We start from the raw sequence: 288,358 nt of genomic DNA, 5'->3' as shown, positions 1-288,358 counted from the left end.
CCAGTTCGGTAAGCCAGATTTGTTGCATGAATATCTTCGCTCGGATGACAAATGGGGCTAGCCAACCAGCGGGGTCAAAGAGTTTAGCGATATGGGACAGAACCTGCCTCTTGGTGATCGACTCCTTCAAGGGGGGGTCCGCTACGGTGAAGAAGAAGACGTCTTCGGCAGCTTGCCAGCGGATGCCCAAGGTTTTTGCAGTGCTCGCGTCTTCCAGCTCGAGAAAGTCCTCTCGCAGCAGGTGCTCTCTCGGAATGGCTTGAAGTACTTCCTTCTTATTGGAAGTCCACTTCCGAAGCGGGAAGCCCGCAGATTGGAGGGTCGCTTGAAGCTCTCGTATGGCGAGACGGGCGTCGGCTTCAGTGTGAGCGCCGGCAAGGACATCATCAACATACATGTAGTTCCGAAGGATTTCGCTCGCCTGAGGATACATCGCTTGCACGTCTTGTGCCAGTTGTAAAAGGACTCGGATCGCCAAGAATGGCGCGCAGTTAACCCCAAACGTGACAGTTTGTAACTCGTAATCCTGGATATTGCAGCAGCGGTCTCGGTAGAGGATCCGCTGAAAGGGGGTATGCCTGGGATCGACTCGGATTTGTCGATACATCTGCGTTATGTCGGCATTGAAAACGAATTGAAAGAACCGCCATTTCAGTACCTGAAGCGTGAGGTCGGCCTGAAGAGTAGGACCGGTGTGCAAGACATCGTTGAGGCTGACGCCTTGTGTGGAGGGGCTCGACGCGTTAAATACCACGCGTACCTTAGTGGTGGTGCTATCGGGCTTAAACACCGCATGATGGGGGAGATAGAAGTTTTTCCCATCTTGAGGCGGCGTCACCCGAATCATATGACCCAATTCCTCGTACTCTTGAATAATGGCATCGTACTGCGTTTTTAGAACCGGATCCTTGAGAAGGCGTGCTTCATTCCGCAGGAATTGAGCCAGCGCGATCGGTCTTGAGTGGCCCAAGTCAACGCTATTCGGACCTTTGAACGGTAGGGACACAACATATCGGCCGTCCTTTCCCCTTTGGGTGGTCTCCTGGAAGTTCCGCTCGCAGAATGCGTCATCCTCCTTTTCCGGCTTTGCGGGAAGGTCTTCCACCTCCCAAAACTTGGTGAGGAGTACATCAAGCTTTGCTTCGGGACTAACTCGCGTCTGTGCCGCGAAAACGGATCTAGACACCGGAGGGTCAGGAGTGATAGCCCCACACAGAACCCATCCAAAGATGGTTTCTAGCCCGACAAAATCACCAATATCCTTTTTGATCCGTTCTCCGAGGATGTGGGGAAACAGGTCTACACCGATGATCATGTCAATAGGCGCGGGCTTGTTGTAGTACGGGTCAGCCAGGGGGCGATCGAGGCACTGCGTCGGAACCGTATTAAGGAATGGAGCTGTTGGAATGGCCCCTGACAATTTGGATACGACCAGGGCGGAGACCTCAATCTTGTTCAATCTGTCACACGGGGGAGACAGCATTAGCAGACACACCTTGTCGGCGCAGCCTCCATCACTCTGGCCCATGCCAGTAACCGCGGCGTCTACTGGGTAGAAGGGGGGCTGGACCATGCTGAAGACACGTTCGGAGAGAAAAGTTGAATCGGCTCCCGAGTCGATCAACGCCCGAATATGATGATCCACACCACGATGGTGCAGAGTGACAATCGCAGTGCCTAAAAGGCCTCTGCCTGGGGTAGATGCAAAATAACTTTGAGCATTTGTGAGCTGGTCGCTCGCGGACGGGCGCTCTGTGGCGCTGGATGGTGGGACTTGCGCAGCGGATGGCGAGGGCACGGACACATCACTAGGATGCAACAGCGTATGATGACGCTCCTTGCAGGTATGGCAATTATGCGCACTGGAGCAGCCCTTCACTTGATGACCGCGGGCAAAACAGTTCAGACAAAGTCCCTGCTGTCTAATGGTTTCCAGCCGCCTCTGAACAGGCATATCAAGGAAACTAGGGCAGAGCCGTATTGGGTGATTTTCCCGATGGCACAGCTTGCAGGACGCCGATTTGAGCTGAGCTTTCGCTGGAAACGCTTGGACTTTCATCGTTGCAGAGGATTTGCGGGGACCAATGGGGATGGCTTGGACACTTGGGGCCGACTTATGTTCTTCGGTGGCATCCAGGACACGATACCGATCGGTAAGAAATTGGTTCAAATCGGACCACGTTGAGACGACAGTCTTATTGGGCACTGATTGCTCCCACAGGAGGATTGTGGCCTTCGGCAATTTACTAGTGCAGATGGCGATAAGTAGGACATCCCAATTCTCAGTACTAACACCCGAACGCTCAAGTGCGGTAAGACACCCTTGAAACGCGGTCTGCAGCTCTCGCAAGGATTTGCCCGACTCTTGTGCCACCGCGGGAATCTGAAGGAGTTGTCTGGCTTGAGTCATGACCAGCAGACGGCTGTTTTCGTACCGTGCGGTGAGGTTCTCCCACGCGGCCTGGAAACCCTCATTCGTCAGGGGGGACTTAGCCACGATGGTTCTCGCTTCCCCTCGCGTCTTGGTGTTCAGGTGATAGAGCTTCTCCACTTGTGACAAGTACGGGTTGGCGATATAAATGGCGGCGAACAAATCGCGGAATGTGGGCCATGCTAGGCTGTCGCCATCAAATGTCTCCACCTCACACGGAGGAACTCTATGCCCCGCCGGCCTCGACGGAGCGGTGGGCTGACGCATAAGACTCGTCATCTGTGCCGAGAGCTGTTCGATGCGTTCTCCAAACAACGTCCCGCATCGCACATACGCCGCATAGGCGTATTCGTGCTTCGCCTTGATGCGGCTTATGTTTGCCAAGCTTTCCTCGTCGGTTTGGACTGTCAAGGCCTTGTGACAACGGGAGTGTTCCATCTCGACAGTTGACCACAGCGATTTGAGCTGCTCTAAGTGCATTTTAAGGGAAAACAAGGGCACTTCAGAAGTTAGAGCTTCACTCTCCCGAGCTTCGAACAGAGTCAATGCGTCGCACGCCAGAATGAAATCGGAGAGGGACATTCTGGAGTGTTCTCTGCGCTGTTGTGATACGGATCGGGTGACGGGAGCGTCAGAACAGTGCGTCACAACAACGTGCGGGATCTGGGTCTGGGTTGAAAGCTTGGAACGACCTTTGTGTTCACTCGAGTCTTTAACCGAGAATCTGCGACCCTGAGGGAGGCTGGACGAAGACGGACGGGATCTTGGGGATTCGCTGCGGCTGCGAACAGACGAGAACTTGCGCGAAATATCCGTACGCTTCACGGTCGCCGGAGTTATCGGAGGTCGAACCTTCTCCGGAGTTGAAGAGGGAGACGAAATACCGTTAGACTTCGGCGCAGTCTTGGACGGCTCCGTGGACATACTCAGGGGACGACCTTACCGTTGAACACCGAGTTTGTGGGTTTTGAGAAAATGGGGAAAATTTGAGGAAATGAGAAGTGGACTGTATGAGGACGCAAGAGCTTTCTCACTGTGCACCGCAGGATTGCGGGAGAATTATCTCGCGTGCGGCTCGGAAACGGAGCCCTTTGAATGGGGATAGATGCGGAACAATATACGAACGCACGAGTGCGGATCAAAACTTGCACGTAGACAAGCTAAATGATTACAAAACAAGTTTGTATGGATTCGTAAGTAACGCTGGAAGTACGTATAAAACAAAACACGGAGGAAATATATAAATAAAGATGTATAGGATAAAAGAAAATACGTTTTTGTATAGATCTGGATCTGGATATATATATGTGCGCACAATACTGGCCGGAAAAAATTATATATATAATTTATAAATATGGACGGATGTATAAATATGGGCCCGATAGTGCTGGAAAAAATATATATATGTATTTATTTATAAATATGGGCGGATATATATATTTATTTATTTATTTATTTATTTATTTATTTATTTACGTCAACTAACACAGCAGTCGACGAAAAAGCTTAAGCTAAAGACAGATAGTAATTAAATAAAGAAGGTAGCTTAGCTTTATACACAACTAAACATCCCCGGCCCGGTGGAGGTGTTTTATTTGCACAAGGTGCCAGCTATGCCCCGATTCACAGCCAATGTGGCCAGGGATGAGTTGCAGCCAATCCAAGTCCAGAATATTTTCATTGGTTTCGCTGTAGATGATTAAAAAGTATAGCGCGAAGAGAAGTGACAGAAAGATGAGGAGAGATAAGGTGAGAAAGGTTGTTAAAAGATTGGCAAAGAACACGAAGAGGTTCGTGAAGAGAGTAGTTAGTCAGACATCTACTAAGGTGAATAGGAAAAAAGTTTCTGGTCCGACGTGAGGGAACACAAAAATACAGCGTATCTAGTAAATTGGTAGAAATGACTTCGCCGTTGACTAGTTTATGGAGAAAGAGAATGCCAAAAACAAGCCTACGGTTATAAAGTGAAGGAAGATTAATAAGAAGAAGTCTATCAGAATAAGAAGGTAGGCGAAGACCCGGGTCCCAATTTAGACCGCGTAGCGCAAACTTTAGGAATTGCTTCTGTACCGATTCAATACTACGCTGGTGAACATCATATTGCGGGTTCCACACTGGCGAGCAATATTCTAGAGTAGGGCGAACTAACGAAGTGTATAAAACCTTTGTTACATAGGGATCATCAAATTCTTTGGCCCAACGTTTAATGAAGCCGAGAAGGCAGCTTGCTCTGTTGACAATTGAAGAAATATGAACATTAAATGAAAGTTTAGGGTCAAACATAACGCCTAAGTCTTTGAATGATGGAACACAATCTAACAGAACAGACTTAATAGAGTAATGAGCTAGGAGCGGAGACAAACGACTGAAAGTCATAAAAGAACACTTAGAGGCATTAAGGTGTAATTTATTAACGTGGCACCAATCACAGAACGCATCGAGATCTGATTGCAAGTACTGTTGGAAAGAAGGATCATTATAGGAATAACAAATCTTGACGTCATCCGCAAACATGAGCACGCGTGAATGCGCCAAGGCCAAAGGCAAATCATTTATAAACAATGTAAATAATAGTGGGCCCAGATGACTGCCTTGGGGTACACCTGACGTAACTCGAACAGTTTTAGATATCGAGGAACGAAAAGACACCTTTTGGGTTCTGCCAATAAGATACGACTTTAACCAACCCAATAATTTTGGTGAAAAACCCATGATGTTAAGTTTCGCGAGAAGCAAAGAATGATCAACCGTATCAAAAGCCTTACTGAAGTCAGTATAAATAACATCAGTTTGACACTTTTTACGGAAGCCATGGTGTACAAGGGTAGTCAATTCTAAAAGGTTGGTAAGCGACGAACGACCTTTCATGAAACCATGCTGACAAGGAGAAATAGTGGATCTGGATAGATGTTGAAGAGAAGACGTAATAATTTTCTCAAACAGTTTAGGTATTGCCGAAAGTTTGGCAATGCCACGGTAGTTGGAAACATCCGATTTGCTACCCTTTTTAAAAAGCGGAATAATAAATGACTCCTTCCAAATATCAGGAAATCTACAAGTCTCACTCGATATAAAGAATAACCGAGCTAAAGGCTTAGATAGGGAAATAGAACACATTTTAAGGATGCAACTAGGTATATCATCAGGCCCGGGAACGAAGGAAGACTTCATAGATGACAAGCTAGAGAGAATACAGTCTTCAGTAATACTGGGAAAAAACATACAATTTAAATGTGGGATTGAAAAGGGATAGGGTGTGGGATCCGAAACAGTAGTAGAATATGTCGACTGAAAAAATTTAGCAAACAGATCTGCAATATCTAAATCATTATTAGCAGACTGGTCGTTAAGTCTGAAGGTGGAAGGTAGGACATTAGAGCGTCTTTTGGAATTGACAAAGTTGTAAAATCTTTTGGGGTTATTATAAAATTCAGCCTTACAGCGAACGAGATAATTGTTGTAGCATTGAGTATTTAAGAGACAAAATTGAGATTTGGCTATACAATAATTTGCATAGTCAAGTCGCGAACCAGTTTTTTTAAATCTTTTAAAATATCTCGATTTAATGTTACGAAGATTAGAGAGCCTACGTGTGAACCAGACTGGCGAGCTGGAGACGGTAGAGACATTAACATAAGGAACGCATTTATCAATTAGAGAATTAAGAGCAGAATAGAAAAACTTCACTGCACAATCTATATCGCAGCACTCAAATAGAAACGACCAATCAAAAGAGAAAATAAGGCTGTTAAGAAGATTGAAATTTGTTTTACGAAAACATCTACGACGAGAATTTGAGATGTTTTTAAATAAATTAGTAACGGAATTGTAAGAAATAGTAACTTCAATGGTAGGATGATAAGGATCTTCAGGTTTCACTAGTGGCTGTGTTTGCGATACAGCACTAACAGTGGGATCAGAGACAAAAACAAGATCAAGGATTCTTTTAGAACAGTTAAGGAAAGAATTCAACTGATATAGTGGACATTCAAGTAGGCTATCAAGAAAAACATGTTGAGATGAAGGAATTAAGAAAGATAGATTATCATCAACAAGCCAAGAAATATTAGGCAAGTTAAAATCACCTAAAACTATAAGAACATCCCGATCTTTAAGACGACCAAAAATAGTTCGTAAAGCATCAGCATGGTGCACGTAGATCATGGTATCAGAAGCTGGAGGAATATAAGAACAAGAGATATATAGGCTAAAGTTAGAACATGTAACTTCGACGCAAATAAACTCAACACCTAAGGGGAGATCAATCGGCACCACACTTGAAGACAGATTCGAGTTTACAGCAATGAGTACTCCACCGCCACGACGACCAACACGATCAAGCCTATAAGAAATAAAATTATTAGAAAGAATTTCATTATCTAGAACAGAGGAGTTAAGCCAAGTTTCAGAGAAAGCTAATATGTCAGCTGAAAAGGTTTGGCTATCACAGAAAAGGTTCGACAGCTTGGTAAGAAGTCCTCTTACATTTTGATAATGAATGCAAAGACTAGATGTTATTAGTTTTTTGAAGCAGAAGATAAAGTAGGAAGGTGGACAGGCAACGGACGAGAGCGCTTATTGGGCGCAAACTCGTGTACAACTAGGCCCTCTGGCCAAAAATTAGGGTCAACCATAGCTGAGAAGTACTCATTTGGTACTGTAATTTTAAAAGAGGAGATTTCGCGAGGCCTAGAAAACTTAAACTTTTGAATTAAAACCTTAGCAGGGCAAATATTACCAATGTAAGCTGCCACAGACGACTCAGAAGTATCTGGAGCAAGCCTAGAAATAAATAATTGTTTGCGATGGGGCACTACAGTTAGTGGAGGAGGAGGAGCATTGGGATCCGCAAGTGATTGAGAGCCGGCATGATCCTGTGATTGATCAGAGTTCCCGTGAGGGATAGATTGAGGTACACCAGGGCTTGTAATGGGTACTTCAATCTGAAAAGAAGAGCATAAAGAGGGACAAGAAGATGGTGTAGGCGAAAGTAAAATCGGAGAAGAAGTAATAGAGAGAGCTGGCGACTGCTTACGAGGCAACTCAAGGGTACATATCTTGTGCAATTTCTCAGAAGGTGGAACAAATTTGAATTGCGACAATAATTGAACGCTAGAGTCACACTCGTTTGACAGCTGTTTGGCCAGTTTGTTTAAAGAAAGAAACCTTAAACGAAGATCCCTATACATACGGCTAAAATCAAGCTGCTGGCTGGCACAAGATGGGCAAGTCCATCGCATTAAGCCAAGCTCAGGCTTAGACACAGACAAACCAGAAAATTTGTCGTAGTCGCGGCCATTGAGGCCAGCACATTTTAAGTGAATAAGATTATCGCAGAGCCAACAAGATATTGCTCTATACTGATCATCAAAACGATCAGAATGTTTGCAATTAGGTAGACAACAAGCCATTGAAAAGCCGAAAGAAAGGCAAAAAAATTATATATATATAAGAATATATAGAAAAATTAAATTCACAGCACAAAGATAATTATTGATAAATAATCAATAATTACAAATAAAACAAAGAGACAGCTAGAGTGCACAGCACAACAGAGAGTGCAAGAACAGTTATAAGCCGAGCTTTGAGAGGCGGCCTTACAAAAGTGATTACGCGGGAGAGAAGCTAAGCACAAGCACAAAGCAGAGAGAACAACAAAGCCACTAGCACTGATGGTATGATGGGGGCGATGAGGGGAGCAACTGCAGAAGCAATGACGAAAGAGAAAAAAAAAAGAAAAAAAAATATGTAATTGCACCAAACACTAATCACGAAAAAGAAAAAACTGTTTAAACTGATTAATTTGGCGAATTATGGAAATAAAACACAAGGGAGTCAAGCAAACAACACCAGCGGAAGTGTAAACAAATTAAGCACAATTAAAAATTGAGAAAAAACAATAAATATTAATAAAAACTCAGGAGCTATGCAAAAACACGACCGTCACGTCAGAGAGCAGAAAGCTTTTTTTTGATGAGCGCAAAAGGCTGGCCGGAAGAAGTATATTTATAATTTTTGAATATGAATGGATATATAAATATGGGCCCGATAGTGCTGGAAAAAATATATATATATGTATTTATTTATAAATATGGGCGGATATATATATGAGCGCAAAAGGCTGGCCGGAAAAATATATTTATAATTTTTGAATATGAATGGATATATAAATATGGGCCCGATAGTGCTGGAAAAAAATATATATGCATTTATTTATAAATATGGGCGGATATATATATGAGCGCAAAAGGCTGGCCGGAAAAAATATATTTATAATTTTTGAATATGAATGGATATATAAATATGGGCCCGATAGTGCTGGAAAAAATATATATGTATTTATTTATAAATATGGGCGGATATATATATGTGCGCAAAATACTGGCCGGAAAAAATATATTTATAATTTTTGAATATTAATGGATATATAAATATGGGCCCGATAGTGCTGGAAAAAATATATATGTATTTATTTATAAATATGGGCGGATATATATATATGTGCGCAAAATACTGGCCGGGAAAAATTATATATATATAATTTATGAATATGGACGGATATATAAATGTGGGCACGATAGTGCTGGAAAAATATATATGTATTTCGTTATAAATATGGGCGGATATATAATTAGGCGAAAAAAGGGAATCGGAAATAATGTGATTTGAACTTGGCGCGCTTGAGCCGCCTATCGATATCACGACTCGGCTCACGTGTCACCACTACTCCGAAAACAGCTGTCGGCCGCTGTTTATATATTTGGTTTTTGATTTTGTTGTTTAATTATGTTAATAATTTTTTTTTGTGGTTGTGCGGAAAAACCAAGAACAAAAGAACGCTTTTACGCACCGCGAGTGTTGTGCGCAAACCAAACAACCGATCAATGCATATGGACAGATGCTTTGATCTATGTATGTACGTACATGCATAAGTACACAGGTGAGTATATAGATGTATGCACACGCGTTGTTCACAACAACAAAAAAAAAACGTAAGTAATTGTAATTTAATTGGATGTGGAATTGTGTTAAATCAATGCGCGACACCGAAATGTATTATATGTTGTGGATAGGTACATATGCGCGTACATCAACAGGTGACGATGTATGTATGTATGTATGTACGTAGATGCGCGCGTGCGGAAATAAGTTTGGCATTAAAAATAATTATTCCAACACATAAGAAAACGCGGTGAACACTTGATTATTATTCTTCCCTATTTTTTATAACACTTTAATAATTTTTTTTTGTTTTTTAAACTTTTACGCGGATTTGGCAAACAGCTGTGGAAATTACATACATGTACATGTGAATGCATATGAAAAAAAAGAGGTGGATTTGGACAAGTGCGAGGAAAAAAAAAAAACATAAATAAAAAATGGATAATCGTGGAATGTAAAACGAGAACGTTGGACAATCACGCTAAGGATTAGGAACTACCATGTAACCTTGGAACAGGTCAGGTATGTACATACATACAATATGTAAAAGTGTGTAGGTCGCTATGGAGAAGCGGGAAAACCTCACACTTTTAGTAGTATGGAAATGAAATGAATAATGAAATTTTGTACTTATCAGGAATTCCGCCGATGCAAGCTGGAGGAGCGGAAGGATATCCGGCTCGAAGGACCAATGTTCGTGGGGGGGCGGAAGGATCCAAATGAAATACAAGGAGTTGGCGGGTGCCAATTTCTTCAGTTTGTGGTGAGCGAGTGGTGAATTAAAACGCACGAAAAACTTCGGTTAAATAAACGTAGGTTTTATTATTTATAATATTCACAGGTAACCCGGCACACACGGAGATGGTTCGGGTTGAAAGTGATTAACAAATCGTAAAAAATGCAAGAGAACGGGTGTTCGGGTGAAAATCTCGATTCGGAATAATGGCGATGCCCATTGGAAAAAACCCAGTCACCCCTCCTGGTGTGACCGTAGATGCCGAGGATCAAAAAACCCTCCTCACTCTTCACTGCTCTTCGCCGCTCACTGCTGTTCACCCGGTGGCGTGAACATAACCAATGATATTTACTGAAATGGTCAAGAACAATTAATAAACCGACAAATCCATTTTTGCTACGAGGGTAAGGACCAAGTAAATCGATATACAGACGTTGAAAAGGTCTACAAGTTGGAATATGCTGTCCCATAGGTGGTCTGAGCATATAATTTGGTGCTTTGGACTCCTTACAAGTGTCACATTGACGAATATGGTCCCGCACATCCTTTACCATACCAGGCCAAAAAAGAGTTCTACGTATCTTGTCAACAGTTTTCTGCATACCTGAATGTGAAGAGGTGTGGCTATCGTGGGCTTGTTTTAGAACATCAACTCTGAGTTTATCCGGCACCCATAGTTTCCAAGAAAGCTTCTCTTGATAAGAATCTCCATTAGCATGTTCGGTTCGAATATACAAATGTTTATTTACAATTTTGATATCTGGGAATTTGTCTGGGTTTTCAGTGATTTTCTTCTTCAGATACATATAACTATCGTCCAAAAATGCTTCAGAGTCCAGATCTATAATCGGACCCATTATAACGGTAGTATAACGGCTAAACATTCGCGTTCAGTAACACTATAATTGCGTTGGGCACGACTTAACTTTTTAGACATGAAAGCAATAGGCTTCTCTTCCTCTGCGTCTGATAATTGGACAAGTACAGCGCCAATACCATAATCGCTGGCATCACAATGTAAGAAAAATTTCTTATTAAAGTCCGGGTTTTGTAGAATAGGGGCAGAAGTTAATAGATCCTTCAACTTATTCATAGAAGCTTGAGCTTCCGGAGTCCAAACAAAATTTCTTTTTGTTGACAACAGTTCCGTTATAGGATAAGTGAGATCGGCAAAATTCGGTATAAAACGGCGATACCAACCGCAAACTCCAAGAAATCCTCTAGTTTGTTTCAAATTCCTAGGTGGTGGCCAATTTTTAATACATTCAATCTTTGACGGATCGGTGCAGATACCTTTACTGTCTATTACATATCCTAAATAACTAATGCTTGCGACACAAAACTGACTTTTCTCTATGTTAATGGACAGATTAGCTTTCCGAAATTGCTCCGCAATTCTTGCTAACACCGAAAGATGAGATGAGAAATCCTCTGAAATTATACACAGATCATCTAAATAGCAAAATACACAATGGCGAAGGTCAGCAGGGACTACTTCATCCATTAGACGACTCATAGTAGATGTGGCATTACAAAGGCCGAAAGGCATAACTGTGAATTAATATAACGGTCTTCCTGGTACTGTAAATGCAGTAAGAGGTTTGGATGCTTCCGTTAATTCTATTTGCCAATAGGCATCCTTTAAATCGATTTTGGAAATAATATTTGCCTTGGGTAATCTTGAAAAAATACTGTCAATGCTGGGCAAAGGATAAGCATCCTTAATTGTGACTACATTTAACTTGCGAGCGTCTAAGCACAGTCACACTTTATTGGGCTTTATGACTGGTCGAATAGGAGAGCTCCAGGCGCTAACAGCTGGTTCGATAACTCCTAGTTGAATCACACGATCAATTTCTGTGTATACTAATTTTTGAACAGCGGGACTAATAGCGTAAAAACGTTGTTTTACCGGTTTGGCTTCGCCAATCTCGATATGATGTTTTATTAAAGACGTACGTCCGAGATGATGACTTGCATTGGGAAACATTTGCTTGACGGCTTCAAGCTGTCTAATTTGGAAATACGTGAGAGAATAAGAACTAGGGTCAGTCTCTAATTTTTTTTCAGAACCAATCTCGATCGAACTAATTATAGACGGGGCAAGTTCGAAAATTCTCCAAAAATCATGCCCTAATATTAATCTTTTCTTCAACGTAGGAATTACAAATAATTTCAACATTCTTTCCAATCTACCGTACCGTACTATTACTTCTAACATACCAATCACATTTTGGCCGTTTCCGTCCGCTGTGCGCACTTGACCTTTAGTTTTTACAAATTGGGGAAAATGTGAAAAATCTGTTTGTGCTAAATCCGAGCCTATACAACTGATGCTGGCACCGGTATCTAATAAACCTAATTCTGTGAACGTAAGAAATGAGACTTCTGCATAGCTCCTATTATCGTTGTCGTTTCTAAAAATTGTTGCAACAAAAAGTTTCTTGGTTTGTCTTGCGTGATCATAATATTTCCTTAGTCTTAACGTGCGTTTAGACAAGGGTTGGTCAGATGTGAAAATTCTGTCTTTAACAGTAAGGTAATGTTGTAAACGCTCAGGATATGACAAAAATCTTAGTGGGAGTTTTTGAGACTTTCGTACGTTTACTTTGTGATTCACAATGTTGATACTTTGTTGAACGTTTTCCGAGTTTGATGTAACTATTGCGGGAGCATCTGACGTTGTCTGGATGCACCCTTCGGTCGGTTTTCCGCTAGCCTTTTTATACAATCTTGACATTGAGGCTTGTAAACATTGGCCGTGCCGCAACCGTAACAAAAAATTGTGCGTTCCTCTAGACAGTTTTGCCAGGTGTGACCGGCTTCGCGACAATTCCAACAAACGAACTTCCCTTCCACAGCGGCAACTTCATATTCGTCGTCTGGGTCTGGAACTATTTTATTATCTTCGGTTTCCCCTTCTTGATTTTCAAAAATTTGTCTGCGTTAATTCGCTTTGGTGTTAGAAATTACTTTTACTTGATAGCGGAGCTCTTGTGTTAGATTTTCTTGCATCTGTACTAATCTACGAAGGTGACCTATTGATGCGATGGATTGATATAGTAACTTTTGTCGTATCTCTGGCAATAGGTTATTTTGTAAAATTTCCATCAGCTCCTCTTCCTCAAACTTTATACCGAACTTGTCAATCAAAGAAGCTACCTCATCGTAAAAACAAACAAAAGATTCTCCAGCTTTTTGCTTTCTAGCACGAATCATTTCTTTGCTCATAAAATCTGATCGATAGTCTTTATATTGCTGACGAATAGCTGAACAAAACTCGCTCCATACTATTCGAGGGACTTGCTTATGATATCTCCAATACCACTCGCGGGCTTTTCCTCCAAATAATATTTGAATATGTTTACACACCCCAATAAAATCACTATCAAGAGTTTCCTCCTTTAGGGCTTTTACTCTATAAGTAAATTCTTCTACTCCTAGACCTTCCGTAGATCCGTCAAAACGTAAATTCCATTTCTGCATTATATTTGCAATTTTTGCATTTTGAACAGTTGTAGGGCAGGGCGAACTTATCAGAGATCGGGTTTGGACCGTGTCTAATGGGACTTCTCGCTGGCCTAAATTCATAGGTAACGACGATACTACACGAGAAACTGTTTGTTCTATCATATGACCGTATAATCGATCTCTCGATTAGGACGAGTATTATTACCACGATTTGGTCTTGCTCTTCGCTGATTAGGCATGGTTCTAGGTAGTTGCGGTTCTGGTTGATTACTACTGTGACTGGCATCTAAGCATGATGCTGGTGCTTCGCTAACTGATATAGCTGGTTCGTTGAGCTGTTCTGCTCTGTCTCTTGGGACTTGACTTAGCTGTTTTGTAAAATTACGAGTCCATGCTCGAGAAGTGCTGGATGCCAATGACAAATGTTTTTCCTTCGCTTTTGGTGAACAGTTGCCTACTACGAGCTTTATACTAGACACATTTATCTCCCTCTCACAAATTGGGCAATGCTTTTCCTTTTCTAGTAGAGCTTCCAAACAGGATTTATGAAAAATGTGTTTACAGGGAGTACAGAAACATGTTTGCGTGTTGTCCAAAACCAAGGAACAAATTTTGCATATGTCTTCTGCTGGAGTGTCCGTATTTGGGGGACTATGTTGAACTAGAGCCATTCTTTTTTTAAAATTATCTTCCTAAGCGTGACATGACTGGGTACATGATTTGAAATCATAACTAGCTAAATGAACCTAAAGAATATTGGTAACTTTATTATTTTTGTTTTGGGCTATTGCATCTACAAAATTGTTTCTTTTAGTCAGGCTTTGGCCTTTTGAATCTTCTGATCGGCAAGGCTATACTATCTGTATTACCAAGATCCAGACACCAGATTATTAAATCATCCGAGTCTTACTATAAAACAATATGTTCGTGTTCTCTTCGATTTCTTTAGACGTTCAGCTGTCGTAACATGATCTTAAATCCAATCAGTACTAATATCGAAACATCCAATATACAATAATCTAAATTGCTAAGAAAAGTTTGAACGACTTTACTAAACGAGTGCTAAATTATCGAGGACCTTAACTAAACGAGCAATTTGTGATACAGGGTATTGAAATTCTTGTTTACATTCATTCTTGCTTTTAACTTTGCGGCTGAATATTCCTAACAGAAACATCGGCTTCGCCAAGCAGACTTAAGCCGTGCAGGTTCATTTATCCGCGTAAGTTAAACCATAATATAGTCTAACAAAATCGACGGAAAATTTGAAACCTCATGTTTTGATCTTAAGACTTTCCTGATATACTTGAACTCAACACTTTATATCACTTAGGGTAGAACTACATACTTCTAAGGTGGTCTGCTGTCAAAATAACCACATGCCGTAACTTAAATAAACTTCTTGTCTATATCTAATATTGTCAAGAAGTTGAGTATGCTTTTATCCTGCCCCACGTTGGGCGCCAAAAATTTTATGTAACCTTCCTATTCGATTTCTCGTTGCGCGCCATAATTTTTATATAATCGGTTCTCCTATCACAGCGACGATAAAGCTATCGATAACCAAAAGGAAGGCGGTAGGTGAATTGCAGCAGATCGAGATCCTCTGGTTCCGTAGCTCTTGCGGGGTGGGGGGGTTGTTTGCTGAATCTCTACCTTTAATTATAAAATTTAATTTTATTAGGATCTCTACTGAAACTAACTTTAAATGAAAATAGAATGACTGGCAGAAAATACTTACGAAAACAGCAAGGAATTCATGTTAATAAAAAGGCGAAAGAAATGAAGGTGTATCCTTTCGTTCACAAGCTAGCGGTTACTGAGGTCAAGATGTAGATGGACCTTATCAGTTCTATACCCTCCCATGAATCTTTATTGACATTTGTAAAGATTCCCAAAAAAAAACTGATAGATATCAACTCATGTACCCATATCACTAGGAAAATTAATTATAAAGCTTAAGCAATCATATTCAAATTCATTATAATTTCAGATAGAAGCATTTCTTGTTGTACACAATAAATTTTAAAGAAATATTTACAGACTAATTTTAAACAGCTGGTCTAGTATGACTCAACATTTTGAGATTCTGTACTTTCAGACTTGCAAAACAATGGAACTCAAAGTTAATTAAACTATTGAATAAGAGGGACTAAAACTAGCAGTATAAAAGAGAGCTTACTAGTTATACATTATTAATTATTGTAGAAGATTATAGAATAAAAAAAAATATAGAAGGAATATTAAATGAATCCAGTTAACATTTTTTCTTGTAATTATTCATCTTATTTCAAGTTCTCTTTTATCTTTTTTTTTTTTTTGTTTTTAAATTCTTTAAAGTTATTTTAAATTTTCAAGTCGCACAAATTCACTCATTGCTTTTGATTGCTCTTCAAGTCAAACATTATTTTCGGAAATCATTTTGTTTGTGTAGGGGGGTCGAACTTCCTTCTGGTTGATGGCAGCTAGGTGAACTTTTCCTTTTCCCTTTTTCCTCCCAGTAAATTCTTTGACACGCAGAGAGTATTTTCACTTCACTTGATGTATTCAGGTATAAATTTCAACTAACTCTAGCTTAGCTTAAGAGCAGGGCACCAAGCCCCGCTTGGAGCGGAGTGTGGGGAGTTCTTTCGTGGGGAGAGCGATGGGCACCATCGGGAGAGCGGCGCGAGGTGAAAGCTTCCGCCTCCTTTAACCCTTGTGTTGCCCGGTTGGGCATAAACATGCTCCCCCCCTTGCAGGAGTGCAAGACCCAGGCAGTTTAATGGCACGCTCCGGACAGGGTCCAGCCAAAAACTGTGCGCATCGCAATCGGCCGCCCGCCAACCCCAGGTAGACTCCCTTCTAGCATGACCTCCGTGATCACATCCGCGCCCAGGACCAGAGACACTGACGACGGTCGGTAGAACGTCTCATCCGCCAGGACGATGCCCTCAAACTTTTTGGCGATCTGTGGGTCCACCGGAGCGCTTGGAGTGCGGCAGCACAAGCCATCGACCACCTTTAGGATCGCCTCCAATCGCCATCCTTCACTGATTGGGGACCGGATCACTGCTGCCACCGCTTTCTCTGCCCCTATATTGACGGCTGTCAACTTGAAGGCCGTGGCCAATGACGTCGCCATCGACGATACCGCAGAACAAGGGTCCACCAGGGCCTTCACGTCGAAGGTTTTTCCCTCCGTCTCAATACGCACCATCGCCGTGGGCATCAGATGCGGATTGCGGTGCTGCAGCAGTGTGGTCAAGGTCAGTTTCGGATCGGAGGCTGGCGTTGGCGCGACCCTTCGTCTGGAGGACTCGGGGGTGACTCGGCGTACGACGGAGCTTGGAGTGCGTCGACGTGGCTGTTCATGGAAGTGAAGCAGCGTGTGGTGATCCTCCTCACAGATTCGGCACTTATCACCGCTTAAGCAGCTTCCTCCGGAATGTTGGTGGGCCAGGCAATTGGCGCAGTACTTATTCGCCAGCACTGCCCTCATCCTCTTCTCCACGTTCAGCCGCAGGAAGCGACGGCATCGCTTCAGAGGATGGATTCCGCGACAGACTCGGCAACGGAAGGACTCAGTTCCTCGCGAACATCTGCGCTCCTCTTTCGATGCCTGTACTGAACGCGGTCTCGGAGCCATGGAAACGGGATCTAGGTTGACGAATATCAGGAAGCTGCCGGGACAAATAATGAAGAAAGCGGATTAATGTAGGACGATAGAACACATATTACTACTGGCAGCTCGGCCCTTCTTACTTGGGAGGAAGGACCAAGTGCTGGACGCTACTGTAGTTTTACGTAATGGGTTTGAATTCTTTCTTCTGGAGGAAGAAAGATCAACTTTGCGACGGGACGCTTCACAATACCGCGAGCGGTAAGCAGTTCGACGACGCAGACATTGCCGTCACTGCCAGGGTGTGTCTGGTGGATTCGCCCGAGACGCCATTCATTAAATGGAAGATTGTCGTCTTTGAGTACCACCAGATCGCCCACTTCAAGATTTTTAGAAGGGAATCGCCACTTATTGCGCTTATGTAGCTCCTTCAGATACTCGTCTTTCCATCGGGTGCAGAAATGCTGACTCACGGCCTTCAGACGCTGCCACCGGTTAATGATAGACGGTACCTGATCCTTGATTTCAGGTTCCGTCATGGATAGCAATGGACCGCCAACTAGGAAATGGCCTGGGGTCAAAGCTAAAGAGTCGGTGGGGTCTTCAGACATAGGAGAAATCGGCCGCGAGTTCAAACACGCCTCTACCTTAGCCAGCAGCGTAGAGAACTCTTCAAAAGTATACCTTTGGTTGGAAGTGGCCTTGTAGAACAGAGTTTTAAAACTCTTAACTCCAGCCTCCCACAACCCTCCCATGTGTGGTGCCCCGGGAGGGATGAAATGCCAGGACAGATTCTGATGGCTGTAGTGGGATAATATTTTCTGCTGGGTAGAACTTAGGAAATCTTTTTCAAGCACTCTGGATGCACCTACGAAGTTTTTTCCGTTGTCGGACTGCACTTGCTGGGGACACCCTCGCCTCGATACAAAGCGAGCGAATGCTGCCAGAAATGCTTCGGTACTCAAATCCGAAGTTGCCTCAAGGTGAATGGCTTTGGTGGAAAAGCAAACAAAGACACACACATATCCCTTTGATATGCGGCAAGCGCGGCCGGTGAAACTCTTGATGTCGAAAGGACCTGCGAAATCTATCCCGGTGGTCGTGAAAGGTCGTGCGAAAGTAGTTCGCTGGGCCGGAAGGGTGCCCATTAGCTGTGATTGCAGCCTTCTTTTATAAATCACACAGACTTTGCATGAATTGACCACCGATTTTACTAGATTCCGCAGTCTTGGAATCCAGTATCTCTGTCGGATGAGACGGACTACCAGTTGGCTGCCCCCATGGAGAGAGATCTGATGCGTGAAAAGCACCAACAGCCGGGACAACGGACTTACTACTGGCAACAGAATGGGGTTACGCTCATCGTAACTAAGGGCCGCTGCTTGTTGCACGCGCCCACATGCTCGGATCACACCTGATGCGTCAATGAAAGGATTCAAATTGAGAATGGTGCTAGACATGGGCAGAGATTTCTTCTGCTGTAGACACCGATGTTCCGTCGGAAAGTAATCACGCTGAGTGACTCGGATCAACGCCTGGAGTACTTGATTGATCTCGCTAGAGGTCACCTCCCCGGAGTAATCGTTTGGAAGTTTACGACACCTTCTGCCGAAACGGATCACATATGCTATCACTCGTAAGGCACGTGCCAGATTGGAAAAACGAGATAATATCTCGTTGGCTGGCTTAGCGATCGCGACGTGGACCTTCACTACCCGCTTCTCCAAGGCAGTGTCTAGTGGGAGTGGTGTCGCTCGCTGCCAGGACTCTTGTGGTTCCCGTAGCCATGGTGGCTCCTTGTGTACCAATTCCTGCGCACTCAGGCCGCGGCTAGGGAGATCTGCTGGGTTGTCCTCTGAACGAACGTGATTCCATGGGGCGTCATTTGTTGCCGTCACAATCTTTGCTACCCGATTGGCGACAAACGTTGTCCATGTGCAGGGTGGCTTATTTAACCACGACAGTACGACGGTGGAATCTGACCAATAAAAAGCCTCCGCATTATCAACTGGAAGTTGCGGAAGAACTGCAGCTGCCAGTTCCGCTAAAAGTGTAGCTCCGCATAATTCAAGGCGGGGCAATGAAACCGTTTTAACCGGGGCGACTCTAGATTTCGCTGCAAGAAGGCAGCATGATATGCCTTGGTCATTGCTAACGCGCACGTAAATTGCGGCACCATAAGCCCGCTGTGACGCATCGCAAAAACAATGGAATTGGATGTCGGAATTTGGGTCATGAAGAACCCATCGTGGAATTCGGATCTGGTCAAGGAAGGAGTAGCTCTTTGTAAAATCCTGCCACCTGTGATGGAGTTCACTGGGCAATTGATCATCCCACCCTAGCTCTTGTAACCAGAGCTCTTGCATAAACACCTTGGCTTGAATCACAAAGGGAGCCAGCCAGCCAGCGGGATCGAATAACTTGGCGATCTGCCCGAGGACTTCTCGCTTAGTATAAGCTGACTTGACATCTTGGGGTGAGATGACAAAATAAAACTCATCCGTAGTCGCTTTCCATCGGATTCCCAGTGTTTTCGCTGTGCTGGCCTCTTCGATGTCGAGGAAATCAGCATTCAGTAAATGACTCTTTGGAATACAACTGAGCACGCTCTTCACATTCGATGTCCACTTGCGCAAGGCAAAGCCAGCTGAACCAAGAGCGTCTTGAAGTTCATTGACCATTGCGATTGCCGTTGTTTCATTATGAGCCCCTGCCAGGACATCATCGACATACATATAGGACTTGATAATATCGCTAGCCAAAGGAAATTTGGATTGTACATCACTTGCGAGTTGCTGAAGTACTCGGATGGCTAAGAACGGAGCACAGTTAATGCCAAACGTGACGGTATTCAGCTCGTAATCACCAAGTTGCCCCTCTTTATTTCGGAACAGGATCCTCTGAAATGGCGTATGGATTGGATCGACCATAATTTGGCGGTACATTTTTGTGATGTCGGCATTGAAAACTACGCGGAAAAAACGCCACTTGAGAATCTGAGTAGTGAGATCGGACTGAAGTACCGGACCAGGGTAAAGTATGTCGTTGAGACTTACTCCGTTGGTGGACTTGCTAGAGGCGTTAAAAACTACCCGTACCTTTGTTGTGGTGCTGTCGGGCTTGAAAACCGCATGGTGTGGCAAATAAAAATTGTTATTAGTGCCGTCAAATGGAACCTGACGCATGTGGCCCAAGTCCAAATATTCTTGGATGACGGCGTCATACTCAGTTTTTGCCGGAATATTTTTAAGGAGTCGGCTTTCGTTTTTTAGGAACTGAGCCAATGCCCCTGGTCTGGAATGACCAAGGTTGATGTTGGTTGGATCTCGAAACGGAAGTGAGACCGTATATCTCCCCGAAACATCTCTTCTTGTGGTCTTCTGGAAATTGACCTCGCAAACAGAGTCAGAATCTTCTACCGGTTTGCCCGGTAGATCCTCCACCTCCCAAAACCTTGTGAGAAGAGTTTCAAGTCCCTCCTCTCTGCTAACTGCGACCCTCGTGGTGAACGCGGCACATGAACTGACGGGGACCCCTTGCAACGGGCCTGAAATGACCCAACCGAATCTCGTCTCTTGAGCCATTAAAGATCCGCACACTTCGGTCTGGATGCCGGAAAGAGTCACCGCTGGTATTACATCAATGCCAAGGAGTAGATCGATCTTTGCCTTTAATCTGAAGGAGGGGTCGGCTAGAGGAATATTGGGCATTCCTTCCAGTGTGGCTTGGGCTATCGTACATGACGGCAAATCATCAGCAACTTGGGACAAGACAAACGCTTCTATCTCGATCTGGACTGGAGGTCCATGCGATGACCGAATGCTTATGTGACAGACCTTCAAGGTTCTATTGACCTTTCCGTTAATGCCTGTCACTTCGGCCCTGACAGTTTGGAATGGTAACTTCATGAGTCGGAACATTCTTTCGGATATGAAATTGGCTTCAGAAGCCGGGTCTAATAGCGCCCGTGAAGCATAAGTAGTGCCCTTGTGCCAAAAGTCCACGATCGCTGTACCTAGCAACTTATCTCGTGAGGACCTTGCCTCAGAGGTAAAGTAAGTCCGGACAATATTGTGCGAACTAGGCTGAGCTGGGACCGACGTTGGATTATTCTCCGGTCGGGCGTCCTTGTGCAAGAGCGTATTGTGACGCCCCTTGCACGTGAAGCAATTGTGCTGACTCGGACAATCTTTTACTTGATGTCCTCTTGCGAAACAGTTCAGACAAAGGGACTTTTTCTTTATGTATGCCACCCTCTCTGGCACCGTCATCTGAAGGAAGCGGGGACATCGACGCACCGGGTGATTCTCCTTCATACAGAGATCACAGGATTTTGGTTTGGTGGTCACCTTGGCTTCAAATGTATTAGCCTTTCGGGTGGCTGGAATCGGATTTCGTGGAGGTTTCGATGTGGGAACCGAAATAGCCATTGCAGTTGTATTTTCCACCGCTTCGAGCGTACGGAACCGCTCAGTGAGGAAATCGTCCATCATTTGCCACTCTGGAATGGCCGTCTTGTCTCCCAGAGATTGCTCCCATAATGAAAGGGTATTCTTTGGCAATTTGATGGAAAGGAAAATACGAACATGCCTCCCCAAGTGATTACTGGCAGGCCACAGTGCTCAAAAGCGCGAATGGATGCCTGCAGAGCATTCTGATGATCCTGTAATGCTTTTCCGGACTCATGGGAAATTTGAGGCAGGTCAAGAAGTGCTCGGAATTGGCTTTTCAACAGGGGAAATTCGCGAATCGCTTATGTAGATGGCTGTAAACAAGTCACGGAACGTGGGCCATTTTAAATAATCTCCCGTAAAGACTTCTGTGTCAATAGGTGGCAATCGACAGCCTCGTTCTGCTGGTGCAGAGGTAGGCGCATGACGGTTCGGAGGAGTCGGAGCAGACCCTTCATGGATAAGCTCGTTTAATCGAGCCGTGCATCGCTCGTAAACTTGATAGCATTTGTCATATTTAGCTTGGATGGCTAAATCTTCAGAGTTATCGTCTTTACCATCTGTGAGTGCCTCGCATTTCTCATATTCCTGCTCGACCTTCTCCCACAACGCTTGAACTCGATCACGACGGACTTGGAGCGTAAATACGCTGACCTCGGACAGTGACGTGACGTGGGTGTCGACTTCAAACTGACTTAGTTTATCGCAAATGGAAACAAACTTCTTCAAAGCCATGGTGGAAGCAGCTAAAACCCTTTTGGTCTCGGACCGAGTGACTCTTGGGGCGGTTACCAAAATCTGTGGAAGTGGTACCAATGATTTGACCTCTTTTTGGCTTGCTCGTCGTGGCTCTGACGTGGCTTGCTGAAAGGTCGTGCTCGATGGTGCGGACTTGAGAGTTAGTGGACTAGAGAGGGTCTGAAATGCTCGGGAAGGAGGAGTAGTAGGGCTGGTACTCCTCTGGCGCTGACCTGGAGCAGCAATTGAGGATTTGCTCGGGGCTGCAGTGTCCTCAGCTGCTTTCTCGTCTTTTGACGGGCTCGTGCTCATAACCCCAGAGAGTGGCGGTTATAAAGTGTTGAGCTGGCTTGGCACGGCTTGAAAATTAGCCAAAAAGACGAACTGGAACGTTTGGGAAAAACTGGAACACTACCAAACCACTTGAAGAACGGCTTTGAAACGCCTTGAAATAGATTGAAAAACCAGAAAACGAGCTGGTACGTTTGGAATGACTTGGAACCATAGCTCGCAAATAACTGTTAACCGTTTCACACTGTCGCGAAATAAGTGTTCTTCACTGAGACTTTGAGCAAAAGGTCTGAGAGCAACCGATTGGATTGTTCGTAAATAAATTTTGCTCGCGCTCAGTCGAAGAGCACTTTTTTCTGTTCTCTTTTGCTCTGCTCATTCCGAGACCGTTTGCTTCTGAACGACGATTCAAAAAGTCTTTTGCGCATGTATGTGTGTATGTCAAGTTTCGTGGGTTTTATGCGTCAATTTGCTTTGTGAGTTTCGATTGAGCACAGTGATTTTAACAAAATGGGACGTGAAACTAATAAAAAAGTGCATCAATTTTTTCAATTTGATGCAGTAAGCAAAAAATCAGTGTGTAAAATATGCGACGTGAAGCTGGCATTCATACTACAAATTTGAAACGCCACTTGACAACTAAACATTATGAAATATTTAGAGAGTGCGACAGTGAAGAAGACACCAAAATAAAAGTTGTGAAGAAAAAAAAAATAACATATGAAACAAGTGAAGAAACAGTTGTGAATTCACTTATTAAAATTGTGACAACTGATGGAAAGCCGTTTGTATTCTTGGACAGCGAGGGATTTAGGGAAATTGTTGATCCCATTTATAATGCCCTTGGTATGAACCCAATCACATCGAGGAACATTATGAGCTTCGTGTCCGTAAGAGAACAGGCCATCAAAGACGGCATAAGGGCTTTAGTCAATGGAAAACTGTTGTCGCTAAAAATCGACGTGGCAACTAGAATGGACAAAGCAATTCTAGGTATAAATCTGCAAATTATTCACACAAATGTAAATAAGTCGGAGATTGTTGTCAAGACGTTGGGCATGATCCAGCTCACTTATTCACACACTGGGGTCTACATTAGAGACAAAATTTTAGAAATTCTTGACGATTATGGGATAACTCTGGATCAAATCTTCAGGTAAAAATGTTATTTTAGATAATTTTTAACATGTTTATTACTAAAGAAAATGTTTACACACAGTGTTACCTCTGACAATGGGAGAAACATGGTCAAAGCCATAGAAATTCTTAATGACGACACGGAGGAGTCCCTTTTTAAAGATGACACTGAGAGTGAAAAATTTATGGATAAGCTTGATGACCTGAATTTGGCAAATATTCATCTTGTACGATGTGCTGCGCACACTCTTCAACTATGCGTATATGATGTTAACAAGCTGGATGAGATTAGCGAAAAAATTAGTATCTGCCGCAAATTATGCAAAACATTGCGCACTGAAACTTATAGGTAAGAAAAGTTCAAATATAATTTTTTTTTTATGTACATGTATAAAATAAATACTATATGTAACTTGTACAGACGTATCTTAATCGAGCACAAAAAAAATATACCAACGCTCGACGTTATCACTAGGTGGAATTCTACATACTCAATGGTGAAAAAACTACTCGAACTAAAAGAGTTTGTGGCCACTCAGAGTAGTATTGATAACGATATTGAATGGGACTGGATGGAGAAATATGTCGACGCATTCAAGGACGCATATAATGCGACTTTAAAGCTGCAAGAGGAAAAACTAGTATATAGTGAATTTTTCATTATATGGATGGAATTGAAGTTGCAGTGCGAAAACAGCAAAAATTCGATAAAAAAAAAATTGTTGGCACAAATTAAACTGCGGGAAAGTAAGTTGCTCGAAAACGAAGCATTATTATCTGCTATATACATGGACCCGCGAGTGAACTGTATTTTAACAGATCACCAAAAATGGTTGGCAAAGCAGAACCTAAAAAAAATTGCTTTTCGCCTGTTTGAACTGAAGCACGTAAGAAGGAGTATAATTGAAGTTTAGGTCCTGTGTCCTTTATGTTATAGATGCTTTTAGATACGTGTTCTTAGTTTTAATAAGTAAAATTGTCCTCGTCATACACAAAAACCTGTTTTAAGCCATAATTGCAAACAATAAATTTTAACATAATTTTGCTTCATTATTAAAGGTTGACTCCGATCGAACTGTTGCATCGCAAACAAGTGAGGAGGTTGAACTGCATATGGACATGGAGTGCTCATTCTCATCCATACCAGAAGAAAAGTCACTTTTCTCGGCATTTTTGGATGATGTGCAAACTGTTCCAGAAGCAAAAGAAGAGCCGGTTTCTGACGCGCTTGTCAAGTTATATGCTGAAGTGGAGGACTTCGACAAAATATATCGCCGCTTACCATTAAACCAGGATATATTACATTTTTTTCAAAACGTGAAGCTTAAATCGCCACACTTGAGTGCTCTGGCGCAGGTGGTATTAGCCACTCCAGCTACTCAAGTCTCCGTTGAAAGAGCATTTTCAGCTTTGCACTTTATTTTAAGCGAGCGACGTAGTTCACTAAGTTCCCAAAACATTAATTCATTATTAGTTGTTAAGCTTAATTCAAAATAAAATACTTAAAAAAATAAAACTATTCCTGTTCTAAACAAAAAATTAGTCTGAAATACATACAATTTTTTCAAGAAGATCTAAAGTGAAATTTAATGTTGCAATTTTACACAACGTACCACTGTGCATCGAAAAGAAGACAAATAGTTGAAAAGACCGTTTGCGTTGAGTTTTTCTGTCAATCGGTCTTTTGGTGAGCCTCACTGTGTGAGCGTGAATCGTTTCACTCTTTACGCGCTGTTCACTCAAAGACCGATAAGCAAATTGCTCAACTGTTAGCGCTCAACCGAAAACCGAATCGAAAACAACCAAAGGGTCTTGCTCAGAGCGAGAGCGAGAAAGTATGATTTTTTTCGGTTGTTCTCGCGAACAGAGCGTAAGGAAAAAAACGGTTAACAGTTATTTGCAAGCTATGCTTGGAACACTGCCAAAAAACCCTAGGAACGGCTTGGAACACCTTGGAATTCAAATATAACTACAAAGATGCGACTTGGAGCGGGTGGAAACACTTTGGAATTGAAATAGAACCAAAGATAAGACTTGAAACGCTTGGAAACACTTTGTAATTGGAATCTAACTCCAAAGATACGACTTGGAACGTGTGGGAATACTTTGGAATTGCAATATAACTCCAAAGATGCGACTTGGAACGTGTGGGAATACTTTGGAATTGCAATAGAACCAAAGATACGACTTGAAACGCTTGGAAACACTTTGGAATTGGAATCTAACTCCAAAGATACGACTTGGAACACGTGGGAATACTTTGGAATTGAAATATAACTCCAAAAATACGACTTGGAACACGTGGGAATATTTTGGACTTGAAATATAACTCCAAAAATACGACTTGGAACACGTGGGAATACTTTGGAATTGAAATATAACTCCAAAAATACGACTTGGAACACGTGGGAATATTTTGGACTTGAAATATAACTCCAAATATACGACTTGGAACACGTGGGAATACTTTGGAATTGAAATATAACTCCAAAAATACGACTTGGAACACGTGGGAATATTTTGGAATTGAAATATAACTCCAAAAAATGCGACTTGGAACGCGTGGAAACACTTTGGAATTGGAATCTAACTCCAAAGATACGACTTGGAACGCGTGGGAATACTTTGGAATTGAAATATAACTCCAAAAATACGACTTGGAACACGTGGGAATATTTTGGAATTGAAATATAACTCCAAAAAATGCGACTTGGAACGGGTGGAAACACTTTGGACTTGGAATCTAACTCCAAAGATACGACTTGGAACGCGTGGGAATAGAATAAACAAAAACGCGGAACACAAACTTTTACCAATTAAATATTATTCGATTTTTTCCTCAACGTGACCCTTCAACATATATACCCCACAAAGTGCCTGCCAACCTAGGGTATACAGAACAGCTACTTTTGGTCGTTTGCTTTGTGCCGGTCTTTGGCACATGAGCTTGCAGCTGTGCTGGTATACTGCAGTTAAGCGGTACTTATGTATGCACGTATGTATGTATGTATATAGGCTGCAAGGGATAGCGGGATTTGTTCGCGGTGATGGAAAAATATATTTGTGTGCGAAAAACTTAGAAATTTTTTTGGAATATATGTATGTATGGATATGTATATGAGAATCAATATGTAAAATTTTATGTATGGAAAAAAAATATGTATATGTATATGGATATGAATATATATATGTAAAATTTTATGTATGGAAAAATATGTATATATATGTATGTGTATGGATATGTAAAATGTTGGAGTATATATATATGTATTTAAAAAATTTTTTTTTTTTTTTTTTTTTTTTCCTTTTTTTAAATATGAAAATATGGAATGGCGATATGCAGAGGTGTGAATGGATCGGATTTATTTATATAAATTAATGGTTTTTTTTTTTTTTTTTAATATGATTTCTTTTGCTGTGTCTAACCGATATGCCCCCAACTTTATAGGGTGTCTGGTCACCAGAAATGTCTAAGTGTGGCTTTTATATGTGAGAGGGTGGTTCACTTTCGTTTTTTTTTTTTTTAAATCTTTATTATTCGTATTGAAAATTTTCTTCTCTTCGTTGGAACCACCTTTCACTGCGCGCACACTTTTCCCAGGAGTGGACTGTATTTGCACAAAACCTTTATTTTTGGATTTAATGTAGCACTGGATATGTTTGTAATTTTGTCACATTCACACACTCTGCTTGCATATATATATATTTTATATGTAGGAGATCACTTTTTCCGTAGGTTTGATTCACTGCATACATACATATGTGTTAATATTTTTTTTTGAAATTGCGAAAAAATATATATTGGAAATAGGCAAATAAAATATGGCGCCTTATATACTTGGCCTATATATGCCAAAGTGCGAGAAAAAAACTTGAAGTGGGCGAACCAATATGGCGCCTTATGTACTGGACACATATATATGTATGAAAATTTGGGGACCAAAATTTTCTCTCCTTTGAGGAGGAAAAATTTGCGCGAAAGTAATATATATACCTAAGGTATATAAGGTATATAAATTATAGGTATATAAGGCGCCATATACCTATAATTTGCAAAAAAATTACTTAGCTTGAAATATGGATGAAATTCCACCGATGCTAGTGGTTCGAGAGGATCTTAGAATCCGGCTCGAAGGACCAAATGTTTGTGTAGGGGGGTCGAACTTCCTTCTGGTTGATGGCAGCTAGGTGAACTTTTTCTTTTTCCTTTTTTCCTCCCAGTAAATTCTTTGACACGCAGAGAGTATTTTCACTTCACTTGATGTATTCAGGTATAAATTTCAACTAACTCTAGCTTAGCTTAAGAGCAGGGCACCAAGCCCCGCTTGGAGCGGAGTGTGGGGAGTTCTTTCGTGGGGAGAGCGATGGGCACCATCGGGAGAGCGGCGCGAGGTGAAAGCTTCCGCCTCCTTTAACCCTTGTGTTGCCCGGTTGGGCATAAACACATTTTTTTTTTTTTTTTAATTTAACTATCTGGTTGATCACAAAACGCTGAAACAGAAATTACATCAACAAGTCAGAGTATCAATTGACTACCATCCTCCATAGTTCGCAAAAACTTGGTTGAAAGTCGCCGAATTGATACTACTTAATACACTAGGCACTTACCCCATAGTTTATTCGCTGAAAGGCCTTCCATCGATGCACTGTGGGAGGGTGTTTATATGATGATTTCTCCTTCGCGCTTTATGACCACCATTAAACTCCGTTCACTCACTTTGCTTTTACATTTGCTCTATTTTACTTGGAACACGTGGGAATATTTTGGAATTGAAATATAACTCCAAAAATACGACTTGGAACACGTGGGAATATTTTGGAATTGAAATATAACTCCAAAAAATGCGACTTGGAACGCGTGGAAACACTTTGGAATTGGAATCTAACTCCAAAGATACGACTTGGAACGCGTGGGAATACTTTGGAATTGAAATATAACTCCAAAAATACGACTTGGAACAGGTGGGAATATTTTGGAATTGAAATATAACTCCAAAAAATGCGACTTGGAACGGGTGGAAACACTTTGGACTTGGAATCTAACTCCAAAGATACGACTTGGAACGCGTGGGAATAGAATAAACAAAAACGCGGAACACAAACTTTTACCAATTAAATATTATTCGATTTTTTCCTCAACGTGACCCTTCAACATATATACCCCACAAAGTGCCTGCCAACCTAGGGTATACAGAACAGCTACTTTTGGTCGTTTGCTTTGTGCCGGTCTTTGGCACATGAGCTTGCAGCTGTGCTGGTATACTGCAGTTAAGCGGTACTTATGTATGCACGTATGTATGTATGTATATAGGCTGCAAGGGATAGCGGGATTTGTTCGCGGTGATGGAAAAATATATTTGTGTGCGAAAAACTTAGAAATTTTTTTGGAATATATGTATGTATGGATATGTATATGAGAATCAATATGTAAAATTTTATGTATGGAAAAAAAATATGTATATGTATATGGATATGAATATATATATATATGTAAAATTTTATGTATGGAAAAATATGTATATATATGTATGTGTATGGATATGTAAAATGTTGGAGTATATATATATGTATTTAAAAAATTTTTTTTTTTTTTTTTTTTTTTTTCCTTTTTTTAAATATGAAAATATGGAATGGCGATATGCAGAGGTGTGAATGGATCGGATTTATTTATATAAATTAATGGTTTTTTTTTTTTTTTTAATATGATTTCTTTTGCTGTGTCTAACCGATATGCCCCCAACTTTATAGGGTGTGTGGTCACCAGAAATGTCTAAGTGTGGCTTTTATATGTGAGAGGGTGGTTCACTTTCGTTTTTTTTTTTTTAAATCTTTATTATTCGTATTGAAAATTTTCTTCTCTTCGTTGGAACCACCTTTCACTGCGCGCACACTTTTCCCAGGAGTGGACTGTATTTGCACAAAACCTTTATTTTTGGATTTAATGTAGCACTGGATATGTTTGTAATTTTGTCACATTCACACACTCTGCTTGCATATATATATATTTTATATGTAGGAGATCACTTTTTCCGTAGGTTTGATTCACTGCATACATACATATGTGTTAATATTTTTTTTGAAATTGCGAAAAAATATATATTGGAAATAGGCAAATAAAATATGGCGCCTTATATACTTGGCCTATATATGCCAAAGTGCGAGAAAAAAAACTTGAAGTGGGCGAACCAATATGGCGCCTTATGTACTGGACACATATATATGTATGAAAATTTGGGGACCAAAATTTTCTCTCCTTTGAGGAGGAAAAATTTGCGCGAAAGTAATTTTTACTTGGATTAGGAGAATCAATGGCAACAATTATATGTATGTGAGTATGGGTACGGATGCTGGAGGCATGTACATGTACTCATATACCTATAATTTGCAAAAAAATTACTTAGCTTGAAATATGGATGAAATTCCACCGATGCTAGTGGTTCGAGAGGATCTTAGAATCCGGCTCGAAGGACCAAATGTTTGTGTAGGGGGGTCGAACTTCCTTCTGGTTGATGGCAGCTAGGTGAACTTTTCCTTTTCCCTTTTTCCTCCCAGTAAATTCTTTGACACGCAGAGAGTATTTTCACTTCACTTGATGTATTCAGGTATAAATTTCAACTAACTCTAGCTTAGCTTAAGAGCAGGGCACCAAGCCCCGCTTGGAGCGGAGTGTGGGGAGTTCTTTCGTGGGGAGAGCGATGGGCACCATCGGGAGAGCGGCGCGAGGTGAAAGCTTCCGCCTCCTTTAACCCTTGTGTTGCCCGGTTGGGCATAAACACATTTTTTTTTTTTTTTTAATTTAACTATCTGGTTGATCACAAAACGCTGAAACAGAAATTACATCAACAAGTCAGAGTATCAATTGACTACCATCCTCCATAGTTCGCAAAAACTTGGTTGAAAGTCGCCGAATTGATACTACTTAATACACTAGGCACTTACCCCATAGTTTATTCGCTGAAAGGCCTTCCATCGATGCACTGTGGGAGGGTGTTTATATGATGATTTCTCCTTCGCGCTTTATGACCACCATTAAACTCCGTTCACTCACTTTGCTTTTACATTTGCTCTATTTTACTTGGAACACGTGGGAATATTTTGGAATTGAAATATAACCAAAGATACGACTTGAAACGCTTGGAAACACTTTGGAATTGGAATCTAACTCCAAAGATACGACTTGGAACACGTGGGAGTACTTTGGAATTGAAATATAACTCCAAAAATACGACTTGGAACACGTGGGAATATTTTGGACTTGAAATATAACTCCAAAAATACGACTTGGAACACGTGGGAATACTTTGGAATTGAAATATAACTCCAAAAATACGACTTGGAACACGTGGGAATATTTTGGACTTGAAATATAACTCCAAATATACGACTTGGAACACGTGGGAATACTTTGGAATTGAAATATAACTCCAAAAATACGACTTGGAACACGTGGGAATATTTTGGAATTGAAATATAACTCCAAAAAATGCGACTTGGAACGCGTGGAAACACTTTGGAATTGGAATCTAACTCCAAAGATACGACTTGGAACGCGTGGGAATACTTTGGAATTGAAATATAACTCCAAAAATACGACTTGGAACACGTGGGAATATTTTGGAATTGAAATATAACTCCAAAAAATGCGACTTGGAACGCGTGGAAACACTTTGGAATTGGAATCTAACTCCAAAGATACGACTTGGAACGCGTGGGAATACTTTGGAATTGAAATATAACTCCAAAAATACGACTTGGAACACGTGGGAATATTTTGGAATTGAAATATAACTCCAAAAATGCGACTTGGAACGGGTGGAAACACTTTGGACTTGGAATCTAACTCCAAAGATACGACTTGGAACGCGTGGGAATAGAATAAACAAAAACGCGGAACACAAACTTTTACCAATTAAATATTATTCGATTTTTTCCTCAACGTGACCCTTCAACATATATACCCCACAAAGTGCCTGCCAACCTAGGGTATACAGAACAGCTACTTTTGGTCGTTTGCTTTGTGCCGGTCTTTGGCACATGAGCTTGCAGCTGTGCTGGTATACTGCAGTTAAGCCGTACTTATGTATGCACGTATGTATGTATGTATATAGGCTGCAAGGGATAGCGGGATTTGTTCGCGGTGATGGAAAAATATATTTGTGTGCGAAAAACTTAGAAATTTTTTTGGAATATATGTATGTATGGATATGTATATGAGAATCAATATGTAAAATTTTATGTATGGAAAAAAAATATGTATATGTATATGGATATGAATATATATATGTAAAATTTTATGTATGGAAAAATATGTATATATATGTATGTGTATGGATATGTAAAATGTTGGAGTATATATATATGTATTTAAAAATTTCTTTTTTTTTTTTTTTTTTTTTTTCCTTTTTTTAAATATGAAAATATGGAATGGCGATATGCAGAGGTGTGAATGGATCGGATTTATTTATATAAATTAATGGTTTTTTTTTTTTTTTTTTAATATGATTTCTTTTGCTGTGTCTAACCGATATGCCCCCAACTTTATAGGGTGTCTGGTCACCAGAAATGTCTAAGTGTGGCTTTTATATGTGAGAGGGTGGTTCACTTTCGTTTTTTTTTTTTAAAAATCTTTATTATTCGTATTGAAAATTTTCTTCTCTTCGTTGGAACCACCTTTCACTGCGCGCACACTTTTCCCAGGAGTGGACTGTATTTGCACAAAACCTTTATTTTTGGATTTAATGTAGCACTGGATATGTTTGTAATTTTGTCACATTCACACACTCTGCTTGCATATATATATATTTTATATGTAGGAGATCACTTTTTCCGTAGGTTTGATTCACTGCATACATACATATGTGTTAATATTTTTTTTTGAAATTGCGAAAAAATATATATTGGAAATAGGCAAATAAAATATGGCGCCTTATATACTTGGCCTATATATGCCAAAGTGCGAGAAAAAAACTTGAAGTGGGCGAACCAATATGGCGCCTTATGTACTGGACACATATATATGTATGAAAATTTGGGGACCAAAATTTTCTCTCCTTTGAGGAGGAAAAATTTGCGCGAAAGTAATTTTTACTTGGATTAGGAGAATCAATGGCAACAATTATATGTATGTGAGTATGGGTACGGATGCTGGAGGCATGTACATGTACTCATATACCTATAATTTGCAAAAAAATTACTTAGCTTGAAATATGGATGAAATTCCACCGATGCTAGTGGTTCGAGAGGATCTTAGAATCCGGCTCGAAGGACCAAATGTTTGTGTAGGGGGGTCGAACTTCCTTCTGGTTGATGGCAGCTAGGTGAACTTTTTCTTTTTCCTTTTTTCCTCCCAGTAAATTCTTTGACACGCAGAGAGTATTTTCACTTCACTTGATGTATTCAGGTATAAATTTCAACTAACTCTAGCTTAGCTTAAGAGCAGGGCACCAAGCCCCGCTTGGAGCGGAGTGTGGGGAGTTCTTTCGTGGGGAGAGCGATGGGCACCATCGGGAGAGCGGCGCGAGGTGAAAGCTTCCGCCTCCTTTAACCCTTGTGTTGCCCGGTTGGGCATAAACACATTTTTTTTTTTTTTTTTAATTTAACTATCTGGTTGATCACAAAACGCTGAAACAGAAATTACATCAACAAGTCAGAGTATCAATTGACTACCATCCTCCATAGTTCGCAAAAACTTGGTTGAAAGTCGCCGAATTGATACTACTTAATACACTAGGCACTTACCCCATAGTTTATTCGCTGAAAGGCCTTCCATCGATGCACTGTGGGAGGGTGTTTATATGATGATTTCTCCTTCGCGCTTTATGACCACCATTAAACTCCGTTCACTCACTTTGCTTTTACATTTGCTCTATTTTACTTGGAACACGTGGGAATATTTTGGAATTGAAATATAACTCCAAAAATACGACTTGGAACACGTGGGAATATTTTGGAATTGAAATATAACTCCAAAAAATGCGACTTGGAACGCGTGGAAACACTTTGGAATTGGAATCTAACTCCAAAGATACGACTTGGAACGCGTGGGAATACTTTGGAATTGAAATATAACTCCAAAAATACGACTTGGAACACGTGGGAATATTTTGGAATTGAAATATAACTCCAAAAAATGCGACTTGGAACGGGTGGAAACACTTTGGACTTGGAATCTAACTCCAAAGATACGACTTGGAACGCGTGGGAATAGAATAAACAAAAACGCGGAACACAAACTTTTACCAATTAAATATTATTCGATTTTTTCCTCAACGTGACCCTTCAACATATATACCCCACAAAGTGCCTGCCAACCTAGGGTATACAGCACAGCTACTTTTGGTCGTTTGCTTTGTGCCGGTCTTTGGCACATGAGCTTGCAGCTGTGCTGGTATACTGCAGTTAAGCGGTACTTATGTATGCACGTATGTATGTATGTATATAGGCTGCAAGGGATAGCGGGATTTGTTCGCGGTGATGGAAAAATATATTTGTGTGCGAAAAACTTAGAAATTTTTGTGGAATATATGTATGTATGGATATGTATATGAGAATCAATATGTAAAATTTTATGTATGGAAAAAAAATATGTATATGTATATGGATATGAATATATATATGTAAAATTTTATGTATGGAAAAATATGTATATATATGTATGTGTATGGATATGTAAAATGTTGGAGTATATATATATGTATTTAAAAATTTTTTTTTTTTTTTTTTTTCCTTTTTTTAAATATGAAAATATGGAATGGCGATATGCAGAGGTGTGAATGGATCGGATTTCTTTATATAAATTAATGGTTTTTTTTTTTTTTTTTTAATATGATTTCTTTTGCTATGTCTAACCGATATGCCCCCAACTTTATAGGGTGTCTGGTCACCAGAAATGTCTAAGTGTGGCTTTTATATGTGAGAGGGTGGTTCACTTTCGTTTTTTTTTTTTTAAATCTTTATTATTCGTATTGAAAATTTTCTTCTCTTCGTTGGAACCACCTTTCACTGCGCGCACACTTTTCCCAGGAGTGGACTGTATTTGCACAAAACCTTTATTTTTGGATTTAATGTAGCACTGGATATGTTTGTAATTTTGTCACATTCACACACTCTGCTTGCATATATATATATTTTATATGTAGGAGATCACTTTTTCCGTAGGTTTGATTCACTGCATACATACATATGTGTTAATATTTTTTTTTTGAAATTGCGAAAAAATATATATTGGAAATAGGCAAATAAAATATGGCGCCTTATATACTTGGCCTATATATGCCAAAGTGCGAGAAAAAAAACTTGAAGTGGGCGAACCAATATGGCGCCTTATGTACTGGACACATATATATGTATGAAAATTTGGGGACCAAAATTTTCTCTCCTTTGAGGAGGAAAAATTTGCGCGAAAGTAATTTTTACTTGGATTAGGAGAATCAATGGCAACAATTATATGTATGTGAGTATGGGTACGGATGCTGGAGGCATGTACATGTACTCATATACCTATAATTTGCAAAAAAATTACTTAGCTTGAAATATGGATGAAATTCCACCGATGCTAGTGGTTCGAGAGGATCTTAGAATCCGGCTCGAAGGACCAAATGTTTGTGTAGGGGGGTCGAACTTCCTTCTGGTTGATGGCAGCTAGGTGAACTTTTCCTTTTCCCTTTTTCCTCCCAGTAAATTCTTTGACACGCAGAGAGTATTTTCACTTCACTTGATGTATTCAGGTATAAATTTCAACTAACTCTAGCTTAGCTTAAGAGCAGGGCACCAAGCCCCGCTTGGAGCGGAGTTTGGGGAGTTCTTTCGTGGGGAGAGCGATGGGCACCATCGGGAGAGCGGCGCGAGGTGAAAGCTTCCGCCTCCTTTAACCCTTGTGTTGCCCGGTTGGGCATAAACACATTTTTTTTTTTTTATTAATTTAACTATCTGGTTGATCACAAAACGCTGAAACAGAAATTACATCAACAAGTCAGAGTATCAATTGACTACCATCCTCCATAGTTCGCAAAAACTTGGTTGAAAGTCGCCGAATTGATACTACTTAATACACTAGGCACTTACCCCATAGTTTATTCGCTGAAAGGCCTTCCATCGATGCACTGTGGGAGGGTGTTTATATGATGATTTCTCCTTCGCGCTTTATGACCACCATTAAACTCCGTTCACTCACTTTGCTTTTACATTTGCTCTATTTTACGTTACTCTCGACTTGAATTATTTAATATAACCTTAACGAGACTTTAATTGATTCAATATTTGACTTATTTACATTCTCTTTCTTTTTTTTTTTGTTTAACTTGATTAGGAATTAAAATTTAAAAATAAGATCAGAAATGAAAATATCGGGACTTAAAGATTTCGTTCAAAACGAGGTTAATTTAAAAAAAAATTTGTAGGAGCTTTCGAGGTGGTCACATGGAATGCGCTAAATAGGGCAACAGCAAGCAGTATCCAGAATTTGGCTAAAAGACAAACTTTGTCTGGGTCAGCAACGTCAGAAGGTTAGGTAGGCCACTGCCTTTAAAACCTTGCCATACAAAAATCCGGTTCACCGAAGGTAAGGACACCTTTCGGGAAATGAGACACTTTGGCCGCACCGTAAGCCTTAACTTAGAAACGTTGTGGCACTGCCGGTGTTTAGTTGGCGGTGTCTTTTCAATGTCCGAATGCCAATTCCAGAAGGCAACGACAACCGAAAATTCGGATGCACGTGCTCCGGCACCAGAAATGGGTATTTGAAAACTCGCCGGTTTTCCAGAAAATAATCTTCCCAAACGAAAGCTATCAGGAATATTGGCCAGAAAAAGTAAGGTTTCCAATCTAGGATATAGAGTAAGATGCAGATGGCGGCGGGGTAAAAATTCTAATTAACCTACATACCTGCTATGGTTTATAACCAAAGATTTGGACTACAGCTTTTTTTTTTTACACACTTTTCTCCTCAGAATTAAAAATGAAAATGAAGCCTAGCAAAAAAAATGAAGCGCGTTGCCACCTCAAGAAAAACGATAGATCATTTATCGCTATCCCCATATTATGCGTTTATCGATCGAGCGATACCAATATTTTTATTTATTGATTGATCGCTATTGGCAAAGTGGCGCGTAAAGACGTTAAGTTTAAAAATTTGAAAGTTTAAACTTTAAACTAGCGCACGCTACAATCGTTCAAAGACTTAGGTGTGATGTTTGACCCTAAACTTTCATTTAATGTTCATATTTCTTCTATTGTCAATAGAGCATGCAGCCTTCTTGGCTTCATTAAACGTTGGGCCAAAGAATTTGATGATCCCTATGTAACAAAGGTTTTATACACTTCGTTAGTTCGCCCTACTCTAGCATATTGCTCGCCAGTGTGGAATCCGCAATATGATGTTCACCAGCGTAGTATTGAATCGGTACAGAAGCAATTCCTTAAGTTTGCGTTACGCGGTCTTAATTGGGACCCGAGTCTTCGCCTACCTTCTTATTCTAGCAGACTTCTTCTTATTAATCTTCCTTCACTTTACAACCGTAGGCTCGTTTTTGGCATTCTCTTTCTCCATAAACTAGTCAACGGCGAAGTCATTTCTACTAATTTACTAGATACGCTATATTTTTGTGTTCCCTCACGTCGGACCAGAAACTTTTTTCCTATTCACCTTAGTAGATGTCTGACTGACTACTCTCTTCATGAACCTTTTCGTGTTCTTTGTCAATCTTTTAACAACCTTGTGAATCGGGGCATAGCTGGCACCTTATGCAAATAAAACACCTCCACCGGGTCGGGGATTGTTAATTGTGTATATAGCTAAGCTATATTTTTCAATTAATTACTATCTGTCTTTAGCTTAAGCTTTTTCGTCGACTGCTGTGTTAGTTGACGTAAAAAAAAAATAAATAAATAAATATTTCACCTACCTAGTGTATGTAGTCCGGTATTGATACTAGTTGATACCTGTTAGTTCTGTTCCACCAAAGCTCAAAAATCGCCGATATTTAGTGTTTTTTTTAACGCTTCTAGTTTAATAACGATTTAGGTAATTATTTAGATTTATAAAACATAGTACCAATAAAGAACATACTTTTCAGATAAAATAAAATATTCGATTGTTGAGAGCGCTTAGTATTCAGTTTTAAAGCTGAGATTTTTTGTAAAAGTTATCAGTTATTCCCATTTACTAAAAATGTCTCAATTTTGGGCGCGTCTAGCACCCATAAATCTCAACAGATTTCAAAAATTTTTTGGATTCATGTTGGAAATGAAGTGGCAGGCGGCCATAATCATAGCAATCGGGCAGTAGATAGTGATCGAGACAGAACGACACGCAGCGGCCGCACCTATCTGGTCGACTCACTCATTGGCAAATAAAGAGAAGCGTTGACTCAAAAAGCACTCGCAATCGTACTCTCGCCTCGATCACATCGCACACCCAAATTATCACTAAGGCCATTTAAATAATATAAAATATATGTATTCTTAACACAAAGAAACATTGTTAATAAAATAAGACTAAATAAGGAAATCACATCCTTTAATAATATTGAAATAAATAACCCGGGATAAAGTAAAATCCCACATTCATATTCTCTGAATATTTACTATCGATTGCATATATCATTTTTGCCAAACTCGATCATGAAAAAATTGATTTTTGCAACGCTATCCGAGCAGAGGCCCAACTGTGCAGCGTCCCATTCTTCATTAAATGTACAATAAAACTAAATATAATGAAGTAAGTAAGTCGCCTCGCCGACTTTCGACCACCAAATGTATGTTTGTTAAATTCCCATTATAGCGTGTGCTATCTCGCTCACCTTTAGAAAAACACACGAGAACTCTACCGCCGCCACTTGCCTACGGACCGCCAAATTTGGTCACTGTAGCTCTTATAGTCTCCGAGATCTACGTGTTTATATGGACAGACTAGACAGCTAGATCGACTTGGCTGTTTATCCTGATCAAGAATATATATACTTACTTGTATACTCACTTACTTATGGGGCCGGAAATGCCTTCTTTTGCCTGATATTACATTTTTACCCTATGGGTGCATGATATAAAAACGCAAAGTTGTTTAATCTTTAAACACCCATAGACAAAGACTAACGATTGTTTCATAAAAAAAACAGTTATTGCCAATTTATATGGTTATAAAAAATAAAATGTTTCAAATGCCTTTTTGCGATATGTAGTACAGTAAGCCGTTTCACAAATTTATTAATCTTTTATTTTATTTCTTAGTGAATTATTTCGAAAATTACATTCAATCCGGACGAAATATGACAAGTTTTGCCTAATTTTTCATTAATATTATTAAACATAATAAAAACATGACGCGGTTGCGTCAACTGTTTTATTCGTTGAGCCCAATTATAGCATGGCATGTTGTATCATTAATTGAAATCAGGAAGCCGGCATAAACTTCGTAAATGAAATATTGAATGGAATATTTTGTTTTATATAATTGGGCTTAAACTATTGTGTTCAATGAAAGACGTTAGTGTTTCTTGAAGTTATTAAATGTTTATTTATTTATATATATATATAGGCACTAGCACATAAACCAGTGACTAAAGGTTGTCGCAACCAACACATAAATTGGGTGGACCTCGGAGTGAGATTACAAAGGTAGAGATGGGGGCCAAAGACACAGCGATGCACACCCGATGTAGCTACAATTGGTATCTGATCTTACTAAGAATAATGCATTTCTTTTATAGTACAAAATAGCGAGCTCACCAGTGCATAGTGTTAGGTCAGCAAAGTACGTTTTTATTGATTAACTAGGTCTTTATTGTTTACTGCTGACCATATCAGATCTACTTATGACTGATGAGCCATCGATATCTATAATCGGGTTACATACTTAACATTGACATACATTTCCATTCGTTCTATATTATAATTGGCTTAATGTTAGCTTATTTTATATAATCTAAACACCAACATACTTCCGGCCGTTGAACACCTGTTCAACGTTATCCAACGTTGACCGCAAAATTGCTGGGGGCTGGGCTTACTGCAGCAGGAGTCGGTATGGGATTGACGATCCTCACGGTTGTCTGCTCTGGACCATTGTGTCTTCTTTTTATTCCATATACCATCACAAGAACCAATGGTATTGTTAGCGCTACGTAGGAGACTATAACATGGTGAGCCGGCTGGCTGGGGTCTTCTGGAAATTTCCAGTTTTGCTTAGTTTCCAGTTTTCCTTGAATGTTGCTTAGTTCGTCGTAGCTTAGCTGCATCTTTGTGAATTGTGTTGTTGTTGGCGCTACTTTTGTTGGGCCAATGCTGAAGTTGCCAAATCGGACATATGACAATTTCATTGTGTCTGTCGTAGTTATACGGTGACCTGTTATTCGTATAGCATAACTCCTAGCTGTACACGTCGGGTCTAGAGTTAACAATCCAGTCTTCTTAATAGTGACATCTTGTATATAATTGTCACAGGTCACTGCGAGTTCAATTGGTCTGGTGGTGGCAAAAATCCACTGATTTTTGTGATACATGTCGTACCACACGAATGATCTGTTTGTGTGTTGTATTTGGCAAGTTGATGATTTTGTGTTTTTGAATAGCTGGAACTCACAGTTGCTATTAGCCGAAAACGTCACTTGTTTATCAAAACAAATATATTGCTCGTTGTTGAGCTGATGGCATTGTTCCAAATCGGTTAAATGTAAAAATGTAACGGTGTTGACAGCAATGATGGGAATTTTAATGTTCATGATTACAATCCCATGAGTTCCAATTGCTGGAATGGGTACCAGGTTATACAGTTGCACTGCCTGCGTTGCCACTAATGGAAATGTGACCTTAAATATCACATGATTGTTTGCGATTGTGCCTTGTGCCTTCATTAAGCCATATAATTGCAAGACGTCGTTATCTGGAACTGGCAAATCCAAACCAAACGGAAGATGCCTCTTCAGTTGGTTCAGATGTTCCCGAAGCTGGCCTGGTGATAGTAGTAACGGGCTTATTTTGCTATGATGGGCATCTGTAAATACTCGGGAAATTTCGGTTTGAATTCGTTGCAAATTCCCTGCAATAACTGTCATCTGAGTAGTTAGCGTGATATACCATTGCAATGCCTTTACTGCATTGTCCTGGACCTTGGTCATGTCGTTCATTTGTTGTTTCATTAGTTTCATCTGATTTTCAATTGGCTTCATCTCGCTTAATGATATTTATCGTTGAATCAATTACAGATGTCTGATTTCGCAGCAAGTTCAATAAGTAATCTTCATTTGATTTAACCTTTCGTATGGTGCCTGACATCTCTGTTGCATACTTTGAGTCCAGCACACCAAATAAGCCGTTCGCAATGTTCCCAATTATATCTAAGGGCGATCGTCGTTGGCGTTCTATGTGAAGGAGATCATTTCCTGTCCGTAGCTCTGAGTTGACATGCTCGAAGTGCCTCTGCATTGCGGTGCATGCCTCTGGAACCTTCATTAACACGCATATTTCTCCAACATTTACTACTCCGTCTGAAAATGTCTTCAGGTCGGCCCAATATGGTTCGAGATCGTAGAATGCCACAATAGTCCAGTCAGACGTTGCCATCCTTCCTGTGCCAATACTTTCATAGTATATGCCTGGTTTGGGGTTGAATCGAGTTATATTAGTTCTTTGAGCAAATGCTATAGGCAATAATAACAGCATTAGGCAGATCGTCATTGCCAACGGTGGCAGACCGATCGATAAGCGTCTTTTTGTTTTTGGTTCTGCGTTGTCCTCGATACCAGGGTCTTTTTGGGAATTCGATTCTGTGTCATCTGCCTCGATTTTACGTTTTGTCGCCGTCTCTCTAAGCAAGGGGGCCAATTTATGGATAGCCCGCTTGTAGGTGCCTCTGGCTGTTTTAACGTCTACCACGCGGACGTATCCATCCAGGCCTGGATATAGTTTAACAATTCGTCCAATTGGCCACTGCAAAATTGGCACATTATCCTCCTTTAGAATTACCATCATGCCTTCTTTGACATTGTTATATGGTTTTTTCCACTTGGATGTACCCTGCAGTTCTTGTAGGTACTCTTGAGACCATTGTGTCCAGAATGTATGCTTAAGTCGTTGCACTAATTCCCATTGCTCTGGAATTGATCGCTGTGTTATTGGCTCTGCATCTGGTTGGGCTACTAATGGTTCTCCGATCAATAGGTGGCCTGGGGTTAGAGCTGTTAAGTCGTTGGGATCGTCTGAGTTTGGCGTTAACGGACGAGAGTTCAGCACTGCTTCAACATTGACAATGATGGTAGACAGTTGTTCGAACCTTAAGTTTGCTGTCGATACGTTTTTCAACAGTAAATGCTTAGCGGACTTTACCGCAGCTTCCCATAATCCTCCGAAATGTGGAGACCGTGGTGGTATGAACTTAAATTGCACTCCTTTTTGATTGCAAAATTCCTTGATACTACCTGCTGCCGTTTCAGAGTGTATTATATCGGTCAGTTCCTTAAGTTGGTTGTTTGCTCCAACAAAGTTTGTTGCATTATCGCAGTATAATGTCTGGCATCTTCCTCTGCGCCCAATAAAGCGCTGAAGCGCGCCCACAAATGAGGAGGTGGACAGGTCTCCGACCAACTCCAAGTGTACTGCCTTGGTTGCAAAGCATACAAATACTGCAATGTAGGCTTTGTCGGGACGTTTTCCTCTAACCTTATGGTGGATCCAGAATGGTCCACAATAGTCTACTCCGGCATTGAGAAAGGGTCTATTCTGAGATACCCGATGCTCAGGTAAGTCACCCATGACTTGTTGAAAGAACTGCGGCCGGTACTTGGTGCATACTACGCAGCCCTGGATCACATTCCGGACCATCGGTTTCACCTTAATGATGTGGTACTGTTGCCGAGCTATTCCGCGTAGTGCCTCATGTCCACAATGAAGATTCTCTTCATGAAGTTTCCGTAGCATCATTTTTACCACCGGATCATTATACGGCAAGAGATATGGATTCCTTGTTTCCGTTGATACTGGTGCTTGTTGTAGCCTAGTTGCTACTCGTATGATTGAATCTTCATCCAGTATTAGCGGCAACGTTGCCACCGTGCTTTTGCGATCTAGCGGTTGATCAGGTCGTTTCTTTAAGTGCCGTAATTCATATGCAAATCCTGTTTCTTGAATTTGCTTAATGATCACTCTCCGTGCTTGGTCCAACTCTTCCAACTCTAACTGAGCCGTTGGTTTCCTGTTCTGCTTGTGACAAAACCGTAGCACATACGCCACTATTCGCTGTAGCCGGTAAAACGAATTTCTGTGATTTACCGTATATATCCATTCACTCTTGTAGTTTGCCGTGGCAGTCACCATGCTGAATACCTTGGTTTTCTTCTCAGCGGTATCCATCGTGTGCTCTGTAGGCTTAAATGGTGCTGGCCAGCCACGTTGTGGTCCATGCAGAAATAGTGGTCCATACAACCATAATGTATGTGTGCTAAGCTGAGCTGCTGATATGCCTCGAGACAGAACATCAGCTGCGTTGAGCGCTGATGACACATGCCACCATTGCCTTGGATGTGATACTGCGTGTATTTTTGTCAACCGATTAGCCACAAACGTGTGGAATTGTGATGCCCGTGAATTAATCCACGAGAGTACTACTGTTGAATCTGACCAGAGGAATGATTCCACACTCTCTGATCCGAATTGGAGATCCTGTCGAACTCTATCCGTGAGTTCAGCTCCAAGTACAGCTGCACATAGTTCCAGCCGGGGCAGTGTCTGTTTTTCCAGGGGAGCCACTCTCGACTTGGCGCACAACAATCTGACCGCATCAACTTCTAATGCATCAACAAATGTATGCAATTCCTTTGTAGTGGGGACCTTGCCATCAAAAATATGCCTTGGAATTTTCATGTGGTTTAGTGCCTGTACATCCTCTCGATAAGCTTCCCATTGCTTCTCCAAATACGGCGGTAGGTCACCATCCATCTCAATTCGTTCGGTAGCAACATGTTGAAGAAACATTTTCGCTCTTACCACTACCGGTGCGAACAGTCCTAGAGGATCAAAGATTTGACCGACTTCGGATAGCACCACTCGTCTGGTTATTCCTTTTGTATGTCTTTGAGCCTTTCCACATAATTGGTCTTCTTTGGGTGCCCATATGATTCCCAATGTTTTGACACTTGTTTGTTCCAGTGTGTCACCGAGATTGATGTCGGCAATCGTATCTTCCTTTGGAATTTCCTTTAGAAGTTGACTGCTATTTGAACACCATTTTCGTAAGTTGAAACCCTTAGGTTTCAAGATTTCTAGAAGCTCTTGTCTTATTTGCAGGGCTTCTGGTAAACTGTCTGCTCCTGTGAGACAATCATCAACATAAAAGTCATTTTTTAATGCTGATGCTCCAGACGACAATTTTTCAATGTTTTTCAGTGCCAAATATTCCAGACACTTCGTCGCTAAATATGGGGCTGACGTGGTTCCATAAGTCACCGTTTTTAAACGATAAAACTTTAGTTCTTGACTTGGATCCTCTCTCCACACAATCATCTGATTGAATTGATCGGCAGGGTTTATCCAAACTTGACGATACATTTTTTCAATATCTGCCGTAAACACATATTTGTGGGTCCTGAACCGCAGAAGAATTGAGAAGAGTTGACTCTGTACAACTGGTCCAGGATATAAAATGTCGTTCAGTGATTTTCCTGATGACGTTTTGCATGATGCATCAAATACCACTCTAAGCTTGGTGGTGGTACTTTCTGGTTTTAGTACACAATGATGCGGTATAAAGTAATGGTTCTTGGGAATTTGTTCTACCATTACTTGCTTCATATGTCCAAGCTGTTCATATTCTGACATAAATTTTACATACTCCTTTTTTATGTCAGGGTTCATTCGCCTCTCTAATGACATGAATCTTCTTATGGCTACTTCCCGAGATTCTCCAAGAGATGACGCCTCTTCAGCAAATGGAAGCTTTACAATTAGTCGATTGTCCGCCGCCATGTGTAGGTTATCGAGGAAGAATTTTTCACAATACTCTTCCTCCGGACTCCTGTACCTTTTTATTGGCTCTAGTGTGTCTAGCTGCCAGAATCTTTCCAGTGATTCCTCTGGATTCGTTATGCCTACCATACATGTGATTGAAGCTGACGTTGACATATTAATTCTGCCAGCAACAATCCATCCAAACTCTGAGTTTTGTAATGTTGGACGGTTTCGATTGCCCCGTCTCCTTTCTGGTAGCAGTATAGCATAGTGATCATCAGCTCCCAACAGCATATTAATTTTTCCGGGTTTATCAAATGTTGGGTCCGCTAATTGAATGTTGTCTGGTAATGTGACTTTCTGCGTTATTTGTTCTGTGGGTTGGTCACCTATTATGTGTGGCAATACAAATGCCTCAACTAGCATTGCGAACTTGTTGTATCTTGACCTTACAACCAAGCTTACTCGCGCCTTGCTTATCTGTGGTTGACCACCCACTCCATTTATATGCACATGAGTCTCGCTAATTTTTAACGATAACTTCTTTATCAGCCTCTCTGAGACGAGATTTACTTGAGAGCCGCTATCCAGGAGTGCTCGAAATTCTCCTTTCCTTTCATTGATCCCTTTTACCACTACCTTGGCCGTTGCCAACAGGGTGTATTTTCTGCCAATTCCATACGCAGAAGCTGCAGAAGCAGATGTAGCAATTTGGTTGCCTGTTTCTAAATGCAACATTGTGTTATGTTTTTTATCGCATTTAAAGCATCCCCTCCAAGAGCAATTTTTTGCCATATGGTCCGGCTTGAAGCAATTGACACACAATTTGTGTCTCTGCACCCAATTAAGCCGCTCTGCTGCGGATTTGATTTTGAACTTTGCACATTGGAAGAGTTTGTGCTTTGCTCTTTCGCAGAAAGCACACAGGGTACTGTTTGTCCCAGATGCTGTTGCGCATGTCTTCCTTGGACTTGGTTTTTCAATGCTGCGATTTTCGTTTCTTGGTTTCCCAATCGCCTCTAATGTTAGGAAGCGCTGTTCCAAGAAGGATAGGAAGTCCTTTACTTCCTGCAGATCCCTTGTGTTGGAAAGAGATTGCTCATATAGTGCGTGGTTGAATCTACCCAATTTTCTTGTCATATGAAACATTATGACAGCAACTGACGATTCCAAATTGACGCCTACATTTTTTAAGGCTTGCAATGATTCAAAAATGTTATCATGCAAATTCTTTATAGAAGCTGCGTCATTTCCCACATTTGGGTGATCAAACAGCTTTGCCAGTATGGCTGTTACTAGAACTCGTTTGTTATTAAAACGTTCCTGCAACACTGACCAAGCAGTGTTGTAATTGGCTTCTGTTAATTCCAGGTGCCGTATCAATCTCTCTGCTTCTCCAGAAAGGTTTGATTTTAAGTACCACATTTTCTCTATCGTGGATGCATTTGACTCATGAACCACCTTTTTATAGATGTCATGAAATTGTTGCCATTTCAGATAATCCCCATCAAATTTTGGAATGGGAATTTTGGGTAGTTGCAATGATTGTATCGATTGCAATACAGGTGGTGATTGTATCACTACATTTTCTGCTGGTGCCACACAGAATTTCAGCATTGTATTTTCTGCGGCCACAAACGTAGCTATATTATATCCGGCTTCGGCTGGATTTTCAGCTAGCCGATGAATCTCATAATGGATTTCTTCAATTTGCATCCATAATTTGTCGACTACCGATTTGTAAGTCATTTTATCTTCAGGCACAATTTGTCTTAATGTCCTGGACAATGACTCCAGCAGAGCACTTTGCTTACGAACCAGTGGTTTGATCATGACTCGCTCTTCCTCTCGTTGGCGAGCTTGCCTCTCTAACTTTATTTTTGCCAAATGGTCCTTCCAATCTTCCACTATATTAGATACAACCGTCTTCATTTTGCTGAAATAGTCCGTTACAAAGTAGTCATCTTCAGTTGGCACGTTATTTAATTTGTCCATCAACTCCTGATGACTTTTCTCGAAGTTCTCCCACATGTATTCCAGGAGCTCAAGTTTCTCCTCGAAATAAGATGGCTTCGTTTTCCTGGCGAAAGAATCTTTTTTGGTATTCCGAATGTAGGCCTGGATTGCCTCTCCTCGTTCTGTCTGCTGTTTATAAAACTCCTCCATGTTCTTTTATATTCTTATGTAATTGCTTATCTGTACTAGTACTTGACCCGATGGGAGTTTATTTATTTTGTCAAAGACAGGGAACGCTCCGACTCGTTCCTAAAATTGGTCAAGTGTAGCACAAATAAGAATAAGAAATAAATCGAAGTTGCCTTTTGATTAGTGTTTTAACAATAGTTTTATTTTTATTTATTTTTTATTTTTATTTCCAATATACCTATTCTTTTACACTGATAACTGCCACGACAGTGAAACCAATTTTTTGAGTTTCTTTTCTTTGTTTAAAAAATTGCTGATCAATGCCAAAATCTATACTCGTGCGTACTACCTGGGTTACTGACCGAGTTAACTAGGTCAGATATTGCTGACGCCAGGGAATGCAACAGAGTTGAGTTGATCAAACTTTATTTTTTATATAAAAATAACTTTTTATGATTTGGTCGCCTCGTTGACACAAATCGTTGTTAAATGTTTTTTATAAAGTGATCGCCTAGTTGATCAACTTTTATTCAATGGGTATGCACTGCTACCCCGTTGCGGAAAACCAACTCCTAGTTTTCCAATAAATCTTTTTTATTCGCCAAGGTGGCTACGCAATGATTGCCAAGTTAATCAATTGCGATGTTTTTAGTCGGGACCCCAGATTGATGTGAGATGTTCATCAATTTGTGCCCTCGCTTAGGATTGTCGTGTCCAAAGCGTGCAAAGAAAGTAGTCGCCTAGTTGACCAGTTTCCTTTTTGTTGAGAGATTGGTCGCCTGAGTTGACCAAATGATCTCGCTTGATGACGGTTTCACCAAGTCTGTTATTCTTTTAACTTGGAGCCGCCAATGTCGGGGTCACCAAAATGTTCAATGAAAGACGTTAGTGTTTCTTGAAGTTATTAAATGTTCATTTATTTATATATATATATAGGCACTAGCACATAAACCAGTGACTAAAGGTTGTCGCAACCAACACATAAATTGGGTGGACCTCGGAGTGAGATTACAAAGGTAGAGATGGGGGCCAAAGACACAGCGATGCACACCCGATGTAGCTACAATTGGTATCTGATCTTACTAAGAATAATGCATTTCTTTTATAGTACAAAATAGCGAGCTCACCAGTGCATAGTGTTAGGTCAGCAAAGTACGTTTTTATTGATTAACTAGGTCTTTATTGTTTACTGCTGACCATATCAGATCTACTTATGACTGATGAGCCATCGATATCTATAATCGGGTTACATACTTAACATTGACATACATTTCCATTCGTTCTATATTATAATTGGCTTAATGTTAGCTTATTTTATATAATCTAAACACCAACATATTGCATATGCAGCATAATTTGAAATTGCGCACAAGTTTATTCCTTTTCGAATCCTCATATATCCAGATTCACCCCATATTTCACCCCACCAGTTTTTTAATATCCATTTTCCGTAGCCTACTATCAGCATTGCATGATTTACAGAAGCAGAAGAACATGAGAGGTCATCGTAAATACCATGGCTAAAAATTAAAATAATATTTTATTATGATTAAGAATTTTTAAATAAGTCTGCTTTACTATAAAAATTAATACTAAAAACTAAAACCATTATGTAAATCGTTTATAAATACTTAAAATTCAATAGGTGCTATAATGCTAGTATTAAAGAAAATGCCATTATTAAAGAAAATTCAGCTGTCAGTATTTGAAGCACAGCTGAAAAATCGCTGCTTTGACATTAGTTTTGTAAGCACTGATGAAAATATAACTGCCTTACTTAAATCGTTATTGAAAAAATACACTAAATGTTGGCATTTTTTAACTTTGGTGGAATACAACTAACAAGGATCAACTAGTATCACAACCGGACTACATACACTACCTACCTAGGTGTTTACCTATCAGATGTATAAGGTCCCAAAATGCGGAGCTCTGCGACACCGATGCAGAAGCCATTAAACTAAGGTAACCTCGACTAAAAAATGCGCTGAAAGGTATAAGGCAGAAGAAGAGCATGCGTATTCGCCTGTAGCTTCTTTACATTTAAATGATAACATTGCGTAATGCTGTTTGTAAATACTACGTGTTCACATATATGCCTTTCTACAATGTTAGATTGCTAATTACCTGCTTTGGAAAAACTAACAAGGCAGGTAAATGTTATTTAAGTTGATGAAAAATTGGTCCTAGTTGTAGGTTGGTCCTTTTTATTTTCGTTTACCAAATTGGAGGTAAATATTAAGTTTTTTACCTAATTAATACAAAAAGGGCAATAGCAATTTTGCGTTCTACCTAGATAATTAAAAAAATATAATATAAAGTGCTAATTATTCCTCTCGTTTGTGACAGTTCATTTTTAACTTCATAAGTGTAATCACCTTAAATACTTATAAATTCTTAAATGAATAGTATTTGTCAATATAATTCAAAACAATTTTATTTATTAGTACATTAGTGGATATTCAGACTAGGAATGAGATTATACAAGCTCTCTCGGCAGCTAGGACTGAAAGTTTACTGTTTAATGATGGAAATACTTCAAGTAGTTTTTTTGAAAATAATAAAATGACATCTTTAATAACAGGGATTAGTCAAGAGATCATTAAAAGGTTGGCTGTTACCTTGAATGTTAGAAATTTCAAGGAAAATGTAAATGATGAAAAATTTTTCGAATATACTTAAAAAACTGCTCATTTTTTGACTGAATTGTATCCGCAAAAAAAACTTACCTTAACGGTACATAGGATTTTGGCTCACGTAAAGGATTTAAAAGAATTTCAGTGTTATCCAATTGGAGAGCTATCCGGAGAAGCACAGGAATGTAAAAACAAGGACTACAAAAGGTTCAGATATACTAATACATTAAAAACTTCTCGTGTTAGACAAAATGAAGACCTTTTTAACATGCTGGCAGCCTCTTCGGACCCAGTTATTGCATCACTGAGACACATGTCATCACGAAAGGTTTTGGAAAATAGCAACTATAGTCCCGAAATGTTGAGTTTATTAGATTTTGATGTAAATATTGAAAATTATTTTGAAAACAAATCAGCCATCAATAGCAAATTTTCGAAATTAACCTAAAAATATTTAAAAATGTTGTATTTTTTCCTTATTGTAATTATGTTAGAAAATCAAAACAAAACATTGAAAAATGTTACAGTCATTTAAAATAATGACAAATTCCGTTTGTGATTGAAAAAACCTAGTTTCGCTCCATTTTTAGAGGAAAAACATGCTTGGAAATATTTTCTGACTTTGACCTTGAATATTGCAGCACCACGAACACCCAGCACTCTTGACAAACATTCATGAAGCTTAAGGTATTCTTTATCATAAGCTTTTAATTTAATATTTTTTAAATCGCTTTATCGGCTAGTAGTATTTGTGTGAAAATCTCCCAAGTGAGCCACCTAAAAAACCTTTTGCGTATTTTTGACTCAAAAGCACCTATTTCGATTTATATGAATAAAGGAAAAATTCATTTTGAACAGTTTTCTAAGATTTGAACTTGCACCAAAGTTAATAGCAGCAATACTTCGTTGCATGCTACTTTGAACACTTTTTTCTTCTTACTCGCTGCTTTTATCAAGAATTTTGTTTAGCCTGGCCGTTAATTAGGCAAATATCTAAAAATAGTTGCTTTTCTTTTGTCTAAGCCGCGTAATTTCATAAGATATTAAGAAAAATCAAAATATTTGTATGTTCTGGATGTGATTATAAAAAGTCTTTTACCATATACTAATCTTTGATTCATAACGCATGGAATAAGAAAATAAAAAATCGTATTAAGTGTCAAGCTATCGCTTAAAAACGATGATTTTTCATTACTCAAGGCATTTAAATGATATTTTTGACGTTTATACGCCGACAATTAATATTAAGCTAAAAGGCAAGGTCGGAAACGTCTCCTTCTGTGCGTAACAAACATCTGACGAATTTTATAATACTCTTGCAGAGGGAGTATCCCCATGATTCTAATATGATAGTTTTGGATTTAAAACATCAGATGCTGAAATTTCATTCAGATCGTATAAATATAACACAAGTTACAGTCAATATAAATCGGCTCTACTACATCATTGCTTCAAATCCACAGAGCAGCTGAGCAAACGCATACACACACAGACGCAACGCTACGTAACTGTATGTGTATGAGTGCCAATCGCAGCATGCAGCATGGGGAAGAAGAAGAAAAATAAATGGAAATGATATTTGGAAGGCTTTGTCTGTGCGTTGATGAATTGATTGAAAAGAGTTTGGAACATGAAAAAATATTATGGCCAAGGACTGCAAGGGTATATAAACTTCGGCACAGCCAAAGTTAGCTACTTTGATTTTTTTTTCTAGATAAAAATAATTGGACTTTAGACGATTATCAAAACTTTTTGCATAAAAGACATACCTTGTGAAATGAATTAAGTGTTGACCGATTTGTATCGGAATTGGCCTTGTGACCGAGGCTGTAATACCTATGGTCAAACCACGAGGTCTTTAGGTTATGGTTACGCATCCTATGCCTCTTGATTATGATTGATATCAAAAATCTATTTACTCCAATTTTCACTTTTTTTGTGATTTTTAACATTGTAAATTTACCTTTTCCCTTTTTTTTATAGTGATGAAAGCAATTTTCTTCAATTACAAGGTATTCGCCGTTAAGTCAGAGAACGAAAAGAGGTATGCTCGTGTAGCTTATTTACATTTTATTTTATTTATTTATAGAAATACAGTCCGTAATCAAAAACAAAACCATCTAATCAAAAATGTGTCAGTGGAGCAAACAGCAGCTTGGCTGCATTGATTCGTGGAAATCGCAAACACTACGAGATGTACATTTTGCAATCTACCTGAAATTTGTTACGGAAACATTGATAAAACGACAGCTTCGTACGTTCAAAGGTTTAAATTATAACAATGCTGAAAAGGCAGAACATGAGCAGGCAATCTCAAAGGAACAAATGCTTTATTGCGCGTCTGTGAGTTTCTTGACATCGGCGTCGGTGAGAAAGAGACAAAAAATGATTTGGCGGCAAAAATTGTTGACGCCATATCATTTGTCAGCACCGGAGACTCTGATGGGTCAAATGCAACAGTTCTGGAGCAGCGACTAGTTATACTGGAAAAAATTGAGAATGTGGATACAGCATACGTAGACGTCAAGCGTAAAATGTGCGAAAAGGAGACAAAGCTTATAAACAACAAACGGATACTGTCAGAGGCAGATAACAACCCAACTGCATACTCAGAGATAGACTTAACTAGTATGCACAATGAAATACTTATAGTTCAAAGGGAACTAGAACTTCTTCAAGCGGAAGAAGAAGCACTGGTAAGTAAGAAAAATGTTCTGAAAACCCAGGTCACACTAACAGATTGTTCTTCCCGCATGTCTAAACGATTTGAAACATCTGTGCAAAATGAGCGAACTTCAATGTGTGTTCGTTCGCAATCTGAAGAGTGTCAGAATAATTTGGATGAAACCAATAATCCGAGCATGTCAACAAGAGTCATGAATCAGATGCTGGCGCGGCAGAGCTTAAACAGTAAACACCTGGAGTTTGATGGTTCATTAGCGTTGAATTGGACACACTTTATCCAAGAGTTCAATGCTATGAGCAAAGAGACAATGCAGACAATGCAGCGAAAGACAAGCCTGCAAAATTGACAATTGTGAAAAGTCAGTTTCACAACCCATTACTGCACAAGAGACCCATACAAGTAAATCTAGCAGCCACCACAAACGTCACAGGATGCGTATCTGATTCACCAAAATCTGCAGTACTCAAAATGGTACCAATCACAGTACACGGCGAAAAAGGCTTGAAAGAAACTATCGCATTTTTGGATGACGGTAGTACATCCACAATCATGGAAATGAGCTTGGCAAGAGAAGTTGGCATAAAGGGTGACGCAAAACCATTTTGTTTTACTTGGACAGGTGGTGTCTACAGATATGAGGCAGATGCGGAATCGGCAACCATTAATATCAGTGGAAAAAACGGTCCGAAACATCAGCTAAATTGAGTTTGGTTAGTCAACGATCTAAAAATACCAACACAACAACTTGACTATAAGAAGCTAACAGAATTTGTATCAAAAAATATGGTAGACTACACGAAGTTACAGGATAGGCAACCCATGGTATTGATAGGACAACGCCATGCTAAATTAATTACCGCACGAGCCCTTATAGATGGCAATGAGCATCGGCCAATGTTATCTAAAACCAAATTAGGCTGGGTAGTACATGGACCAGCACAAACCAATCTACAAGCATCACATTTTACTTGCTGTCAAATAGAAGATGTATGTCTACAATAAATGATTAAGCAACAATTCAGTATTGAAAACTTCGGTGCCTGTACAATAAAGATCGACAAAACACGGTCTGTGGATGAGCGGTCAGCAATAGCAAAGGCCGAAAGCTCAATTAACAAAAAGGGTAATTTCTACGAAATTGGATTGCCATGGAAATCGGATGACATAAAACTACCGGAAAGCAAGTCAATGGCTTTTCAACGACTCAAATGTCTTGAGCGAAATCTTTTGAGAGACAAGGATACCGCAGAAGCATATAAGAACGAAATAACAAAACTTTTGGACAAAGGTTATGCGTTCCAATTAACAGACATTAACGTTCTCAACTCTCCAAAACTGTGGTTTTACCACATTTTGCTGTTATCTATATCTTTTATATAAACCGACTCCGTCCGGCTAAAGCGACTAAAGTTCGATGATGGTTGGTCCCCATACAAACATATATGAAAGGGCCTCCGGTTAGTACGTCTCCGCTTATAACGACGAACTGCTTATAGCGACGATACTTTTCACTGCTCAACCGGTTATAACGTTTCGAGAAAAAATATAGCCAAATAATCAAAAGTTAAACAAATTTTATGCATCAAACGACGTTATTAAAATGGGTGTATGTATTTGTCAGTGATCTTTTGTGCCTCTTATTTTTAGATGTCGCCTTAGCATCGCAGCAATAATTCTAAAAAAACGAGAGCCAAAGTACAATGTCGACGTCAAACGAATCTTCACCAAGTGCAGCTTATGAAATTTTTGTTTTGATTAAAAATATAACTTGTGTTATTTAGAAACATACTACAAACATCGCAACCACAATAAATAAAAAAAAAAAGTTTTTTTCTTTTGTCTAGGCCGCGTAATATCAAAAAATATTATGAAAAATCAAAATATTTGTGTGTTCTGTATGTGATTATAAAAAGTCTTTTACCTTATACCAATCTTTGATCCATAAAGCATGGAATACAAAAAAAATTTTAAGATCGTATTAAGTTTTGAGTTATCGCTAAAAAACGATGTCGGTGTCGCAAGTTTCCGCAGATTGGGACCATATATGTACATATGTACAACTGATATGTACATCTGACTACCAGATTCTGCTCTCTGACGTGACGGTCGTGTTTTTGCATAGCTCCTGAGTTTTTATTAATATTTATTGTTTTCTCTCAGTTTTTAATTGTGCTTAGTTTGTTTACGCTTTCACTGGTGTTGTTTGCTTGACACCCTTGTGTTTTATTTCCATAATTCGACAAATTAAATAGTTTAAACAGTTTTTCTGTTTCGTGATTAGTGTTTGGTGCATTTAATTTTTTTTCTTTTTATTTTTTTCTCTCTCGTCATTGCTTCTGCAATTGCTCCCCTCATCGCCCCCATCATACCATCAGTGCTAGTGGCTTTGTTAATCTCTCTACTTTATGCTTGTGCTCAGCTTCTCTCCTTCGTAATCACTTTTAAAATGTGCTGGCCTCAATGGCCGCGACTACGACAAATTTTCTGGTTTGTCTGTGTCTAAGCCTGAGCTTGGCTTAATGCACTGGACTTGCCCATCTTGTGCCAGCCAGCAGCTTGATTTTAGCCGTATGTATAGGGATATTCGTTTAAAGTTTCTTTCTTTAAACAAACTGGTCAAACAGCTGTCTAACGAGTGTGACTCTAGCGTACATTTATTGTCGCAATTCAAGTTTGTTCCACCTTCTGAGAAGTCGCCCAAGAAATGTACCCTTGAGTTGCCTCGCAAGCAGTCGCCAGCACTCTCTATTACATCGTCTCCCATTTTACTTTCGCCTACACCATCTTCTTGTCCCTCTTTATGCTTTTCTTTTCAGATTGAAGTACCCATTACAAGCCCTGGTGTACCTCATTCTATCCCTCACGGGAACTCTGATCAATCACAGGATCATGCTAGCTCTCAATCACTTGCGGATCCCAATGCTCCTCCGCCTCCACTAACTGTAGTGCCTCATCGCAAACAATTATTTATCTCTAAGCTTGCTCCTGATACTTCTGAGTCGTCTGTGGCAGCTTACATTAGTAATATATGCCCTGCTAAAGTTTTAATTCAAAAGTTTAAGTATTCTAGGCGTCACGAAATCTCCTCTTTTAAAATTACAGTACCTAATGAGTATTTCTCAGCTATGGTTGACACTAATTTCTGGCCAGAGGGCCTAGTTGTACACGAGTTTGCGCCCAATAAGCGCTCCCGTCCGTTGCCTGTCCACCTTCCTAATTTATCTTCTGCTTCAAAAAACTAATAACGTCTATTCATTGCATTCATTATCAAAATGTAAGAGGACTTCTTACCAAGCTCTCGAACCTGTTCTGTGATAGCCAAACCTCTTCGGCTGACATATTAGCTTTCTCTGAAACTTGGCTTAACTCCTCTGTTTTGGATAATGAAATTCTTTCTAATAACTTTATTTCTTATAGGCTTGATCGTGTTGGTCGTCGTGGCGGTGGAGTACTTATTGCTGTCAACTCGAATCTGTGTTCAAGTGTTGTGCCGATTGATCTGCCCTTACGTGTTGAGTTTATTTCCGTCGAAATTACATGTTCCAACTTTAGCTTATATATTTCTTGTTCATATATTCCTCCAGCTTCTGATATAACGACCTATATGCATCATGCTGATGCTTTGCAAACTATTTTTAATCGTCTTAACGATCGCGATTGCCTTATAGTTTTAGGTGATTTCAACTTGCCTAATATTTCTTGGCTTTGTTGATGATAATCTATCTTTCTTAATTCCTTCATCTCAACATGTTTTTCTTGATAGCCTACTTGAATGTCCGCTATATCAGTTGAATTCTTTCCTTAACTCTTCTAAATGAATCCTTGATCTTGTTTTTGTCTCTGATCCCACTGTTTGAGCTGTATCCCGAACACAGCCCCTAGTGAAACCTAAAGATCCCTATCACCCTACCAAAACTTACTATTTCTTACAATTCCGTTACTAATTCATTTAAAAACAACGCAAATTCTCGTTGTAGATGTTTTCGTAAAACAAATTTCAATCTTCTTAATAGCCTTATCTTCTCTTTTGATTGGTCATTTCTATTTGAGTGCTGCGATGTAGATCGTGCAGTGAAGTTTTTCTATTCTGCTCTTAATTCTCTAATTGATAATTGCGTTCCTTATGTGAATGTCTCTACCGTCTCCAGCGCGCCAGTCTGGTTCACACGTAGGCTCTCTAATCTCCGTAACATTAAATCGAGATATTTTAAAAGATTTAAAAAAACTGGTTCGAGACTTGACTATGCAAATTACTGTATAGCCAAATCTCAATTTTGTCTTTTAAACACTCAATGATTTTATAACTTTGTTAATTCCAAAAAACGCTCTAATGTACTACCCTCCACCTTCAGACTTAATGACCAGACTGCTGATAATGATTCAGATATTGCAGATCTGTTAGCACCCTATCCCTTTTCAATCCCACATTTAAATTTTATGTTTTTTCCTAGTATTACTGAAGACTGTATTATCTCTAGCTTGTCATCTAAGACGTCTTCCTTCGTTCCCGGTCCTGATAATATACCTAGTTGTATCCTTAAAATGTGCTCGAATTCCCTATCTAAGCCTTTATCTCGGTTATTCTTTATATCGAGTGAGACTTGTACCTTTACCGATATTTGGAAGGAGTCTTTTATTATTCCGCTTTTTAAAAAGGGTAGCAAATAGGATGTTTCTAATCCATCCAATAGTGGATCCAGATCCACTATTTCTCCTAGTCAGAATGGATTCATGAAAGGTCGTTCGTCGCTTACTAACCTTTTAGAATTGACTACCCTTGTACACCATGGCTTCCGTAAAAAGTGTCAAACTGATGTTATTTATACAGACTTTAGTAAGGCTTTCGATACGGTTGATCATTCTATGCTTCTCGCGAAACTTAACATAATGGGTTTTTCCCCAAAACTGTTGGCTTGGTTAAAGTCATATCTTATTGGCAGAACCCAAAAGGTGTCTTTTCGTTCCTCGATATCTAAAACTGTTCGAGTTACGTCAGGTGTACCCCAAGGCAGTCATCTGGGCCCCCTGTTATTTACACTGTTTATAAATGATTTGCCTTTGGCCTTGGCTCATTCACACGTGCTCATGTTTGCGGATGACGTCAAGATTTGTTATTCCTATAATAATCCTTCTTTCCAACAGTACTTGCAATCAGATCTCGATGCGTTCTGTGATTGGTGCCACGTTAATAAATTACACCTTAATGCCTCTAAGTGTTCTTTTATGACTTTCATTTAATGTTCATATTTCTTCTATTGTCAATAGAGCATGCAGCCTTCTTGGCTTCATTAAACGTTGGGCCAAAGAATTTGATGATCCCTATGTAACAAAGGTTTTATACACTTCGTTAGTTCACCCTACTCTAGAATATTGCTCGCCAGTGTGGAATCCGCAATATGATGTTCACCAGCGTAGTATTGAATCGGTACAGAAGCAATTCCTTAAGTTTGCTCTACGCGGTCTAAATTGGGACCCGGGTCTTCGCCTACCTTCTTATTCTGATAGACTTCTTCTTATTAATCTTCCTTCACTTTATAACCGTAGGCTTGTTTTTGGCATTCTCTTTCTCCATAAACTAGTCAACGGCGAAGTCATTTCTACTAATATACTAGATACGCTATATTTTTGTGTTCCCTCACGTCGGACCAGAAACTTTTTTCCTATTCACCTTAGTGGATGTCTGACTAACTACTCTCTTCATGAACCTTTTCGTGTTCTTTGTCAATCTTTTAACAACCTTTCTCACCTAATTTCTCCTCATCTTTCTGTCACTTCTCTTCGCGCTATACTTTTTAATCATCTACAGCGAAACCAATAATAAGATTCTGGACTTGGATTGGCTGCAACTCATCCCTGACCACATTGGCTGTGAATCGGGGCATAGCTGGCACCTTATGCAAATAAAACACCTCCACCGGGTCGGGGATGTTTAGTTGTGTATATTGCTAAGCTATCTTTTTCAATTAATTACTATCTGTCTTTAGCTTAAGCTTTTTCGTCGACTGCTGTGTTAGTTGACGTAAAAAAAAATAAATAAATAAATGTGGGACTAGGTTCCGATTCCGTTGAAATAAGTAGTCCCGTTTGATTTATATTTAGTTATATGGTAATAGGTTTTATTTTAAATTATAATTAGGTTTTAGTAATTATAAAAATGTTTGAATTGAATGGTAATTGTTTCGTCTTTAGGTTTTTACACGTCTTCGTCTTTAACACTTCTTTTTAATACCCGTCTTCTCGTCGTTTATACATCTTTTCAAAAAACGTCTTCTCGTCGTTGGCTCGTCTTAAAAAGTTCTTCCTCGTCTTCTCGTAGCGGCATTACCACATCGTCGTTTTCGTGGGTCGCTTGCCACCTCGTCTCATATGGATCGCTTGCCACACCATCGTTAAACAGCTGATTTGAGGTGGTCTGGCCATTCGGCGTTACCAGCCCAACCCCACATCCGGCCGTCCTGACTAAGCATTCGGCCCGAATGCGCCGTCGTCATCATCATCATAGTCTGTTGACCATGGCTTCATATATTCAGCACACGTTGACGTATTCTTTGGACCATCTGAACTTCCCATCTTTAGTACATCATATGAATTGTTTTGCTTTACTTTAACAACTTGGTATGGGCCCAAAAACTTTGGCTTCAATTTTAGGCCGGCGCCAAATTGTGTTCGCTTTATGGCGACTAGATCACCAACGTCGTAATGTTTGGCTGGTTTACGTCTCAAATTGTATGACTTCTTATTCTCGTTTTGCATCTTCAGGATCTGCGTCTTGGCTTTACATCGTAGTTCGTTGCGGTCGTTGTTAAATGTAGCTATGGTTTCATCATTAATTAGTTTTATTAGCTGATCGTCGTCTTTGGTTCGCATCTTTACTCCTATTAGCAGCTCGAAAGGTGTGGAATTAATACTTCTAGCATATGTGGAATTAATTGCTTGTTGGACTCTGGATACGTGTTTGTACCATTTAGTTGGATCGTCGATGCTGAGCTTAGATAGTACTGATATTATAGTTGCATTCAACCTCTCAACTTGACCGTTTACTCGGGGTAGACCAGTTGTCGTCTTCACCAATTTAATGTTTTCATCTCGGCCATACTGAATAAAGATATCTGCGGTGAAAGCAGCACCTCTATCCGAAATAATTGTTGAAGGATTACTGAAAATTGAACTCTGTGCAGACAGCTTTGCTATAACTTCGTTTGCAGTTGTCGACTTCGTCGGATAAAGCCAACAGAATTTAGTGAATGAGTCAATTACGGCTAGGATATGCTTATAATTCTTATGCGTCGAGTCAAGGGGACCCAAAAAATCTACATGATATGTGTGCAACGGGACGTCTTCTTTTTGCAGTGGATGTAGCAGACCCTCCTGCTTACCTCTTTTGCGATTACTCATGATACACGGTATACAGCAGTTTATGTATTTCTCGATTTTATCCTCGATGTTTGGTATATAATAATCCTTGCAAATCAACTCCTTAGTTTTTTTGATTGCGAAGTGACCTCTGTCATGTTCTCGGCTAATTATTTGTTTCTGCATACTGTTTGGTACTACAATTAATTCGACGTCATTTACAAGCTTGTACAAAATATCTGACTTTAAAAAATAGTTGTCATAGGACTGCTTTTTATCGGTAAGTACTTGCTTAATAGCTTTAAGTTGTTCGTCTTGCATTTGAGCTTGCTTCAGTCCGATACTCATACTATCTTCAGTTATTGTTAATATTGGATATCTACTCAGGGCGTCTACATGCTTCATACGTGTTCCAGGACGATGTTCAACTTTGAAATTATACTCTTGTAGAAATAAGACCCAACGTGCAACTCTTGTGCACAAACTTTGCTTATCAAGTGTCTTCGTAAAAGCATTGCAGTCAGTTATCAAACGAAAATTGATTCCTAAAAGGTAAACTCTAAACTTGTTCAAGGCCTCAATGACTGCTAGAACTTCCAGCTCATAACTCGAATACTTGCGCTGAGCATCTGTAGTCTTCTACTTTCTTAAATTGATATTGGCCATTCTGAGTCACAAACGATGTGTACTTCTTACTTGATTCGGCCACTGGTACGTGAAAAAATCCGTTTGTCAGATCTATTGTACTGAATACCTTTGCATCTTGGAGTCTATCAAGTTGGTCTTCAATAAGAGGCAGGGGAAAACGATCTTTTACAATTACCTTATTGATGCGTCTAAAATCAATACAAAGTCTCGGTGAGCCGTCACGCTTTTTGACAAGTACTACAGGACTTGTAAACTCTGAATTAGATTCTTCAATTATATCGTTGTTTATCCACTCTTCAATTTGTTCGTCGACTATTTTTGTTTCTTGAAATGGTAGTCTGCGCGGACGCGAAAATATTGGGGTTTCGGCATTTAATGTTATGTTCATCTCGATTTGGGTTGACTTTGTTTTAACCGGCTTATAGTTTTCAATTAATTCTCGCACTTCAATTTTTGCTTTTTCACCCGCAGCTTGATCTATATTTATTTCGTCATTATTCGCGATAGCTTCAATTTTCATTATATTCAGTTCCGAAATCTCGATCTCATTCTCGACATATTTACGCACTGTTAGACCATAACGATTAAAAATTAATTCAGCAAGAAGGCAAATCTGTTCACCAATGATTATTTTAATATCCATACACTTCATCGGAACAACATAAAAGTCAAGAACATAGTCATCATTATCGATTTTAATTGATTTTTCGAAATGTCCAATTGGTCTAATTTGATTCTCATCACGGTCACCGCCAAATCCAATCAGACTTACACTGCACGACAAAAGTTTTTGCTCACTTAGTTCTTTGAATAAGTCTTCGCGCATAACATTGAATTTGCTGCCTGTATCAAATAAAGCCGAACAATTTATATTCTCTATTAACACTGTTTTACTCGTAATTTTACTTTGACATTGTAGAGTATACGCATTCACTTTTTGTTCATCTTTTTGTTTAACTTGACTGCATTTATTGGCAATATGCCCAAATTGGTTACACTTAAAACATTTTCGACCTTTGTCTTTATTGCTGCAATCACTTGCTATATGGCCTTTTTGTCCACAACTATAACAGCTGACTTCTTTATTTTTTGATATTCCGTTACTTGCCATCTTTTTAACAAAAACACTGCGGTCGACAGCTTTGGATTTTTCACACATTGCTTCATAGCTTCTTAGTTTTGATTTAAAATTCTTTAAGTCATTTGCACCGTATAAAACCGATTTATTAGTTTCACGTTCATCTATTCCGTCGATTATATATTGAATTAGAGCTTGATCTTCGATTCTACCGCGCGATGCAATGTCTTTCATTTTATAAAAATATTCTTGCACATTTTCACTTTTGTTTCGCTTTCTTTCGCTCAGTTGTTTATGTAATTCTTTGCTCGATACGGTCTGCCTAAACTCGCTTAATAATGCATTTTTGAGTATTGACCAAGAATTAATACCTCTTTCACTGAAAACAAATAGCTTGGCATTGCCTCTTAGCGACTTTTTTGCAAAAACTAATTTTTGAAGGTCATTAAAGTCCATCAAAAGAGCCTGATCTTCGAATTCTGAAAGCCATTCCTCAATTCCAATTGAACTTGTTCCATCGAATGTTCTAATTGTGTCCTCTATGTCACGAAAATTCATACCAAAACGCATAGAAATGTCACCATAACGTTTTTCGTCTCCACTGTTTCTCTTACATCTTTGTGAATTCTCTTTCTCTTTCTGTTCAACGTTATCTTCAGCATCATTGTACACACTACTGAGAGCGGCACTTTCGTCACCCTCTTGGTCGTCAGATTCGTCGCTGCTTTCGTCGTTACGCTCTTCGTTTTCACAAAACAAACTGCGAAGTTCGTGGAATATATGTGACTGCAAATTCTCTACTTCGTGCCCTATACCGAGTATGTTACATATAGACACGAGATCACGTTCAGACAAGTTCTGTTCAACGTATTTTTTCTTGCTTTCGTATTGCGCGTCATTCTCATCGAAGCTGAATCCAGAAAATTCTCTTAACCGTTGCCGATTGGTTCTGTCTCCCTCTCGCTCATATACATATTTATGCAAAGCAGTAATGCTTGCTTTACTGGCACTAGCAATTTTAGCATTAATAAAATTTTTTAAACACGGCATTTTGTTTATGATGGGGGAAAAAAAATTGGGTTATTTTTTACAGCATTTATTGTTTTATATTCTATTAGTCACTTTTTCCTCTAACATCTTTATACTTTTTTCTTTTTTTTTCAGCAATCTTTTCACAGTTTTCTTTTCCTAATTCACTTTTCAGCATTCTCTTTTAACCGATCGCCGACGAGCGCCCAATTTTGTGGGACTAGGTTCCGATTCCGTTGAAATAAGTAGTCCCGTTTGATTTATATTTAGTTATATGGTAATAGGTTTTATTTTAAATTATAATTAGGTTTTAGTAATTATAAAAATGTTTGAATTGAATGGTTATTGTTTCGTCTTTAGGTTTTTACACGTCTTCGTCTTTAACACTTCTTTTTAATACCCGTCTTCTCGTCGTTTATACATCTTTTCAAAAAACGTCTTCTCGTCGTTGGCTCGTCTTAAAAAGTTCTTCCTCGTCTTCTCGTAGCGGCATTACCACATCGTCGTTTTCGTGGGTCGCTTGCCACCTCGTCTCATATGGATCGCTTGCCACACCGTCGTTAAACAGCTGATTTGAGGTGGTCTGGCCATTCGGCGTTACCAGCCCAACCCCACATAAATATTTCACCTACCTAGTGTATGTAGTCCGGTATTGATACTAGTTGATACCTGTTAGTTCTGTTTTACCAAAGCTCAAAAAACGCCGATATTTAGTGTTTTTTTTAACGCTTCTAGTTTAATAACGATTTAGGTAATTATTTAGATTTATAAAACATAGTACCAATAAAGAACATACTTTTCAGATAAAATAAAATATTCGATTGTTGAGAGCGCTTAGTATTCAGTTTTAAAGCTGAGATTTTTTGTAAAAGTTATCAGTTATTTCCATTTACTAAAAATGTCTCAATTTTGGGCGCGTCTAGCACCCATAAATCTCAACAGATTTCAAAAATTTTTTGGATTCATGTTGGAAATGAAGTGGCAGGCGGCCATAATCATAGCAATCGGGCAGTAGATAGTGATCGAGACAGAACGACACGCAGCGGCCGTACCTATCTGGTCGACTCACTCATTGGCAAATAAAGAAAAGCGTTGACTCAAAAAGCACTCGCAATCGTACTCTCGCCTCGATCACATCGCACACCCAAATTATCACTAAGGCCATTTAAATAATATAAAATATATGTATTCTTAACACAAAGAAACATTGTTAATAAAATAAGACTAAATAAGGAAATCACATCCTTTAATAATATTGAAATAAATAACCCGGGATAAAGTAAAATCCCACATTCATATTCTCCGAATATTTACTATCGATTGCATATATCATTTTTGCCAAACTCGATCATGAAAAAATTGATTTTTGCAACGCTATCCGAGCAGAGGCCCAACTGTGCAGCGTCCCATTCTTCATTAAATGTACAATAAAACTAAATATAATGAAGTAAGTAAGTCGCCTCGCCGACTTTCGACCACCAAATGTATGTTTGTTAAATTCCCATTATAGCGTGTGCTATCTCGCTCACCTTTAGAAAAACACACGAGAACTCTACCGCCGCCACTTGCCTACGGACCGCCAAATTTGGTCACTGTAGCTCTTATAGTCTCCGAGATCTACGTGTTTATATGGACAGACTAGACAGCTAGATCGACTTGGCTGTTTATCCTGATCAAGAATATATATACTTACTTGTATACTCACTTACTTATGGGGCCGGAAATGCCTTCTTTTGCCTGATATTACATTTTTACCCTATGGGTGCATGATATAAAAACGCAAAGTTGTTTAATCTTTAAACACCCATAGACAAAGACTAACGATTGTTTCATAAAAAAAACAGTTATTGCCAATTTATATGGTTATAAAAAATAAAATGTTTCAAATGCCTTTTTGCGATATGTAGTGCAGTAAGCCGTTTCACAAATTTATTAATCTTTTATTTTATTTCTTAGTGAATTATTTCGAAAATTACATTCAATCCGGACGAAATATGACAAGTTTTGCCTAATTTTTCATTAATATTATTAAACATAATAAAAACATGACGCGGTTGCGTCAACTGTTTTATTCGTTGAGCCCAATTATAGCATGGCATGTTGTATCATTAATTGAAATCAGGAAGCCGGCATAAACTTCGTAAATGAAATATTGAATGGAATATTTTGTTTTATATAATTGGGCTTAAACTATTGCATATGCAGCATAATTTGAAATTCCGCACAAGTTTATTCCTTTTCGAATCCTCATATATCCAGATTCACCCCATATTTCACCCCACCAGTTTTTTAATATCCAAAAATCTTTTCCGTAGCCTACTATCAGCATTGCATGATTTACAGAAGCAGAAGAACATGAGAGGTCATCGTAAATACCATGGCTAAAAATTAAAATAATATTTTATTATGATTAAGAATTTTTAAATAAGTCTGCTTTACTATAAAAATTAATACTAAAAACTAAAACCATTATGTAAATCGTTTATAAATACTTAAAATTCAATAGGTGCTATAATGCTAGTATTAAAGAAAATGCCATTATTAAAGAAAATTCAGCTGTCAGTATTTGAAGCACAGCTGAAAAATCGCTGCTTTGACATTAGTTTTGTAAGCACTGATGAAAATATAACTGCCTTACTTAAATCGTTATTGAAAAAATACACTAAATGTTGGCATTTTTTAACTTTGGTGGAATACAACTAACAAGGATCAACTAGTATCACAACCGGACTACATACACTACCTACCTAGGTGTTTATCTATCAGATGTACATATATGGCCCCAATATGCGGAGCTCTGCGACACCGATGCAGAAGCCATTAAACTAAGGTAACCTCGCCTAAAAAATGCGCTGCAAGGTATAAGGAAGAAGAAGAGCGCATGCGTATTCTCCTGTAGCTTCTTTACATTTAAATGATTGCGTAATGCTGTTTATAAATACTACGTGTTCACATATATGCCTTTCTACAATGTTAGATTGCTAATTACCTGCTTTGGAAAAACTAACAAGGCAGGTAAATGTTATTTAAGTTGATGAAAAATTGGTCCTAGTTGTAGGTTGGTCCTTTTTATTTTCGTTTACCAAATTGGATGTAAATATTAAGTTTTTTACCTAATTAATACAAAAAGGGCAATAGCGATTTTGCGTTCTACCTAGATAATTAAAAAAATATAATATAAAGTGCTAATTATTCCTCTCGTTTGCGACAGTTTATTTTTAACTTCATAAGTGTAATCACCTTAAATACTTATAAATTCTTAAATGAATAGTATTTGTCAATATAATTCAAAACAATTTTATTTATTAGTACATTAGTGGATATTCAGACTAGGAATGAGATTATACAAGCTCTCTCGGAAGCTAGGACTGAAAGTTTACTGTTTAATGATGGAAATACTTCAAGTAGTTTTTTGTAATAAAAACTAATATAATAAAATGACATCTTTAATAACAGGGATTAGTCAAGAGATCATTAAAAGGTTGGCTGTTACCTTGAATGTTAGAAATTTCAAGGAAAATGTAAATGATGAAAAATTTTTCGAATATACTTAAAAAACTGCTCATTTTTTGACTGAATTGTATCCGCAAAAAAAACTTACCTTAACGGTACATAGGATTTTGGCTCACGTAAAGGATTTAAAAGAATTTCAGTGTTATCCAATTGGAGAGCTATCCGGAGAAGCACAGGAATGTAAAAACAAGGACTACAAAAGGTTCAAATATACTAATACATTAAAAACTTCTCGTGTTAGACAAAATGAAGACCTTTTTAACATGCTGGCAGCCTCTTCGGACCCAGTTATTGCATCACTGAGACACATGTCATCACGAAAGGTTTTGGAAAATAGCAACTATAGTCCCGAAATGTTGAGTTTATTAGATTTTGATGTAAATATTGAAAATTATTTTGAAAACAAATCAGCCATCAATAGCAAATTTTCGAAATTAACCTAAAAATATTTAAAAATGTTGTATTTTTTCCTTATTGTAATTATGTTAGAAAATCAAAACAAAACATTGAAAAATGTTACAGTCATTTAAAATAATGACAAATTCCGTTTGTGATTGAAAAAACCTAGTTTCGCTCCATTTTTAGAGGAAAAACATGCTTGGAAATATTTTCTGACTTTGACCTTGAATATTGCAGCACCACGAACACCCAGCACTCTTGACAAACATTCATGAAGCTTAAGGTATTCTTTATCATAAGCTTTTAATTTAATATTTTTTAAATCGCTTTATCGGCTAGTAGTATTTGTGTGAAAATCTCCCAAGTGAGCCACCTAAAAAACCTTTTGCGTATTTTTGACTCAAAAGCACCTATTTCGATTTATATGAATAAAGGAAAAATTCATTTTGAACAGTTTTCTAAGATTTGAACTTGCACCAAAGTTAATAGCAGCAATACTTCGTTGCATGCTACTTTGAACACTTTTTTTCTTCTTACTCGCTGCTTTTATCAAGAATTTTGTTTAGCCTGGCGGTTAATTAGGCAAATATCTAAAAATAGTTTCTTTTCTTTTGTCTAAGCCGCGTAATTTCATAAGATATTAAGAAAAATCAAAATATTTGTATGTTCTGGATGTGATTATAAAAAGTCTTTTACCATATACTAATCTTTGATTCATAACGCATGGAATAAGAAAATAAAAAATCGTATTAAGTGTCAAGTTATCGCTAAAAAACGAAGATTTTTCATTACTCAAGGCATTTAAATGATATTTTTGACGTTTATACGCCGACAATGAATATTAAGCTAAAAGGCAAGGTCGGAAACGTCTCCTTCTGTGCGTTACAAACATCTGACGAATTTTATAATACTCTTGCAGAGGGAGTATCCCCATGATTCTAATATGATAGTTTTGGATATAAAACATCAGATGCCGAAATTTCATTCAGATCGTATAAATATAACACAAATTACAGTCAATATAAATCGGCTCTACTACATCATTGCTTCAAATCCACAGAGCAGCTGAGCACACGCATACACACACAGACGCAACGCTATGTAACTGTATGTGTATGAGTGCCAATCGCAGCATGCAGCATGGGGAAGAAGAAGAAAAATAAATGGAAATGATATTTGGAAGGCTTTGTCTGTGCGTTGATGAATTGATTGAAAAGAGTTTGGAACATGAAAAAATATTATGGCCAAGGACTGCAAGGGTATATAAACTTCGGCACAGCCAAAGTTAGCTACTTTGATTTTTTTTTCTAGATAAAAATAATTGGACTTTAGATGATTATCAAAACTTTTTGCATAAAAGACATACCTTGTGAAATGAATTAAGTGTTGACCGATTTGTATCGGAATTGGCCTTGTGACCGAGGCTGTAATACCTATGGTCAAACCACGAGGTCTTTAGGTTATGGTTACGCATCCTATGCCTCTTGATTATGATTGATATCAAAAATCTATTTACTCCAATTTTCACTTTTTTTGTGATTTTTAACATTGTAAATTTACCTTTTCCCTTTTTTTTATAGTGATGAAAGCAATTTTCTTCAATTACAAGGTATTCGCCGTTCAGTTAGTCAGAGAACGAAAAGAGGTATGCTCGTGTAGCTTATTTACATTTTATTTTATTTATTTATAGAAAAACAGTCCGTAATCAAAAACAAAACCATCTAATCAAAAATGTGTCAGTGGAGCAAACAGCAGCTTGGCTGCATTGATTCGTGGAAATCGCAAACACTACGAGATGTACATTTTGCAATCTACCTGAAATTTGTTACGGAAACATTGATAAAACGACAGCTTCGTACGTTCAAAGGTTTAAATTATAACAATGCTGAAAAGGCAGAACATGAGCAGGCAATCTCAAAGGAACAAATGCTTTATTGCGCGTCTGTGAGTTTCTTGACATCGGCGTCGGTGAGAAAGAGACAAAAAATGATTTGGCGGCAAAAATTGTTGACGCCATATCATTTGTCAGCACCGGAGACTCTGATGGGTCAAATGCAACAGTTCTGGAGCAGCGACTAGTTATACTGGAAAAAATTGAGAATGTGGATACAGCATACGTAGACGTCAAGCGTAAAATGTGCGAAAAGGAGACAAAGCTTATAAACAACAAACGGATACTGTCAGAGGCAGATAACAACCCAACTGCATACTCAGAGATAGACTTAACTAGTATGCACAATGAAATACTTATAGTTCAAAGGGAACTAGAACTTCTTCAAGCGGAAGAAGAAGCACTGGTAAGTAAGAAAAATGTTCTGAAAACCCAGGTCACACTAACAGATTGTTCTTCCCGCATGTCTAAACGATTTGAAACATCTGTGCAAAATGAGCGAACTTCAATGTGTGTTCGTTCGCAATCTGAAGAGTGTCAGAATAATTTGGATGAAACCAATAATCCGAGCATGTCAACAAGAGCCATGAATCAGATGCTGGCGCGGCAGAGCTTAAACAGTAAACACCTGGAGTTTGATGGTTCATTAGCGTTGAATTGGACACACTTTATCCAAGAGTTCAATGCTATGAGCAAAGAGACAATGCAGACAATGCAGCGAAAGACAAGCCTGCAAAATTGACAATTGTGAAAAGTTTCACAACCCATTACTGCACAAGAGACCCATACAAGTAAATCTAGCAGCCACCACAAACGTCACAGGATGCGTATCTGATTCACCAAAATCTGCAGTACTCAAAATGGTACCAATCACAGTACACGGCGAAAAAGGCTTGAAAGAAACTATCGCATTTTTGGATGACGGTAGTACATCCACAATCATGGAAATGAGCTTGGCAAGAGAAGTTGGCATAAAGGGTGACGCAAAACCATTTTGTTTTACTTGGACAGGTGGTGTCTACAGATATGAGGCAGATGCGGAATCGGCAACCATTAATATCAGTGGAAAAAACGGTCCGAAACATCAGCTAAATTGAGTTTGGTTAGTCAACGATCTAAAAATACCAACACAACAACTTGACTATAAGAAGCTAACAGAATTTGTATCAAAAAATATGGTAGACTACACGAAGTTACAGGATAGGCAACCCATGGTATTGATAGGACAACGCCATGCTAAATTAATTACCGCACGAGCCCTTATAGATGGCAATGAGCATCGGCCAATGTTATCTAAAACCAAATTAGGCTGGGTAGTACATGGACCAGCACAAACCAATCTACAAGCATCACATTTTACTTGCTGTCAAATAGAAGATGTATGTCTACAACAAATGATTAAGCAACAATTCAGTATTGAAAACTTCGGTGCCTGTACAATAAAGATCGACAAAACACGGTCTGTGGATGAGCGGTCAGCAATAGCAAAGGCCGAAAGCTCAATTAACAAAAAGGGTAATTTCTACGAAATTGGATTGCCATGGAAATCGGATGACATAAAACTACCGGAAAGCAAGTCAATGGCTTTTCAACGACTCAAATGTCTTGAGCGAAATCTTTTGAGAGACAAGGATACCGCAGAAGCATATAAGAACGAAATAACAAAACTTTTGGACAAAGGTTATGCGTTCCAATTAACAGACAAACGTTCTCAACTCTGTTATCTGCTGTTATCAACCCAAATAAGCCCGGCAAGGTTCGACTTGTATTCGACGCTGCGGCTACTTGCAACGGTACGTCCCTCAATAGCAACCTGCATACTGGCCCAGACAGGAATTTTGATACCATTTCGGCTACATGCGGTAGCAGTCGTAGCAGACATTCGCGAAATGTTCAATCAGGTGAGCATTACAGAATGTGATACTGTAGCACAATGTTTCTTATGGAGAGATCTTGACCAAAAAAGAGAGCCATCAATATTTCAAATGAAAGCAATGTTGTTTGGAACTACTTGCTCACCATTTTTGGCACAATTTGTTAAAAATTACAATGCTAGCAAATTTAAAGATGAACAACCCGACGCAGTAAAAGCTATATTGGAAAATCATTACGTAGATGATTATCTCGATTCCAAACCTAGTGCGTGTGTAGAAGTGTAGAATTCATCAACATCATTAACGCAATCACGAAAATACACTCAAAGGCTGGATTTGAATTGTGTCAATTTATATCAAACAGCGACGAAGTGATGCAATCCATTCCCAAAACTCTCAGAGCGAACAAGTCTACAGCAATGATAGGGGAAAAAATGGGGAAAAAGGGACGCAAAAGGCGACTTCTTCACGTACTCCACTACGGTAATGCATAAAGTTACATATGATCTGCTTTGTGGCAAAGTTACACCAACAAAGAGGAATGTATTGTCAGTAGAACATTCGCAATATGACCCATTGGGGCTCATGACACCAGTCACAATCAAAGGACGAATCCTTATGCGAGATGTATGGGAGTCTGGAATAGGCTGGGATGACCAAATCAAGGGAGATCTAATAAACAAATGGCGAAATTGGATAAAGGCATTAATATCAATTGAGGGCACCAAAATTCTAAGGTGTTATAGCTCTAATCTGAACAATGCCGACCGCGTTGAAAAGCACATATTTAATGACGCAAGTGCAAAAGCATATTCTTCAGTTGCCTAAATCAGATGCAGCTATGTTAAGGAGGATAAATGTCAATTTGATGTGGCACTAATTGCATCTAAGGCAAGGGTTTCTCCAATCAAACATATAACTATTCCGAAACTGGAAACGATGGCCGCCGTAGTGGTATGCCGTCTGGCTGAAATGATAAGCCACGAATTACAAATCAATATAGATCAACGTTATTTTTGGACTGATTCACGTACGGTTCTTACCTGGATTAACAGCGATAAACGTATGAACGTTTTTATATCGAATAGGTGAGATTTGAGAAAAATCGGTAAGATCAGAGTGTCGCTGACTATCAACAAATGAAAACATCGCTGACGTCATAACGCGTGACAACATATCAGAGCATAAACTTCATTGGTGGTTGACGGGACCCGAATTTTTTCAAAGACCAGAACATGGGATCTTCAAAAACCCATTATAGAAGAATTCGACCAAATAGGGGTCGTAATGGTACTTCAAGAAATGGAACATCCAATGGATATACTCATACAAAGAATTTCCGGATACAATAAATTGATTCGCAGTACTGCCTGGATTGGGAGATACATAAATAACTTAACGAAACGGTTAAAAGGTAATCGAAAATTGAATGAGTTAAGTGTCGGCGAAATTGAATGGGCGGAAACTGTCTGGTGGAAGGTTGTACAGCAACAGCTATTTCAGGACGATCTAATCAGCCTAAGGACCGGAAAGCCTTCTTCAAAATTGAGGTTGTCAAAATATTGTGTATACCTGGATGACAATGGCATAATGCGAGTGGATAGCAGAATAGAACGTGCAAAAGAGGTATCGACATATACCAAAAGACCAGTTGTTCTCGATGGCAAACATATGTTTACTCGGATGCTGATCAATAAAATTCATGTCGACGCACAACATGTCGGAACACAGGTAGTAGTACATCAGTTCAGGAAGGCATACTGGATGCCAAAATTAAATAGGATCATCAGAACGACGATGAATGCTTGTGTTTGGTGTAAACGCAAAAAGGCAAAACCACAAACACCAAAAATGGGATTTCTGCCCGAAGAAAGGTTTTTCACCCACAAAAAACCATTTACAGCAACAGGCGTCGATTACTTCTGTCCATTTTACACCAAAGCAGAAAGAGGAACTCGAGTCTCAAAACACCTCCGCAAACGGTACGGAGTAATATTCACATGTCTGACTACTAGAGCAATCAACGTGGAGATAGCCCACTCCCTAGACACCGATTCTTGCATAATGGCAGTTCGTAGAATGATGGCTCGACGTGAACCTATACATTTGTATATATGATTTATCTAGTCAGATAATGGCACAAATTTTCGCGGAGCAGCACGAGAGTTACAAGAAGCCCTAGAGGACCTGGATGAGTGTGCCGTGAAAGAGTACATGGCAAGTATTAAAATAATTTGGAATTTCATTCCAGCAAGGCTGCTGAGAGCGACTAGTAGGCTGTTTTAAACGTGCAATTGAAGCAATTTTAACAGTAAACGCAAATCCCAGCGATGAAATGTTGCAAACAATTTTTATGGAGGCAGAATATCTGGTCAACAGCAGACCATATATACTGGAATCTGATGACCCCGTCGACCAACTTGGTCTGTGTCCAAACGATATTTGTATCCCGCAAAGCTGCATACTCCATGGCCCAGGCAACTTTACTTCCAATACGATGGAAAAACGAGCTTGGAGATTCTCGCAGTACCAGATAGACTCTTTCTGGAAACGTTTCATTGAAGAATATCTTCCCACACTTATACATCGGGAGAAATGGCATAAAGATGTGCCAAACTTGGAGGTCGACGACATAGTTGTTATGAAAGACAACACCCAACAATATACGGCCACACTCGAAAAAAGACCACGCCGAATAAGAACATTGTAAAAGCATACTGTTTAGAAAAATCAAAATAACGTTTATAAGCGTCTAAAATATAATTAACAAAGCTTATGATAAAGAATACCTCAAGCTTCAAAATGAATGCTGGGTGTTTGCGAAAATATTTCCAAGCAAGTTTTTCCTTTAAAAATGGAGAAACCCATCAATCACAAACGGAATTTTTCATTGTTTTAAATGACTATGTATCATTTTTTAATGTTTTTATTATATTTTCTAAAATAATTACAATAAGGAAAAACAACAAATTTTTTAAATTTTTTTAGGTTAATTTTGAAAATTTGCTATTGATGGCTGATTTGTTTTCAAAATAATTTTCAATATTTACATCAAAATCTAATAAACTCAACATTTCGTTGCTATTTTCCAAATCCTTTCGTGATCGCACGTGTCTCAGTGATGCAATAAGTGGGTCCGAAGAGGCTGCCAGCATGTTAAAAAGGACTTCATTTTGTCTAACACGAGAAGTTTTGAATATATTAGTGTATCTGAACCTTTTGTAGTCCTTTTTCACTTCTGTGCTTCTTTGGATATTCTATTAAATCCTTTCCGTGAGCCAAAATCCTATCTACCGTTGGGGTAATTTTTTTTTGCGGATACACTTCAGTCAAAAGTTGAGCAGTCTTTGAAGTAAATTCGGCAAATTTTCCACCTCTTATTATTTCTTTGCAATTGAATGTTATACATTCAAGATAACAATCAACCTTTTAATGAACTCTTGACTAAAACCTGTTATTTAAGATGTCATTTGATGATTGAACTTCTTCCTTTTACGAATTTCGTACAGTCCTCAAGCCAAACTTCATTTTTTCACGAAATGTGGTAGAAATCTCTCACTTGCGGTCCATTTTCGCCTTAAGTTAGAGTGTGTATATTTGATTTTTACCTTAAGCTCCGTACTAGAGTTTTCGAATGAAATGACCATCTCCTTCAGCAAACCCATTTCAAAATCATTTGGGTTTTCACAGTCATGGAAAACTTCAAAAATCCTTTCATTCTTTTACAACATTTTTGCACTAATAAAAATAAACTGTCTTGAATTATATTGACAAATACTATTCAGTTATGAAGCTAAATATAAACTGTCGCCAACTAGAGAAATATTCAGCGCTTTATTATATTTTTTGAATTATCTAGGTAGAACGCAAAATCGGTATTACACTTTTTATACCCTTGCAGAGGGTTTTATAAAATTGGTCAGATGTTTGTAAGGCACAGAAGGAGACGTTTCCAACGCCATAAAGTGTATATATTCTTGATCACCATGGAAGCTGAGTTGATATAGCCATGACCGTCTGTCCGTCTGTGCGTATGCGTTTTACTCAGCCGTCTTAAGAGCTATCGGGCTGGAATTTTTTTTTTTTATTATTTTTATTAGCCGGGAAAAATAAAGTATGAAACCCATCAGGATCGGACCACTATAGCATATAGCTCTAGAAGAACTAGAAGAAACATTTTCATAAAAATCGGAGTATGCTATGAAATTTACATATGTGATAATATTGGATATGAAACCCCAAATCCCAAAATTTGAATGTGATCGGATAAATATATATTACAAGTTACAATCAATATAATAATCGGCTCTGCTCCCAGCTCTGCCGGTAGCGCTGCTTGCTGTCTACTCCCTTCAGTACCAAATGTCGCCGGGGACAAAATCGCCGCAAATTCCGAGCCACTGACGTCGGCAGAAAAAAATTCTGCCAGCGCATTTCATGCTGAGGTTAGCCGAAGGCACCCGAACGAGCTAATGTCGTCATTGTACATATATAAATATATTTCTCATTAGAAAAAAAAAAAAATTGGAAGTAAAGCATGATGATTTTTGTCTACGCCACTTCACTTCGTTCGTCAGTGCATTGTTGTTATTGTTTTTTCCAACTTCTGCGCGCGTCGCTTTGTAACTTTCGTTTCTTTGTTCATTCGCGATTGAATTTCGCAGTAGCACAGTACTAAAGTACTGCAGTAATGAAGGTAAGTGTTATTTAAATATTATGAAGTTTTTATTCCCTAATCAATTTTGTCCTTTTCAGAATCCATCCAAAATTCGACAAGTAAATTAAGCAAAACTATCAAAAACGTAAGAAAATGTAAATATAAATATGTATTTAAATTTAATTTAATATGTTAAAGAATAGAAATAAAGAAATTAAAATAAATATGCTATTAAATAAAAACTAATGCATGTTAAAAAAACACATCAAATCAAGTTTTTATTTATTTTTGGGAAAATGTGGGGATATTCCATCGACAATGTCGCCGCAAATTCGATTGTAAATCCGAGCTATAATTTCGATGGGACATTGCGTCGACATGTCGCCGCTAATTCTATTGAAAAAACCACCACTATTTTGCTGGGACATTCCGGCGAAATGTCGCCGCAAGTTCCGTTGAACATTCTTCGTCTTCGTCTTCAGCGGAATTTCCGTCGACATGTCGCCGAAAATTCGATAGAATGTCCGAGACGCTAGGACACACAATGCTAAATGCCGCCGCAAATTTGTATGGCATGTCCCCTGAATGTCCGAGGCGACATCTGAGAAATCGCCTCGGATTTTCAGAGGAATTTGCGGCGACCGGTACTGAAGGGCTACGTCTTTCGTCATCAACAGAGTACATGCATACACACACAGACGCAACGCTACATAAACTGTATGTGTAGGCGTGCGTTGCTTTGCTTTGGAAATGAGGGAAGAAGAACAAATTGTAAAATAGAGAGTAAAATTGTTTTGTTTGTATATTGCTGAATTGAGTTGCAGAAAACAAACATGTAAAATTATTATTACCAAGGACTGCAAGGGTATATAAACTTCGGCATAGCCGATGTTAGCTTCTTTGACATTTTTTTATTAATTAGGTAATAATTAATATTTATATCCAATTAGGTAAACGGAAATAAAAAGGACCAACCTGCAACTAGGACCAATTTTTCATCAACTTAAATAACATTTACCTGCCTTGTCAGTTTTTCCAAAGCAGGTAAATAGCAATCTAACATTGTAGAAAGGCATATACAGTAGAATCCTGTTAAACCGACTCCGTCCGGCTAAAGCGACTAAAGTTTGATGATGGTTGGTCCCCATACAAACATATATGAAAGGGCCTCCGGTTAGTACGTCTCCGCTTATAGCGACGAACTGCCTCTAGCGACGATATTTTTCACAGCTCAACCGGTTATAACGACGTTTCGAGAAAAAATATAGCCAAATAATCAAAAGTTAAACAAATTTTATGCATCAAACGACGTTATTAAAATGGGTGTATGTATTTGTCAGTGATCTTTTGTGCCTCTTATTTTTAGCTGTCGCCTTAGCAACGCAGCAATAATTCTAAAAAAACGAGAGCCAAAGTACAATGTCGACGTCAAACGAATCTTCACCAAGTGCAGCTTATGAAATTTTTGTTTTGATTAAAAATATAACTTGTTATTTAGAAATATATTACAAACATCACAACCACAATAAATAAAAAAAAAAGGTTTTTTTCTTTTGTCTAGGCCGCGTAATATCAAAAAATATTAAGAAAAATCAAAATATTTGTGTGTTCTGGATGTGATTATAAAAAGTCTTTTACCTTATACCAATCTTTGATTCATAACGCATGGAATCTATATAAAAATGAAGCCCGTTTTCCTTGGTCACGGCAACACGTGTGTATGTCTGGACCGATTTCACTAATTCTTTTTTTGTGTTTTTTGTTATTATAAGGAGAAGGTTCTTACGGAAAAAAATATTAAGAAAATCTTCGCGAGCGCGAATAAAATGGGTTTTTATAACGGCTTTCCGTGTATCGACCGCAGTATGCGGGGGCAATTACATGTCAACCACGTTGTAGGAAATTCAATCATTCCTGTTTTAGTTACAAACGAAAAGTTACTAATGAAATGATGCCTCCTAAAATAGCGAATTTGGGTCTTGTACTCACAACGCAGAAAGAATCAGAAGCAATGTTTCGAATAGGACTGAAGAAGAGCGGGATTGGTACTGGAAGCGGAGCGGCTAAGGCAAAGCAGAGGATTCTTATTGGAACCAGCCGAAAGGCGTGCAGCTAGGCTTGAGCATAAGCGTTTGCGAGCCCGAGAGTCGCGGTGTGCACCAATTTAATTGCTTCGCTTGCAAAGAAGTAAACTGCATAGGGGAAGGGTAGCTAAATCCCGCGCACAGATAAGACTAGATCGACATGAGTAATACCATCGTATTGCATTTCGATACGACCTAGTTGATTATGGCTCCAGCCGCTATGTCGTCATTGGCCAGAAGAGTCATGTCTGCACTTACTGTCAGGCTCTAAAGTTCAATAATGAAACGAAAGGAATGTGTTGTGCTGGCGGCAAAATCAAATTACATCAACTTGAAGCACCACCAGAGCCACTGTGAACTCTACTTTCCGGATCCACTACTGAATCGAATCATTTCCTATCAAACATTAGGAAGTATAACTCCTGCTTCCAAATGACGTCATTTGGTGCGGAAATTGTGGCTGTTGGCGCCCTGCTCCCCTTCCCAGATAGTGAACATAAATTCCTTCAAATCTACTTCATCGGTGATGATAGAGACGAAGCCAATGCACGATCTAGAATATATACCTCCGTAAGCAGGTCCATCATTTCGCAGCTACAGGAGCTTCTCTACAATCGAAGCAATTTAATGCGTTTGGTCAAAATAGAAATAGTGGAGGTGGGGGCAAACTGGGAAAAGATTCGTCATCAGGCGGGGGCACAGCGAAGCGTGGCATGGGGTCTAACATACATACATACTAGAGACCTGCACGAGTACATTCGAAACGGAAAACGAAATCCCTCTACACTTTTGGAACTCGTTTTCACACTTACTCGTATTTGTAAATCGAGTATATCAAGCATCTCAAGCGAACGTATGAGTTTAAACGAGCAGGGCATACCGAAAAATCCGGTAAAGCAAATCCGAGCATATCGAGAAGCAAATACCGAAAATCGAACCGAGTACTAGGTACTGTTCAAATGTCTTGCTCGTTCTCGGTATACCGAATTGTGAAGCAAGTACCTGACAGCAGACCTTAATGTATATAATACGAAACATCTGAAAATAAATTCATTTTATAAAAATATTTACAGTATTTAATAAAAATAAAAACATGATTTTATTATAAATTTAACAATGAAAGCTTGACAATAACTATTAACACATTTTCAAATATTTTTTGTGAAGATATGAATAATCGGAGACTATTTCTTCATTCTCATCCATGACCAGATCAAATGTATTCCAGACTTCACTCCGTCCTCTCTTTTTCTTAAATTTATATTCTCCTGTCAGCAGTTTGGTCTTAATCGATCCAAAATGCTCGATTACTCCTGAGCTTTCCGAATTCCATGCTAATTTAAAAAGATATGTATATGTATAGTGTACTTATACATTTGGATATGTACATACATAGATGAATATTAAACTAATTTTAAAAGTACTCTTAGTATGTACATATATACATACATACAATCTTTTACAAATTGATACTAAAAAAGGACAGCACAGTTAGAACAACACATTTAGTTAGTTTTACACATAAATATCAACAATCATAAACATAATTTAAGCATACTTACATTATTCGAATTATTTTGCAGATTTTCTTTGCTGTTCATTTTTGTACGCACAAAAAAAAGATACACACTTTGCAACTACTCCAGTGAGATTAAAACAAAACCGAAATTAAATTGGCATTCGAAAATGATTGACATTTCATAAGTATGACCATACTCACGAGTACTTGGAAGTACCAAGTAACTTGAAAGAAGTACCGTATTCATTTGTTTCGTTTGTAGTCTTTCTTATTTGTTTCAGCTTGCTTTGATTTTGTTTTTGTTTGTTCGGCTTGATACATTCAGGAACTACGAAACACAAAACTTCGAGACTTTTCATCTCGTTTCATTCGTTCCGAAGCAATATTATCAAATCAAATATAGGAAAATGTGTAAGTATTTGAAAGACTGAGGCAAATGAGTGTATTCGTGCAGGACTCTACTACATACTTACAATAAGTAAGCTATTTTTGGTCTATACAAGAAATTACTAGAAAATTATTTATATGGCAAAACAATGTTTGCCGGGTTTTCTAGAATGCAGATTTACAATTGAACGAAGAAATTCACAATGAAGCATTAATTTTAATGGAGGACATGTGCTTGATGCTTACCAACAAAGTATTAGTACAAATAAGAATGATAGCACCCAATCGTCCAATGCACAACTTGATCAAGAATTGAGACGCGAAGCCCAATACGATTCCGAAACATTAAGAGAAATGGTTGATAGAACAGTACCCCTTTTGAATCAACAACAAGAATATGCGTAGGCATATCGTAGGATACGCTCATGAAAGTAGTGAACGATGGAGCTGGCGGATTTTTTTTTTTTGGATGCTCCTGGTGGAACTGGAAAAACGTTTCTGTTATCATTGATTTTGGCCACGATGCGATCGCAAAATGGAATTGCACTAGCCCTAGCTTCATCAGGTATTGCAGCTACGTTGTTGGAAGGCGGTCGAACAGCTCATTCAGCTCTCAAGTTGCCGTTGAACCTTCAAGTAAATGAAACTCCAACTTGCAACCTTTCGAGGAATTGTGCCATGGGCCTTTGCAGCTCTGCAGCAAACCAGATTGATCATTTTGGATGAATGCACGATGGCACAGAAAAAATCTTTAGAGGCATTAGATCACTCAATGCAAGATTTACGAAATAACAAAAACCGGATTGCTAGTTGTTCCACGCTCAACGCCAGCTGATGAACTAAATGCATGTTTGAAGTGGTTCATTTTATGGAAATACATTAAAACACTTAAATTGAGTATAAACATGAGAGTCAAATTGCAGGAAGACCAGTCTGGAGAAGTGTTTTCCAAACAAATGCTCGATATTGGTAATGGTAATATTGCTGTTGATACATCATCGGGATACATTACATTCCCTACCAATTTTTGTAACTTTTGTGAATCACAGACCAAACTCATGGAGATGGGTTTCGCTCAAAATTACGTAAATCACGATTGGTTAAGCGAACGTGTTATATTGGTTGATGTGAACGAAATGACTTCAGATTCAAAAGAAAATAGCTGGCGAATTAAAGAATTAAAAATCAGTTAATTCCGTTACTAATGATGATGATGTTGTCAATTATCCAACAGAATTTTTAAATTCGCTGGAATTACTCGGCTTACCACCTCATAATCTGCAAGTAAAAATCGGATCAGTAATTATTATGTTACCGAACATAAACCAGCCACGTCTGTGTAAAGGCATCCGGCTTGCGGTGAATTGGATTTTTATTAGCATTGATTTTTTTTAATGCCAACGAAAAAATGTTCATTACAATTTTTTTGTTCAATGCCAATGAAAATCAATTTCATTAGAATTTCTTTTTTTAATGCCAATGAAAAAAATTTAATAAGCATTGTTTTTTTCAATGCTAATGAAATGACCAATGCATTATAAACGTAATGCATTAGGAACGACTCTGCTAGAGTACTGGGATGACGTTATTTTTTGTGATGAGACAAAAATTATGGTGTACTACCATGACGGCCCAAGCAAAGTTTGGCGAAAGCCTAGTTCCCACTGTCAAGTTTGACAAATTATCTGTAATGGTGTGGAATTAAAGAATTTTGCATATTCACCGATATAATGAATAGAGCTTTTTATTTGGATATACTGAAAAATCAATTGCTAAAAAGTGCAGCAAGTTTTGGGTTTTATTGACCCCCAAAACACCCATAAGCTGTAATATAAGCTTTACCAAGATAATGACCCCAAACACAAGTCGTTCCTATGACAATCCTGGATACTGTATAATTGCAGTAAAGTAATTGAAACACATGCCAAGAGTCCAGACTTGAACTCCATCGAGAACTTGTAGGCATTTTTGAAGAAACGTTTGGGTAGACGTAGCCCAACAAATAAAATAAGTCTAATAAGAGCTATCCAAGAAGAATGGCATGAAACTCCCGAAGTATACGACCGACAGCACCTAATACAAATGCATTTGTGTGACTTTTTTCCTTTTTACAAATTACTTGACAAATTGTATGTATATTCTTTTTTTCATTCGAAAAATTTAATTTTTACATTGAAACCCGAACAAATAAAATATGTTGGCCGAAAAAAAAACCGCTTCGTCAACATCATGTATACAAAACAAATAGTCCCAGACCAATGATATCTTTATTAAGAATGTTTGAAAAAGTGTTTTTTTTTTAATTTGCGGCAGTGGAAGTGGGCGTGGCAAAATTTTTCAATAGCCAATATCTGCGAGTCTATTAAGCTTATTTACATACCAAATGTCGGTAGCTGTTATAGCTTTTAAGAAAATCTGTTTTATGTAACTTTCGGGGGCGAAAGGCTGTGGTGCAAAAAGTTTAAACATTTAGTTTCTGCGTACTAACTAAACGAGTATAGGTATATACCAAAGTTGATGTCTCTAGCTGTTATAGTTTTCAAGAAAAACAGTTATGTAAATTGTGGAGGCGTGGTCTCAAAATCTATTAACTCTATACATTTACATACTACACGAGTCTACAGACCAAATTTGGTGGCTCTAAAATAAGTATAATAAGGCAACCCGTTTTGGTTTGATTTTGATGCAAAAAAGAAACGAAATGATAATGATAAGACACATTAAAAATTTGTTTTGATTTTCCTGTCAAACAGTTGTTTTTACGAATTTCGGAAAATGTAATACACCAAATAAAAGATTAAAGCAACAACTTTGGAAAAGTACGGTTGGTTCTTATTTCTATTATCTGTCTTCGTCTACCGCTTTCCCGAAACACAAATAAAAATATAACACAAGTTACAGTCAAAAAAAGCGGCTCTGCTCAAACGCTGCTGGCAGTGCTGCCCATATAGTTATATAGGAAAAATTATGTGGAGAAGTTAAAATAAACCTTTACTAATGTGATAGTTTTGGAAATAAACTAGACTGATCCCAATCAGATCGATAAATAAAACATCAGTTACAATAAAAATAAAAAAAATCGGCTATACTCAAATGCTGCTGGCCTATAAACGCCTAAAAAACTACTCCTTATATCACATAAACACTGCTGCAATGGGTTACGGAGGGGTAGCCCTCCTTGGAGACCTCTATGGCCCACACAAACACACCTACTTATAACACGTTACTTAAATAGCTAGCATAAATGCTGGGATTCCCGAACAAAAAACAGGAGAGGCAACATTAACTTCAAATTTTTAAATCAATCTTCACTTATCACTGAATAATAGCTCTCCAATCCATTTTACCACACTCCAAGCTTCGCCTATCATATCACTAAACGCCGACTGGTACACGTTCGATTCCAGGCAGCGGCCATTATCCAATTCACATAAATCTTTTCAAAATTAACAATGTCAACAACTCTATAACCAAACCAATATTTAAACTTAACAAAGCTAACTGGACACATTTCCAAAATCTTAAAGACAACCAGCAAGAACCAGCCACCTTAACCAGAGTACTCGTTCAAGCAGCCAACCAATCCATCCTCATAGAACCAATTGGAAAAAAAGTGTAGCTTGGTGGGACAGGAACTTCCAGAAATTGAAAGACCAAAAACACAGCCTGGAATAACTTAGAAAGAAATATCAATATACAGAAAAGAGTGCAAATACCCTACTCAAACGCGAAATAAAGATTGCCAAACTAGAAGCCATTCAAAACTTGACGTCTAAAATTAGCCCAAGCTAGCATACAGTGGCGAGCACTTGCGGGTACATGTTTCGATACTGTAACTTTAAGTCGCTCTAAAACCCAGGAAAATGCAGTAATCGATTCCAAATTTTCAACAAAAATCCATTAATAATATATAAAACGAAAAACAATAAAATTTTATTCATTATCCCCTCCTTAGCTCGAATAATACAAAAAAAAAGCAATGAGGTGTCACAGGACACCCGGGTAGAGCGAAGCTCTCTAGGAATTCGTCGAGTAAACGATGAACTACAGTCATATAAATAGCAGAAATGAATGAACATGAACAACATATGAAAGCAATAGTATTTTTCTGATAAAATATAATATATTTCAGCTCATCGCAGTATTACAAAGCTTTATTTACAGTGGCTTTTTTTTCGTTGAACCTAATTGCTCCCATACTCTATCACGGAAATGATTGGTTTATGGTAACTGAAATATGAAATGTATGTTTGTGATTAGATGTGGGTTAAAAAACGTGAAAAAACAGCATCTATGGTTGTGTCATATCTTGTTGTAGATTCTGCAGGATTACTGCTCATTGTTAAATTTAACACTAGATATACCAAGAAATTTGTATACCTAATTATACCAGAGCCAGTCAATTTGACTGGTTAAGAAAAGTCCTATTATTTCATATTAAAATAAGTAATCCTTTAAAAGATTTAATGAGAAATAAAAAAATATAAATAAAATAATAAAAATGCATCAACTGTGTTTTAGTTTTATTCAAAAAATCATGTTTGTTACATGTTTTACAAATAGAAACTTTTTTTTTGTTGTTACATTGCCCTATTTGGCACCATTTACGTACAGGACGGGGATTCTGCGTTACTGGACGGTGATTTTCATTTGCCTTTCTTCGGATTGATAAATGATATTCAGCTGAGAGATCTACAGGGATGGTTAAATAAACTTACAAACAGTGATGTTTCAAACAAGGGAACTTCCTTAAACTGCAAAATATAAAATATTTGCATATCAATCATATACCCAGGCAAAATTACTGGTTACGGTATAAGTGCCAAAAACAAAAAAATCTCTTTTCCTATTAACACAAAATGAAAATAACTTATCAAATTATATGTATTTAGTGGTTATTTAAAAAGTCATAACATAATATGGAAAAAAAATAAAAACACTTAGTCAATATTTATGAAATAAAAAGTAAAACCAGTCATTTTGACTGGTGTGGTAGATCTAGTGTTAATTCTTCGAAAAGAAAAGTTTTCAGCGGCGCAGACTTTTCATCTGCAAAATTGACATTGAAGTCTCCAGGAGTTTATGAAGAGAGTAGAGTAGACGAGAACCTTCCTCAGTATACTCCAGAAGTGTTCGGTGGATGAACAAAATGATGTCCTCAAGTCTATTACCCGGCGATATGTAAAGGACTACTATAACTAGTTCAGTACCGTCCTCCATCCTGCATGTGGCGGCACAAATGTCCCCGATACTTGAACTTCGCAACAAAGAATCTGTATTACTCCTCATCATTATATCCATATCTGCGGTTACAATGGTAACTGTATCATTTCGATTTTCATAGATTTCTACTCCTCCAGTTCGAACCGCTGGTCGTTTATAATGCACAATGCATTTGAAATTCGGAATATCTATTACATTATCGTTCTTCATCCACGTCTCGGTTAGTAATAGAATATTACTCATTTCACAAACGACATCTGTTAAGTCGAATCTATGACTTTGGTAGTTGAATGTAGGTATATAACGAAATTCCATTTTTATTATTCAGGACATTCGCCATCACGTCAACCCTAGTCTGCAAAGTTTTTATTGACAATCTTTGAAATTCTCGTATAAGAGATGCAGTCGCTACTGTTTCCTGTCGATTATGATGAAATCTGAATTTCTTGCTATCATCATCGGGCGTCACAATAAACAACCCATCTAAGCTCGTCAGGCGCGATAGTGCAACATAAACCATTGATTGCGAATGCATTTTATGATATTCATAAACGATTTGTTGAAACGTTCCACCTTGTGATTTGTGGACGGTCATTGCACAAGCCGCGATCAGAGGAAAATGTTTACGTCGGGCAGTAACCTTTTTATCCCTTGACAGTAACCTTTTTATCCCTTGACAGAGAAATATTTGCAGTTCGCAATTCAATGGGCACAGCAAAATTTCCTACTTTTTCTTGTACAACTAAACGAGCAGCTTTTTTTCTCAGTTGTTTCCCAATGTTTGGAAAACCTGGAAATTCTAACCAAACTCTGCATACAATGTTGTATTCGTTTAGTTCTAGGTTTGTCTCTTTTAGTATATTCTTTTTTATGGTTTATGTAATAATTTGCAACAAACTGGGCTAAAGTTACATCATTTAGAATTTCTGGTCTTCTCTCATATTTATCAAACCAACTTTGTTTCCATTTATCGGTAGAATCATCAGCCAAATTTTCCAAATCCTTGAGGGTTTTTCTTATCCTCTGACGTTCTGTGGGGTATATAGTGGGTATATAAACAGTTACGACCGATGATTTCGCCATGGGTTCACGTTATAGGCACCAAGCAGCTTCCTGTGCTGACATCTCAATACTATTTAGTACATCAACACTCATCTTCCTTGTTATTTGAACAATATCAAAGTCTGGATTTTCGTCCATAATCGCAATGATTTGGCGTTGTAAATTGCTAATACCTCTGTTGTGTTTGTTAACATATTCAACAATGTATGCAGCGCAAGCGTACTCATCTTGGATGATCTGAAAATCCGTATTAGACCGCAAAGTATGCAAAACAAATGAATTGAATGTATTGTGTCACTTTTCAGATGGTGCTCGGCGATAAAAAAGAGATTTGGTTTTGTGATTCCAGCTCGAAGAATGTTATAATAATGTTCAACTGAGACAATCTTATGATGAGCAAAAAAATGGTCGAAATCGGTATAATCAAAGTTTTCCAAGTTTCTTCGAAGTATTCCATAGTGCTTCTTATATTTTTTAAAATCGTTTTCAGAAAAATCAGGATCAGTTGGCAACATTGGTATCAGTCTTATTGTTTCAATATCCAGATCTACAGTTTTCTTTTTTATTCGGATCCATACGTTTGTAGCACGTAAATGTGTGCTTGTGAGTCTGTAGTTTGATCAGTCCGGATGCCTCTGACGCTGATACAGAAACTAATTCGTTTATCATTTTGATGACATCATCGTTTTTACTTTTTAGATCTGCGGGTGTATTTTCTAACCATAGGAGAATGTGAGCGTGCGGACTTCCTCGATGTTGAAATTCAATGCGTGTGAAATATTCGACAATCCTGTATTTACCGAATGGACTCCTCGTTTTTAACTGCAAAATGCTTAATAGAATATTTACGAGTTTATTGAAATAAATGGCACACGTAACGGCATCATCATTAACTAATTTAGCTTTCTGCATATACATAATTCATTTCTGATATAAATTCATCTGAAACATCTGCCCCATTTTGTTTCAATTTATATAGCAATTTCAGCAAATCTGTCCAGCCCTTTTCATTAGCACTCAAGGTCATAAAAGCTGTTGGTGGTCCCAATTGTCTCAGCATTGCAAATAATTCCTTTTTTCGATCTGCCCAAGCTGAATTTGGAATATAACGAAGAAAAGCAAGATTACTTTCAATGCAATTATTTATATAAGTATCAGACTGTATCTGCTCTTTCGAAATATTTGTATTACAGTCGACGTGTTTGAAAGCTACTGTAACACTATCCCTAATTCGTTGTCTCATGATCTTAACTGCCATATATAAAAGATGTTCTGGGTCAGCACCTCTGCGATCAGTACGATGGAATTATTGGATAAGAAAACTCATTGTAGATCGAAAATATTGGAATTCTCTTTCTGTACATTGTTGATTTACACGTAGAGCATAGTTTCACAGTAGTACTCGGGATGTAACCCTAAAAAGTAACGCCAAAAGAAATTTGTTAAAAAACCCACATAGTTAGAGATATATCAACTATTCCTACAAAAACTGTCAAAAAAATGTATCAACGAAAGATTACCGGAATAATGATGTGCAAAATCTCCTCGTGTTGATTAGAACTTGATTGTAAATCGGTTTTCCACCAAAGTCGGTCGCAAACTCCACATGAATGTCCAAAACTATTATTTTTGAATTTTTTTGCAAAATCTAGATGCCCCTTAGCCTGCTGATTATAATTTGTATAAATTGGAGCTAATAGGTACATTAGTCTGTGCAAAATCATTGTTCTCGTCAATCGCCACTTTGGGTGCTATGAGTGGTTCATCTGCATCTGGGGTTGATTCAGTAGATTTTGAGAGTTCTTTACCAGGAGTTTCTCTTGCTTCGTGTGGAAGTATTTGCGGAATCGGCAGATATGGCGTAAAATGAAGACCACGAAGGTGTAAATAAATGAAATTAGGTGAATCATTGACACGAAAGTGGCAGTAAATTACTCGATCAGTGTTATTTATGCCATGAGTATAGTGTAGATGGACGCATGCATTTCGATTATATTCTTGTGTAAAGATGTGTATACAATCGACATCGCCATATTGATTGTTACTGAGAAGTATTTGTCTCGTGTTCTCAGGATCTCCGCATGATTGTAAAAAACGTGACTCTCTAAGTTGTCTTCTCAGTGCTAGAGGCAATATTTTGAGTCCTAGAATTTTTATCAGAGAATAAAAGAGGCAGTTTCCTTCAGCGGGAATGTTTCTGTCATTATATAATTGTGCTCTAGGCTCGGTACAAAACGCAGATTCTTCATAAACGCGAAAAGGACCGTGGTATGTTGAAGTAGGGGAGTTGTGATGCTGTGTTTGTATTTCTGTCTGGTTTGTTTCTTTTGGCATTTCCCTTCTCCCATCATAAACTGGAGAAGACCTTACTTCTTTGTCGATATTACTGTAAAAGGTAAATTGAAATTATTCTTTTGATAAGAAATCAATTTGTCATATGAGCAGATCCACGTCAGCGTCGGAGCAGATCATACATAAGCAAACGTATGATGGCTCATTTCGAAAGGTTTGATAACCTCTTAATGTATAGCAACGATATTGATGATAATGTCATTGCACATTTTCTATATTCAAAGAACGCATTTTCCTTGGAAAATCCTAAAAATGCTTGTTTTCAACTTTTCTTTTCATTATGTTTGTGTAACGTTCGTTTCATATAAAAAATGTTCCTGACTCGACATTTTTTGGCCTTCGGTTTTGACGTGGATGTCATACAAATTATAGATAACGTCAAATTATTCATCGTGTAATAAGTTACCTTCGTGCCTTTTGTAATTCTTTCACGCCATTCTTTGTAGGCGAGATGCAGCCAATGTTTCCTGGGCCTTGGTCAAGTATTGAAGTGTCGAGTTGAAGTTGTTTCACTTTCAATCGGTCCCTATAGCGTTTGCTGTATTCTCGATTACGTTTTTTGATTTTTTCCTGGGCATTAGTCGTGATTGTTCTGGCACTGTAGAAAAAAAGCAAAAGACTGTGAAAAAATTGAACATTTTGCAAAATCAAAATTCGACAACTTCAATACTTTAAATTTCACGCTAATTTCAGTTTTTGAATGCCAATGTTCTTTCAATTTCGCAATTGCAACCCATAAAATTTGTCATTATTAGCTTTTAAATTGAAAAATTGTAAAAAAAACAACATTATTAAAAATCATAATTTTTCAATTCTGAAAATTTCAATTTCCTGAAAATTTCGTTCACAATGTAGAAAAATTCAAAACTTTGCACTTCCAATAAAAGTGTTTTTAAATTCCAATTTTAGTCGGATTTTGCAATTGAAATTTATAAAATCTGTCATTATTAGCTCTTATATTTTTAAAAATCCAAATTTGTCAACATCATAATTTGAAAATTCTGAAAATTTGAATTTCCCGCCATTTCATTCTGGAAATTCACAAAAATTTTAAACTTTGCAATTGAATACGATGAAAGCAGTCCTTATTCACTTTCAAATTAGAAAACACTGAAATTTTTAAAATCAGAAATTTTTTATTTTCGAAAATTTGAATTTACGAGAAGTGGAATGACCCTAACCTATGAAAAAACAAATAGGAAAAGTTCTAATTCGGGAAATTCATAATACAAAACTTATCGAATAACTTAAAAACGGGATCTTTCGTATTCGACTCAAGTTTTGTATAATTTATCGATAATCGATAAAGATATTGAACAATCGATTAACATCAGCTGAGAAAAATGCAAGTAAATTATATATGTAAATAAGCTAAAGTTATATTTAATTTTATGTTATTTTTATTATTTTTATGGTAAGCGGTTGTGCGGTCGGACAAATTTCAATATACTTACGTTGTCGTTGACTTTTTTCTTGGTTTGGAATCATCTTCCTCGAAAGATATTATATTTAATTTTATGTTATTTTTATTATTTTTATGGTAAGCGGTTGTGCGGTTGGAAAAATTTCAATATACTTACGTTATCGTTGACTTTTTTCTTGGTTTGGAATCATCTTCCTCGAAAGATCGTTTATTTTGAGCCATACGTTTTAATTTTCACACTGCACGCTTGATCGTTTACTTCACTGAATGACTATTTATGTTAGATCAGAGCCCGGCACTCATATCCCCCGGGGGCGAACTCGTTCGGCACCTCTTATCCGTGTAAGCCGAACGGCTGCCGAAGACCTTGCACAAAAAATCATGAGCAAGAGGGTGGGGGAGGGAGGAGGAAGCAGATCTATGTCGCTTTGTTGAGAGAAGACACATGAAAAAATTGATAGCTGCTTTGTTTTCGCTATCTTTTTCTTCAATAAGATTATTTGCTGCACTCGTTTTCTTGATTTGAGGCAGAATTTGATGAAGTTTCATTTTGCGCAGTGTAAAGCAACATACGCACACAAGCAACTGCACACATACAACTAAACTTTTTTAGCGCTCTCTTTGTGCCGGGCCCTGATTTAGATAGACTATTCTCTCTGACTAGACAAAGAGACATAGGCGGACCAATCACGGGTGTTTCAATGTCGTCGGTCCTTGTCTCTCACGAACAGTGAAGAGAAACGAAAATCTGACGCGCTGCAGATTTGACGTATGACTGATGTTCTATTTATCGATCTGATTGGGATCAGTCTAGTTTATTTCCAAAACTATCACATTAGTAAAGGTTTATTTTAACTTCTTCACATATTTTTCCTATATAACTATATGGGCAGCACTGCCAGCAGCGTTTGAGCAGAGCCGCTTTTTTTTTAACTGTAAGTTGTGTTATATTTATCGATCTGATTGGGATCTTATGTTTTATTTCCAAAACTGTCACATTAAAAAATTAGTAAAGGTATGTATACTCCAACTTCTTCACCTATTTTTAATATATGATATAGTGGTCCGATGCTGACGATTTTCATACTTTATCTTCCCCGTGAAATAAGTAGCTCAAATATCAAGATTCATCCCAATAGCTCTTAAGAAAGCTAAGTAAAACGGACACGCATCGACGAACGAACGGACAGATCGGTCGAAAACAGTGACTTTTATCAATGACGTCGTTATTCCCTATTTTATGATTGTAGGCCGTTCTTTCGCAAGCGTTAGACTTCTTATATAAAACGTTTTCCACTTTGACGGATATAGGTATAGAAAGATTCACAAAATAAACTTGCAAGGGTATACAAACTTCGGGGCGGTCGAAGTTACACCGGGCCCTCTGGTTCTTGATTGATTTAAAGTGCGCCAAATGGTCATAGCAGACACTTTCTTGCCGGAAATCGAAGCAAGTTTGACACATTATGTTGTAAGTTGAGTTCATTGCTTTCTGTTTCACGAAATATTTGGGCAACAGTCCAACCTGGTTTTGAAAATCGTAAAATAGAGCCATTTTCTTCCTCTCGAAGCAGTTTTGATCGACCCATTTTATTTTACTAATTCAATTCTAGAACTAAAGCAATAATAGATACCAAAAAAACTCCATCTTATTCCTTTAAATTCACTTTTTGTAATGTCTTATCATTATGATACGCATGCAACCAAGCAATAATCATGCATATTTCGGGAAAGCGGTAGACGAAGACAGATAATAGAAATAAGAACCAACCGTACTTTTCCAAAGTTGCTTTAATCTTTTATTTGGTGTATTACATTTTCCGAAATTCGTAAAAACTGTTTGACAGGAAAATCAAAACAAATTTTTAATGTGTCTTATCATTATCATTTCGTTTCTTTTTTTGCATCAAAATCAAACCAAAACGGGTTGCCTTATTATATTTATTTTAGAGCCACAAAATTTGGTATGTAGACTCGTGTAGTATGTAAAAGTATAGAGTTAATAGATTTTGAGGCCACGCCCCCACAATTTACATAACTGTTTCTCTTAAAAACTATAACAGCTAGAGACATCAACTTTGGTATATACCTATACTCGTTTAGTTAGTACGCAGAAACTAAATGTTTAAACTTTTTGCACCACAGCCTTTCGCCCCCGAAAGTTACATAAAACAGATTTTCTTAAAAGCTATAACAGCTACCGACATTTGGTATGTAAATAAGCTTAATAGACTCGCAGATATTGGCTATTGAAAAATTTTGCCACGCCCACTTCCACTGCCGCAAATTAAAAAAAAAACACTTTTTCAAACATTCTTAATAAAGATATCATTGGTCTGGGACTATTTGTTTTGTATACATGATGTTGACGAAGCGGTTTTTTTTTCGGCCAACATATTTTATTTGTTCGGGTTTCAATGTAAAAATTAAATTTTTCGAATGAAAAAAAGAATATACATACAATTTGTCAAGTAATTTGTAAAAAGGAAAAAAGTCACACAAATGCATTTGTATTAGGTGCTGTCGGTCGTATACTTCGGGAGTTTCATGCCATTCTTCTTGGATAGCTCTTATTAGACTTATTTTATTTGTTGGGCTACGTCTACCCAAACGTTTCTTCAAAAATGCCTACAAGTTCTCGATGGAGTTCAAGTCTGGACTCTTGGCATGTGTTTCAATTACTTTACTGCAATTATACAGTATCCAGGATTGTCATAGGAACGACTTGTGTTTGGGGTCATTATCTTGGTAAAGCTTATATTACAGCTTATGGGTGTTTTGGGGGTCAATAAAACCCAAAACTTGCTGCACTTTTTAGCAATTGATTTTTCAGTATATCCAAATAAAAAGCTTTATTCATTATATCGGTGAATATGCAAAATTCTTTAATTCCACACCATTACAGATAATTTGTCAAACTTGACAGTGGGAACTAGGCTTTCGCCAAACTTTGCTTGGGCCGTCATGGTAGTACACCATAATTTTTGTCTCATCACAAAAAATAACGTCATCCCAGTACTCTAGCAGAGTCGTTCCTAATGCATTACGTTTATAATGCATTGGTCATTTCATTAGCATTGAAAAAAACAATGCTTATTAAATTTTTTTCATTGGCATTAAAAAAAGAAATTCTAATGAAATTGATTTTCATTGGCATTGAACAAAAAAATTGTAATGAACATTTTTTCGTTGGCATTAAAAAAAATCAATGCTAATAAAAATCCAATTCACCGCAAGCCGGATGCCTTTACACAGACGTGGCTGGTTTATGTTCGGTAACATAATAATTACTGATCCGATTTTTACTTGCAGATTATGAGGTGGTAAGCCGAGTAATTCCAGCGAATTTAAAAATTCTGTTGGATAATTGACAACATCATCATCATTAGTAACGGAATTAACTGATTTTTAATTCTTTAATTCGCCAGCTATTTTCTTTTGAATCTGAAGTCATTTCGTTCACATCAACCAATATAACACGTTAGCTTAACCAATCGTGATTTACGTAATTTTGAGCGAAACCCATCTCCATGAGTTTGGTCTGTGATTCACAAAAGTTACAAAAATTGGTAGGGAATGTAATGTATCCCGATGATGTATCAACAGCAATATTACCATTACCAATATCGAGCATTTGTTTGGAAAACACTTCTCCAGACTGGTCTTCCTGCAATTTGACTCTCATGTTTATACTCAATTTAAGTGTTTTAATGTATTTCCATAAAATGAACCACTTCAAACATGCATTTAGTTCATCAGCTGGCGTTGAGCGTGGAACAACTAGCAATAGTATCATTGCACCACCAAACCGGTTTTTGTTATTTCGTAAATCTTGCATTGAGTGATCTAATGCCTCTAAAGATTTTTTCTGTGCCATCGTGCATTCATCCGAAATGATCAATCTGGTTTGCTGCAGAGCTGCAAAGGCCCATGGCACAATTCCTCGAAAGGTTGCAAGTTGGAGTTTCATTTACTTGAAGGTTCAACGGCAACTTGAGAGCTGAATGAGCTGTTCGACCGCCTTCCAACAACGTAGCTGCAATACCTGATGAAGCTAGGGCTAGTGCAATTCCATTTTGCGATCGCATCGTGGCCAAAATCAATGATAACAGAAACGTTTTCCCAGTTCCACCAGGAGCATCCAAAAAAAAAAATCCGCCAGCTCCATCGTTCACTACTTTTATGAGCGTATCCTACGATATGCCTACGCATATTCTTGTTGTTGATTCAAAAGGGGTACTGTTCTATCAACCATTTCTCTTAATGTTTCGGAATCGTATTGGGCTTCGCGTCTCAATTCTTGATCAAATGAGTTGTGCATTGGACGATTGGGTGCTATCATTCTTATTTGTACTAATACTTTGTTGGTAGGCATCAAGCACATGTCTTCCATTAAAATTAATGCTTCATTGTGAATTTCTTCGTTCAATTGTAAATCTGCATTCTAGAAAACCCGGCAAACATTGTTTTGCCATATAAATAATTTTCTAGTAATTTCTTGTGTAGACCAAAAATAGCTTACTTATTGTAAGTATGTATTTGAGTCCTGCACGAATACACTCATTTGCCTCAGTCTTTCAAATAAATAAGAAAAAAAATGAGAGCCAAACAACATCGGATGACTTCTTTTAGTCCGGATGACTTCTTTTGCGCCACCTTGTATATATAAAAAAATAAATAAAGAAACTATCTGACAGAGGTCAAGGCAAAATGCCGATAAAGGGTCAAACAAATGTTTAATAGTCAATTATGACAAAACAAATGTTTTAGAATAGTTTTTGACAAAAAACGACAACTGGCTCGACAGAAGCATTTAATGAATAATTGATTGTTTTCCAGACCTGCATAATAATTCGCAATGACTGAGAGCGTCATTAAGCCCTTTTGAGTGAAAGTTTGGCAAATTCATTGCTTGTATATGTATAAAGGATAAAATTATCGACACTTAGGCTAGTACTGAACTAAAGAAGAAATTATTGGAGAAAGAACACACGCTTACCGAAATCATTGAAGCCTGCCAAGTAGACGAGGAAATAAAATATCTAATTGGAAGTCTACGAAAACTACGCAGAGCGATTGTGGAAGGTGTGGACTATCGGGACATACGGGAGGCAGACCCATGTGCCCGGCACGCTAGAAAAAATCAAATCGTTGCTATAAATATTGGTCAATTTGCCCGTAGATGCCGAACAAAGACAAAGAAGCTATAGCGCAAATACGTGAATTGACCGAATTGTTTTAAAATTTACTGCGACGGGGACTTTGACGAGCTGATGCAATGTCGAATTGGAGGTGCAGAAATTTTTTTAATAATCGTTTCTGGATCCCGGCTTAAACTTATATCCCAAGACGATTGGTTAACTCTTCCGGCAAAGAATATTTAATATTCGCGGAAATTCAAAGAATCAATTTAGCGGTTAAGCCTCAGATGAAATCCCTAATTGTATTTGTTGTCTGAGGCGCCGATTGATCAAGCAGAGCTACGAGTGGGACTTCCGGTTAGCAACATTGAGATCGTACCACCATTTCCCAAATGAAAGGTACTAGCCTAAAACTAACAATAGACCCCTATGTTGATTCTGTGAAACAGCCAATGAGGCGTATTCCTATTGCGCTCGAAGATACAGTCAATGCTAAGTTAGAGGAAGCATTCCACCTGAATATTATTGAACTAGTTAAGTGTGATTGCTTTCAAAGAGAACGCTGATATTGGACTTTGTTTGGATATGAGACGCACCAACCGGGCGATTCTTCGGGACAACTATCCGTTGCCTACATTTGCTCCTTTTATGACTAAGTTGACAAATGCCAAGATATTTTCACGACTGGACCTCAAGGACGCGTATCATGAATGGGAATTAGATGAAGTGAGTAGGCAGATAACCACTTTCATCACACCCCGAAGGTTATTTAGATGCAAGCGGTTAATGTTTGGCATCTTAGCATCGTGCGATAACGTTATGAATTATATTGACGATGCTATAATTTTTGGGAGTAGCAAAGAGGAACACGATAAAGCACTTGAGAAGGTTCGAAACGTATTTAAAGATAATAATGTGCTCCTAAACAACGAGAAAAGTATTTGAGAAACAAATAGAATTAAGTTTCTGGGACATTTTTCAACAGACAAAGGAATTGAAGTAGACCCTGATAAAATTTTATATATTAGTATATTTCGGGCACCCAAAAAAAGGAAGAGACGCGTAGTTTTTTGGTAATTTTAACTTATTTAAGGAAATTCATTGCAGACCTAGCGGAACAAACAGAACCTTTACGTAAGCTGTTTATGAAGGATCGGAAGTTTATTTGGGGACCAGCAGAGGAGAGTGGGTTCCAAAAGTTGAAGGCAGCTTTAACCAAGATTCCAAGTCTCTCGTACTTCGCAGAAATACTATTTCTACTTAATAAGATTAGAGTTGGTGACACATCATATGCCACTAGAAACCATTTTCAAACGCACACCAATGTCAATTACTATATCTGAGATTGCCAGAAACAGAACGCAAGATGAAGAAATGATAAAGTGTCTCCAATAGGGTTGTTGGGACTCGGCGAATAATTACGTTAAGAGGAGTTCGAATCGGCACTGTCAAACAATTATGCTAAGAGGAGTTCGTATCGTTATTCCATCTACATTGAGACAGAAAATGTTGGGACTGACACATGAAGGGCATCCGGGCGAATAAGTGATGAAGCGAAGATTAAGATCTAAGGTATGATAGCCCCAAATAGACAGAGATACCGAGCAATTTATAAAGAATTGTTTTGATTGTATTCTGGTATCCCAAGCTACGAATCCACCGCCAATGAAGAGAACAGAATTTTCAAGCTAGCCATGGATTTCAGTCGGTATAGATCTCTTAGGGCCACTACCCAACAATGAATATATACATGATGTAATAATAATTTAAATTCTTTCGATCTATTACATCAGAATCACTTATTGTGTTTCATTAGGCTGGGTTTTCCAAAAGAGTTACGAACCGGTAATGGTGGATATGTAAGTGCTGAATTCAGAAACTACTGTTCATCGTGCGGCATCGTTCAAATTACAACTCCTCCTTATTGGCCGCAGGCTAACGGTGAAGTCGAAAATATGAATAGGACTCTTGTCAAACGATCTTAAGGATGAAATTTAAGCTTTCACTTTGATGTATAATGAAACTACTCATGGGACCACAGGCACAGCTCCAACAGAGCTTATGTTCAATCGAGGCATTCGGGATAAGATCCCAGGGATACAAGTTCTGGTGGGAGAGTTTACAGAGTCAGCAGAAAGGGATAATGACCGCGTAAATAAACAAAAGGGAAAGGAAATTGCTGATAGAAGAAGAGGAGCCAAGCAAGTAGATATCAATGTTGGAGACAAAGTTGTTCTCAAGAATGCAGTTTTTCCTCATAAACTAACACCGAACTTTGACACCACCAAATATGAAGATTTGAATAGAGAAAGGAATATAGTGTATACTTTTAGGGATAGCATTAGGCCATACTATTAGGCATAGATTATAAGTAATTAGAACTTATGCTTAATGTTTAGCTTGAAGTATCGTTAAGAACACTAGCCATAAGACTACATGTAATTGTCTCCCTATAAATACCGGGCTTGCGGCCCCAAATAAATCACTTCAAGTCAACCCTTTCCTCAACTATTTCATGGCGATCCTGCCTTCTATTGGCAAAATTTAAAAAAAATTAAAAAAAAAGTCCATAAAGTCGCTGGCCCAAGTAAACAGCGACCCACCACTGCCATGGATGGATCCGTGCCAAATTTGGGTTAGAATCTGCCGACTAGAAACCATTAGCAACAAAAAGAGCCGAAGCAGCCACAGCAGCACAGCAGCAGAACGAAGAGCAGCAGATGCAGCAATCAAAAAAAAAAATAATAATAATAATACAAACAACAAAAAAAGAGTCCTAACATATTCAGCTTTGTGGCAAATAGCGATTTTTGCGCCACCATAAAAAAAAAAAATAAAATGTAAAAATAGATTAAACAAAAAAAAAGAAATAATAAAATGTAAAAAAATGTATATATTTTGCCTACAAATTTGTTTCCAATAAGTCTATCATAACCAAAATACCCTCGAAAAAAAGTTAAAAAAAAACCAAACACAAAAATTCATATTTCATATAGCCTTTACATACCCTAACATGAAAATATACACACAAAAAAAATAATTCAATAATAAATTTCACCCAGCCTAATGTACCCCAATATACCCTCGCGAAGAGCACATGTGTCAAACATCAAATATGCACTCAAAATTGCACGAACAACATAAGCACACACGTAAAGCTTGCAGCGATCAAGGGAAGCTTTCAAAAAAGTTTTAAAAGCTCGCACAAAGTTTACAGAGCTTGCACAAGCATACATTAAGCTTTCCGATCGTAGCAAGCTTCAAATACTCTAAAAACAAAATCAAATTTTTTTAAGAAAAATTAAATATTAAAAAATTGAAAAACATATATATACCTGAAACAAATTGAAAAAAAAATAATCTTGTATATTAAAAAAAAAAAATGAAAAACTGAAAAAACGAAATTCATTTTTACGATATTATTTAGTAATATTAAGCAATATTGGAAAAAAGAACGTATTTCAAATGGATTTTAACATACAAATATAAAAAGAAAAAGTTTCAGAAAGCATACAAATGCATAAATAAGACAATTTATATACATCCGCAGACCATTAATAAGCACCTTGAAACTATCTTCGAGAGTTACAATAAAATCAAGAATAGCAATATAGACACAAGCAATGAATCAAATAATAAAACTTTCACTGAGCTAACATACAGTTTAAATAAACAACTAATAAGTATAGCAACTAAACATAATAAAAAGTTTACAATACCGGGAGATTCGAGTCTAAAGCCACTTTTAAACCTCTAGTAGCAAAAGACACCGAAGAGCCAGGTGTAGCAAATAACCAAGAAGACATTCAAGATACATATACAAAACCAAAGATGGTGCAAACAAAGATTGAAATTCTTAATACAGCTTCCAAGCTGATTCAAGAGTATGATGGTGGAGTAAAAACACTTCAAAGTTTCATAGATTCATTGGAATTAATAAATGAAATAAAGGCAGAACAATAAGAAACAGCTATTAAAGTCATAAAAACAAAACTAAAAGGGGACGTTAGACTACTAGTAACAAATGAAAACACAATAATAGGTATAGTCCAAACATTAAAAAACAAATTAAGGGTGAAACAGTAGGTACAAGTAACAGAGGCTACATTCATTAATTTACAACAAAATGGCAAGAACGCAGGTTTATTTATGTCAGAAATAGAAAATTTTATTAAATCATTAAAACGCGCGTTCATAACAGACAACGTAAACCTTGAAACATCCCCTTTAGGGATAGGGATAGATTATAAGTAATTAGAACTTATGTATAATGGTTGGTGACAAAAGGCTCATAAGAAATGCCTTAAAAAGGTTCCTGGTGAGATGGAATTCTCGGATGTCCACGAAATTCAAACCTCCGATCCTGTAATACAACCCAGGCAACAAATACCAGAAGAGGATGGCACAAACTCCACCGAGGGATTGAAGCTCTAGCTCGTGGGAACCAGCACCAAGATTCTAAGCAGCAATCGACGCCTTGAAAGGAGAGTGACTTTACTCTCTTTTGTATATCTCTCTCTCTATTCCAATTCTATAGTTTTATTGCACTTTTGACAATTGAAGCGACGGCATTGAAGCCAAATGTTCTTCTAATGAAGTTCAATAATCAATTATATCGTCTAAATAGATTAAACAATCTTTATAGATTAGATCCTATATCTATCCATATACACTAGGGCTGGTCAACGTTTTTTCGCTTCATACAAATTGAATAGAATATAATTGTATAATTACCTGTATAGTTGAAATGTTTTTGGAGCTGCATTAATTGATACTGCTACAGGACCTATATGTGCCACAGCTGCTTCAATGGCATTTTCGTTATGTGCAGGTAATATGGCCCAAGAAGAAACATTTGTTACCGCTAAATCACCGACAAACTGGCATTTTTCTTTCTAAAAAATAAATAAAAATAAAAGCTTAAGAGCCATTGCAATGCATTGTGAGGTTTTTAATGATATAAATACTAAAATGGAGTATGAACGTTCTAAAAAATTAAGTAAGACCAAATGGAAATGCACACATGGTAAACAGCTAAATACGAGGATTTGGCATTAGGTCCTATCTAGTAAAGAACATTTGCATAAGTTGGCTGTTTAGTTTTTTATACCCTTGCAAAAAGGGAATATTAATGTTGGTTTAAAGTGTGCAACGCATGAAAGGAAGCATGTATAACCATATAAATTATATATTTGTATTCCTGATCAGCACGACGAGACGTGTTCATATAGCCTTGTCCGTTCGTCTGTCCGTTCGCCCCGCTAAAAAATACAAATATCTGTCCTCAAACTTACCAACCGAGCAGCCGTTTATTTTACGGCACGAGCCGCAAGATCAAATACAGATTAAACCAGAGCGCAGGGGCTAACTTCTACCGCGTCAAATACGAAGTTATTGATCAAAGTCACTGTTTACCACCGATTGTACTTATATCAATCAACCGATCTTGATCAAATTTGGCACGGTCAATAGCTATGTTAAACTGACAAATAATTTTTATGACATTTGCGTAGAAAGAAACAAAGTTATTGAGGCACTGTTTTGGACGGATCGTTCCTATGGGAGCTATATGATTTATTTACCCGATCTTGATCAAAGTTGGCACAACCTTTAGCTTAGAAAAAAGCAAAGTTATTGAGAAAAGTCACATTTCGTGACTTTGCCTTTTCTATGGAAGCTATACGATGTAGTTTTCCGATCCGGCTAAATCCGAGATATACAACCTGTGCATTATACACAAGCCAACATGCAAATTTCTGTTCCGTAGCTCTTACGGTCTAGGGGGAATTCGCGCTGATCCAGACGGATGGATAGACGGACGGACATGGCTATTTGAAGTCGTCTTGTCGTGCTGCTCGATAATACATGTATTGTAACGTGTCTTGCCTTTGGCGGACAAAATAACGCCACCCATGGCCGAGCGGTTGGTTTACGGTCTGGTCGTCAGGCCGCAGTTAAATCAGCAGAATCTGATAGAAAACAGAGGTGGTTATTTTCTTTCGTTTATTCAATTCAATTCAATTTTCTGTGTCCGCGAAAACTTTTTAAGCCGTGCTTCTTTCTCTCGCTATCCTTCTCTTCTCCTCCTCGGTGTTCTTAAGTTGGCCGCGCTAGCTCAAAAAAACCACTATCCTTCCCTGTAGCGCCGTTTTTGTGTGCACAGCCATAGAAATTGGGACCGCTACTTAATGGGGACAGCCTACTGTCTGAGTTGACACCCAGGCCGTCTACGTTACATTACCTCATCCTTAGACTCGAGGCTCCCGAGCACCAAGTCGTTTGGCGGATGCGGTAAACAGCCAAACGGTTCACATGCACGGTTCTGGTAACTCTTTTTCCAGGGGGTCGAATTTCGTACACAAGATCCGAAATCCGACGTACTATGGTAGCCGGCCCAATCCAATCGAATTGTAGCTTTGGGCAACGGCCTACTCTTCGGCTAGGTAAATAGAGCCATACATTGTCAGCGGGGCGGAATTCCTGAGGGTGTGACCGTAGGTCGGAGCGGATTTTGTTAGTCTGGGCGGCCTTTAGAAGCTGGCGGCAAGCGTTCGCATTTACCACCCGCAGTTGATTTTGCATTTTAGCCAATAATTTGGGGAATTCCGTAGGTACAGGAGCTGTTCTCTTCCAAAAGTTAGCATTGCGGACGAATAACCGTAGCTTTCGTGAACTGCGGACCTGTAGGCCAATAACGCCATGGGCAGCAGCTCACCCCAATTATGCTGGCTGGTAGATACAAACTTCGCCAAGTAATTTGGAGCTCCGAATCGACAGAAGACTTCTTGTACCAATGCTCGAGCTACAGTTTGGCTAAGGTCTTCTTAGCACTGAAGTGACCTCCGGCCGGTGAATCGTGAACGCCTCGAATGGCAGCATCTACCAGTGAGCGGGGCATAAGGGCTACAGGTATGTTCTCTGAGTTTTTTATGGTAATCGCTCCTATTTCATCAACGGCTAATTGGTCGTAGAGATGGTACAAGGCTCAAATTTCCGGGCTCTCGCCCCACAATGTAGTTTTAGGCGGTCGTTCGGCCTTGTTTATCCAATCGCGCACCTTACCGAGGGTCTAGTCGGCCTCTTGCTCCTTACGAAGGTCGGGGACTTGGGTAAACAGCACGGCCACTCGATATTTTCGTTCGACTCTCTCGCATGTGGGACAGTCGCTACAAGGTCGGCGAGAGAGGCTGACCATGTTGTCTATCACTTTTATGCTGAATCTTCATGTCGTAGTGTTGCAGACGTTCTATCCAACGTGCCATCTGCCCTTCCGGTTCTTTGAAGTTGTACAACCAAAGATGCATGGTCAGTCTGTAGGAGAAAAAGACGGCCCGTGTCCCGAATAAGTTGACCGGTGTCACTAGGAAGCGCCAAAAAGGGGGCTCATTAAACACTGCTTCAAGGTGTTAAACGAGTGACTGCAGTGAGTGTCCCATTCAAATCGTCGAAGTTTCTCGGTTAGCTGGTGGAGCGGTCGAGCAATAGTAACAAAGTTGGGGATAAACTTGCGGCAGTAAGAGCAAAGCACCAAAAACGATCGCACTTCCAAGGTATTTCGTGGTGTAGGCTCAACACTTTATCAATCTTGTTGGAGCCCCCCGAATCGGTCCCAACGACAGAAGCTCCGCTCACATCTTCGCGTGTCGGAGCGTGGCGCCATACAGACGGAAGCCATCAAGTATATCGGATTTCGTGGCGCTTCGGAGGCGTGGAACAAGGGCATGGTACCCCAGTGGAATCTTAAGTTCATCTTATCAAAGTCGATCACGACTTTGTGTTCAAGCTAAAAATCAGTACCCAGCAGAGTAGGCGTCGAGTCGTTTACCAGGACAAATCGATGAATCAGGGGCTTGCGCAACACTTGCAACTCTACCATCGTTTTTTGAGTGGAGAACAGTGTTGACGACGCCATACGATACATGGTTACTTGGCATGGTGAGGTGTGTATTGGCTGCTGCACATCTCGCCAATTCAACACCGAGACTGCCGCGCCGGTATCCATCACTATCAGCAATGGCCTCTGCTGAAAGAAAACAATACAATGTAAGCTGTCTTTAGCATTTTGTACGGGTGAATACGTAGCTTGGATAGGATTGCCCGTCCCACGTCGGCCATTTAAAATAGTAGCATCTTTCCTGTGTATTTCGCGGGGTATTTGGCACATATTTTTTTGGAACGGCGACCTTAGGTTCACGAAACAAACTCGCCAGTGCAGTTTCTTCGTTCAAGACAGTGTTTTCGTTTCCAACCGAGGGCTCTGTCCACAGTGACTCGTGCAACGGCCAATTCAACACCGAGACTGCCGCGCCGGTATCCATCACTATCAGCAATGGCCTCTGCTGAAAGAAAACAATACAATGTAAGCTGTCTTTAGCATTTTGTACGGGTGAATACGTAGCTTGGATAGGATTGCCCGTCCCACGTCGGCCATTTAAAATAGTAGCATCTTTCCTGTGTATTTCGCGGGGTATTTGGCACATATTTTTTTGGAACGGCGACCTTAGGTTCACGAAACAAACTCGCCAGTGCAGTTTCTTCGTTCAAGACAGTGTTTTCGTTTCCAACCGAGGGCTCTGTCCACAGTGACTCGTGCAACGGCGTAGTTTGATGCCTGTTGCTCTGGTTTGTAGATGGCTCCACTGTGGCAGGAACGGAATGCTCAAAAGTGGCAGACCGATCAATTCCATTAAAGGTGGACACGCTAGAATGGCAAACGTTCGTGGTACTGGTGGTTGGATTTCGGGTCTCTCGACGCTCGATAGGGGCCAGAATATGCTCGTCATCTCGAACAGCTACTAGCGGATTCGGTTCCTCGCTTTCACCCTTATCTAGCGCCTCACTTCGTAATGCTTGGGGATTCGGCGTTAGTGGGCGACTGATGCGTTCTTCGCTGAATTGAGCCTGAGAGCCGCCGGTGCATTCGCTGGTGTTGGAGCTAGAGTAGCTGTATCGTTGTGTTGGGGCATCTCCGCCGGCGACGTCTTGTTGTATGAATGTTTCCACTCTCGACTACCTGACTGTGCAGAACCGGCTTCCCGTGTGTGCGTCCAATATGGGCTTGCACTCGCAACGCTACGTCCAATGCCTCTTGTAGCTGAATCGGTCGACTGGAGATTACTAATCCCTGTGGCGGAGTTTTGCGCATACCGTCAATAAATTGTTGCACCAGAATCTGGCCATACATATGTCCGGGCATTCCGCTAAAAGCACCTTGGGTGAAGTGTTCCAATTCCAATGCGAAATCAAGCAATGATTCGCTGGGCCCTTGTATCCGATAACGCAACATTTGATAACTCGACCGGCAATCTAGGATAAGTCGTTGACGCATGGCGGCACACAGTGCTGAGTAGGTAAAATTAGGTTGTGTAGGCAAGGTGCCATGAGGCGCGGCCGCGCAGATTTAACACCACTGCCAAACATTTCTCATCCTGCCCACTGAAAGTAATTCGCCCCCTTGTCTACTAGACGCTCAAATTCGCCCCAAGATCCAGTTCAATCGAAAAACGGCAGCAAACCTGGGTTAAATTGTGGAACGGGGATATAGCATTAATAGAATCGCCGCCGTTCTCTGCCATTTTGCTGTTTCGAGCATGCATCGATTTCTTCGCAGTAACCGAACATAACCCCATACCTGACACCAATGTAACGTGTCTTGCCGTTGGCGGACAAAATAACGCCACCCGTGGCCGAGCGGTTGGTTTACGGTCTGATCGTCAGGCCGCAGTTAAATCAGCAGAATCGCAAAGAAAACAAAAGTGGTTATTTCCTTTCGTTTATTCAATTCAATTCAATTTTCGGTGGCAGCAAAAACTTTTTAAGCCCTGCTTCTTTCTCACTCTATCCTTCTCTTCTCCTCCTGGGTTTTCTTTAGTTGGCCGCTCAAAAAAAACACTTTTTTTCCCTGTGGCGCCGTTTAAGTGTGCCCAGCCGTAGAAAGTGGGACCGATACTTAATGGGGACAGTTTGCCTACTGTCTAAATTGCCACCCAGATCGTCTACGTTACAGTATATACTTTATATGGTCGGAGACGCTTGCTTCTATGCACACTTCTGACCAAAATTAATATAGGGGAGGGGACCCAGTTGTTACATTCTCAAATATTTTTGACATGCGGTATTGAATGACAGTTTGAGCCCTCTAAATCATGTTCGTTAGACGTTCTGCAGTTTTTGGACAGTCACCAACGTTAATAATCGCATTGTATATACGCGTACCAAACATCGTGTTGAAAATCGTGAGAAAAAGGTTTTTTCATTTTTTGTTCAAAGTACCAAAAATTTGTGAACAGTGAAAAGGTGAGTATAATGCATCAAAATATTGTATTTGCCGTATATATATTTATATGGATTCGATCACGTGGTGTCTATAAAAAACCGGGTTGTGACTCAGCTGTAGTGCTGGATTTATTATGTGGTGTCCATAAAAAAACCGTTGTGTCTCAGCTGGAGTGCCCAGTGGGGGCACTTTTGTTTGCACTGAAATCGTGTAGAACTGTCAAATTCCAGCATTTTTGTTGTTATTTAAAAAAAAGGAAAAAAGTTTTTTACATTGAGACCAATTTGTCCGTGAATATTCTGGAAGATCTCGATCGGGAAGGTTGGGGAATGTTCCATTCTATTCCCTTTTTTTTTTTTTTTTTTTTTTTTATTTTACGCGCGAGCCCAAGCAGATAACTGCCCACCTCCCACCAATCGCGTGGACAAAATACACAATAGAAAAGACAGACAAACACATAATACTATAGCTATCTATTAACTAAATGGGATAGGATAGATGTTTTAAGTATATTAATAGAAAACTTTGAGCTGAGTACAGGGGATAGAAGATTGTAATCAGAGTAGAGGACCCTAAAAGGTTCATGCATAGCATAGTTAGAAGAACAACGACTAAGGGATAAAGGTATTAAAGGATGTCTACTCCGTCTACATGGTACCGACAGATTCACCTGAGCTAATAACTCAGGCGAGTCGATATCACCAATTAGGAGGTTGTGCATAAAAATGACACCAAGCATAATTCTACGGTTAGTTAGGGACGGAAGGTTAATCAAGAGAAGTCTACTAGAATACGAAGGCAAATTGACATTGCGATCCCAGCTTAAGCCACGAAGAGCAAATAGCAAGAACTGCTTTTGAACGGATTCTAGTCTAATCTTGTGCGACTCATATTGAGGTGACCAAATGCAAGATCCATACTCTAAAATAGGACGGGCGAAGTAAAAAGAACTTTAGTTGTACAGGGGTCATCAAATTCTTTTGACCATCTTTTAATGAAACCCAGGACACTCATGGCCTTTGCGACCGTGGTGGAAATATGGGTGTTAAAATTTAACTTATGGTCCATAAGTACGCCCAAATCATTCATATTATTTAGACGTTCTAAGGGCTGTTGTTTAGAAAATAAGTGACCAGTCAAGGAGAGTTACGAAAAAAAGTACACTTACCTTACATTTGGTAGTGTTAAGATTTAGTAGATTAAACTGGCACCAGGATTGAAAGTTTTTAAGATCAGCTTGTAGCCGACTAAATGAATCTGTATCTTTATAAGTAAGACAAACCTTGACATCGTCAGCATACATAAGCACACGCGAATGAACAATGACTGATGGAAGATCGTTAATAAATAGTGTGAAGAGCAGAGGGCCAAGATGACTACCTTGAGGTACACCAGAAGTCACAGAAATGGAAACGGAAAAAGAAGACTTAAAAAGTACCTTCTGTTTTCTATTTGTTAAATATTCTCGAACCCAAGAAAGGAAAAGGGGTGGAAACCCAATGTCGCTCAGCTTAGAAAGTAATAGGGTATGATTAACGGAATCAAAGGCTTTGCTGAAGTCAGTGTATATGACATCAGTTTGTTTACCATTTTTGAACCCCTTGATAATTATTGATGTAAATTCTAAAAGGTTAGTGGTTGTAAATCTACGTTTCACAAACCCATGTTGGGATGGGAAAATAATAGAGCTGCAAAAATGTTGCAATTGAGAAGTGATAATTTTCTCAAAAGCTTTCAGAATAGCGGACAATTTTGAGATACCTCTATAGTTAGAGGCTTCGGACTTTTTGCCATTTTTATGCAGAGGAATAATATACGACTCCTTCCAAATAGATGGAAAAGAGGAAGATTCTACAGACAATAGAAACAATTTTTAAATGGGTTTACATAATGCGTTTGCACAGAACCTGAGTACACATCCAGGAATACCGTCTGGCCCCGGAGAATAAACAGGTTTAACTAATTTAAGTTCGCTAAGAATAGAACTTTCATCAATCACTGGATTGAAAATGCAATTAGCTTTTTTTAAATGATAAGGATACGGACTTGCTCGATATTCCATTGAGGAATAAGTTGTTTTGAAAAAACTCGCAAACATATCGGCAATTGCCTGATCAGTGCTTGCTTTTTTATTTTGAAAAGACAAAAAAGATGGGTGCACAGAGGTCTTACGTTTAGAATTAACAAAATTATAAAATTGTTTAGGGTCAGAAGAAAACTGAAGCTTACACCGCTGAAGATAATTCTTATAGCATTGTGTATTAAGCATCATGAATTTTGAACGAGCGACTGTATACAGAGCATAATCTGATGAACGACGTGTTTTTTGAAACTTCTTATAATATCGTGTCTCCACATTTTTCAAATTGGATAGCTCGCGAGAGAACCAGGGAGGTTTGCTAAGCCGCTCCAGCCTACCAAGAGGCACACAAATATCAAAGAGTGAATTCAGAGTATCATAGAAAAAACGAACAGCTGAATTCATATCTCTACAATCGGTAGTTGTAATGTTTTCATTAAGGCTGGCAAAGTCAGTCTTTCGAAAGCACCTAGTTAGAAATAACTCATTTGAACCAAGTAATGGTGAAAGCAAGGGCCGATCAATTTTTTAATTTAATGTAGGATAAAATTTGTCGTCTGGAAGAACAAATGGTTCAATCCTAGAAACCTCACAATAAGAAGAATCCAATACAAAAATAAGATCTAACGATTTTCCATTAGAGTTTAAGACAGGATTGACTTGGGATAAAGATAAGCCTAGAAGGCCATCAATAAAGTCATGTGACAAAGAGGGCAGTGACCATGCTAAAATGGGTAAATTAAAATCACCTACAACTATGAGCATGTCTTGACTGGAAACTAAAGAGGAGACAAACTGAATTGCATCTAAACGATTTAAATATACCACCATGTCCAACAATGGTGGAATATAGGAACAAGTAATGAAAGCATTAAAAGATTTAAAATTTACTTTAACACCGACAAACTCAATCTCCAGGGTACTAGAAAATTGAATCATTTCAGATGATAAAGCAGCATCAACAGCTATCAGAACGCCACCACCTATGCGAGAAATCCGGTCACGTCTGAAAATAGAAAAGTTTGTGGAAAAAACCGATGCATCAGCAATATCAGGTTTTAGCCACGTCTCTGTGAAAGCTAGAATGTTATGCTCAAAAGAAAGACTATCTACATAGAGATTAGGAAGTTTAGATTTCAGTCCTCTAACGTTCTGGTAACCCAGGTTAAGGGACGAAGCTAGTTTTTTGACACACCAGCAGATGCTGATGTGGCAGGAATAGTATTAGTTGTTGTTGTAGGCAAGCGAATCGGTTGCCGATTTTTCTTTTTTACAGTATATTCCTTAACTATTATATGTTTTGGCCAAAAATCTTCTCGACATATAGTGTCGAAGATATTGGCAGAAACACTAATTTTAAAGGACGAAATGTCCCGAGAATAAGAAAATTTAAACTTCTCCACCGCAATATTCGAGACGTTAACTTTCTTCCGAATATAGGCTAAGCGGGGACGATAAGAGACGCTGGCGGATCTACAGATATAGAAACACCCCAAGGACTGGTCCTTTTACGTTTCGGAGACTCATTCATAAGCGATAAACTTGTGAACTGAGTCTCCACCGCAGTAAACTCCGCTTGGAGTTTATTAAAACCTGCCCTTAAAGTGTCAAAACTATCTCTAGTGCGCCTCATGAAAGAGCGCATCTCATTCTCGACCTCCCGGCAAGCATCACATCCATATTTTAAGCCACCACCTTTAGCAATAGACTCCTTGATTCTGCCTGTGTAACCTGCACACTTAACGTGAACCGCATTGTCACACAACCAACAAAGAATATAATCATGGGAGTCAACCGCATTAGTGGCAACTATGCAATTATTTTTTGAGCAGACAACCATTTTATCAAAAGTTTAATTTAATTACAAAAAAATAAAAAATAAAAATTCTAAAGGTAAAAAATCTGTGTATAAGAATATACTGACCAGTTCTGACACAAGGGTTAATGTGCAGAGTAAGCCTTCACAACTAAAGAATAAAAAGAAATGAAAACACAAAAACAAAAACACGTATCACAGAGTCGCGGGTAGGCAAAAGACGAGAGCGCAAATCAATCAAGAATAGGAAAGAGCGGAAGAGCGCGTCAAATTGAACACATACAACAACAATTTGTACGCAAGATCGCGAGAGTTAGTACAGTAATGACACAAAAGCAAAAGAGATAAACAAAACAACAACACCGCTAATGCAAGTATTGTTGTAAGTTTTGATTTTATTTAAATTTAAACAAAAACGACAGCAAGAATTCGGGAAATGAAAATAAAATTCTGATGTTGTAATTATTATTAATTAAACCGATAATTTAAGAGTTATGTAAAAGTATTTAATCGCGAGAAAAAATAAAAGTTGATAAGCGCAAAAAAAACACGTCCGTCCTCTGCAACGAGTGAAAGTTCTCTTTCTTGGTTAAAACACTGAGTAAGTAAAAATTTTAAGTTATTAGAAATAAAAATTCAATAATGTCATTATAAATTATAGTCAACTCCTGATTTCAATGGATCTAATTGTTAAAACACTATTGTTAATGATCTATAAAAACCTTTTTGAGAAATGAAACTTTCTGGAATCTTCGCGCTCGGAACTATCGCTCAGGTATAAATAGAGGCGTTTGAGTAGACATCCGAATCGTGCCGTATACCGAAGTGTTTCGAAAAGCGCATGAAACAGTTGTCGAAACGCATCTACACAGACGACGATTTTTTTCAAACTGTTGCACAATATGAAGAACAAGTTGCTTTTGATTCTGGAATCACCGAAGATGACCAGCGACATATCGTTTTGAACAATACCATGAAGGAAAATGCAGCACCAAAGTGACGAAAAAGCCAACATCGTAGAAGCAGAAAAAGGGAAAAACGAAGCGAGCTACACCGGGCAACACCAAGCGAGCAACATCATCTCGAATTTCCAAGCGCATCAAACCAATATCACCACCATCTGATGAAGAAACAGATTCTTTCATCATTTGCCTAAAGCTGTTGCCGCAGAAGTTGACCCCTGCCAACTCGATCAATTTCAATGTATGCAAGCGTCCAGTTTATTGAAGTGCGCCAACATGCAGGCAAGTTATTTCAGTTGCAAAAACTGCGAAATTGACGTGCACGACGACTGGGAATATTTTGATGACGATGATGAATAAATAAATTTGAGTAACTCAAATAATTTTGGAACAGACTTAATCTGGATAGCTTTTTTAGGACGAAAAAAAAATGGACGAGTTCAATGGCCATTAATGACAACGATTTTTATTCATCATCGTCATCAAAATATTCCCAGTCGTCGTGCACGTCAATTTCGCAGTTTTTGCAACTGAAATAACTTGCCTGCATGTTGGCGCACTTCAATAAACTGGACGCTTGCATACATTGAAATTGATCGAGTTGGCAGGGGTCAACTTCTGCGGCAACAGCTTTAGGCAAATGATGAAAGAATCTGTTTCTTCATCAGATGGTGGTGATATTGGTTTGATGCGCTTGGAAATTCGAGATGATGTTGCTCGCTTGGTGTTGCCCGGTGTAGCTCGCTTCGTTTTTCCCTTTTTCTGCTTCTACGATGTTGGCTTTTTCGTCACTTTGGTGCTGCATTTTCCTTCATGGTATTGTTCAAAACGATATGTCGCTGGTCATCTTCGGTGATTCCAGAATCAAAAGCAACTTGTTCTTCATATTGTGCAACAGTTTGAAAAAAATCGTCGTCTGTGTAGATGCGTTTCGACAACTGTTTCATGCGCTTTTCGAAACACTTCGGTATACGGCACGATTCGGATGTCTACTCAAACGCCTCTATTTATACCTGAGCGATAGTTCCGAGCGCGAAGATTCCAGAAAGTTTCATTTCTCAAAAAGGTTTTTATAGATCATTAACAATAGTGTTTTAACAATTAGATCCATTGAAATCAGGAGTTGACTATAATTTATAATGACATTATTGAATTTTTATTTCTAATAACTTAAAATTTTTACTTACTCAGTGTTTTAACCAAGAAAGAGAACTTTCACTCGTTGCAGAGGACGGACGTGTTTTTTTTGCGCTTATCAACTTTTATTTTTTCTCGCGATTAAATACTTTTACATAACTCTTAAATTATCGGTTTAATTAATAATAATTACAACATCAGAATTTTATTTTCATTTCCCGAATTCTTGCTGTCGTTTTTGTTTAAATTTAAATAAAATCAAAACTTACAACAATACTTGCATTAGCGGTGTTGTTGTTTTGTTTATCTCTTTTGCTTTTGTGTCATTACTGTTTTAACTAACTCTCGCGATCTTGCGTACAAATTGTTGTTGTATGTGTTCAATTTGACGCGCTCTTCCGCTCTTTCCTATTCTTGATTGATTTGCGCTCTCGTCTTTTGCCTACCCGCGACTCTGTGATACGTGTTTTTGTTTTTGTGTTTTCATTTCTTTTTATTCTTTAGTTGTGAAGGCTTACTCTGCACATTAACCCTTGTGTCAGAACTGGTCAGTATATTCTTATACACAGATTTTTTACCTTTAGAATTTTTATTTTTTATTTTTTTGTATTTCCTTTTGTAACTAAATTAAACTTTTGATAAAATGGTTGTCTGCTCAAAAAATAATTGCATAGTTGCCACTAATGCGGTTGACTCCCATGATTATATTCTTTGTTGGTTGTGTGACAATGCGGTTCACGTCAAGTGTGCAGGTTACACAGGCAGAATCAAGGAGTCTATTGCTAAAGGTGGTGGCTTAAAATATGGATGTGATGCTTGCCGGGAGGTCGAGAATGAGATGCGCTCTTTCATGAGGCGCACTAGAGATAGTTTTGACACTTTAAGGGCAGGTTTTAATAAACTCCAAGCGGAGTTTACTGCGGTGGAGACTCAGTTCACAAGTTTATCGCTTATGAATGAGTCTCCGAAACGTAAAAGGACCAGTCCTTGGGGTGTTTCTATATCTGTAGATCCGCCAGCGTCTCTTATCGTCCCCGCTTAGCCTATATTCGGAAGAAAGTTAACGTCTCGAATATTGCGGTGGAGAAGTTTAGATTTTCTTATTCTCGGGACATTTCGTCCTTTAAAATTAGTGTTTCTGCCAATATCTTCGACACTATATGTCGAGAAGATTTTTGGCCAAAACATATAATAGTTAAGGAATATACTGTAAAAAAGAAAAATCGGCAACCGATTCGCTTGCCTACAACAACAACTAATACTATTCCTGCCACATCAGCATCTGCTGGTGTGTCAAAAAACTAGCTTCGTCCCTTAACCTGGGTTACCAGAACGTTAGAGGACTGAAATCTAAACTTCCTAATCTCTATGTAGATAGTCTTTCTTTTGAGCATAACATTCTAGCTTTCACAGAGACGTGGCTAAAACCTGATATTGCTGATGCATCGGTTTTTTCCACAAACTTTTCTATTTTCAGACGTGACCGGATTTCTCGCATAGGTGGTGGCGTTCTGATAGCTGTTGATGCTGCTTTATCATCTGAAATGATTCAATTTTCTAGTACCCTGGAGATTGAGTTTGTCGGTGTTAAAGTAAATTTTAAATCTTTTAATGCTTTCATTACTTGTTCCTATATTCCACCATTGTTGGACGTGGTGGTATATTTAAATCGTTTAGATGCAATTCAGTTTGTCTCCTCTTTAGTTTCCAGTCAAGACATGCTCATAGTTGTAGGTGATTTTAATTTACCCATTTTAGCATGGTCACTGCCCTCTTTGTCACATGACTTTATTGATGGCCTTCTAGGCTTATCTTTATCCCAAGTCAATCCTGTCTTAAACTCTAATGGAAAATCGTTAGATCTTATTTTTGTATTGGATTCTTCTTATTGTGAGGTTTCTAGGATTGAACCATTTGTTCTTCCAGACGACAAATTTTATCCTACATTAAATTAAAAAATTGATCGGCCCTTGCTTTCACCATTACTTGGTTCAAATGAGTTATTTCTAACTAGGTGCTTTCGAAAGACTGACTTTGCCAGCCTTAATGAAAACATTACAACTACCGATTGTAGAGATATGAATTCAGCTGTTCGTTTTTTCTATGATACTCTGAATTCACTCTTTGATATTTGTGTGCCTCTTGGTAGGCTGGAGCGGCTTAGCAAACCTCCCTGGTTCTCTCGCGAGCTATCCAATTTGAAAAATGTGGAGACACGATATTATAAGAAGTTTCAAAAAACACGTCGTTCATCAGATTATGCTGTGTATACAGTCGCTCGTTCAAAATTCATGATGCTTAATGCACAATGCTATAAGAATTATCTTCAGCGGTGTAAGCTTCAGTTTTCTTCTGACCCTAAACAATTTTATAATTTTGTTAATTCTAAACGTAAGACCTCTGTGCACCCATCTTTTTTGTCTTTTCAAAATAAAAAAGCAAGCACTGATCAGGCAATTGCCGATATGTTTGCGAGTTTTTTCAAAACAACTTATTCCTCAATGGAATATCGAGCAAGTCCGTATCCTTATCATTTAAAAAAAGCTAATTGCATTTTCAATCCAGTGATTGATGAAAGTTCTATTCTTAGCGAACTTAAATTAGTTAAACCTGTTTATTCTCCGGGGCCAGACGGTATTCCTGGATGTGTACTCAGGTTCTGTGCAAACGCATTATGTAAACCCATTTAAAAATTGTTTCTATTGTCTGTAGAATCTTCCTCTTTTCCATCTATTTGGAAGGAGTCGTATATTATTCCTCTGCATAAAAATGGCAAAAAGTCCGAAGCCTCTAACTATAGAGGTATCTCAAAATTGTCCGCTATTCCGAAAGCTTTTGAGAAAATTATAACTTCTCAATTGCAACATTTTTGCAGCTCTATTATTTTCCCATCCCAACATGGGTTTGTGAAACGTAGATTTACAACCACTAACCTTTTAGAATTTACATCAATAATTATCAAGGGGTTCAAAAATGGTAAACAAACTGATGTCATATACACTGACTTCAGCAAAGCCTTTGATTCCGTTAATCATACCCTATTACTTTCTAAGCTGAGCGACATTGGGTTTCCACCCCTTTTCCTTTCTTGGGTTCGAGAATATTTAACAAATAGAAAACAGAAGGTACTTTTTAAGTCTTCTTTTTCCGTTTCCATTTCTGTGACTTCTGGTGTACCTCAAGGTAGTCATCTTGGCCCTCTGCTCTTCACACTATTTATTAACGATCTTCCATCAGTCATTGTTCATTCGCGTGTGCTTATGTATGCTGACGATGTCAAGCTTTGTCTTACTTATAAAGATACAGATTCATTTAGTCGGCTACAAGCTGATCTTAAAAACTTTCAATCCTGGTGCCAGTTTAATCTACTAAATCTTAACACTACCAAATGTAAGGTAAGTGTACTTTTTTTCGTAACTCTCCTTAACTGGTCACTTATTTTCTAAACAACAGCCCTTAGAACGTCTAAATAATATGAATGATTTGGGCGTACTTATGGACCATAAGTTAAATTTTAACACCCATATTTCCACCACGGTCGCAAAGGCCATGAGTGTCCTGGGTTTCATTAAAAGATGAACAATATCACCACCATCTGATGAAGAAACAGATTCTTTCATCATTTGCCTTTGATATTGGTTTGATGCGCTTGGAAATTCGAGATGATGTTGCTCGCTTGGTGTTGCCCGGTGTAGCTCGCTTCGTTTTTCCCTTTTTCTGCTTCTACGATGTTGGCTTTTTCGTCACTTTGGTGCTGCATTTTCCTTCATGGTATTGTTCAAAACGATATGTCGCTGGTCATCTTCGGTGATTCCAGAATCAAAAGCAACTTGTTCTTCATATTGTGCAACAGTTTGAAAAAAATCGTCGTCTGTGTAGATGCGTTTCGACAACTGTTTCATGCGCTTTTCGAAACACTTCGGTATACGGCACGATTCGGATGTCTACTCAAACGCCTCTATTTATACCTGAGCGATAGTTCCGAGCGCGAAGATTCCAGAAAGTTTCATTTCTCAAAAAGGTTTTTATAGATCATTAACAATAGTGTTTTAACAATTAGATCCATTGAAATCAGGAGTTGACTATAATTTATAATGACATTATTGAATTTTTATTTCTAATAACTTAAAATTTTTACTTACTCAGTGTTTTAACCAAGAAAGAGAACTTTCACTCGTTGCAGAGGACGGACGTGTTTTTTTTGCGCTTATCAACTTTTATTTTTTCTCGCGATTAAATACTTTTACATAACTCTTAAATTATCGGTTTAATTAATAATAATTACAACATCAGAATTTTATTTTCATTTCCCGAATTCTTGCTGTCGTTTTTGTTTAAATTTAAATAAAATCAAAACTTACAACAATACTTGCATTAGCGGTGTTGTTGTTTTGTTTATCTCTTTTGCTTTTGTGTCATTACTGTTTTAACTAACTCTCGCGATCTTGCGTACAAATTGTTGTTGTATGTGTTCAATTTGACGCGCTCTTCCGCTCTTTCCTATTCTTGATTGATTTGCGCTCTCGTCTTTTGCCTACCCGCGACTCTGTGATACGTGTTTTTGTTTTTGTGTTTTCATTTCTTTTTATTCTTTAGTTGTGAAGGCTTACTCTGCACATTAACCCTTGTGTCAGAACTGGTCAGTATATTCTTATACACAGATTTTTTACCTTTAGAATTTTTATTTTTTATTTTTTTGTATTTCCTTTTGTAACTAAATTAAACTTTTGATAAAATGGTTGTCTGCTCAAAAAATAATTGCATAGTTGCCACTAATGCGGTTGACTCCCATGATTATATTCTTTGTTGGTTGTGTGACAATGCGGTTCACGTCAAGTGTGCAGGTTACACAGGCAGAATCAAGGAGTCTATTGCTAAAGGTGGTGGCTTAAAATATGGATGTGATGCTTGCCGGGAGGTCGAGAATGAGATGCGCTCTTTCATGAGGCGCACTAGAGATAGTTTTGACACTTTAAGGGCAGGTTTTAATAAACTCCAAGCGGAGTTTACTGCGGTGGAGACTCAGTTCACAAGTTTATCGCTTATGAATGAGTCTCCGAAACGTAAAAGGACCAGTCCTTGGGGTGTTTCTATATCTGTAGATCCGCCAGCGTCTCTTATCGTCCCCGCTTAGCCTATATTCGGAAGAAAGTTAACGTCTCGAATATTGCGGTGGAGAAGTTTAGATTTTCTTATTCTCGGGACATTTCGTCCTTTAAAATTAGTGTTTCTGCCAATATCTTCGACACTATATGTCGAGAAGATTTTTGGCCAAAACATATAATAGTTAAGGAATATACTGTAAAAAAGAAAAATCGGCAACCGATTCGCTTGCCTACAACAACAACTAATACTATTCCTGCCACATCAGCATCTGCTGGTGTGTCAAAAAACTAGCTTCGTCCCTTAACCTGGGTTACCAGAACGTTAGAGGACTGAAATCTAAACTTCCTAATCTCTATGTAGATAGTCTTTCTTTTGAGCATAACATTCTAGCTTTCACAGAGACGTGGCTAAAACCTGATATTGCTGATGCATCGGTTTTTTCCACAAACTTTTCTATTTTCAGACGTGACCGGATTTCTCGCATAGGTGGTGGCGTTCTGATAGCTGTTGATGCTGCTTTATCATCTGAAATGATTCAATTTTCTAGTACCCTGGAGATTGAGTTTGTCGGTGTTAAAGTAAATTTTAAATCTTTTAATGCTTTCATTACTTGTTCCTATATTCCACCATTGTTGGACGTGGTGGTATATTTAAATCGTTTAGATGCAATTCAGTTTGTCTCCTCTTTAGTTTCCAGTCAAGACATGCTCATAGTTGTAGGTGATTTTAATTTACCCATTTTAGCATGGTCACTGCCCTCTTTGTCACATGACTTTATTGATGGCCTTCTAGGCTTATCTTTATCCCAAGTCAATCCTGTCTTAAACTCTAATGGAAAATCGTTAGATCTTATTTTTGTATTGGATTCTTCTTATTGTGAGGTTTCTAGGATTGAACCATTTGTTCTTCCAGACGACAAATTTTATCCTACATTAAATTAAAAAATTGATCGGCCCTTGCTTTCACCATTACTTGGTTCAAATGAGTTATTTCTAACTAGGTGCTTTCGAAAGACTGACTTTGCCAGCCTTAATGAAAACATTACAACTACCGATTGTAGAGATATGAATTCAGCTGTTCGTTTTTTCTATGATACTCTGAATTCACTCTTTGATATTTGTGTGCCTCTTGGTAGGCTGGAGCGGCTTAGCAAACCTCCCTGGTTCTCTCGCGAGCTATCCAATTTGAAAAATGTGGAGACACGATATTATAAGAAGTTTCAAAAAACACGTCGTTCATCAGATTATGCTGTGTATACAGTCGCTCGTTCAAAATTCATGATGCTTAATGCACAATGCTATAAGAATTATCTTCAGCGGTGTAAGCTTCAGTTTTCTTCTGACCCTAAACAATTTTATAATTTTGTTAATTCTAAACGTAAGACCTCTGTGCACCCATCTTTTTTGTCTTTTCAAAATAAAAAAGCAAGCACTGATCAGGCAATTGCCGATATGTTTGCGAGTTTTTTCAAAACAACTTATTCCTCAATGGAATATCGAGCAAGTCCGTATCCTTATCATTTAAAAAAAGCTAATTGCATTTTCAATCCAGTGATTGATGAAAGTTCTATTCTTAGCGAACTTAAATTAGTTAAACCTGTTTATTCTCCGGGGCCAGACGGTATTCCTGGATGTGTACTCAGGTTCTGTGCAAACGCATTATGTAAACCCATTTAAAAATTGTTTCTATTGTCTGTAGAATCTTCCTCTTTTCCATCTATTTGGAAGGAGTCGTATATTATTCCTCTGCATAAAAATGGCAAAAAGTCCGAAGCCTCTAACTATAGAGGTATCTCAAAATTGTCCGCTATTCCGAAAGCTTTTGAGAAAATTATAACTTCTCAATTGCAACATTTTTGCAGCTCTATTATTTTCCCATCCCAACATGGGTTTGTGAAACGTAGATTTACAACCACTAACCTTTTAGAATTTACATCAATAATTATCAAGGGGTTCAAAAATGGTAAACAAACTGATGTCATATACACTGACTTCAGCAAAGCCTTTGATTCCGTTAATCATACCCTATTACTTTCTAAGCTGAGCGACATTGGGTTTCCACCCCTTTTCCTTTCTTGGGTTCGAGAATATTTAACAAATAGAAAACAGAAGGTACTTTTTAAGTCTTCTTTTTCCGTTTCCATTTCTGTGACTTCTGGTGTACCTCAAGGTAGTCATCTTGGCCCTCTGCTCTTCACACTATTTATTAACGATCTTCCATCAGTCATTGTTCATTCGCGTGTGCTTATGTATGCTGACGATGTCAAGCTTTGTCTTACTTATAAAGATACAGATTCATTTAGTCGGCTACAAGCTGATCTTAAAAACTTTCAATCCTGGTGCCAGTTTAATCTACTAAATCTTAACACTACCAAATGTAAGGTAGGTGTACTTTTTTTCGTAACTCTCCTTAACTGGTCACTTATTTTCTAAACAACAGCCCTTAGAACGTCTAAATAATATGAATGATTTGGGCGTACTTATGGACCATAAGTTAAATTTTAACACCCATATTTCCACCACGGTCGCAAAGGCCATGAGTGTCCTGGGTTTCATTAAAAGATGAACAATATCACCACCATCTGATGAAGAAACAGATTCTTTCATCATTTGCCTAAAGCTGTTGCCGCAGAAGTTGACCCCTGCCAACTCGATCAATTTCAATGTATGCAAGCGTCCAGTTTATTGAAGTGCGCCAACATGCAGGCAAGTTATTTCAGTTGCAAAAACTGCGAAATTGACGTGCACGACGACTGGGAATATTTTGATGACGATGATGAATAAAAATCGTTGTCATTAATGGCCATTGAACTCGTCCATTTTTTTTTCGTCCTAAAAAAGCTATCCAGATTAAGTCTGTTCCAAAATTATTTGAGTAACTCAAATAAGCATACATTCCATGGAAAAAAGTTGCGTTTGGTTAATATTTAAATGTTGAACTTCTTAATTTTTAAATTCTCTCCATCGGTGCGTATGAGTTTTACTCAGCCATCTTATACGAAAAATAGGCGAGAGAGTCTTTATTTAAAACAGCAGATCCCAAAATTTTAATCCGATCGGATAAATGGAACATACTGCCAGCAGCCTACTACGTCATTGCTCGAAATCAGCACAGCACACGCATACACGCATACACACACAGACGTACAAACTGTATGTGTAACACACAACTCGTACATAAGTGGAGAAAGTTGTGTTTCCAAGGCGCCTTTTTGTCTCCCGCTGCCGCCTCCTTCATAGTATTGGAGCGTAGAATTCTCTCTGCTATCCGGAATCCTGGAATCTGGACGCACTTCCACTTGATGCAGCGGAATAAAACTGTAAAGTTGCCCCACAAAGCGCCACTGATCAGCAGTGCGACCAGTGTTGGACAACGCAAAAAGCATTTGGCTGCGCCTATGGCTCAATTGGCCAGGTGGCACTCACGCGCCGATCCCTTGCCGTTACCTATTTAAATTCATGTTTGAACCAATATAGGAAATGGACAAAATGACTGCGTCTATGGATCATGCCCGCTGAGATGGTGTGGCCAATGATCAGAAGATGGCATTCAGAAAGAACAGTAGGTTGATGCGGTCGCCAGTTGTTTCGCTGGCTAGGCCACCGTTATTAACGTCCGACAGCCAGACGAGTGCGACGCCGGTACTAAGCCCGGTTGTGCTATCGCGCATCCCGGAGCTTGATGATTTGGGCAATCCTACGCCAACTGGAGGACACAACGGCACTTGAACAGGACATAAAGCGCATGATAAAGCTACGTCTCGCGGCTACGTTCGCGCGAAAATTTGGAACATGTGGTATTATAGCTCCATCGCCGCTGATCCAAGTGGAAAACAAAATGTTACAACCGCAGGTGATTTTAACATTTGGTCCGAAGAATGGGGCAGCAGCTCATCTAATGCTAGAAGCAAAACAATTGTCTATGCCTGATATTGTTGTGCTAAACACTGGCTCCAGGCATACGTTTAGCAGAGCGGGATATGGCTTTGTAATCGGTGTTACATTCACAAGTCTTTTCCAACTCAAGCTGGAAACTATGCGATTTTTACTTTGGTAGTGATCACCTAATCATTATATGCACCAGTAGCTATGCACTCCAAAGGTCCAATTACCAGCGAACCACAGATCGCAAATAACAATTGAGTGTTTTCTTCTTTACGCTCAACCTCTGAACAGAAGCGAAAAAACTGAAAGAATTTGCTCTCACTCTGAGCAAGAGAGTTTTTTCAATTTTGCTTCGGGTTTCGCTTGAGCGTTGTTGTTGAGTTCTTCGTTTTGAACTCTTTTAACGATTCTCTTTTCGGGAGTAATATAATTGTCGCTCGCTTGTTGAGACTCAGTGAGTAAGTGAATGACTGAATAAGTTTATTTAAAAAGTCTTGCGAACACTCTTTTAGAATTTTTTTTAATAAATAATATTTACTTCATTATTTTGCGTTTTTTTTTTTGCTTAATCTTATGTAAGTAATAAGTAAAAAGTATTTCATTTTTCTCCCGTTATTATACTCTTGCAAAAAGGGTATATTAATTTTGGTCAGAAGTGTGCGACGCTTAGAAGGAAGAATCGCCGACCATATAAAGTATATATATTCTTGATCAGCTTGACGAGACGAGTTCATATAGCCATGTGTTTCCGTCCGTCCGTCCGTCTGTCCTTCTGTCCGTCCGTCTGGATCAACGCACACTCCTCCTAGACCGTTAGAGCTACAGAGTTGAAATTTAGCATGTAGGCTTGTATACACTGCTGGGGTTGTATATCTCGGATTAAGCCGGATTGGACCACTATATCATAGAGCTCTCATACAAATGGCAAAGTCACGAACAGTGACTTTTCTTAATAACTTCGTTATTTTCTGAGCTATTGTCGAAATTTAAAATTGGTAAGTTTATTACGCATATAAACGACTATGCCAAATTTTATCAAGATCGGGTGACTATATCATATAGCTCCCATAGGAACGATCTTTCGAAAACAGTAACTTTCTCCAATAAATTCGTTACTTTTAACGCGATTGCTTTCAAATTAAATATTTGTTAGTTTAATATATCTGTTAATGACTGTGCCGAGTTTGATAAAGATCGGGTAACTATATCATATAGGTCCCATAGGAACGATCGGTGGAAAACCGTGACTTTAATCAATATAGTCGTTATTTCCTATGCTAAGATTGTAGGCCGTTTTTTCGGAAACATTAGCCTTTTTAGATAAAACCTTCTTCCACTTTGATGGCTATAGGTAAGGAAAGAGTTACCAAAAATGTTGCAGGGGTATACAAACTTTGATGCGGTCGAAGTTAGCCCCGGCTCTCTTGTTCTTTTTTTCTAACTTCAATCGAATACTTATTAACAATAGAAAAATAAAAACAAAACAATATAAATGAATACAACGAGTACTTCTTAAAACTATATTAATTTCGACCAATTGTTTAGCTTAATTAGTAATAAAGAGTTTAGATTTTCTGCTCCTATTGGACTCCGCCTAACTAAGTACACACAAAATGTATAAAATAAAGCATCACACGCTTAAAAACGTTTTGCTTCATTTCACTCAAGCGAATACTCGCGTTCTAACCGAGACGAAAAATGAACGAAAAAAACGATTGTTGTCCGAGCGCGAGTGAGATAAACGAATACGCTGCTCGCGAGTATTTTTTTACATACTCAGTAAAGAGGCTGATTTGAAGATATCGCAAAACACTCAATTGTTATTTGCGAGCTATGCAGCGATTGTTCGCGGCTTATTTTTTTGATTTGTATCAAAGAGAGCAATTATTCCGCGTAGACACACTTAATCCATCGAATTTAGCGTCGGCACTTAGCATTCCGCGACTACACGGCGATGCATCAAGACAGGCGGACACCATAATGGACGCAGTGAAGGCGGCATGCAACGCTAGCATAAAGGTCCGAAGAGGACATAGCCGACATCGAGCCCCCGTCTACTAGTGGGATGAAGACATTGCGGAGGCGAGAAATAAGTGGCTAGGATTGTGGAAGCTCTGTTACCGGCCACGTCATCAATAGGCCCAAAAGAAATGCTGCTTACTGCTTTGCAAGTAGATTGGCACATCACTGGAGAAGAGGTGATACTGGCGGCAGCGAGACTGTTGGTGTTTTGATTATATAAAATAAGCTAACATTAAGACAATTATAATATAGAACAAATAGAAATGTATGTCAATTAAGTATGTAACCCGATTATAGATATCGATGGCTCATCAGTCAAAAGTAGATCTGATATGGTCAGCAGTAAACAATAAAGACCTAGTTGCAAGTAGATTGGCACATCACTGGAGAAGAGGTGATACTGGCGGCAGCGAGACTGTTGGTGTTTTGATTATATAAAATAAGCTAACATTAAGACAATTATAATATAGAACAAATAGAAATGTATGTCAATTAAGTATGTAACCCGATTATAGATATCGATGGCTCATCAGTCAAAAGTAGATCTGATATGGTCAGCAGTAAACAATAAAGACCTAGTTAATCAATAAAAACGTAGTTTGCTGACCTAACACTATGTCGAACTATGCACTGGTGAGCTCGCTATGTTGTACTATAAAAGAAATGCATTATTCTTAGTAAGATCAGATACCAATTGTAGCTACATCGGGTGTGCATCGCTGTGTCTTTGGCCCCCATCTCTACCTTTCTAATCTCACTCCGAGGTCCACCCAATTTATGTGTTGGTTGCGACAACTTTTAGTCACTGGTTTATATGCTAGTGCCTAGATATATATATAAATAAATAAACATTGATTAACTTGGCAATCATTGCGTAGCCACCTTGGCGAATAAAAAAGATTTATTGGAAAACTAGGAGTTGGTTTTCCGCAACGGGGTAGCAGTGCATACCCATTGAATAAAAGTTGATCAACTAGGCGATCACTTTATAAAAAACATTTCACAACGATTTGTGTCAACGAGGCGACCAAATCATAAAAAGTTATTTTTATATAAAAGAAAGTTTGATCAACTCAACTCTGTTGCATTCCCTGGCGTCAGCAATATCTGATCTAGTTAACTCGGTCAGTAACCCAGGTAGTACGCACGAGTATAGATTTTGGGCATTGATCAGCAATTTTTGAAACAAAGAAAAGAAACTCAAAAAATTGGTTTCACTGTCGTGGCAGTTATCAGTGTAAAAGAATAGGTATATTGGAAATAGAAATAAAACTATTGTTAAAACACTAATCAAAAGGCAACTTCGATTTATTTCTTATTCTTATTTGTGCTACACTTGACCAATTTTAGGAACGAGTCGGAGCGTTCCCTGTCTTTGACAAAATAAATAAACTCCCATCGGATCAAGTACTAGTACAGATAAGCAATTACATAAGAATATAAAAGAACATGGAGGAGTTTTATAAACAGCAGACAGAACGAGGAGAGGCAATCCAGGCCTTCATTCGGAATACCAAAAAATATTCTTTCGCCAGGAAAACGAAGCCATCTTATTTCGAGGAGAAACTTGAGCTCCTGGAATACATGTGGGAGAACTTCGAGAAAAGTCATCAGGAGTTGATGGACAAATTAAATAACGTGCCAACTGAAGATGACTACTTTGTAACGGACTATTTCAGCAAAATAAAGATGGTTGTATCTAATATAGTGTAAGATTGGAAGGACCATTTGGCAAAAATAAAGCTAGAGAGACAAGCTCGCCAACGAGAGGAAGAGCGAGTCATGATCAAACCACTGGTTCGTAAGCAAAGTGCTCTGCTGGAGTCATTGTCCAGGACATTAAGACAAATTGTGCCTAAAGATAAAATGACTTACAAATCGGTAGTCGACAAATTATGGATGCAAATTGAAGAAATCCATTATGAGATTCATCGGCTAGCTGAAAATCCAGCCGAAGCCGGATATAATATAGCTACGTTTGTGGCCGCAGAAAATACAATGCTGAAATTCTGTGTGGCACCAGCAGAAAATGTAGTAATACAATCACCACCTGTATTGCAATCGATACAATCATTGCAACTACCCAAAATTCCCATTCCAAAATTTGATGGGGATTATCTGAAATGGCAACAATTTCATGACATCTATAAAAGCGTGGTTCATGAGTCAAATGTATCCACGATAGAGAAAATGTGGTACTTAAAATCAAACCTTTCTGGAGAAGCAGAGAGATTGATACGGCACCTGGAATTAACAGAAGCCAATTACAACACTGCTTGGTCAGTGTTGCAGGAACGTTTTAATAACAAACGAGTTCTAGTAACAGCCATACTGGCAAAGCTGTTTGATCACCCAAATGTGGGAAATGACGCAGCTTCTATGAAGAATTTGCATGATAACATTTTTGAATCATTGCAAGCCTTAAAAAATGTAGGCGTCAATATGGAATCGTCAGATGCTGTCATAATGTTTCATATGACAAGAAAATTGGATAGATTCAACCACGCACTATATGAGCAATCTCTTTCCAACACAAGGGATCTGCAGGAAGTAAAGGACTTCCTATTCTTCTTGGAACAGCGCTTCCTAACATTAGAGGCGATTGGGAAACCAAGAAACAAAAATCGCAGCATTGAAAAACCAAGTCCAAGGAAGACATGCGTAACAGCATCTGGGACAAACAGTACCCTGTGTGCTTTCTGCGAAAGAGCAAAGCACAAACTCTTCCAATGTGAAAAGTTCAAAATCAAATCCGCAGCAGAGCGGCTAATTTGGGTGCAGAGACACAAATTGTGTGTCAATTGCTTCAAGCCGGACCATATGGCAAAAAATTGCTCTTGGAGGGGATGCTTTAAATGCGATAAAAAACATACCACAATGTTGCATTTAGAAACAGTCAACCAAATTGCTACATCTGCTTCTGCAGCTTCTGCGTATGGAATTGGCAGAAAATACACCCTGTTGGCAACGGCCAAGGTAGTGGTAAAAGGGATCAATGAAAGGAAAGGAGAATTTCGAGCACTCCTGGATAGCGGCTCTCAAGTAAACTTCGTCTCAGAGAGACTGGTAAAGAAGTTATCGTTAAAAATTAGCGAGACTCATGTGCATATAAATGGAGTGGGTGGTCAACCACAGATAAGCAAGGCGCGAGTAAGCTTGGTTGTAAGGTCAAGATACAACAAGTTCGCAATGCTAGTTGAGGCATTTGTATTGCCACACATAATAGGTGACCAACCCACAGAACAAATAACGCAGAAAGTCACATTACCAGACAACATTCAATTAGCGGACCCAACATTTGATAAACCCGGAAAAATTAATATGCTGTTGGGAGCTGATGATCACTATGCTATACTGCTACCAGAAAGGAGACGGGGCAATCGAAACCGTCCAACATTACAAAACTCAGAGTTTGGATGGATTGTTGCTGGCAGAATTAATATGTCAACGTCAGCTTCAATCACATGTATGGTAGGCATAACGAATCCAGAGGAATCACTAGAAAGATTCTGGCAGCTAGACACACTAGAGCCAATAAAAAGGTACAGGAGTCCGGAGGAAGAGTATTGTGAAAAATTCTTCCTCGATAACCTACACACGGCGGCGGACAATCGACTAATTGTAAAGCTTCCATTTGCTGAAGAGGCGTCATCTCTTGGAGAATCTCGGGAAGTAGCCATAAGAAGATTCATGTCGTTAGAGAGGCGAATGAACCCTGACATAAAAAAGGAGTATGTAAAATTTATGTCAGAATATGAACAGCTTGGACATGTGAAGCAAGTAATGGTAGAACAAATTCCCAAGAACCATTACTTTATACCGCATCATTGTGTACTAAAACCAGAAAGTACCACCACCAAGCTAAGAGTGGTATTTGATGCATCATGCAAAACGTCATCAGGAAAATCACTGAACGACATTTTATATCCTGGACCAGTTGTACAGAGTCAACTCTTCTCAATTCTTCTGCGGTTCAGGACCCACAAATATGTGTTTACGGCAGATATTGAAAAAAGGTATCGTCAAGTTTGGATAAACCCTGCCGATCAATTCAATCAGATGATTGTGTGGAGAGAGGATCCAAGTCAAGAACTAAAGTTTTATCGTTTAAAAACGGTGACTTATGGAACCACAGCCCCATATTTAGCGACGAAGTGTCTGGAATATTTGGCACTGAAAAACATTGAAAAATTGTCGTCTGGAGCATCAGCATTAAAAAATGACTTTTATGTTGATGATTGTCTCACAGGAGCAGACAGTTTACCAGAAGCCCTGCAAATAAGACAAGAGCTTCTAGAAATCTTGAAACCTAAGGGTTTCAACTTACGAAAATGGTGTTCAAATAGCAGTCAACTTCTAAAGGAAATTCCAAAGGAAGATACGATTGCCGACATCAATCTCGGTGACACACTGGAACAAACAAGTGTCAAAACATTGGGAATCATATGGGCACCCAAAGAAGACCAATTATGTGGAAAGGCTCAAAGACATACAAAAGGAATAACCAGACGAGTGGTGCTATCCGAAGTCGGTCAAATCTTTGATCCTCTAGGACTGTTCGCACCGGTAGTGGTAAGAGCGAAAATGTTTCTTCAACATGTTGCTACCGAACGAATTGAGATGGATGGTGACCTACCGGCGTATTTGGAGAAGCAATGGGAAGCTTACCGAGAGGATGTACAGGCACTAAACCACATGAAAATTCCAAGGTATATTTTTGATGGCAAGGTCCCCACTACAAAGGAATTGCATACATTTGTTGATGCATCAGAAAAGGCGTATGGTGCGGCAGTTTATGTCCGATCAACCTATAAAAATGGCCAAATTTCGGTCAGATTGTTGTGCGCCAAGTCGAGAGTGACTCCCCTGGAAAAACAGACACTGCCCCGGCTGGAACTATGTACAGCTGTACTTGGAGCTGAACTCACGGACAGAGTTCGACAGGATCTCCAATTCGGATCAGAAAGTGTGGAATCATTCCTCTGGTCAGACTCAACAGTAGTACTCTCGTGGATTAATTCACGGGCATCACATTTCCACACGTTTGTGGCTAATCGGTTGACAAAAATACACGCAGTATCACATCCAAGGCAATGGCGGCATGTGTCATCAGCGCTCAACGCAGCTGATGTTCTGTCTCGTGGCATATCAGCAGTTCAGCTTAGCACACATACATTATGGTTGTATGGACCACTATTTCTGCATGGACCACAACGTGGCTGGCCAGCACCATTTAAGCCTACAGAGCACACGATGGATACCGCTGAGAAGAAAACCAAGGTATTCAGCATGGTGACTGCCACGGCAAACAACAAGAGTGAATGGATATATAAGGTAAATCACAGAAATTCGTTTTACCGGCTACAGGAACAGGAAACCAACGGCTCAGTTAGAGTTGGAAGAGTTGGACCAAGCACGGAGAGTGATCATTAAGCAAATTCAAGAAGCAGGATTTGCATATGAATTACGGCACTTAAAGAAACGTCCTGATCAACCGCTAGATCACAAAAGCACGGTGGCAACATTGCCACTAATACTGGATGAAGATTCAATCATACGAGTAGCAACTAGGCTACAACAAGCACCAGTATCAACGGAAACAAGGAATCCATATCTCTTGCCGTATAATGATCCGGTGGTAAAAATGATGCTACGGAAACTTCATGAAGAGAATCTTCATTGTGGACATGAGGCACTACGCGGAATAGCTCGGCAACAGTACCACATCATTAACGTGAAACCGATGGTCCGGAATGTGATCCAGGGCTGCGTAGTATGTACCAAGTACCGGCCTCAGTTCTTTAAACAAGTCATGGGCCACTTACCTGAGCATCGGGTATCTCAGAATAGACCCTTTCTCAATGCCGGAGTAGACTATTGTGGACCATTCTGGATCCACCATAAGGTTCGGGGAAAACGTCCCGACAAAGCCTACATTGCAGTATTTGTATGCTTTGCAACTAAGGCAGTACACTTGGAGTTGGTCGGAGACCTGTCCACCTCCTCATTTGTGGGCGCGCTTCAGCGCTTTATTGGACGCAGAGGAAGATGCCAAACATTATACTGCGTTAATGCAACAAACTTTGTTGGAGCAAACAACCAACTTAAGGAACTGACCGATACAATACACTCAGAAACGGCAGCAGGTAGTATCAAGGAATTTTGCAATCAAAAAGGAGTGCAATTTAAGTTCATACCACCACGGTCTCCACATTTCGGAGGATTATGGGAAGCTGCGGTAAAGTCCGCTAAGCATTTACTGTTGAAAAACGTATCGACAGCAAACTTAAGGTTCGAACAACTGTCTACCATCATTGTCAATGTTGAAGCAGTGCTGAACTCTCGTCCGTTAACGCCAAACTCAGACGATCCCAACGACTTAACAGCTCTAACCCCAGGCCACCTATTGATCGGAGAACCATTAGTAGCCCAACCAGATGCAGAGCCAATAACACAGCGATCGATTCCAGAGCAATGGGAATTAGTGCAACGGCTTAAGCATACATTCTGGACACAATGGTCTCAAGAGTACCTACAAGAATTGCAGGGTACATCCAAGTGGAAAAAACCATATAACAATGTCAAAGAAGGCATGATGGTAATTCTAAAGGAGGATAATGTGCCAATTTTGCAGTGGCCAGTTGGACGAATTGTTAAATTATATCCAGGCCTGGATGGATACGTCCGCGTGGTAGACGTTAAAACAGCCAGAGGCACCTACAAGCGGGCTATCCATAAATTGGCCCCCTTGCTTAGAGAGACGGCGACAAAACGTAAAATCGAGGCAGATGACACAGAATCGAATTCCCAAAAAGACCCTGGTATCGAGGACACCGCAGAACCAAAAACAAAAAGACGCCTATCGATCGGTCTGCCACCGTTGGCAATGACGATCTGCCTAATGCTGTTGTTATTGCCTATAGCATTTGCTCAAAGAACTAATATGACTCGATTCAACCCCAAACCAGGCATATACTATGAAAGTATTGGCACAGGAAGGATGGCAACGTCTGACTGGACTATTGTGGCATTCTACGATCTCGAACCATATTGGGCCGACCTGAAGACATTTTCAGACGGAGTAGTAAAGGTTGGAGAAATATGCGTGTTAATGAAGGTTCCAGAGGCATGCACCGCAATGCAGAGGCACTTCGAGCATGTCAACTCAGAGCTACGGACCGGAAAAGTATCTCCTTCACATAGAACGCCAACGACGATCGCCTTTAGATATAATTGGGAACATTGCGAACGGCTTATTTGGTGTGCTGGACTTAAAGTATGCAACAGAGATGTCAGGCACCATACGAAAGGTTAAATCAAATGAAGATTACTTATTGAACTTGCTGCAAAATCAGACATCTGTAATTGATTCAACGATAAATATCATTAAGCGAGATGAAGCCACAATTGAAAATCAGATGAAACTAATGGAACAACAAATGAACGACATGACCAAGGTCCAGGACAATGCAGTAAAGGCATTGCAATGGTATATCACGCTAACTACTCAGATGACAGTTATTGCAGGGAATTTGCAACGAATTCAAACCGAAATTTCCCGAGTATCTACAGATGTCCATCATAGCAAAATAAGCCCGTTACTACTATCACCAGGCCAGCTTCGGGAACATCTGAACCAACTGAAGAGACATCTTCCGTTTGGTTTGGATTTGCCAGTTCCAGATAACGACGTCTTGCAATTATATGGCTTAATGAAGGCACAAGGCACAATCGCAAACAATCATGTGATATTTAAGGTCACATTTCCATTAGTGGCAACGCAGGCAGTGCAACTGTATAACCTGGTACCCATTCCAGCAATTGGAACTCATGGGATTGTAATCATGAACATTAAAATTCCCATCATTGCTGTCAACAAGGAACAGAATCAATACATTGGGCTCTCAAGAGCCGATTTGGAACAATGCCATCAGCTCAACAACGAGCAATATATTTGTTTTGATAAACAAACGACGTTTTCGGCTAATAGCAACTGTGAGTTCCAGCTATTCAAAAACACAAAATCATCAACTTGCCAAATACAACACACAAACAGATCATTCGTGTGGTACCACATGTATCACAAAAATAAGTGGATTTTTGCCACCACTAGACCAATTGAACTCGCAGTGACCTGTGACGATAATATACAAGGTGTCACTATTAAGAAGACTGGATTGTTAACTCTAGACCCGACGTGTACAGCTAGGAGTTCTGCTATACGAATAACAGGTCACCGTATAACTACAACAGACACAATGAAATTGTCATATGTCCGATTTGGCAACTTCAGCATTGGCCCAACAAAAGTAGCGCCAACAACAACACAATTCACAAAGATGCAGCTAAGCTACGACGAACTAAGCAACATTCAAGGAAAACTGGAAACTAAGCAAAACTTGAAATTGCCAGAAGACCCCAGCCAGCCGGCTCACCATGTTATAGTCTCCTACGTAGCGCTAACAATACCATTGGTTCTTGTGATGGTATATGGAATAAAAAGAAGACACAATGGTCCAGAGCAGACAACCGTGAGGATCGTCAATCCCATACCGACTCCTGCTGCAGTAAGCCCAGCCCCCAGCAATTTTGCGGTCAACGTTGGATAACGTTGAACAGGTGTTCAACGGCCGGGAGTATGTTGGTGTTTTGATTATATAAAATAAGCTAACATTAAGACAATTATAATATAGAACAAATAGAAATGTATGTCAATTAAGTATGTAACCCGATTATAGATATCGATGGCTCATCAGTCAAAAGTAGATCTGATATGGTCAGCAGTAAACAATAAAGACCTAGTTAATCAATAAAAACGTACTTTGCTGACCTAACACTATGTCGAACTATGCACTGGTGAGCTCGCTATGTTGTACTATAAAAGAAATGCATTATTCTTAGTAAGATCAGATACCAATTGTAGCTACATCGGGTGTGCATCGCTGTGTCTTTGGCTCCCATCTCTACCTTTGTAATCTCACTCCGAGGTCCACCCAATTTATGTGTTGGTTGCGACAACTTTTAGTCACTGGTTTATGTGCTAGTACCTAGATATATATATAAATAAATAAACATTTAATAACTTCAAGAAACACTAACGTCTTTCATTGAACAGAGACTAAGCCAAACAAACCGGCAAAAGACCAGTTGATACCATTAAATCTGTCTTTGACACTGCTGCCAAAGATATAGAGGGGCAACTATGAAAAGGCGGGTAGAAACAATACTGCCTCATCACCACGCTGGACGTTAAAAATGCTTTTAACACACCAAATTGGAGCAACATTCTTGCATCATTGCTCAACTTTAGAGTCCCGGTTTATCTCATAAAAGTCATGGAGGACCTTTTTTAGGAACAGAGTTCTGTACTACAGATCGCATTGCGGGACGCAAGCACATAGTGTAAAAGCAGGCGTTCCTCAATGCTCCGTTTTTGGCCTTTCATAATGGAGCAAGTTTCGCGCGCGTGATAGGCAGCGCAAAACAGGCGGGGTTCTAAGAAGTCCACAACCCTCCCCCAAATATCCTGCCATGCAATGCCCCCAGGTGGTCCCGCAGTCTATCAAATCTACAATCTTTCACCTTATTTCTTTGATCAAAATTTCCTTTTCTTTGTTGTCCACTGTCTTCTCTTTTTTTTTGGTTTGTTAATTTCTTCTGTACCTTTATTCTCAAATAAACAAATGAAAAAAAAAAACTGTGTGTGTAGCCGTGCCGATACAATGATTTGCGTGCACACATACAACTGGTTTGCAAAACGCATGGGGAAATAAAAAGAAATTGCGCGTATAGCGAAAAAAGCTTTGAAGGTTTCGTTTGTGTATTGATGAATTGTGTAACAAAAAAAGAATGTTAAACATGTAAAAATATTATGGCCAAGGGTATATAGCTTTTTTGATATTTCCTGTCTTAAATTCAAATAAAAAATTTTTAGATCTTATATTTGTATTGGATCGCTCCAATTGTGATGTTTCTAGGATCCAACCAATTGTTCTTCCTGAAGGCAAATATCATTCTACATTAAATAGAAAAAACTATATGCCCTCTCAATAACCATTATTTGGTTCTAAGGAGGTACTTTTACTCTGTGCTTTCAAAAGGCTGACTTTGCCAGGCTTAATATAAACATTGTTATTACCGATTTTTCCCATCTGTACAATTGTAGAGATATGAACTCAGCTGTTCGCTATGATACGCTTAACAGAAAAATTTAATGTAAATGATATTATAAGGAGTTTAAAAAACAAATCGTTCATTAAATTTTACTCTGTATAGATTAGCTCATTCAAAATTCATGGTGCTTAATACACAATGCTATGGGAATTATCATCAGCGTTGTAAGCTTCAGTTTTTTTATGTTTACATTTAATGTTTGATGTTGGAGTTGGGGCCGAGCCGAGAGCGTGGGAGTCGCAAGAAGCGAATTCGCCCGCTCCGCCTCGTTAGTAAAAAGTTAACGGTCCAGTTATACACATACTATGTATAACTAAATAACTAATCATAAAAACTCTTATGATTTTTCATGGCGCCCGATCAGGAACTAGTTAAGTGACAGTGAAAATTAAAACAGTGCAAATCGAATATTAAAGTGACCCGTTATTCTTTTTATATTTTTTTTTTTTTTGGTGGTGATACATAAACATACATGTATGTATATATATATATAAAAAAAAAGTTTATACATACATTGATACATAAAGTAAATAACGGTCACTGTTGTAAATTTTGGTAATAAGTCTATTGCCAATTTAATTATTTGAGTGCGTCGCGTCGGAGTGCAATTAAAGCCAATAAATATATTCCCGCGTCTGCCGTGAAATAAATTGTTCTATCTGGAGCTGTTCATACCCTTGCTTAATTCGACGAAAGATTTGATGTCGAACAAGGAGATAAGGAAAGTTGATTCCAAACCGGATATCAAGTCTCAGGTAAAGTGCTAAAAATTGGAAGAGCCCAAATCGAGAAATTTTCTTTGGTAATTGTGCTGACCATCTTGAGCACAGACTTTCAATTTCTAGCACAGAAAGTACAGACATAGTTGAGCTTTACAGTAACAAATACATGCATATATTTATATAAATAATTACTAACAAATGAACCGCTTTACCTAATTTGTTGTCGACTTTGCATTGTTGAGAAGCGAATTTTCGAATCTTTAGATTCCAATTTTTTTGGTTAACTACCATAAAAATTATTCGTCGGTGTTTGCAGCAAAATTTCTTTCTTGTTGCTAACCACAAAAAATTCGCTTTTGTCGCCCCGCTCTCCCCTCGCTAGCAATCTGGTACATGCTCACCGTTTAGTTGGTTCGCATTGCACATGCACACACGCATACATACATACAAACAGAGATTTGATGTTCCATTTCTTTTCGTCGTTGTGTTGTTGTGCTTGCATCGTTGGCGCGCTTACAGCTGGTGACGCGCTACCCTAGAAACCAACATACTAATAAGGTATATACTTTTTTCATTACGTTTGATCAAATACCCTATATTTCTGCCAATTTGGTATACACATTTTTCGTTTCGTTTGGATAAAATACCCTAGAGTTCGGCCAAATTGGTAGGTATATACAATCTTGGTTTCATTGATCAAAAACTACCCTAAATACATACTCGGTTGACATCATAGTTGCTGATTGTATATTTTCGCTGTAAAATATATTTATTTAAATTTTTTATTTATTTATTTTTGTTTCAATATTTGAGCAATATTTTATTTAAATAATATAAAATAAATAAATAATACACGGTAACACAAAAAAAAAAGCCAGAATACCTAACGATAAATAATTAAATATAAATAAAAATTTCTGTTCGTTAGCGATAAAATTCGATTCGGCTCATAGTTGCTCAGCAAGTTCGGTTTGTTCCGTATAAGTAAATAAATTTAAAATCGGTTCGAGTTCGTCCTATTCAATTATTAATATTGCAACAGTGACTCCTCCATCTGGGACAATTTCCAAAGATTACGATGATGCAAAGAAGCGACGAGGTCAATGCGTAAAAACTATAAAACGCGTTATGTGGATTGGAAATGTTGAATACCAATATCGAGTCTGCGCTGAGATATCAAACTCGAGTGGAGAGTATAGGTCAGAGTTAGAAGAGCTGTGTATTTCAGCGAAATCAGAACTTAGGTCCGCATTAAACAATTCGGCCAAAACCAAAGGGCATGAGGAACGTACGTGCGAACCGCCGGCTCGATCTCGTCTTCCGAACTTACAACTGCCAAAGTTAAGTGGAAAGTACTCAAAATTTAAAAATTTTAACTCGTTGTTCGAAACCATTGTTCATAATGACAGGTCAATTAGGAGAAATTAGGTCAAGATAGAGAAATTTAATTATTTGATCTCGTGTCTCTCCGGTGAAGCTCTACGAACTGTTAAGACATTCCAAGTCACTTAGAACAATTACGACAAGGCGATCTTAAGCCTCAAAAAAGTTTATGACAACGACTGCCTCATTTTCATGCAAAATATTTCCGCGCTGTTCAGCCTTCCTAATATCGTACATCCATCAGCTGCAGCGTTGAGGGGTCTAGTTGACACTGTCTCTGCCATTTATGGCTCTCCTTTGTCAATTGGAGACGAAAAAGTGATTTTAAATGCAATTTTAATTCACTTAGTTATGAAGAAGGTTGATTCACAAACAAAGCGTAAGTGGGAAGAGCAGCTCGATCATGCGACAATCCCGTCGTGGAAAGAATGCGAGGCCACACTAAATCGGCGTCATCAACACATGTCGGCTGAAGAATCAGCAAAGCAGTCGGTAGACGGTGTTAAGTCTGATCAAAGATCAGCCTCCACGAGGCATAATCGTAGCACCTTTTCGTGTTTTGTGGCAAATAAGAAAGTTGACGATAAGTCCCCAAAATGTTGTTCATATTGCAATTCCGAAGACCATAGTATACTAGTTGTCCGTCGTTTTCAGCGTTGTCGGTGAAACAACGGTTTGATTTCGCAAAATCCGCCCCTCTTTGTACTAACTGTCTTCGGAAGGGGTACACTGTCGCTAAGTGTAACGCAAAAAAGTCGCATCATACGTTGCTGCCCATTTACACAATCAACAGTGGTTTAGTGTTACCACCACCTTCACAAGATGAACAACCTTCCACCTCACATGTTATGCATGTGGCGGCTCCGAAGAATGTGACAAATGCTGGTGATTTCGTGCTGGCTAGAGCTTTGCTCGATAGTGGTTCTATGACCAACTTGATAACCGAAGAAATGGCCCAACGATATCCAATCGACTTCCTTGGGATTTTTGATTCCAATGTCCAAGTCAAGAAATTGATACACACTGTGGTGAAGTCGCGAGTGAATCGCAGTGAGGTATCCTTGGATTTCGGAATTCTAAAGTCTATTTCGTCATATCAGCCACTTCAAACCCACAGTTTTATAAGCCGCAAAAAATAGACATGCACATTGGAGCAGAAAATTAGCATTGGACAATCGAAAATTTGCCTTCCCCCATAAAAATTCTATCTCCAGCGCATCAGCTGTGCGAAAAATATTTCGCTGATAATTTGAAAATTTTACCGTCGGGTCGTTTTCAGGTGAAGCTGCCGTTAAAGTCGAGCCCCGATGCACTTGGGCTTTCATTTGAAGTTGCTAAACGGCGGGTTTTGTCGCAAGAAAGAAGATTGTCGAAAGATGTGGAATTAAGAAATATGTATCTAGAATTTATGGAAGAATATCTGTCTGAAGTGTCACAGGCATTGTGTAAAGAAGGCTTTGTGTTAACCTAATGGTTCTCAAACAGTTCTGCAGTCTCAGCTTCCCTTAGCACAGCAACGCCGATAACAATTTCAGAATCAGATTCATCCAAGGCACTTGGTGTTGTTTGTTACCTGGGGAAGACGTTTTCCAATTCCATGTCGATAACTCATTTATGAGCCTCCGAGCGACAAAACAGAACATTCTCTCGGTGACATCTCGTTTATTTGATCCGTTAGGTCTTTTGAATCCCCTAATTATTAAAGAAATAATCTTAATACAAGAACTGTAGCTCAAGGGACTTCAATGGGACGAATCAATTCCTATGAATTTAGAGACAGCATGGAACGAAATAAAATCATCTACAGTGAAAATAAAGAAATTACAAATTCCACGATTCGTCCATACAGAACCTCAATCACCGATAGTGATTTATCGATTTGCTGATGCCTCAATGAGAGCATATGGATGTTGTATCTACGTTCGAGTCAAAACTGCGGAAGGTTACAGCACTTCATTGCTCTGTCACCGAATCAGTAATATCATAAGGGCACCAATTAAGTGGACATTCCTTTGGTCGGATTCGGAAAAACCCCTACATTGGATACAATCACACCCATCGACTCTGGCTACGTTCGTTGCGAACAGGGTGGCTGAAATTCAAGTCATGTGCCAACAAAACAAAAGCCAGGTGAGGTTTGATGTTGATGAATTAGTTGACTCGATTTGGTTAAGGGGTCCAGAGTTTCTTAGTAAATCTCAATGTGGGTGGCCTACCACCCAGCATGTACAACTCTCGGACAAAGAGCGCAGTTTGGAGGTGAAAAAATCAGCTGTGATGCTGACTCTTAGGGTCCTCCATCGAGTCCTATTCGTCACATGCTAAATTGATAAGGATGTTTTGTTATGTGTTCCGTTTCATCCGTAGATGTAAAAACAAATCGACCGCGTTTCATGATGTGATTCCATCACCATCAGAGTGAAAAGAGGCATTTCATAAAATTATTGAAATATTGCAAAATAAAGAATTTCGAGAAGATATTGAAAGGGTATGTAAGAGCGTTAAAGTGGGTCAGAAACTTCAAGGTTTGACTCCCTTTGTACACGAGTACACTGGTTCGTAGTGCTCATTTTCGTTGTTGAGAGTTGGGGGGCGACTTGTAAACGCTCCTATTGCATATGATGCAAAATTTCAGCTCATTTTATCAAAACGCTCGCAGTTTGTTCGAAGCTATGTCCGTCATCTCCATTTATCGAATTGTCATGTTGGCCCAAGAGCTTTGGTGAGCACCCTGCGTGAACAGCTATGGGCTGTGAACGCTTTAGAAGAAATTCGCCGCGCTCCGCCTCTTTAGTAAAAAGAACAACATGAAGAATATAGTTGAAAGTTATCTATGAAAGCGAACGCATCGTTGTTTTATTTATCGCAAAACGTTCACTTCAAGTTAACGGTCCAGTTATACACATATGTATAATTTAATAACTAATCATAAAAACTCTTATGATTTTTCAAGTTCTAAGTGTAAGAAATCTGTGCACCAATTTTTTTTGTCCTTTGAAAATAAATGAAGTAAGTAAGTCGTCTCGCCGACTTTGATATACCATGGACCAGGTGAAAAAATATTTTTAATTTCAATGTTCATCCTTTTAATTCTTTTTACAGACCTCATAGTATTTGCTATCTCGCTCATTCTTACCAACACACGAACACTCTACCGCCGCCACTAGCCTACGGCCAACTCCGGCCATTTGGACCGCCTAAAATAAGTTCATACCTATATTTTCCATTTTTTTGGTCCGATTTTAATCAAATTGGATACGGTACTAGAAATTTAATTATTTATGCGGAATTGGACTAAAGGAAAAGGACCAAAGCCTTCGGCTTACACTAAACCTATATCCATATACTAGCTTGGGATTCGATCCTCGTTGTTCATTTCAAATAATATATTAATAGAGCTTTATTCGTGAAGTTAGAATTCATTTTTTTATATATATATATATATCTAAACCATTTGTGGTCCTTGGTTTTACATTCCTGTACTTCTCAGGATACCTCTCCAATTGGTAAACACTGATACTGATTAAGTCCTTTCAGTGAGCCAAAATCCTACGACTGTTTGTGTAAGTTTTCAGTGAAAAGTTGAGCTGCTTTTCATGCATATTTGCACCACCAAAATTTTGCACCACTTATCATTTCCTCGAAATTTATAACATTTAGGATAACAGCAGTTACCAATTCAAACATTTTCGTTTGTTTCTTTTATTATTATTAATTGTTTTTACTACATTATATTTTATATATATGAATATATGTGAATATTAACATTCACGTATATTTGCAATCAAAGTATCAAATCAAATGAAAGAGCCTGAACGAATTCTAACGGATCTAATCCATACTCTCTTCTTTGCTTATGCTTTGTATTCGCTGTGCGAAATGAGAGTAATAACCGTAACAAGTGAAAATATGTGCGTAGTATGCAAAGATGGTTCTCACTTATTCTTGTCAAACAAAAAAAAAATGAGGTAAGTAAGTTGTCTCGCCAACTAAGGTATACCATACACCAGTAAATCAAATATTTCAAATTTATAATAACAAATTCAGTTCCAATTCAACTGCCGCCGTGTACAGAAGTGTTTTTTAATGCACTCCGCAAAACTTGAGTGTAAAAAAAAAAGACCGCGTTTGCAAAAATTTGTGTAGGGCTCTCAGTCGCCTCAGAGACGCCTATTTACAATCATATTGCTATTAGATTGCTCTAATATCAATAAATACTAAGTTGCAAGAACAAAGTGCGTAATTTTTACAAAAGCCATGTCCACCAATTCGGGCCCAAGCTCTCTCGATCCCCACCAGCAACAGCTACAAGAACTAATTTTACAACAACAACGTGAGCGTCGACTCTCGGTACAACGCAACAACGCGTAGTTTTTGGTGGTGTCGCCGATCCCACTGAATGGTAACGTAAGCAATAACACCGAAAGTGCCAGCCACTCAGCAATCAACAGCAACTTACCGTGGAGAGAGCAGTGTGCTTCTCCATCAATATCGATAACTGGGTCACCGATTGCACCGACCACCACCGTCAGCTCGTTGACAGCAACTACTGCAACGTCTGCCGAGGTATTGACCTGCCTCAAGCCGTCAACGACAAGTCGCCCAGAGTCAGCTACAATAGTAAACCCAACGACTTCTGTCCAAACTGGAATGAATAGATATTGTTTAAGATTAAACATCGTGTCCATCTGAAGCGGCTTCACCAAATCAGATGCACCAAGAAATATACACAACGAAACAAAAACATAACACAAAAATTAATCATAGAGATTCATATGACAATTATTGCTTAAAACCAAACAAAACATGCGTCCACACTCTGTGGGAAAGCACTCAAGATTTTAAGAACGGCGCAATATCAAGTCGCCAACGCTGTGCATGATATAAACAAGCATTAATATAAACATTAGAGTAAGCATTTTTAAGAACAATTGTCGCCTCTTAGAGTCTAAGAATTCTTTGATGTACACAAGACGTTTGTTAATAAAATCAGTTCATATTTTGAATTCAAGTGATGAAGTTGGGCTTTCAGTTTTTGCGGTGCTGAACTCCTCTTCATTTTGGTCCTTCGATAAAAAGGAACTCTGTAGTTTTCCCCCACCAGTGGTAAGAGACTCAGAGGATGAATCAGCTCCTTAAGGTCTGAATTCTTATGATAAGATCGGATAAAGGTAGCAAAATAAAAAACTCTTGTTTTCCCCCACCAGTGGTAAGAGACAGAGTATAATATAAAAGCAAAATATTGCTTAATAAATAAAAAGTGCGTGCGACCGAGTATATAAAGGCAGTTTGGCTAGTCGAGCAACTGCAATAATTTCGGCGGCGGTAAAAAAAAAACGGACGATATAAAGTTGGTGTGTGGCTAATTCGAAGCCCAGATATATATAAAGTGAAAGAAAAAAAATATAAAAATATAAAGTTGGTGTGTGGCGTATTCGAAGCCCTAATATCGAAAAAAGTGAACTATATGTAGTTGCAAGTCGGCAACTACCAACAGCAGCAGAGCAACAAGAAAGTTGCAAAGGAGAGGCCGCTGAAGAACATACATTGCCAATAGAAGGAATTCTGGTGCGATGTCCGGCACCGGTACCGCCTGAGCCTATAGGCCCTGGACAACAGCAGCAGAGCAACAAGATACATTGCTGCAAAGAAAAAACTGAAGAACGTGCAGTGGCAGTATAAGAAATTCTGGTGCGATGTCCGGCTCCGGTACCGCCTGAGCCCATAGGCCCTGGACAACAGCAGCTGAGCGACGACACAGTAAAAAAACACGGCGAACTATACCCATTGGCGGACAAGCAGCAGCGAACAGGATCATCAGATAAGAAATTAATCAAAATAGTTATAAGTATTTGCATATTTACATATTTTATTAATTTCATTATATAATTATATCGATATCCTATAAGATAAAAATGTTCACTAATAAGGCTGCAAAAGTGTTGGAGAAGCAGGCAGAGTTACATACCAGGTTAAGGCAGTTATAAGCACTAGATCCTACAAACATAACTAGCAAAGTTGTAGAGGAAGTAAAACAGATAAGGAATCAATGGATACCTAATAACAAAAAATTGATCCAAGCTGCTCCAAATTTCGATCATGATTATTTCAGAAATAAAATACATGAAGAAGCGTTAACGATAGTTGCCAAAATTATAGCCATAGGAGAGTCAGAAAAACCAGGCACTAGTAAGTCGGTGTGCGTTGAAGCGGAGGCAAACAAGTCAGAGATAGTTGATGATAGCATAGGAGAGTCGCGCGGGAATGCGACCTCCAGTAATGAAAACCCTAAGGTTAACCAGGAGATATTTATGGATAGAGTCCGACAGCTCCAGGAATATTTGGAGGTAGTAGAGTTGAAGTCAACAGGCAATGGGACATGGATATTATATATTAATAAAATTAACTATTTATGGGAGAAAGTACAGGCATGTCAAGTATTAACAAGTGATGCAAAAATTAAGAATATTATGGATGATTTACAATTTGATGTCCGAAATTCATTGTCAATGCTAGAAATGAAAATGAGCAATAAGGAAAATGTTAAGATTGAGAATGTAACCGTGAGAGGCGAACTACCGGTGTTGCCAAAGATTCAGGTACCCACATTCTCTGGAGAGCCAAGAGAATGGGACCTGTTTGTAGAGTTATTTGCAGAATTAATTGAGAATAGAGAAGATTTAAGTCTTACTCTTAAATTCAATTATTTAAAATCCACATTAAAGGGAGAAGCGAGGAGCATGGTGGCTCATTTACTGTCAGGTGACAATTATAGTGCCGCTTGGGAACTCTTAACCAAGCGGTATGAAAACAATCGGAGGGTATTTTCCGAACAATTAAGTCGGATCGTTGATTTACCGATGATCAACAATGAATCCGCGAAAAATGTTAGGGATGTGATTGACATAATTAATGAGTCAATACACTTAATTAAAATTAAAGCAAATTTATCCGATGAAGTTGACGTAATATTCGCTCAACACATACTTCGAAAATTTGATAGAGAGGCCAGAGGACAGAGAGTCAAATTAGAAAAACAAGGGAAATTCAAAAGCTATCTGATGTCATGGAATACTTGGAGCAAAGATATTGCTCGTTAAGTGCCATGAGCAAAGAAGAGAAAAAACCGCTACAAACTGTTTTAAATCATGCGGAATTCGAAGCTAAATGTCCGATTTGCAAAATTGCCGGGCATAAAGCGTATAAGTGCTATAAGTTTAAAGGGTTGACACCTACGGAAAGGTATAAAACAGCCAAAAAAGTACAGCTTTGCACAAGATGCTTGAATCATTCAAGCAATAAAGTGTGCACTAATGAAATGGTCTGTTCATTGTGCAGTAAGGGACACCATACCTTACTGCATTTTGAAGAAAAACAGGAGAGTATTAATACTTGTGTAACGGCAGAACCAACACTGTTGGCCACAGCTGTAATACAAGTAAAAAATGTAAATGGGGGATATAAGACTCTAAGAGCCCTTATTGATTGTGGTTCACAGAGCACCATTTTGTCCGAAGAGGCCGCTCGAATATTAAACTTACCTAAAATTGAACAAAATACAGAAATAAGTGGAGTGTCCTCAATAAAAGCCAAAAAATCAAAATATAAGGTAAAAATAGATGTAAAGACGCGAAATCCCTGGAAAAGACATCTTAAGGTAGAGGCAATTGTGTTACCAAAGTTAATGGAAGCTCTTCCATTAAAAATAGCAAACGTGGATATGTCAAAATGGCAAACTTACGTGCTAGCTGATCCTACTTTTTATAAACCGGGTAAGGTTGATTTAATAATGGAGGTAAGCGTATATACCCGAATCTTAAAAGGAGGAATTACAAAGATTGATGGCCTGCTAGGTTAAAATACTCAATTTGGTTGGATCGTCTCGGGATGCACCAAATCAAATCAGAATAAATCTGTAGTGGCAACAACAATAGATGTCACAGGTTTTAAAAAACGTTGGGAGAACAAAAAAGGTAAATGTCAAATTAAAAAAAAACAATGCCAAACAAACTCAACAAAATTAAAAAAATAAATTTATGGCCCTCGGCAGGACCTCACATTGGAGGTAAAGTAAAAACTGGGGAAGAAAAATTATATATCCCTGAGCCAGTACAAAGTAAGAATTTTCAGATGGCAATGGTTGAATTAAATAATGATAATTTAAATAATAATGTCAAAATAGAGTCAGTTAAAAAATTGTCTGAGTCTGTATTAGAAAAAGGGCAGGTATTGCAAACTAAAGGGACAACATTTGAACAGAATAACCGCTCAAATTTCAGGTATTGCCGAAATATCATAACAGTGGAGCAAAAGCCACATGGGCTTAAACCGAAAGGTAGAAGTAGTAGGTCTTTAAAGTTTGCACCATATAAAAAGGCTAGAAGTCAACACAGTAATACACTTCAGGAGTGGGTAGATATCCCGAAACAATTATAAAGCATTGGGCGATATTAATAATTTGCCAAATATAATATAAAATACAGTCGAAGCCAATTTAGTAAACCATACGGCAGAATATGAAAGAATAGGAAGTCAGTTCAACATGTAGCTTTTATGCTTCTCTAACAACAATTATCTTACTAATGATAATATTAATAATAATAATTTGTTTAAGACAACTTAATAAAAATAAAAGTATCCAAATCGTCGCATTTGCTTGCCCTTTGCAGAATGTTTAAGATTAAACATCGTGTCCATCTGAAGCGGCTCACCAAATCAGATGCACCAAGAAATATACACAACGAAACAAAAACATAACACAAAAATTAATCATAAAGATTCATATGACAATTATTGCTTAAAACCAAACAAAACATGCGTCCACACTCTGTGGGAAAGCACTCAAGATTTTAAGAACGGCGCAATATCAAGTCGCCAACGCTGTGCATGATATAAACAAGCATTAATATAAACATTAGAGTAAGCATTTTTAAGAACAATTGTCGCCTCTTAGAGTCTAAGAATTCTTTGATGTACACAAGACGTTTGTTAATAAAATCAGTTCATATTTTGAATTCAAGTGATGAAGTTGGGCTTTCAGTTTTTGCGGTGCTGAACTCCTCTTCAGATATATTAAAATAACTAAGCGAAAGCTAAGCCCGCAAAAGAAAAAAAGTGGCAATACGCCGAAAATAACCAAACCAAATGAACGAGTAGCACCCCTTAGCGGGAATTGTTTTAAAATTCTTGCCGATCAGCAAGACGATCAAGCCGGCGCTGTAGATAAAGTTAAATCGGCTAGACCACCCCCTTTATACATCCGTGGAGCCAACTGCAGCGCCCTGATTTCGAAGCTAGTAGAAACAGTAGGGGCAAATAACTTTGTTGTAACCCCACTCAATAGGGGTAACATTAAAGAAATTAAATGTCAAACCCAAACTGAGGACAATTTCCGCATCATCGAAAAGTACCTCCGTAATGCTAACATCAACTTCTATACCTACCAACTAAAAAGCAGTAAAGGTCTCCAGGTTGTGTTAAAGGGGATTGAGCCATCGGTCCCTACTCAAGAAATAGCAGACGCGTTGGTCGAAAAAGGGTTTGCGGTCAAGTCCGTTGTCAACATCATCAACAGGAACAAAGTCGCACAGCCGCTCTTTAAAATCGAGCTCCAACCTGATGCAAAAGCGGTCGAAGCCAAATGAGGTGCACCCGATCTACAACCTACAGCGTCTATTGCACAGAAGAATCACCGTAGAGGAGCCCCATTAGAGACGCCAACCACCGCAGTGTAAAAACTGCCAGGAATACAACCACACCTCTAACAATTGCAATCTTAGATCAGTGTGTGTTGGCTGCAGCGAACATCATGAAGATGGCATTTGCACCAAGGACAGAAACAACGTCGCACTAAGACTATGCAGCAACTGTGGAGGGAACCACACGGCCAACTACAGAGGATGTCCTGTCTTCAAGAATCTTAAATCACACCTAAACGGGTGCAAACCCCCAGCTGGTCCAAAAATCACCTTGAACGCCTCCAAAACTACACCGGAGGTTTTCTTCGCCAAAGCTGTTAGATCATCTAACATGACTGCTACAACCAGTCCTAGTGTATCCTTCGCTAGTGTGCTCCGAACTGAACAGACGGAGCCCGCGAAACAGACCTCGTCTTTCCACCATCTACAGAATCCGCAACATAGCGCACCAGAGCTTGGCCAGCAAACTCCAAGTGGTCTAGAGGCCCTATTGATCTCACTCAATCAAAACATGTCCACTTTTATGACGTTCATGCACAACTGTATGCACGAACTGATGCAGAATAGAAACCTGCTTATCCAGAAGCTTATCGAGAATAAATAATGGCTTCCCTACGTCTATGTCTTTGGAATGCTAACGGCATCTCCAAGCACAAAAATGAGCTGCAACTATTCCTAGACTCAAGTGAAATCGACGTTTTGCTGATTTCGGAAACACATTTAACATCAAAAATTAATTTTCAAATACCAAAATATACCTTCTACGCAACAAACCATCCAGACGGAAAAGCTCATGGCGGGACTGGTATCCTAATCAAAAACCGTATAAAACACTCGTTCCTCAACAGATTTGAAACACAACACCTACAAGCTAGTGCTATAACCGTCCAAACCAGCTGCGGCAACACTACATTGGTTGCCCTGTACTGCCCACCACGCTTCTCAATCTCTGAAAAGGAATTTACCGATTTCTTTAACACACTCGGAGATCGCTTCATTGCAGCAGGGGACTATAACGCCAAACATACGCACTGGGGATCTCGCCTGGTAAATCCTAAAGGCAAGCAGTTGTACAACACAATAGTCAACCCTCTCAATAAGATGGATTGCGTCTCACCGGGTAGGCCTACTTATTGGCCCACAGATCCACAGAAAGTGCTGTAACGATCCTTTTTCGTCCTTCGGGATATTTACAATTATCTCTTGGGCTAGGTTCGGCACAACAAAATTTATTTTGTGCCCCGGTGAAGTTAAAACAGGTTTGTTTAATGATTTGCTTTGGTGGTATGTTTATTTACGGTTGTTTATGGGCTTGGTTGGATATGACAAGTTTCTTTAGAGGAGTCCCGAACTCTTTCCTGGAATTTCGGTAACAGGATATATCCTTGTACCTTCCAATATGCTGGGAATCGTCCTGTAGCAGTTTGACCTTACTCGATTCTTGCCTAAACACGGTGTTTTAGTCCTATTCCAAGGACTGGCTGGTTACGGCCTTACGAGTAACCTCTCAAATTATTCTGACTTTTCTTTATCCTTTCACTTGTTTTGTTTCACTAGTCTGAGCTTTTAAGGTTACTCGTAAGGCCTTAAAAACTCCCTTGGTTGATCATGACTTGTAGACTTGAGTCAATTAGTTCCACGTCTAAACTAAGACTGCCTTCTAAACTAAGCCGGCTCTGTCGAGCGTGGTCCCTTAAATATATCCCGAGATGCCCATAGGGCGCTGGCTGCGGCGTCGTGCTGTTGGCAGCGGCGTTGGGACCGTGTCAGAAGTGGGTCGCCTCTTCCGGCGAATTCTGCTTACCGGCAATATTCGAAGAATGGCTATGCTAAAAAGTGCTATGGGTCGCGATGCACGCATGCTGTTGGCAGCGGCGTTGGGACCGTGTCAGAAGTGGGTCGCCTCTTCCGGCGAATTCTGCTTACCGGCACTCTGCTGTGTACACTCGTTTAATTTCCCCTGCAATGCACTTTCATACGTATATCGTATCTATCAGATAGAGGGCTTCCCCATCGTTCATCCCTCCTCCTTCGGTTCGTATATTTCCCTATGCAATCCACAAACCGTTTTCATATAAGGCATGCATGCCCCCCCCACGCATCTTCCCGCTTGTACGAAATTGCCAGCGGTCGCATGTGGTTCGATCGTAAATCATGGGATCGAGCCATGTTGGACTTGGTTGCCCATCGCGTGTGTGTGTATATCGGTTTCTTGCATTATGCTTCCCACGCATCTTCCCGCTTGTACGAAATCGCCGGCGGTTGCGTGTGGTTCGACTGGCCACGTTTGATCGTATGCCACTTATATTGAATCGGTTCGATCCATCAGCAGCGGGTTCGGTCGTATATCGTACGTTTGGTTTGTGTCTCGGCTGTATTTTGTATCTGGTGCATCCTTTGCACCGCTTGATTGTGTTGTTGCTGGCTTGTTGTGTGGGATATTATAGTTAATTATAATGTTCCTCACAGTGCCTGACTTGATCGATTTCGCAGTAACCAAGAGGATTTCACGTAATCGGATCACTGCCGAAACACTGCTAGATTTAACTTCCGATCAGGAGGAAAACTGGGCTCAAAGGAAATACATAGAAAAGCTCAGTCCAACCAGCACTAAACATCCTCTGTGGAAAGCCCACCCAACTTTAAGCGCTCCTACAGAGACAATTTCACCGATAAGGAGTCCAACCGGTGGATGGGCCCGCAGTGACGAAGAGAGGGCATCCGTATTTGCCACACATCTTAAAATGGTTTTCCAGCCAAATCCAACATCAAACTCATCTGTACTTCCCCCTTCGAACACATTAACGGGTAGTAAGTACTCGGAACTCCAATCGGACGAGATCACTGCAGTTATTAAAAACCACATAAAGCCGAAAAAAGCCCCTGACCATGACCTAATCACACCGAAAATGATCCTAGAACTCCCTATCATTGCAATACAATATATCTGCAAACTGTTCAACGCTATAATAAAAATTGGCTACTTCCCAAGAACATGGAAAAAGTCCACTATCATCATGATTCCTAAAGTGGGAAAGGACAAAACCCAGCCATCATCCTATAGGCCAATTAGTTTGCTGCCACGTCTTTCGAAGCTTTTTGAAAAAGTCCTGCAGATTCGACTAAACTCATTTCTGGCATCGGAGAACACAATCCCTTCACACCAGTTCGGCTTCCGCGAAAAACATGGTACAATTGAACAAGTCAATCGCATAACATCTGAAATACGAACAGCATTCGAACTAAAGGAATACTGTGCGGCTGTCTTTCTCGACGTTGCCCAGGCTTTCGATAGAGTTTGGCTGGAGGGTCTGATGTTCAAAATCCGGCAAAAACTGACACAGTACACAAACAAACTCATGGAATCTTACCTTTACAATAGGAAATTCGCTGTAAGATGTAATGGCTCCGTCTCCGCTGATTTTGTAATCAAAGCTGGTGTACCGCAAGGCAGTGTACTCGGCCCATTGCTCTACCTGCTGTACACTGCAGACTTACCAACGAGTTTAGGACTTACAACGTCCACTTTTGCCGATGACACGGCAATCCTTAGCAGATCCAAATGCCCAATACAAGCCTCTGCAAAATTAGAGGAACACCATAAGGTGGTAGAGGAATGGCTAGCAACCTGGCGTATCCCGGTCAACGAGCAGAAATGCAAACATGTTACATTTACGCTTAACAGAAGAAACTGTCCAGCTCTAAAGCTAAACAACGTACCAGTTCCTCAAGCCGTGCATGTCACTTACCTTGGCATCCACCTAGACAGAAGACTAACTTGGCGCAAGCACATCGAAGCAAAAAAGTCACAGCTTAAACTGAAAGCGAGTAGCCTACATTGGATCATCAATGCTCGGTCCCCTCTACGTCTGGAGTATAAAGTCCTCCTATACAACTCCGTACTGAAACCCATCTAGACTTACGGAGCCGTACTATGGGGAAATGCAAGTACCAGCAATGTCGATATTATACAAAGAGCGCAGTCGAAGATTTTAAGATCAATCACGGGGGCCCCGTGGTATATACGAAACGACAACATTCAAAATGATCTAAATATACCTAGCGTAAAATCTGAAATAGGCACTCAACAACTTATTCTAAGAAACTGGATGCACACCCAAATGTTCTTGCCAATTGCCTTACGCGAACTAATAATACAACTCGTCTTAAAAGAAATGACAGACCAACCCAATAACAAGTGATTAGGGCCGCCTGCAACATTCCCAGGATTTATCTTAAGTACTAGTCTAAGAAAAATATCTCAAACTTGTTAGGCTCTAATTTAAGTAGATTCAACAAATATATATTAAACGCTAAATAAAAAAAAAAAAAAAAATAATAACAAGTGCACTTACATGCGTATTTTTGCTTTTTACAAGCATATCTCACTATCTCGCTCACCCAAGCATATGAGCACACTAACGCCACACCTATATTTTTTCCTCGCACTTTCCGAAAGTTTACACATATGTATGTATTTAAATAAATCTGCGAAATTCAAAGTGATTTCTTACATGCAAGTAGATTGTGTGAATGTGACAATAATCTAAGTTACAAAAAAATGTATATCCAGTGCTAAATCCATAAAACAAAAATTGCAAATACAGTCATTTCCCGTGAAAAGTGTGTGCGCTAAGTGAAAAGTGGTTCCAACAAAGAGAAAAGTTTTCAATCCAGATTAATAAAGATTTTTTCTTAAAAAAAGTGACCCACCCTTTCACATATAAAATCAACTTATAAAGTTGGGGCATATCAGTCAGACGAAAAATAATATATACAAAAATTATTAATTTTTTTATATAGAAATTTATATTCATCCAATCCATTCACACCTCTGCATATTTCCATTTCGTATACATATTTAAACAATATTAGTCACCGAATAAGCGCAGACACATAATACATATCCATACACATATACATCTCCGAAAAGTCGGAGACACATAATACATATCCATACACATATGTATATGTATGTATTGCTGTTTGCTAAATTTTTTCAGTCGACATATTCTACTACTGTTTCGGATCCCACACCCTATCCCTTTTCAATCCCACATTTAAATTGTATATTTTTTCCCAGTATTACTGAAGACTGTATTCTCTCTAGCTTGTCATCTATGAAGTCTTCCTTCGTTCCCGGGCCTGATGATATACCTAGTTGCATCCTTAAAATGTGTTCTATTTCCCTATCTAAGCCTTTAGCTCGGTTATTCTTTATATCGAGTGAGACTTGTAGATTTCCTGATATTTGGAAGGAGTCATTTATTATTCCGCTTTTTAAAAAGGGTAGCAAATCGGATGTTTCCAACTACCGTGGCATTGCCAAACTTTCGGCAATACCAAAACTGTTTGAGAAAATTATTACGTCTTCTCTTCAACATCTATCCAGATCCACTATTTCTCCTTGTCAGCATGGTTTCATGAAAGGTCGTTCGTCGCTTACCAACCTTTTAGAATGACGTCAAGATTTGTTATTCCTATAATGATCCTTCTTTCCAACAGTACTTGCAATCAGATCTCGATGCGTTCTGTGATTGGTGCCACGTTAATAAATTACACCTTAATGCCTCTAAGTGTTCTTTTATGACTTTCAGTCGTTTGTCTCCGCTCCTAGCTCATTACTCTATTAAGTCTGTTCTGTTAGATTGTGTTCCATCATTCAAAGACTTAGGCGTTATGTTTGACCCTAAACTTTCATTTAATGTTCATATTTCTTCAATTGTCAACAGAGCAAGCAGCCTTCTCGGCTTCATTAAACGTTGGGCCAAAGAATTTGATGATCCCTATGTAACAAAGGTTTTATACACTTCGTTAGTTCGCCCTACTCTAGAATATTGCTCGCCAGTGTGGAACCCGCAATATGATGTTCACCAGCGTAGTATTGAATCGGTACAGAAGCAATTCCTTAAGTTTGCGCTACGCGGTCTAAATTGGGACCCGGGTCTTCGCCTACCTTCTTATTCTGACAGACTACTTCTTATTAATCTTCCTTCACTTTATAACCGTAGGCTTGTTTTTGGCATCCTCTTTCTCCATAAACTAGTCAACGGCGAAGTCATTTCTACCAATTTACTAGATACGCTGTATTTTTGTGTTCCCTCACGTCGGACCAGAAACTTTTTTCCTATTCACCTTAGTAGATGTCTGACTAACCACTCTCTTCACGAACCTCTTCGTGTTCTTTGCCAATCTTTTAACAACCTTTCTCACCTAATTTCTCCTCATCTTTCTGTCACTTCTCTTCGCGCTATACTTTTTAATCATCTACAGCGAAACCAATAATAATATTCGGGACTTGGATTGGCTGCAACTCATCCCTGACCACATTGGCTGTGAACCGGGGCATAGCTGGCACCTTATGCAAATAAAACACCTGCTGATGTTTAGTTGTGTATATAGCTAAGCTATCTTTTTTAATTAATTACTATCTGTCTTTAGCTTAAGCTTTTTCGTCGACTGCTGTGTTAGTTGACGTAAATAAATAAATAAATAAATAAATAAATAAATAAATAAATAAATAAATAAATAAATAAATAAATAAATAAATAAATAAATATATTCCATATTGCAAATAATACATATCCATACACATATATATTTATTTATTTATTTATTTATTTATTTATTTATTTATTTATTTATTTATTTATTTATTTATTTATTTATTTATTTATTCTTTTTATTTATTTATTTAATTATTTATTTACGTCAACTAACACAGCAGTCGACGAAAAAGCTTAAGCTAAAGACAGATAGTAATTAATTAAAAAAGATAGCTTAGCTATATACACAACTAAACATCAGCAGGTGTTTTATTTGCATAAGGTGCCAGCTATGCCCCGGTTCACAGCCAATGTGGTCAGGGATGAGTTGCAGCCAATCCAAGTCCCGAATATTATTATTGGTTTCGCTGTAGATGATTAAAAAGTATAGCGCGAAGAGAAGTGACAGAAAGATGAGGAGAAATTAGGTGAGAAAGGTTGTTAAAAGATTGGCAAAGAACACGAAAAGGTTCGTGAAGAGAGTAGTTAGTCAGACATCTACTAAGGTGAATAGGAAAAAAGTTTCTGGTCCGACGTGAGGGAACACAAAAATATAGCGTATCTAGTAAATTAGTGGAAATGACTTCGCCGTTGACTAGTTTATGGAGAAAGAGAATGCCAAAAACGAGCCTACGGTTGTAAAGTGAAGGAAGATTAATAAGAAGAAGTCTGCTAGAATAAGAAGGTAGGCGAAGATTTGGGTCCCAATTAAGACCGCGTAACGCAAACTTAAGGAATTGCTTCTGTACCGATTCAATACTACGCTGGTGAACATCATATTGCGGATTCCACACTGGCGTGCAATATTCTAGAGTAGGGCGAACTAACGAAGTGTATAAAACCTTTGTTACATAGGGATCATCAAATTCTTTGGCCCAACGTTTAATGAAGCCAAGAAGGCTGCATGCTCTATTGACAATAGAAGAAATATGAACATTAAATGAAAGTTTTGGGTCAAACATCACGCCTAAGTCTTTGAATGATGGAACACAATCTAACAGAACAGACTTAACAGAGTAATGAGCTAGGAACGGAGACAAACGACTGAAAGTTATAAAAAAACACTTAGAGGCATTAAGGTGTAATTTATTAACGTGGCACCAATCACAGAACGCATCGAGATCTGATTGCAAGTACTGTTGGAAAGAAGGATCATTATAGGAATAACAAATCTTGACGGCATCCGCAAACATGAGCATGCGTGAATGAGCCAAGGCCAAAGGCAAATCATTTATAAACAATGTAAATAATAGTGGGCCCAGATGACTGCCTTGGGGTACACCTGACGTAACTCGAACAGTTTTAGATATCGAGGAACGAAAAGACACCTTTTGGGTTCTGCCAATAAGATACGACTTTAACCAAGCCAACAGTTTTGGGGAAAAACCCATTATGTTAAGTTTCGCGAGAAGCATAGAATGATCAACCGTATCGAAAGCCTTACTAAAGTCAGTATAAATAACATCAGTTTGACACTTTTTACGGAAGCCATGGTGTACAATGGTAGTCAATTCTAAAAGGTTAGTAAGCGACGAACGACCTTTCATGAATCCATGCTGACAAGGAGAAATAGTGGATCTGGATAGGTGTTGAAGGGAAGACGTAATAATTTTCTCAAACAGCTTTGGTATTGCCGAAAGTTTTGCAATGCCACTGTAGTTAGAAACATCCGATTTGCTACCCTTTTTAAAAAGCGGAATAATAAAAGACTCTTTCCAAATATCGGGAAAGGTATAAGTCTCACTCGATATAAAAAATAACCGAGATAAAGGCTTAGATAGGGAATTCGAACACATTTTAAGGATGCAACTAGGTATATTATCAGGACCGGGAACGAAGGAAGACGTCATAGATGACAAGCTAGAGATAATACAGTCTTCAGTAATACTAGGAAAAACATACAATTTAAATGTGGGATTGAAAAGGGATAGGGTGTGGGTTCCGAAACAGTAGTAGAATAAGTCGACTGAAAGAATTTAGCAAACAGATCTGCAATATCTGAATCATTATTAGCAGTCTGGTCATTAAGTCTGAAGGTGGAGGGTAATACATTAGAGCGTCTTTTGGAATTAACAAAGTTATAAAATCTTTTGGGGTTCTTATAAAATTCAACCTTACAGCGAACGATATAATTATTGTAGCATTGAGTGTTTAAAACACAAAATTGAGATTTGGCTATACAGTAATTTGCATAGTCAAAACGCGAACCAGTTTTTTTAAATCTTTTAAAATATCTCGATTTAATGTTACAGAGATTAGAGAGCCTACGTGTGAACCAGACTGGCGCGCTGGAGACGGAAGAGACATTCACATAAGGAACGCATTTATCAATTAGAGAATTAAGAGCAGAGTAGAAAAACTTCACTGCACGATCTATATCGCAGCACTCAAATAGAAATGACCAATCAAAAGAGAAAATAAGGCTATTAAGAAGATTGAAATTTGTTTTACGAAAACATCTACGACGAGAATTAGCGATGTTATTAAATGAATTAGTAACGGAATTGTAAGAAATAGTAACTTCAATGGTAGGGTGATAGGGATCTTCAGGTTTCACTAGGGGCTGTGTTCGGGATACAGCACTAACAGTGGGATCAGAGACAAAAACAAGATCAAGGATTCTTTTAGAAGAGTTAAGGAAAGAATTCAACTGATATAGCGGACATTCGAGTAGGCTATCAAGAAAAACATGTTGAGATGAAGGAATTAAGAAAGATAGATTATCATCAACAAAGCCAAGAAATATTAGGCAAGTTGAAATCACCTAAAACTATAAGGAAATCGCGATCTTTAAGACGATTAAAAATAGTTTGCAAAGCATCAGCATGATGCATATTGGTCGTTATATCAGAAGCTGGAGGAATATATGAACAAGAAATATATAAGCTAAAGTTGGAACATGTAATTTCGACGCAAATAAACTCAACACTTAAGGGCAGATCAATCGGCACAACACTTGAACACAGATTCGAGTTGACAGCAATAAGTACTCCACCGCCACGACGACCAACACGATCAAGCCTATAAGAAATAAAGTTATTAGAAAGAATTTCATTATCCAAAACAGAGGAGTTAAGCCAAGTTTCAGAGAAAGCTAATATGTCAGCCGAAAAGGTTTGGCTATCACAGAACAGGTTCGAGAGCTTGGTAAGAAGTCCTCTTACATTTTGATAATGGATGCAAAGACTAGACGTTATTAGTTTTTTGAAGCAGAAGATAAATGAGGAAGGTGGACAGGCAACGGACGGGAGCGCTTATTGGGCGCAAACTCGTGTACAACTAGGCCCTCTGGCCAGAAATTAGTGTCAACCATAGCTGAGAAATACTCATTAGGTACTGTAATTTTAAAAGAGGAGATTTCGCGAGGCCTAGAAAACTTAAACTTTTGAACTAAAACTTTAGCAGGGCATATGTTACTAATGTAAGCTGCCACAGACGACTCAGAAGTATCAGGAGCAAGCCTTGAGATAAATAATTGTTTACGATGAGGCACTACAGTTAGTGGAGGCGGAGGAGCATTGGGATCCGCAAGTGATTGAGAGCTAGCATGATCCTGTGATTGATCAGAGTTCCCGTGAGGGATAGAATGAGGTACACCAGGGCTTGTAATGGGTACTTCAATCTGAAAAGAAGAGCATAAAGAGGGACAAGAAGATGGTGTAGGCGAAAATAAAATGGGAGACGATGTAATAGAGAGTGCTGGCGACTGCTTGCGAGGCAACTCAAGGGTACATTTCTTGGGCGACTTCTCAGAAGGTGGAACAAACTTGAATTGCGACAATAAATGTACGCTAGAGTCACACTCGTTAGACAGCTAGTTTCTAGTTGTTTGGCCAGTTTGTTTAAAGAAAGAAACTTTAAACGAATATCCCTATACATACGGCTAAAATCAAGCTGCTGGCTGGCACAAGATGGGCAAGTCCAGCGCATTAAGCCAAGCTCAGGCTTTGAAACAGACAAACCAGAAAATTTGTCGTAGTCGCGGCCATTGAGGCCAGCACATTTTAAGTGAATATGATTATCGCAAAGCCAACAAGATATTGCTCTATACTGATCATCAAAACGATCAGAATGCTTGCAAGTAGGTAGACAACAAGCCATTACACATACAAGTACATTTCTTGGGCGACTTCTCAGAAGGTGGAACAAACTTGAATTGCGACAATAAATGTACGCTAGAGTCACACTCGTTAGACAGCTAGTTTCTAGTTGTTTGGCCAGTTTGTTTAAAGAAAGAAACTTTAAACGAATATCCCTATACATACGGCTAAAATCAAGCTGCTGGCTGGCACAAGATGGGCAAGTCCAGCGCATTAAGCCAAGCTCAGGCTTTGACACAGACAAACCAGAAAATTTGTCGTAGTCGCGGCCATTGAGGCCAGCACATTTTAAGTGAATATGATTATCGCAAAGCCAACAAGATATTGCTCTATACCGATCATCAAAACGATCAGAATGCTTGCAAGTAGGTAGACAACAAGCCATTATAAAGCCAAAAGAAACACAAGGCAAAAAACATTAAATAAATTTATATATATAAGAATAAATAGAAAAATTTAAATACACAGCACAAAGATAATTATCGATAAGAAATCAATAATTACAAATAAAACTAAGAGAACAGCTAGAGTGCACAGCACAAGAGAGAGTGCAAGAACAGTTATAAACCGAGCTTTGAGAGGCGGCCCTGCAAAAGTGATTATGCGGGAGAGAAGCTGTGCACAAGCACAAAGCAGATAGAACAACAAAGCCACTAGCTCTGATGGTATGATGGGGGTGATGAGGGGAGCAACTGCAGAAGCAATGACGATAGAGAAAAAAAATAAAAAGAAAAAAATTAAATGCACCAAACACTAATCACGAAACAGAAAAACTGTTTAAACTATTTAATTTGGCGAATTATGGAAATAAAACACAAGGGTGTCAATCGAACAACACCAGTGAAAGCGTAAACAAACTAAGCACAATTAAAACTGAGAGAAAAACAAGAAATATTAATAAAAACTCAGGAGCTATGCAAAAACACGACCGTCACGTCAGAGAGCAGAAGCTTTTTTTTATAGATGGATACATATACTGAATATTCCAAATTTTACATATTTATATACTTATATATATATATAATAACTTTTTTATAGCATATATACGGCTGTATACATAAATCCTGCTTAACCGGGATCGCGTAAGCGATCAAAAGTAGCTGTGCTGTATACCTTGAATTGGCAGGCACTTGTGGGTAACATATGATGAAGGGTCACGTTGAGCGAAAAATCGCAAAATATTTGATTATTAAAAATTTGTGTTCCGCGTCATTTTATTCCATATCCGATCATTAGAGATTCCGTTCCAATTTCGTATCTGTTCAAAGGGAAAATATATTTCTATTATTTCGGGAAATTTAATTTATCTTTTTATTTGTTGAATTCTTGCAGACTAGAAACTTTACAAAATCTTCATTCCAATTCTAAGGTGTGCCAATAGTTCCAAGCCATTCATTGGGATTTGCGATACCGTTTCTAGTTATTCCAAACGATCCAAAACGTGATTGGTGTTATCATTCCAGTTCCAAAGTGTTCCTGCCTTTCCAAGTCGTGATTGGTGATTTTATTCCAATTTTAAGGTGTTCTAAGCCGGTCTTTGGGTTTTTTTCCGCGCCGTACCAAGACATCTTAAACGTTCCAACTCGTGTTTGAGGATTCTATTCAATTTTAAGGCGTTCCAAGCAGTTGCTTGGGCGTTTTGGTAGCGTTCCAGCTTTTCCCAAAAGTTCCAATTTGTGCTTTTACTAATTTCCAAGCCGTGCCAAACCAGCTCACTACTATTATAAACACCATTCTGTGGGGTTATGAGCTCGAGCCCCCCAAAAGACGATAAAAGGGCTAAGATTACTGCTGCCACGCCCAAATCTTCGATTTTTGCTCCAAGTCCACGTCAGAGGAGTACCAGCACTACTACTATTCCTTCCAGAGCGCTTCAGACCCTTTCTAGTCTACGACGTCACAGCCACGTCAAAGCCACGTCGAGCAAGCCAAAAAAAGGTCAAACCACCGGTAACACCTCCACAGATTGTGGTAACCGCTCCACCGGTAACACCTCCACAGATTGTGGTAACCGCTCCAGTCGGTCCGAATCCAAAAGAACTTTAGTTGCTTCCACCATGGCGTTGCAGAAGTTTATCTCGATCGGCGATAAATTAATTCAGATTGGAGTCGACACCCAAGTCATTTCATTGTCCGAGGTTAGCGTATTTACGCTCCAAGTCCATTGTGATCGAGTTTGAGCGTTGTGGGAGAGGATCTTGCAGGAATATGAGAAATGATAGGCAATCCCAGATAATAAAAAGCTTTGAAAATTTATCTATCCCATTGCTACCAAGCTTACGAGCGATGCACGGCGCGAAAAAGCGAGCTTATCCATGAAGCGTTTGTGGATATTCCGCTAGATGACCTCTCCTTTAGACTAAATAGACCGATCAAACCGGTGGAAGATTCTGATACATTTTGCGGGGTCGATTTCCGTCGGTCAATTCTCAAGTGGCGTTTTTTCCGAGTAATTTTCAATGCCGACATCACAAAAATGTACCGACAAATTATGGTCGATCCAATCTATACGCCATTTCTGAGAATCCTCTTCCAAAACAAAGAGGGTCACCTTGGTGATTACGAGCGTAATACCGTTACGTTTGGCATTAACTGTGCTCCGTTTTTGGGCATCCGAGGACTTTAACAACTCGCAATTGATGTACAATCCAAATTTCCGTTGGCTAGCGATATTATCATGTCCTATATGTATGTCGATCATGTCCTGGCAGAGGCTCACACTGAAGAAGCTGCAGTCGCAATGGTCAATGAACTTCAAGGCGCTCTTGGCTCAGCTGGGCTTCCTTTGCGCTAATGTGAAGAGCGTGCTCAGTTGCATCCCAAAGTGTCATTTGCTGAATGCTGATTTCCTCGATATCGAAGAGGCTAGCACAGCACAAACACTGGGAATCCGATGGAAAGCGACCACGGATGAGTTTTACTTTGACATCTCACCACAAGAGATCAAGTCAGCTTATACTAAGCAAGAAGTCCTCGGCAAATCGCCAAGTTATTCGATTCGAGCTGGCTGACTGGCTCTCTTTGTGATTTAAGCCAAAGTATTTATCCAAGAGCTTTGGCTACAAGAGCTAGGGTGGGACGATCAATTGCCCAGTGAACTCCATCACAGGTGGCAGGATTTTACAAAGAGCTACTCCTATCTTGACCAGATCCAAATTCCGCGGTGGGTTCTTTATGATCCGAGATCCGACATCCAAGTCCGTTGAACTGGCAGCTGCAGTTCTGCCACAACTCCCAGTTGATAATGCTGAATCATTTTATTTTTCAGATTCAACCGTCGTACTGTCATGGTTAACTAAGCCACCCTGCACATGGACAACATTTGTCGCCATTCGAGTAGCTAAGATTGTTACGTTCAGAGGACAACCCGGCAGATCTCCTGAGGTTTGAGTGCGCAGGAACTTGTACACAAGGATTTTTGGTGGCACGGCCCACCATGGCTACGGAAACCGCGACACCGCTCCCACTAAACACTACCATGGAGCATCGGGTGGTTCATGTCGCAATTGCTTAACCGGCCAACGAGATACTATATCGTTTTTCCAATCTGGCACGTGACTTACGAGTGGTTCGTTTTGGCAGAAAGTGTCGGAGACTTCCAAATGACTACTCCGGGGAAGTGACCTCTAGTGAGATCAATCAACGAGAGGGTGTCCCCAGCAAGTGCTGTCCGACAATGGTAAAAACTTCGTAGGCGCGTCCAGAATTCTTGAAAAAGACTTCTTAAAGTCGTCCCAGCAGAAGATTTTATCCCACTGTAGCCACCAAAATATGTCCTGGCATTTCATTCCTCCCGGGGCACCACACATGGGAGGGTTGTGGAAGGCTGAAGTTAAGAGTTTTTAACTCTGTTCTATAAGGTTCTATAACTATCTGTTCTCTATTCTGCTTGCTAAGATAGAGGCTTGTCTGAACTCGCGGCCGATTCTGCACTCGGTGAAAAGAGGATTATCTGAAAGTTACATAAGCGGAATAGGTGGCGACTGCCAGTAGTGGTATGTGTGTTGTAAAGTCCAACATTAATCTGTTTTCTCCGTTATTTGTTCCGGCAGCTTTCTTATATCCGTCATCCACATCTCGACTTCATGGCTCCGTCACCACGTTCAGCAAAGGAAGGAGCAGAGGAACTTAGTTTTTTCATTGCCGAGCCAGTCGCGGCATCCATCCTCTAAAGCGATGCCGACGCTTCCTGCGGCTAACCGAGGAAAAGAGGATGCGGGCAATGCTTGCCAATAAGTACTAGGCCAATTGCCTGGCGCATCAGCACTGCGAGGGAACCTGTCAGAGAAGCCACGACGACGCACTCCGCGATCCGTCATACGCCAAGTCATTCCTCTAGACGAAGGATCGCTCCAACGCCAAAGTTCACACTGGACACACAGCTGCAGCACCGCAACCCACACCTGATACCCGCAGCGAGGGTACGCCTCCAGACGGGGGGGAAACCTTCGATTTGAAGGCCCTCGTCGACCCATTCTCGGCGGTATCATAAATGGCGCCATTTAAGATGACAGCCGTCAATGTTTAAGGCGAGAAAGCGGTAGCAGCAGTGATTCGGTCCCCGATCAGCGAAGGATGGCGATTGAAAGCGACCCTAAAGGAGGTCGATGGCCTGTGCTGGCGAACTCCCAGCTCTCCGGTGGATCCGCAGAGTGCCGGGAAGTCTGAGGGCATCATCCTGGCAAAGCTCTCCCCACAAAAGAACTCTCCACACTTCTCTCCAAGCTGGGCTCCGCTCTTGGTTAAGTTACTATTTAGTTCAATTAGTAAAGTGAATAAAACAAGAAGTGAAACAACGATTTCTGCGTGGACACTACATGCACGAGTATGTTGGATAACGGATGGCGATCAGTGAATCTTTCAAGAACAGTCTAGAAATATTTGGACAGAGCGAATCAAGACGAAAAACGTCAGCAGAGGCAGAGGCAATGCGTTGGCAGACTATACTCTTCTTTTCTATTTAACTTTGTACCCAACCCATTTCTGCTGACTTGACCGGAAGAGTGACCTACTCTCAACATTGGCCACAGTACGATCAACAGACATTGATCAGCCCTCTTGAGGTATATTTAAGGCCCCGATCTCTGGAGTAGTCTTAGTCTTAGTTGAATCTGGCCTCGGAACCAGAAGTACATTCAAGTGATTAATAAAAGAATTATAGCTTTAAGTGGAAGCTTCTGTGTAATTAACTTCATGGTAAACTGGTGGTTAATAATAGAGTCTTGTGTGTCATCTCCCATGTGTATCCGAAGGGTCATGGTAATGCCACACCTAGACATGGAGACACGTATGATGGACTCGTAACTGGCTCCCGAGCACGAATCAAACTCGCATCCATAGAACAGACTCGTACTAAAGGCTCGTTACTGGCGCCCGAACAGGGACCTGTAATTCTTCGTTCGAGTAAGCTTATCCTACCACTTAAAATATCCTGGAGGGATTGCGGGTCAGGACAAGGACGTCCCAGAGGACGTATCTGACACCGTCGACCATTTGGCCATCACGTACCCTAACGAGACGATTCGTCCCATACCGAAATATACCACGCTTTATTAAAGTCCGCTATGCGAGAACATAAGCTGACCTACCGCAAAGCAAACAAACATTTCAATACAATGTTTAACCAAGGCCATGTGGGTACCTCTCAACTTAACTTGAGATCGAACAATTGATCGAGCTTCTGACGTTTTAAAAAGCTGTTTAAATTTGCTCACAGTAAGAGTGCAATGGACAACTATGCGAAAACACGAGGTATATAAATTCAGACTTTTCAGCGTATTTTTATGAACTTTCGATAAGCTAAAGGCACCAATAACAATTTGTTGCACCAATCAATGCAACGCTCCACCATTACTATGTCCAGAACTAATTTTTTGCCAGACCTTGAGTTTGAGGCAAATAAGGAAATTCGAAACTATTGGTGAAATTACAAGGCCCCTCATTGCAGAGGCTGCCGAAAGAACATAATGGTCGAAATCCCTAAGCCCCCTCATAGAAGCGTTGCCGAAAATAAAATGGCTGGTTATAAAACCAAGGCCCCCCTCATAGCACAGGCTGCAGAAAAATTGGTCGAGATTCCAAGGCCCCCCTCACGATAGGGGCTGCCAAAAATAAATGACATAATGAAGAAAATTAAGCCGGAACGGCAACCTTGCCCAACTTCGCCCACGTTAGGGTTCAAGAGTGAATACGAATATCTTTATCAAAGATCCAAATAAGAATATCAAGAAAAACATGGTCAGCAACAGGTCAACAACAATAAAAGCTTTTTGCACAAAAGCTTCAGCTACATGTCGAACGGATACCAACGTAGAAAACAGTCTGATAAAACGGAACATCATTTAACCAGAACTAATCAGGATTTTAAACCTATGCTAGGACAGCATCTTAATCATCTGTGGAACCCGCTGACTATCGACAAATCCACAAGGAGTACCAACGATTCAAGTCGCTCTGAAGAACTCCAATCATAAGTATAGGATGAAAGGTTAAATTTTATGAATACGGACGAACAGGTCCAACATGCCTAGAATACACGAAAACGATACTCTAAAACAAAATATATTATTACCGCGACACAAAAAAAAAATTCTAATCGTACTTCTCAATAAAGCATAAATAGTGGAACGCAAATTAGATGAAGTAATCCAAGCACTGTAACCTCTAAACTTACCAGAAAACATCAACGAGCTAAAGGATGTCATAAGCTGCCCATGCATTAAGATCCCAAACAGAGGAGATAAGAAATCTCCTGGACGTCGTTTTTTAAGCAGGGAGGAGTGAGCACATGCGTGTCTTCACGATACGCCGTCTCCTACAGAACAAGTAAAACAATTCCCTGCACCCCGGCCAACTATGGTGCATCACGAAGAGATACCAACAACTAGGTCAAAAGTGTTCCCATCAGCACACGACATATACACTACTATCTCAAGCCAGTCGAACAGAACAATTACCTTAGCACAATCAAAAAAAATTTTTCTAATCGTTCTCAATAAAGCGTTACTAGTAGCATGCAAATTAGACGAAGTAACCTCTAAACATACAAGAAAATATCAACGAGCTAAAGTATGTCAAAAGCTGCCCATGCACTCGTCGGCTCTACTAAGATACCAAACGGAGGAGATAAAAGATCTCCGGGACGTCGATTTTTAAGCATGGAGGAGTGCATATGCGTTTCTCCACGATACGCCGACTCCTTAAATAAATAAATAAACACACGACATATACACTACTATCTCAAGCCAGTTGAACAGAACAATTACCTTAGCACAATCAAAAAAAAATTTCTTTCGTTCTTCTCAATAAAGCGTTATTTATAGAACGCAAATTACCGAAGTCACCTCTAAACTCACAAGTCAAAAGCTGCCCATGCATTCGTCGGCTCTACTAAGATACCAAACGGAGGAGATAAAAGATCTCCGTGACGTGGATTTTTTAGCATAGAGGAGTGCATATGCGTTTCTCCACGATACACCGACTCCTACTTATGCGTGTTTTTCGATCGGCCATGTTTGATCGTAAATCATTTGCCTTGAGTCGGTTCGATCGACCAGTGCTAGACTTGGTCGTATATCGTATCTGTGATTGCCGACTTCTCGTATTATGCTTCCCACGCATCTTCTCGCTTGTACGAAATCGCTAGCGTATATCGTATATATGGTTTGTGTCTCGGCTGTATCTTGTATCTGGTGTATCATTTGCAGCGTTGGATAGTGTTGCTGCTTGCTTGTTGTGTGGGATATTATTATCCTCTATAATGTTCCTCACACTCCCCCCCTTCTTCGGGAGGGATTTGGCCTCCCCTGTCCCATGTGTTTGTTTTATGTATATGTGCATTTTCTTTTATTAGTTCCATGCATGTGTGTTTGTTTTTTGGTTTTGTGTTTCATGCAGCGACTTTGCTTTTTTTTGTGTTTGAATGTGGTTCATTTCTTTTCGGACTCAGCTCGCATCTTTTATTGGCCGTTTTGCATCTTTTCTTATTGGCGATTACTGAGTATCTTTTCGTTCATGTTGGCGGATTAGGGCATCTTTTCATTCTTTTCCTTTTATTTTTTTTTATTGGCCCGTTCCACATCTTTTCTTATTCCATATTTCTTAATCTATTTCCCCACTTATTATACCCTTCTTTCCCTAAAAACTCTTACTACCCCCTGAGATATTCTACTTCTATACCTAATTTGACCCGCCCATACTATCCTAACTCTCCTCGGCCCTTCTTGTTGCCTTAATTCATCTATTATCTCGGCCACCCACACCGGCCACTCCTCTGGCTCTACCGGCTCATACCGCTCGTGCCCTTCTGGCACCGGCCATGATAGCTGTCGTGCTATCGGTGGCCTTCTTTTCTGCCCCATGGGTGCCGACATTTGTCGGCTCATTGCCGGCCGTGGCCATACCCATGGGCACTCGAGGTGATTTTCTTGTTGTTGTTCTTCGTTTTCTTGTTGTTGTTCTCGCTGTCGTTGGTGTTCTACGGTCCAGGCCAGCCTCTGCCTCCTTCCGTGCCCTTTCCTCACGCAACACCTGTCTCTCGGCTTCCTGTTGCTGCTCTATCCGTCGCTGCCGTTCAGCCTCCTGCATTTGCTCCATTCGTTGGCACACCCATATGTGCTGCCAGCGAGGATCGCTCAGCGCAACATTTATAGCGTCTATTTCTGCCCGGTTTGTGTGGTTTTGTGTCGGCTCGCCTGGAGGTGGGCTGGCTTCTCCATCAGCTGCACCTTCCTCAGCCACGGTCCCCTCCCCCGATTCGCTGGCTTCTGACATATTGTCCACCATACGAAACGGAGTCTGCTGGTCCCATGGTGCGCATTCTGCCGGACTGCTCCGACCGCTGCTCGCCTCATCCATTATCTCCACCTGTTCCATCAGCTGGAACGCCTCATCCAGCTCTCTCCACATTGTTTTATCGTTGACGTTGTCGTCTTGGCGTTGGTTTGCCATGAATGATTCCGCCTTGCTTTCCTCCTCCGATAAATACCCGCTGTCCTTGGTACTTTCTCCGTCCTCTTCGTCCAAAGAGGCGGCGATGCCCGGATTCATCATATCCGGAGCATCGTCGTCAGACTCCTGCTCGGAATCGTGCCAGTCACCGCGTTCCATATTGGCCCGCGGTGCCGCACCTCGTCGAGCTACGCCTTCATCCTGGCCAAGTTGTTCATTAAAAGCATTCATGATAGAATAATTTTGCTTGTTTACTCGCTGAGTGCTAAACTTTGAGTGTTTCTTGCTAATGACATTGGCAATCGGTCATTTTTTTTCTTCTATTTACCGATATTTAGGCTTCGGATTTGATTTCTATCTTGCCCTTGCTCTCCTATCATAGCTGCTTATTCTAATGCGTCGCGATGCTCCACCATTACATGCGTAATACCGTGCGCATGTGAGGGTGCGTCACGATGCTGCAGTATTACATGCGTAATATCGTGCGCATGTGTAGGTGCGTTTCCCCTTCCTTTTTTTTTGATGCAACTCATACCATTACGTGTGCTCCAATTCACGAGAGTTGGGCCTCCGCATATGTGTTGGTATTGACTCTCTTGACTTGTCTCCAATCCTTCTATGTCGTTTTTTTTTTTTTGATTCGCTGTCAGTTTCTAAGTTTCTCCTTTTGTATGCATCCCATTTTTTTTATTTTTATTTTATTCCGATGCAGTTTGAGATTTTCAGCTCTATGTCATGTTTTTGAGTTCTCTGTCCAGCCGGCTGGTCTGTGCAGATTTCTCGCCGCCATGTCATCAGAGTCGTCCATACTTAATGTTCATCTTGTTTACTGCCCTCCTCTTCCTCACATATTTGTTGCTTCATCTGGCTGATATGTGCTTGTCGGTTTTTTCCCGTTTCCTTGTGCGGTAACTTACATATGACGGGCGACAAGAAACCGATTACTTCATATGGGCCTCCAAACCTTGGTACCAGCTTCGCTGCAAATCCTTCTGCAGAATTTGAAAGATGGTGGTCTTTTGCCCATACTGTGGCTCCAATTATTGGTCTCCATTCTCTTAGTCTTAAATTGTAGTGTCGCGCCTGATCATGCGCCGCTGTTTCTAGATTACGCCGTATTAACTCGAATAGTTCTTGCATTTGTTTCACCTTTGCTACAGGTGGTATGGATTGTTTCCCAGTGCCTGTCGTGACACTATCATATATCGCACTTGGCATTCTTGGTTCCCGCCCCTGTATCACGTATGCTGGCGTAAATCCTGTTGACTAGGATTGGCTTGTATTTACTGCTAGTGTTATTTCTGGCCAACTCTCATCCCAGTTACGATGATTTTCCCCCGTAAACTGAGCAATCATTCTTTTCACTGTTCTGTTTGCCCTTTCGGTTGGATTTTCTTGTGGTGTGTACGGTTCTGTTAGCTGGTGTTGGCATCCCCATTCATCTAGCATTTTCTTGAATATTCTGCTAGTTAATTGAACTCCATTGTCCGTTATCACCACTCTAGGAGCTCCGAATCTAGACAGAATCCTCTCCCGAAAGGCCTTAATTAAATTCTCTGCAGTTACCTTGCGCATAGGTATCAGTTCTGTCCATTTTGAAGATCTGTCAATGATTACTAGTAGCATCGAATTTCCGATTTTCGATCTTGGCAATGGCCCCACCAAGTCAGCGCATACTGTGGCCCATGGTTCTTCCCGTATTTGTGTTAGCATTTTTCCTGCTGCTTGCTGTTGACTAGGTTTGAATTGTTGGCATAATGTGAACTTTCCCACAAACGTCTTGAAATCTCGTTGCATTCCTGGCCAGTAATATCTTGATGCAGTTCTGGCAATAGTTCGCCTGTTTCCTGTATGCCCTGCCGTTGTCGCAGTGTGGTATTCGACCATCACTTGGTTCCGGAGTGCTTTTGGCACACATAATTTCTATGAAACTACCTCTTCTTGGCCCGATCTGTACGGAATGTTCCTGTATACCTGGCTATTGGAATCTGCCAGTATCCATCCTTCAGATCTAAACTGCTTACGAATTTTGCTTCGCGTAGTTGATTTAAGATATAGTCAATGCGTGGCATTGGGTAGGCATCCTTTATAGATTTTGCGTTAATCTGTCTGAAATCTACGCATAATCTCCATTTGCCTGTCTGTTTCTTTTTCACCATCACTATGGGTGAGCTATATGGGCTTTGTGATGGTTCTATGCATCCCATTGTCAACAGTTCATCGACCTTTGTGTTGATTTCTCCCTGTATTTTTGGATTTTTCGGGTAATACCTTTGTTTTATTGGGATATCATCCTTCATTGTTATGCGATGTATCCCCACCTTTGACAGTCCCTCAACTTTCCCTAATTCCTTTAACTCCTGATTTAGGAAATTTTGTATTTCTTGTTGATCACTATTCTGAGCGACCATGATGGATATTCTTTCTACCAGCCTGCCCTGTATTCGCTTGACTGTCGGTATTAGCACTTTGAGGCCTCCACACGATATCTCTGTGTTCATAATCCGGAGGAAATTCCACCCTAGTATCAACGCATCCATTCCTTCTGGAATGACCAGGAATGGCATGTGGATTTCCTTATCCCCGAATCTCAGGTATCCTGTCCATTGCTCTTCAATGTCTCGCACCTTTCCGTCTGCCATGTATACCTGTTTGTGTGTGTTCTCCCATTTTCCTTTATTCCTCACTGTTTGCAACATCTGCTTGCTGATGAAGCTGCTCGTGGCTCCGGAATCAATTGTCGCTTTCATCTGGTTTCCTGCTACCTCGATAATCGCTGACAATTGATCCTCCTCCTCTACTAGTTGACCTATTAGTGGAGAGGAGCTTGTTGGCTGGGTCCCTGCTCGCCCCGGATAGGCTGGAACCGCCTTTCGTTTCCCGAACTCCAACAACATTCTTTTGTCCTTTTTCCAATCTTTCCACACTGCCAGCAGAAATTGAGTTTCTGATTGTTGCACTCCCTGGCCCAGTGTCCGACTCCCCCGCACCTGCGGCATGCCTGGTTTGGGTTCAAGACTCTTCCGTCTTGGATGTTCTTATTTTCTTGGTTTGGTCTTGAATGATTCTCCACGCTGTTGTCCTGGCATCTGCGGCACTGTGTGACTGGTGGCCCGTGATTATTGCCTCCTCTGTGGTTTGATTGGTTGTTGTGTGTTCTTTGAGCATTGTTTTCGCGATGGAAATCGAATCGCTCCTGTTCGAGCATCTCGTGTTCTTCTGCCAACTGCATCAGCTCATCTAGGTTTCTGACCCTGTGCGACCGAACCAATATTTTCAAATCTGGAGTGCAATTTTACAATATGACCTCCAATTGTTCATACTCTGGTATTTGAAGGGGTCTCATCATTGTTTGCATGTCCACCATGTAGTCCTTGAAATACTCATTCATGTTTTGTTTGCGAGCTTTGACTTGGTCAGCCAGTTTGTTGAAGAAACCTCTTGGAAGAAAGTATTTCTTGAATCCCTCCACAAACTCTTTCCACGATCGCCATTGTTTGTTGTTCGCGATACCATTTGAGTGCTCTATCTCTCAGTAGCTCTGGCATTGCTCTTGGTATCATGTCTAGTTCGATGCCATACATGTCCGCTGACCATTCTGTTCAATGAATTCTAGAGGTCTAGAGTTGCCATCGAATCTGAAAGTCCACTCTCTCACTTGTTTTGCCACTTTAGCATATTCGGTGGTCTTGCTTGTTGTATTTAGCACCGTCTTCCCGGGTTCCATTGTTTGTCTTCTTACATCCCTTTTGTTTTCGGTGCTATCCAGTGCTCCTTCGCTTCCACCAAGATGGGTGGTAGAAAAGGAGGAATTGCCAATGTGGCGATATTTATTTTTTGAATGACTCAGATTCCTTGTTTTTAATGTCTTCGTATACTTTTGATGAGCTTGCTACTGTTTTCTTGAGATTTTTCGTGTATTTTGTTTCCAATATATTTGTTTATGCCCAAACGGGCAACACAAGGGTTAAGGGAGGCGAGAGCTTTCACCTCGCGCCGCTCTTCCGATGATGCTCATCGCTCTCCCCACAAAAGAACGCCCCACACTTCGCTCCAACAGGCGCTTGGTGCCCTGCTCTTAAGTAAGCTAGTTTTAGTGTAAAACTTACAAGTGAATAAAACACAACATAATAGAAGAGGACATTGCTGCATTACCCAATTTCTTTGAAGGAAGACATTTCTTAGAAAATTCATTTAGCTGCCTACCAAGGAAATTTAACCCCCTACAGAAACATTGGTCCTTCGAGCCGGATACCAAGATCCTCACGAACTTTTTGCATCAGTGGAATTTCATACATATTTCAAGCTAAGTAATTTTTTCCAAATTATATGTGTATGAGTACATGTACATTCCTCCAGCATCCGTACCATTACTCACATACATTTAATTGTTTCCCTTGATTTTCATAATCAAAGTAAAATTACTTTCGCGCAATTTTTTTTCTCCGCAAAGGGGAGAAGTTTTTGGTCCCCAGTTTTTTCATACATATATGTGTCCAGTACATAAGGCGCCATATTTGTTCGCCCACTTCAAGAATTTTCTCGCACTTTGGCATATATAGGCCAAGGATTTAAAAAAAATTTAAAAAATTAAAAAAAAAAAATTATTAATTTGTGTAAAGAACTTTGTGGGGTATATATGTTGAAGGGTCACGTTGAGGGAAAGATCGAATAGTATTTAATTATTAAAAATTTTTGTTCCGCGCTTTTGATTCCAAATCGTTTCCAAGTCGTATCTTGGGTTTATCTTAATATTGAATTCACAAATTTTTCCAATCATTTCCAAGTCGTATCTTGGGTTTTTTAATATTGAATTCCCAAATTTTTTCAATCATTTCCAAGTCGTATCTTGAGTTTTTTTTAATATTGAATCGTTTCTTTCAATTCCAAAGTGTTTCCACGCGTTCCAAGTCGTATCTTTGGAGTTAGATTTCAATTGCACAGTGTTTCCACGCGTTCCATACGAATTGGAAATCCAAATTTTTTCAATCATTTCCAAGTCGTATCTTGAGTTTTTTTTAATATTGAATCGTTTCTTTCGATTCCAAAGTGTTTCCACGCGTTCCAAGTCGTATCTTTGGAGTTAGATTTTAATTCCAAAGTGTTTCCACACGTACCAAGTGGGATCTTTGAATTTAGATTTCAATTCCAAAGTGTTTCCACGCGTTACAAGTTGTATCTTTGGGTTTACTTCAATTCCAAAGTGTTTCCAAGCGTTTCAAGTCGTATCTTTGGTTATATTTTAAAATTCCAAGGTGCTCCTAGCCTTACTACTCCTCCTTCCCAAGCATTTCAGACCCTCTCTAGTCCATTAGCTCTCACGTCCGCATCATCAAGCGCGACGCTTCAGCAAGCCACGTCAGAGCCACGACGAGCAAGCCAAAAAGAGGTCAAATCATTGGTACCACTTCCACAGATTTTGGTAACCGCCCCAAGAGTCACTCGGTCCGAGACCAAAAGGGTTTTAGCTGCTTCCACCATGGCTTTGAAGAAGTTTGTTTCCATTTGCGATAAACTAAGTCAGTTTGAAGTCGACACCCACGTCACGTCACTGTCCGAGGTCAGCGTATTTACGCTCCAAGTCCGTCGTGATCGAGTTCAAGCGTTGTGCGAGAAGGTCGGGCAGGAATATGAGAAATGCGAGGTACTCCCAGATGGTTAAGACGATAACTCTGAAGATTTAGCCATCCAAGCTAAATATGACAAATGCTATCAAGTTTACGAGCAAACGAATTACGAATTTCCGAAATTTGAAAAGCTGTATTATCTCCTAGCGAAAACGAGAGGTGAAGCCAACCTCATTGTAGCAATATTACCGCTTACAAATGATGATTTTGAAACGGCATGGAATGCATTCAAACAGCGTTTCGAAAATAGGCGACTTATCGTAAACAGCCAACTCCGATCACTTCTTGACCTGCCTCAAATTTCCCATGAAAAGTCCGGAAAAGCATTACAGGATCATCAGAATGCTCTGCAGGCATCCATTCCTGCTTTTGAGCACGTCTGGTCTGCCAGACATGGAGGCATGTTCGTATTTTTCTGTTCCATCAAATTGCCAAAGAACACCCTTTCACTGTGGAAACAATCTCTGGGAGATAAGACTGTCATTCCAGAGTGGCAAATGATGGACGATTTCCTCACTGAGCGGTTTCGTACGCTCGAAGCAGTTGAAAATACAACTGCAATGGCTATTTCCGAAATCCGCTTCCAGCTACCCGAGAGGCTAATACATTTGAAGCCAAGGTGACCACCAAACCAAAATCCTGTGATCTCTGTATGAAGAAGAATCACCCGGTGCGGCGATGTCCCCGCTTTATTCAGATGCCGGTGCCAGAGAGGGTGGCATACATAAAAAAGGGACTTTTCCCTTTGTCTGAACTGTTTCGCAAGAGAACATCAAGTAAAAGATTGTCCGAGTCAGCACAATTGCTTCACGTGCAAGGGGCGTCACAATACGCTCTTGCACAAGGATGCCCGACCGGAGAATAGTCCAACGCCGGTCCCAGCGCAGCCCAGTTCTTACAATATTGTCTGGACATACTTTACCTCTGAGGCAAGGTCCTCACGAGATAAGTTGCTAGGTACAGCCATCGTGGACTTTTGGCACAAGGGCACTACTTATGCTTCACGGGCGCTATTAGACCCGGCTTCGGAAGCCCATTTTATATCCGAAAGAATGTTCCAGCTCATGAAGTAATCATTCCAAACTGTCAGGGTCGAAGTGACAGGCATTAACGGAAAGGTCAATAGAACCTTAAAGGTCTGTCACATTAGCATTCGGTCATCGCCTGGACCTTCAGTCCAGATAGAGATAGAAGCTTTTGTCTTGTCCCAAGTTGCTGATGATTTGCCGTCATGTACGATAGCCCAAGCCACACTGGAAGGAATGCCCAATATTCCTCTAGCCGACCCCTCCTTCAGATTAAAGGCAAAGATCGATCTACTTCTTGGCATTGATGTCATACCAGCGGTGACCCATTCCGGCATCCAGACCGAAGTGTGCGGATCTTTAATGGCTTAAGAGACGATCGGTTGGGTCATTACAGGCCCGTTGCAAGGGGTCCCCGTTAGTTCGTGTGCCGCTTTCGGTACTTCAGTCCGATCTCATTACTCAGATTCTCAAGTGGCGTTTTTTCCGAGTAGTTTTCAATGCCGACATCACAAAAATGTACCGCCAAATCGTGGTCGATTCAATCCATACGCCATTTCAGAGGATCCTGTTCCGAAACAAAGAGGGACAACTTGGGGATTACGAGCAATACAGTCACGTTTGGCATTAACTGTGCTCCGTTCTTAGCCATCCGAGTACTGAAGCAACTCGCTTCAGTGATGTACAATCCAAATTTCCTTTGGCTAGCGATATTATCGAGTTGTATATGTATGTTGATGATGTCCTGGCAGGGGCTCACAAAAAAGCAACGGCAATCGAAATGGTCAATGAACTTCAAGACATTCTTGGTTCAGCTGGCTTTCCTTTGCGCAAGTGGACATCGAATGCGAAGAGCGTGCTCAGTTACATCCCAAAGTGTCATTTGCTGAATGCTGATTTCTTCGATATCGAAGAGGCTAGCACAGCAAAAACACTGGGAATCCGATGGAAAGCGACTACGGATGAGTTTTATTTTGTCATCTCACCCCAAGAGATCAAGTCAGCTTATACTAAGCGAGAAGTCCTCGGGCAGATCGCCGAGTTATTCGATCCCGCTGGCTGGCTGGCTCCCTTTGTATTCAAGCCAAGGTGTTTATGCAAGAGCTTTGGCTACAAGAGCTAGGGTGGGACGATCAATTGCCCAGTGAACTCCATCACATGTGGCAGGATTTTACAAAGAGCTACTCCTTCCTTGACCAGATCCGAATTCCACGGTGGGTTCTCCATGATCCAAATTCAGACATTCAATTCTACTGTTTTTGCGATGCGTCACAGCGGGCTTATGGTGCCGCAATTTACTTGCGCGTTAGCAATGACCAAGGCATATCGTGCTGCCTTCTGGCAACGAAATCTAGAGTAGCCCCGGTTAAAACGGTTTCATTGCCCCGCCTTGAATTATGCAGAGCTACGCTTTTAGCTAAACTGGCAGCTACAGCTCTTCCGCAACATCCAGTTGATAAGGCGGAGGCATTTTATTGGTCAGATTCCACCGTCGTACTGTCATGGTTAAATAAGCCACCCAGCACATGGACAACGTTTGTCGCAAAGCGGGTAGCCAAAATTGTGACTGTAACAAATAGCATGGAATCACGTCCGTTCAGAGGACAATCCAGCAGATCTCCTTAGCCGCGGCCTGAGTGCGCAGGAACTTGTACACAAGGATTTGTGGTGGCACGGCCCACCATGGTTACGGGAACCACAAGAGTCCTGGCGGCGAGCGACACCACTCCCACTAGACACTACCTTGGAGAAGCGGGTAGTGAAGGTCCACGTTGCGATCGCTACGATTACGCAAACGATTACTCCGGGGAGGTGACCTCTAACGAGATCAATCAAGTACTCCAGGCGTTGATCCGAGTCACTCAGCGTGATTACTTCCCGACGCAACATCGGTGTCTACAGTAGAAGAAATCTCTGCCCACGTCTAGCACCATTCTCAATTTGAATCCTTTCATTGACGCATCAGGTGTGATCCGAGCATGTGGGCGCGTGCAACAAGCAGCGGCCCTCAGTTACGATGAGCGTAACCCCATTCTGTTGCCAGTAGTAAGTCCATTGTCCCGGCTGTTGGTGCTTTTCACGCATCAGATCTCTCTCCATGGGGGCAGTCAGCTGGTAGTCCGTCTCATCCGACAGAGATACTGGATTCCATGACTGCGGAATCTAGTCAAATCGGTGGTCAATTCATGCAAGGTCTGTGTGATTTACTAAAGAAGGCTGCAATCACAGCTAATTGGCACCCTTCCATCCCAGCGAACTACTTTCGCACGTCCTTTCACGACCTCCGGGGTAGATTCCGCAGGTCCTTTCGACCTCAAAAGTTTCACCGGCCGCGCTTGTCGCATATCAAAGGGATATGTGTGTGTCTTTGTTTGCTTTTCCACCAAAGCCATTCACCTTGAGACAACTTCGGATTTAAGTACCGAAGCATTTGTGGCAGCATTCGCTCGTTTTGTATCTAGGCGAATGTGTCCCCAGCAAGTGCAGTCCGACAACGGTAAAAACTTCGTAGGTGCATCCAGAGTGCTTGAAAAAGATTTCCTAAGGTCTACCCAGCAGAAAATCTTATCCCACTACAGCCATCAGAATCTGTCCTGGCATTTCATCCCTCCCGGGGCACCACACATGGGAGGGTTGTGGGAGGCTGGAGTTAAAACTTTTAAAACTCTGTTCTACAAGGCCACCTCCAACCAAAAGTACACCTTCGAGGAGTTCTCTATTCTGATTGCTAAGATAGAGGCTTGTTTGAACTCGCGGCCGATTTCTCCTATGTCTGAAGACCCCACCGATTCGTTAGCTTTGACCTCAGGCCATTTCCTAGTGGGGGGTCCATTGCTATCCGTGACGGAACCTGAAATCAAGTATCAGGTTCCGTCTATCATTAATTTCAGCATTTCTGCACCCGATGGAAAAACGAGTATCTGAAGGAGCTACATAAGCGCAATAAGTGGCGACTCCCTTTTAAATATTAATTTAAATATTATTAATCCCTTTAAAATATTTAAATATGAAGTTGGCGATCTGGTGGTATTCAACGAGGACAATCTTCCATTTAATGAATGGCGTCTCGGGCGAATCCACCAAACGTACCCTGGCAGTGACGGCAACGTCCGCGTCGTCGAACTGCTTACTGCTCGCGGTGTTGTGAAGCGTCCAGTCGCAAAGCTGATCTCTCTTCCTCCAGAAGAAATTCAAACTCATTACGTAAAGCTACAGTAGCGTCCAGCACTTGGTCTTTCCTCCCTAATAAGAAAAGCCGAGCTGCCAGTAGTAATATGTGTATTCGATAGTCCTACATTAATCCGCTTTCTTCATTATTTGTACCGGCAGCTTCCTGAATCACTCTATATACCGTTTCCATGGCTCCGAGACCACGTTCAGTACAGGCATCGAAGGAGGAGCGCAGATGTTCGCGAGGAACTGAGTCCTTCCGTTGCCGAGTCTGTCGCGGAATCCATTCTCTGAAGCGATGCCGTCGTTTCCTGCGGCTGAACGTGGAGAAGAGGATGAGGGCAGTACTTGCGAACAAGTACTGCGCCAACTGCCTGGCCCACCAACACTCCGGAGGAAGCTGCTTGAGCGGTGATAGGTGCCGAATTTGCAAGGAGGACCACCACACGCTACTCCACTTCCACGAGCAGCCACGTCGACGCACTCCATGCTCCGTCGTACGCCGAGTCACCCCCGAGTCCTCCAGACGAAGGGTCGCACCAACGCCAGCCTCCGATCCTAAGCTGACACTGGCCACACTGCTGCTGAACCGCAATCCACATCTGTTGCCAACGGCGATGGTACGTCTCGAGACGGGAGGGAAAACCTTCGACGTGAAGGCCCTCGTGGACCCTTGTTCGGCGGTATCGTCGATGGCGACGTCACTGGCCACGACCTTTAAATTGACAGCCGTCAAGATAGGGGCGGAGAAAGCGGTGGCAACAGTGATCCCGTCCCCGATCAGTGAAGGATGGCGACTGCAGGCGATCCTAAAGGTGGTCGATGGCTTGTGCTGCCGAACTCCAAGCTCTCCAGTGGATCCGCAAATTGCAACGAAGTTCGAGAGCATCGTCTTGGCGGATGATACGTTCTACCGACCGTCGTCGGTGTCTTTGGTCCTGGGCGCGGATGTGATGACGGAGGTCTTGTTAGAGGGGAGTCTACGCGGGGTTGGCGATGCGCACAGTCTTTGGCTGGACCCTGTCCGGGGCGTGCCATTAGACTGCCTGGGTCTTGCACTCCTGCAAGGGGGGGAGCATGTTTATGCCCAAACGGGCAACACAAGGGTTAAAGGAGGCGGAAGCTTTCACCTCGCGCCGCTCTCCCGATGATGCCCATCGCTCTCCCCACAAAAGAACTCCCCACACTTCGCTCCAAGCGGTGCTTGGTGCCCTGCTCTTAATAAAGCTAGTTTTAGTGTAAAACTTACAAGTGAGTGAAACACAGCATAATAGAAGAGGAGATTGCTGCATTACCCAATTTCTTTGAAGGAAGACATTTTTAAGAAAATTCATTTAGCTGCATACCAAGGAAATTCAACCCCACTACAGAAACATCAACATCAACATTTCATCCTTCCAGTCTTGGTCCGCTTCATTGTTTTCTACCCACTCGCCTAGCTGTTTCCTCATTTTCCCCACCGTGCCAGTCATCCCGATCCCGATCCTTTGGCCTGTCTGTACCAGATCCTCCTTCTTCATATGGTAAATCCATCCTTTTCCCATTTTGATTTTTTTTTTTTATTTACAAACTGTAGTTTTTTTTTCCAAATTTCACCAGTATAGCACGTTGCTCGCCAGTTGTAACGATCCTTTCTCGTCCCTTGGGATATTTCTAATATCTCTTGGGCTAGGTTCGGCACAACAAAATTTATTTTGTGCCCTGGTGAAATTAGAAATCGTTTGTTTGATTAATGGTTTTAAATCACGTATTTATTTGTAATATTTTAGGCTCGGTTGGGTATGACTAATTTCTCTGGAGGAGTCCCGAACTTGGACAGCGCTGATTGTGGTTTGGGTCCTTCGCTGCTTGCTCCAGTCCGTCTCTCGTTCCTTGTGTCTCCGCTGGTTCCTATTTCAGACTCGCAATGTAAATACTTTGCCTGGTATTTCCCTCTTCAGAATAACTCTGGAGCGCTGATTAGCCTTCTAGGGATGTTAGTTCCACCTGAATGCCTTCAGCCGTGTTTTAAAGATGGTCTTTGCGTGGCCTCCAGGATAAATCCCGTGGCCGTTTGTGGTGTGATATACGCCAAGACCGGGTTCCTTTAGTGAGAATAATAATCCAAGATGAACACGTCAGTGTGCATGCGTAGTCGTTTTCAGAATGATCCTTTATTCCAAATTATTATTTTGCTTAAGCTAAGTTTACATATACTACATAGACTTACATAAGTTTACTACATAGACTTATGCGACAGCTACAAAAGAGAGGGAGAGTGTCAGTACATACATACATATTGTTGGAGCGCATGCATGAAAGTGCTTGGCCAGCGTTCACACGCTGGCCTGGCTCTAGCTCATGTTACGCTTGTGCATACATTGCTTAGGTGAATATATGTATGTGCATATACCAATGTACATACATATATGATCATGCTTAGCTGTAGATTTATGTGAATATGTTTATGTACATACTTCAATGTATATATATATAAACATATTCAAGTGCACAATTATATTTTAATGCGTATATGTTTAATTGTTTATACTTACAAATGAGTGTTATAAGTTGAGCTCATTGTACTGAATGATTATTTGTATGAATATACTACACCTCACCTTTTTAGAGAATAACGTAATATTATGGAGTTATTAATAATCATTAGATAATTAAGTAAAGGTAAAATAAGGGTATACTAGGAAAAAAAAAATTTTTTTTTTGTTTGTGTTTTAGTTTGTGTCTGCTCAGACAACTTTTTTTTCTCTCTTTCTTTTCGAAATCATATGAATATATTTTCAATAATAGATGAATCCATAAAAAATTTTTATATATATATATATATATTTTTTTTTTTTTTTTCGTTTTCATTTTTTGATATTATATATTTATTTTATTTCTTTTTTTGAAAGATATCTATATATATATATATTCTTATTAAAAATTTTTTTTTATTGTTTTTTTTTTGTTTTGTTATATATATATATATATATTTTTTTTTTTTTTGTTTTATTTGTTTTTCCTTTTTAGTCTATCCCTATGAACTTTTGTTCCCTATTCCCCATTCTTTATAACTACATTATTATTTTTCTCTATAATAATGACCTCAAACGGTCCTATATAAGAAAATTCTAATTTATCACCTGTTTCATTCTTGAGATAAACTTGGTCTCCTATTTCTATTTTAAAATCTAATACTTTGCTATCATTTATTTCTTTTTGCTTAATTTTATTTTTTTCTAAAAGATTTCGAGCTCTCTTACACGCGTATTCTAATCTAAACTTAACTTCTTTAGAATAGTCTTCTATGTTATATATTGGATCTATAGTATTAACGTTATTAAATTGTATTGGTAGGTTACTTTGTCTACCAAATACTAGTTCATATGGACAATAATTATGTGTTACTGATGGTGTTGTGTTAAAACAATACGCGAAATACTCCAACCATATGTCCCAATCAGTTTGTGCTGTAGACGTTATGTTGTCTATTTTTAAATACTCGCACAAGTCATTTATAATGGAATTTTTATATTCTGTTCCCATGTCCGTAATGAACGTCTTCATTGGACCGTACTTCAGAATAAAAGATTCGACTATAGCTTTATTATAGGTTCATGCAAAGAATAATTAGAACTACAGTGTTTAAAGGTTAGAGGAATAAAATTTCTAGTAGGTCTACGGGGTACAGATAGGTTTAACTGGTTCAATAGCTCAGGAGAGTCTATTTTACCTATTAAAAGTTTATGAATAAAGATAGCACCAAGCATTACTCTACAATTAATTAAAGAAGGAAGATTGATTAAAAGAAGCCTACTGGAGTATGATGACAAATTGACATTGCGATCCCAATTTAGACCGCGAAAAGCAGAAATTGCTGTTGAACAGATTCAATTTTACTTTGGTGCGTCTCATATTGAGGTGACCATATGCAAGATCCGTACTCTAAGATAGGACGGATTGAAGAAGTATACAGAATTTTGGTTGTGTACGGATCGTCAAACTCTTTTGACCATCGTTTCACAAACCCAAGAACATTCATAGCTATACTAACTGTAGCAGAAATATGAGGATTAAAAGTTAATTTATGGTCCATAAGAACACCTAAATCATTGATAATATCTAAACTCTCTAAGGCAGTGTCGTTAAGATAGTAAGTTGCTAAGTATGGAGTGCATCTATAAAAAGACATAACTTTACATTTAGAGTCGTTAAGGTTCAATAGGTTTGTTTCACACCAACTCTGAAGATCATTAAGATCCGATTGAAGTAGGCAAGAAGACGATATGTCTTTAAAACTCAGGTAAAGCTTGACATCATCCGCGTACATAAGCACCCGAGAATGTGACACTACCAATGGAAAATCATTTATAAAAAGAGTGAATAGCAATGGACCCAAATGACTACCCTGAGGTACTCCAGAGGTCACTTGGATGGTCTTAGAAAATGAAGATTTAAAAAGGACCTTTTGTGTACGCTTAGAAAGATATTGAAGAATCCAATCTAGCAAAAGGCTGGGGATGCCAAGTGCGTTTAATTTATATAAAAGCAGATTATGATTAACAGAGTCAAAAGCCTTGCTGAAGTCAGTATAAATGACGTCAGTTTGCACGGCAGTCTTGAACCCTTTGATTGAGTGAGATGTAAATTCTAATAGGTTAGTAGTTGTCGATCTACGTTTTTTAAACCCATGTTGGGATGACGAAATGATTGAGCTACAAAAATGCTGTAATTGAGATGTTATTATTTTCTCAAATGCTTTGGGTATGGCAGACAATTTAGAAATACCCCTAGAATTGGAGGCTTCGGACTTCTTCCCCTTTTTATGAAGAGGAATAATATATGATTCCTTCCAGATAGGCGGGAAGGCGGAAGATGTGACGGACAGTGTAAACAACTTAAGTATTGGCTTACATAGGGCCTCCGCGCAAAACCTTAATACGCAGCCTGGTATTCCATCAGGGCCAGGTGCATATATTGGTTTGACGGAACTGAGCACGCTAAGAACCGAACTTTCATTAAACACAGGGTCTAAAATGCAATTAGACGATTGCAAGTGATGAGGATAAGGAGGATTTGCTTGATAAATCGAAGAGGAATAAGTTGTTTTGAAAAAATCAGCAAAGATGTCGGCAATTGCCTTATCATTGTCAGCTTTATTGTTTTTGAAAGACAAGTAAGACGGGTGCACTGATGTCTTACGTTTAACATTTACAAATTTATAAAATTGGTTAGGATCGCGAGAAAACCTGAGTTTACATCGCTGAAGATAATCCTTATAGCAATGTGAATTCAGCACCATAAAATTTGATCGAGCAACTACATATAGGGAAAAATCCGATGCTTTACCGGATTTTTAAAATCTTTTATAACATCTCGATTTTACGTTCTTCAAGTTACATAACTCACGTGAGAACCATGGAGGTCTCTCAGACCATCCTAGAGTCACACGCGGTACACAAACATCAAAGAACGACTCAAGAGTTTTATAGAAGACAGAAATGGCAGAGTCCATATCAGTGCAAGTATACAGATATGTCCAATCATTAGTTAACAAGAGTTTTTTAAGTTTAGTAAAGTTTGTCTTGCGAAAACATCGGGTTGGAGGCATCGAGTTATTATGTCGAGACATAACACCAAGGTCAATGGTTATATCCAGAGTTGGATGAAAGTTGTCTTCGGGGATAACTAATGGATCAGTCCTGGAAACATCGCAGTTGGAAGAATCCAACACAAGTACCAGATCTAGTGATCTGTTACGACTATTCCGGACAGGATTTATTTGAGTTAGGGACAACTCAAGCAGACCATCTATGAAACAATGGGACAAGGAGGGCAACAGTAATAAAGAGTCAAATGAAAGGGTCCAGGCAATCACAAGGTAAATTAAAATCTCCCAGAACAACGAGCAAGTCTTTGTCAGAGAGATATGAGGAAATAAGTTGAATAGCTTCCAAATGGTGAGTGTATACTGCCGAGTCGGACTGTGGTGGAATATACGAACAAGTAATATAGTCAGAACAAGAATTAAACGAAATTTTAAAACAAACAAATTCAATCTCCTGATTGGAGGACTGGACAATTTCAGACGAGAACGCAGAGTCAACAGCAATCAAAACACCACCACCATTACGGATAGTCCGATCATGTCTATATATTAAATATTTTAAGGGGAAAATTGAAGCATCGGCAATATCAGGCTACAGCCAAGTCTCAGTAAAGGCAAGAATATGAAAGTCAAAAGCTAGACTATCTACATAGAGTTTAGACAGTTTAGTCTTTAGTCCCCGTACGTTCTGATAGGCCAGAGTTAGGGACGAAATTAGTTTTTTGATTCGCCAATAGGTGCAGACGAGCCGGAAGGAACGTTATTCACAGAGGCAGGTAGCAGATAGCAGGTAGCAGATATTAATGTGATTGCGTATTCATTCCCAGTTTCCGAACGTGGTAGTGGACCAATTGTGTCCACTATCACTCTGTCAAAAGCATATTGTGGAGTTTCGGTTATAATCATAGGTGATCGTGTATGTTTCGTCCTTTTCGACGTCAGGCATTTTGGACATTTATTAATGTACTTTTTTACATATTTAGTCATGTTTTTCCAATAATATCGTCTCTTTATTTTTGCAATTGTTTTATTTATGCCTGTATGACCTCCTTGAATTGGATCTTCATGGAATGTAGACAATATAGGTCACCGGCTTGAGTAGCGCTACTCTTAAAAATTGTAAAATTTGATTGCCCATATTTTTGAAAGATTCTATTGAAATAGTTTCAAAGATCTTTTCGCTCGGTGCCACTTTGACTTTGGTGATACTAAGTATACCAGCTTCTTTTTTGAGCCTTTGAAAAAACTGACCTAAGCCGAGAATTCCATTGGTACAGATATCGCAAATGTCAATTCTTGCTATAACTTTCTTGCCATGTTTGAATGTGGTCGAGGAATCAGTTATTCGCAAGGTCACTACTTTTCGTACTTCGTCATTTACAATAACGTCATATACGTTGGGCTTGGAAGCTTTTTCAAGATTTTGCCTTGGCAATAGTTCTTGTTTATTTTCTGCGCAGAAATTGTTTTGTCTACTTTGGTACCTGGTAGTGACTTTCAGGATTTTTTTGTTCATGTCAATTAGATCGGATATTGTTATCCTTGACAGGGCGTCTGCCACAAAGTTATCTTTACCTCTCAGATACTCTACCGTAAAATCATACTCCTCTAATTCGAGTCGCATGCGTGTTAATTTAGAACTAGGATTCACCATAGAAAAAAAATATGTTAAAGGTCTGTGATCAGTTTTAACTGTAAAGTGTTTGCCATAAATATATGGTCGAAAATGTGTTATTGCCCAATGTATTGCTGCTAATTCTTGTTCTGTAGTACTCTTATTGCTTTCACCTTTAGTGAATTCTCGTGATGCATATGCAACTGGGAGTTGGAGTCCATTATAGTTTTGAGTTAAAACTGCTTCACATGCGTGTTTGCTTGCATCCGTGATTATGCAAAATTCTTTGCTAAAATCTGGGTACTGAAATAAATTTGGTTCAACAGGTTTCTTTTTTAGATATTGGAATGCTTTTTCACACTCTGTTGTCCATTCAAATGGGACATTCTTTTTACATAATCTCGTTATGTGCCGTGAATATTCGGCGAAGTTTTTTTTAAAACGTCTATAGTAATTGCAAAATGCAATGAATCTTCTAGCGCTGTCTGCGTCCGTAGGGACTGGGTAATTATTGATGACGTCAAATTTTTTGTCATCTGGTAAGATTCCTTTATCTGTGCACCTATGACCTAAAAATGTCACTTCGTGCATAAAAAATTAACATTTTTCTGGATGTAATTTGAGATTATTTTTTCTACAGAGTTTGAAAACATCTGTTAAATTTTTAATCATATGTTGTTCAGAACAACCAATAACGATTAAATCATCCATATAAAGGAAAGCTTGGCTGAGAATGCTATTGTCATCATTCTCTGAAATGAATTAGGCGGTATTATTAAACCAAATGGTAATCGCGTGAAGCGATATGAACCATTGCTTGTTGAAAAAGACGTAATATTTCTTGAGTTTTCCTCAAGTTCAATTTGATGGAAACCTGACATTAAGTCAAGGCATGAAAAATATTTAGCTCGACCCAATTGATCAAGAATATCATCAATTCTGGGGAGTGGGAATTTATCTGACAGCAATTTCTTATTTATTTGGCGATAGTCAATCACTAATCGCCATTTTTTCTCTTTAGAGCCCGGAAGAGCTTTCTTCGGGACTAAAAAAGTGGGCTATTATATGGTGATACAGACGGTTCAACAATATTTTGTTCAATTAACTTTAAAACTTGACGTTGGATTTCTTCTACTTGGCTATGCGGAAATCGATCATTTTTTACATATACTGGCTCATCATCATTAAGTCTCAATTTTTGCTTATAAAAATTGTTTGTTGTGATTGGTTCGGTCTCAAGTCCGAACACATCACTATACTCGGTGCATATTTCTTCAAGTTGCTTTTTAAACAGAATTGGAAAATTTTTCTTTAATATACTAATTACAGACTCTATTTTATTGTCTTCTAGGTTTTGGACTACATCGTAGTTCGATTCCTGATTGGGAATTAAAATGTTTTCTTCTGCTGAAGACAACTCTATTTTACGTATCACTTGAGACCGTGCTGGTAGAAGTGTTGAGTTAGTACCAGAACTAAATGTTACTGGAACATAGATAGGATACGTTAGATATGGTGGTCTAATTATTAACCAATCCTCGGAACTATTGTAATCTAATTGGCAATTAAATCTTTTCATGAAATCTAGTCCTATTATTCCATCGCAGGGGATTGCGAAATCTTCATGAAGTATATGAAATTTATATGGATTAATGTATTTGTCTGTTTATAGCTCAATTGAGGCTAGTCCTTTGGATTTAATTATTCCTTCTCCTATGCCTCGAATATCTATAATTTTATTTGTATGGATGTCGTGAAAGACATCAGTATTTTCTTTTATAATTGAAATATCTGCACCTGTATCAATCAGAAATGTTAAATTTTTATTTGTTGAAACATTTTTGAATAATACGAAATTATTGAGACTCAAGTTAACCGTATATATTTTTTTATTTAGCGCTGAGTATCTGGAGGTGTCTGGAAGTTTCTCGTAGTAGTATCTTGTGCTACTCGGACATTGGTATTGTTATAACCAATCTGTTGGTTATTTGCTCGGTCCTGATTCCATTAATAATTGGACTCTTGGACTTTTGGTATGACCTACCATAGCATTTACTGCCACTTTGGTGGTGTATTTTATTGCTTGTTCAGTTGGAAGACCATCCGAAATATATGCGCCTTTAAGGGCATCGGTCAACTCAGTAATTTCGTTTGTGTATGAAACACAGTTATTGGGGTTTCTCTGCAGATTTTAAATTTTTGCTGTTAAAAGATTTACTAAGTCACCCTTGAAGATTGTTGATAGTCTTTGTATAACTTCATCAATCGTTTTTTCTGAGCTTAGGCTATTAGCCGATTGACCTTTTAATTTTGATTTTATGAGTTGGATGGCTACCGCTTCGTGCGGTTCTTTTATGGTGTCAAGAACGCGAAGCGCTCCAATGAAACCTGGTAGACTTTTACTATCACTTTTGTTTCTGCTTCTGCTTTTGTTTCTGCTTTACTTTTTGTTTCTGCTTCATCCATATTCTACACTAACTGCCTAAGCCTATTTAACTGATTATGGATGTATTAAGTTCTTTACTGCTTTGGTTCCTCCATTAGGTAGAAACGCAGTGTGCCTGCTGCGTTTTCAAAAATAGCATACATATGGTACCGTAAGAATGAAACTCATCTGTACCATAGTGCCTCCTTTGACTGGGAAATCTTCGCCCGTTATGTCAAGGTAAGCTAACCTAATTTGCACTAAGTTTATGGAGCGTTGAGGTAAGGTACTTCCCTCACTCCTAAAAACCTCAATTAAGTCTTGGACTATGCTAGGGTGCCTGTTGTTTATTTTTTCAAAGTACCTGTCACAATGGGTCATTTTTTTTTTTTTTTTTATACATATATAAGTTAGCACACTCATCCTCAGCGCCCCTGGGACGCCTTGTCCTTCAGTTACCAGACCATGCCCCGCATTTACCAGACCATGCCCCGCACCCCGGCTTCTCCTATCACAACGGGTAGGATCACAACGATCAACACACTTTACCAGAAGCGCCTAAACAAGCATCGGGCAAAATACCCCCTATCGATCTAAGTAACACCATCCCATGACCATACACACACCTTTCACACATGTTAGGAACACCAACACCATACACACACCTTTCACACATGTTAGGAACACCAACAGACCACACACAGCACGCGTGCATCGCGACCCATATCACTTTTAGTCAACTAAGCTACCTACGTCTTTTATTTCCTGTAAACACACTTAGCCAAGTAAGCAACTTATGTTTCCTAGTGTTTATGCGACCCTAGCAAAATATGTGACCCAAGACGACCCCCGTGGTCACACTAGGTACTTCACTTCCCTTTTCTAGCATAAGCACTTTTTAGCCAGTCTTTGAATATTGCCGGTAAGCAGAATTCGCCGGAAGAGGCGACCCACTTCTGACACGATCCCAACGCCGCTGCCAGCGGCACGACGCCGCAGCCAGCGCCCTTTGGGCATCTCGGGGTATATTTAAAGGACCACGCTCGACAGAGCTGGCAGTCTTAGTTTAGACGTAGAACTAACTGAATCAAGCGACAAGCTAAATAAAACTTATAACGTTACAAATCAAGTTTGTGTTGTGTCTCACTGTGAAAATCCTGAGTTTCCCAAGTCCCATCCTTAAACTCCTAGTAAGGAAATGGTAAGAATTCCCCTATAAGGGAAATGGAAACTCATAACTGGCGCCCGAGCAGGGACCCGTAATTTTTCTAGAAGCCATGATAGTGCTAACCACCCTTCGGGGGGAATCTAGAAACATTACGGGTCTAGAGAATAGTAGGAAGAGCTCCACAGTTGAATGCAAGCCATGTCAGAAAGACGCGTAGTAAAGTAAAATAATTAATTGCTCAGGCACAAACCTGACCTATGCCAAATCAAAAAAAAAAAAAAGAACAAAACACGAAAATAATAATTTAGGCCACTTGGCCAACGGGAAATGCTTCACCTGATCATGGTGATATTTGAGACCAACGCGTGCCTCGGCTTGCATAAAACTGCTGACTCTTCAGGTAACCGCCCCGAACGCGTTTTGCTAAGACCGCATTCTCACGCCGGCAGAATCAGGCAAGGCGGAATTAGCAAACCGAAGGGAAATTTTTGCGCCTCTTGCATTTTTGGCGTTAACATGTGAATAAAAGAAACCGGAAGGGGACTGACATGCTAACGTGTCTGGCAACGGGCCTTAAAAAAAAAAAAAAAAAAGAGAGGAAAAAATTATTAAAAAAAAGAAAGATAACCACATGCAGTGAGGAGGTTCAATGATCCCTATGTGGGGACATGTCATCTAACTCCCCCTTCCGGTGTCTTGCAAAAGTGAATGACTGGTTGAAAGACCAAGTCCTCCTTCAGAGAGGGCGGAAAGAGTTCATTCTTTGAATGACTGGTTGAAAGACCAAGTCCTCGTACAGAGAGGGCGGAAAGAGTTCATTCTTGATTAACGACTAACTGGTTGAAAGACCAAGTCCTCCTTCAGAGAGGGCGGAAAGAGTCGTTTTGATTAGCGAATGACTGGTTGAAAGACCAAGGTTCGGTACATACATATTTATGATGGAGCGCTTGCATGAAAGTGCTTGGTCAGCGTTCACACGCTGGCCTGGCTCTAGCTCATGTTACGCTTGTGCATACATTGCTTATGTGAATATATGTATGTGCATATACAAATGTACATGCATATATGATCATACTTAGCTGTAGATTTATGTGAATATGTTTATGTACATACGTCAATGTAATATATAAACATATTCAGGTGCACAATTATAATTTAATGCGTATATGTTTAATTGTTTATTCTTGCAACTGAGTGTTACAAGTTGAGCTCATTGTACTGAATGATTATTTGTATGAATATACTACAGTGGTGCAGCAGGATTTTCTCAGCGATTGGTATTCGACAGGATATATAGATCCTGGAATTTCGGCAGTAGGATATATTCTCGTGCCTTCCAATGTGCTGTGGATCGTCCTGGAGCCGCTTGACTTCTCTTCTTTTATCGCTTGGGCACGGTGTTCTGGTCCTATTCCAAGGACTTGTTAGTTGTCTGATGATTTGAGAGGTTACTCGTAAGGCCTTCTCAATTATTCTATTTCTCCTTGATCCTTTTCACAGGATTTGTTTCACTAGCATGAGCTTTTAAGGTCTTACGGGTAGGCCTTAAAACTCCCTTGGTTGATCACGACTTGTTGACTTGATTATTTCCTTGATGGATGTTGCCTTTATATAGGCAGCTCCCACGGCCTCAGGAATTGATTGGTGTAGTACCGCTATACAGCTGGTACTTTTCCATCAGTCCTCTGCTTTCACCCACGCATCCACATGTTGCTATGCGTGGTGAAAGTCCCGTAAATCCTTGGCGCATATGTGTCCACTTTCTTTGTGGCTGCGCGCACATTCGTTTCCTTGTCTTTGTCTTTCTCCCTTACCTGCATTGGCATCCATCACTTTCTCGTATTGGCGTCGCTTTCGTATTAGCCGCCCATCTTATCCCGTTGACTTTCGCTGCTTTCCTTTCTCTGGCGGCGCTGCCGTCGCTTCCCTTGATCCACTCGTCATACCCAGCTTCGTCCAAATTCCCCCCACATTAGAACTAGACGTACATATATTTTGTTGTATTAAACTTAATCTATTATTTAACGATAATTAGCATGATTAATTTAATAAGTATTGGTGGTTGATTTTATCTGTATTGCAATCTAATGCGCATATCTTATCCATTGGATAGAGGGCTTCCCCATTGCTCATCCCACCCCCTTCGGCTTGCATATTCCCCTTACAAATCCACAAGCCATTATCGTTTCTTGCATTTATTCTTTCCCCCCTACTCACCGACTCACAAGCATAGCCCTCACTTGGTTTCGTTTCGGCACCATGCATCCCCCGCACCCGTCTCACGGGCTTGCTTGGCCCTCACTTTTGTTCTCCTTTGTTCGCATGGTTTCGGCTGTTCGCGATCTAACTGCTTTCGGTCTCGCATGCGTGACTTAGGCAGAGAGTACCTGCATTGGCCACCGGTACTCTCTCTCGCGGTCATACACGCATAGTATACGTGTAGTGTGGGTGTATGCTTATCCCGCGTATTGTTCCCCAAACCACACGTATGGTATGCTAGTGCATGTATGTACATGTCTTATTGCCTCTCTGTGCTCTTGGATTTTCTTAATAGGTCAATGCCATCTGTTGGTTGTGATTATGCCCTCAAGCCTCGTTTCATTTGCTCTTATACAGCCGATTTCTTATGTTCCTCCTCCCACGCATCTTCCCGCTTGTACGAAATCGCCAGCGGTTGCGTGTGGTTCGATCGGCCAGGCTCGATCGTAAATCATTTGCCTACAATCGGTTCGATCGACCACTGCTAGACTTGGTCGTATATCGTATCTTTGCTTGCCGATTTCTCGTATTATGCTTCCCACGCATCTTCCTGCTTGTAAGAAATCGTCAGCGGTTGCGAGTGGTTCGATCGGCCATGTTTGATCGTAAGTCATTTGCCGTGATTCGGTACGATCGGTCAGTGCTAGGCGTGGTCGTATATCGTATCTTTGGTTTGTGTCTCGACTGTATCTTGTATCTGGCATATCATTTGCAGCGTTGGACTGTGTTGCTGCTTGCTTGTTGTGTGGGATATTATTAGTATCTATAATGTTCCTCATAGTACATTTATATATGCACATACATATATTCACATAAGCAACAAAGCACAGGCATAACATGAGCTAGAGCCAGGCCAGCGTGTGAACACTGATCAAGCACTTTGATGCAAGCGTCCCAAATAATTCGTATGTACCTATGTACTGTTACTCTCCCTCTCTTTTGTATCTGTCGCTAAAGTCGCAGCATAAGAATATATATGTAACAATAGGTTAAGCAAAAGAATATTTTTGGAATAAAAATCAATCTGAATAATACCACCAACCAACACTGACGTGTTCGTTTTTAAATAATTAAATCTAAGTGGAACCCGGTCATTACATGGCGACCGTGACAATAGGCCAAGACTAGGCCAAAGGACATCGAAGGACCCAGGACTAAGGACATCGAGGACCAAGGAGAAAATTTTGTGTACGTATGTGTGTGTGTTAGAAACAAAGAAAAAAAATATATAAGCACGAAAATGAGAAACGGTAACGATGGATAACTACTTTCAAAGAGTTATCAGACGGAACCCGAGCTTAAGAGAAAACATAATTGAGGTGTTGAGAAGTGAACAGAGCCACTCCCCTCAAAGCTCGCTAACTCTTATGCAAATAAGAATTATATACTCGGAACAAACTGAAGAAAGATTCCCAGTAAAAGGAGACACAAGAATACAAATGTGCTTCTTATTGAGTGTACCAAATATATGCTGCTACACAAATGCAGCAGGTACTTTCCATTTCTACTTGATGGCATAAAAAAAAAAAAAAACATGTCACGCTTCGGGCACGACACCACAGACGAGTGCAGCTATTGTGGGAGTGGCATCTCCGAAACCGCTGAACACGTTGCTTTCTACTGCCCGAGATACGACGCTGAAAGAAGATCCCTAAACACCATGCTAGGTGAGGGGGCCATACCCTACAACCTGGTGAGAAAGATGCTAGATGACGCCGAAATTTGGACGGCAGTAAACGACTTTGCAGCAAAGGTCATGAAAGAGCAACGGAGGCAAGAACGGATTAGGTCAGGACAATAGTAGGTGCACGGCTCTTCGACGCAATGCACACTAGCAGTTCCGGAGAACTCAGCACACTGCTTTTTATCCATACCGAATCAAATTTTGTTCTTATATGTTATGTTTTATGTAAGTTAAGCGTTAAAATTGAATAAAAGAAAAAAAAAAAAAAAACACAAAAATATAAATTAACAATGAAAAAAAAAAAGCAAGTGCTGATGACTAGCACCGAACCGTCACATCCAGAGGACTTGGATTTCCTGACGGCTGTACCTACCGTACAAAGGGACGCACCCCTCCTCGAAGAGGTATTAGAGGTGTGTCCAAACGAGGGACCACGCCCACTCACGATAGCTGAGTACCGGGCTCGCCACGAGAAACAGAAGGCAGCCCCCAAAACGAAGTCAAGAGGAGGAAAATACGCCAGGCTAAGGCGTGAAAGGAAGCTCCTCCAGGACCTCCACCACACAGGACTGGATGACAAGGACCGACAGCACTACACAGAGTGCCTCATGAACAATACAGTTCAACTTCGCCAAAGAGCGAAGACACGCAATAAGTAAATGGTTCTCTGGTTGGGTACATAAACTATTCGAACAACCCATAGAGACAATTAATCTCTCAGAGAATTAAAAAAAAAAGAAGTTATAATTTTTAACAAAATATGATTAATTGGGATGATATAATAAGAGAAGCTAGAATACATGCGCAAAAATTAAAAAAATCTTGGAAGTGCCTCTTGCAGAATAGGGAAACATCCCAAAGTACAATAGAAAAACACTCGAAAATAATAATAGAAATATCAGAAATATAGAAAATATCAGAGCAGTGTTAATAGAACACTATAGTAAACTAACTACAGGACGAAAAACAGCCGCAAATGCATTCTATAATGACTGCAAACAAAAGGCAAAATTCGTATTAAAAAGATATAATATTGAATATAAACAAACAATTGATTTGGAAATTTCAATATCACTGGAAGACAAAACCCAGTCAACGGCTGAAGAAGAGACGGATCAAGAAGAACCATCAGTGAGTTTAGATCAAACAAAAATAACTCTTAATAAACCAGCCATTTCGTCAAGAAACAAAAATAGCTCAAGCAGTCATTGATTTTTTTTAAGGATGGCCTCAAACCTTATTCCACATTTTGATGGCAGAAGAGAAAATCTTCAGAGCTTCATGGACGCATTGAATTTGATAAATTCACTAAAAGGCGACCATAAGGAAACAGCAGTGTGCCTAATAAAAACAAAACTAAAAGGTCACACAAGAAATTTGATAACCTCTGAACAGACAATAGAAGAGATTATTAACAGTATTGCGTCAAATATAAAAACGGAATCAGTAGCGTCAATAACGGCAAAAATCAAAAACCTACCCCAAAGAAACAAAACAACAGGTCAGTATGCCCAAGAGATTGAAAAGCTTAGACAAGACACGCAATGAGTAAATAGTTCTTTGCCCCTAATTTTAATTGAAATTTTTATAAATATTAAGAACAAACACGTACGAGTTTGCATTTGTTGCACAGTACACTTACTAACCAACCATTGATAGGCTATTACTAAAAAACATGCGTAGGCATAGATTTAATCAAAACATTGTTCAAGCTGTAAGCCTACGGATGTATACTCTTCTATCTTTCCACGTCTCTGGCTCACTGTGCAAGAGATAATTTGAGATAATGTTTCTTTTTCACAAAAAAAAAAAAAAATGTTTTTTTCAAGTTACATATAAATAAAAGAAAAACAAATGAATCCATAAAGATTTTTTTCACAGATTTTCTCAATAACCGAAAACAGGTCTAAACGAGTAAGAAAAACAAAATTTTTTGCTAGAAAGATGGGTTCTCAAGAATCCAAAATAGACCACCCAACGGCTTATGTCGTTAACAGCGTTAAAATAGTAGATTACAAGGAAAATTTAGAAGAAATAGGGATATTGTTGTTAGCTATCCTAATATTAGTAGCCTTAAATCTGGCATTGAAATTATATGCAATGCATAATAAAATAATTAAGAAAAAATATCAGAGTAGAGCAGATTGCCTTAATACAGTATAAAAATGGGTCGACTAGAACTTAAATATTTGAACAAATACGTTCCATTTTTTGACTTTCTCTTTAACAGAGGCGAAACCAATCCAAAATATAAGGAAATTAAATACTGGATTGTGAATAATAGAAAATTTAAATCGAGGATAGCCCACTTGATAGATAGATCCATAGTAGAAGCATATAACCGCCTAAAGCGAAAAAATAGAATTTTACCCACCTGGGTACATAAACTATTTGAAGAACCCATAGAGACAATCAATCTCTCAGGGAATTAAAAAAAAAAAGAAAAAAGAAGAGAGTGTAAATTTTTTTTTTTAACAAAATATGATTACTTGGGATGATATAATAAGAGAAGCTAGAATACAAGCACAAGAATTAAATAAATCTTGTAAATGCCTCTCGCAGAATAGAGAAACATCCCAAAGTACAATAGAAAAACATTCGAAAATAATAATAGAGAGCCTGAAAAATATCAGAGCAGTGTTAAGAGAACACTATAGTAAACTAACTGCGGGACGAAAAACAGCCGCAAATGCATTCTATGATGACTGCAAACAAAAGACAAAATCCGTATTGAAAAGATATAATATTGAATATAAACAAACAATTGATTTGGAAAGTTCAATATCACTGGAAGATAAAACCAAGTTAACGGCTAAAGAAGAGATGGATGAAGAAGAACCATCAGTGAGTTTAGATAACACAAAAATAACTCTTAATAAACCAGCCATTTCGCCAGGAAACGCAAAAATGACTCAACCAGAGAAACAAAACAGCAAGCTTAATACAATAGAAATGGACAAAATAACTACCGAGGTAGAGGTAATTACCAAAATAACGGTTATAGGAATAATAATAATAGCGGTGGATATCATGGTAACTCCCGGTACAACAACCGAGGAAGAAATAATTCCAACCGTAACAGCTCGAACCGAGGTAATTCCAACTGAGGTAGCTCTAACAACGGAAATGTTAATGTATGATTTACTCAAAGTAATTCGGAAAACCAATAGATCCCTGCAGATATTCAGCAGAAACTGTGAATGTATACACATTCAACTTTAGCCTTAGTATTTTCATCAAAATCAAAAATGAAAATACAGACAACATATACACTTTCTTGTTAGATACAGGTGCAGGAATATCAATAATAAAAGAAAAAACAGGTATCTTTGAACATATAGATACTTCAAACACAATTGAAATATCAGGAATCGGCGAAGGTTCAATTATATCCAAAGGTCTAACCCTTATAGCACTCCAGCAAAATAAATTCATAATTCCACACAACTTCCATATAGTAGACGAAAGTTTTCCAATTCCATTTGATGGAATTTTAGGACTAGATTTCTTCAAAACATTCAATTGCCAATTAGATTTCAGTGAACCAATCGATTCACTATTATTAAGACCAAATAATTTAAATTTTGCAATAAACATCCCAATCTTACACACTTGTCACAGCAATACCACAATACTCCCAGCAAGATCTGAAGTAATCCGAAAAATAAATATTCCAAACGAAAATACAAGTATCGTCATCTTAAATCAAGAAGTCGAATAAGGAATATTTATTGGAAATACGATCTCCAGTCCGAATCAAAGATTTGTCCGAATTTTAAACACAACAAGAAGAGTAAAAATTTTAAATTTAAAAAACATAAAGCACGAATCATTAAAGAATTATGAAATAGTACAGAAAACTGAAAACTGAAAACTGTAATGCAAAAACTAAAGCCAAACTTCCCACCTATGTTCAAAAAACGTACTAGAAGAGCTCTGCACCAAGTATACGGATGTATTTGGTTTAGAAAACGAACAATTACTACGAACAAATTTTATAAATAAGAACTAAGATTGAATGACAACCAGCCAGTATACACAAAAAACTACAGAATACCACACACGCATAAAGAAGAAATAACTAAACAAGTCGATAAACTCATTAAAGATAAAATAGTTGAACCGTCAGTGTCCGAGTATAATAGTCCGTTACTAATGGTACCAATAAAAGGTTTACCAGAATCAGAAAAGAAACGATGGCGATTGGTAATAGACTATCGTCAAATAAACAGAAACTGTTGTCCGATAAATTCCCATCACCAAGAATAGACGATATTCTGATCAACTAGGCAGAGCTAAATATTTTTCATGTCTAGATTTAATGTCCGGTTTTCACCAAATAGAACTAAAAGATAAATCGCGAAGCATTACGTCATTTTCCACTAGCAATGGATCTTATCAGCTTACTAGACTACCGTATGGTCTGAAAATAGCACCAAATTCCTTTCAAAGAATGATGACAATTGCTTTCTCTGGATTAAATCCGTCACAAGCATTCCTTTACATGGATGACTTAATAGTCATCGGCTGTTCTGAGAAACACATGCTCAAAAACCTAAAGGATATTTTTTACATATGCAGAAAACACAACCTAAAACTGGATCCAGAGAAATGTTCATTCTTCATGCACGAAGTGACATTCTTGGGTCACAGGTGTACCGACAATGGAATATTGCCAGATGACACCAAATATGACGTCATTAAAAAATACCCAGTACCAACAGATACTGATAGTACTAGAAGATTCGTAGCCTTTTGCAACTTATTACAGACGTTTTATTAAAAACTTCGCACTACATGCACGTCCGATAACACAACTGTGTAAGAAAAACGTAGAATTTGTTTGGTCTGAAGAATGCCAAAGAGGATTTGAATATCTGAAAAAAAGCCTTAATAGAACCCACACTGCTGCAGTATCCAGATTTTAGCAAAGAATTTTGCATAATAACAGATGCTAGCAAATATGCATGTGGAGCAGCACTAACTCAAACTTATGGCGATAAGCAGTTGCCAGTAGCATACGCATCCCGTTCGGTTACTAAAGGTGAAAGTAATAAAAGTACTACTGAGCAAGAACTAGCTGCGATACACTGAGCCATTACACACTTGCGCCCATATATATATGGCAGACATTTCAGAGTCAAAATAGACCACAGACCCCTAACGCATTTATTTTCTAGGATAAATGCGAGTTCAAAATTAACAAGAATGAGACTTGACCTAGAAGAATATGAGTTTACAGTAGAATATCTGAAGGGAAAAGATAATTTTGTTGCGGATGCATTATCCCGCATTACAATAGAGGATTTAAAAAATACAAAAGCAAATGTCCTGAAAGTAACTACCAGGCAACAAAGTAGACAAAATAATCTCTGGCCAGAGAATAAAAATGAAAATACAATTAGGCACGTACCTTATGATGCTTCTAAGCCCAAAATACATGAAGTACTATACAATGATGAAGTACGAAAAGTAGTCACTACTTGCGCGTAACACACGATTTATGTTTCCTCAAACATGGAAAGAAAGTTATAGCAAGATTGGAGATCTGTACACCAATGGAAATCTAGACTTAGGTCAGTTTTTTCAAAGGCTTGAAAAACAAGCCGGTATACTTGACATCAAACAACTCAAATTAACACCGAGTGAAAAGATCTTTGAAACATTTTCAATAGAATCTTTTAAAGAAATGGGCAATAAAATATTGAAAACATTAAGAGTAGCGCTACTCCAACCGGTGACAATTATAGACAAAGATAAAGATAAAAAGGCAATATTGTCTACATACCATGATGATCCGATACAGGGTGGCCATACAGGCATTACAAAAACTTTGGCCAAAGTAAAAACACATTATTATTGGAAAAACATGACACGTCATGTAAAAGACTACATTAATAAATGTGAAAAATGCCTAAAGTCAAAAACCGACAAAGCACATAAAAACACCCTTAGTTATTACAGAAACCCACATATGTGCTTTTGATAGGGGAATAGTCGACACCATTGGTCCATTACAAAATCCGAAAATGGTAACGAATATGCAGTCACTCTAATATGTGACTTGACGAAATACCAAAATACTCGACGAAGTAGCAATACCACTTCCCAATAATAGCGCTTCAACAATCTCGAAAGCTATTTTTGAATCCTTCATTCTGAAGTATGGTCCAATGAAGACGTTCATTACGGACATGGGAACAGAATACAAAAATTCAATAATAAATGACTTGTGCAATTATTTAAAAATAGACAATATTAAGTCTACTGCATACCACCACCAGACCTTGGGTACCGTTGAAAGAACTCATAGGACATTCAATGAGTACATTCGATCATATATATCAGTAGATAAAACTGATTGGGACATATGGTTACAATATTTTGAGTACTGTTTTAACACAACCCCGTCAGTAACACACAAATACTGTCCCTATGAACTTGTGTTTGGCACACAAAATAATTTACCAAAGCATTTTAATAGCATAAATAGAATAGAACCATTATATAACGTAGATGATTATGCTAAAGAAGTTAAGTTAAGATTAGAACTAGCATACAGTAGAGCTAGAATAATGTTAGAGAAACGTAAGGAAAACCAGAAAAATTTTTATGACAATAAGTCAGTAGATTTTAGAATAGAAATAGGAGATAAGGTTTTCTTAAAAAATGAAGCTGGTCATAAGCTTGACTCAGCCTATATAGGACCATTCAAAGTTGTAGAAATATCTATAAACAACAACAATATAAAAATTAGGAATAATAAAAATAAGATACAAACAGTACATAAGAATAGGTTAAAAATTTGCAAAAATAATTAAAAAAAAAAAAAACCAAAAGAAACATATAAAAATTTTTTATGGATTCAACTACTAACACTATTTCATTTTATTAAAAATATAAAAAAAAAAATTTTTTTTTGAGAAAGAAAATTTGTCTGGCCACAAACACAAATAAAATAATTTTTCTAACAAACATACAAACAATACTATTAATCAATCATTAATTATCATTAGTAGTAATTAATAAATAACTCCATAATATTACGTTATTTTCTAAAAAGGGGAGGTGTAGTATATCCATACCAAAAATCATTCAACACAACTCAACTTGTAACACTTTGTCTTTGGCTTTTGCCTTGGATAGTGTTGCTGCTTGCTTGTTGTGTGGGATATTATTATCATCAATAATGTTCCTCCCAAAGGGACCTGTAATTCTTGCTTCGAGTAAGCTTATCCTACCACTTAAAATATCCTGGAGGGATTGCGGGTCAAGACAGAGGAGATGCCCAGAGGACGTATCTGACACCGTCGCCCATTTGGCCATCACGTACCCTAACGAGACGATTCGTCCCATACCGAAATATACCACGCTTTATTAAAGTCCGCTATGCGAGGACATAAGCTGACCTACCACAAAGCAAACAAACATTTCAAAACAATGTTTAACCAAGGCCATGTGGGTACCTCTCAACGTAACTTGAGATCGAACAGTTGATCGAGCTTCGGTCGCTCTCACTATAAATCGCTGATCGGAACTCAATCTTCGAGAAAAGATGCAGTGATCATGAGATATAGCTAGAGCTCTAACAGAAGTTTCCCCTACATGTCGAACGGATACCAACGTAGAAAACAGTCTGATAAAACGGAACACCATTTAACCAGAACTAATCAGGATTATAAATCATCTGTGTCATCTGTGGAACCCGCTGACTATCGACAAATCCACAAGGAGTACCAACGATTCAAGTCGCTCTGGAGAACTCCAATCATAAGTATAGGATGAAAGGTTCAATTTTATGAATACGGACGAACAGGTCCAACATGCCTAGAATACACGAAAACGATACTCTAAAAGAAAATATCCTAATTACCGCGACACAATAAAAAAAAAAATTCTAATCGTACTTCTCAATAAAGCATAAATAGTGGAACGCAAATTAGACGAAATATTCCAAGCACTGTAACCTCTAAACTTAAAAGAAAACATCAACGAGCTAAAGGATGTTATTAGCTGCCCATGCATTAAGATCCCGATCTCTGGAGTAGTCTTAGTCTTAGTTAAACTTGGCCTCGGAACCAGAAGTACATTCAAGTGATTAATACATCTCCGCGACGTCGTTTTTTAAGGGAGGAGTGAGCATATGCGTTTCTCCACAATACGCCGACTCCTTAAAAACAACTAGAACCATGCCCTCCACTAGGACCAACTATTGTCGCTCTCTCTCTCAGCCGATAGTTTGCCTTTAACAACCGCTGTCTTAAATTTAACGCATCTCGTTCAAAAGTAATTCATTGGATGTTTTATTCTATAAAGATTATTATTAAGAGTATATGTGTAAGTACAATTGGGACCTATTCTTACCGCAGTGTGTCCCTCGGCTTACACAACAAGAGAGAAAGAACACGCGGAGGCTAAACTTGAACTCCATATATTCACAGTATGACCATATTCATTAAGCGCCAAATAACTTAAATATAAAATACTAGATACTTATGGCTATAGCTAGACGGTGACTGCCACTCTTGCTGCTAATTATTCGGTGATCAATTCCCGTCCCGCGACATCCCCGCGCCCGTAAAGCGACTGCATCACATCTAAGACCGCTAGTCTGGAGACGGGACGTACTACCCTGTGAGGTATCCCATCTGCTCCGGTGTATACCTCCTCGACTATACCCTTGCTCCATTCTTGTCGTGGCGTTGCAGGGTCACAGATGTAGACGACATCATCTTTGCTGATCGGCTGGGTGCGCGCGCACCATTTCTCGCGACGCACGAGGGTCGGTAGGTATTCATGAACCCACCGCTTCCAGAACCGGTCCCTCAGTAGTCGTGCCATGCGCCATTGTTTCCTGGTTTCACACTGTTTAGGCAACTATTGACTGTCCGTTGGCGTTTCAGGAATGTTGGACGCCCCCTTCAGTAGGTCGTTGGGCGTTAAAGGAAATTGGAAGATGGGTCAGTGGCCTTGAGTTCTCAATGTTCTCGGCCTCAATGAGCAAGCTTTGCAGGGCGCGAGAAGGCCCGTCATTCTCTCGCATAGGCACCCACTGACGGATTTGATTGTTCATCACTACCATGTAAGGATGAAACATCAGAATGTAAACGAAACGATCACCGAGAACCGCATGAAGTTCTGGATAACACAAGCACGCCGGGTATTGCAGCGGAATCTGGAAATGTGGTGGGTGCAAACTCCAGCGTGCCACCCCTACCCCACCACTAATGGGTCCGTTGCCTGAAGATCGCCTAATGCCAGGTTGATGGCCATTTGAATACACTGGTTTAGACTATTTCGGACCATTACTTGTGACGGTGGGTCGACGCCAAGAGAAGAGGTGGGTGGCTCTATTCACTTGTTTAAGAACTAGAGCAATTCATCTGGAGCTAGCCCACGACCTGTCAACAGACTCGTGCATACTTGCGATGAGGAATTTTATGTGCCGCCGAGGACCAGTAACTAAACTACGTAGTGACAATGGGAAGAACTTCATCGGCGCAGATAGAGAAGCCAAACGGTTTACCGACGTTTTTGAAGCAGACAAGATCCAGGATGAGCTTGCTACCCGTTGTGTGGAGTGGATTTTTAACTGCCCTCTCAACCCCGCGGAGGGAGGAGTCTGGGAGAGGATGGTCCAATACGTAAAAAGGGTCTTGGCTCATACAGTAAAGGAGGTGGCCCCAAAGGAACATACAGTAAACACAGGGCCGCATCGATTCTCCCAGATGCACGTAGGATCGCTAAGTCGTCAAGATAGGGTAGCAGTTCCTTTAGCTCACTCGTCGGCTGGACTGGTCCGCTTGCAGATAGGCGATGCAACTCGTCTGGGAACGCTTCCCTTTGAGCAACACGAACCAAGACAAGTTCGGCTTCCGCACATTCGGCTGCAGTCAATCCATATTTTCCAAGTTCACGCTGCCGACGACGGCGACCCAACCCATAGTCCTCAACAGTCGGTTGTACTCGGAGAATCTCTGAAATTGTATAAATTTGTCGTTAGCAACAACCAAGCCAAACTCACACGGCTCTTCGACATCGGCCGCAACCTCAATGGCTGTCAGATCGGTAGTTGGTTGGGGCCACAATTCTTGTGGTTGCTGTAAGAATTTAAGCCCGCACATCCATCGCGATTTCTGGCTAAAGTCAGCTTGCCCTTGTGGCCTCGTCGCCTCGTTGTGCGCGTCATCTGCACTGGGAAGCATCTGCGGATTCTAATATTTCTGTGACTCTGTTACCGACGAACTGCTTATAACGTCTATGAGTGCTGCATATCCAACGCAGCACCGTCTTGGCATCTGTCCATAAAATGGCATCTTCCGCCTCCATGCAGAGTCCACTCTTCACAGCGTTCATTAAGCGCGTACCCGCCACCGCTGCCTGCAGCTCCAGTCGTGGAACTGACATGGTTTTCATCGGAGCGCATTTCGTTTTACCACTAACGAAGCTCACTCGTACATCCCCATTTTGGTAGACCACCCTCCAGTAGGCCACAACTGCGTACGCCGACTCACTGGCGTCAGTGAAGACATGTAATTGTATTGACTTCACCGTTTCTAATCCAAAGTAGTGACGCGGGCATCGGAACCGACCCACACCTTCTAACTGATGGCGCCATTTCTGGAAGGCGCTGTTGAGTTCCTTTGGTAATGGTTCATCCCATAAAACATTCCTTCGCCAAATCTCGCGTAATAATAACTTGGAGGTAATGCTGAAACAACTCAGGAACCCCATTGGGTCGAACGTTGACATGATTAAACTGAGGAATTGCCTCTTGGTAGGCACATCCTCCATGATCCTCTGGTACTTCACATTAAACCTTAATTCATAGGTCGCTGGCTGCCAATACAATCCAAGAATTTTCTCCTCTGCTTCAGCCCACCCAACTGTGTTGGTGGTTCCTTCATCACCTAACCTCCACAACCTTAGGTGAGTTGGATTGGAATCGGCGTAGCTCAAATCCTCCAGTCTTGTGTATGTCTCTGACGTCATGACATGATGTGCGGCACTTGGAGAACAGGCAGCTCCAAAGGTCATCACATGCATCTCGTACACATCAGCTTCTCGTTTTCTATCTCCATCCCGCCACAGGAACACGTCGGTCCTAAAGCTGTAAACCTGGTGTATGGAATAGAACAGAAAGAAGCGGCCTATAGTGCTGTGGTCCCTTTAATAGCTCTGAATTCAGTGACACGTTGCCCACTTTGGCAGCCGCGTCAAAGACTAGCCGAATTTTCCCTGGCTTATTCGGGTTCGTCACCGCGAAATGCGGCAAATACCATAGTTTGCTGCTGCCGACTGCAGTGTCTTCTTCTTGCTCTACACGTCGAGCGTATCCTTTATGTATGTTATGTAATCGTTTATCATTCCTTTATACTCTTGGGTAAACTGTATGTCTCTTTCCATTTTTCTTTCAACAGTTTCCAACCTATTTAATGCCATTTTATGACTGGAAGGTAGATTCACGTTGTCGCGTTTCCAGATCAGTCCCGTCTGGTACCGCCCGCGTAATTCTACCGTAGTCTATTTCAAAATCCTTTGTGCCCGTATGTCGTCATCTGAAGGGGCTGGAGGAGTTAGCTTCACCCCCAGGTTCTCCAGTTCAATGTATTCGCTGACCATCTTATGAACTTCATCGGTGTCCGTTGTGGCAAATAGACATGGCTTTGGTGCAGATCTATGTTGATGTTTGTGGAACGTCCCAGAAACATCCCATCCTAACATAGTAACGGCCACGTACGGTCCTTGATTGGAGGTTTCCCAGGTGCTGGATGGCACGACAAGGTACTTGTGATCCAGGCCTATTAGGATCCTAGGTACGGCGTCAGTGGATGCCTCAACTGGGAAACGTGCTTGTGGATTGATTACTTGGAGGTAGTCCTGATTCAAGGTCTACATTGGCAGATCTAGCCCTTCCACTGCATGCACATTCTTCAATTCGTACTTCTTGTTCTTATCATGGCCACTGATCTGTAAATTTACCCTCTTTGTTGACTCTTATATTTATCATATTTTTGAACCATTTGACTGCAAGTTGACTGCGTTCTCCACTGAGGCCCAAATCCTTGAGTAGCACTTCATTGATCATGGTTACCGATGATGCTTCGTCAAGCAGTGCATACGTCTCTACTCGACGGTTCGGCCCATAAAGCGTCACTGGCAGGATCCGAAACAATAGTTGCGTTGTGTTGGTGTCAACACAACATAAGCATCTCCTCTTCAAAATTCGTGTACAGTACACGTCGTTTGCCTTCCCTGTAATCGGAGTCCACAATTGTGCATATCACGTTAGCTAGTTCATCTAACCACACGCTAAAGTCGACGACAGTCGGGTAAGGCTTTATAGATGCGGCGCGTCTAGCCCAGTTCATTCTCTTGCGGCAATTTCTAGGTTAGTGCATCTAACAGGGTTGGATTAGCCAGGTGCTGGCTGGTTGATGGATTGTAAAAACGCAGCTAGGTTACTCACGCGCGTAGCGAATGGAATGATCTTTGCTAAATTGTGCTCTTGTATCGGCTGAACTTCACATACGCTTTGTAGTTGACTGCGTACAAACTGCTCCGGGCGCCCATAACGGAATCTTAGTTGGTTTATGACGGCGTTCACATTTGTGGGGTCGATAAGCAGTGATTTAACAGTTTCACGGGCATCGCCCTTAAGAGCTTTAACCAAACGCTGATTATTCTCCAAGTCCGTACATCCATATACACTATTCGTTTCAGTGAACGCGCAGTAAAATATTGGCCAATCTTCTGGTAGTCCCGAAAACTCTGGCAGTTCCGGGATTTTACTAGCGATCTATCCACCAACCGTGTTTGGTGAGATCAAGGGCATTGTTCCAATAGTCGATGGCAGCTCAGGGCGAGTATTTATTAGTGGTGGCTGTAGTCTGTAGATGTAGATCTGATTCTAACCTATGTGTTACTGGCATTGTATCTGTAATTAAAGATGGCGGACCCTCGGCACGTGTCGCCGGCGTTGTTACCATTTGTAATTGCCTTTCCAACTCGGCAATTCTCGCACGCAATCTTCCTTCTTGGAATCCGCTAGGTTGTACGCTGCACACGGCTTCATGATGCTCGTCAGCGCCGACAGCTTCGGGTATTCCAGCCATTATGCTGGACTCAATATTCATATTTGCGGTGGGCTGCATCCTCTTCGGTGTCTAAGGGCAAGTCGATTGCGGCATCTGGTTCTTGCAGCGCCTCGAGTGCGTTCAGCCGGGGGCTCCTCCGGATTGGGGAATGTCTGGCTGTCATGGTGGTGCCTTTTCTGATACGAGTATTACCCACTTTGGTGATTCCATTAGTTACTTCAGCAATGTATGTATGTCACCGCGTTCGACGTTGACTCGTCGCTTCACTAGGATTGTGGCTTTATTACTCACTGTAATGATTCTTAATTCCGTCGCCGGTTGCGACGCTCAATAGTCCATCCAATAGGACTGCACATATAACTCACTGTGGTTATTCTTGGTTCCTTAGCTTTGACACCCGCAGTGGTGACACGCAGCTCCGTCGCCAGTTGCAACGTTTTAAAGACCATCTAATAGGACTGCGAATAAAAGATGTCGCTCTCTCTCTCAGACGATAGTTTGCCTTTAACAACCGCTGTCTTAAATTTAAACGCATCTCGTTCAAAAATAATTCATTGGATGTTTTATTCTATAAAGATTATTATTAAGAGTATATGTGTAAGTACAATTGGGACCTATTCTTACCGCAGTGTGTCCCTCGGCTTACACAACAAGAGAGAAAGGACACGCGGAAGCTTAACCTGAACTCCATATTTTCACAGAATGGCCATATTCATTAAGCGCCAAATAACTTAAATATAAAATACTAGATACTTAGACGGTGACTGTCACTCTTGCTGCTAATTATTCGGTGATCAATTCCCATCCCGCGACAACTATGATGCAGAAAGAGGAGACGCAGTACTAGAAACTGCTGAATGAGTTCCAGGTAGTATACCCGTTCTCATTTAAAGTCACGTTGACAACACACACATCCCATAACCCTAGGAAGTACATTGTGACCATTTTAATCCACACTATTCACTTGTTCCAATAATGACTTCCTATAACTAGAGTAAGTACTTTAAGCACTACCATAAGCACTTTTCTATTCACCTTTGTAACCAACCCATTTCTGTTGACTTTACCGGAAGAGTGACCTACTCTCAACATCGGCCACAGTACGTATCAATAGATGTTGATCAACCCTCTTGAGATATATTTAAGGCCCCAATCTCTGGAGTAGTTTTAGTCTTAGTTGAACCTGGCCTCGGAACCAGAAGTACATTCAAGTGATTAATAAACGAATTATAGCTTTAAGTGAAAGCTTCTGTGTAATTAACTTCATGGTAAAGTAGTACAGTGAAACCTCGATATAACGAATCTGAGGGGGATCGCAAAATTATTCGTTATATCTATTGATTCGCTATAGGTACTGAAATGTAAAACCTTAGTCCTTTCAAGGGACTTAACAAAAAATTCGTTATATTGGGTTTTTCGTTATAACGAAGTTCGTTATATCGAGGTTTCACTGTAGTTAATAATAGAGTCCTGTGTGTCATCTCCCATGTGTATCCGAAGGAACATGGTAATGCCACACCTAGACATGGAGATACGTATGATGGACTCGTAACTGGCTCCCGAGCACGAATCAGACTCGCATCCATAGAACAGACTCGTACTAAAGGCTCGTAACTGGCGCCCGAACAGGGACCTGTAATTCTTCCTTCGAGTAAGCTTATCCTACCACTTAAAATATCCTGAAGGGATTGCGGGTCAGGACAAAGGAGATGCCAAGAGGACGTATCTGAAACCGTCGCCCATTTGGCCATCACGTACCCTAACGAGACGATTCGTCCCATACCGAAATATACCACGCTTTATTAAAGTCCGCTATGCGAGAACATAAGCTGACCTACGGCAAAGCAAACAAACATTTCAAAACAATGTTTGGTTATACATTGTGGGTACCTCTCAACGTAACTTCAGATCGAACAGTTGATCGAGCGTCGGTCGTTCGCAATATAAATCGCTGATGTGTTAAAAAGCTGTTTAAATTTGCTCACAGTAAGAGTGCAAGGGACAACTATGCGAAAACACCAAGTATATAAATTCCGACTTTTTTGCGTATTTTTATGAACTTTCGATAAGCTAAAGGCACCAATAACAATTTGTTGCACCAATCAATGCAACGCTCCACCATTACTATGTCCAGAACTAATTTTTTGAGTTTGAGGCAAATAAGAAAATTCGAAACTATTGGTGAAATTCCAAGGCCCTCATCGCAGAGGCTGCCGAAAGAACATAATGGTCGAATTCCCAAGGCCCCTCATAAGGGTTGCCCAAAATAAAATGGCTGGTTGAAAATCCAATGCTCCCCTCCTCCCAGTGGCTGCCGAAAATTATTGGTCGGAATCCCAAGGCCCCTCATTGTAGAGGCTGCCGAAAGAACACAATGGTAGAAATCCCTAGGCCCCCTCATAGAAGCGTTGCCGAAAAAAAATGGCTGGTTGTAAAACCAAGGCCCCCCTCATAGCACAGGCTGCAGAAAAATTGGCCGAGATTCCAATGCCCCCTCACGATAGAGGCTGCCAAAAATAAATGACATAATGAAGAAAATTAAGCCGGAACGGCATCTTTGCCCAATAGCCCCGCTTCGCCCACATTAGGGTTCAAGAGGGAATACGAATATCTGTATCAAAGATCCAAATAAGAATATAAAGAAAAACATGGTCACTGAGACCCAAATGATAACGAGGCAAACATTGGCTATCCATCTGGATAATACCTCAATGTTCGGTTATCAATGCCGAGATAGCGACAATGCCGTACGGAACTCAATCTTCGAGGAAAGAGGCAGTGATCATGAGATATAGCAAGAGCTCTAACAGAAGTTTCCCCTACATGTCGAACGGATACCAAGGTAGAAAACAGTCTGATAAAACGGAACACCATTTAACCAGAACTAATCAGGATTATAAACCTATGCTAGGACAGCATCTTAATCATCTGTGGAACCCGCTGACTATCGACAAATCCACAAGGAGTACCAACGATTCAAGTCGCTCTGGAGAACTCCAATCATAAGTATAGGATGAAAGGTTCAATTTTATGAATACGGACGAACAGGTCCAACATGCCTAGAATACACGAAAACGATACTCTAAAACAAAATATCCTAATTACTTCGACACAATACAAAAAATTCTAATCGTACTTCTCAATAAAGCATAAATAGTGGAACGCAAATTAGATGAAGTGTAGTATATTCACACAAATAATCATTCAATACAATGAGCTCAACTTGTAACACTTTGTTGCAAGTATAAACAATTAAACATATGCACATTTAAATATAGTTGTGCACCTGAATATGAGCTAGAGACAGGCCAGCGTGTGAACGCTGACCAAGCACTTTGATGCAAGCGCTGCAACCATATGTATGTATGTACTGACACTCTCCCTCTCTTTTGTAGCTGTCGCATAAGTCGCAGCATAAGAATATATATATGTAAACTTAGCTTAAGCAAAAGAATAATTGGGAATAAAGAATGATCCTAAAAAATCACTCAACTGACACTGACGTGTCCGCTTTAAATATTTATATATTAATGGAACCCGGTCCTTTGCAACTTTATTACATGGCGACCGTGACATGGTCCTAAAAAGGACCTACAAGGACCTGCAGCAAAAAACGCAAGCAAACTCCTAACACAAAATAAAAAACAATTTGTTCAAATAAAAAAAAAAAAAAAACACCACCAGTGATGAGTACCAATTAAAGGCTTGGAGTTCTCAAAGACTTGATGAAGAGAGCAGTGATGAGTACCAATTAAAGGCTTGGAGTTTTCAAAGACTTGATGAAGAGAGCTACAACCAGCAGCAGTAGCCAGACAACATCAGAACAAAAACCAAATAAGCAGCAACACAAAATCAAAGGTGTACGACATAATTATAAATACACATCTCAAGTCAATTAAAAAAAAAAAAAAAAATAAAATTTAATTTTGTGGAACGTTAAAAAAAAATGGGTAAAATTATTTATTTATTTATTTATTTATTTATTTACGTCAACTAACACAGCAGTCGACGAAAAAGCTTAAGCTAAAGACAGATAGTAATTAAATAAAGAAGGTAGCTTAGCTTTATACACAACTAAACATCCCCGGCCCGGTGGAGGTGTTTTATTTGCACAAGGTGCCAGCTATGCCCCGATTCACAGCCAATGTGGCCAGGGATGAGTTGCAGCCAATCCAAGTCCAGAATATTTTCATTGGTTTCGCTGTAGATGATTAAAAAGTATAGCGCGAAGAGAAGTGACAGAAAGATGAGGAGAGATAAGGTGAGAAAGGTTGTTAAAAGATTGGCAAAGAACACGAAGAGGTTCGTGAAGAGAGTAGTTAGTCAGACATCTACTAAGGTGAATAGGAAAAAAGTTTCTGGTCCGACGTGAGGGAACACAAAAATACAGCGTATCTAGTAAATTGGTAGAAATGACTTCGCCGTTGACTAGTTTATGGAGAAAGAGAATGCTAAAAACAAGCCTACGGTTATAAAGTGAAGGAAGATTAATAAGAAGAAGTCTATCAGAATAAGAAGGTAGGCGAAGACCCGGGTCCCAATTTAGACCGCGTAGCGCAAACTTTAGGAATTGCTTCTGTACCGATTCAATACTACGCTGGTGAACATCATATTGCGGGTTCCACACTGGCGAGCAATATTCTAGAGTAGGGCGAACTAACGAAGTGTATAAAACCTTTGTTACATAGGGATCATCAAATTCTTTGGCCCAACGTTTAATGAAGCCGAGAAGGCAGCTTGCTCTGTTGACAATTGAAGAAATATGAACATTAAATGAAAGTTTAGGGTCAAACATAACGCCTAAGTTTTTGAATGATGGAACACAATCTAACAGAACAGACTTAATAGAGTAATGAGCTAGGAGCGGAGACAAACGACTGAAAGTCATAAAAGAACACTTAGAGGCATTAAGGTGTAATTTATTAACGTGGCACCAATCACAGAACGCATCGAGATCTGATTGCAAGTACTGTTGGAAAGAAGGATCATTATAGGAATAACAAATCTTGACGTCATCCGCAAACATGAGCACGCGTGAATGCGCCAAGGCCAAAGGCAAATCATTTATAAACAATGTAAATAATAGTGGGCCCAGATGACTGCCTTGGGGTACACCTGACGTAACTCGAACAGTTTTAGATATCGAGGAACGAAAAGACACCTTTTGGGTTCTGCCAATAAGATACGACTTTAACCAACCCAATAATTTTGGTGAAAAACCCATGATGTTAAGTTTCGCGAGAAGCAAAGAATGATCAACCGTATCAAAAGCCTTACTGAAGTCAGTATAAATAACATCAGTTTGACACTTTTTACGGAAGCCATGGTGTACAAGGGTAGTCAATTCTAAAAGGTTGGTAAGCGACGAACGACCTTTCATGAAACCATGCTGACAAGGAGAAATAGTGGATCTGGATAGATGTTGAAGAGAAGACGTAATAATTTTCTCAAACAGTTTAGGTATTGCCGAAAGTTTGGCAATGCCACGGTAGTTGGAAACATCCGATTTGCTACCCTTTTTAAAAAGCGGAATAATAAATGACTCCTTCCAAATATCAGGAAATCTACAAGTCTCACTCGATATAAAGAATAACCGAGCTAAAGGCTTAGATAGGGAAATAGAACACATTTTAAGGATGCAACTAGGTATATCATCAGGCCCGGGAACGAAGGAAGACTTCATAGATGACAAGCTAGAGAGAATACAGTCTTCAGTAATACTGGGAAAAAACATACAATTTAAATGTGGGATTGAAAAGGGATAGGGTGTGGGATCCGAAACAGTAGTAGAATATGTCGACTGAAAAAATTTAGCAAACAGATCTGCAATATCTAAATCATTATTAGCAGACTGGTCGTTAAGTCTGAAGGTGGAAGGTAGGACATTAGAGCGTCTTTTGGAATTGACAAAGTTGTAAAATCTTTTGGGGTTATTATAAAATTCAGCCTTACAGCGAACGAGATAATTGTTGTAGCATTGAGTATTTAAGAGACAAAATTGAGATTTGGCTATACAATAATTTGCATAGTCAAGTCGCGAACCAGTTTTTTTAAATCTTTTAAAATATCTCGATTTAATGTTACGAAGATTAGAGAGCCTACGTGTGAACCAGACTGGCGAGCTGGAGACGGTAGAGACATTAACATAAGGAACGCATTTATCAATTAGAGAATTAAGAGCAGAATAGAAAAACTTCACTGCACAATCTATATCGCAGCACTCAAATAGAAACGACCAATCAAAAGAGAAAATAAGGCTGTTAAGAAGATTGAAATTTGTTTTACGAAAACATCTACGACGAGAATTTGAGATGTTTTTAAATAAATTAGTAACGGAATTGTAAGAAATAGTAACTTCAATGGTAGGATGATAAGGATCTTCAGGTTTCACTAGTGGCTGTGTTTGCGATACAGCACTAACAGTGGGATCAGAGACAAAAACAAGATCAAGGATTCTTTTAGAACAGTTAAGGAAAGAATTCAACTGATATAGTGGACATTCAAGTAGGCTATCAAGAAAAACATGTTGAGATGAAGGAATTAAGAAAGATAGATTATCATCAACAAGCCAAGAAATATTAGGCAAGTTAAAATCACCTAAAACTATAAGAACATCCCGATCTTTAAGACGACCAAAAATAGTTCGTAAAGCATCAGCATGGTGCACGTAGATCATGGTATCAGAAGCTGGAGGAATATAAGAACAAGAGATATATAGGCTAAAGTTAGAACATGTAACTTCGACGCAAATAAACTCAACACCTAAGGGGAGATCAATCGGCACCACACTTGAAGACAGATTCGAGTTTACAGCAATGAGTACTCCACCGCCACGACGACCAACACGATCAAGCCTATAAGAAATAAAATTATTAGAAAGAATTTCATTATCTAGAACAGAGGAGTTAAGCCAAGTTTCAGAGAAAGCTAATATGTCAGCTGAAAAGGTTTGGCTATCACAGAAAAGGTTCGACAGCTTGGTAAGAAGTCCTCTTACATTTTGATAATGAATGCAAAGACTAGATGTTATTAGTTTTTTGAAGCAGAAGATAAAGTAGGAAGGTGGACAGGCAACGGACGAGAGCGCTTATTGGGCGCAAACTCGTGTACAACTAGGCCCTCTGGCCAAAAATTAGGGTCAACCATAGCTGAGAAGTACTCATTTGGTACTGTAATTTTAAAAGAGGAGATTTCGCGAGGCCTAGAAAACTTAAACTTTTGAATTAAAACCTTAGCAGGGCAAATATTACCAATGTAAGCTGCCACAGACGACTCAGAAGTATCTGGAGCAAGCCTAGAAATAAATAATTGTTTGCGATGGGGCACTACAGTTAGTGGAGGAGGAGGAGCATTGGGATCCGCAAGTGATTGAGAGCCGGCATGATCCTGTGATTGATCAGAGTTCCCGTGAGGGATAGATTGAGGTACACCAGGGCTTGTAATGGGTACTTCAATCTGAAAAGAAGAGCATAAAGAGGGACAAGAAGATGGTGTAGGCGAAAGTAAAATCGGAGAAGAAGTAATAGAGAGAGCTGGCGACTGCTTACGAGGCAACTCAAGGGTACATATCTTGTGCAATTTCTCAGAAGGTGGAACAAATTTGAATTGCGACAATAATTGAACGCTAGAGTCACACTCGTTTGACAGCTGTTTGGCCAGTTTGTTTAAAGAAAGAAACCTTAAACGAAGATCCCTATACATACGGCTAAAATCAAGCTGCTGGCTGGCACAAGATGGGCAAGTCCATCGCATTAAGCCAAGCTCAGGCTTAGACACAGACAAACCAGAAAATTTGTCGTAGTCGCGGCCATTGAGGCCAGCACATTTTAAGTGAATAAGATTATCGCAGAGCCAACAAGATATTGCTCTATACTGATCATCAAAACGATCAGAATGTTTGCAATTAGGTAGACAACAAGCCATTGAAAAGCCGAAAGAAAGGCAAAAAAATTATATATATATAAGAATATATAGAAAAATTAAATTCACAGCACAAAGATAATTATTGATAAATAATCAATAATTACAAATAAAACAAAGAGAACAGCTAGAGTGCACAGCACAACAGAGAGTGCAAGAACAGTTATAAGCCGAGCTTTGAGAGGCGGCCTTACAAAAGTGATTACGCGGGAGAGAAGCTAAGCACAAGCACAAAGCAGAGAGAACAACAAAGCCACTAGCACTGATGGTATGATGGGGGCGATGAGGGGAGCAACTGCAGAAGCAATGACGAAAGAGAAAAAAAAAAAAAGAAAAAAAAAATATGTAATTGCACCAAACACTAATCACGAAAAAGAAAAAACTGTTTAAACTGATTAATTTGGCGAATTATGGAAATAAAACACAAGGGAGTCAAGCGAACAACACCAGCGGAAGTGTAAACAAATTAAGCACAATTAAAAATTGAGAAAAAACAATAAATATTAATAAAAACTCAGGAGCTATGCAAAAACACGACCGTCACGTCAGAGAGCAGAAAGCTATATTACCCGTAATATCACGGGCTCTAAGGCCAGGGGTGGTAGCCCCTTCTCAGAGCTAAACGGATCCAAAAAGCCAAGAATATCGCGGACATCAAAGGAAAGAAAAATTACCACTAATCAAAGCCAATCAGAATCTGAATATAACGAAGTAGAAATGACAGAAATGCCAAAATCCAATGACTCGGCACCAAAGGAGAATAAAGATCCAACAGAAATGTCAAATGGCAAATCGCAAAATAACGTTCTATATTATAACAATACACACAAGGGACCATTTGTGGTGTATGTAGACAGAGTAGATGGAAATAACAAAGAGAGCAATAAAAGCAGATTACCAATTAATCCATTAGAGCTAAATGCAGTTTTGCTTAAACTAAAAGTCAAAGACATAATAACTGTCAATAAAATAGGATATGGACGTTGCAAGGTAGAATTTAAATCGGCAGCTGCAGCCAACATATGTATTTATCGCATCGGACCTTAAAAAATATGACTATGAACCCAAGTTACTAAAGCATTTCCTATACAAAACTGGAATCATATTCCAGATCCCCACAAGATTCTCAGACGAAGAACTTAAGGAGTATATCTCAACACCAATGGACATACACGAGATTATTCGTGTGCGTAGAAAGGAGAAGACAATCTAATTGCAACATCTAGAGTTAAAATAGTTTTCAAAGGATCTCAAATACCAACAGAAATAACTTTCCTATACTCAAAAGTTCCAGTAAGTCCTTTTGTACCTTTTAATCAATGCTACAGATGCTTCAGATTTAATCACTTTGCGCAACACTGCAAACAGTTAGACCAAAAGTGCAACAAATGCTCCCTGTCACATGATAAAGAAAAAACCTGCACACAAACTATTTGTATCAATTGCAAAGAAAATCACCCAGCTACCTCAATCGACTGCCCCGCTCGCAAGAGAGCCTTTGCCATACAGAAATGTATGACAATGGAGAATCTATCCAGAAATGAGGTAAAAATTAGATATCCAGCTCTTTTTCAATGACAAAATACGATAGACACTAATGATACAACACAATTTCCCATTCCAACATGGCAAAAGACATCTACAACCCCAACTCTGCAGAACAACACAAAATTATCAACAGAACAACTACACGCTCACATCCCATATAATAAAACATTAAGAAACATGCAAAACAGACGAAATGAAGAGAGAAACTCTTCTGAAACAATGAGTACCTGGAAAGCGACTCTAAATGAACACAAAATTACTTTAAATGAGAAATACGTTAACACACATACAAACAACACATTTAAACCAACATCCCCAACCATTACATCCCAATCTAATCAGTCTACTGACAGCCCCTCTGCTCTTGAAATGGCAAAAGAAGGCTTATCACAGCTGGCTATAGACATATCCTCATTTATAACAAATCCAAACATTCAACTAAATTCAGTCCACTATAAATTTTTAGAGACACTAAGAGATAGAATCGCACAAACTAACACAAAAATAGATATTATAAAAATAAACCAACTTAATTAAATTCAAATCTTCATCCTTACTTAGTACCTTACACTCAACATCTTATTATAATAGACATATGAAGATTCTACAGTACAATATACAGAGCCTAACGCATAACAATAATAAACATCTACTAGAAATATTTTTAATAAACAACGACATTGCTATAGCAATTATATCTGAAATCTGGGTCACAAATAATGCTAATTGTAGTTTAGCGAATTACAACTTTATTTGCAACCCCAGAGCAGATGGATATGGCGGAGTAGGCATATACCTAAAAAAATATATAAAATTCACACAATTAAATTGCATTAGTGAAGTAGAAGTGATTTCAGTGTCCACTATGAACCTGAAACATAACATCAATTTATTTAGCGTCTATGCAGCGCAAAGTTTAAGTGATGATCTTTTTGAGAAAGGATGCAAAGAAATTCTAACGAGGGCAAACCAGACTAATGGTTTAACAATCATAGGAGAAGATCTTAACGCCAAATCACAAATATGGGGAAACACGATTCAAAACAACAGAGGAAACATCCTAGAACAATTACTAATAAACAACAACTTTTATTGTCTTAACAATGGCAGCCCCACATATTCACACAACACATCGTACTTTTCTACCTTAGACATCACATTAATTAACAACTACAACCTCAACCCAAAGTGGACAGTGACAAACGCAAAAATATCAAACAGCAACCATTTACCAGTTATACTAGAACTAGACGAAACATACGAAGTACAGAATCAAAAAAGGATAAATCACAAGAAAATACTTCAAGCCTTCTCAAAAATTCACATTTCTTCACTGGACAACCTGACATCAACTTCACAAAATATAACTAGACAGAGTACAATTTCAATAGACCCAAAAAATAGATACAAACCAAAAAAATATTGGGATGAACATTGTGACAGACTTTTTAGACTTAGAAACGCGTGCAGACAGAAATATTATAAAACAAAACTTCACACGGACGCATTAATTTATTTAAAAAGCAATAGAACATTGAACAACTACTTACATAAAGTTAGAAAAAACAATATAGACAAGCTAATGGACGAAATTTCAAAAACTAATTCAGCAAAAGAAATGTGGCAAAAAATTACAGCCCTTAAACAATATAAAAAACTTAAACCGACAAAAAACGAAAAAACTGATGAGGATCATGAAAAATTTCTTAAACAAATGGCGACGGTACCTGACACTTCAGACTGCATTAGAATGAAACCACCTAACACCTGGCTACTACCCGCTAGCAACTCAAACTTTACTGACAACGATTTACTTGACTTTTTAAATTCCCGCAACCCGGACTCAGCAAAAGGTCCAGACAATATCTCATATAGAATGCTTCTAGCCTTACCACCCTCAGAAATTCAAATTTTGGTATCCCTGCTAAATGAGACTCTAGACAACGGTGACATACCAGCTAGTTGGAGAAAAATAAAAGTAGTACCTGTCCCTAAAAAGAATCTAGACTCAGCTATAATAACAAACAATAGACCTATTTGCCTACTAAGCGTAGTTTTCAAATGCTTAGAAGGTTTGGTAAAAACAAGGATGGAAAATCATATAAACAACAACAATATATTGCCCCCGAGATCTTACGGCTTCCGTAATCACCACTCCACATCGAACTGCATCAATGACGTTTTAAACAATATAGCAAATCTGAAAGCTAGGGGCATGCACGTTTGTGCATCTGTATTAGATCTAAGCAAAGCCTTCGACTCTGTTAATATTCCCATTCTAGGCAACAAGCTAATAGATTTAGGTTTCGATCACAGACACATATAATTCATTTACAACTACCTTAAAGAAAGAGTTTTGACTATGGGAAGAACAGAAATAAAAATAAGAAAAGGAGTAAGTCAGGGTAGCTGCCTTAGTCCAATACTTTTCAATTTATACACAGCTGAGCTGCACAAGATAAGCAACCAAATTAACAGCATACTATTTCAATATGCTGATGACTTTTTCCTGGTATGTTACCATAAAAACTTTTCAGACGCTAAAAACATATTAGAAAGACAAGTTACAGAATTTAGTAAAATGTGTAATAAAATCAACCTGTCATTCAACCCGAACAAATCTGCTGCTTTACATTTTAATTTAAGACGTAAACCCCTACAAATAATATGCAATAACGTAGCTATAAGGGACGTAGATAAAATTAACTACTTAGGAAGACTGATTAGCACCAATGATTCCACGACCCAATACATAAAGGAAACAATTGCTAAGTCAAACAAAACAAATATGTTTCTTCATATGATTAATGGCTGTCGTTTTGGCACCCATCCCAAAAATGCAATTCTTTTCTATAAGGCCTTTACAAGGAACAGGTATGAATATGCAAGCTCTTCATTTGCAAATACAACTAAAACAGTAATGGGCATCATAAATACTCATGCTAACTTACATTTAAGGAAGGCATTGGGGCTTATTAGATCAACTCCAACTTATATAATATACCACCTAGCGGCCGAACTTCCACCAGAGTATAGAATTAAATTTACCACAGCAAAAGAACTGATCAGAGTCTTCGCTTATGGCCTGCCAGCAGCGTCGCTTCTGTCCAGTGTCTTTCATGCTAATAAAACAAGTTATGCCAAAGTGTATGCTGAATTTAATGTTGTCCTGGACAACATTACACCCATAGAGCCAACTCCTATACGCACACGAAAAATCTTCATAGATGCCAATTTTTCCAAAGGTGCCTTTAAAAACATAAGAGATGCAAATGAAACAATGATACTCTCCCTGTATAAAGAAAAAATTAAGAACTTAAATTCAAAAAATTTTGACCTGATTTACACAGATGGTTCAGTTTCTGAAGATTTTACTGGAAGTGCTTTTTTTCACTTGGGCTCCAACATCACAAAAAGCTATTACAGCAATAAAAAAAACTGTCATCATTGACTGCGGAACTCACAGCTTTGGAAAAAGCAGTGGAGTTTGCTGATTCGCATCACCTCTTCAAAGTAGCGTTCCTAACAGACAGTCTTGGAGCAATCCAAACAATTAGAAACCCAAAGAACAATAATTGCATTGCTCAAAGAATCCTTAAAAATATAGAAAATAGTTATAATATCATCTCAGTCGAAATACACCACATACCTAGTCACTCAAACATAAAAGAAAACGATTTAGCTGACACCGCAGCCAAAAATGCCAGACACGATGGAGTGTTCACGCACATAAGCTGGACAATCAACCATGCTATCATTCATATATACAACAAAATAAAACTAGAATCCATAGACTGGAGATAAAACAACTAAACAGAATACTAAGCGGTCACGCATTTGACAAAAACACTATTTAAAATGAAAGTCGTTGACAACAACTTATGCGACACCTGTAACATTACAGAAGATATCTCACATATTATTTTAAATTGTTCAAAATACACAAACACCCGAATGAACTTCCCAACACTAACAAAGTATAACGATATATATCAATTACTCGCGCAAGAGCCTATCGCCAACTACAAATCGATAACACAATTTACTAAGGCTGCCAACATAGAACTCTAACAATCTAATCCACATATAAATAAATTAAATTAAATAGCTAATTCATTTATAACAAAAACCAAAATACGAAACTCATCATCACGAATACGCTGTGGCGTTAACCTGTTATACACAGGGAGGCCAAAGAAATCTTCTGTTCAGAAGTAACTTAATATCAAAAAAAAAAAAAAAATAAATACACATCTACAAATCTCGAATGAACAGTGAAGATATTGGTTGGAGTTTGGAATTTTTTTTTTTGAGTAATTTGTAAACAACAAATGACATGTATACTTGAATTGTGAGCCAACCACATGCTCTGTAATTTTTTCCACGTCTCTGGCTCGCTGTGCAAGACACAGTTGAGATAAATTTTGTTTTTAAATAAAAAAAAAAAAAAATACATAATTATGCAAGAATCCATAACAAATTTTTTCTTTCATATATCAAATAATTATTCGTAATCAAGCAAATAAGAAATAAGAAAGCTTGAAATTCTTATAAAAAAAAATTTTTTTTTTAGCAATTTCTAAACAAAAGGTTTTGAGCTGTCTTTATGGGCCTTTGTTCCCTAATATTTTTTTTTCCCCCGTATTTGATATATTCATATTGTTAAATTAAATTCGTCTTATATAGGACCATAAGTCAGTGAGGTCATTATTAGAATTATAAAAGAAAAAAAATAAATATTTTGAAAAATAAACCACATATGTTCGATAATACCATAAGTAAATTTGATGATATATCTCTTATACCCACAATGGGGTTAATAGAAACAAAATCAGTGGACTCCACTGCAAATGTTATAAATAAAATCGAATCATCAAATACTGACATGAGATTAACGAACATATTGTATTATATAAGGCTTACCTATTACACAATAAATGTGTAACAAAAAGAGCTCTAAGCCAAGCTAATGATCTAGATAAGATCTAAAAAATACATATGCACACAAGCAACTATTAATCAAGACGATTACTAACAAAAGAATAAATATATGTGTAAACAAAAAAAAAATGACTCATGTTGACAGGTACTTTGAAAAAATAAACAACAGGCACCCTACCATAGTCCAAGACTTAATTGAGGTTTTTAGGAGCGAGGGAAGTAACTCACCTCATCGCTCCATAAACTTGGTACAAATCATTCTAGCTTACCATACTACCATACTTCGATGGTTTAAAAGTCTACCGGGTTTAAAAACTCACCATAAAAGAACCGCACGAAGCAGTAGCCATCGAACTCATAAAATCAAAATTTAAAGGTCAAGCGGCTAATACCCTAAGCTCAGAAAAAACGATTGATGAAGTAATACGAAGACTATCAACAATCTTCAAGAGTGAATCAGTAGATCTTTAACAGCAAAAATTAAAAATCTGCAGAGAAACCCCAATAACTGTGGAGATACACAAAGGAGATTACAGAGTTGACCGTCGCCCTTAAAGGCGCATATATTTCGGATGGTCTTCCAATTGAGCAAGCAATAAAGTACACTACCAAAGTGGCAGTAAATGCTATGGTAAGTCATACCAAAAGTCAAAGAGTCCAGTTATTAATGGAATCAGGAAACTTTGATTCAGCTAAAGAAGCCATCACTAGATTTACCACTCTTTCAGTAGAGTCGGGCTCCACAGAAAGTTTCCAAAATAATACCATTTTTTATGCCCAGCATAATGACCGCGGTAGACGCCGCTATAACAATAATGGTAACTGGAGAAATAACTCGAAATAAAACCATAACAACTCGAATTGGAGCAATGACAATGCCCACAGAGCCCAACGAGGCCGAAATTATTCACGCTACCTAAGAGGCGGCCGTGGAGGTGGACACAATAATAATAGACAAAACACAAATAACCAACAGAATGGTTACAGCAACACAAATGTCCGAATTACCCAAAGCGACCAGGGAAACGGACAAGCTCCTCCTATTAACCTAAGTCTTAATAATTTCGTATCATTTAAGAATGTTAAAACAAATAAGAAGATAACATTCTTAATTGATACCGGTGCAGACATTTCAATAATAAAAGAAAATTCTGATGTATTTCAAGACATCCAAGTAAACAAAACTGTAGACATTCGAGGCATAGGAGAAGGAGTAATAAACTCCAAAGGCCTAGTCTCAATAGAATTGCGGACAGATAAATATATTATTCCATACGAATTTCTTCTAATAATAGGATTTGATTTCATAAAAACTTTTAATTGTAAATTAGATTACAGCAATTCAGAAGATTGGTTTATACTTAGACCACGAAAATTAACGTACCCAATTTATGTTCCAATAACATTCAATTCTGGTAATAACTCCACACTTCTACCAGCAAGATCCCAAGTGGTACGCGAAATAGAACTATCTTCAGCAGAACATAACATTTTAATTCCGAATCAGGAAATTAAACCGGGTGTTTATGTAGCAAACACTATTGCAACAGCCCAAAGTACTTTTGTCCGATTCTTAAAAACCACAGATAAAAGCCAAATAGTAGGCCTTAACAATATAAAATTTGAATCACTTTTGAACTACGATATAGTTCAAAATACCAAAGATATAAGAAAAGAATCTGTAATTCATAAATTGAAGAAAAATTTCACAACACTATTCAAAGACAAACTCGAAAAGTTATGCACTGATTATAGTGATGTGTTCGGACTTGACACCGAACCGATCACAACAAATAATTTTTATAAACAAAAATTAAGACTTAAGGATGAGGAACCGGTATATGTGAAAAATGTTGAACCGCCTGTTTCGCCTTATAATAGACCTTTCTTACTAGTCCCAAAGAAAACACTTTCGAGATCTAAAGAAAAAAACTGGCGATTAGTAATTGACTATCGTCAAATAAACAAAAAGAGGGCGTCTAACGGTTAGACACGATAGAAGTGAAACCTTCCGTAAAACAAACTGAGAGAGAATGAGACGAAAGCAGCATTAGGAGCGGGATAATTATAGGTTCATTATAATATTGCTATAAAGGTCATGTTTTATTTTCTTCATTTTATTATTATTCATCCTCAATGTTTTCAATTTCAACAAATGATACGAGTGGCCTATGATAGCTAAAATATGATACAAATGCTTTGGTTTCGATGTTGTCAACATATCTTTGAAATACCGCGTCAATTGTTGTTTTTGATCGTGTTGTTGATTCAGTGCGATTGTTACACATTTTTAAACTGAATGTTGTATTGAGAAAGTCAATTAAAGGAACCGCTGTGTCCAATGCAAAATTTACGTTAAAATCGCCACTTAAAATCATTGGAACTTTATCGTAATCTTTTCTAAGTATCCGCGATACTTCTGGTGTATACTTTATTAAATTTTCATCATTGAATTCCGTGATGCTATTTATTGATTGATTGGGTGAAATATAAATTGCCACAATTAAAACTGTTTTTCCATTGCTCAATCTGGTTTCGCATGCACATATTTCTCCCACTTTAGAGAGCTGAACAGACAGTGATTCTAGTTGCTGTGCATTCATTCATTATATATTTTGTGATACATTTTTATTTACTTTTTATACCCTTGCAGAGGGTATTGTAAAATTGGTCAGAAGTTCGTAACGCACAGATGGAGGCGTTTACGACCTGAGAAGCTGAGTTGATATAGCCATGTCCATCTGTCCGTCCGTCTGTGCGTATGCGTTTTACTCAGCCGTCTTAAGAGCTATCGGGATGAAATCTTTTTTTGGGGTTTTTTATTACCCGGGTAAGATAAAGTATGAAAATCCTTAGGATCGGACCACTATATCATATAGGTCTAGAAGAAAACATTTTGCGGACATGGCTATATCAACTCAGCTTCTCATGCTGATCAAGAATTTATATACTTTATGGGGTCGTAAACGCCTCCTTCTGTGCGTTATGAACATCTGACCAATTTTACAATACCCTCTCCAAGGGTATAAAAAGTAAATAAAAAGTAAATAAAAATGTATCACAAAAAAATATATAAATATATAAAAAGCATTATGAATAAAAAGCATTATGAAAAACTTCGACCAAGCTGGGAGTCGAACCCCGGCCGCCCGATCGCCAAGCGAGCACACTAACAACAGAGCCACGTCGACACTTTGTAAATTGCCGTCGAGTCGCTTTTTTGTTTTCACTTCTGCGCGTTACGAACATCTGACCAATTTTACAATACCCTCTCCAAGGGTATAAAAAGTAAATAAAAAGTTAATAAAAATGTATCACAAAAAAATATATAAATATATAAAAAGCATTATGAGTAAAAAGCATTATGAAAAACTTCGACCAAGCTGGGAGTCGAACCCCGGCCGCCCGATCGCCAAGCGAGCACACTAACTACAGAACTCGACGGCAATTTACAAAGTGTCGACGTGGCTCTGTTGTTAGTGTGCTCGCTTGGCGATCGGGCGGCCGGGGATCGACTCCCAGCTTGGTCGAAATTTTTCATAATGCTTTTTATTCATAATGCTTTTTATATATTTGCATCTCATTCTCTCGCAGGCTAAATATTATAAGATCTATATGTGTCTCTTTTTAGTGTCGCTTTTTCGTTTCATCGAGTCTCAAATCACTCCCAACGATTGTAAAGAAGTTTTCACTTCAAAAATTGCTGTCAGATAAGTTTCCGCTCCCCAGAATTGATGATATTCTTGATCAATTGGGAAGAGCAAAATATTTTTCTTGCCTTGACTTAATGTCAGGTTTTCATCAAATTGAACTAGAAGAAAAATCAAGAGATATAACGTCTTCTACAACGAGCAATGGCTCATATCATTTCAAACGATTACCCTTCGGTCTAAAAATAGTACCTAATTCATTTCAGAGAATGATGACAATAGCATTCTCGGGGCTTGAGCCTAGCCAAGCTTTCCTCTATATAGATGATTTAATCGTTATTGGTTTTTCTGAACAACATATGATTAAAAATTTAGTAGATGTTTTTAGACTTTGCAGAAAAAACAATCTAAAACTGCATCCACAAAAATGCTCATTTTTTATGCATGAGGTGACATTCCTAGGTCACAAATGCACAGATAAAGGAATCTTGCCAGGCGACACAAAATTTGACGTCATCAAGAATTATCCAGTCCCACATGATGCAGATAGTGCTAGACGTTTCGTTGCATTTTGCAACTACTATAGACGTTTCATAAAAAATTTCGACGAATATTCCCGACACATAACAAGATTATGTAAAAGGAATGTTCCATTCGAATGGACAGCAGAATGCGAAAATGCATTCCAATATTTAAAAGAAAAGCTCGTTCAACCTAATCTATTGCAGTATCCAGATTTTAGCAAAGAATTTTGCATAATCACAGATGCAAGCAAACAAGCGTGCGGAGCAGTTTTAACATAAAACTGTAATGGACTCCAGCTTCCAGTTTCATATGCATCAAGAGCATTCACTAAAGGTGAAAGCAACAAGAGTACTACAGAACAAGAGCTAGCAGCAATACACAGGGCAATAACATATTTTCGACCATATATATATGGAAAACATTTCACAGTGCGAACAGACCATAGACCATTAACATATTTATTCTCCATGGTCAACCCGCATGCGGCTAGAACTGGAAGAGTATGACTTTACAGTAGAGTATTTGAGAGGTAAAGATAATTTTGTGGCAGACGCCTTATCGCGGATAACTATATCCGAATTAAAAGACATGAATACAAAAGTCCTGAAAGTCACTACCAGGCAACAAAGTAGACAGAAAAACTGCGCAGTTAATAAAGAAGAACTTTTGCCAAGGCAAAATCTTCAAGATGCTTCTAAGCCCAACGTATACGAAGTCATCAATAAAGGATGTAAAAAGATGCCCATGCACTCGTCGGCTCTACTAAGATACCAAACGGAGGAGATAAAAGATCTCCGGGACGTCGATTTTTAAGCATGGAGGAGTGCATATGCGTTTCTCCACGATACGCCGACTCCTACAAAACAACTAGAACCATGCCCTGCACTCCGACCAACTATGATGCAGAAAGAGGAGACGCAGTACTAGAAACTGCTGAATGAGTTCCAGGTAGTATACCCGTTCTCATTTAAAGTCACGTTGACAACACACACATCCCATAACCCTAAGAAGTACATTGTGATCATTTTAATCCACACTATCCACTTGTTCCATTAATGACTTCCTATAAATAGAGTAAGCACTTTAAGCACTAACATAAGCACTTTTCTATTCACCTTTGTAACCAACCCATTTCTGTTGACTTTACCGAAAGAGTGACCTACTCTCAACATCGGCCACAGTACGTATCAATAGATGTTGATCAACCCTCTTGAGATATATTTAAGGCCCCAATCTCTGGAGTAGTTTTAGTCTTAGTTGAACCTGGCCTCGGAACCAAAAGTACATTCAAGTGATTAATAAACGAATTATAGCTTTAAGTGAAAGCTTCTGTGTAATTAACTTCATGGTAAAGTAGTGGTTAATAATAGAGTCCTGTGTGTCATCTCCCATGTGTATCCGAAGGAACATGGTAATGCCACACCTAGACATGGAGATACGTATGATGGACTCGTAACTGGCTCCCGAGCACGAATCAGACTCGCATCCATAGAACAGACTCGTACTAAAGGCTCGTAACTGGCGCCCGAACAGGGACCTGTAATTCTTCCTTCGAGTAAGCTTATCCTACCACTTAAAATATCCTGAAGGGATTGCGGGTCAGGACAAAGGAGATGCCAAGAGGACGTATCTGAAACCGTCGCCTATTTGGCGATCACGTACCCTAACGAGACGATTCGTCCCATACCGAAATATACCACGCTTTATTAAAATCCGCTATGCGAGAACATAAGCTGACCTACCGCAAAGCAAACAAACATTTTAAAACAATGTTTAACCAAGGCCATGTGGGTACCTCTCAACGTAACTTCAGATCGAACAGTTGATCGAGCTTCGGTCGTTCGCACTATAAATCGCTGACGTTTTAAAAATAAGAATATCAAGAAAAACATGATCACCAACAGGCCAACAACAATAAAAGCTTTTTGCACTGAGACCCAAGAGATAACGAGGCAAACATTGGCTATCCATCTGGATAATACCTCATTGTTCGGTTATCAATGGCGAGACAGCGACAATGCCGTACGGAACTCAATCTTCGAGGAAAGTCGCTCTGGAGAACTCCAATCATAAGTATAGGATGATAGGCTAAATTTTATGAATACGGACGAACAGGTCCAACATTCCTAGAATACACGAAAACGATATTCTAAAATAAAATATCCCAATTACCTCGATAAAATAAAAAAAAATTCTAATTGTACTTCTCAATTAAGCATAAATAGTGGAACGCAAATTAGATGAAGTAATCCAAGCACTGTAACCTCTAAACTTACAAGAAAATATCAACGAGCTAAAGGATGTCAAAAGCTGCCCATGCACTCGTCGGCTCTACTAAGATACCAAACAGACGAGATGAAAGATCTCCGTGACGTTGATTTTTAAGCATGGAGGAGTGCATATGCGTTTCTCCACGATACGACGACTCCTACAAAACAACTAGAACCATGCCCTGCACTCCGACCAACTATGATGCAGAAAGAGGAGACGCAGTACCAGAAACTGCTGAATGAGTTCCAGGTAGTATACCCGTTCTCATTTAAAGTCACGTTGTCAACACACACATCCCATAACCCTAGGAAGTACATTGTGACCATTTTAATCCACACTGTCCACTTGTTCCATTAATGACTTCTTATACCTAGAGTAAGCACTTTAAGCATCCTTCTATTCACCTTTGTAACCAACCCATTTCTGCCCAGGCCTATACTAAAAATGTGTATGCATAGATATAATTAAACAATGTTCAAGCTGTAAGCCTACTTATGTCTACTCTCATATCTTTCCACGTCTCTGGCTCACTGCGCAAGACACAGTTGAGATAATTTTTATCTCTTTCTTAAACAAAAAAAAAACCTAAAAATTTGGGTTGCATGCATAAACATAAAAAGTTAAAAATAAATCCATAAAGATTTTTCAAACATTTTCTTAATAATCGAAAACAGGTCTAAACGACCAAAAAGAAAATTTTTTTAGTAAGATGGGTTCTCAAGAATCCAAAATAGATCATTCAACGGCTAATATCGTAAACAGCTTAAAAATAATAGATCATAGGGAAAATTTAGAAGATATAGGAATACTATTGTGAGCTTTTTTAATTTTGGAAGCCATAAATCTAGCTGTGAAGTTATATGCAATGCATAATAAGATAATTAAGAAAATATATTAGAGTAAAGCAGTTGGCCTAAACATAGCTTAACAATGGGTAGAGTAGAACTCAAATATTTGAGCGAATATGTTCCATTTCTAAACTTCTTCGTTATCAGAGGTGAAACCAATCCAAAGTATAAAGAAATCAAATACTGGATTGTCCATAATAGAAAATTTGAATCAAGGATAGCCAACTTAATAACGGAATTCTACCCGCCTGGGTACACAACCTATTCGACCAACTCATATGACAATTGATCTCTCAGGGAATTAAAAGAAAAAGAAACACGATTTTTTTTAACAAACTATTTTTACTTGGGATGAAATAATAACACAAGCTAGAATATGCACAAGAATTTTTTTTTTTTTTTAACGTTTAATATATATTTGTTGAATCTACTCTTAAATTAGAGCCTAACAACAAGCTTGAGATATTTTTCTTAGACTAGTACTTAAGATAAATCCTGGGGATATTGCAGGCGGCCCTAATCACTTGTTATTGGGTTGGTCTGTCATTTCTTTTAAGACGAGTTCTATTATTAGTTCGCGTAAGGCAATTGGCAAGAACATTTGGGTGTGCATCCAGTTTCGCAGAATACTTTAGTTGTTGAGTACCTATTTCAGATTTTACGCTAGGTATATTTAGATCATTTTGAATGTTGTCGTTTCGTATATACCACGGGGCCCCCGTGATTGATCTTAAAATCTTCGACTGCGCTCTTTGTATAATATCGACATTGCTGGTACTTGCATTTCCCCATAGTACGGCTCCGCAAGTCCAGATGGGTTTCAGTACGGAGTTGTATTGGAGAACTTTATACTCCAGACGTAGAGGCGACCGAGCATTGATGATCCAATGTAGGCTACTCGCTTTCAGTTTAAGCTGTGACTTTTTTGCTTCGATGTGCTTGCACCAAGTTAGTCTTCTGTCTAGGTGGATGCCAAGGTAAGTGACATCCACGGCTTGAAGAACTGGTACGTTGTTTAGCATTAGAGCTGGACAGTTTCTTCTGTTAAGCGTAAATGTAACATGTTTGCATTTCTGCTCGTTGACCCGGATACGCCAGGTTGCTAGCCATTCCTCTACCACCTTAAGGTGTTCCTCTAGTTTTGCAGAGGCTTGTATTGGGCATTTGGATCTGCTAAGGATTGCCGTGTCATCGGCAAAAGTGGACGTTGTAAGTCCTAAACTCGTTGGTAAGTCTGCAGTGTACAGCAGGTAGAGCAATGGGCCGAGTACACTGCCGTACACCAGCTTTGATTTCAAAATCAGCGGAGACGGAGCCATTACATCTTACAGCGAATTTCCTATTGTAAAGGTAAGATTCCATGAGTTTGTGTGTGTACTGTGGCAGTTTTTGCCGGATTTTGAACATCAGACCCTCCAGCCAAACTCTATCGAAAGCCTGGGCAACGTCGAGAAAGACAGCCGCACAGTATTCTTTTAGTTCGAATGCTGTTCGTATTTCGGATGTTATGCGATTGACTTGTTCAATTGTACCATGTGTTTCGCGGAAGCCAAACTGGTGTGAAGGGATTGTGTTCTCCGATGCCAGAAATGAGTTTAGGCGGATCTGCAGGACCTTTTCAAAAAGCTTCGAAAGACACGGCAGCAAACTAATTGGCCTATAGGATGATGGCTGGGTTTTGTCCTTTCCCACTTTAGGAATCATTATGATAGTGGACTTTTTCCATGTTCTTGGGAAGTAGCCAATTTTTATTATAGCGTTGAACAGTTTGCAGATATGTTGTATTGCAATGATAGGGAGTTCTAGGATCATTTTCGGTGTGATTAGGTCATGGCCAGGGCTTTTTTCGGCTTTATGTGGTTTTTAATAACTGCAGTGATCTCGTCCGATTGGAGTTCCGAGTACTCACTATCCGTTAATGTGTTCGAAGGGGGAAGTACAGATGAGTTTGATGTTGGATTTGGCTGGAAAACCATTTTAAGATGTGTGGCAAATACGGATGCCCTCTCTTCGTCACTGCGGGTCCATCCACCGGTTGGACCCCTATCGGTGAAATTGTCTCTGTAGGAGCGCTTAAAGTTGGGTGGGCTTTCCACAGAGGATGTTTAGTGCTGGTTGGACTGAGCTTTTCTATGTATTTCCTTTGAGCCCAGCTTTCCTCTTGTCTTAACGCCTTGGAGAGGTTGAGATTAGCTTGCCTTAGGCGAAGTTTTGCTGCTGGTGATCGAGTAATCTGCCATTCTCTTCTTAGACTTCGTTTTTTCGTTACTAATTGTTCTACCCGCCGGTTCGTACGCCTGTCAACAGGTTTAGTGTAAGAAGAGGCATGTGGAGTAGATACTCTTGCTGCAGCTCCCATCATCGACTCAAGTGCAGAGACGCACATATCAATGTCCTCTGCAGCATCCAGTTTCGGCGAACAGTCAATGTGGGCACTCATGTACATTTTAAATTTAAGCCAATTTGTTTTGTTGTTTGTAAGCCTATATGGGCGATCAAGTACTTGAGGTCTTGTTAATAATGTGAATAGCACTGGAGAGTGATCGGAAGTTAAATCTAGCAGTGTTTCCACAGTGATCCGATTACGTGGAATCCTCTTGGTTACTGCGAAATCAATCAAGTCAGGCACTTTCTGTGGATCTGTGGGCCAATAAGTAGGCCTACCCGGTGAGACGCAATCTATCTTATTGAGAGGGTTGACTATTGTGTTGTACAACTGCTTTCCTTTAGGATTTACCAGGCGAGATCCCCAGTGCGTATGTTTGGCGTTATAGTCCCATGCTGCAATGAAGCGATCTCCGAGTGTGTTAAAGAAATCGGTAAATTCCTTTTCAGAGATTGAGAAGCGTGGTGGGCAGTACAGGGCGACCAATGTAGTGTTGCCGCAGCTGGTTTGGACGGTTATAGCAGTTGCTTGTAGGTGCTGTGTTTCAAATCTGTTGGATACCAGTCCCGCCATGAGCTTTTCCGTCTGGATGGTTTGTTGCGTAGAAGGTATATTTTGGTATTTGAAAATTATTTTTTGATGTTAAATGTGTTTCCGAAATCAGCAAAACGTCGATTTCACTAGGAATAGTCTAGGAATAGTTGCAGTTCATTTTTGTGCTTGGAGATGCCGTTAGCATTCCAAAGACATAGACGTAGGGAAGCCATTATTTATTCTCGATAAGCTTCTGGATAAGCAGGTTTTGATTCCGCATCAGTTCGTACATACAGTTTTGCATGAACGTCATAAAAGTGGTCATGTTTTGATCGAGTGAGATCAATAGGGCCTCTAGACCACTTGGAGTTTGCTGGCCAAGCTCTGGTGCGCTAGGTTGCGGATTCTGTAGATGGCGGAGTGACGGGGTCTCTTTCGCGGGCTCCGTCTGTCCAGTTCGGAGCACACTAGCGAAGGATACATTAGGACTGGTTGTAGCAGTCATGTTGGATGATCTAACAGCCTTGGCGAAGAAGACCTCCGGTGTAGTTTTGGAGGCGTTGAAGATGATTTTTGGTCCAGCGGGGGGTTTGCGCCCGTTTAGGTGTGATTTAAGATCCTGAAAGACAGGACATCCTCTGTAGTTGGCCGTGTGGTTCCCTCCACAGTTGCTGCATAGTCTTAGTGCGACGTTGTTTCTGTCCTTGGTGCAAATTCCATCTTCATGATGTTCGCCGCAGCCAACACACACTGACCTAAGATTGCAATTGTTAGAGGTGTGGTTGTATTCCTGGCAGTTTTTACACTGCGGTGGTTGGCGTCTCTTATGGGGCTCCTCTACGGTGATTCTTCTGTGCAATAGACGCTGTAGGTTGTAGATCGGGTGCACCTCATTTGGCTTCAACCGCTTTGCATCAGGTTGGAGCTCGATTTTAAAGAGCGGCTGTGCGACTTTGTTCCTGTTGATGATGTTGACAACGGACTTGACCGCAAACCCTTTTTCGACCAACGCGTCTGCTATTTCTTGAGTAGGGACCGATGGCTCAATCCCCTTTAACACAACCTGGAGACCTTTACTGCTTTTTAGTTGGTAGGTATAGAAGTTGATGTTAGCATTACGGAGGTACTTTTCGATGATGCGGAAATTGTCCTCAGTTTGGGTTTGACATTTAATTTCTTTAATGTTACCCCTATTGAGAGGGGTTACAACAAAGTTATTTGCCCCTACTGTTTCTACTAGCTTCGAAATCAGGGCGCTGCACAAGAATGAAATAAGTCTTGTAAGTTCCTCTCACAACATAGTTAAACATCCCAAGATACAGCAGAAAAACACTCAAAAATATTAATAGAGAGCGTAGAAAATATTAGGGCAGTATTAACAGAACACTATAGTAAGCTAAATGCAGTGCGCAAAACAGCCGCAAACGCATTCTATAGTGACTGCAAACAAAATCTGTATTAAAAAGTCATAATATTGAATATAAACAAACAACTGATTTGGAAATTTCAATATCACTGGAAGACAAAACCCAGTTAACGGCTGAAGAAGTAATAGATCAAGAAGGACCATCAGTGAGTTCAGATCAAACAAAAAAAACTTTTAACATCAGTGAGTTCAGATCAAACAAAAATAACTTTTAATAAACCAGCCACTTCAACAGAAAACACAAAAATGACTCAAACAGCCACAGATTTTTTGAAGATGGCCTCAAACCTTATTCCAGAGTTTGATGGCAGAACACAAAATCTTCAGAGGTTCATGGGTGCACTGAGTTTGTTAAATTCACTTAAAGGCAACAATGAAAAAACAGCAGTGTGCTTAATAAAAACAAGGCTACACTAGATATTTGATAAACTCTGAACAGACAGTAGAAGCAATATTTAACCGCATTGCCACTAATGTAAAAACAGAATCAGCATCAATAATCGCAAAACTAAAAAACCTACCCCAGAGAAACAGAGAGGTCGAAAAGCCTACTGAATCTCTGGAAGGAGCCTTTATACACGATGGCAAAACTGTCGAACTAGCTAAAAAGTATACACTTTCAGTCGCTACAGAGGCAATAACAAAGAACTGCATAAACAATCAAGCACGTAACGTACTAAAAGGGAGTATTTTCCGTGACATGAACGAGCTAACAACAAAGTTTGTAGACAGTAGTACAGCAGAAACAGGACAGACGAACCCTGTCATGCACTACCGTCAATACAATAGAAATGGACAAAATAACTACCGAGGTAGAGGTAATTACCAAAGTAACGGTTATAGGAATAATAATAATACCGGCGGATATCGTGGTAACTCACGGTACAACAACCGAGGAAGAAATAATTCCAACCGTAACAGCTCAAACCGAGGTAATTCCAACTGAGGTAGCTCTAACAACGGAAATGTTAATGTATGATTTACTCAAAGTAATTCGGAAAACCAATAGATCCCTGCAGATATTCAGCAGAAACTGTGAATGTATACACATTCAACTTTAGCCTTAGTATTTTCATCAAAATCAAAAATGAAAATACAGACAACATATACACTTTCTTGTTAGATACAGCTGCAGGAATATCAATAATAAAAGAAAAAACAGATATCTTTGAACATATAGATACTTCAAACACAATTGAAATATCAGGAATCGGCGAAGGTTCAATTATATCCAAAGGTCTAACCCTTATAGCACTCCAGCAAAATAAATTCATAATTCCACACAACTTCCATATAGTAGACGAATGTTTTCCAATTCCATTTGATGGAATTTTAGGACTAGATTTCTTCAAAACATTCAATTGCCAATTAGATTTCAGTGAACCAATCGATTCACTAATATTAAGACCAAATAATTTCAATTTTGCAATAAACATCCCAATCTTACACACTTGTCACAGCAATACCACAATACTCCCAGCAAGATCTGAAGTAATCCGAAAAATAAATATTCCAAACGAAAATACAAGTATCGTCATCTTAAATCAAGAAGTCGAAAAAGGAATATTTATTGGAAATACGATCTCCAGTCCGAATCAAAGATTTGTCCGAATTTTAAACACAACAAGAAGAGTAAAAATTTTAAATTTAAAAAACATAAAACACGAATCATTAAAGAATTATGAAATAGTACAGAAAACTGAAAACTGTAAAACAAAAACTAAAGCCAAACTTCCCACCTATGTTCAAAAACGTACTAGAAGAGCTCTGCACCAAGTATACGGATGTATTTGGTTTAGAAAACGAACAATTACAACGAACAATTTTTACAAACAAGAACTAAGATTGAATGACAACCAGCCAGTGTACACAAAAAACTACAGAATACCACACACGCATAAGGAAGAAATAACGATAAACTCATTAAAGACAAAATAGTTGAACCCTCAGTGTCCGAATATAATAGTCCATTACTACTGGTGACGAAAACGATGGCGATTGGTGATAGACTATCGCCAAATAATCAAAAAACTGTTTTCCGATAAATTCCCATAACCAAGAATAGACAATATTCTTGTTCAGCTAGGCAGAGCTAAATATTTTTCATGTCTAGATTTAATGTCCGGTTTTCACCAAATAGAACTAGAAGACAAATCGCGAAGCATGACGTCATTTTCCACTAGCAATGGATCTTATCAGTTTACTAGACTACCGTATGGTCTGAAAATAGCACCAAATTCCTTTCACAGAATGATGACAATTGCTTTCTCTGGATTAAATCCGTCACAAGCATTCCTTTACATGGATGACTTAATAGTCATCGGCTGTTCTGAGAAACACATGCTCAAAAACCTAAAGGATATTTTTGACATATGCAGAAAACACAACCTAAAACCGCATCCAGAAAAATGTTCATTCTTCATGCACGAAGTGACATTCTTGGGTCACAAATGTACTGACAAAGGAATATTGCCAGATGACACCAAATATGACGTATTTTAAAATCTGAAAAAAACCTTAATAGAACCCACACTGCTGCAGTATCCAGATTTTAGCAAAAAATTTTGTATAATAAGCGATAAGCAGTTGCCAGTAGCATACGCGTTCCGTTCATTCACTAAAGGTGAAAGTAATAAAAGTACTACTGAGCAAGAACTAGCTGCGATATACTGGGCTATTACACACTTTCGCCCATATATAAGTTATAATAGGACTTGGTTGAGTTTCTTGGTTTAATTATTATCCGCGCAATCGCGTCGGATTGAGTGCCAAATTACAACTAACTACAACTATTCTTATTCTAAGGATCATCCCGAACTTCGTTGCATTGCCGAACGATGGAGAAAAATGCTCCCTTGCATTCAGCGCAAGTGTCGCTATTCACGAACGCCGGCTTAGAAGTCGGTCATCTAAGAGCATTGTCAGCATTATCGCTACATAAATAATGCTGAATGCTAGACTTGACCGACTGCAGATTCTAAGAGTTGTTAACTTATATATGACAAACACTTCAGAGTCAAAACAGACCATAGACCACTAACGTATTTATCCTCTATGATAAATCCGAGCTCAAAATTAACAAGAATGAGACTTGACCTAGAAGAATATGAGTTTACAGTAGAATATCTGAAGGGAAAAGATAATTTTGTTGCGAATGCATTATCCCGCATTACAATAGAGGATTTAAAAAATACAAAAGCAAATGTCCTGAAAGTAACTACCAGGCAACAAAGTAGACAAAATAATTTATCGCCAGAGAATAAAAATGAAAATAGAATTAGGGACGTACCTTATGATGCTTCTAAGCCCAAAATACATGAAGTACTCTGCAATGATGAAGTACGAAAAGTAGTCACTACTTGCGCGTAACACACGATTTATGTTTCCTCAAACATGGAAAGAAAGTTATAGCAAGAATTGAGATTGGAGATCTGTACACCAATGGAAATCTAGACTTAGGTCAGTTTTTTCAAAGGCTTGAAAAACAAGCCGGTATACTTGACATCAAACAACTCAAATTAACACCGAGTGAAAAGATCTTTGAAACATTTTCAATAGAATCTTTTAAAGAAATGGGCAATAAAATATTGAAAACATTAAGAGTAGCGCTACTCCAACCGGTGACCATTATAGACAAAGATAAAGATAAAGAAGCAATATTGTCTACATACCATGATGATCCAACACAGGGTGGCCATACAAAAACTTTGGCCAGAGTAAAAAGACATTATTATTGGAAAAACATGACACGTCATGTAAAAGACTACATTAATAAATGTGAAAAATGCCTAAAGTCAAAAACGACAAAGCACATAAAAACACCCTTAATCATTACCGAAACCCCCAGGCATGCTTTTGACAGAGTAATAGTCGACACCATTGGTCCATTACCAAAATATGATAATGGTAACGAATATGCAGTCACTTTAATATGTGACTTGACGAAATACCTAGTAGCAATACCAGTTCCCGATAAAAGCGCTACAACAATTGCGAAAGCTATTTTTGAATCCTTCATTCTGAAGTACAGTCTAATGAAGACGTTCATTACGGACATGGGAACAGAATACAAAAATTCAATAATAAATGACTTGTGCAAATATTTAAAAATAGACAACATTACGTCTACTGCACACCACCACCAGATCTTGGGTACCGTTGAAAGAAGTCATAGGACATTCAATGAGTACATTCGATCATATATATCAGTAGATAAAACTGATTGGGACATATGGTTACCATATTTTGAGTAATGTTTTAACACAACCCCATCAGTAACACACAAATACTGTCCATATGAACTTGTATTTAGTAAGCAAAATAATTTACCAATCCATTTTAATAGCATAAATAAAATAAAACCTTTATATAACGTAGATGATTATGCTAAAGAAGTTAAGTTTAGATTAGAACTAGCATATAATAGAGCTAGAATAATGTTAAAAAAACATAAAGAAAAACAGAAAAACTTTTATAATATTAAGTCAGGAGATTTTAAAACAGAAATAGGAGATAAAGTTTCTTTAAAAAACGAAACTGGTCATAAGCTTGATTCAGCCTATTCGAAGTTGTAGAAATATCTATAAACAACAACAACATAAAAATTAGGAACAATAAAAATAAAATACAAACAGTCGTAAGGATAGATTAAAAATCTGCAAAAATAATTAAAAAAAAAGGAAATATATAAAATTTTTGTATGGATTCAACTACAATAACTACTTCATTTAATTAAAAGTAGGTATATACGTATAATTCAAAAAAAAAAAATGAGATAGAAAATTTGTCTGATCAGACATATAAGATAACACCATAAACTCCGCAAGTGCCCACAAACATCAGGCCACTCTTCTTCGCACACAAACTGCACCCTCACACATGGATTGCTGGCTAAGTAGAAAGGATGTAGAAGCAGACATACCAACCGCTTACTCAAGAGCCAAGGCGGCTGCGTCAGCAACTTAGGGCCAGCTAGGGAGCTTTGGCGCTTCTGGGCTTAGGCGTAAAGAATTATTCTGGTACCAGCTAACTAGCGAGTAACAACCACAAATTGATTTGCGATTATTCTTAAGTATCATCAGAACTTGCAATGTTTCCTTAATCTAACGGATTCTCATTTGGTAAATAACTCCTGTAATAAATCCTTAGAAAAATTTTAAAAGGATGGCTGCCGCCTGATAAGCGGGGGCCCGGGGCTCAAAACCTCGTTGAGGAATTACCATTCGTTGAGCAACTCAACTCTGGTTGTCAGTGCGGTCTGCCCGAGGGGCACCTGGTTTTTGCAAAGTGAACGGTGTCTGAGGCGGTTGTTTTTTTTTTTAAATAAAGAAATAAAGAAAAGAAAGAAACGAAATAAGAGTAAAAAGAAAAATCGTAAAAATAAGAGTATCTACACACTCAACCCACTGCGGCAACTAGAGGTTGCGAGTGGCATTTTAGTTTAAGCAGACAAACAAATAAAAATGTGAATAAATTAATTTTAAGAAAATATTTTGTCGCAGTGCGTGAAAGTGTCCCCTTCAAGCGGTGACGTGGAGCCAACTCCTACCTAAGTAAGTCTTTAACTGGACTTAAAGGGAAAAATGGAGCCTCCCTTAATTAACAAAGGGGGACATAGCAACAGGAGCTCACGCGTGTGACGACTGCAAAAAAAAAGAAGGAAAAAGAAATAAAAGAAAAAAAACGAATTCAAAATTATATACCAATTTATACAAAGAAAAAGAAAAGAACATAAATTCAAGAAAATCTTTTTTTTAACGCTGACCCGAGTATATAGTATTATTGGAAAAAAAGAGAAACCCTTACAATGTACTAATTATCTTAAATCTCATTAACAGAAACACGCTGATCCAGTAAGGAGGGATTGCCACACAACAAAAACCACACCATCATTACCTAAATCAGAACATTACTAACCGCAATCACTCAGGTAAGTGAAGAAGGCTTAAACAAAAAAAAATTAAATAAAAAATCAAAAATTTATTCCAAATAATATTTTTATCAGAAAAATCTATTAAAAAAAAATAAAAAATTGTTTTCCTTTGTTGTATTGCATTTTTTTTTTATTTGTAAAAAAAACGGAAAGAACTAATCAAATTAGTTAAATAAAATAATATTACATATAAAAGGAAGAATCCATAAAAACCACGTTATTCCATCCTATTTTATTTTATTGAATTGAAATATTTTTGGACGAAAAATGGACGCAATGAAAGAGGCCATTTCCACCTTACTAGCTCTAATAGCCTCCCTTACGGAGGAGCTAAAAAAGCAGAAAGAGAAGGTGTTGATTTTAGAAGGGAAGAATTCAGATCCCGTAGTCGTGGCGGACACCCCGCTATCCCTATCTAGACCTTGAAAGCAAGGGCAGATCAATTTTTAAATTTAATATAGGATGAAATTTGTCTTCTGGAAGAAATAATCGTTCGGTCCTAGAAACCCCACAATAAGAAGAATCCAATACAAAAATAAGATCTAACGATTTTCCATTAGAATTTAAAACAGGATTGACTTGGGATAAAGATGCATGTCTTGACTGGAAACTAAAGAGGAGACGAGCTGAATTGCCTCTAAATGATTTAAATATACCACCGTGTCTGACAATGGTGGAATATAGGAACAAGTAATAAAAGCATTAAAAAATTTAAAATTTACATTAACACCGACAAACTCAATCTCACTCTGGGTACTAGAAAATTTAATCATTTCAGATGATAAAGCAGCATTAACAGCTATCAGATCGCCACCACCTATGCGAGAAATCCGGTAACGTCTGAATATAGAAAAGTTTTTGGAAAAAACCGAAGCATCAGCAATATCAGGTTTTAACCACGTCTCTGTAAAAGCTAGAATGTGATGCTCAAAAGAAAGACTATCTACATAGATATTAGGAAGTTTAGATTTCAGTCCTCTAACGTTCTGGTAACCCAGGTTAAGGGACGAAGATAGTTTTTTGACACACCAGCAGATGTTGATGTGGCAGGAATAGTATTAGTTCTTGTTGTTGGCAAGCGATACAGATACAGAAACACTCCAAGGACTGGTCCTTTTACGTTTCGGAGACTCATTCATAAGCGATAAACTTCTGAACTGAGCCGCAGTAAACTCCGCTTGGAGTTTATTAAAAGCTGCTCTTAAAGTGTCAAAACTATCTCTAGTCCGCCTCATGAAAGAGCGCATCTCATTCTCGACCTCCCGGCAAGCATCACATCCATATTTTAAGCCACCACCTTTAGCAATAGACTCCTTGATTCTGCCTGTGTAACACAACCAACAACGAATATAATCATGGGAGTCAACCACATTTGTGGCAACTATGCAATTATTTTTTGAGCTAATGCAAGTATTGTTGTAAGTTTTGATTTTATTTAAATTTAAACAAAAACACAAAACAGCAAGAATTTGCAAAATGAAAATAAAATTCGGATGCTTAAATTACTGTTAATCAAACCGATAATGAATTTAAAAGTTATTTATTTATTTATTTACGTCAACTAACACAGCAGTCGACGAAAAAGCTTAAGCTAAAGACAGATAGTAATTAGTTGAAGAAGGTAGCTTAGCTTTATATACAACTTAACATCCCCGATTCACAGCCAATGTGGTCAGGTATGAGTTGCAGCCAATCCAAGTCCAGAATATTTTCATTGGTTTCGCTGTAGATGATTAAATAGTATAGCGCGAAGAGAAGTGACAGAAAGATAAGGAGAGATAAGGTGAGAACGATTGTTAAAAAATCTTGCAAATCGGCAAGGAACACGAAAAGGTTCGTGAAGAGAGTAGTTAGTCAGACATCTACTAAGCTGAAAAGGAAAAAAGTTTTTGGTCCGACGTGAGGGAACACAAAAATATAGCGTATCTAGTAAATTAGTCGAAATGACTTCACCGCCGACTAGTTTATGGAGAAAGAGAATGCCAAAAACGAGCCTACGGTTGTAAAGTGAAGGAAGATTAATAAGAAGAAGTCTGTCAGAATAAGAAGGTAGGCGAAGACTCGGGTCCCAATTAATACCGCGTAACGCAAACTTAAGGAATTGCTTCTGTACCGATTCAATACTATGCTGGTGAACATCATATTGCGGGTTCCATACTGGCGAGCAATATTCTAGAGTAGGGCGAACTAAGTGTATAAAACCTTTGTTACATAGGAATCATCAAATTCTTTGGCCCAACGTTTAATGAAGCCAAGAAGGCTGCATGCCCTATTGACAATTGGAGAAATATGAACATTTAATAAAAGTTTTGGGTCAAAAATAATGCCTAAGTCTTTGAATGATGGTACACAATCTAACAGAACAGACTTAATAGAGTAATGAGCTAGGCACGGAGACAAACGACTGAAAGTCATAAAAGAACACTTAGAGGCATTAAGGTGTAATTTATTAACGTGGCATCAATCACAGAACGCATCGAGATCTGATTGCTAGTACTGTTGGAAAGAAGGATCATTATAGGAATAACTGATCTTGACGTCATCCGCAAACATGAGCACTCGTGAATGAGCCAAGGCCAAAGGCAAATCATTTATAAACAATGTAACAGTATGCCCAGACAACTGCCTTGGGGTACACCTGACGTAACTCGAACAGTTTTAGATATCGAGGTACGAAAAGACACCTTTTGGGTTCTGCCAATAAGATACGATTTTAACCAAGCCAATAGTTTCGGGGAAAAACCCAAGACCTTAGGTTTCGCGAGAAGCATAGAATGATCAACCGTATCGAAAGCCTTACTAAAGTCAGTATAAATAACATCAGTTTGACACTTTTTACGGAAGCCATGGTGTCCAAGGGTAGTAAATTCTAAAAGGTTAGTAAGCCACGAACGACCTTTCATGAACCCATGCTGACAAGGAGAAATAGTGGATCTGGCTAGGTGTTAAAGGGAAGACGTAATAATTTTCTCAAACAGATTAAGTATTGCCGAAAGTTTGGCAATACCACGGTAGTTAGAAATATCCGATATGCTACTCTTTTTAAAAAGCGGAATAATAAAAGACTCCTTCCAAATATCGGGAAAGCTACAAGTATCACTCGATATAAAGAATAACCAAGATAAAGGCTTAGATAGGGAAATAGAAAAGTATTTAATCGCGAGAAAAAAATAAAAGTTGATAAGTGCAAAAAAACACGTCCGTCTTCTGCAACGAGTGAAAGTAGTGGATTACTGAATTCGATCTAAGGCAGATAGCAACTTTATCAGATTGCGTCAAAGAAATAAGGCCCTTCACGGGAGAAGCTGCCCAGTATCCAACCTGGATCAGGCAAGCTGAAGTCGTAGTACGGGACTACGAGATAGCAAGAGATAAGCTGATATATAGAGCCGTCGTCCTCCACCTAAGCTCGAAGATAGAAGGCAGTGCGGACGAGATGCTGATCTCTAGCGATGTAGCAGATGACGATTGGCCAGAAATCAGGAAGGTCCTTGTCTCAAATTACGAGGACAGAGTCTAGGGACTCTAGAATACCAGATGAGTATACTAGTCCGCGGTGATGGGAACCTGGAGGCATATTACAACAATAATAGCACAGTATCTATTCCATGTGGAAGCACCAAGCGTGTCCGATCCCAATGCAGTAGACTGCACCCCAAGGGCTAGTGAGGGTACCCCTCACATTCTACACATTACCAAATCTGAACAGCTTTGACGGTATTATCGGCGACGATCTAAGGCATCTGAAAGCAAAAATTGTCAGGGATACCCCTCCAAAACCGCAGACCAAGCCAACTTAATTCCCTCTTAGAGGAAGGCCATCCGAAAGAAGTAGGGCATACACTGGAAGCCCTAATCAAAAACTTTTCATTCGTCTTCGAACCTGTGGCCTTTGGTGGAGCCGTAGAAACTCAAATTAAAGCATCCATCCGCACCCGAACTGAGGATGCCATTTACACCAAACTCTACCCATATCCGGTCCACATGAGACAAGAAGTTGAAAGCCAGGTCACGAAACTCCTCCACGAGGGCATGATCCGGCCGTCAGAAAGCCCTTATAACTCTCCAGTATGGGTGGGTGGTTGCAAAAAAACCAAAACAAACAATACTGCATGGTAATTAATTACAAAAGATTAAATGCTGTGACCGTTTCCGATAGATACCTAACAGACATTACTTCCACCTTAGCTAGTTTAGGTAAGGCGAAACTTTTTACTACCATCGATCTGACTTCAGGTTTTCACCAGATTCATATGAATCCCACGGACATTCCCAAAACCGCCTCTTCAACCCTAAATGGAAAATCGAATTCCTAAGATTAACTTTCGGGCAAACAAAAACAAGTTGAATGTCTAGGCTACATCGTAACGGGGAATGGCATTAAAGTCGACGAAAAAAGTCATTGCAATCCTAAAGATACAGCCTCCAAAAAACCTAAAGGAGCTTAAGTCTTTCCTGGGTATCACCTCTTACTACAGGAAATTTATAAAAGATTACGCTAGAATTGCGACACCGCTTACAAACCTGACGCGTGCGGGTGTTACTCAAGTTAAATCCTCGCAATCAAAAAAAGTACAAATTGCATTAGACGATGAGGCAATGCAGGCCTTCCGCGATTTGAGAACGCTTCTCTCCTCATCAGAGGTGTTAGCCTTCCCGGACTTTTCGAAACCTTTCCATCTCACCACAGATGCCTCAAACGTCGCCCTCAGGGCCGTTCTATCACAGATTACCGCAAACAACGATAGGCCCATTGCCTACCTCTCAAGGGCACTTAGCCGGACAGAAGAGAACTACGCCACAATCGAAAGAGAAATGTTAGCAATAATTTGGGCACTGGACAGCCTCAGATCCTACTTATACGGGACCGCATCTTTAAAAATATACACTGACTATCAGCCACTGATTTATTCCATGGGGAATAGCAATTTCAACGCGAAACTAAAGCGTTGAAAATTTACGATAGAGGAATACGACCATAAATTAATCTATAAACCAGGGAAAGCGAATGTGGTAGCGGATGCATTGTCAAGAATCTCGTACGATTCGCCTGAAAAAACACCGAATCAGATAAATTTGAGTATCCTCAGCACCCCGGACAATGACACCGACTCATTCACAACGGTGCACCGCGCACTACAAGACGCCTCTGACCTTGTCCCACACGTCGAGGTCCCCATCAACGTATTCAAGAATCAGATTGTTTTTGACCCCGCTCGGTCAGACTATGAATGCGTCTCACCGCATGCCGGCTTTACTCGGCACTTACTGCTACAAAATTCGCGTCACGCAAAGACTGTTGACCTATTTGACTGATGACGACGTGATTTGCGGAGTCATCACTGAGGAACACCAAAGGGCTCATAGAAATTCCAATAAAATAAGACTTCAGCTACTAGAGCGGGTCTATTTTCCAAAAATGGCGAGCAGAATCAGAAATATTGTTGCAGCTTGCAAAACATGCAAGCTGCATAAATACGACCGACACCCTAATCAACCATTACTGGAACCTACCCCAATTCCAACATACCCGTGCGAAATTCTGCATATAGACATCTTCGCGTTGGAAAAACAAAAATTTCTCAGCTGCATTGACAAATTTTCAAAGTTTGCCAAGCTATTTCCCAAAGAGTCAAAATCAGCTCTCCACCTGCGCGAAAGGTTGGCGGAGGTGCTGCACTATTTCACGGCACCCAAAATCTTGGTAACGGACAACGAACGAGGACTCCTTTGCCTCATAGTCCTCTATTACCTTAAACTGCTGGATATAGTCGTATACCATACCCCCACCTAACGGGGCGAGGTCAATGGGCAAGTGGAACGGTTTCACTCGACATTCCTCGAAATCTATAGATGTCTTAAGTGCGAGTTCTCAACCCTCAGAGTATCCGAACTCGTACCGTAAACTTATTCAATATTGAAGAAGTACAGGAGGATAGAAGGGCCACAATAAAAACAAAATTGGGAAAGGCCCACCTAAAATCTAAGACGAAAAATAAATAGATAGGAAATCGCCCCGTCTCATGAACCCGTTTCCGCAAAAACAAGAATTACAAAAAAAAACGAAAATACAAATAAGAAAAAGATGCAAGCAAACAAAAAAAAAAAAACAAACAAGAATTAAGAAAGACAAAGCACTCTTCACAAAGCAGGTGGTAACAAATACTTAGCCTTAAGAAAGTTCGTATTATAAGCATTACTAACTCTTTTCATCTTCATCTTCATCTCAAGTGCTGCCCATTTCTTCAATTATGACTCTCCGGTAATCCCCCTTCAGCAGGGATACGTCTGGCGTGTTAGTGGCGTATTTCGGCTGACTCACGTCATAAATCTGCTGGAACTCCAACAGGCAATCCAAACCACTCTGGAGGAATCCACACTGCTAGCCGACCAGCGTACAAGGATGATAGCGAACCATTACTTGGATTAGGCTGAAGAGGATAAAGAAAGATTACTTTCCACACCGGCCCGGAAGCCTAGTGCCGTAGAATGGCTCGGCTCAGCATAGAAATGGGTCGCTGGCTCCCCGGATGCGGCCGACTGGAACGCGGCCCTGAAGACCCAGGATAACCTTGTTGCGGGCAATAACCAGCAAGTACGTATCAACGATAAGCTTTTCGAGGCTACATATCGAATTAAATGGCATCATCGGCAACTGCGCCGCTGCATAAGGCCATGATCTTGGCAAACTAAGTCCATGAGGTGACCAGAGCATGCCAATTAGCTAAGACGGGAGCGGTGAACTCGGACCTGCTAAACGGAAAAAAGGAAGACGATATCATGAGCGAAGTAGGACTCCCGTACCATTGAATTCTCCCGCCCAACGGTCATGTCCAAAGGGACGTCCCTGCTCTACGTAAGCAACATGACCGTTGGACGGTCATTCGCGCTGCGTCAGCAACTTAGGGCCAGCTAGGGAGCTTTTGCGCTTCTGGGCTGGGGCGTAGCAGCTAGCTAGCATAACATAACTGTTTGTGTAGGAGGGTTGAACTTCCTTGTCAGAATGGGCAGCTTAGTGAATCTTTCCTTTGATAATTTCTTCGCAATAAAATTGTGGCCACGCTCCGGACCGGGTCCTCTCCTCTAGGATGACTCCAGTCATCACGTCTGCTCCCAGGACCAAGGACACTGACGACGGTCGGTGGAACGTGTCATCCGCCAGCACGATGGCCTCGAACTTCGTTGTCATTCGCCTCCCTTAACCCTTTGTTGCCCGTTGGGCATAAACATGCTCCCCACCTTGCAGGAGTGCAAGACCCAGGCAATCCAATGGCACGCTCTGGACAGGGTCCAGCAGAAGACTGTGCGCATCGCAATTGGTCGCCCGCCAACCCTGTGGAGACTCCCCTCTACATGACCTCCGTAATCACGTCCGCGCCCAGGACCAAGGACACTGACGACGGTCGGTGGAACGTGTCTTCCGCCAGGACGATGCCCTCGAACTTCGTTGTAATTTGCGGGTCCACCGGAGAGCTTAGAGTTCGGCAGCACAAGCCATTGACCACCTTCAGGATCGCCTCCAGCCGCCATCCTTCACATGATCACTGCTGCCACCGCTTTCTCCGCCCCAATCTTGACGGCTGTCAATTTAAAGGTCGTAGCCAGCGACGTCGCCATCGACGATACCGCCGAACAAGGGTCCACGAGGGCCTTCACATCGAAGGTTTTCCCTCCAGTCTCGAGGCGTACCATCGCCGTTGGCATCAAATGTGGATTGCGGTGCTGCAGCAGTGTGGCCAGTGTCAGTTTAGGATCGGGAGCTGGCGTGGATGCGATCTTCGTCTAGAGGACTCGGGGGTGACTCGGCGTACGACGGAGCATGGAGTGCGTCGACGTGGTGCTCGTGGAAGTGGAGTAGCGTGTGGTGGTCCTCCTTTCATATTCGGCACCTATCACCGCTCAAGCAGCTTCCTCCGGAGTGTTGGTGGGCCAGGCAGTTGGCGCAGTACTTTGTTCGCAAGTACTGCCCTTATCCTCTTCTCCACGTTTAGCCGCAGGAAACGACAGCATCGCTTCAGAGGATGGATTCCGCGACAGACTCGGCAACGGAAGGACTCAGTTCCTCGCGAACATATGCGCACCTCCTTCGATGCCTGTACTGAACGTGGTCTCGGAGCCATAGAAACGGGATGTAAACTGATGTCATTCATTAAATGGAAGATTGTCATCCTTAAGTACCACCAGATCGCCCACTTCAAGATTTTTACAAGGGAATCGCCACTTATTGCGCTTATGTAGCTCCTTAAGATATTCCTCTTTCCATCAGGTGCAAAAATGCTGACTCACAGCCTTCAGACGTTGCCACCGGTTAATGATAGACGGAACCTGATCCTTGATTTCAGGTTCCGTGACGGATAGCAATGGACCGCCCACTAGGAAATGGCCTAGGGTCAGAGCCAAAGAATCGATGGGATCTTCAGAGATAGGAGAAATCGGCCGAAGAGAAGTATTTACAGACTCAGACAATTTTTTAACTGACTCTATTTTGACATTATTATTTAAATTATCATTATTTAATTCAACCATTGCCATCTAAAAATTCTTACTTTGTACTGGCTCAGGGATATATAATTTTTCTTCGCCAGTTTTTACTTTACCTCCAATGTGAGGTCCTGCCGGGGGCCATAAATTTATTTTTTTAATTTTGTTGAGTTTGTTTGGCATTGTTTTTTTTTAATTTGACATTTACCTTTTTTGTTCTCCCAACGTTTTTTAAAACCTGTGACATCTATTGTTGTTGCCACTACAGATTTATTCTGATTTGATTTGGTGCATCCCGAGACGATCCAACCAAATTGAGTATTTTGACCTAGCAGGCCATCAATCTTTGTAATTCCTCCTTTTAAGATTCGGGTATATACGCTTACCCCCATTATTAAATTAACCTTACCCGGTTTATTAAAGGTAGGATCAGCTAGCACGTAAGTTTGCCATTTTGACATATCCACGTTTGCTATTTTTAATGGAAGAGCTTCCATTAACTTTGGCAACACAATTGCCTCTACCTTAAGATGTCTTTTCCAGGGATTTCGCGTCTTTACATCTATTTTTACCTTATATTTTGATTTTTTGGCTTTTATTGAGGACACTCCACTTATTTCTGTATTTTGTTCAATTTTAGGTAAGTTTAATATTCGAGCGGCCTCTTCGGACAAAATGGTGCTCTGTGAACCACAATCAATAAGGGCTCTTAGAGTCTTATATCCCCCATTTGCATTTTTTACTTGTATTACAGCTGTGGCCAACAGTGTTGGTTCTGCCGTTACACAAGTTTTAATACTCTCCTGTTTTTCTTCAAAATGGAGTAAGGTATGGTGTCCCTTACTGCACAATGAACAGACCATTTCATTAGTGCACACTTTATTGCTTGAATGATTCAAGCATCTTGTGCAAAGCTGTACTTTTTTGGCTGTTTCATACCTTTCCGTAGGTGTCAACCCTTTAAACTTATAGCACTTATACGCTTTATGCCCGGCAATTTTGCAAATCGGACATTTAGCTTCGAATTCCGCATGATTTAAAACAGTTTGTAGCGGTTTTTTCTCTTCTTTGCTCATGGCACTTAACGAGCAATATCTTTGCTCCAAGTATTCCATGACATCAGATAGCTTTTGAATTTCCCTTGTTTTTCTAATTTGGCTCTCTGTCCTCTGGCCTCTCTATCAAATTTTCGAAGTATGTGTTGAGCGAATATTACGTCAACTTCATCGGATAAATTTGCTTTAATTTTAATTAAGTGTATTGACTCATTAATTATGTCAATCACATCCCTAACATTTTTCGCGGATTCATTGTTGATCATCGGTAAATCAACGATCCGACTTAATTGTTCGGAAAATACCCTCCGATTGTTTTCATACCGCTTGGTTAAGAGTTCCCAAGTGGCACTATAATTGTCACCTGACAGTAAATGAGCCACCATGCTCCTCGCTTCTCCCTTTAATGTGGATTTTAAATAATTGAATTTAAGAGTAAGACTTAAATCTTCTCTATTCTCAATTAATTCTGCAAATAACTCTACAAACAGGTCCCATTCTCTTGGCTCTCCAGAGAATGTGGGTACCTGAATCTTTGGCAACACCGGTAGTTCGCCTCTCACGGTTACATTCTCAATCTTAACATTTTCCTTATTGCTCATTTTCATTTCTAGCATTGACAATGAATTTCGGACATCAAATTGTAAATCATCCATAATATTCTTAATTTTTGCATCACTTGTTAATAGTTGACATGCCTGTACTTTCTCCCATAAATAGTTAATTTTATGAATATATAATATCCATGTCCCATTGCCTGTTGACTTCAACTCTACTACCTCCAAATATTCCTGGAGCTGTCGGACTCTATCCATAAATATCTCCTGGTTAACCTTAGGGTTTTCATTACTGGAGGTCGCATTCCCGCGCGACTCTCCTATGCTATCATCAACTATCTCTGACTTGTTTGCCTCCGCTTCAACGCACACCGACTTACTAGTGCCTGGTTTTTCTGACTCTCCTATGGCTATAATTTTGGCAACTATCGTTAACGCTTCTTCATGTATTTTATTTCTGAAATAATCATGATCGAAATTTGGAGCAGCTTGGATCAATTTTTTGTTATTAGGTATCCATTGATTCCTTATCTGTTTTACTTCCTCTACAACTTTGCTAGTTATGTTTGTAGGATCTAGTGCTTATAACTGCCTTAACCTGGTATGTAACTCTGCCTGCTTCTCCAACACTTTTGCAGCCTTATTAGTGAACATTTTTATCTTATAGGATATCGATATAATTATATAATGAAATTAATAAAATATGTAAATATGCAAATACTTATAACTATTTTGATTAATTTCTTATCTGATGATCCTGTTCGCTGCTGCTTGTCCGCCAATGGGTATAGTTCGCCGTGTTTTTTTACTGTGTCGTCGCTCAGCTGCTGTTGTCCAGGGCCTATGGGCTCAGGCGGTACCGGTGCCGGACATCGCACCAGAATTTCTTATACTGCCACTGCACGTTCTTCAGTTTTTTCTTTGCAGCTATGTATCTTGTTGCTCTGCTGCTGTTGTCCAGGGCCTATAGGCTCAGGCGGTACCGGTGCCGGACATCGCACCAGAATTCCTTCTATTGGCAATGTATGTTCTTCAGCGGCCTCTCCTTTTCAACTTTCTTGTTGCTCTGCTGCTGTTGGTAGTTGCCGACTTGCAACTACATATAGTTCACTTTTTTCGATATTAGGGCTTCGAATACGCCACACACCAACTTTATATTTTTATATTTTTTTTTCTTTCACTTTATATATATCTGGGCTTCGAATTAGCCACACACCAACTTTATATCGTCCGTTTTTTTTTTTACCGCCGCCGAAATTATTGCAGTTGCTCGACTAGCCAAACTGCCTTTATATACTCGGTCGCACGCACTTTTTATTTATTAAGCAATATTTTGCTTTTATATTATACTCTGTCTCTTACCACTGGTGGGGGAAAACAAGAGTTTTTTATTTTGCTACCTTTATCCGATCTTATCATAAGAATTCAGACCTTAAGGAGCTGATTCATCCTCTGAGTCTCTTACCACTGGTGGGGAAAACTACAGAGTTCCTTTTTATCGAAGGACCAAAATGAAGAGGAGTTCAGCACCGCAAAAACTGAAAGCCCAACTTCATCACTTGAATTCAAAATATGAACTGATTTTATTAACAAACGTCTTGTGTACATCAAAGAATTCTTAGACTCTAAGAGGCGACAATTGTTCTTAAAAATGCTTACTCTAATGTTTATATTAATGCTTGTTTATATCATGCACAGCGTTGGCGACTTGATATTGGGCCGTTCTTAAAATCTTGAGTGCTTTCCCACAGAGTGTGGACGCATGTTTTGTTTGGTTTTAAGCAATAATTGCCATATGAATCTTTATGATTAATTTTTGTGTTATGTTTTTGTTTCGTTGTGTATATTTCTTGGTGCATCTGATTTGGTGAAGCCGCTTCAGATGGACACGATGTTTAATCTTAAACAATATCTATTCATTCCAGTTTGGACAGAAGACGTTGGGTTTACTATTGTAGCTGACTCTGGGAGACTTGTCGTTGACGGCTTGAGGCAGGTCAATACCTCGGCAGACGTTGCAGTAGTTGCTGTCAACGAGCTGACGGTGCTGGTCGGTGCAATCGGTGACCCAGTTATCGATATTGATGGAGAAGCACACTGCTCTCTCCACGGTAAGTTGCTGTTGATTGCTGAGTGGCTGGCACTTTCGGTGTTATTGCTTACGTTACCATTCAGTGGGATCGGCGACACCACCAAAACTACGCGTTGTTGCGTTGTACCGAGAGTCGACGCTCACGTTGTTGTTGTAAAATTAGTTCTTGTAGCTGTTGCTGGTGGGGATCGAGAGAGCTTGGGCCCGAATTGGTGGACATGGCTTTTGTAAAAAAATTACCACTTTGTTGTTGCAACTTAGTATTTATTGATATTAGAGCAATCTAATAGCAATATGATTGTAAATAGGCGTCTCTGAGGCGACTGAGAGCCCTACACAAATTTTTGCAAACGCGGTCTTTTTTTTTCACTCAATTTTTGCGGAGTGCATTAAAAAACACGTCTGTTAACGGCGGCAGTTGAATTGAATATATTTTAAGATGCAGCCTCAATTTGCAGGTCAGAAAATGGGGATTTTACCAGCAGCACAGGTACGCCCTTCCTCTCCCTTCTCATCCGTTGGAGTCAATTACGCTGGACCCGTAAATATTTCGCCTTGCAAAGGAAGAGGACATGTATCCCAGAAAGGATATATTGCTGTGTTCATATGTGTAGTGATGAAAGTCATCCATTTGGAACCAGTTGGAGATCTGACTGCAGATGCGTTCATAGGAGCATTCAACCGTTTTATTGGCAGACGTGTTTTATTGGCAAATGTGTTTCCGAAATCAGCAAAACGTCGATTTCACTTGAGTCTAGGAATAGTTGCAGCTCATTTTTGTGCTTGGAGATGCCGTTAGCATTCCAAAGACATAGACGTAGGGAAGCCATTATTTATTCTCGATAAGCTTCTGGATAAGCAGGTTTTGATTCCGCATCAGTTCGTGCATACAGTTTTGCATGAACGTCATAAAAGTGGTCATGTTTTGATTGAGTGAGATCAATAGGGCCTCTAAACCACTTGAAGTTTGCTGGCCAGGCTCTGGTGCGCTAGGTTGCGGATTCTGTAGATGGTGGAGAGACGGGGTCTCTTTCGCGAGCTCCGTCTGTCCAGTTCGGAGCACACTAGCGAAGGATACACTAGGACTGGTTGTAGCAGTCATGTTAGATGATCTAACATCCTTGGCGAAGAAAACCTCAGGTGTAATTTTGGAGGCGTTGAAGGTGATTTTTGGTCCAGCTGGGGGTTTGCGCCCGTTTTGGTGCGATTTAAGATCCTTGAAGACAGGACATCCTCTGTAGTTGGCCGTGTGGTTCCCTCCACAGTTGCTGCATAGCCTTAGTGCGACGTTGTTTCTGTCCTTGGTGCAAATGCCATCTTCATGATGTTCGCCGCAGCCAACACACACTGACCTAAGATTGCAATTGTTAGAGGTGTGGTTGTATTCCTGGCAGTTTTTACACTGCGGTTGTTGGCGTCTCTTATGGGGCTCCTCTACGGTGATTCTTTTGTGCAATAGAAGCTGTAGGTTGTAGATCGGGTGCACTTCATTTGGCTTCGACAGCTTTGCATCAGGCTGGAGCTCGATTTTAAAGAGCGGCTGTGCGACTTTGTTCCTGTTGATGATGTTGACAACGGACTTGACCGCAAACCCTTATTCGACCAACGCATCTGCTATTTCTTGAGTAGGGACCGATGGCTCAATCCCTTTAACACAACCTGGAGACCTTTACTGCTTTTTAGTTGGTAGGTATAGAAGTTGATGTTAGCATTACGGAGGTACTTTTCGATGATGCGGAAATTGTCCTCAGTTTGGACCGAGAGTCGACGCTCACGTTGTTGTTGTACAATTAGTTCTTTTAACTGTTGCTGGTGGGGATCGAGTGAGCTTGTGCCCGAATTGGTGGACATGGCTTTTGTAAAAATTACGCACTGTTGCAATTTAGTATTTATTGCTATTAGAGCAATCTTTTTTTTTTTTATACACTCAATTTTTGCGGAGTGCATTAAAAAAACACGTCTGTACACGGCGGCAGTTGAATTGCGAATGAAGTTAACATCTATGAAAATTAAAAATTTATTCAATGTTTTTAAATCACAAAAATTTCGGATACTACGAATTGGATACTTCTAAGTTTATTGTCCAAATATAGGCTACCAAAATGCGATCTTAGGACACTTATCACTTTTTGGATCGTGCTATTATATTTCAAGATAATTCGACTGCGCCGGTTTGCCCCATGCGCCGATTAGCCCTACTTTCCCCTACATATGTGTTAATATTTTGGAAATTGCGAAAAATATATATTGGAAATAGGCAAATAAATATGGCGCCTTATATACTTGGCATATATATATGGGAAAAAATCTTGAAGTGGGCGAACAAATATGGCGCCTTATGTACTGGACACATATATATGTATGGAAAAAATTGGGCACCAAACATTTCTCTCCTTTGAGGAGGAAAAACGAATTATAATCAGAAAATTTGCGCGAAAGTAATTTTAGTTTGATTTGGAAAATCAAGGGAAATAATTATATGTATGTGAGTATGGGTACGGATGCTAGAGGCATGTACATGTACTCATATACATATAATTTGGAAAAAAATTACTTAGCTTGAAATGTGAATTTCCACCGATGCAAAAAGGTTCGAGAAGATCTTGGTATCCGGCTCGAAGGACCAATGTTTGTGTTGGGGGTTGAACTTCCTTGTCAGAAGGGGCAGCTAAGTGAATCTTTCCTTTGATAATTTCTTCGCAATAAAATTAGGGGGTTACGCAGCAATTCGTCTTTGGTTTATGGTTTATTCACAGATAAAATTCAACTAACTCTAGCCTCTCTAAGAGCGGGGAACAAAGCCCCGCTTGGAGCGAAGTGTGGGGAGTTCTTATCGTGGGGAGAGCGGTGGGCATCATCGGGAGAGCGGCGCGAGGTGAAAGCTCCCGCCTCCCTAAACCCTTGTGTTGCCCGTTGGGCATAAACAATTTCTATTAATCCATCATTTCATTAATTAATAAATATCTACATAATATTACATTATTTTCTAAAAAGGGGAGGTGTAGTATCTCCATACCATAAATCAATTAATACAAAGAGCTCAACTTGTAACATTTTGTTGCAAGCATAAACAATTGAATATTTACGCAATCAAACATAAGTGCGTACTTGAATATGTATATGTGTATACATTAATGTAGGCACATAAATATATTCACGTAAATACACAACTAAGTATGTTCATATATGTATGTATGTACATTTGTATATGCACATACATATGTTCACATAAGCCACAATGCACAGGCGTAACATGAGCTAGAGCCAGCACTTTGATGCATGCGCTCCAAATAATTCGTATGTATGTACTGACACTCTCCCTTTTTTTTGTAGCGGTCGCCTAAGTCGCAGCATAAGAATATATATGTAACAATAGGTTAAGCAAAAGAATATTTTTGGAATAAAAATCAATCAGAATATTACCACCAAACGGAACTGACGTGTTTGTTTCCCAAACTCTAAACCAAGTGGAGACCGGTCATTACACTGCACATTGTCATATTTGCACCTTGCATGGTGGAACCTTACTAACGCTCGGTTGTTAACACTGAGGTCAGAAAGATGGCCTGTCACAAGATATTAGTGGAAGAAATGCCAGGTGTAGTATTCATCAGCAAGTATTCATCCTATACACGGCTCGTCTGGATTATATCGAATATAAAACGTTTCGTACATAATATAAAGAGGATTTGGACTCTCAATTGTGGAATTAGAAGAGGGCCCACGAGAATTGATTAGGATGGTGCAGAAGAACTATTTTCAATCTGAATGGAAGACGCTCTCGAAAGGAAGGATAATTGCAAAGGATAGCATATTACTCTCTCTTAATCCGTACTTTGATTCGAACGAACTTGTTTTACGTCTCGGAGGCAGGCTCCGAGATTCCCTATTGCCATTAAATGAAAAACATCCCTATACATTACCATATAAACATCCTTTTACAGATCTGGACATATCCTACAGTCATATTTGCACCTTGCATGGTGGAACCTCAATAACGCTGAACATTATAAGGAAAAAACTATGGATTGTTAATGGACGCAATGCAGTTCGCTTCAGAATTCATTAATGCATCACATGTTTTAAGATGAAGCCTCAATTTGCAGGTCAGAAAATGGGGATGTTACCAGCAGCACAGGTACGCCCTTCCTCTCCCTTCTCATCCGTTGGAGTCGATTACGCTGGACCCGTAAATATTTCGCCTTGCAAAGGAAGAGGACGTGTATCCCAGAAAGGATATATTGCTGTGCTCATATGTCTAGTGATGAAAGTCATCCATTTGGAACCAGTTGGAGATCTGACTGCAGATGCGTTCATAGGAGCATTCAACCGTTTTATTGGCAGACGTGGGGGAATAACCTGGCATTTCAACCCACCATCAGCGCCACACTTTGGTGGATTGTGGGAGGCTGGAGTGAAGTCCATGAAGGATCATCTGAAGAGAACTCTCGGAGAACAAGTTTTAACATTCGAGGAAAGGGCAACTGTGTTGGCACAGATTGAGTCTTGTTTAAATTCAAGACCGATATGTCCCTTCTCAAATGATCCTGACGATTTAATGGTATTAAATCAGTTGCTCTGATAGTGTAGTATATTCATACAAATAATCATTCAGTACAATGAGCTCAACTTGTAAGACTCAGATGCAAGTATAAACAATTAAACATATACGCATTAAAATATAATTGTGCACTTGAATATGTTTATATATATACATTGATGTATGTACATAAACATATTCACATAAATCTACAGCTAAGCATGATCATATATGTATGTACATTTGTATATGCAATGTATGCACAAGCGTAACATGAGCTAGAGCCAGGCCAGCGTGTAAACGCTGACCAAGCACTTTGATGCATGCGCTCCAACAATATGTATGTATGTACTGTAACTCTCCCTCTCTTTTGTAGCTGTCGCATAAGTCGCAGCATAAGAATATATATGTAAACTTAGCTTAAGCAAAATAATAATTTGGAATAAAGAATCAATCTGAAAACTAGAATCAACTGACACTGACGTGTCCGTCTTCAATATCATTTCTTCTCAAATGGAACCCGGTCATTACATGGCGACCGTGACAGGACTCTAAAGGACCTACAAGGACTCTCCATGCTATAAATATTCAGTGTTCGAAAAGAGAAACATAAAGCTGCTAACAAAAGCAACAACCAACGGCAGAAGAGCAATGAGAGGCCTAATCCAAGTAAACCAAAACAGCATCAGCAACAACAGCAACAATAAAAAACCAACAAACACAAAATATATCTGATAAAAATAACAACAACTCTTCATCCAATCAAAAAAAAAATACGCAAAGCAATGAAATAGTAGCTAAACCTTTAAACTCAAAACTTAAACTACAACTAATAAGCAAAGTGGCGGCAATTCGGCCATTAAATCACAACGTCCGGGAAATTCAGAAGATAAAACTCGTGATTCTAAAGCAAACAGAGGTAAAAAAAAATTCCAGAGATTGTTAAAAATCCACTCGCAGTAGCGAATGAAGAATATGGATAAAGCAGAAACAAAAAAGTTCCAAAAATATTTACCTTTCCTTGATTTCCTGATACAGTCAGGTGAAACAAATCACAAATACAAGGAAAAAAGGATACCCCACAACTACAAATTTCAAAAAAATATTGTAGATCTTATGGAAAAATCCATAAAAGTAGCTTACAGTAGATTGTTAACTAAGACTCCTTTAAGAAAAGACGTGCCCGGATGGGTCCACGAACTTTTCAAGGACTCAATTGCGCTGATAAACATATCAGAATCGAGTGCAGAACCAATAGATTTAACAGACTCAGATATAGAAATAATAGACATAGAATAGTAAAACCTTACACATTTTCAAAATCTTTTTCTTAAATTAACAACAGGTCTAAACGACAAATTCCTTTTTTTTTTAGTAAAATGGGTTCTCAAGAATCCAAAATAGAAATAGAAATTAATCTTAGAAATTAATCTTAACAAACTATGGTTACTTCGGATGATATAATAGGAAAAGCTAGAATACACGCACAAGAATTAACTAAATCTTGTAAGTGTCTCTCACAGAATAGAGAAACATCCCAAGACACAGTAACCAAACACACGAAGATAATAACCGAGAATCTCCAAGCTATTAGAACAGTACTAACTGAACACTATGGCAAACTAAAATTGTGGAAAAAACAGCCGCAAATGCGTTCTACGGTGATTGCAAACAAAAAGCAATAACTGTGCTAAACAGACACAATATTGAATTTAAACAAACATCTGATTTGGAAACTTCAATAGTACTGGAAGAAAAAACGCAACTAATGGCTGATGAAGAAATAAGTCAAGAAGAACCATCAGTGATAAGTCTTAACAAACCAACAATTCTCAACGAAAACAACAAAATGGCACAAACGAGGGTAGAATTTATAAATACGGCCACAAAGCTGATACCATACTTCGATGGTGATAGTAAAAGTCTACCAGGTTTCATTGGAGCGCTTCGCGTTCTTGACACCATAAAAGAACCGCACGAAGCGGTAGCCATCCAACTCATAAAATCAAAATTAAAAGGTCAAGCGGCTAATAGCCGAAGCTCAGAAAAAACGATTGATGAAGTTATATAAAGACTATCAACAATCTTCAAGGGTGACTCAGTAGATCTTTTAACAGCAAAAATTAAAATCTGCAGAGAAACCCCAATAACTGTGCTTCATACACAAACGAAATTACTGAGTTGACCGATGCCCTTAAAGGCGCATATATTTCGGATGGTCTTCCAACTGAACAAGCAATAAAATACACCACCAAAGTGGCAGTAAATGCTATGGTAGGTCATACCAAAAGTCCAAGAGTCCAATTATTAATGGAATCAGGACACTTTCAATCAGCTAAAGAAGCAATCACTAGATTTACCACTCTTTCAGTAGAGTCGGGATCCACAGATAGCTTCCAAAATAATGCCATCTATTATGCCCAAAGAAACCGTGGTAATTATAATAACAAATATAATTATCGCGGTAGAGGCAATGGTCGTGGTTATTATAATAACTATAATAACAACAATAACGGCCAAAATTCCCAGCAAAACAGGAATAATAATAACAGAGGAAACAACAGAGGTTACAACAAGAATAATAGAGGTAAACGAGCAAATAACCAACAGAATGGTTATAACAATACCAATGTCCGAGTAGCACAAGATACTACTACGGGAAACTTCCAGACACCTCCAGATACTCAGCGCTAAATAAAAAAATATATACGGTTAACTTGAGTCTCAATAATTTCGTATTATTCAAAAATGTTTCAACAAACAAAATTTTAACATTTCTGATTGATACAGGTGCAGATATTTCAATTATAAAAGAAAATACTGATGTCTTTCACGACATCCATATAAATAAAATTATAGATATTCGAGGCATAGGAGAAGGGATAATAAAATCCAAAGGACTAGCCTCAATTGAGCTACAAACAGACAAATACATTATTCCATATAAATTTCATATACTTCATGAAGATTTCGCAATCCCCTGCGATAGATTAATAGGACTAGATTTCATGAAAAGATTTAATTGCCAATTAGATTACAATAGTTCCGAGGATTAATAATTAGACCACCAAATTTAACGTACCCAATTTATGTTCCAATAACATTCAATTCTCGTAATAACTCAACACTTCTACCAGCAAGATCCCAAGTGGTACGCAAAATTGAACTATCTTCAGCAGAAGATAACATTTTAATTCCGAATCAGGAAATTAAACCGGGCGTTTATGTTGCAAACACTATTGCAACAGCCCAAAGTACTTTTGTCCGATTCTTAAATACCACAGATAAATGCCAAATAGTAGGCGTTAACAATATAAAATTTGAATCACTTTCGCACTACGATATAGTTCAAAATACCAAAGATATAAGAAAAGAATCTGTAATTCATAAATTGAAGAAAAATTTCCCAATACTATTCAAAGACAAACTCGAAAAGTTATGCACTGAGTATAGTGATGTGTTCGGACTTGACACCGAACCGATCACAACAAATAATTTTTATAAACAAAAATTAAGACTTAAGGATGATGAACCGGTATATGTGAAAAATTACCGGAGTCCGCATAGCCAAATAAACGAGATCCAGCGACAAGTTGGAAAGTTAATCGAACAGGGTATTGTTGAACCATCTGTTTCGCCTTATAATAGCCCACTCTTGCTAGTCCCAAGGAAAACACTTTCGGGATCTAAAGAAAAAAACTGGCGATTAGTAATTGACTATCGTCAAATAAACAAAAAATTGCTGTCAGATAAGTTTCCGCTCCCCAGAATTGATGATATTCTTGATCAATTGGGAAGAGCAAAATATTTTTCTTGCCTTGACTTAATGTCAGGTTTTCATCAAATTGAACTAGAAGAAAAACCAAGAGATATAACGTCTTTTTCAACGAGCAATGGCTCATATCGTTTTACACGATTACCTTTCGGTCTAAAAATAGCACCTAATTCATTTCAGAGAATGATGACAATAGCATTCTCGGGGCTTGAGCCAAGTCAAGCTTTCCTCTATATGGATCATTTAATCGTTATTGGTTGTTCGGAACAACATATGATTAAAAATTTAGTAGATGTTTTTAAACTCTGCAGAAAAAATAATCTAAAACTGCATCCAGAAAAATGCTCATTCTTTATGCATGAGGTGACATTCCTAGGTCACAAATGCACAGATAAAGGAATCTTGCCGGACGACACAAAATTTGACGTCATCAAGAATTATCCAGTCCCACATGATGCAGATAGTGCTAGACGTTTCGTTGCATTTTGCAATTACTATAGACGTTTCATAAAAAATTTCGACGAATATTCCCGGCACATAACAAGATTATGTAAAAAGAATGTTCCATTCGAATGGACAGCAGAATGCGAAAATGCATTCCAATACTTAAAAGAAAAGCTCGTTCAACCTAATCTATTGCAGTACCCGGATTTTAGCAAAGAATTTTGCATAATCACAGATGCAAGCAAACAAGCATGTGGAGCAGTTTTAACACAAAACTATAATGGACTCCAGCTTCCAGTTTCATATGCATCAAGAGCATTCACTAAAGGTGAAAGCAACAAGAATACTACAGAACAAGAGCTAGCAGCAATACACTGGGCAATAACATATTTTCGACCATATATATATGGAAAACATTTGCGAACAGACCATAGACCATTAACATATTTGTTCTCAATGAGAATTGGAAGAGTACGACTTTACAGTAGAGTATTTGAGAGGTAAAGATAACTTTGTGGCAGACGCCCTATCAAGGATAACAATATCCGATCTAATTGACATGAACAAAAAAATCCTGAAAGTCACTACCAGGTACCAAAGTAGACAAAACAATTTCTGCGCAGAAAATAAACAAGAACTATTGCCAAGGCAAAATCTTGAAAAAGCTTCCAAGCCCAACGTATTTGACGTTATTGTAAATGACGAAGTACGAAAAGTAGTGACCTTGCGAATAACTGATTCCTCGACCACATTCAAACATGGCAAGAAAGTTATAGCAAGAATTGACATTTGCGATATCTATACCAATGGAATTCTCGACTTAGGTTAGTTTTTTCAAAGGCTCGAAAAAGAAGCCGGTATACTTAGTATCACCAAAGTCAAAGTGGCACCGAGCGAAAAGATCTTTGAAACTATTTCAATAGAATCTTTCAAAAATATGGGCAATCAAATTTTACAATTTTTAAGAGTAGCGCTACTCAAGCCGGCGACCCTCATCCAAAACGAAGAAGAAAAAGAAGCTATATTGTCTACATACCATGAAGATCTAATTCAAGGAGGTCATACAGGCATAAATAAAACAATTGCAAAAATAAAGAGACGATATTATTGGAAAAACATGACTAAATATGTAAAAAAGTTCATTAATAAATGTCCAAAATGCCTGACGTCGAAAACGACGAAACATACACGATCACCTATGATTATAACCGAAACTCCACAATATGCTTTTGACAGAGTGATAGTGGACACAGTTGGTCCACTACCACGTTCGGAAAATGGGAATGAATACGCAATCACATTAATATGTGACCTGACAAAGTATTTAGTAGCAATTCCTGTTGCAAACAAAAGTGCAACAACTGTGGCAAAAGCCATAGTCGAATCTTTTATTCTGAAGTACGGTCCAATGAAGACGTTCATTACGGACATGGGAACAGAATATAAAAATTCCATTATAAATGACTTGTGCAAGTATTTAAATATAGACAATATAACGTCTACAGCACACCACCACCAGACATTAGGTACCGTTGAAAGAAGTCATAGGACGTTCAATGAGTATATTCGTTCATATATTTCAGTAGATAAAACTGATTGGGACATATGGTTGCAGTATTTCGTGTATTGTTTTAACACAACACCATCAGTAACACATAATTATTGTCCATATGAACTAGTGTTTGGTAGACAAAGTAACCTACCAATACAATTTAATAGCGTTAATACTATAGATCCAATATATAACATAGAAGACTATTCTAAGTTAAGTTTAGATTAAAATACGCGTGTAAGAGAGCTCGAATTCTTTTAGAAAAAAATAAAATTAGGCAAAAGGAAATAAATGATAGCAAAGTATTAGATTTTAAAATATTTTAAATTTAAAAAGGAGACCAAGTTTATCTCAAGAATGAAACAGGTCATAAATTAGAATCTTCTTATATAGGACCGTTTGAGGTCATTAGTATAGAGAAAAATAATAATGTAGTTATAAAGAATAGGAAAAATAGGGAACAAAAAGTTCATAGGGATAGACTAAAAAGGAATAACAAATAAAACACAAAAAAAAAAAATATATATATATATATAACTAAACAAAAAAAAACCCAAAAAAAAAAAAAATTTTAATAAGAATATATATATATATAGATATCTTTAAAAAAAAATAAAATAAATATATAATATCAAAAAGTGAAAACGAAAAAAAAAATATATATATAAAATTTTTTTATGGATTCATCTATTATTGAAAATATATTCATATGATTTCGAAAAGAGAGAGAGAAAGAAAATTTGTCTGAGCAGACACAAACTAAAACACAAAAAAAAAAATTTTTTTTCCCTAATATACACATTTACCTTACCCTTATTTTACCTTTACTTAATTATCTAATGATTATTAATAACTCCATAATATTACGTTTTTCTCTAAAAAGGGGAGGTGTAGTATATTCATACAAATAATCATTCAGTACAATGAGCTCAACTTGTAACACTCTGTTGCAAGTATAAACAATTAAACATATACACATTAAAATATAATTGTGGACTTGAATATGTTTATATATATACATTGATGTATGTACATAAACATATTCACATAAATCTACAGCTAAGCATGATCATATATGTATGTACATTTGTATATGCACATACATATATTCACATAAGCAATGTATGCACAAGCGTACAGCCAGGCCAGCGTGTGAACGCTGACCAAGCACTTTGATGCATGCGCTCCAAAAATATGTATGTATGTACTGACACTCTCCCTCTCTTTTGTAGCTGGCTTGTAACTTAGCTTAAGCAAAATAATAATTTGGAATAAAGAATCAATCTGAAAACTAGAATCAACTGACACTGACGTGTCCGTCTTCAATATCATTTCTTCTCAAATGGAACCCGGTCATTACAATAGATCGATGGAAGAATTGTCAATACTATGCACAACAATTTTGGAGAAGATGGAATTCTGAATATGTAGCACGATTACAAAGAAGTCCAAAATGGCTGCAGACTAAGGAAAATCTAACAGTTGGATGCATAGTGCTCATCAGAGACGAGCGATTCCCCTCTCATCAATGGCCTTATGGAGACACATGCAGGACCCGATGGAGTAGTGAGAGTGGCGACGTTAAAGACATTGAATGGCTTGTTACTCTCTCGTTTCAGTTAATTCTTTTCCCAGGAGTCTTACGGACGTGAATTTGATGTTGAAGATCGTCATTATCAAAGGGGGAGAATGTTTGGGTTGGAAGTGGAGCAATACTCTTTGCTGAAAAGAGAAAACGAACGAAGAGAAACAGAGAGACCGAGAACAGCTCAAGTTACATTGGAGAGACAAACTTAGAGTTCCGTTAATTTTAATTCTTTTCTTTCTTACTTATTTTGAATTTTGTAAATGACAGCGTGGTTTGCTGTACATATAATTACTCTTGAAAATCATATTGTTCGATGCGGTTGCACCTTCTATGCCCGCCGACAATTGTACTATATTTTACGTTAAGAAAATAAAGCCACTGAATTGAAGTCACCCTGGCTATTCTCATTCCTTTCAAAACCGCCTCCGAAAGCCGCATCATACAAATCGAGCAATTTGGGGCTCCGCAAGCGCGCAGCCGTTAGCCAACACTAATTAAATAACAGACATCTATATTCGAGTGTAAAGCATATAAGCATACATTTTAGGGCAACATAAGGTATGATAGGTTAAAGGTGTGTATAATATATAACTCGCCCATTCTTCTAAAATTTTTGTCCCGACAATGTCTTAATATTAATAAACAAAAATTTTTAAAATTCTTATTTCATTTACAATTAGTTTTGAATTAGACTATTATTTATCGCTTACAAACAAAAAAAAACAGATCAGCCTTTTTTTTAAAATATAATTATTACGATTTGTTTTATTTCTTCTTAAATTTACTTCTATGATAAATTATTTTTCTGTCTCTATTATCTTCTTCTTATTATTTTTCATCTAGTTCAGTTATTTTTCCTGTTTTTCGAATGGGGTTTTAGATCTTAAGTCATCTTGGCATCTTTCTAACTCTGGTATCAACTTAAAACTCTGTTTTATTAAGTGAAAAGTGTCCAAATGAATTTTCAGTATAGTCTCCTTTAGTTCAGCATATGTCGAAATGGCGCACAGTATGTTTGAAATTTTGTTTGCTTTGACAGTAGAATTTATGAAACGAATGTATTCTCTTTGAAATATACCAAAATCATTTTCATCTTCCATAAAGATCGCACTATTTCGCATGGAAAAATACTTTAAAAATATATGCTTTGCTAGGTCAGAGGTCATTTCTTTATACTCAATAGTAATTTTAGTTTTTGAGAAATACATAGCTACGCTCTTATCATTTCAACTTGCCCTAACAAATTTTATTTGTTTTTTAAAATAATTCAATGGGGTTTCAGTTATTTGAATACATCTATGGGTATCCTCTGGAGCACTGTGCATAGTTGCCATAGTTGTAAGGTTATCCGTTACCAATACTTCTCCATTAGGTAATTGTTTTCTTGACAAGGCGTCTGCCACATGATTCTACTTGCCTTGGATATATTCAATTTTAAAATCATATTTGCTAAGCTTTATTTTCCATCGTTGGAGTTTCATTTTGGGTTCCCTAACCGTACTAAGCCAAACTAATGGTTTGTGGTCACTAAGAACCTCAAAACTTTATCCAGAGATACAGTCTGGAATATTTTGTCGCTCAGACTATTGCCAATAACTCTTTATAAATAGTACTATAAATTTCTTCGTGACTATTTAGGGTTCGGCTAGCAAAGCATATGGTCATCCCTTTTCGAGATATGACGACCCCTAGTGCGACATTACTTGCATCAGTAGCAACTTTAAATTCTTTTGTAAAATCTGGATAGGCAACAATCGCATCACTCATAATTAGAAGTTTGAGATTCTATACTGCTTCTCTATATAAGGAATCATTGAGATTCGTGTTGCCATTTTTTTTCAGTTTTAAGGTTATAGGTTTTGACAAATAAATTTCCTATAAAAGCTACACAGGACTAAAAAAGACTTTATTTGTGGTGGAGTTTGGCAAAGGGATATTTTTAATTGCATATATTTTCAATGGGTTGGGCTTAATTCCCTCTGTAGTAACTATATGAACTAAAAATTTAGTCTCCTTTTTAAAAAATTCAAATTTTTTGTCAAGCTGCAATTTTAAGATTGCTTTTCTGAGTTTTTCGAAAACTTTGCGAATTGAATCATTGTGTTCCTCAATCATCCATTTCGATAGATAAATCAATGGTAAAAAAATACTGGCATCTACCAAGTTTATCAAGTATTTCCACCATGTTGGAGATTGCAATTTATCCCTTATAGTAATTTCATTTAATCCTCTATAGTCTATTACGATTCTAAATTTATTTTTGCCTGATGCATCTTTTTTCTTCGGCACTACAAAAAGTGGGCTACAATACGAAGAGCTACTTTCTCTAATATTACCCTGTTGTAGCATTTCCTTTATTTCACATCTTCAAATGCGTAGGGGTAACTATGCTTAACCTCATTCTTAAAAGAAGTTGTTCCCCTTCATGATATTTTATGTCTCGAAATTCAGTTGGTATGTTAAGAAAATACCACTTTCTCTCTTAGCTATTCAAATGTTCAAAACTTTATTGATTATTTTCTTCTAATTCGTCTTCGAAAGCAAAAAAAAATTTCCGTTGAAGGCTGGTTTTCAACTTGATTTTGAAAAGAATGTTGACCTTTTTCAGAATGGGAGCTATGGTGGCTAAAGACAAAGCTATTTAGTTTCGTTAAACCTGTTTGAAAAGTAAAAATGAAGTAAGTAAGTCGTCTCGCCGACTTGCGTATACCATACACCAGGTGAAACAAATATTTAAAATTTCGAAAACCAAATGTATGTCTATTAAATTGCTTTAACATGCCCTCATACCATATGCTATCTCGCGCACTCTACAAACACACGAGCACTCTAGCGCCGCCACTAGCCGACGGCCAATTCTGCCCTTATGGATCGCGTAGCAAAATACGTTCATACGTATATTTTGCATGGTTTTAGTCCGATTTCAATCAAATTCGGTAGTTTGATAGAAATGGATAAGATTTATTAGTCTGCCAAATTTGATCGCGATGGTCAAAAAATTGCAAGAGCCAATCGGTTTTTTCTAAATTATGGAGGCGGAAGTGGGCGTGGCAACATATTAAAATATATGTATTCTGCGCGCATACTAAGCCAATATACATACTAAATTTGGTGACTTTAGCTTTGTTAGTTTTCGAGAAAATCAGTTTTGTTTAATTTTCGGGGGCGGAAATGGGCGTGGCAAAATTTTTAAATAGTCAATATCTGCGCGTCTATTAAGCTAGCTAAAATTTAAATTTAATGTCTGTAGCTTTCATACTTTTTAAGAAAAACAGTTTTATGTAATTTCCGGGGCGGAAATGGGCGTGGCAAAATTTTTAAATAGTCAATATCTGCGCGTCTATTAAGCTAGCTAAAATTTAAATTTAATGTCTGTAGCTTTCATACTTTTTAAGAAAAACAGTTTTATGTAATTTCCGGGGCGGAAGGGGGCGTGGCAAAAATTTGAAACAAACTCGATAAGCGTACATACTACACGAGACTGCATACCGAATTTGGTGGCTCTAGCTCTTATAGTCTCCGAGATCTAGGTGTTCATACGGACGGACGGACGGACGGACGGACGGACGGTCGGACGGACGGACAGACGGACATGGTTGTTGATCCTGATCAAGAATATATATACTTTGTGGGGTCGTAGATGCTTCCTTCTGCCTGTTACATACATTTTGGCGACTTTAATATACCATTTCACCCTATGGGTGTATGGTATAATGATTGCTCCCCAATCTATAAAATACTCTTTTCTGAGTAACAAATTTGTAAATATAGAATATTTGAGTTGTGGGATAAGTTTGTTTGGTTGCGTTAATACATAATTCTCTAGTACAAATTCTTAGTCTATGGTGTTGACATTATTTGATTTTTTATGTATTGGAAGATTTAAAAAATTATGGTTAATTAGATTGACTGAAGATCCACTATATATTAGGCATTTGTAATATTTCACATTTAACTTAATTGTTACGTATTGTTTTCTGAAAAGGCACTAATTTGAAAATTTTCGCTCGTATCCATTCGTTGGTGTCCACTACTTACTTCTCTATTTCTTTTATTTGGCCTATTGGTTTGCCTCTCGAATATATTATTTATTTCTGCATTTATCGGATTTTGTTCCTAGTGTAGCTGTTGGTTAAATTGATTATACAGCTGATTGTAATGGCTAGATTGGGTTACGCTCATTTGACCATTGGCATATTGAGGTTGAATTGATTGGTTAGACCCTGGATCCATAAATGAATTTGATGATTAAAAATTTTGATCGTCACAAGCCATATTATTCCTATAATTAGTTGGCATGGAACTATTTTTAATGCTGAATTGTTTCTTTTCTTCATAAAAGCCTTCATGCTGCGCGATACGTATGCGTATGTGCGATGCGTATCTGATTCACCAAAATCAAATTAAACCAAATTAGGCTGGGTAGTACAGGGACCAGCACAAACCAATCTACAAGCATCACATTTTACTTGCTGTCAAATAGAAGATGTATGTCTACAACAGATGATGAAGTAACAATTCAGTATGGAAAACTTCGGTGCCTTCACAATAAAGATCGACAAAACACGGTCTGTGGAAGAGAGAATAGCAATAGAAAAGGCGGAAATTTCAATTAAACAAACCGCAGAAGCATATAGAACGAAATAACAAAACTTTCGGACGAAGGTTACGCCGTCCAATTAACAGACATTAACGTTCTCAACTCTCCAAAAATGTGGTTTTTACCACATTTTGTTGTTATCAACCCAAATAAGCCCGGCAAGGTTCGACTTGTGTTTGACCCTGCGGCTACTTGCAACGGTACGTCCCTCAATCAATAGCAACCTGCTTACTGGTCACCGTCTATAATATGGATTTTTATACCATTTCGGCTACATGCGGTAGCAGTCGTAGCAGACATTCGCGAAATGTTTAATCAGGTGAGCATTACAGAATGTGATACTGCAGCACAATGTTTCTTATGGAGAGATCTTGACCAAAAAAGAGAGCCATCAATATTTCAAATGAACGCAATGTTGTTTGGAACTACTTGCTCACCATTTCTGGCTCAATTTGTCAAAAATTACAATGCTAGCAAATTAAAAGATGAACAACTCGTCGCAGTAAAAGCTACATTGGAAAATCATTACGTAGATGATTTTCTTGATTCCAAACTTAGTGCGTATGAAGTCATGAACAACATTAAAGCAATCACGAAAATACACTTAAAAGCTAGATTTGAATTGTGTCAATTTATATCAAACAGAGAAGTGATACAATCCATTCCCAAAATTTTCAGAGCGAACAAGTCTACAGCAATGATAGGGGATTAAATGGACGTACAACAAAAGGTACTAGGAGTATTGTGGGACGCAAGGCGATTTCTTCACGCACTCTACTACGGTAATGCATAAAGTTACAGATGATCTGCTTTCTGGCAAAGTTACACCAACAAAGAGGAATGTATTGTCAGTAGAACATTCGCAATATGACCCATTGGGACTCATGACACCAGTCACAATTAAAAGACGAATCCTTATGCGAGATGTATGGGAGTCTGGAATCGGCTGTGATGACCAAATCTAGGGAGATCTAATAAAGAAATTGCGAAATTGAATATAGGGATTAATATCAATTGAGGGCACCAAAATTCCAAGGTGTTATAGCTCTAATCTGAACAACGCCGAAAGCGTTGAAATGCACATATTTAATGACGCAAGTGCAAGCTTATTCTTCAGTTGCCTATCAGATGCAGCTACGTTAAGGAGGATAAATGTCAATTTGATGTGTCACTGATTGCATCTAAGGCAAGGGTTTCTCCAATCAAACATATAACTATTCCGAAACCGGAAACGATGGCCGCCGTACTGGGATGCCGTTTGGCTGAAATGATAAGCCACGAATTACAAATCAATATAGATCAACGTTACTTTTGGACTGATTCACGTACGGTTCTTACCTGGATTAACAGCGATAAACGTATTGATGTTTTTATCGCAAATCGAATAGGTGAGATTTGTGAAAAATCGGTAAGATCAGAGTGGCGCTGGCTATCAACAAATGAAAACATCGCTGACGTCATAACGCGTGACAACATATCAGAGCATAAGCTTCATTGGCGGGACCCGAATTTTTTCAAGGACCAGAACATGGGATCAAAAACCCATTATAGAAGAATTCGACCAAACAGGGGTCGTAATGGTAATTCAAGAGATGGAACATCCAATGGATATACTCATACAAAAAATTTCCGGATACAATAAATTGATTCGCAGTACTGCCTGGATTGGGAGATACATACATAACTTTACGAAACGGTTAAAAGGTAATCGAAAATTGAATGAGTTAAGTGTCGGCGAAATTGAATGGGCGGAAACTGTCTGGTGGAAGGTTTTACAGCAACAGCTATTTCAGGACGATCTAATCAGCCTAAGGACCGGAAAGCCTTCTTCAAAATTGAGGTTGTCAAAATATTGTGTATACCTGGATGACAATGGCATAATGCGAGTGGATAGCAGAATACAACGTGCAAAAGAGGTATCGACATATACCAAAAGCCCAGTTGTTCTCGATGCCAAAAATATGTTTACTCGGATGCTGATCAATAAAATTCATGTCGACGCACAACATGTCGGAACACAGGTAGTAGTACATCAGTTCAGGAAGGCATACTGGATGCCAAAATTAAAAAGGATCATCAGAACGACGATGAATGCTTGTGTTTGGTGTAAACGCAAAAAGGCAAAACCACAAACACCAAAAATGGGATTTCTGCCCGAAGAAAGGTTTTTCACCCACAAAAAACCATTTACAGCAACAGGCGTCGATTACTTCTGTCCATTTTACACCAAAGCAGAAAGAGGAACTCGAGTCTCAAAACACCTCCGCAAACGGTACGGAGTAATATTCACATGTCTGACTACTAGAGCAATCAACGTGGAGATAGCCCACTCCCTAGACACCGATTCTTGCATAATGGCAGTTCGTAGAATGATGGCTCGACGTGAACCTATACATTTGTATATATGATTTATCTGGTCAGATAATGGCACAAATTTTCGCGGAGCAGCACGAGAGTTACAAGAAGCCCTAGAGGACCTGGATGAGTGTGCCGTGAAAGAGTACATGGCAAGTATTAAAATAATTTGGAATTTCATTCCAGCAAATGCACCAAATTTCGGAGGCTGCTGAGAGCGACTAGTAGGCTGTTTTAAACGTGCAATTGAAGCAATTTTAACAGTAAACGCAAATCCCAGCGATCAAACGTTGCAAACAATTTTTACGGAGGCAGAATATCTGGTCAACAGCAGACCATATATACTGGAATCTGATGACCCCGACGACGAACTTGGTCTATGTCCAAACGATATTTGTATTCCGCAAAGCTGCATACTCCATGGCCCAGGCAATTTTACTTCCAATACGATGGAAAAACGAGCTTGGAGAATCTCGCAGTACCAGATCGACTTTTTTCTGGAAACGTTTCATTAAAGAATATCTTCCCAAACTTGGAGGTCGACGACATGGTTGCTATGAAAGACAACACCCCGCGCGGCGAATGGCTGCTCGGTCGAGTTATGAAAGTTTTTCCAGGTGAAGATGGATTTGTACGCGTAGTCGAAGACGGCTAAAACACGTATCGCCGCCCGGTCAACCGTCTATGCAAAATAGGAGTCAAGCGCTACGATGACAAGGATCATGCTCAAAAATGTAATTCCGCACTAGGTGCCGCTATGTCGTAGCTTATTAGTATGGTAGTAATAAATTATTATTTTGTTTTTTTATTTTTTTTTTATTTACAATCTGTCCTTGGACAATCAGTAAATTTGGAGATACATAAAACATAGCAGAAATAGTCGGTTCCACTTTAATAGTATATAAACTCTAAGTTGTACAGATGAGTAATTAAATCTACTTAACTATTTATACATGTGTTTGTGTATTATTACAAGGGTTTCATTTTATTTGGTATATATAGGGGAGAGGGCCCAGTTGTGACTCAGGCCCAGTTATGACATTCTCAAATATTTTTGAAATGCGGTATTGAATTACAGTTTAAGCCCTGTAAATCATGTTTGTTAGACGTTCTGCAGTTTTTGAACAGACCCCAACGTTAATAATCGTATTGTATATACGCGTACCAAACATCGTGTTGAAAATCGTGCGAAAAAGTTTTTTTCCATTTTTTTCAAAGTACCAAAATTTTATGAAATTAACAGTAAAAAGGTGAGTGTAATGCATCAAAATACTGTATTTGCCGTATATTTTGTGATTCTATAAAAATTTATGTGATTATGTAGTGTCTATAAAAAATATACATATAAACTTTAATCTATAAAAAGGCCCGGTTATGACTCAGCTGGGGTGCATAGTTATGTCCCTTTTTTTTTTTGCACTCGGATTATGTAAAATTGTCAAATTTCCACATTTTTGTTGTTGTTTAACAACAAGGAAAGGATATTTTCATATTGAGACCAGTTTGTCCGAGAATATTCTGGAAGATCTCGATCGGGAATGTTCATTCGAAGTGCGCTAGCATTTAAGCAAGTTATTTCGCTTGCAAAAACTGCGAAAGTGACATGGACGACGAGGGCTAAAAATCGTTCTCATATATGGCCATTTTATTTTGGTGTTTTCATTGTTTTTAGTTTTGAAGCCCTTCATAATAAGTAAACCATTAAATCACAACAATTCGTGTGACATTCCTTTCATATTTTCTTATTTTCAGTGAATTTCTTAAGGTGAGTCATAACTGGGCCACTTTTTTTTTGGGTTAAAAAAAGTTATCCAAATTAAATCTGTTCCAAAATTTTTTGAGTAACTCAAATAAACATACAATCTTTGGAAAAAAGTTGCGTTTGGTTAATATTTAAATGTTAAACTTCTTAATTTTTAATTTTCCGGAACTGAAGAAAAAATTTCGAGGTTTTTCAAAACCCGGGTCATAACTGGGCCCTCTCCCCTATTTATATTTATGTAGATGCACATATATAAAACAAAAGTTAAATTCTATTTGGAAGATCTAATATATGTAATCTTTTTAGTCTTCTTGTTGTTATATTATCAAATAGACTTAGATCTAATGATTTTGGGTGGTTGTGCAGTCTGTCAATATATCTAACACTAAACTCTGTTGTTTCATCCTTTACAAATGGTATATTAAGGTCCTTATGAATTTCAGCATTGGACACATACCAAGGTGCGTTAACAATTGTGCGTAGGGTTTTCGATTAATAGCGTTGCAAAATTTCAATATTTGATGGGCTCGTGGTTCCCCAAAGTTGTAGCGCATAAGTCCAAACAGGCTTTAATATTGCTTTGTAAAGTCTTACTTTGTTTTCAATGTTAAGCTGGGACTTGTGTCCTAATAGCCAGTACATTTTTTTGGTGTTAATATTCATCTGCTTCTGTTTTTCTTTGATATGTGCCTTCCAGGTTAACCTTCGATCAAGATGAATTCCAAGATATTTAACTGAATCTCTTTGGGGGATTTCACAATTGTTTAGTAAGACTTTTGGACAATTTCCTCGTCTTAAGGAGAATGTTGCTTGTACAAACTTTTGCGAGTTAACTTTGAGTTTCCATTGGTGTAGCCATTTTTCTATTAAGCAAATTTCTCTTTGTAGGTATTCTGTTGTCCTGTTAGGAATGCTGCTTGATCATCTGCATATGTAGCCACGTTGACATTAGATGCGATAGGCAAGTCAGATGTAAATAATGTGTAAAGTACAGGGCCTAAAACACTTCCTTGAGGAACTCCTGCATTTATAGTAAAGAGATTAGAGATTTCTCCTTGTTGTCGAACATAGAAATGTCTATTGCCAAGATAAGACTTTAATAATAGACAGTAATGAGCAGCAAGCCATATCTTTATTTTATACAGAATGCCATCGTGCCATACTCGGTCAAACGCTTGCTGCACATAAAGGAAAACTACGGAGCAGTATTCCTTATTTTCAAGAGCATTAGTGATTACATTAATTATACGATGGAATTGCTCATGTGTTCCATGCTGCTTTCTGAACTCAAACTGATGTTCGGGTATGATGGTAAGATCGTCCAACACTGGCAACATTCTTCTCAGCAGTATTTTTACAAATACTTTGGAAAAAGTAGCCAGCAGACTAATGAGACGGTATAACGAAACGCAGTTTTCTGGTTTATTCGGCTTGGCTATCATTATTATTTCAGCACATTTCCGCTGACTAAGGTAGTGTAGTATACTTTTAGGGATAGGATTAGGCCACATACTTTTAGGGATAGATTATAACTAATTAGAACTTAAGCATAATGTTTAGCTTTAAGTACCTTTAAGAACACTAGCCATAAGACCAATGTAAATGCTCCCCTATAAATACCGGGCTTGCGGCCCCAATAAATCACTTCAAGTCCAACCTTGCCTTCGCCTACTTCAGTAGTGTTCAAGACGAAGGATGGCGTTATAAATAAGTGTCAGGAATTCAATCGACTTACGACACAAGTTCTTTGCAGTGATACCATCAATCTGATCACACCCGGGAGCCTTTTTATTCTTAATTAATTTGAATTCTCCGCAGACTTCTTCAAAGCTGGTTTTTCGAATTGGTAGTCCATTTGATTTGGAGAGTCAAGGAATAATTTTATTTCTGATTCTATACCAGCGTCATGAATATCGTTTGGCTGAAAGACTGTGTACAGATATTGAGCAAAGGCGTTTACTTTTTCTTTTTCAGATTTGCACCATGTTCCGTTGATATCCTTGATAGGAACTTTCCTGATTGTTGGGCGTTTCAGATACATCGTAGCTGTCCAGAGATTGTGTTGTTGATTCGGCGAATGTGGATCTAAGCTCTTTAGATACTCTGTTAGAAATTCTTGCTTTAACTCCAGTAATTTATTTTTTAAGATCTGACGCGGCTTTATTAAACAACGCTTTATCTGTTGGACTTCTTGTCTCTTGCCATTTTTTCCAAAGTTTCCTTTTTTGTTTTATTTGACGTCTTACTTCATTTGGTACAGTAAAGTTGTTATTTTGAGTATCATCGCTTGGGGGTGTACTCCAATAGCTGACCTCATGAATCGCGTTTGTAAAATTTGCTACAGCAGTATCTATCTCGGATCCAGTTTTTAATATAATGTTTAGGTCAATTTTTTGATCTAACAAGTATCTGAACTCAGCAACTTCAGTTTTGCTTGTTACAATCTTGTACGGGCTTCTCGGATTTTTGTGGATTCGCGTACTATAAGCCATTATTATAGGCGAGTGATCAGAATTTAGGTCCAAACTCTCTGAGATAGCAAGAGTTTGCTGTGGGATTCCATTATAAACGACAAAATCCATTAGGTCAGGAATTTTACTGGGATCAGTGGGCCAATATGTAGGTTTACCGGTTAATAACACACTGAGGCTATTATTTCTGAAGCATTTATAGAGCTCCTTGCCTTTAGGGTTTGCCAGTCTCGAGCCCCACCAGAGGTGCTTCGCATTATAGTCTCCACCAGAAATAAACTTTGGTCCCAGTTTTTTGAAAAATTGCTTGTAATCATCTATCTCTTTAACAGTAAACTTTGGAGGGAAACAGATGGCAGTAACAATCAACTCGGCATGCATACATTTGCATTTCATATATTATTCCATTTTTAACAAACAGTGCAGCCCCGCCTTGGGCTCTTCCAGATAGTTTACACAGGCCGACATTTTCGAGGTCATGAAAAAGTGTTCCAAGTTCAATAGGTCATTTATAGTAATTTGGGGGTGCTGATCACGGCCCTGTACTTAGTTTTTGCCCATCACGTCAGGATTTCGAAAAAAATGCGTTGGAATTATTCAAAATGGTCTCATTTTCAATATTTTCTAGTATAATATAAACAAGTTATTATACTCAAAACGTTATTATTTTAACATATTAATATATTAGGTATGATTTAAACGCAATTTACACAAAATCAAAGAGGCGTTTCTTTGTTATCATGCATATTATCATACACTTTGGATATGGTTCCAAAATGAGTAAAATTCGAACCAAAAAGTATGCTATAGGGATTCAAAGAATTTGCAACTTGTTAATTATAAAGAATTATTGTAATTTTATGCATCTAACAAATTGTTTATAAGTAATGTTGGCAAACAACAGCTATTTTTCTTAAACAAGAAATTCTACAATTCGTTAAAAATGTAGAAAAACAATTTTCAACTTTATATAGTATACTTTTGGGTGCCTATTTTCCAACCCTAGATCCCCTAATTTCACAAAATCTGGACGTGATGAACAAAAACTGAGTATGCAGTCAGAACCAGCGTACCCGAATTAGTTAAAAACACTTCTCAGGTTAACGGCACCAAAAATCATGTCGGCCTGTGTTATTTGCACAGTAAATCTCATATCCTCTGAGTTTAAAAAATGAATTGTTTGTAAACTGACTCTCTGGTATCAACATTATATCAATATCATTTCACTTTATGAATAAGTTTATTTCATGAACATGATTTGATAGACCATTTTCTACAGAAAATCGATTTATTTCGTGTCCGTAGATTCTTTTGCGGATTTATAATTTATTAAAATCCTACCGACTGCGCCAATTAAATTATTAATTTAATTTTTTTCTTAAGTTTAAGTCTTTACAATTGAACAGAAGATTAGCGAGAGAATCGACAAGCAACAAATTAATAAAGAAAAAGCAACATAGCGTACGTGACTCAATGCAAGCTGTACTCACTGCCGTAGCTTATTAGTATGGTAGTAATATGCCTCGAACAAAATCGATATATCTAGTATTTTAAGTTTCGATTATTTCAATGTATTCTGAGCTTAGCGATATACGGCCACACTTAAAAAAAGACCACGCTGACAATAAGAATATTGTAAAACACGCTTTTAAGAATGGATATTTTCTTCTAAAAATAACACTCACTCTTCTTATTTCTCTCATATTTTTTTATATTTACTTTATTTGCACTAAGTCTATATTCCAGTGTAAAGCATATAAGCATAAACGAGAATGTGTTAAATATACATATACCTTTATATATGTAGGTATTTACTTTTAATATTTTTTTCATTGCCAACTGGCACACCCGGCCACATAACCCAAATCCCTTTTTGAATTACTATTAACTTATGAATCTATATTAGTTCTAATTATCGTATCTAAATTTAAAGTGCTATATCTTTTTGCATACCTTTATTTTGTAATTTCCTAGAAAATTAAGTCATGAAAACCGTTTTGTTTGGAATTAAACTCATAACTTGAAATTTCGTTATGTTTCATGCGTAAGTTATTTCTTTGAGGAATTCGTTGCCTGAATCCATGACTATGCAAGACACCGATCTTTAGCATACACTTGTGTTATCGTTAGCAAAGTAGAAAGATTTAAGCAGCTAGCAATTACACGTGCATTTGCACCAATTCAGAAATAGCACCCAACGTGGGGCCCGAGTAAAACTTAGGACAACCCCACTACTATTCGGATATGTACACCACCAAAAAATCGACATACTTTTGCTCATTATCATCCATTTATATTAAATTGTTTAGATTAATTTTATTCTTAAGCTAGTTATGCAGACTCGTAATGCGATGGACCCGTTAAATATGCATTTTTTGACAACTTGACATGAAACAATTTGTAAGATAAAATAATGGAAACGAAACTCTAAGAAGCTAGAAAATCAGGTGATGCCACAACTCAGCGTTCAGGACCTAGTCGACCTGCCAAGGCCAAACCTATATGTAATCAAAGAGCAGTTCAAAAGAGACGGATCAGCACGTAATCATCGACCATCTCAAGTCAACATAGGCCAACGCCTACTCGGGGTAGTAGTCCAGACCAAGTACTTCTCCAGACTACGCAAGTTTCACACAAACCGCTATCCAAGCACAACAGGAACAGATAGTAAACCATTTAGCTTTGCCGGTTGAAGACAAGTAAGCATCTATTCGAACTGAGCGCAACGAACCAAAACCCCATTAGACGTTCAGCATCCCTGCACTAAGAAGAGAAGAACAGTATAATCCCACGCAAACACCTAGAAACCTTAGTAGTCAGACTCAGAACTCAAATAGAGGGTCGCGAGCAAAATAGACATTGTCACCCAAGAAAGTAGCGAAGTTAGCGAATAAAATTTGATGGTTCTAAAGAGAGAATGAATTCAAAGGATTAAGTTACAGAGCTCAAGTTTCGCATGTAGGCTTGAATATAGTGCACAGGTGGCATATTTCGGATTCAGCCGGAACGGACCACTATATCATATAGCTCCCATTCAAACGGCAAAGTCACGAAGAGTGACTCTTCTCAATAACTTCGTTATTTTATGATTATTATTACACCTATAAACGACTGTGCCATATCGGGCACAGGACTTTATAAAGATCGGGTGATCATATAGCTCTCATAGGAACGATCGGTCCGATCGGTCGGTGACTTTTGTCAATAACTTCGTTACTTTTGACGGGATTGCTTTCAAATGAAACATTTGTTAGTTAAATAAATCTGTTAATGACTGTGCCGAATTTGATAAAAATCGGGTGACTATATCATATAGCTTCCATAGGAACATATTTCAACTACCAGATTGGTTTTAAAGCCGTACGTGATTTCAATTTTTAATATCTCTTGGTTATTTGATGGTAACCTCTCTGTTTAAGAAGAAACATCGTACTCATCTGAAGCGGCTTCACCAAATCAGATGTACTAAAGAAAACGCAATACAACTGTACTTTTGTCACAAACAACTAACCTAGCATATGACTAAAATAACAATCAACACATGTTGTGGAAAATAATAAAAAAATGTAATTCTAAACTAAAAAAAAAAGATCACAACGGCAAATTGGCCGACGCCGTGCCCAAAACAATAATAAGTTTTCAACCCCCGAATATGTGGGTTTGAGTCTTTTAGTAAGATCTTCTAAGAACAATTGCTACCTCCTAGAGCTTAAGATTCTCGACTTATACACCGTTTATTTGTAAATAAAACCAGTTTATATTTTGCATTCAACGAATGAATTTTATTATATTCCTTCCCTCTGGAGTCCCTATTTCTTTTTGGTCCTTCGAGAAAACAGAATTCTGCGGTTTCTCCAAACCCGTGGTAACTCAGTGCAAGTGTAAATGCTTAGATCAGCTAAAGGTAGCAAACTAAAAGAACTCTTTTTTTCCCCACCAGTGGTAAGAGACAGACTATAATATACGACAATATATTGCTTAATAAATAAAAAGTGCGTGCGTCCGATTTTTAAGGCAGTTTGGCTAGTAGAGCTACTGTAGTGATTCGGTGGAGTATTTTTGTGTGTGGTGTATTCGAAGCCCTAATATCGAAAGTAAAAATGAAATGTATAGTGTATATATGTATGCACAAATATAGTTGCAAGTAGGCAACAAAAATTAAAGCAGCAGCAGAGCAATTACACAGTTGCAAAGAAGGAGCAAGGCAACAAGACAGTTGAAGTGACGAGGGAAGGACGGTCGCAGGTGCCCGCAAGACGAAGGAGAAGAGGCGACCCGAGGAAGGCGAACAATCAGCAAGCTATCGGCGAACTCTACCCATTGGCGGACAAGCAGCAGCGGACAGGATTATCAGATAAGATATTAAAATAAATAGTTATAAGTAAATCAATCTATTTTATTTTTATTATTATATACTTATATCGATATCCTAAAATACACATACGGCAAAAATGTTCCCTACCAAAACTGTAAAATTGTTAGTGAATCAAATCGAGTTGCATAAAAAGATAAAGAAGTTAGAAGAGTTAGATACTATAAAGTAACTTGCAAGATTCTGAACGAAGTAAGTGAGATATAGAAGCAATGGATTAGTTACCAAAGCCAAATGCTACAGAGTGGAGTAATCGATCACCACTATTTCACAGATGGAAAATATGAGGAAGGGCTAGATATAGCAGCCAGATTACTAGCCAAAGGAGAGTCAAGCAGGCAAGGCACACTGTAAGCAGGAGATATTTAAGGATAAAGTCTATCAGCTCAAGGATTAATTGGATAGGGTAACCAATGATTTACGTACTTTAGACAGTTCAACAGGCAATGAGGTATGCATAATATATATTAAAAAGATCAATTATTTATGGGAGAAAGTACAGTCGTGACAGGTTTTAACAAAAGATGCAAAATTTAAGAACGCTATGGATGATTTAGAATTTGATGTCCAGAATGCATTTATAAGTTAACTCATATTACTATGATATGCTTACGATATTATGAAATGTGAGCACAAGCCATTTAACACGTTGCTATGTGGGAACATACCAATGCCATGTTGGGGCAGTTGGCATTATTGATAGTATATTGTACTTAGCTACTAGAGCTGTGCGAAACATCGATGTAGTATCGAAACATCGATGTTTCTCCTTTCGTATAAAACATCGATTTTTTTCTCCGATGTTCGATTTTGTCAATTTTTCCATCACTTAGAAAAAGAAACGCAGTAAAAGCTAGAACGTAATTTTAGGAGTTATTGGTGTTGGCAGGCAGCGTTTATAATGAAAAAATATCTTAGAGCTTCAAATGGGCAAGGTATGTACAAATATATATTAACTGTACGTTCTTTCCAAGATAACCTCTGTGCTTTGTATTATTTGTAGGGGAGTGTGTAGGTTGTAGTGCGGCAACCATTGAAGAAAAACAACAAGAGGAAAAGACGCAAGCCAAAAAGGCGCAATATGGGCAGTCCAATGGAAAGACTGCCAAATGTTTAATATGTGGTAAAATTGATCAAACCAGCGGAAACACCACCAACATGGCGGGGCATTTAAACCGGGTACACCCAACGTTAACTGTGAGTGAGTTGCCAAAGTCTTCAGGACATATGGCGGCTTATTTGGATAAAAAATATGAAACGGAAGAGGGATTGGGACAGCGCATTTGAAAAAAATTAAATTTCTGTTTTATAGTTTTAAGTTTGGAAAAAAGATTCTTTTTTAATCTTTATTAATCTTTATTAAATAAGAATCTTTTTCCCAAACTTAAAACTATAAAACAGAAATTTAACAAAAATTTAACAGAAAAACAAAAAATGTATCATATTACTTCGATGTAGTATCGATACATCGATGTGTTTTCCTGAAAAACATCGATGTGGCCAAACATCGGTGTTTCAACAGCTCTAGTAGCTACCACTTTTTGGGCCCTTGCTTACTATTTCTAACTGGCTCGATTATTCTTATTCGGAGAGAGGAGCTTGGAACACAATCATATCGCAACACAACATCTGTCTCGTATTAATTAATATTATAAAATGATTAATAAATTGGAATTCATTGAAACTGAACTTATTAACTTATATACAGGGCCCATAAGAACGATCAGTCGAAAACAGTGATTTTTGTCAATAGCTTCATTATTTTCTAAGCTTTTGTCATGCTGAGTTTAATATACCTCCAAATCACTGCTCCAAATTTTATCTAATACACATACGATATGATGGGATGGTTTATTTTTTCAATATTCTTATATCAAATCGACACACATACATTGACATTTTTCGTTGGCTCTCTTTGTGCCTACCCCTGGTATACGAAATTCGGCGCGGCCGATGTCAGACCCCGCCGTCTGGTTCTTATACATTGTATGGGGGTCTGTCCAGACCCAGGTGTGCAAACTAAGGTGTCAATTTTAAATCCTGATTCTCATCCTTCTCCAAGACCTTTTGTAAATGGTTACCTTTTGGAATCGACAGATAAGTTCATTTTGGAAGCTACCTAAAAGTAGAAGTCGCTTACTAATGTAGAAAGAAGCTAAAATCGCGTCCAAAGTCAGGAAAGGTCTGTTTAAAATCAGATGGGCAACGGAGGATTACCGCCAATGAGAAAAATTTCATTAAAAGTCATTTCATTTCAACGCCAATAAAAAAATTTGATTAGCAATGAAAATTTTCCCCATGCTTATGAAAAGACTAATGCATTGCAAAAGTAATTCATTAGTAACGACTCTAATGTCTACTTACTTTTGAAACGTATTTGTAATCAGATGATCTCATAAGTCCTCCTGTGGCCTGTAAATACCTTAATGTGTTTCGTAGAGAGCCGCCAGTGCACCCTTGATTACCGAAAGAAATGCTGCAATCCACAATTTGTTGTACACTTAGAGACAAAAGTTTACCAGTGCGTTTAAAAATTTGTCCCTCTATACTCTCGGCAATACTGAAAGCATAGCATGATCCACAGTTTTGTTGATTATGCGCTAGCGTAGTAAATCCTTTTTTCCTCCAATCAAAGCTATCTGGAACATTCTCCAAGTGTGACATACCAACAACTTCCTTCATATCTTCTGTACTGGTGTTACGTTGACTCCTTATTAAACGCAAATACCTTTTAAGATAGGCATCGGTATTCTACAGAAGAAAAACATTTTCGCTTAGAAAGAATCTTTCATTATAGAACTTTTTATACCAAATCTGCCAAAGCATTGGTTCCCAAAGTAAAATTTCTATCACCGTACTTGTAAAGTTTGTTATGGTCATTTACAAGCTTACAATTTTCGTTAAATGCTTCAAGGCTTCGTAATTTATCATATACACGATAGTAGCTCTTATTATTAATTTTCTGAAATATAACAAAATATGTAAAAAAAAATTATTTTAACTTAATTTCTTTCACTAATTCTTTATTAACCTTATAAGTTTCAAATTCTTCATTGCAAGTAAGAGAAGTAAGATCAGTTCTACATTTAACCGAAGTCTTATTTAGTACACAAACAACGATGCATAAAAGAATTAACTTAAACATTGTGATAGTTTTTAAAATATCTATTATTTGTTGAAGGCAATTCACAAACTGCGATTCAGTAAGTGCAATTTTATTTATAAATCTTTTGAAATGTGTGCTTTTATAAAATGAAGTAAGTAAATCGACTTGACGAATTAGGTATACCATACACCAGGAAAATAAATATTTAAAATTTTTAGTACCAAATGAATTTACGTATTTTTAAAAAACTCTGTTAACATTCTTTTTACAAGCATATCTTAGAATATCTTTAGTCAACTCATGCCTTTTGGAAAACCGTTTATATGCATCCCCTTCCGGGTGCGGAAGGGTCGTTGAAAAAAACTCGATCACTTTACATACAACACGAGTCCACATACCAAATTTGGTGGAACTATCTCTTATAGTCTCCGAAACTAAGGCATTCATACGGACGGACATACGGACATGGCTAGATCGACTAGGCTGTTGATGTTGATCAAGAACATATATACTTTATGAGGTCGAAAAAACTTCCTTCTGCCTGTTACATATATTTTGGCGACTTTAATATACTATTTTACTCTATAGAAGTATGGTATAAAAATATAAGGGTATTGATGTTTATTTACATTAGGGTTCCTCTTCTGCGTTAAATGGCCTTTTTGTTGTTATAATATATAATATATAATATATAATATATAATATATAATATATAATATATAATATATAATATATAATATATAATATATAATATATAATATATAATATATAATAATATAATATATAATATATAATATATAATATATAATATATAATATATATAATATATAATATATAATATATAATATATAATATATAATATATAATATATAATATATAATATATAATATATAATATATAATATATAATATATAATATATAATATATAATATATAATATATAATATATAATATATAATATATAATATATAATATATAATATATAATATATAATATATAATATATAATATATAATATATAATATATATATATATATATAATATATAATATATAATATATAATATATACCTAATATATAATATATAATATATAATATATAATATATAATATATAATATATAATATATAATATATAATATATAATATATAATATATAATATATAATATATAATATATAATATATAATATATAATATATAATATATAATATATAATATATAATGTTGAAATAATTCTCTCTCAACTCAATGCATGCATGATCACACACATACGAATATATATATGTAACTTTGTATACTCTCTCTCGAGATGCGTTAAAGAGAACAATGACTCGATGAGAGACAAATAGATAGAAGTTAGTCGCGAATAAACTGCACAACCAACCACACGCATTCTGTTTTATTATAACAATAGGTTATGGACCCAGGCAACGTGCCTATGTGGTTGCTGTGGTAATTTCTAGATGAAATTAGATTTCGCGCTTTGTTCTAGACGGTTTTTTCACAAAGTATATATAAACGAGTATAATGTCGGCGTTATATCAGATCGATAAACTCGAGGACAGTAATTATGACTCGTGGTGCATCCAGATGAAAAGTGTGCTGGTGCATGCGGATTTGTGGAATGTGGCGTCAGGTGTATTGGCAAGGCCAACTACGGGGGAGAACACCGGATGGACGACGCTGGATCAGAAGGCATTGGCAATGATCACCTTGAGCGTCAAGACTTCACAGTTGGGACATGTGAAGCACTGTGCAAGTGCACATGAGGCTTGGAAGAAGCTTCAGGAAGCTCATCAACCCAGAGGACCCGTTAGAAAGGTGGCACTTTTCAAGAAATTGCTAAGTAAACGCATACAGGAGGGTCAAAGCATATCGAGTTATTTGTCGGATTTCAAGGAAATCTTGGACAAACTTGCTGGCGTTGGAATTGAAATATTGGACGAGCTTGTAACGATTATTTTGCTATCCAGTCTTCCAGACGAATTCGACAATTTCGTTGTCGCCATAGAGACGCGCGACAGTTTGCCGAGTTTCGACATGTTATGCATAAAGCTGAGAGAAGAAGGAGAACGCAAATGAGAGAGCGAAAAACCGACCGAGAGCGCAAAAGCATTTACAGTGGTGGAAAAGCAATCGATGCAGAGAGACAATTGGAACAAAAAGTAAAAAGTTTTGAACTGTTTTGCGTGTGGCGGCAAAGGCCATTTTAAAGCAAATTGTCCCAGTGTAAACGGTCGGAAGGTTGCATCGAACCCGAACAAGGCAGTACAGTCATCGTTAGGTTTGCTGAACGCGTTGGACGCGAAATGTGTTGAACGATCGAACTGGTGTCTGGACAGTGGCGCCACCAGCCATATGTGTTGTAACAGAGATTTGTTTTCAACATTTGTGAAACATTCGGAGAAAATTGTTTTGGCTGATAATAACTTTCTTCAGGCTGAAGGAAAGGGCGAGGTAAAGCTGAATATTGTTTCACGTATACTTACATTAAAGAATGTATTGTATGTACCCAAAATGAGAGGTAATTTCGTGTCGGTGAGCAAAGCAGTCGAACATGGAAGCATAGTTGAATTTGGACAAAAGTATGCAGGAGTGATCCAAAAAGGTGAATGCATTCTGAAAGCGGACAAAGTTGGCCGTTTGTATATTTTTGGAACAGCACCGAGCGAATGCTGTGCCATTGAACAGTCTTTCGAAGATTTGTGGCATAAAAGGTACGGACATCTCAACTATGGCAGTTTGGCTGAAATTGCACGAAAGGATTTGGCCCGTGGCATGGGAACGTTTGACTTAACGTCGTTGGAACCCTGCAAGATCTGCATGGTAAGCAAGATCACAGTACAGCCATTTCCAGATTCGACCAAGAACAGAGCTACAGAAATCTTGGAACTGGTGCATTCAGATGTTTGCGGTCCGTTCGATACAAAAAGCCTTAGAGGCAGCAGATACTTTTTGACATTTATCGATGACAGGTCACGTCGCGTATTTGTATATTTCCTGAAGGGAAAGGATGAAGTATTTGGAAAGTTTGTCGAGTTTAAAAACATGGCAGAGCGGCAAACTGGAAAGAAGCTAAAGTGCATTCGAAGCGACAATGGTCGCGAGTACGTCAATAAATCGTTTGACGAGTTTCTCAAGGGCAATGGAATATTGCGGCAGCTCACGGTACCATACACGCCGCAGCAGAACGGTGTAGCAGAAAAAGTTAACAGAACTCTTGTGGAGATGTCAAGATGCTTGCTCATCCAGTCTGGTCTACATCAATCTCTTTGGGCTGAAGCAGTTTATACAGCTGCTTATCTGCGGAATAGGTCACCAACTCGAGCCCTGGTTAACATGACTCCAATGGAAGCATGGAATGGTAAGAAACCATCAATAAGTCATTTAAAAGTTTTTGGGTCTATTGCAGTGCCACTGGACAAAGGACATCATAAGGACAAATTTGATCCAAAGGGCAAAGAATACCGAATGGTTGGTTATTCTCGAAATGCGAAAGGGTATCGGTTGTACGACGCCGAAACCAGGCAAGTTGTTGAGAAGCGAGACGTTTTGTTCGACGAGCGTTTCGGCAATGCCGATTCGAATGGTGATATCGTCAAGTTTGATTTTCCATATGCGGATGATCAGGATTCAGGATCTGTTGATGCAGCAGATGACTTCAGCAGTACAGACGACTCTGATGCAGAGGTCAGCGCGAAGGGCAGCAGTAGCGAAGATTTCGACATGGCAGTTGAACAAGAAGTGGCAGAACCTGTGGTTGAACAACGTGTTGGACCCGGCAGGCCGAAGCTGATTCGAACTGGAAGGCCTGGCAGACCAAAGAAGCAGTTCAACATTTTAAGCGCATTGATTACAAGTGAGGTGATCATACCAGAGACCTATGAGGAGGCGCTTAGTAGTCCGTTTGCTTCGCATTGGCGTGAGGCTATGCAAAAGGAGTATGATTCCTTGATATCAAATCACACTTGGCAGCTTAGTACGCTACCGGAAGGGTATAAACCTGTTGGCTGCAAGTGGGTCTACAGTGTAAAGCGTGATGCAAAGGGAGAAGTCGAGCGTTTTAAGGCGAGACTAGTAGCAAAATTATGTTCACAGCGCTATGGAGTGAACTACAATGAAACATACTCGCCTGTATGTCGCTTGGAGAGTGTTCGTTTCATCTTGGCCCTAGCAGCGCAGTTAAAATTGTATCTACACCAGATGGATGTATGCACGGCTTACTTAAACAGTGATTTGGGCGATACTGTATACATGAGGCAGCCCGAAGGATACGCAACTGAAGACAAAAGTAAGGTACTTCTGTTGAAAAAGGCGTTATATGGACTCAAACAGTCTGGACGGGAGTGGAACTCCAAACTCGATAGTGTTTTGCGAGCTAATGGTTTCATACCTTGCGACAATGAACCATGTCTATACAAACAGCAAGCAAAAGGTAATCTATCACTAATCCTTGTCTATGTAGACGATCTTCTTATAGGATGCCAGGAGAAATCGGATCTTGACAGGATTAAGTCAGCTATAATGGCAGCGTTTAAATGTGTTGACAAGGGACCTGTGCGTCTGTTCCTTGGCATGGAGGTTTACCGTGATGGCGAACTTGGCGAAATATCATTGGGTCATTCACAGTACATCAAGGATCTACTGGAGCGATATGGCTATGCTCAGTGCAGACCAGCTGCAACACCGTTAGAAGCAGGGTATCAGGTAGCCTGCGATAAAATGGAGTGTAAAAGGGTTGATGCAACTCTTTATCAGTCAATGATAGGCGAGCTAATGTGGCTTGCGTTGACTACTAGACCAGATATACTTCACTCAGTATGGAAGTTGGCTCAACGTAACAAGGACCCCCATAATGAACACCTTGTAGCCATAAAGCATGTTTTACGATATTTGGCTTCGACAGTTGCCTTCAAGATTCATTACAAGCAGTCGGATGCGGCGTTTACTGGTTTCGTGGACGCAGATTGGGCAGGCGATAGGATTGATCGCAAGTCTTATACAGGATATGTATATTTTATGGCTGGCGAACCGATATCATGGAAATCGGAGAAGCAGCGGAGTGTTGCTCTTAGCAGCACCGAAGCAGAGTACATGGCGTTATCAACAGCGTGCAAAGAAGCCATTGTATTACGTCGATTAATCATCGAGATTGGTTGCGGAGAGGAAGATACATCTACCGTTTTGTATGGCGATAACCTCAGCGCGCAGCAATTGGCTAAGAACCCGGTACATCATTCAAGGACGAAGCACGTGGACATTAGATATCATTTTGTTAGACAAGTAGTTAATGATGGTCAGATTGTTTTAAAGTATAAGTCTACTAATGAAATGATAGCTGATATCCTAACCAAGAATCTTGCGAAGAAGAAGCATGTAGAGTTTACGAATTTGTTAAGTATAAGATAAATTTGTGGACATACTTGCATTGAGGAAGGGTGTTGAAATAATTCTCTCTCAACTCAATGCATGCATGATCACACACATACGAATATCCTTATGTAACTTTGTATACTCTATCTCGAGATGCGTTAAAGAGAACAATGACTCGATGAGAGACAAATAGAAGTTAGTCGCGTATAAACTGCACAACCAACCACACGCATTCTGTTTCTGCGTCTTGACTTGTATAGGATTGCCAGATGGGCGGGTGACCAAGTAGGCTGCCAGATGTATTCGCAATATGTATATTGTATATTGTATAATATATAATATATAATATATAATATATAATATATAATATATAATATATAATATATAATATATAATATATAATATATAATATATAATATATAATATATAATATATAATATATAATATATAATATATAATATATAATATATAATATATAATATATAATATATAATATATAATATATAATATATAATATATAATATATAATATATAATATATAATATATAATATATAATATATAATATATAATATATAATATATATATAATATATAATATACAATATACAACATAAATATTACGAATACATCTGGCAGCCTACTTGGTCACCCGCCCATCTGGCAATCCTATACAAGTCAAGACGCACTCTCGTATATGGCACCGTAACATATTCACTACTAATATATATATATCCTTCAATAACTCTGTAAACCCATGAAGTTGAATAAATCTCAACAGGTTATGGGCCCAGCACGCTTCCACTGCGCCAATAATTCGATGGATTCAAAATAGTGAAAATTAAGTAAAAAGTGTAAAAGTTGTGGCGAAAAAGTTCTAGAAAGATTTTTGTGTCTCGCCTGTGTGGCGCCGAACTGCCGTTTTCTTACGTTGCTTGTGTAGCTTCGCGGTCGGCTTTTGCTTGTGTAGCTAAGTCAAGAAAAAACGTGCGAGAGAGAACACAATAGAAAACAGTTAAATAAAGAGAAACAGAACATAAAAAATGAGTGTCGCAAGTGTACGTATAGAGCCGTTAGGCAAAGAAAATTTTGATACTTGGAAAATTCAAATGGAAGCACTTTTGATCAAAAATGATACGTGGAAATATGTGAACAATACATGTGTAAAGACAGAACAAAATGCTGCACAGTGGGTGAAAGAAGATGCTAAGGCAAAATCTGACTTAATTTAGCCATGGCGACAACAGAATTAAAACAAATAAAAAACTGTGAAACTTCAAACGAAGTATGGAAAAAGTTGCATAGCATCTACCAGTCCACGGGTCCCGCACGCAAAGCCACCCTACTGAAGTCTTTGATTTTGCTGAAATTAGGCCCCGGCGCCGACATGCGAGATCACGTCGATAAGTTTTTTGACATTGTAGACCAAATAATGAAACTGAAGTAATCAACATAAATGATTTAATCTCGATCTTGCTACTGTACAGTATATCAGAAGAATACGAAACATTTCGTATAGCAATCGAGTCGCAAGACAATTTAATTACACCTGAAGCACTAAAGGTAAAATTTTTGGATGAATACGAAGCGCGAAATCGAAACAAAGGAGAATCATCACCAGGGGCACTGATGATAAATAAGAGATTCAAAAATGGTGCACCAGGGTCGTCCAAGGCAGGTGGTTTCAAATACAAATGTTATAATTGTGGAAAGGTGGGGCACAAGGCGAAATGTCCCAAGAAATTTCCGAAAAACTCCGGAGAAAACAGTGAGTCATATTCAAGTATGTACATACAAGAAGCAAATCTTACACGCACAAGCCTAAAGGGATGGTGCCTGGACTCTGGAGCAACGTCACATATGTGTTTAGAGAAGAAAAGGTTTAATAAAGCGTATGCAGAAGAATCGCAAGAGTTAAAACTAGCAAACGGCGAAAGTCCAGCAATTAATGGAATCGGGTCGGTAACTTTTAAACCAAACTGTAAGTTTTCTGCAAACCTTTTGAACACAATGTATGATATTAGAGAAAATCTACTGTCAATAGCGAAGATATGTGACCACGGTTTTAATGTGTTATTTAAGAAGAATTTTGCAGAAATAATACAGGTATCCAATGGGCAAGTAGTTTTTGTCGCACAGCGAAAACATGACCTATACCATGTCGAGGAAATGAGTGAACAAAGCCATTTAGCAGTCGGAAGCAAAACAAGTATCAGGGAGTGGCATGAACGTTTTGGTCACTTAAACAAAAAGGACTTAAAAGATGTCATCCAAAAAGGAAGAGTACATGGTGCATGCGTAAATATAAATGAGAGTCTACCAATCTGCGAAGCATGCATTAAGGGGAAGCAATCACGAAAACCGTTTCCTGCATCCGACTCCAAATCAAAAGAACTACTAGAACTAATCCATACATTTGTTACATTTATAGATGATTTTTCAAAATGGTGCGAATTGTATACTATCAAAAGTAAATCAGAAGTTTTTAACAAATTCAAGGAGTTTAAGGTATACGTCCAACTCAAAACTGGAAAAAAGATTAAACGTTTTAGATCAGACAATGGAACCGGGTATACCAATAATGAGTTTAATAAGTATTTAAAAGCCGCAGGTATAAAGCACGAGCATTCAGTGGAATACACCCCACAACAAAATGGAACGGCTGAAAGGAAGAATCGAACTCTTGTGGAAATGGCTCGCTGCTACTGGGCTGAGGCAATAAACACTGCAAATTACTTACGGAATAGATGCCCATCCAAAAGTCTACGGGGAGAAGTCCCTTTTACATTATGGAATCATCGTATTGCATCTATCAAACATTTGCGCACATTTGGTCAAATTGTATACTCGCTTGACAAACGTGCAAAGAGTAAATTCAGTCCAAGATCTAAACGTTGTATATTTATAGGTTACTGTAATGATGCCAAAGCCTACAGACTATATGATCCCGAAGCTAAAATGGTATTAAGAAGTCGTGACGTCATATTCACAAATATTTTTGGCAACGATCATGAATTTGAAGAATTCTCAGAGCTGAGTGCAGTCAATGCGGAATATCAAGAGGAACATAGTCAGGAAGATGATTTTCAAGAAGAGCGTGTCGTTCCCGAGGAAAATACCCCAGAAGAGAATGCCGATATTGAAGAAAATATCCAAGAAGAACCAGTACTGCAAAGACGTGGACCTGGAAAACCCAGAAAAGTGCATACAGGAAAACCTGGTCGTCCCAAGCTCATCTATAATGAAGTCCATATCCAGTCAACCATCGGAAATGAGCCTGAACCGGAATCTGATGAGGAAGACGAATTTTATGAGGCATCGTCACTAATAAGCATCGGAGATGAATCGTCAACGCGCGCAGCTCTAAGTGGTCCAAATGCAATTGAGTGGAAAAACGCCTTGATAAGTGAGTATAAAGCGCTACAAAAGAATAAGACTTGGGAAACAGTAAAGCGAGAGAGGAATCAGAAAGTCATAGAAACCAAGTGGGTTCTCCGCACAAAGTATAAACCAAACGGCGAAGTGGATAGCCGCAAGGCTCGTCTAGTAACAAAAGGTTTCACTCAAAGAGAGGGAATTGATTATAATGAAACTTATTCCCCTGTAGCTCGTATAGGATCAATACGAACACTGATAGCAATCGCCGTGGAACTCGACCTCGACCTACATCAATTTGATTTTAACAGCGCATATCTGAATGAAGACATAGAGGAAGAACTGTATGTAAAGGTTCCACCAGAATTCACCGAAATACTTACGGAAAAAGAAAAGCAGAGATACACCGACGATAAAGTATGTAAATTAAAGAAAGCTTTGTATGGTTTAAAGCAGAGTGGACGCCAGTGGTATAAGAAACTGGATTGCAAATTGAAGGAAATGAACTTGATGCCACTTGCAGCCGATCCTTGTGTGTATATGAAAAAACAAGGTAATGGGATTATTATCGTTTCACTGTATGTCGATGATCTCATAGTCGCAACGAATAATAACAAGCTACTAACACAGCTGGAAGCCGAATTAACACGTAATTTTGAAATGAAGGATCTAGGAAAACTGTCTTATTGCCTGGGTATCGAATTTCTTCAAAATAAGAACAAAGGTGAATGTTCTTTGGGTCAATCAAGGTATGTAAAGGATATACTGAAGAAATTCAACATGGAGGACTGTAAACCAGTGAGCACACCTATGAACGCCAGCGAGAAAATTTCAAATCAAATGTGCCCAAAGACAAAACCGGACCTGGATGAAGTATCAGGCGTCCCATATCAAAGCTTGATAGGTGCTCTAATGTGGCTTGCAGTGTCGCCGCGCCCTGACATTGCACATACCGTAAGTCTTCTTAGCCAGTATAATAATTGTTACGGGAAACAACACTGGGTTGAAGCCAAAAGGGTACTTCGTTATTTGAAGGGTACTCAAGACCATGGACTAATCTATAGAAACCCCGGAAAAGATTTGGTTGGCTATGCTGATGCCGACTGGGCTGCTAATATTGATGATCGTAGATCTTTTACAGGTTTCGCATTTAAGATGGCAAACGCACCAATAAGTTGGGAATCCCGTAAGCAGCGAACTGTCGTTCTTTCTAGTACAGAGGCGGAATACATGGCCCTATCTGAGACGTCTAAAGAGGCTGTACATCTAAGATCTTTCTTACAAGAGATTTTTGGCTCGCTCCGTTCCACCATAATCTACAACGACAATCAAGGAGCTGGCCAACTCACACGAAATCCTCTATTCCACAAGAGGACAAAGCATGTCGACATCCGTCATCACTTTATAAGGGAACTGGTGGACAAAGGGGACCTTCGCATTGATTACATCTCAACAAGTGAAATGCCCGCAGACGTTTTAACCAAAGGACTAGGAACAGCAAAGCATGAGTCCTGTGTGACACTGTTGGGAGTACAAAAAATAGAGAAATAAGGCTCCATCTGAGGGGAAGTATTGCGAATACATCTGGCAGCCTACTTGGTCACCCGCCCATCTGGCAACCCTATACAAGTCAAGACGCACTCTCGTATATGGCACCGTCTGTGCCGGTCGTGTTTCTCATAGTTCTACCACAAATAACATATTCACTACTAATATATATATATCCATACAATATACAATATACAATATACAATATACAATATACAATATACAATATACAATATACAATATACAATATACAATATACAATATACAATATACAATATACAATATACAATATACAATATACAATATACAATATACAATATACAATATACAATATACAATATACAATATACAATATACAATATACAATATACAATATACAATATACAATATACAATATACAATATACAATATACAATATACAATATACAATATACAATATACAATATACAATATACAATATACAATATACAATATACAATATACAATATACAATATACAATATACAATATACAATATACAATATACAATATACAATATACAATATACAATATACAATATACAATATACAATATACAATATACAATATACAATATACAATATACAATATATATTATATAATATTTTCGATGAATTACTACGCATATCGTCAGTAACACACAAATACTGTCCCTATGAACTTGTATTTTGTAAACAAAATATTTTACCAATGCATTTTAATAGCATAAATAGAATAGAACCATAGAAATTAGGTTTAGATTAGAACTAGCATACAGTAGAGCTAGAATAATGTTAGAGAAACGTAAGAAAAACCAGAAAAATGTTTATGACAATAAGTCAGCAGATTTTAGAATAGAAATAGGAGATAAGGTTTTCTTAAAAAACGAAGCTGGTCATAAGCTTGACTCAGCCTATATAGGACCATTCGAAGTTGTAGAAATATCTAAAAACAACAACATAAAAATTAGGATTAATAAAAATAAGATACAAACAGTATATAAGGATAGGTTAAAAAAAAAACGAAAAGAAATATATAAAATTTTTTTATGGATTCAACTACTAACACTACTTCATTTCATTAAAAATGTTGGCCAATTTCTCGGCCATAATTATAATCTGCTACTCGTTGGATTCGATGAATCAAAACTTCCCTTGCCACAATCAAATTAGACGACGTTAGTAGTTTTCCATTTATTTATGCGTCCGTCGCAATCGAGTTCTCTTGGTACAGTAAATTTTTATATGCTACGAGAGAGAGTAATACAAAGTAAAATGTAAAGGGAAACGCAAGAAGAGAGCCACCAGTGATGCTAGATTGAACTCTCTTTGAGCTTGCGATATATCGATAGTTTAGCTATTTAACCCAATGGTTAATATTTCAAAATATAAATTAAATTAATGAATTTAAATTCAGGAGTTCTCCTGCAACATGCTCCCCCTGTTGAAAGAACCAACTTTCAAATAAATGATTCTGGAAGCGGAGCGATCTTGTGAATTGGCCTTTTGAAGATTTCTTTTGCAGTCCTAAGTTCGACTACTCGAATTTTGTCATCAGGTCCGGCATTTACAGACACTACTCTTGCTAAAGGCCAATGTTGAGCCGGCACGTTGTCTTCATGTACTTTAACTAGTTGTCCCACGGCCACATTTGCTTTTCCGTAAATCCATTTGCTGCGTTGTTGTAAGTTATGAACATAATCCCGTGCCCACAGTGTCCAGAATTGTTGTTTCAAATAGGTCACTCGCTGCCATCTATCCCTAACGGAACTTCGTTCCGGGAGGGTCCGTGGAATGGTATAGTAACTTTTCTAATCTCGTGCGTTGATTACCCAAATTCGTTCTCGTAAAAGAGATAAAATAAACTTTGGGCCAGCATGAAGATTTTTGTTGTGCAAGAATTCGATGTATAGCTTGGTAAAACGATGATTTTGGGGTAGCAGGGCCTGGTGCTTGGCGTTGAATGGAAGGTCTCCGTTTTCGAGACGTCCTCCGACTCTCATCACACATACTGCAGTTTGTTCAAATGTCATTGTGTGCATGAATGGTGTCAAACGCTGTAGACACGGTGTTAAGGTTTGTTTGTTTTTTAGTAAAGATATTTCATCAGCATAACATTCTTGTTGTATTAGTGCAACAATTTTCCAAAACGATTGATACATTTCTGTCTCAGTAATGCGAATATCGGCTATGGACGATGAACTTAGAGCGCGATCAGGCTTCACTTTGTTCACGCTGCGATAGAGGTATGAAACAATTCGAACGATTCGAATATACGATAAAGAACTATTTATGATCATATTTAGAATAGATTGTGAATTAGCGTTGTCTGCTTTGCTACAAAGAAGTGCTGAGTTGGTTCTTACTTCGATAGGCGGCGGAAGTGGTTCCCAAAGAATTGGCCATTCGGCCTTGGACAATTTTAAGAATGTTGGCCCTGTTATCCACATGCTTGTTTGCAGCTCTGATGTCCGACAACCACGAGAAACAATGTCTGCTGGATTCTTGTTAGAAGGGACGTGCTTCCATATTATTTCTTCCGTGTGTTGTTGTAACTCTGATACTCTATTTGCTACAAAACAATTTAGTGTTGATGCATGATGTTTCAGCCATTGCAGAACAATTTTTGAATCGGTCCAAAAGTATACCTTGTCGATGTATATTTATACCATACACCCATAGGGTGAAATGGTATATTAAAGTCGCCAAAATGTATGTAACAGGCAGAAGGAAGCATCTCCGACCCCACAAAGTATATATATTCTTGATCAGGATCAAAAACCGAGTCGATCTAGCCATGTCCGTCTGTCCGTCCGTCCGTCCGTCCGTATGAACACCTAGATCTCGGAGACTATAAGAGCTAGAGCCACCAAATTCGGTATGCAGTCTCGTGTAGTATGTACGCGGGTACATGTCATAACGCCCAGTGTCATAAGGCCCATGGGCTTTATGTCGCAAAAATGTGTGTCTTAGCGCCCATGGGCGCTAAGACACTTTTAAA

The 288,358-nt window shown here is 38.9% G+C and overlaps 4 protein-coding genes across 12 annotated transcripts; 2 read left to right on the top strand and 2 right to left on the bottom strand.

Annotated features, from left to right (window-relative positions):
* Positions 1–16,268: 16,268 nt before the first annotated feature.
* On the bottom strand, positions 16,269–30,323 carry LOC124461528. 2 transcript variants are annotated; one of them, XM_047013035.1, is made up of 2 exons: positions 30,196–30,323; positions 16,269–17,242 (listed from the first exon to the last, which is right to left on the bottom strand). In XM_047013035.1, the coding sequence occupies exon 2, from the start codon at positions 17,206–17,208 to the stop codon at positions 16,342–16,344; it is 867 nt and encodes a 288-aa protein (XP_046868991.1). In that variant the 5' UTR covers positions 17,209–17,242; positions 30,196–30,323; the 3' UTR covers positions 16,269–16,341. The 2 variants fall into 2 exon arrangements, with proteins under 2 accessions (XP_046868991.1, XP_046868990.1); XM_047013034.1 differs by lacking the exon at positions 30,196–30,323 and adding an exon at positions 27,864–28,144.
* Positions 23,456–24,151, top strand: LOC124461537. Its single transcript, XM_047013043.1, has 2 exons — positions 23,456–23,817; positions 23,881–24,151. Exons 1-2 carry the CDS (start codon positions 23,510–23,512, stop codon positions 24,149–24,151), a joined length of 579 nt encoding a protein of 192 aa, XP_046868999.1. The 5' UTR covers positions 23,456–23,509.
* A 17,848-nt stretch (positions 30,324–48,171) lies between the features above and the next one.
* LOC6652564 (procathepsin L) lies at positions 48,172–275,174 on the bottom strand. 8 transcript variants are annotated; one of them, XM_047013028.1, is made up of 7 exons: positions 275,000–275,174; positions 274,778–274,930; positions 274,488–274,719; positions 274,333–274,424; positions 98,567–98,727; positions 87,675–87,866; positions 86,573–87,302 (listed from the first exon to the last, which is right to left on the bottom strand). In XM_047013028.1, the coding sequence occupies exons 1-7, from the start codon at positions 275,111–275,113 to the stop codon at positions 86,588–86,590; spliced, it is 1,659 nt and encodes a 552-aa protein (XP_046868984.1). In that variant the 5' UTR covers positions 275,114–275,174; the 3' UTR covers positions 86,573–86,587. The 8 variants fall into 8 exon arrangements, with proteins under 8 accessions (XP_046868985.1, XP_023037025.2, XP_046868984.1 ...); XM_047013029.1 differs by lacking the exons at positions 86,573–87,302; positions 87,675–87,866 and adding exons at positions 48,172–48,304; positions 64,590–64,688 and having other exon boundaries at positions 274,333–274,719; positions 275,000–275,172; XM_047013027.1 differs by having other exon boundaries at positions 274,333–274,719.
* On the top strand, positions 272,738–273,657 carry LOC111519613. The gene is made up of 2 exons (XM_023181258.2): positions 272,738–272,903; positions 272,972–273,657. Exons 1-2 carry the CDS (start codon positions 272,870–272,872, stop codon positions 273,253–273,255), a joined length of 318 nt encoding a protein of 105 aa, XP_023037026.1. The 5' UTR covers positions 272,738–272,869; the 3' UTR covers positions 273,256–273,657.
* Positions 275,175–288,358: the final 13,184 nt, after the last annotated feature.

This window comes from Drosophila willistoni, unplaced genomic scaffold (genome assembly GCF_018902025.1).
Source record: "Drosophila willistoni isolate 14030-0811.24 unplaced genomic scaffold, UCI_dwil_1.1 Seg531, whole genome shotgun sequence".
NCBI classification, from domain to species: domain Eukaryota; kingdom Metazoa; phylum Arthropoda; class Insecta; order Diptera; family Drosophilidae; genus Drosophila; species Drosophila willistoni.
Note: the sequence above shows the minus strand (reverse complement) of the source record. Positions and strands in the feature narration are given on the sequence as shown.

Bases quoted from the DNA above. Each gene is read 5' to 3' on its own strand.
- LOC124461528 (XM_047013035.1), bottom strand. From the start codon at position 17,208: ATGGCTCCGAGACCGCGTTCAGTACAGGCATCGAAAGAGGAGCGCAGA.
- LOC6652564 (XM_047013027.1), bottom strand. From the start codon at position 275,113: ATGTTTAAGTTAATTCTTTTATGCATCGTTGTTTGTGTACTAAATAAG. The intron at 87,867-98,566 runs GTAATTATACAA...TTTTTTCTACAG, and splicing joins AAAACATTTCAACTATACAG to TGCCAGAACAATCACGACTA. The intron at 87,303-87,674 runs GTAACTTATTAC...TACCTTTTACAG, and splicing joins GAATTACAAAAGGCACGAAG to TAATATCGACAAAGAAGTAA.
- LOC124461537 (XM_047013043.1), top strand. From the start codon at position 23,510: ATGAACCCAATCACATCGAGGAACATTATGAGCTTCGTGTCCGTAAGA. The intron at 23,818-23,880 runs GTAAAAATGTTA...GTTTACACACAG, and splicing joins ACTCTGGATCAAATCTTCAG to TGTTACCTCTGACAATGGGA.
- LOC111519613 (XM_023181258.2), top strand. From the start codon at position 272,870: ATGAAAAAATATCTTAGAGCTTCAAATGGGCAAG. The intron at 272,904-272,971 runs GTATGTACAAAT...TATTATTTGTAG, and splicing joins TAGAGCTTCAAATGGGCAAG to GGGAGTGTGTAGGTTGTAGT.